The 288,358-nt window shown below is 41.5% G+C and overlaps 6 protein-coding genes across 7 annotated transcripts; all 6 read right to left on the bottom strand.

Moving 5' to 3' along the window:
• Positions 1–5,231: 5,231 nt before the first annotated feature.
• Positions 5,232–44,547, bottom strand: LOC137502691 (UDP-glucosyltransferase 2-like). The gene is made up of 7 exons (XM_068229652.1): positions 44,474–44,547; positions 32,692–33,157; positions 28,807–29,012; positions 23,176–23,348; positions 15,088–15,310; positions 7,142–7,361; positions 5,232–5,576 (listed from the first exon to the last, which is right to left on the bottom strand). The coding sequence occupies exons 2-7, from the start codon at positions 33,144–33,146 to the stop codon at positions 5,300–5,302; spliced, it is 1,554 nt and encodes a 517-aa protein (XP_068085753.1). The 5' UTR covers positions 33,147–33,157; positions 44,474–44,547; the 3' UTR covers positions 5,232–5,299.
• Positions 44,548–67,668: 23,121 nt separating this feature from the next.
• LOC136883289 (UDP-glycosyltransferase UGT5) lies at positions 67,669–90,124 on the bottom strand. Its single transcript, XM_067155523.2, has 6 exons — positions 89,669–90,124; positions 84,696–84,901; positions 82,530–82,702; positions 81,954–82,176; positions 77,426–77,645; positions 67,669–68,006 (listed from the first exon to the last, which is right to left on the bottom strand). The coding sequence occupies exons 1-6, from the start codon at positions 89,857–89,859 to the stop codon at positions 67,730–67,732; spliced, it is 1,290 nt and encodes a 429-aa protein (XP_067011624.2). The 5' UTR covers positions 89,860–90,124; the 3' UTR covers positions 67,669–67,729.
• Positions 90,125–117,250: 27,126 nt separating this feature from the next.
• LOC136883250 (UDP-glucosyltransferase 2) lies at positions 117,251–157,033 on the bottom strand. Its single transcript, XM_067155461.2, has 7 exons — positions 156,978–157,033; positions 139,722–140,186; positions 132,567–132,772; positions 127,153–127,325; positions 126,564–126,786; positions 120,256–120,475; positions 117,251–117,592 (listed from the first exon to the last, which is right to left on the bottom strand). Exons 2-7 carry the CDS (start codon positions 140,171–140,173, stop codon positions 117,316–117,318), a joined length of 1,551 nt encoding a protein of 516 aa, XP_067011562.2. The 5' UTR covers positions 140,174–140,186; positions 156,978–157,033; the 3' UTR covers positions 117,251–117,315.
• A 17,232-nt stretch (positions 157,034–174,265) lies between these two features.
• LOC136883230 (UDP-glycosyltransferase UGT5) lies at positions 174,266–201,250 on the bottom strand. 2 transcript variants are annotated; one of them, XM_067155430.2, is made up of 7 exons: positions 201,171–201,250; positions 187,439–187,902; positions 181,251–181,456; positions 180,713–180,885; positions 177,273–177,495; positions 175,747–175,966; positions 174,266–174,594 (listed from the first exon to the last, which is right to left on the bottom strand). In XM_067155430.2, the coding sequence occupies exons 2-7, from the start codon at positions 187,891–187,893 to the stop codon at positions 174,321–174,323; spliced, it is 1,551 nt and encodes a 516-aa protein (XP_067011531.2). In that variant the 5' UTR covers positions 187,894–187,902; positions 201,171–201,250; the 3' UTR covers positions 174,266–174,320. The 2 variants fall into 2 exon arrangements, with proteins under 2 accessions (XP_067011531.2, XP_067011530.2); XM_067155429.2 differs by having other exon boundaries at positions 187,439–187,906; positions 201,171–201,247.
• A 3,804-nt stretch (positions 201,251–205,054) lies between these two features.
• LOC136883228 (UDP-glycosyltransferase UGT5) lies at positions 205,055–240,993 on the bottom strand. The gene is made up of 7 exons (XM_067155428.2): positions 240,858–240,993; positions 236,056–236,523; positions 229,299–229,504; positions 226,668–226,840; positions 216,993–217,215; positions 207,769–207,988; positions 205,055–205,417 (listed from the first exon to the last, which is right to left on the bottom strand). The coding sequence occupies exons 2-7, from the start codon at positions 236,508–236,510 to the stop codon at positions 205,141–205,143; spliced, it is 1,554 nt and encodes a 517-aa protein (XP_067011529.2). The 5' UTR covers positions 236,511–236,523; positions 240,858–240,993; the 3' UTR covers positions 205,055–205,140.
• Positions 240,994–246,743: 5,750 nt separating this feature from the next.
• On the bottom strand, positions 246,744–273,386 carry LOC136883231 (UDP-glycosyltransferase UGT5). Its single transcript, XM_068229719.1, has 5 exons — positions 273,258–273,386; positions 256,007–256,179; positions 254,373–254,595; positions 252,585–252,804; positions 246,744–247,092 (listed from the first exon to the last, which is right to left on the bottom strand). Exons 2-5 carry the CDS (start codon positions 256,106–256,108, stop codon positions 246,816–246,818), a joined length of 822 nt encoding a protein of 273 aa, XP_068085820.1. The 5' UTR covers positions 256,109–256,179; positions 273,258–273,386; the 3' UTR covers positions 246,744–246,815.
• Positions 273,387–288,358: the final 14,972 nt, after the last annotated feature.

Below are 288,358 nucleotides of genomic sequence, written 5' to 3'. Positions count from 1 at the left end.
AAAATAAAGGTCTGACACCGTTGTTAGCAGGTTCGAGTGCCGTTGGTCGAAAGAAAAATATGATAATGTTGCTGGCTTTACGTCCCAGTAATTACTTTTATGGTTTAAGGAGACGCCGAGGTGCTGGAGTTTAGTCCCGCAGGACTTATTTTACGTGCCAGTAAATCTACCGACACAAAGCTGACGTATTTGAGCGCCTTCAAATACCACCAGACTGAGCCAGGATCGAACCTGGCAAGTTGGAGTCGGAAGACCAGCATCTCAACCGTCTGAGCCGTCGAGCCACTTAGCCCGGATGAAAAAAATTTCACCATGAGAATGTAGGCCGGCAGGGTAGGAAAGTTGGTGTATACAATTTGTAATCACTAGATTGTGTAGCAAAAGCCTGGATTCGAGTCTAAACTTCTTCGCAGTGTTCAAATGAAGTGAGGGAATATGATGCTATTGATGGTGATTCGGCCGTCGGATAGGGACGTAAAGCATTGAGCAGACCCCTTGGTATTATTCGAGAGGAGTAGGGTACGTGCCGACACCGGGTTTCATCTTTCCCTACCTCATTATCATAATCTCACATCCAGACGCGCAGGCCTCCCATGTGCGTCAGATAGAAAGACCTGCACCAGGCAAGCCGAACACGTCCTCGGACACTCCCGTCACTAATAGGACACGATAAGTAAGTAGGCCTAAGTCGTAAATAATTTCAGAGAATTAGGATCTTCTTTTTTTGCTAGTGGTACAACGTCGCACCGACACAGACAGGATTTAAGGCGACGATGTCCGACTCGTTGGCTGAATGGTCAGCGTACTGGCCTTCGGTTCAGAGGGTCCCGGGTTCGATTCCCGGCAGGGTCGGAGATTTTAACCTTCATTGGTTAATTCCAATGGCCCGGGGGCTGGGTGTTTGTGCTGTCCCCAACATCCCTGCAACTCACACACCACACATTACACTATCCTCCACCACAATAACACGCAGTTCCCTACATATGGCAGATGCCGCCCACCCTCATCGGAGGGTCTGCCTTACAAGGGCTGCACTCGGCTAGAAATAGCCACACGAAATTATATATATTATAGGCGACGATGGGATAGGAAAGGGCTAAGAGTGGGAAGGAAGCGGCCTTGTCCTTGATTAAAGTACACATCGACTTTCACATTTGCCTGATGTGAAAATGGGAAACCGCGAAAAACCATCTTCAGGGCTACCGACAGTGGGATTCGAACCCACTTTCTCCCGGATGCCAGCTCACAGCTGCGCGCTCCTAACCGCACGGCCAACTCACCCGGTAGGAAATTTATTGAACATCTCCCTTCGTAAATTATTCCAATCCCTAACTCCTCGTCCTATAAACGAATATTTGCCGCAATATGTCGTCTTGAGTTTTAACTTTATCTTTATATTGTGATCTCTCCTACTTTTAAAAACACCACTCAAACGTATTCGTCTACTAATGTCATTCTACGCCATCTCACCACTGACAGCTCGGAACATCCCGCTTAGTCGAGCAGCTCGTCTTCTTACTTCTAAGTCTTCCTATGCCAAGATTTGCAATATTTTCGCAACGCTACTCGTGTGTTTTGTTACCAAACATTATCGATTCTGAAAGGGATTCAAACTTAATTTCGGAGTCCCCGGTACAGCGTAATTAGATTCTGATACAAATATAGATATGACTAGCTAATGTACCCGTGCTTCGCTACGGAATTCTACATTGTATTCAGAATTCTAGGTTAAATACTCTACACGTTGTGAATAAGATTATATTAAACTACATAGCTCTTAAAGTTACTCAGAAAAGCGACGGGCAAGTCACCATAGGCCCTACGTATTTTCGCATGTGAAGACTTGGTTAGGAAATTATAATGGCAGGTCCTCTTGCCTACTGTCAGTCACAATCAACTTGGTAAGTTTTCATTATGATGGTAGGCCCACTTGCCTACTGCCAGTCAGTGGAGTTGGGCAGTTTGATGATGGCAGGCACTCACTCTCTACCTGTCTTTTTACATCATCAGAAAGACTGTCTTTGTGGTTTTGCCAACTGAAATCATCATAGGTCATTACAATGAAGTCAACAGAAATGTCGCAGTTACAAGCAATGCTATCATAATTATGAAATACTCGATAAAATAGAAAACCGCTCATTTTCTCATTTTTTAACAGTACTATGCTGCCGATCTAACAGTCCAAAGTTCCCGACCTGGAATGACCAGGCCGCAGACAGCCGTGAACAATCCTCTGCCATTATTCCTTTAAGTGTGCACACTGCTCATTCCAATCAGTGCCACAGAGAAGGAATCAAATGCGTGGAGTACTATGAGAAACCAGTATGTTACGTACCAGTAGTACCAGAAAACCGATGAACCCGAGGAAAGTCATGCTAAAGAAGAAAGTTATCTAACTCCACATTCCCCTGTGGAGGGGGGCGGTAGAATTACACCCACGGTATTCCCTGCGTGTCGTAAGGGGCTCTCAACTTGGGAGCGTGGGTTAGTGACCACGGGGCACTGAGTTGAGTCCTAGCACTGCTTCCACTTACTTGTGCCAGGCTCCTCATTTTCATCTATCCTATCCGACTTTCCTTGGTCAAATCTTGTTCTATTCCAACCCCGACGGGATTAGAACTTTCTAGGCCTAGAGAGTCGTTCGTTTTCACGCCCTTCGTGGCTCTTGTCTTTCTTTCGTTGATATCTTCCTTTTTCGCAGTGTCGGATTCCTTCCATTTTTCTCCCTGATTAGTGTTAAATAAAGGATGGTCACCTAGTTGTACTTCCTCTTAAAACAACAATCACCACCACCACCACCACCACCACATTAACACGTAGCATTTCTCCTCTAATGGTTGGCGTCAAGAAAAGCATCCAGCCGTAAAAGAATAACAAATCTGCTACACACCCTGACCCACAATAAGAAGCGGATAGAGTGGGGAGTAATAGAAACGAGCCCAGTGGCATCACTGCTCGCTTCTCACCAAGGCAGTCCGGGTTTGATTCCCGGCCAATATTTGTGGGATTTACGAAATGAAGTACCACGCCCATTTTCCTGGAGATGAAAAATGGGAAACCACGAGAAATAATTTTCGAGGATGGCCGACGAGGTATTCGAACCCAGCAGCCTACCGAAGTAGCTGTAACTAGTCGTCCGGCAACGCACTGACCTAACCTGCTTGGTACCTTCTCCCAGACATGGAGGCGCAGCTCCATATATGGAGATATTTTAGGAAAATACTGTTTATTTGTTAATGGCTTTACGTCTCACCGACACAGATAGGTCTTATGGCGACAATGGGATAGGAAAGGCCTAGGAGTTGGAGGGAAGCGGCCGTGGCCTTAATTAAGGTACAGTCCCAGCATTTTCCTGGTGTGAAAATGGGAAACCACGGAAAACCATCTTCAGGTCTGCCAACAGTGGGATTCGAACCCACTATCTCCCGGATGCAAGCTCACACCCGCGCGCCTCTAACCGCATGGTCAACTCGCCCGGTGGGAAAAGACCTAAACGCATCATATTTCGTGTTGCAAAACGAGTTTCCCCCAGAAGTGTTATGTAAGTAGGGGCAGTAGCTGCTTATAAGACTTTTTAAAATTACATTGCACTTCGTTTAGCTTACCTTATCTTGGGTGATGACACAACTTATCAAATGACAATTTGCTTGTCAACGCCGGTCGCATCCGGCACGGTTACAGGTTATGCGGTCGCTAGTGGCACGGGTCGCATGCGGCACGGTCGCATCTGGCACGCCACCGTTTCACACGTGTGTAGGATGAGTTCATACTATTTTCGGAAGACTTATCAGAGGCCGATCACCTCACTCACATACTTCCTGCGAGGGAGGAGTGATGTGTAATTTTTAACCTTGTAGCCTCGTATTGCAACAGTCGGGTTTTGAGACAATAAGTGTTATAAAGTATACCATAGTACTCCTGTATTGCGCAAGACATGTAGAATAAGCAGTTTTGACCAATTGTATCTCCTGATTTTTCCTATCAATATCTCGTGATTTTTGGTTTTGTAAAGTTGGCACGTATGCTGTACCTTTTAACTTATGAATAAGCTATCCTGAGTCCACTCATATTTCACTCCCGTACAGCAAAGTTGGTCTGAAAACAAACCCTTGTAAATTTAGTTTCGTGCGGGAATACTTCTACAGAATGCTGTTGATCGCAATTGCGAGCTCACTGCATCAGCTTTGCTGCACCTTGATTCAATTTCACTTATTCTACTAGTCCATTCTGGGAGAATACACATCCTAAAAACTTGACCTGTTCCAATTTTGTATTCCCAACCTGACTTTCAATTCTATTAGGTTTCTTGCCTTTTGACATAACTATTGTCTTGGGAATGCTTTCCGCCGATTTTCAAGTTCCAAGATATTGTATTGCAGGCTTTTACCACAGTCTGCCTTAAGACCAAGTCGTTGGCAGGCCAACCTGCTTACTTCATTTCCACCTTACAAAATTCCTTTCTGCCACGTTATAGCTTACCATACAGTAGGTGATCTTTATTAACTATGCACAATAAAGGTGATTATTGTTAATATTATTATTATTATGTTCTTTAAGTCCCACTATCAACTTTTACGGTTTTCAGAGACGACGAGGTGCCGGAATTTAGTCTCACAGGAGTTCTTTTACGTGCGAGTAAATCTACCGACACGAAGCTGACGTAGTTGAGCACCTTCAAATACTATCGGACTGAGCAGGATCGAACCTGCCACTTTGGGGTCAGAAGGCCAGCGCCTCAACCGTCTGAGCCACTCAGCCCGGCTATTATTATTATTATTATTATTAGGGGCTGCCTGGTCGAAGTGGTAAAGGCGTGCTCGGTTCGCCCGGAAGGACGTGGGTTCGAATCCCCGTCAGGAAGTCGTAAAATTTAAGAAACGAGATTTCCTCTTCCGGAGGTGCATATGGCCCTAAGGTTCACTCAGCCTACACCAAAAATGAGTACCAGGTTAATTCCTGGGGGCAAAGGCGGCCGGGCGTAGAGCTAACCACTCTACCCAATCACGTGCCGACGTTAACAATGGTGGAAGCCTTTACCTTCCACTCCTCCAAGGGCCTTCATGGCCTGTACGGAAGTGACTTTGCTTTGCTTTGCATCATCATTATTACTATCGGTAACATTGCCATTATTAACATTGTAAGTGTATTGTTTGAACACCCGTAGTTAGGGAATTTCAGGAAATAGGACTATTTATGGTAAAATAATATTTTAACAGAATTAAGGTGTTATATACATATTTTACAAATATTAAAATATATGTTATGTATAATACAATATATTTACAGTGTTTATTTCAATTCAGTTTCTCTTTATCTTCTTCTGTGTTTGTTTCTTCGTGAATATTCTTCTACAGCAGCACCAGAGGAGGACAACAGGAAGTAGAATTGCTGCTGTGAGCAGGGCTATCACATCTAGAAGTAGATATTGATACCACGTTAAGTCCACGGCTGCAGAGCGTAGATGGTGTGCTCCTTTGTGTCTTAAGACGTATTCACACCAGTAGACAGCTCTCTCCATGGGACTTTCTGGTTGATCACGAAATCTCGCAGACAGATCACGCATGTTCTTAGCATAGCTGTAATACACAGAACGGTGGAATAAGAATTATAAAAGGCATTTATAAAAGAAACCTACAGACATACCAGTATCTCATATGGTAGGTTAAGTTCATTGAGCTTATTAAATGCCAGTGGCGTATACTGAGATCTACCAAGACTATCGGTGAAGCCCAAATCTCAAATGCGAACGATGGAAATCTAAAGCGCATTGTAATGTAAGCATCTGACACATTGTTCCATTTACAAACCTTGAAAGCATTGAGAAAAAACGTCGCACGTATTTCTGAGAACAAGGCTTCGGACACTGATAGTGCAGCCCAGACTGTCGTCCCTCTCCCCCTGACTCGCCACAAGCGGCATGCGTTACTCATCGTATGTACTTCTTCACCTCATCCTTCTGATAACAGAAGGCTGGTATTGCACTCCCGTTTACTTCTGCATCCTTGTAGGAAGACGGTGCAGTGCTGCTGTTATAGGAGCAATATATGTAGTTTCATTTTTATAGCTAGATCTGCTAAAATGAAATGCAGTCTTTCAGGTTTAGTGTTCTGTTTTGTTGGTTGGAATCGAACCCGTGATCATGGGTCGGACACCATCACCGATCTCCCGAGGAAGCTAATTAAGCAGTGAACGATGGGTACGGCCGCTGTAAAATTCAATATTTTTATTTAATAATAATAATAATAATAATAATAATAATGGTGCATGGCAACTGTATAGGCTTGGTGGTGACCTAGTGAGGATAAAATGACTGGCGAAGACGTCATAAACAAGCAGTCCCCAAGCCAGGGGAACTAACAGTATGAGGGGGTTGATTCTGAAAATTGAACCTGGAACATCGGACCAAAGGCAAACATTCTATCCATTTAGCCACAAAGCTGGACTTCAATTTGCTAAACCTTGGCTACCATCTCGACTGATCAGGTGTTGACAGTAGCAGAGGCCAGGGCAGTAGCTTGTGAAGCAGCCTTGTCAACACAGCAGGCTTCTCCGTTGGCTATTGGCTGCAGCTCAAAACGCTTAAGGCTTGACGTTCACTTAACCGACTATCGGAAAGGGGTAACCTACGTCCGGTGGTAGCCCACGTCTTGAACCCAGCATACGCCACTGTTAAATGCCAATAGCGATAGTTACCGAGCTCGATAGCTGCAGTCGCTTAAGTGCGGCCAGTATCCAGTATTCGGGAGATAGTAGGTTAAACACCACTGTCGGCAGCCCTGAAAATGGTTTTCCGTGGTTTCCCATTTTCACACCAGGCAAATGCTGGGGCTGTACCTTAATTAAGGCCACGGCCGCTTCCTTCCCACTCCTAGCCCCTCCCTGTCCCATCGTCGCCACAAGACCTATCTGTGTCGGTGCGACGTACAGCAAGTAGCAAAAAAATAAAAATAATTAAAAAATAGCGATAGTTAGTTCCTGAAACGACTTCAGTGGTTAATAGTGATGTGTTTTAGGCAATGCAATGAGAACAAACAAGACACATTTCTTTAGAAAAAATTACTGTGTCAGTTAGCAAATCCATATATCTTGGATCAGATACCAAAATAAAAAAAAAATAAAAAAAATGTTTGAGATTTCTCACCTTGGATCATCCAATACTGTCCGTATCGCCTTTAATACTGTTTCTTTTGTGATGTCCTCGTAATCGAGTCTCAGTCCAACTCCATGATCGATGACTTTCTGGATGTTTGTCTGCTGATCCATAAAGAAGGGAATCCCGACCATAGGCACTCCTCTATAAATTGCTTCGTGCGTGCTTAGCAGACCAGAATGTGTGATGAACAGACGTACATTTGGATGAGCTGAAGTGGAAGAATTAATGGTTTCATGCATATTATACAGAACACCAGCAGCCCTTACTTGAAAATTTACAGATATACAGCCTACTATAAGAGGAAGAGTCTGAGAAACGAACTGTCATTCTGATTAACTATATATATATTTCGTATGGCATGAGGATGCATTGTTACAATTTGGTTATTTACAAATATGTACACTTACACGAAAAACAGTTTCATCTATACACACAGAACAAGTACGTAATAAACAAACAATATTTATACATTTGAGCTCATCAATATCTGCATTGCTGCTAAAGCTGAATGTCCAGTTTTGTTATCCAACTCACAGCTTCATCACTGGCCTCGTGGATGTCCTTTATTGTCCCACTGAATCTTCGGAGTGGGCACTCTGTGACGACATGTTGAACGGTCTGAGGCACGTCAGAGCAGTCGCAATAAGGGTCGCTGGTAATCTTCCACTTGTGTTTCCAGAAGTTGCATCTGCCATGTTGAGTTCTGATCCGATTAAGTGATGACCAGATTTTTCTGGGTAAGTTGAAACCAGGAGGTTGCATAACTGGATCCGAAATTAGACGTAATCTGTCAGGGTTTGAAGCTGCCCACCCATCGCGCCAGGCAGTGTTAGTATGAAATTCATCTTGGGCTAGCCTCTTTCCTAGTAACCAAGAAGGGTTCCTAGATTTCAGCCTGAGATCTTCACGTAGGCAGTCTTGATGTATTGGTAGAAGAGGATTGTCACAGCATTTAACCCATTCTTTCTTCAGTGCCATTTGTCTTCGCAGAAGAGGAGGTGGAATATTTGAAAGAACTGGTAACCAATCCAAAGGTGTGGATTGGATGGTTCCTGATATAGTCCTCATTGTATTAACTGTACATTTTAGATGATCAAAACTATTGCAATGAATTCTGCATTAACCGTCTGTGACAGGTTGTTGAACAACTTACAACCAGAGATGGGAAGTAATTGAGTAAAAGTACTCGGATTACTTGTAGAATACAATACTCCCATCCCCTAGTTCTAGATAATCTGAAAGTAGGGAGAGAGTAATTTTATTGTAATCCAATGTTTAAATGCTAACAAATTTCGTAGCAGACAAAGTACTATGAAAAATGTAAAATAAAGCAATTTCTTCAATTGTGCGAAAGTTAAAGGACTAAAGGACCCGGAAAGGTTCCAAATTGTGGCTCTTGGATAGTTTTATCAAACTAAAGAAACAGATTTCGAAAGAACTGCCTAAAATCGCTTGTTTTTTTACTAGTTTTCTGTTTATACAAATCCTAGCCAAAATAATTTATTCACATAATTATTACAAGTAATAAATCTCATTGTAGACCGTATTGGACATCAAATTATGAAACTTAAAATAAGAATAATAGTTAACACCAATACTTATCTTTCCTTATATTTAGGATATAAACATTACAACAGGGGTTGCGAGATGGGACATGTTTCGCTTAACTGTCGTTAAGCATCATCAGCCGAAATAAATCTTAGCCTAAAGTTAGGTCAGGGCCCCGAACCTAGTGTCCTTAAAATATATCTATACAAGAGCGAGATTTAATTGTTTCTTCATTCAAAAGAATATAATCATCATTTTTTGTTATGTATGAACATTCTTTTTAACTGACTGGTAGCAATGAGTTTGATTATTACACTGTCAGCTCTGTGTTGTACCTTATGTTTTTAACCTCTGGCAACACGATTACGTGTTTTTTCACTTAGCCATGATGAACACTCTTATATATTTTCACACTTGTTTTATGTTTGAACGTTCTGATGGACTGACTGGTAGCAATGATATCCTAATGATTTTAATTATTTCACTACCAGCTCCGTATTGCACTTTCTGTTTTTAACCTCTATTTCAGCACGATTGTATGTTTTTCTCTTAGCCAAGTTGTTAACATTCTATGTTTTTTCACACTAGTTTTAAGCCTGTTTGATTTTCTAAATGTAAATGTTGATTCTTAGGGTGCCATATATTTTAAGGACACTAGGTTCAGGGCCCTGACCTAACTTTAGGCTAAGATTTATTTCGGCTGATGATGCTTAACGACAGTTAAGCGAAACATGCCCCATCTCACAACGCCTGTTGTAATGTTTATATCCTAAATATAAGGAAAGATAAGTAGTGGAAAGGTGGTGTTAACTATTATTCTTATATTAAGTTTCATACATACATACATACATACATACATACATACATTATCATTATAGACTGTTATGCCTTTCAGCGTTCAGTCTGCAAGCCTCTGAGAATTTACTAAACGTCGCCACAATCCTCGATTTGCAACTAGTGTTGTGGCCTCATTTAGTTCTATACCTCTTATCTTTAAATCGTTAGAAACAGAGTCTAACCATCGTCGTCTTGGTCTCCCTCTACTTCTCTTACCCTCCATAACAGAGTCCATTATTCTCCTAGGTAACCTATCCTCCTCCATTCGCCTCACATGACCCCACCACCGAAGCCGGTTTATGCGTACAGCTTCATCCATCGAGTTCATTCCTAAATTAGCCTTTATCTCCTCATTCCGAGTTCCCTCCTGCCATTGTTCCCACCTGTTTGTACCAGCAATCATTCTTGCTACTTTCATGTCTGTTACTTCTAACTTATGAATAAGATATCCTGAGTCCACCCAGCTTTCGCTCCCATAAAGCTTTAAGCAAGTTTCATAATCACATAGTTATTTCTGTAATATGCCCTTGGTTCAATATCCTCAGCCGTTTTATCATTTTTTGAAAAATGTCCACACCAAACGTAATATTGAAATGACCTATGCCTTTTAGTGCCGGGAGTGTCCGAGGACATGTTCGGCTCGCCATGTGCAGGTCTTTTGATTTCACGCCGTAAGCTACCTGCGCGTCGTGATGAGGATGAAATGATGATGAAGACGACACATGCACCCAGCCGCCGTGCCAGCGAAATTAACCAATGATGGTTAAAATTCTCCACCCTGCCGGGAATCGAATCCGGGACCCCTGTGACCAAAGGCCAGCACGCTAACCATTTAGCCACGGAGCTGGACACCGAATGTAGTTATAAGGGCTGAAGTGAAACAATGCATTGACTCACATTAGCTCTTGTAGTGGTAGAAAAAGGCAAAACATAAAACACTACATCACACACAAAGATAATATACGAAACTAACTCAAGAACTCGTCGTTGAAAACTAAATCAAAATAATTTATAATTTGGAATGCCATAAACATTCCCGGGTTCTTCCCCAGAGAAAACATAGATAGGTCATAAGAGATATTTTACGGTCAAAGCTCTAAAAAGGGTGGGGAAATATACAGTCAGGTAATTCTGTACTGAATAATAGAATAACACAAGTTCACTTACATTTTAACGAAGATTATATTTGTTTTACAATTACCTTATCTATATGCACAGTTCTTAGGGATCATCAGGATCAGTCCCTGGATTTTCGGGAAACAGAAATGTTAGAGCTTCACCTTCCTAAGTTGCTTTTGAAGAATTTACTGCGCAGTGTCACTTGAACCACTCCTATAAGCAGCTACTGCCCCTGCTTTACGTAACACTCCTGGGGGAACTGATAGTTTTTACAACACGAAATATAGTGATGCGTTTACTTTTCATCCTACAACTTGCCCATATATGGAATGCGCTTCCATGTCTGAGAAAAGGCACCAGACAGGTTATCTCATTGTGTTATGGCTATTTTGGGAGACGGCAGGGTTCGCAGTCCCCGTCGGCCATTTTTCATCTCCAGCCAAATGCCTGGATCAACGAGCTAGAATAACATAGAGGGGCTGTATACCTGACATCAGCGCTCCCTGCTTGAAGCAAGTTGATAAGGGGCAGCCATGTTAACGGTTGTCAAAACAAAGCGAATTGGCGCGAGAGCATATGTTGAGGTGACAGGGAGATCGTGCATGCCAATTTAATTCCCTAAGTTTTAAGAAGTGAAAAGATAGATTCTCGCTTTCAAGAATGCCAGCCGTAAGCTCAGCGTATGGTTGTACTAATCGGAGTAATAAAACCAAGGATATATCGTACTTTAAGTACGTATTACTGAATTATAGCCGAGATTCCTTTTTGTAATTTCTGTTTGTAATTAAATCCATTTTATTGTTTACTTAGCGAAAGTACGGATAGCCACGGTAATTATTTGTCGAATTTTGTTTCAGATTTCGTTTAAAGAACAAGGAATTAACTGAACAATGCGTTGTGAGGGCGAAAAGAGATAAATGGTATCCCACTCAATTCAGTTGCTTATGCTCTGTACATTTCCAGCCCTATTTAATTTCATTCACATTTACAAATAAAGGAAATGGAACGCCCACCACCAAGAAAACGTAACCACAAAAAAATCACTTATTTCGTTCAAACGTACACCAAGTATGATAAATACAGCATTTTACTGCTATTTTTGAAATGTATACAGCCTTTATTGTAGATGTCTGTTGCCTTGGTTTTTAAAACTATGCCACACTTCATAATGGACAACTTTCAAGCTAGTAATCCCAGTATGATATGGCAATGGGGGAAACATGATATCCCCTCTATATTATAATAAATAATTACACTAAACGATTACTGTGGTAAAGTATTCATGGGCCGCCTCTGTGGTGCACTGGTTAGCGTGAGCAGCTGCCACCCCTGGAAGCCCGGGTTCGATTCCCAGCTCCGACACGAAATTTGAAAAGGGGTACGAGGGCTGTAACGGGATTCTATCAGCCTGGGGAGGTCAACTGAGTAGAAGTGGGTTCGACTCCCACCTCAGCCATCCTCGAAGTGATTTTCCGTGGTTTCCCACTTCTCCTCCAGGCAAATGCCGGGATGGTACATAACTTAAGGCCACGGCCGCTTCCTTCTCCCACCCCACAAGGCCCCTGTTCAGCATAGCAGATGCAGCCCTCCCTCACAGTTGTATCCCCCGACCCAATGTCTCACGCTCCAGAACACTGTCCTTGAGGTGATAGAGGTGGGATCCGTCGCTGAGTCCGTGGGAAAAACCAACCGGGGAGGGTAAACAGATTAAGAAAGGAACACAGTACTCATGAGGATGCAATAATTTTAAAAATATTAACAGAATGAGGTTGTAACCTATTATAGGTCCCTTTGATTTTAAGGTTTCCTGTCATAAATATTTATGCCCATCGTTTTTATTCTAATTTACGCTTAACCACAACAGCCAAGCAGGGTAACGCTCTTGTTCCGATTTCGAGGCCTATTCGTATGTCACTGTGCGATGATTTCCAACTACCCTACAATCAACTGATCGTGATGTTAGCCTCGTGCCGCAATATGATGAAGTGGCGGTATTAGCTTTCATGCTTCAAGCTTTCGGCAACGGACTTTAATTCTCCCCCAGCGATTCTAAAATGCGCATTTTCTACACTTTTCGTCATTTAAAAGCCATGCCCCCTTGCTTGTGTGACAACAGGAAACATGGCGGACGTTTGTTCTATTAGGTTCACCCAGGCAGCGCTTCCGCCTCTCTATGTTATTCTAGCTCGTTGGCCTGGATGTTACCTTTCTCATGATGGCCTTAACCACTTGCTTCCCAGTTCTAGCCCGTGCTCTCACAGGGTGTACCGGAAAAATGCAGCTACAGATCTGGTGAGTCGAACATATCGTCGGACACTCCCAGCATTAAAACTAAAAAGTAAAATTTGAAAACGTTCAAGGTAGTAGCATTTATTCAGATACTGTATTTTGAAGTTTCTTGAGATCATGTTACATAATCAGAGCACATTCCAGTATATACAAGATGGAAGGTAACTGATGCATCAAATTAACACAATAGATCTTGGAGAGAGGATCACAATACCGTAATTTTCGGGTGTTTAACCTGCACTGTTACGCTAAGACTTGCGAGGAAGGAGACGAGCTGCTCGACTAAGCGGTATGTTCCGAGCTGTCAGTGAAAAACTGGCGTGGAATAACATTAGTAGACGAATAAGTTTAAGTGGTGCTTTTAAAAATAGGAGAGATCACCATATGAAGACGAAGTTGGAATTCAAGAGGACAAATTGGGGCAAATATTCGTTTATAGGAAGAAGAGTTAGGTATTGGAGTAATTTACCAAGAGAAATGTTCGATAAATTTCCAAACTGTGCGGCCAGTATCCAGTATTCGGGAGATAGTGGGTTCGAACCCCACTGTCGGCAGCTCTGAAGATGGTTTTCCGTGGTTTCCCATTTTCACACCAGGCAAATGCTGGTGCTGTACCTTAATTAAGGCCACGGCCGCTTCCTTCCCATTCCTAGCCCTTTCCTGTCCCATCGTCGCCATAAGACCTATCTGTGTCGGTGCGACGTAAAGCAACTTGCAAAAAAAAATCCAAACTCTCTTAAATTCTAAGAAAAGACTAGGTAAACATCCGATAGACAATCTGCCACTTCAGCCCTAGATACAAATCTAAGGTGATTGATTGATTGATTGATTGATTGATTGATTGATTGATTGATTGATTGATTGATTGATTGATTGATTGATTGATTGATTGATTGATTGGTCACTAGCGGCACGATTTTGGCGTGGTCGCATTCGGCACGGTCGCTTCTGGCACGTGGCACCTGAAATTTGCTATTACCTATCTGGCTGAAGCGAAACCACGCTGTAATAATACACACAAGCAAATATACTACATACACATATGTCGTAAACAGTACCAAAGTCGAGACAAGACATGGTTAAGTTGATAAAGAAACTTCTTTCCATTTCAACTGATTCTCATTATGTCAGAAACTTAGGCCTGCCATAGAATAGAGGAGGTAACGTTCGTTTCCTTGTTGGAGGAGTTATTTTGTCTTGCCTCTTAGACATCCTAATTGAATTCGATACGGTACATAATAACTGGACGAAATAAGACCGTATTAACAAAATGCTGTGTTCGTTATTTCACACCAACTGCTTTATTAAATGCATTATTTGAACATGCCACAATTCCATTTACCTGGTATTATTCAAATAGATGAGGAAAGCAACGGGAAACTACCTCACTCCTCATTTCCCTAGTACGCCTCTTCAGTGATGCCTAGGCCATATATGACAGCTGTTGGCATAGCTGTGGAAGATCAAACCAGCCTTCGGGCTGAATACCCAACATACACATTCAAATAGATTTACAATCGTACAGAAAAAGAAAACATGATGTACTTATTCTCGCAAATGTAACAGTAATGATATTCACAACACGGCAGGTGCAGTACGTATAATCTCGCAAGTTCCAAAGAAAGAAGTACGCCTACATATTGCCACCATGCGAAATGACCGGTAACTGTAAGCCAAGGCCTCTCAGGGTGCATGCACCAGTGCATTGCGCAGCGCAAGGTGCATAAGACGACTTCGCCAAGTTGACCAGAGTGCAGAACCCCCACTCCCGATTTTGAGCAATAGCTCTGTCTGTCTCTTTCCCGACGCCTGTCTCGCTCGCTCCGCCTGTTTCTCCCTTCCTCACTCGTTCTGCAGCGTCCACCATCGGAGCCGAGTTGAGCCGAGACAAAACGCTGGACCGAACCGAGCCGAGTCCGTGCACAGAGCCTCTGCGCCTCGTTTTGCACGCGTGAGATTTGGGACGATTGAGAGGCCGTGTTGTAAGACGTCGTATCGGCAAGTCGGGTTTCTAAGCAACACTGAATCGAACGCAGCAGTTAGAAAATAAATATAAATCAGTACCTTCAGTATTAATAAGGGAGAGAGTAAGGTTGTTCCCTGTTTGTATTCGCTTACATGCCGAATAGTATAAATCTTACCGAGAATGTCTCTTTGCGATAACCACTTCCTCACAATAACATTTTTGGGTTGTCCTGGTAGAGAATCAGATTCCCATTTCCACAATACTTTCTGTGGTAATTCAGCAAATGCACTCAAGAGGGCCTCTCTTTTATCTTTCCTCAGTTTATCACTTCGAAGATTAGTTCCCAGGCTGAAGTAAATCACACCTTCTTTAGCTTCATCCAGGAAGTTTTTTAAATCCTGTGAAGAAAAAAAGACACTTTTTAGATTAAAATATGTGCATGTTTTCACATTTAACTGTAGTTATCGGTTATTTTACATCTGCACAGAAACTTTCTAGTTATTTATCAAGTCACTTGTGCACAGGCTCATAATGGTGCGGTACAGTTTATATTGTTTTAGTAGCAGTTTGAAACCAAGTGATTATTTAAAAAACATTCATTTTCACGTGCATCACACCAAAAAACATACAAACAGAGTACTAACAAAATAAACGGTGTTATAAGACGACTAACATAAAATGGCTAACAACAAAACAGTCACGAGCATTATTCGATGGTATCAAGCCTGCATTTGGTATTTCTTTATCTTTTGATATTGCCGGGAAGGTAGTTTTCTGTATATCTTCAGACAGTCTATGGTATAGAACTGTAAAATAGTGCCATAATTAGGGTTACTATATTATGAACCGCCAAAATTAGGACACCCTCAACGGGATTGACCAACACGCTCTTAGGACTGCCGAATCCCGAATGAAACATTATTAGTTCAGTTTTATGTTGTCAACTAGCTATGTTTACGTAAAAAACAAACAAAATAAAGAAAATTACACACATCGCACATACAGTACCTACTACACTTCAGAGCCTATGTCTCCTGGGTATTTCTCACTGGACTGAATCTTTTTAAAAGTTCTTTCATTTGACACAAATATTTAAAATAGTTTTTGCAGTTCACATGTGTAAAATTAAATTTTACCATTGCAATCCCTTTTACAGAATCAACTGTCGGTCTGCTCTCCTTTCTCCACTGTGCCTGTATTAAGGAGAACTATCGCAACTATCTCTAAGCTAGCTAAAAATATCTATATATCTATTGTAAGCAATGTAAATCGATATTTTCGGTTTTACTAGCAAACAGATCGATTTTAAGCGAATAGCAAACGGTGTAATTCAATAATCGATATAAATTTATTTAACTTGTTGACGATACGAGATGAAAACAAAAATCAAAAGATCTTACTTTCTAAAAATAAAATACGTGGACGCCATATTAAACGTCGAAAACCCGGACATGTCCGCATAAATGTGGGTATATATAGTGCTATTAAAACAATGTGCGTGTTCTGACAGCTCAAGGCGTGGTAGTAGGAGGTGGCAGTTACTATGGCAACCAGTACACGCCTCCCGTTTCAGCCAATCCCAACTCGACATGCGCTCTCCCTTTTCCTACCCCTGCTGTCTTAAAGCTTTGTGAGGCGGTCGGTCCGAGTACCACGTTGCCAATATAGTATACCGTAGCACATGTGGCTGGGCTAACAATGTCTACTTTGAGAGATATCATTGTCTGTATAGTGTGTTTTCGAAATCAACTCAATATTATAGTGCTATTGTGTTCATGTTAATAAAGTGTATCGTTATCGAGGCTGGCATTCTAGTGTAGTGTAAATTATAGTATTGTGTAGCATAGTGTAATTTTAACACCGTCTCATTTACTGAACTCAAAATGTTGCAACCCGTTCATAGCGCCGATAAACGACGAGGGCGACGAAGAATGTATTCACCTCGAGTAAAGGCAAGCGTAATGGGGGGGCATGGCTTCGCTGTTCGTGGTCAAACTCGCGATATGGTATGTGCCTTAGGAGAATATTTTGAGGCTTAAAGGGAAAATGGAGGCCCACTGATAGACGTTAACAAAGTTGTAGAAAGAACAGCAGCAGCTTTAAAAATTTCTCAAGCTACAGTAATTAGAATAGGGAAAGAAAAAGAAAATAAATAAAAGGAACCTTGGGAAGAAGGTGAAGGGGAAAGAGAGGGAGTGGATGCATCTGGACCATCACATGACAGATTATCAACACCGGGCAAAACCCGACTGATTAAAGCCTATGAGGAAGGGGAATGAGGAGTTTGACTTACGATATTTGAGCTGATAAAATTACTGCTGAGCCATCTTGGAATAATAGCAACGATATTTAACGTTTTTCTAACTCTTTCATGATCGCCGTTAATGGATATTATTTTCTGCAGAGCCTAGCGCAGAACGAGAGATGTTAACCGTGATGTAGGAACTCCTGCCGGATCATGTGGCAACACAGCGTTCCCACTCCTTTGTTCGGCGCCACGTGGTGCGAACTGTCAGAACACGCACATTGTTTTAATAGCACTATAGTAACCCCTAGCGATAATGAATTGTGTCCATATTTGTAGGAACAAGTAATTATTACGCAGAATATTTTATAGGAGTTCTTGTGTTGTGATTGTGTAATCTGAATGTACATGCTATGTTAGTGTAACTTGAGTAGAGTTGTAGAGACCTCTGCGAGAATCAAATTGTATTTGCTCTTCACTCACATTGACAGCTGTACCGTATCTACGCGACAACAATTCATGATCATGTTTCAGCGTGGGATCAGTATAGAGCTTGCTTTACATTCGTGGAAAAATGCTAGTGGCTTTACGTCGCACCGACACAGAAAGGTCTTATGGCGACGATGGAGAGGAAAGGCCTAGGAGTTGGAAGGACGCGGCCGTGGCCTTAATTGAATCGTTTGTTTCCAAAACGACACTTCTCCAACGTACCAAATTGTTCAGAAAACAGGAAAAACTGTCTGTAGTGTGTAATGTCATTTCTATCCTTCCGATATTTATTATGCTTATTCTACTGTTGAAATGACTATGACAGATAGGTTGTTTGTATGAATTAGTCCAATACGTTCCTTTACAGACTTTGTTGAAAATGGTGGAGACGTGCTGTTTCTGCAACAAACACCATTAATGAGAATATAAGGAAGTATAACATTGATTTTAACGTCATTTCAATTTCAAAAGGAACTTTATTAAATAAAGTACAAATTTTGTGCCGAGGAAATACAGTGTTTAAACCCATTATTTAATAGTTATTTGTAAGACTTACTTATTTGCACATATTATGGTTATACCACATTGTATAGAAAAATGAACAGAAGAATACTCCTTTTATGTCCCTTTCCAAAGTTCAAAATATATATCAAACAAAACAACACAATATAATACAAATAACATGTAAGTCTCTTATCTTTGAACGATGCTTCTCACTTCTATTGCACTGATGTTGTCCATGCAAACAGTTCATTATAAACCTCATGGTGTTCTTCAGGTATATAAGATTCCAACTTCTTTATGTCTGCTAATTTCTTTTCATTTAATGGAACATAGCCTTGTGGATAAGCAAGTCTAGTTGGTAATACAGGGAGACGGGTTGCAGAAATACGCAACTTGAAAGTATGAACGCACAGTCCATCAATACAGTATTTTCCTAAGACATGATTTGCCTCATACTGAAACTCCATAAATTGATTTATATGAAACGCGACTTTTGCATCTCTTTTCACACCTCTTCCTAGCGACTCAAGTGAAGTAAAAACAACACCTCTCCAGGATAAGTGTTCTTTCTGCACAAAACGGAAACTTTCATTCGCGACTGACAGGCAGAGATATATGGTAGAAGTGTTTTTTCTCCACAAAAAGGTAGCCCTTCGTGCATTAATCATGACAGTATTAATAACTCATATAGTGTCAAAAAGTGGAGAAGTGCTGTTTCTGCAACAAACGATTCAATTAAGGTACAGCCCCAGCATTTGCCTGGTGTGAAAATGGATTCCAGACTATAGAGGCATATTCTATTACTGTTCTAACTAGTGAATGATATACCTGTATTATCGCTCTGGTATTTTTGAATTTTGTTTGCGTTTCTCATTGTTAATCATAGGTTCCGATAGGCCTTATTTACGGCGTTATTTATGTGTATATTGAACTGAAGTTTATTATCAAATATCACTCATAAATCCTTTTCTGCAACTCGTTTTAGGCTGATACCGTTCATTTCATAAGAATGGATTTTTGATTGTCTTTTTCCAGTACAGATCATTGATTCGCATTTCTTAACATTGAATTGAAAGGAATTGTGTTTTTCCCATTCAACCAGTGCTGTGAGGTCTTGTTGTAATTTTTAGTTATCTTTGTTTGAACTAATCTGCCTGTAAATCATCGCGTTATAGATATGCCGTCTTACTAATAAGGACTCCTTATACAGCCGTTTAATACTTGCATAGTTATACTTTGAATACATCCTGTATAAGCGTTGCATATTTTTGTTACTAATAAACGTGGTATACGCATTGTATTACTATACTGCACATATACACTCGTTCGAAGCCGTAGGAATCTCTTCCTGCAGTTCACTGACGTATTTCTTCACGTTCATGGTCGCTTTTGCTGATTAGGCCTCTCTGTATGAAAAACCTACAACCTGTTGTCCAGTCATTGACCGGATCAGCGATGGAATGAATGAAGCCCCCATCATGAGGCGAGGATAGGAATTGTGCCGGCTGCCGAGGCCTGTCGCACTCCTCTGGGACAATGATTTATGACTGACAGATGGAATGAAATCATAATTGAGAGTGTTTGGAGAGTGTTATTGGAATGAAAGATGACAGGGAAAACCGGAGTACCCGCCTCCGCTTTGTCCAGCACAAAACTCACATGGAGTGACCGGGATTTGAACCACGGAACCCAGCGGTGAGAGGCCGACGCACTGCCACCTGAGCCACGGAGGCCTCTAGGCCTATCTGTATATAAATCTGAATGTATCGGTTGAAATAGGTGAATATCCAGTTATGCACAGAATTTCAAGCCGCATCTAATTCAACAAAAATAATGTTAAAATGTAATCGAGTGTGAAAATATTAATATAATCGAAAGTTACGTTAAATAAAAAATCTTTATTGCATGGAACCTATCATGTCATAACTCCCATTTCGTCTTCATTATGTTTGTAATTTTTTCACTGCTGGTAAAGAAACATTTCGGCTCAACGTAGGTAAGTTTGATTTTAAATTTGACTGATAAAAACAATTATTATGCCTCTTTCCTTTTTACATTCATGTTCAGAAACTGCTATGCGCAAGCACGAAAAGGTCAGTTGCTACCCATCGTCGCCATAAGCCCTATCTGTGTCCGTGTGACGTAAAGCCAATTGTAAAAAAATATATATTTCATTGTAATTATAATTTCAACGGGAGATAATATCAGCTTTCCTTTCGCCTGACAAGCTTTCGTCTGTGTTGTGTAATTTATTATGTGAATGCAATTAACCTGCCCCGTGGTTTATTTGTGATAATAGTTTTTTGAGATTTTGATTCAATGCTGTATAATACAATTTTCACCAGGTCTCAACAAACCACAAGGCAGGTTAAATACGCTTAATAAATAACATAACAAAAGAAATAATTTAGCACAGTGAAAGGAACGTTGGTATTATCTCCCGTTGAAATTACGATTAGAATTGAATATTTTTTACAATTGGCTAAACGTCGCAACCGGCACAGATAGGACTTACGGCGACGATGAGACAGGAAAGGGCTACGCGTGGAAAGGAAGCGGCCGCGGCCTTAATTAAGGTATAGCCCCAGCATTTGCCTGGTGTGAAAATGGGAAACCACGGAAAACCATCTTCGGGGCTGGCGACAGCGGGATTCGAAATCACTATCTCCCGGGTGCAAGCTCACAGCTGCGCGCCCCTAACCCCCACGACCAGCTCGCCCGGTACATTTAAATAGAAGTACGGCATGGTTATGCAATTAAAAATATTTTAGTATTTGAATACACACTAAGAAACTAAGTGACACTAAGGAGACTGCCAGACTAACGAATGCGCGCGGCAAGCGGTTGAATTATAACTCAGTGTCCACGATCTTGGCAAAAAATATGTACCCCTTCTACCCTTCCTCACAGCACAAGCAAAGTCTCCACTACTTGCCGTAGCGCTATACAAATCGATTAGCCGCGAAGAACGGTATTTTTTACATATATTCGCCAATAATTATGTTAATAACTAAAGAAAATTAAGGAAAAAAATTAGCAGGTAAGACAACAAGGCTTGTACAAATAGTTTATTTTTAAATAATTCCTAATTCCAGCTGGCTAAAGTGGAATAAAAATGTAATGTTTACTTCACAAAGTGGGGGCGGGGGGGACTGTCCCTCCTCGTCCCACATCTAATCGCCGCTACTGTTTGTAAACACGCCAAAGATGGAGAAAAGGAAATTTAATAACTTATTAATTATACACGTGTAGACATTCCACTCGATAAAAGAGTTGCTTGTATGAAACAAAAACTAATACTGTTCTGCGAAATACGTGTGTAGAAGGCAGACGTCTGTTTGGAGTTCCGGCTGCATTCCGACCAGGCTGTCCAGATTAAAATAATGCCTGTGTATTTGTCGCTGCTGAACACACTAGCCATTGCCGAAATGCAGACAGCAAATATAGTGCGGCTGTACCATACACCAGCCTAGAACTGTGCGGTGGAAAACGAGGTTTAATAATGCAAGGGATGCATTAGACCGGTAGCGCTGAGTAACATGCTGCGAGCGACAGTCCCGTTCTTATCTCTTCATATTCTGACGGCGTTCGGGAGCCACCTGATATAATCGTGTAAGTTTCCGGCTACTATCAAATAGGAAAAGGCAAGTGGTGGTGGTGATTATTGTTTAAAGAGGACTGGGGAAGAAGAGCCGTGGCCATAATAACAGCCCTAGTATTTGCCTGGTGTAAAAATAGGGAAACTATGGAAAACAATCTTCAGGGCTGCCGATGGTGCGTTTCGAATCTACGAATGCAAGCTATAACACACTCGGTTACACATTTTCCCTTCGTCGAAGCTACCGTATTTATGAGTAGAGTCCACTCACCGTAACAACGCTATAATCAAAGCTACACTTCTCCATACGGTGGCATTTCGCCATAGTTTCGATACAATTATGAGATAATTTCCACCGAAAGCGATACTCTTACCTGTGGGCAAGTCATGCTCATGCCTAGCCGTATTTGAGTAATGTGTAGGAAGACAAACAGCTGACTGGCGTTGGCGCGCGCAGAATTTCATTGGTTACAACAATCAAAGAGTTGCATGAAAGATACTTCTATCTCTATTTGCAAGCCAATTTTAAAACTTTAACGATGTCTTGTTAAACATCGACTGAACATTGTTTATGCAATGGAAGATCGTGTTTGATTTAGACGTTGTTTAGGTAGACGTTGTCTAAGGCTTTAAACTAGTCATCGTTTATGCAATCGGCCCATAGGTCTTACGGCGACAATGGAATAAGAAAGGGCTAGGAGTGGGTAGGAAGCGACCGTGGGCTTAATTAAAGTACAGCCCCAGGATTTGTCTTGTGTGAAAATGGGGGTCCACGGAAAACCATCTTCAGGGCCACCGACATTGGGATTCGAACACTACCTCCCAAATGCAAGCTGAAAGCTACGCAACCCAAACCACTTGTCGTTATGTAATATTCGCTTAAAATACATATAGTTTGTCGATAATCCAGCTATTTTAGTCACTATGTTCCTCTCCCGGTTCTATGGAAAATAATTATAGCAACACTACAAGAGAGATCTATGTTAAAATTAAGTTTGTATGACTCTTAACCAAGAAGAATCGCTCTGTATACCGTTACGTACGATTTAAATCCTCCTAACAAACGCTGCCTAGGAAAACCCCTTCAAAATGACTGAATAGTTAATAATAATAATAATATTAATAATAATAATAATAATAATAATAATAATAATAATAATAATGTTATTGGCTTTACGTTCCACTAACTACTGTTATGGTTTTCGGAGAGGCCGAGGTGCCGGAATTTAGTCCCGCAGTTCTTTTACGCGCCAGTAAATCTACCGCCACGAGGCTGACGTATCTGAGCACCTTCAAATACCACCGGACTGAGCCTGGACCGAACCTGCCAAATTGGGGTCAGAAGGCCAGCACCTCAACCGTCTGAGCCACCCGGCGAATAAAAATGACCATTGGTCCATATGATGGAGAGTGATTGACAGCCTTACCTTCGGAAGTGGTTGTGGATCTTTTATGTGGATGCCTGCTATATTGACTATTGAAGGCAGCAGAGGACGAGCGTAATCGAAGCTGGGATGTGTGTTCACCATCACAATACTCGTTTTACTGATTTCTTCGGACGGGATACTCGCTGACGGTCCCAGGTATTGACTTGATAAATCTAGAAAAAGGAATATTTGAATTATTTTACATTCCCGATCTTAACAAATATTGTTTACAATAACAAAATCTTCAGCTAAATGAGTTCAATCACATTCCTTAGTCGGGCATAACGATGAATAATAATAATAATAATAATAATAATAATAATAATAATAATAATAATAATAATAATAATAATAATAATAATAATAATAATATCTTAAAATAAGGCACTACACTGCAGTGGTGAAACCGGAATGCCTATATGCAAGTGAATGCCAGGTACGAAACTATAGATTAGATAAACTTGAGGTACTAGAGAGGAGAATCAAGAGAAAAATCTTAGGCCCGGTGAAGACAACAGAAGTAGGTATGGAAATTAAGATCTAATGATGAAATATACAGGAACATAGAAAACATAACAGAAACCATAAGAAAAACGAGATTGCAACTTTTTGGACATATGTACAGAATGGATGATTCCAGATTAACCAAAAGGATTTTCAAATACCTTCGGGATAAAAAGGCAACAACTAGCCGGATTCAAGAAGTAAAGAAAGATTTAGAAAGAAATAATATAAGAGAAGAAGAAATTATGGACAGAGATATTTTTAGAAAGAGGGTAGTAAGTATGGAAGAATCCCAAGGAAGATTGAACAAGAAACCTGGTGCGAAGTGGTCCGAGGACAGAAAGAAACAGCATAATGAAAGGATGAAAGATAATTGGAAGTAACGGAAGAGAAAACAACAAAATATGAAGAACTATATTGGATTTGGCACGTGGTCCTTAGCAAGCCTCATAGGAAAGAATAATAATAATTGAGAGTAAGTTGGATTAAAATCACTGTGGTTTCAGACCAGAGAGGGACTGCCAGACGAATCCTTTCAATATGCGCAAAGTAACTGAAAAATGCTATGAGAGGGCTGAGAAGACTTGGGAGTAAGGAGACGAGTTGCTCGACTAAGTGGTATGTTCTGAGCTGTCAGTGGCGTGGAATGACTTTAGTAGACGAATGAGCATAAGTGGAGCTTTTACAGATACAACATTTATATTATGAAGATAAAGTTGGAATTCAAGTGGCCAAATTGGGGCATATTCGTTTATAGTAAAATGAATTAGGGATAGGAGTAATTTAGCACGGGAGATGCTCGATAAATTTCCACCTGGGTTGCAGCCGTAAATACAGATCGGTGGTGATTGATTGATTGATTGATTGATTGATTGATTGATTGATTGATTGATTGATTGATTGATTGATTGATTCCAGGAATGCGTCTCTTACGGGAATGAATTGTTTACACTATGAAAGTTCACAATAAGCTATTTGAGATTCTGAAGGCGATCGGGATCCGATACCGCGGAAGAAGAATATTATCTACAATCTGTACAAAAATCAGTCTGCAGTGAACAGAATCGAAGGCTATGAAAAAGCAGCAGCAATATACAAAGGAGTGAGGCAATGCTGAAATTTGTCCCCTCTCCTTTTCATTGTGTACAAAAAACAGACGATAGAGGAAATCAAGGAGGAATTTGGTGAAAGAATCACAATACAAGGAGATGAAATCAAAACTCTGAGATTTGCCTATGATATTGTTACTCTATCTGAGTCTGTAGAAGTTTTGGATTTTTACGACCAGTTGCCTTTCCTTACGTCAACCTCATCACATGCGTTAATGAGGTGGTGGTGATAGCTGTTTTAAGAGGAAGTACAAATAGGCAACCATCCTCTACTAACACTAGTCAGAGGAATAAATGGAAGGGGTCTGACACATTGGAAAATGAAGATATCGGCGAAAGAAAATCAAGGACCACGAAGGGCTTGTAAATGAGACCCCCTAGCCCTCGGAACCTAATAGCCTCGGGGTCGGAGTTCGGATAGGATGGATGAATGTGAGGAGCCTGGCACAAGTAAGTGGAAACAATGCCAGGAGTCAGCTAAGGGCACCGTGGTCGCCAACCCACTCTCCGAATTTAGGAACACCTGCGGACCTTTTAGTCTCCTCTTACGACAGGCAGGGGATACCGTGGATGTATTCTGTCGCCCCCACCCAAACGGGATAGGAGTTAATGAAATGGAATGGAAAAAAATGGCTTTTAGTACCGGGATATCCCAGGACGGGTTCGGCTCGCCAGGTGCAGGTATTTCTATTTGATCCCATAGGCGACCTGCGCGTCGTGATGAGGATGAAATGATGATGAAGACAACACGTACACCCAGCCCCGTGCTGTAGGAATTAACCAATTAAGGTTAAAATCCCCGACCCGGCCGGGAATCGAACCCGGGACCCTCTGAACCGAAGGCCAGTACGCTGACCGTTCAGCCTACGAGTCGTACAATGTGATGGAATGAATGACGTGATATATGATAGTAGAAAGGGAGGAGGTGAAACCCGGTGCTGGCACATAGCCTACTCTTCTCGAATAGCGCCAAGGGGTCTGCTCAAGGCTTAACGTCTCCATCTGACGGACGAATCACTCACTCCATATGATCATTGCGGAGAGGTTTGGAATTGAATCCAGGCGTTAGTCACGCAATCTAGTGACTAGAAATGATATAACACCACCTCTCCTGACGACCAGCATTCTGATGGTGAAATTTTTTTCGACCAACGGGACTCGAATCGGCTAACCACGGTGTCAGACTATAGATTTGATGCCTTTAACAATTATGGCTACCAGGCGGGCCGCAAAGTTACGAGTAATATTGTTCATATGTACAAAAATGTTACGTTCTTCGCATAATATGTAATATTAGATCATTCCATGTTAAGAAAACAATGTTGCTCTTATGACAACAGGGTTGTCATATCGAACAGGTCTGCTCAACAGGATCACGGGGAAACTGTGGCTCGTAAATTTGTGAAACTCAATATTTAGGTTCCAGATAGAAGGGGAAAGAAACTAAGCTGAAAATTATTATTATTATTATTATTATTGTTATTATTATTATTATTATTATTATTATTATTATTATTATTTATTATTTCTTCGTTATGCCCGTTTACAGAGCGCGTTGGAACTTGTTAGCTTGATGATGATTTTCCTTTCTTCTCCCAAAATCTCTTCAAGAACTCGCTATGCTATTTCTTGCGTTCTTCCGTCCGTTGTTTCCCTGTGTTTCTTTTAGCCTTTTCCGTGAACGTGTGCTTTCCAACCAGAGTTCCAAAAGCCTTACGATCCCTGATGGTATCTTCTGTGATGTTAATTTCTTTTAAGTCCTGCTTTATTTCCTCTAACCAGTTGATTCTGACCTTCTTTGAATTAATTACACCAAGCAGATTTTTTGCAGATTTAGTGTCGTCCATTCTACAGATGTGGCCATATGATTTCAATCGTCTCCTGCGTACTGTATCGGTGAACTTGTCGATTTATTTGTACAAATCCACAGTTTACATTCTGATCCATATTATTATTATTATTATTATTATTATTATTATTATTATTATTATTATTATTATTATTATTATTACGAGGATTACCTGATTCAAGAACTGGAAAAAATCCAAAGAAAAGCAGCTCGATTTGTTCTGGGTGATTTCCGACAAAAGAGTAGCGTTACAAAAATATTGCAAAGTTTGGGTTGGGAAGAATTGAGAGAAAGAAGAAGAGCTGTTCGACTATGTGGTATGTTCCGAGCTGTCAGCGGAGAGATGGCGTGGAATGACATTAGTAGACGAATAAGTTTGAGTGGCGTTTATAAAAGTAGGAAAGATCACAATATGAAAATAAAGTTGGAATTCAAGAGGACAAACAGGGGGAAATATTCATTTATAGGAAGGGGAGTTAGGGATTGGAATAATTTACCAAGGGAGACGTTCAATAAATTTCCAATTTCTTTGAAATCATTTAGGAAAAGGCTAGGAAAGCAACAGATAGGGAATCTGCCAACTGGGTGACTGCCCTAAATGCAGATCAGCATTCATTCGAAATCAAAAGGATTTGGGCGTTTAGGAGGTGGCTAATTTTGCATGTCGGGAAAACGGGGGCACATACATTTGTGAAATTCAGTTTTCAACTTCAAGATAAAAGGGGACAGGAAATGAGCTGCAAATTAAGCTCAGTTTACAAACAGAGAGCTTAAATAATATATATTTCGAATCAAGACTGCATGGAATTTGCTAGAAACTGTGACCGATGAAAGACACCTAGCCATCGCAGATTCTGAGAAACGATTAGCGCTGTTGTTTGAAATTGAGGCACACGGACTTACTTTGTTTTACAGACAAAGGGTTAGGAATTCCAATTTTAAATACATTTTACTAAACTTCAGCAATTGAAATATATTCTTTATAAGATGAAATTCGCCATTTGTTTTACTATAGTCTGAAACTTAAGAGCTGACACAAATTTTAATTTTTTAAAATAATTACTTCAAAAATGTTACATTCTTCACATATGTCAAAATATGTAATTGTATTATTTTAAGAATTTGTAAAAATATGTAAAATGAAACAATATTAGAATCGCAATTCGCCGATATTTTCATTTGTCTACAAGCAAAGGTTGCTTGTTGTTTAAAGGGGCCCAACATCTAGATCAGGGCCTCTCAGGGTGCATGCGCGTGGTGCATGCACTGTGCACGGTGCAAAAGACGACTTCGCTTGGTTGACCAGAGTGCAGACCCCCCACTCCTCTCTCCCTACACCTGTCTCCCCGTTCGGCCTGTCTCCGCGTTCCTCACCTTCACTGCTGTTTCTCCCCCACTGCGAAATGTTTACGTGTGGTGAGCGGAGACGCACAGTTGGATGGGACAAGGTTACCAGTGTTATTAAAAAAATTAAAAAAGTGAATTAGAAATACACATACATGTTTGAGAGGAATGTAAACATAATTTTAAAAAATGCAGAACCCGTAACCAAAATGAAAATGCTACAGTACTGGAACAAAACTCATTTGTGGATATAGAATGCTCTTCTTCAAGCTGTTTCAACTTCCTTAATTCTTTCTCTCTGACGTCTCCTATGATTTCACAATAATTTTCCGAATGTAGTCTGTTGTAGTGTCTTTCAATAGATGATTTTCTTACGCACGTAATTATCGTCCCACAGATTAAGCATTTGGCGTTATCGTCACGACAAACAAACAAACAAAAAAATACGAAAGTTCCCAGTTCGATTGAAATGGACTTTCGGAAGTCTTTGCTTTCTTCGAAACAGGTTCCTCCATTATTATGTTGTTGTCGTGCGCTTGTCTATTTCACTGATAAACACGTCGTCTACCACCAAACGCTTCGTCGCTCTCAGCACACTACACCATCCGAGTCAAGCCGAGTTGAGGCGAAGCGTACCGATGCACAGTGCACAGAGCCTATGCACCTCGCTCTGCACGCGTGAGAGTTTGGGCGTTTGAGAGGCCCTGATCTAGATCATCGGCCCTGTAGGCCTATGTAAAGGAATGGAATAGTAATTACATAAGAATCCGAGCCCTAGTGATGATGATGATGATGATGATGATGATGTGTTACAGTAATACTTACCGTCATATGCAGGTATAATGTCCATTTTCCAAAGGTATTGCATGTACATGTTTAGTAAGAAGTTATTCGTCTTCTGCAGGAACGTCATGCGGTCAGTGTACGGTAGAAATATGTTGGTAATATAAGCAGGATTGTCGGGATTCCCAACTATATCATTGACCCATTGGGGATGATTCAGCCCACTGATGGCTATGAGAGGGGGTGACCTGGAAACAAAAGAGAAAAACGCATGTTTAATACATATATGCGTACGTACATCTACAGTATGTAGTGTTATGTCTTTCACTGTTCAGTTTGCAAGCCTCCTTGAATTAACTGTGTGCTTGCACAGTCGTCTATTTGCAACTACCGCAAACGAAAACCTGTGGAAGGAAACCAACCAGAAACCCATTGATGTAGAAATAAAGAAAACAGGACGGAGCAGTTGAAGTCGGTTTTAGAATGGAACCCAATAAGAAAGAGGAAGGAAGTGTGGAAGACCTAGGAACACTTGGAGGCGAACGGTTAGAGAGGAACTGATTGGGATTGGGAAAACATCAGATGACATAAAAGACCTGGCTGCAAAACTTACAGAACTGAGAGCTTTCCTGGATGTCCCTTGCTCCACAAAGGGAAATAGCAATTAGATTAAATGATCAAACTTAGCGATCAGGAATATGAAAAGTGAAAAAGCTTATCCCATCCTGGCAGAGGTGTATCACTTACCTCGGAGTTGGATATCGACAAAGACTGGCCTATCTTGTCGCAGTTCGTTATGTTCTCGGTAGAAGAGTAAGATGCCCGTTGCCACGAGTGCAACGAGATTGAAACCCTTCCTCATGTTCTTGGTTTCTGCCGCAAATTGGAGCTCTTAAGAGACAACAATCACTATAGACTAAGAAGAAAGATAGCTGACTGCTTTCGAAATACAAAATAGTTCGAAGTTTATGAAGAAGTATCCTGTATGTCAACTGAAACTTCCATTAAGTTAAACGAGCGGGCATTACAGATATTGATACGAAATTTAACAAAGGCGTCATTATCAATCCAAGAGTCTGATTTGAGCGAGATTCAAAACAGTCAAAAGAGGTTGATACAGAAGAGAAAAGACACAATGAGCCTTGCTTTCGTGACATGGGACACGAGTATAAAATTAAGAACCGAGAAGTTTCGACTTCCTGCTAATGCTCTACAGGAAATGTCAACTGCGATTTTGAGAGATTCAGTCCAAATAGTACAAAACCACCTGTAGGCTATAACTTAAAAGTTATTTGAATATATATACACCAGCCTGTTTGAATTTAATATAATTAAAATTCAATTTACATAAACTATGAAGTCGTGTTTTAAAGAAGAAAAATTTCATCCTGCTCTTTATCAGGGGGTAGTGTCCCGAGAATGGATGTGACATTCCCACGCATTAGAGCTATGCTGATGCGCTGAATTAGAAAAGCAGTTGATCTAGTATCACCGGAAATACGAGGAATCCGTTGGCCAATCTCTTTGATAAAAATTGAGGCCGTCATTGACCCAGGTACCACTCGATTCCCACGAATCTACGACGCTGGGACGTGGCGCGTCCCAGGTGGCGGATAGGGGGGTGGTCCTAACCGGCTTGCCGGCGGACTTGAGGGAAATAAAATACCTCTCGCGGACCAAACACACTACCCCCTGTGGGTGGGGGACGCAGACGAAAAATACACCCACAGTATCCCCTGCCGGTCGTGAGAGGCGACTAAAAGGGGCGACCAAGGGATGATTGTCTTAGAACCATGAAACTACTTTTGATTAGTACCATCACTAGGGGAACACCATGGGTCGCCTTTACATGCGAGTAGTACCACTATATTAGGTACGAAATAGATTTGTGATTAGTAGCAGCAGAGGGTGGTTCCCCTGTGGGTTTCCAGTACCCGTGAGTCGTACCCCTGTGAGCAACACCGCGGGTCTGGGTGTTGCCTGTGAGTTGTACCACTATATGAGCGACACCGTGGGTCTGCGTTGCCTGTGATTAGTACCCACTATGTGAGGCACAACACGGGAATACCGGCACCCATGACTAGTACACCTAGGTGAGGAACCTCATCGGTTTGCGTTGGCTATGAGTGGCGTCATTGTGTGAGAAACACCATAGGTCTGCGTTACCTGTACGACGTACAGTACTTTTGAGTAGTACCATCATGTGTGGAACACCGTGAGTCTTCGCTACTTTTGATTAGTACCCCAACATGACAAATACCATGATTCTACTTTACTAGTGATAAGTACCATTCTGAGGGGCCTTTGACCTTGATTTTGGACCTCTTTAGACATCAAGCATCCTCGATTCAGGATTGTGCTTTATAAGTGGCCCCTTGGTCAGTAATACTATTATTTATGATCTTTTTTGAGTCAGATCCACTGGGTTTTTTGGTTCATGTCTATCCAGTCATTCTTCATGACATTTTTTATTTTGGTCAGTGGATAATTTTGAACTTTTTGTTTGGTATTTCATTTCGTACCATTAGGGGCCGATGACCTCGATGTTAGGCCCCTTTAAACAACAAGCATCATCATCACCACCACTCGATTCAATGGCTACTGGTACAAAGAAGAATTTGTCCAACAAATCGCTGTATTTTCTTCATTTAACATTTTCCCTATTCGCGGCTGTACTCTCAGCACTCATTGACGAAACGGAAGGATTGGACTGGGCGAATGTGTCGGCACAGGTAAAATTCCACAGGAGAGATCTTCCCCTTTTCCATGGTACAAGTGTCATTCGGTCTGGCCTTTTACTGACTGAACGGCAGCAGCCAGTGGGCTCTTTCTAAATTCCCACTACAGACTTTGAGGGCTTTACGTTTGTCATAGGAACTTGTGTCCGAAAGCGTACCGTATTTCCTCTATCCGCAAAAAATCACCACAACACACGTTTATAGCTCCCGCATTTTCGGCGCTCTGTCCGACTCCTACTGTCTGTCATCTGGGTCCAATTAGAGGGTAGGCTCGATGTGACGACCACCGACGTCAACACAGACACGGTCCCTACGTATCGTGTTCTCGTACACACGGTCACCAATCCCTGGTCCTGCAATATGCACCGCAGCCATAACCCGCGCCAGTAGGTCCTCCTCGGATTCCACAGGGTCTCGTAAATCAAGTTTTCATGTGACCCCACAGGTAGTAGTCTAGCGGTGTCAAGTCAGGTGAACGTGCGGGCCACCACGACCTATCCACTGTTGCGCAAATCGTTGGCGCAGATGAGCTACTGTGCGTACAGCTTACTGCTCTACTGTAGTAGGAACGAAGATCACAAACACAGCAGCAAGTACAACACGTCTCCATGCGGATCACACACTCAACTGAATGGCATGGAATGTCAGCAAACCTGTAGGGGTATGAGACATCACGTGATCGTTCACTGACATACGTACTCCAGTCAGTGGCGCGTACAATGCAGGGTATTTGAACATGTGTTGTGGTGAGTTTTTTTTACGGGTAGAGGGAAGATGGTGCGTTTCCGGACACAAGTTCCTATGCTAAACTTAACCGTCTTGATCCCCACTGCAAGCCCTAAGTCTGTAATGGGAATATAGAAACACTCTGTATAGAAGGAACTTCTGCTGAAACCAGAGCCCGCAAGATGACATCATTTATAGTGGAGTGTTTACTTTTCACATGGGTGGTAGCTGCCCGAAAATTAATAAATATTGCAACATTAAAAAAAATTAAAATTAATTAAATGTATTTCCTTATTGTCCTTATGGATTAATCAGTAGTCCAAACCTTTGTGGTTTCCCTACAATTAGGGCATCTATGCTTAGTGGATTTTCTCTCACTCTCTCGAATTTTCAAGGTGTGCAAATCTTCTTCACCACATACCTACGACTTTAAACTCTGTACATGTTTCATAAGTCTACTTACCCAAACCTCTTTGCTAGTCCAAGAAGACATTCTGCCCCCAGAGGCTCATATATGATCAGATCAAACTTGAAATTGTCCGGATAGTTCAAGAGAGTCTTCGTCGCTTCATTTTGTATCGAGTATGAACAGAGCAGCTTTATCCAATTCCCGAATATTTTAGTCATGCTGAATGATGAAATTTCACTCATTTCCTCCAGAGCAAAATTCTCTGTTCCTGCTATGAACTCATATATCCCTGTGATGACAATCTCTGTGAGGTTGGGTGCAGGCTGTTTCTGCGCCATAGTACTTAGAACGGTGACGTTGTGGCCCCGTTCAGCTAAAGTAAGTAGAATAGTACTTGTCCAGATGTGATGACTGCGTGTTGCTAGATTAAACAGGGCTAGAATGTTGGCACCACTGGCTGAACTTAGACAGCATAACAACACCGTCACCAGTACCAAGCTTGGCTTCATAATGGAGTCACCTGTAAATATATATTCGAAAACTATTAGTTTAATATCTAGTAAGGATACAATACACAACGTACAATAAGAACATACTGTGTGTTTATAGGGCCTACTGTCTATACAAATAAAATGACAATTTTGCCTATACACTTCAAATTCAAGGCAACTAACATAGATGTTCGCAAGAAATGCATTTAAAAAATTTGAGAACCTTATTTCCAAGAGGTACAAAATCCAAAAAAAGCAAAATTGAGATGACAGGTGAACCTAGTTATAAATGTGGCGTGACAAATGTTGTGCCGAAAGATACCACCTCCCATGTTAAACAGTGAGCAAATGTTTCTTTTTATGGCAAAACATACCCAATCCCCCATGCTTTTGATGCCAAGACATACCGAATCCAGTTATCCAATCAGACCTGCTGTTTTATGTCTCATGACAACATAAACAACATGGCGATTTTTTACATCGTTCATCGGACTGTTTTGATTATTTTATGCTGTTCTTGAGGAGTGAGTTTGTAAATCATTTGCATTATTACATGTGAGAAATGAAATCAGATATATCTGATGAGTTTTGTGATGAACCACAGGATACGGTACGGCCTAGAAAGAGGAAAGTTCGTAAGCAGGCTTGGACGAAATTTATCAGCAAGTAGAAAAAGAAAAATATGAGGCGAAAGTTAGAGAAAAGCCAAAACTAAACTGCCACCATACGAATACCTGTTGTGGTGCTGGTAATTTGACTGAAGCTGAAATTCACAATTTTTATGCTTTTGAATCCTTCTTTGAGCATAGGTTACTAAATAAAGGGGTGAAATATGAATGTTTTGAACCGAATACCGCAAGTTTCTTGCCGGAGTCATATACAGTATGTTTAAAGACATGATGTCATCGAACTATTTACAGCTATGCGACGCGGACTGGATGAACTACCATTCTACAGATCTATAGTGAATGTAGTTAATGCTGTTGTAATAATAATAGTAATAATGTTATTTGCTTTACGTCCCACTAACTACTTTTACGATCTTCGGAGACGCCGAGGTGCCGGAATTTAGTCCCGCAGGAGTTCTTTTACGTGCCAGTAAATCTACCGACACGAGGCTGTCGTATTTGAGCACCTTCAAATACCTCCGAACTGAGCCAGGATCGAACCTGCCAAGTTGGGGTTAGAAGGCCAGCGCCTTAACCGTCTGAGCCACTCAGCCCGGCAATGCTGTTGTAAGAGAAGGTGCCATAAGTGATACCGATGTAGTAACTTATGACGAGTTGATATTTTTCTATCACATACTTTATTATGAGGATAAGTATCTCTGTAGAAAAATCGGAAGAGTCAACATTGATCTGCATTTAGGGCAGTCGCCGAGGTGGCAGAGTTCATATCTGTTGTTTTCCTAGACTTTCCTTAAACGATTACCAAGAATTTGGAAATTTATTGAACATCTCTCTTGGTAAATTATTCCAATCCCTAACTCCGCTACCTATAAACTAATATTTGCCCCAATTTGTTCTCTTGAATTCCAACTTTGTCTTCATACTGTAATCTTTCCTACTTTTAAAAACACCACTCAAACGTATTCATCTACTAATCTCAGAGCACGCCATCTCTCCACTGACAGCTTGGAACATACCACTTAGTCGAGCAGCTTGTCTCCTTTCTCCCAAGTCTTCCCTCCCCAAACTTTGCAACATTTGTCGGAAATCACCCAGAGCAAATCGAGCTGCTTTTCTTTGAATTTTTTCCAGTTCTCGAATGAAGTAATCCTGGCGAGGGTCGCATACACTGGAACCATACTCTAGTTGGGGTCTTACCAGAGATTTACATGCCCTCTCCTTTACATCCTTACTACAACCCCTAAATACCCTCATAATCATGTGCAGAGATGTGTACCCTTTATTTACAATCCCATTTATGTGATTACTCCAATGACGATCTTTCCTTATATAAACACCTAGGTACTTGCAGTGATACCCATAACGAACTTTCATCTCATCTACGAAGTGATTAAAACTGAGATGACTTTTCTTATTAGTGAAACTCACAACCTGACTTTTGACCTTGTTTATCATCACACCATTGTCTGCTGTCCTTCTCAGAACATTGCCGAGTTGTCTTTGCAGTTGCTCACAATCTTGCAACTTATTTATTACTCTATACAGAATAACATCATCCGCAAAAAAAGCCTTATCTCTGATTCCACTTCTTTACTCATGTCTGTCTGTTTGTTAGGTCATCAGCCCAGAGGCTGGTTGGATCCACAAATAGCACCAGCAAAGGTTATGCGGTTATAAGGAAACCCGCAAAACCAATGGCAGCACCAAAATGAGGCGTACTAGGCAAGATGAGGAGTGAGGTAGTTTGCCATTGCTTTCCTCAGTGGGTCAGAAAGTACTATTGCAGAACGAGTGACCCTATGAACAGCACCTTTTATAACACTCAGATGCACTAGTCGTGCTTTGAATGACATTACTCAGCACTACCCATACCCCAGCAACTTCCATATTGTCACAGCCATGGATGTTGACTGGGACTTCGGTGGAAGCTACACATTACTCTGACCTGTGCCAAATGATGGGTGCAAAAGTACTGTATCCATCAAGAAATGACAGCAGGCAATCTTTACTCATATCATTTATATACCAGGTGGCTCACGGACGCCGTACTTTCTACTTATAAATGTCCCGCATGCATAAGTGATGTGTGGGGTGTCTACCAACTGATTTTAACAGGGGAACTGCTGCCAGCGGGCAGGTTACGTCAGAATATGAAGAGATAAGAAACATAGTCACACTCGCAGCATGTTACTCAGCGCTGGCGGTCGAATGCACCCCCTTGCATTAGTAAACATCGTTTTCGACCGCATAGTTCTAGGCTGGTGTATGGAACAGCCGCACTGAATTTACTGTCTGCTTATCGCCAGTGGCTAGTGTGTTCAGCAGCGACGAATACATAGACATTATTTTAATCTGGACAACCCGGTCGGAATGCAGCCGAAGCTTCAAACGGACGTATGCCTTCTGCACAAGTATTTCACCGAACAGTATCGTTTTTGTTTCATATAAGCAACTCTTTTATCGAGTTGAATGTCTACACATGTATAAATTAACAAGTGATTAAATTTCCTTTTCTGCATCTTTGGCGTGTTAACAAACAGTAGCGGCGATTAGGGGGTGAGGCGTGAAGGGAAAGTCGCCCCCTCCCCTCGCCACTTTGTGGAGTAAACATTACATATTCACTTTAGCCACCTGGAACTAGGAATTATTATTATTTGTTTTGCTAATTGCTTTACGTCGCACCGACACAGATAGGTCTTATGGCGACGATGGGATAGGAAAGGCCTAGGAGTTGGAAGGAAGCGCACGTGGCCTTAATTAAGGTACAGCAACAGCATTTGCGTGGTGTAAAAATGGGAAAACCATCTTCAGGGCTGCCCACAGTGGGATTCGAACCCACGATCTCCCGGATGCAAGCTCACAGCGAATTATTTGTAAAAGAAACGTAATCTGTACAAGCCTTTGTGTCTTATCTGCTAATTCTTTCCTTTATTTCCCTTAATTATTAACATATTTTTGGCGGAAATAAGCACCAAGTGCCATTCGTCGCGGCTAACCGATTTGTATAGCGCTACGGCAAGTAGTGGAGACTTTGCATGTGCTGTGGGGAAGGGTAGTAGGGGTATAATGTTTTTGCCAAGGTCGTGGACACTGAGTTATAATTCACCGGTATGCCGCACGCATTCGTCAGTCTGGCAGCCTCTTCAGTGTCTGTTAGTTCCTTAGTGTGTTTTAAAATACTAAATAACTTTTAATTGCATGATCATGCCGTACTTCTATTTAATTGTACCGGCTGAGCTAGCCGTGGAGTTAGGGCCGCGCAGCTGCGAGCTCGCACCCGGGAGATAGTGGTTTCGAATCCCACTGTCGACAGCCCTGAAAACGGTTTTCCGTAGTTCCCCATTTTCACACCAGAAAAATGCTGGGGCTGTACCTTAATTAAGGCCACGGCCACTTCCATCTCATTCCTAGGCGTTTCCCGTCCCATCGTCGCCATAAGACCTATCTGTGTCGGTGCGACGTAAAGCAAAATAGTAGAATATTTTTTTTACAATCGGTTTTACGTCGCACCGACACAGATAGGAATTTTGGCTAGATGAGACAGGGAAGGGCTACGCGTGGAAAGGAAGCGGCCATGGCCTTAAATACGGTACAGCCCCAGCACTTATGCATGCGGGACATTTATAAGTAGAAAGTACGGCGTCCGTGAGCCACCTGGTATATCTGCACTACCAGGTAATGCCTTATTCCTTTTTTTCCTGTATTTTCTCTTATCTTAATAGAAAATAAGGCATTGCGAATTAGATCCACTGATTGTTTTAATCTCATACTCATTTCCTCATCACCATAAACTCTTGTCAGTGGATACATTTTAAAATTTTAAATGTCATATATCATGTCGTCCATCTCGTTCCATTAGGGGCCGATGACCTTCGATGTTAGGCCCCTTAAAACAACAAGCATCATCATCATCAATAGTTACCTACTTCTTTCCTTTAATTTTTTAACAACGCTATTTGCTTTACGTCGCACCGACACGGATAGGTCTTATGGCGACGATGGGATAGGAAAGACCTAGGAAGTGGAAGGAAGCGGCCGTGGCCTTAATTAAGGTACAGTCCCGGCATTTGCCTGGTATAAAAATGGGAAACCACGGAAAACCATCTTCAGGGCTGCCGATAGTGGGGCTCGAACCCACTATCTCTCGATTACTGGATACTGGCCGCACTTAAACGACTGCAGCTATCGAGCTTGGTCTTTAATTTTTTTAATATTAAAAGAATACTTAGCGGAAATACGCACAAAATGTCATTCGACTCAGCTAACCGATTTTTTTTGCGCCACGGCAAGTAGTGGAGACACGCGCAGGAGCATGTAAAAGCGAGATTAATATCTGATGGTACAAAATCTTGGTTGCGCACATCCGTAATTGACGAGTGTCTGTTCAAAAGGTGCTATTTCCATCTTAAGAAAGTTGTGGGAAAAGAACAAGAAACATAAAATAAAAGGCACATGGGACGTCCCCATGATCGGGTTTGGTACAACTTTCAAGGAATTGCATCTTTTTGGTGTGGATTGCTCATCGCAAATGATAATATTCAACTAATGTAATGCATGTGGACGAAATACTGATTTTTTTTTTTTGCTATTTACTTTACGTCGCACCGACACAGATAGGTCTTATGGCGATGATCGGATAGGAAAGGCCTAGGGATGGGAAAGAAGCGGCCGTGGCCTTAATTAAGGTACACTTACCTGGTGTGAAAATGGGAAACCACGGAAAACCATCTTCAGAGCTGCCGACAGTGGGGTTCGAACCCACTATCTCGCGATTACTGGATACTGGCCGCACTTAGGCGACTGCAGCTATCAAGCTCGGTGATTTATTTTTTATTTTATTTTTTAAATTTTTTAAAAGTCCAAATAGTACATTTTGAGCAGACACTCCTCAATTGTTCTTTTGCTGAATGTTTTATTGTATAGTACTGAATAAAAATATAAAAAAACTGTTATTGCCGCATTTAAATTGGTAAACTGTCAACTTTTATTTCTCAGAAATTCGCTCAGAAAGCATTTAAAAATTTTACCATGTTGTAGCTATTTTATTTCAGTTTTGATTTCTACCCCCCAACTATATTCCCCAGGCTCCCTTTACTTGTTTGTGTTCTAATCCCCAATCGCCGCTGCTGCGTACCATTAGGGGCCGATGACCTTCGATGTTAGACCCCTTTAAACAACAAGCATCATCATCATCATCATCAACTCTCAGAGTACATTAATGATGGTAAACACACTGGAACAGAACGTACCAGCATATCATTTGAAACTCTAAGGCGCCCTTCACACTAAGGCGATATATAGTAAGGAATATATTGCGACGATATATTGCTAGGAAGGTTCATGACACTGGGCGATAAATCTGCGCGACCTAGTGGGAACACAATAATTCTCACTACATCAGTTACAAATATGAGTTCAAGTGAGGAAGACGTTGTACTGGCTTATTGGTTCAGGCGTAGGATGGGAAGAAAAAGGAAATACTTGGTACATCCCTACAGTCTGACCAACCTGCACCATAGCTCGGCTGTTGTTTCTCGAAAGCTGTCTCAACATGAATCAAAATTCAGGCACTTTTATCAAAAGAATCCTAAAAACTTTCATTTTCTGTAAAGCCTAGTGTCGCGAACCCTTGAAAATAAAGATACACACTTCAGGAAGGCCATTTCTTCAGATAAAAGAACTTCTGATTACTATAAGGTAAGTAGATATGAATATAAAAAGCAGTATTAATAAAATTTAGCAGTTTTAATTTGATATTTTTTTACATTTTTTTTACAAATTGTACCAATCAGTTCCACTAAATTAATGAAAGGCATTATAGAATTGTCTTCTCTTCTTCCCGTCATGTTCACAACTCGAAATATCGTACGATACTAATCGCTGAAGAGACTAGCAAGCGGCACTTCGAGAGATATGTCACTTGCGATATGTCGTGCAATCGCGCAGCTGTGAACCTTCTTTATCGCCTCCCTTTAGATTTCAAGTATCTGTCTGTGCGTGTCGCGTATCGTATATTGCTTACGATATATCACTTATCTTATATCGCCTTAGGCCGCTATTAGCCGTGGGCGACTAGTTGCGCCACTAGTTGCCAGTGGATTTAAGTACCGGGCGATCAGTGGCGCAACTTGTGAATACTTGCTCGGTTCATACCGGGGAATAGCCAGTTGAGAGAATGGCGTCCTACGAATAACTTCTTCTTGAGCATCTATTAAAAAGGAAAAACCGAAGGGTTAGGAAAGTGCGGAAACATCCTATATTTGTTTCTCGGCTGACTAGAGGATTATATTATACATTGTTTGACGATCTAAATGGGGATGACAGTAAATTTTTCAATTACCTGCGCATGTCAAAGTCGTCATTTTGAGAACTGCTTGGCCACATAAAAGAAGAAATAACGGGAAACGACATACGACTAAACAAGTGTTTCCCAGTTGAGCTGTAATTCACCAATAGAGCCATATAATGGATCAATGGTACTTGTAAATGTAAACGATTATTGAATTTATATGGGCATTACATACTGTGTTACCATATAAGAGTAGTAAACGTTTTATAATACTCACACACCGGGAGAGTTGGCTGTGCTGTTAGGAGCGTGCAGCTGTGAGCTTGCATCCGGGAGATAGTGGGTTCGAATCCCAGAGTCAGCAGCCCTGAAGATGGTTTTCCGTGGTTTCCCATTTCCACACCAGGCAAATTCTGGGACTGTACCTTAATAAAGGCCACGGTCGCTTCCTTCCAACTCTTGACCCTTTCCTATCCCCTCGTCCCCATGAGACCTATCTGTGTCGGTGCGACGTAAAGCCTCTTGCAAATATATATATAATACTCACCTCATGTTCTTTAAAATGCTGTTCCAAGAATTCAGTGTTTTTATTTTGTCAGTGTAGGCCTAAGCTTCAGTTCTGGAATCCCAAGTGACCGGTTTTCATTCTAAGTCAAAAATGGTCTTCATTATTTATTTGACTTTCAAATTATTTTGCCATCTCCTTCATTTGCTGTTGTAGTTTATTTGATGTCTCCATCTTCAATAAATAAACTATCACAATAAGTAAAATATTCACTCTGCCACAGCACGATACCAAACAAGGTAATGAAGAAAGATAATGGTTAGGTGGATCGCTGATTCAATTGCGTTCCATCGTCCGCATTACGTCAAGCTGGTGTGAGAACACGAACTTGAGTGACGTTTCCGTATGCGCGGGAAGGTACATCCGGCGACTAGTTGCGCCACTAGTCGCCCACGGCTAATAGGCTACATTTACTGCAACGCCCCGTCACGCAGTTGAGCAACTAAAAGTCGCCAGAGCAGTCGCCGGCTCAGATGACGGCCGGCAACTAGTTGCTCAGTTGCGCCACTAGTCGCCCGCGGCTAATAGGCTCCATTTGATACAATGGTCCGTGACTCGCCAGAGCAACTAGTTGCGCCACTAGTCGCCCACGGCTAATAGCGGCCTTATTAGTGTGAATGTTCAGAAATCCCGCCGTTATCATTGATATATTATGTATCAACCTGTCGTCGCATCCACATCTGCGCTTCCGGTATTCAATGCGACTATAAACCAATCATAAATGATCTGCATTTAGGACTGTTGTCTAGGTGGCAGATTCCCTATCATTTGTTTGTCTCCTCTTATCTTAAATGATTTCAAAGAAGTTGAAAACTTATGGAACATCTCCGTTGGTTAATTATTCCAGTTGCTATTTCCACTTCCTACACTTCCGTTTTCTATGAGTTTCGACTTGACAGTTAATCCCAAGTCAGACATTGGTACCAAATTGTTACGAGTACAAACAGCTGATTCCCAACACACAACACGAATGGAAATATATATATACTCGAGTATAAGTCCAGAATCAATTATTCTTTGTAGCAAAATACATAACTCACATAAGATGAACAATAACACGTAACTAGAGCCCGGACTTTTATGCATTAATAGGTTAGAATGCAAACTTACTGAAGCGAGTAGCAAGTGTAGTCTACCTTCACAACGATTGTACTGTGGGGTTTGCATATAACTTAGGGGTACGGCCCATCAGAACCCCTATCATTTATGTTGCTCTTGCTACATTATGGAAGAGCGGGTGGCTGACACTTCCTACTAACCAAATTAGTTTGCAATCTAACCTGTTACTGCATAAAAATCCGGGCTTTACACATAACATATATAGGATAAGGCTATAAGATAAAAAGAAAAATACCCATGCTCGAACAGATAAAACGCAGGAAAATGAAATTAAATCTCTACTCTTCATCTATAAGATCTCGCGTTGCTGGTAGATTCAATTTCACCCTAAGGAAGGAAAACAATTCCTAAAAAGGGAATAAATACATCACTCGTTTCTGAGTCACTACCGTCATCGTCTGTTGAGGTTTCAGTCTCCTGGCTATTTCATCCATCACGTGAACTGGGTACTAGGGCTTCTTGTTTCACAAGGTGCACGAGTTGTGCTCCTTCAACCGCTCAATCAACTCATTATTCTAGCCGTCATTGTTGGTGCTTTGTCAAGAATGGCCTAGTAAACTGACAAAGACCGCGGAAAGAACTGAGCAGAATGCAATACACAGCTGATAGCACAGGAAACAACAGATCGACAACACTGGTAACCGGAACTAGACTCTAACGCGCTCTATCGGAGCGATCGGCTGCGTATGACTGGCTGTTTATTAATTCACTTAGTCTCCGCCAAAAGGCAGTGATCAAACGTCAAGTCGAAACTCATAGAAACTAAACTGTATAAACAAATATTTGTCCCAATTTGTCTTCTTGAATACACAGCTGATAGCATGTGGTTACAGGAAACAACAGATCGACAACACTGGTAACCGGAGCTAGAGTCTAACCGCGCTCTATCAGAGCGATCGGCTGCCTATGATTGACTCTTTATTAATTCACTTAGCCTCCGTCAAAAGGCAGCGCTCAAATGTCAAGCCGAAACTCATAAGAACTAAACTATATAAACACATATTTGTCCCAATTTTTCTTCTAGATTTTTTAAATCTTTTTTTTATCTACTTGTAATAACTCCATTCAAGCTTTTTCGTCTACCAATGTCATTGCCACTTTATCTCTCCACTGATAGCTCGGAACATACCACTTGGTCGAGCAGGTCGTCCGTTTTGTTTCTCCCAGACTTCCCAGCCTACTGTGTGCAATATTTTCGTAACGCTGCTCTTTTGTCGGAAAACACCCGCAAAAAACAGCGGTGCTTTCCTTGCACTGGCAAATCATTCTATAGTTCCTGGTGGTGTGATATTTTGAAAAGAAATGTTTCTTTTTTTTTTTGGTAGGGGCTTTACGTCGCACCGATACAGATAGGTATTATCGCCACGATGGGATAGGAAAGGCATAGGAGTTGGAAGGAAGCAACCGTGGCCTCAATTAAGGTACAGCCCCAGCATTTGCATGGTGTGAAAATTGGAAACCACGGAAAACCGTCTTCAGGGTTGTCGACAGTGGGATTCGAACCCACTCTCTCCCGGATGCAAGCTCACAGCCACGCACCTCTACCCGCACGGCCAACTCGCCTGGTAGAAATGTTGTTAGAATTTTTTTTGCGACTTGTTTAATGTTGCACTAACAACACATCGAAGGCTTTAGACGACGGAAGGATGGCAAAGGGCTGCGATTGGGAAGGTAGCAGCCATGGTTTTAATTAAGGTACAGCCCCAGCATTTGCCTGGTGTGAAAATGGGAAACCACGGAAAACCATATTGGGCTGCCGACGGTGGGATTCGAATCCACACTCTCCCGAATGCAAGGTCACATCTGCGCAACCATAACCGCACCTTTCGCATCTTTCCGTCGCCAAAAACCTTCAGTGTGTTAGTGCGGCTTTAAAAACCACTAGCAATTAAAAAAGAAAGAAAATAACTGATAATATGTTTTCTGTAGTTTATAAATCGGTCCGAGTTCGTGATACGTGGACTGGAAAGGGATCCACTCAGCCTCTGGAGGTCAAATGAGTAGAGGGAGTTCGAATCCCGGCGCAGCCATCCTCAGAGTGGTTTTCCATAGTTTCCCACTTCTCCAGGCAAATGCCGGGGTGATACCTAACTTACAGCCACGGCCGCTTTATTCCCTTTTCGTTGCCTATCCCTTCCAGTCTTCTCATCCCCGACAGACCCTTGTTTAGCATAACAGGTGAGGCCGCCTGGGCGAGATACTGGTCCTACTCTCCAGTTGTATCCCCGATCAAATTTCTCATTCTCCAGACTACACTGCTCTAGAGGCAGTAGAGGTGGAATCCTTTGCTGAGTCCGGGGGGAAACCAACCTTTGAGGGTAAACAGGTTAAATAAATAAATTAATTAAAAAATAAATAAGTAAATAACAATAATGTTTATAATGTAATAATAATTCATGAATCAGTTACTTTCTAAGGTTCAGACTACGATCTGTTTCAGTAAGCTGTGCATAAATGTTTCCGGATTACGATAAATTAAAACTGAACAAGCTGGTAGTGCGGTTACGATCACGCAGCTGTGAGTTTGTACTCGGAAGATAGTGAGTACGAATCCCACTGTCGACAGTCCTGAAGAGAGTTTTCCGTGGTTTCTCATTTTTACACCAGGCTGAACCTTAACTAAGGCCAGGGCCACTTCCTTCCCACTCCTATCTCATCGTCGCCATAAGACCTATCTGTGTCGGTGCGACGCAAAACAAACAATAAATAAATTGTATTAAGATTTTAACACTGAAGTACTTGCCTGTTTTAAATATGACCTAAACTGACCGAGCGACTACAGTTGACACTTCGCGTGGCTGCGGCACGAGACTGCTGATTACGACTTCTGATATTACTGGAGCTGTTTATATAAGTGACTGTCTTATCTTGATTGCTGTGTCATTTTGGTAGCATGATATGAAGTGGAGAAAATGTACGAGTCATGTTGTCATTATCGGTATAGCCTATACTTCGAGAAAAAAAATGATCAACAGCTGGCTGCTTGATAGCTGAGTGACATAACCACTGGACTCTCATCGAGGCGACTGTGGTTCTAAAACCCGACGTTCCGGCCATTCCATGTGAGATCTTAAAAGTCTCCTTGTTGTGGTTCGGATTACACGAAAAGCTGACGTGAAACTACAGATTGGCTTTTCTTTTTCAAAAACAATCCAAGAAGACATTTTCAGTGGATAATTGAACGAGCGAGTGGAATAAAGATAATCGAAACTGGTTATAACTTTAGACGATAGTCGCACAAATCAGTTTTGGTTAAAAAAAATCTCTAAGGTTTAGGCTGCACATCTAAGGTGCGTCCACACCAAGATGTTTTGGTTAACTTTGTTAATAAACACAATTAACCAACAATGTTCGTGAACATTTTTTACTGTTAATGAACAGAATAGCGTGTTAGTTAACTTTCCGAGCATATCCTTAACTTTTGTGAATGAAACTTTTCATTAACTTTTCGTGTTTTCGTTAACATTTCGGTTCGCACATGCGCAAGGACGCAATTACAGCACGCAAATTCGTAGCGCGGAATACGATGCTTTCTTATTTCTTCTAAAAATTGACTATCAGATCGCAAGCGAAAGTTCTAATACACAGTATTTTCGAAACGTTCTCCACTTTACTTTGGTGTTTGGCCGCAGCGCGTGACCTTGAGTGTGCCGCGCTGGTTACCGGGAGCTGGCGGCTTTCTACTACAGATCTGTTCGTCTGCGAATTCAAGCCTTTTTGATCTTCGCATGTTGATTGTTAGTGTTGTGACTTTGTGCAGGACAGAATGTGGTGTCGTGTCTTTGTGCCTAACAGAGCGTGAAACTGACCTCCAACATTCATAAACATTTTACATGTTTTTTTATGGCTGATGATGACCTAGACTAAGGTCGAAACCGGTCCCATTTAAATAGAAATGTGATTGCTACGTTTCTTTCTTTTGAGTATTGAATAGGTTGAACCTCCTTTCCAGTTATTTAATTTTTAACATCAATAATTTCAATACGGAACAATGAAATTTTTATCTTTAAATGTGAGGATTGTGTCCTGGAAATTAGGCCTACTTTATTTTTACAACCTGTATACAGTGTGTATCATAAATATACCGATTGGCGGATTGTCGGAGACAATTTTTCTTTTTGAGGAAATGAGTTACTTTGTTACTACCGGGCGCGCGATTCAAATTGATGATATAGGGCCCGGATGTTTATGCAGTAATAGGTTAGAATGCAAACTTACTGAAGAGGGTAACACGTATAGACTACCCTGCACAACAGTTATGCTGTGAGGTTTGCATAAATATTAGGGGTCGGACCATCAAAATTCCTGGAATTTATGTAACTCTCACTAGCTTACGGAAGAGTGGGCCCGAGGACACTTCCTATTAACCAAATTAGTTTGCATTCCAACCTATTATTGCATAAGAATCCGGGGTCCGTAATTCCATATTTTGTGAATACTACATGTGTCATTAATATTTACAAGGGTTTTATGTAGGCTACGTATTTCGCACTTTGATATAACATAACAATCCGAGAGCTACTCATGACGATCCTCCCTACTTAAACTTCTCCAAAGGGTACAAGTAATTCTTTATGTTAGGGTGACTACAACCACGTATGGGAGATGTTGGTGTGAGAGGTTATTGAATATATTACATGGCGATGGTCCGTACCCCTAATATGTATACAATCTTCATAGCATAACTGTTGTGCAGGGTAGTCTGTACTTGTTACCCGCTTAAGTAAGTTTTCATTCTAACCTATTACTGCATAAACATCCGGGCCCTATAAAAGATGAACTTGTCGCATATGCTATGCCAGAGGGTCAGCCGCTGTCTGCTACAGTGAGTCATAGGACGGGAGGGGAAGTGGGAGACAGAGGTAATGACTTGACAAATCACACATCCTGATCAGCGTCCAAAGGTCATTACTACACCGTTGTGAACTGTGCATCGAAGTAGGAGGGGGACTTAATGAACATCCACCGTATTCAAACCACTGGGCGTATTGTTTCCTTTGTACAGTATTTCATTCCATTTACAATGTTGTGAGTTAAGGAATACACAATCGTGGGGCAGCAGCGTTGTATCTTCGAGCATGTTAAATAATAAAGAACGTTACTGCGACCAACAGACGAGACATATAATTATCTGGTACATCCCTTGACTGACAAGTGTGTCTTAATTGCAGTGTGCTCTTGTACTGTGTGTGTGGTTGCGTCTGTTTAATAAACGAACTGTGGATATTGCCTGTAAGAGACAAGGACAATTCTGTGCGAGTCGAACGGGGAAACTTGTGCTTACACGCGGAGCATTATCTCTGTGCCCATCATACACCCCACTTTCCCTCCCTTCCCTTCTCTGAAGCACGGAAAGGCAATCCTGTCCGAGTCGAACGAGGAAACTTGTGCATACGCGCGGAGCATTATCCCTGTCCCCATCATACACCCCACTTCCTCTCCCTTCCCTTCTCTGAAGCACGGAAGGGCAATCCTGTCCGAGTTGAACGAGGAAACTTGTGCATACGCGCGGAGCATTATCCCTGTCCCCATCATACACCCCACTTTCCCTCCCTTTACCAAAGTGCCCTCATTTTCTCGATAATACTTTTCTCCGCCAATTCGACTGCACCATCGTTGTTTACAAAACACGTAAAGCATATCTGTTTTTTTTTTTGTCGGTATAGTTATGATATAATCTGTATAGCATGAAGAATTGAATGATAGAGGGCTGAGCTCATTAACTCTGTTCTTGTTTCAGATTTCATCTTGTTTGAAGAAATCTCATATCTTCAGCCTCATATTTGGAACGGTCTGGCAAACAATTAAGGTAAGTCTACTTTTTTTGTTGATGCTTAGTTTCTGTGTTCGGAACCGACGTAAGGTCCCTCTGTGGGTAGGAGGGTATAATACATCCACGGTATCTCCTGCGTATATGAAGAGGAGACTGACGGCGTAACATGGTGTCCACAGGTCCCCTAGCCCAGGCATCATCAATCGAGAGCGAAATGCCTTCGGAGCCAGTTTGTTCCCCGCTCTTGAGGAACGAGAGCAGCTTTGCGAGCAAGTAGGGGAAGTGCATGGCGTACTACGCACTGGCCAGTGGCGCAAAGGTATAGCACATCTCTCTGGACAGGTTAGACTGCGACACGATACGCGTGAACTCACGTGAGCTGACAGTAGTGTGTTCCCGCCTTTATCCTCACACCACACGACGTTCAAGCCTAGTCGGTTAATGTTGCATTTACTATGGAAGGGAGTTCAGCACAACGTAGGCCATCGACGCCAACAAGTTTCAAATTTTCTTTAGGGAGAAGAGTATTTGATACTTCAAGAAAATAACACACAACATGTTTAATATGTAATAAAATATTAAATCAGATTTAAAAAAATTAATCTGCAGCGCCGTTGTTCCTTACGCCATTTCAACAAGTATGAAAAAAATATGAAGGCCGGGAGAGCATACCGTTACTAGAAAAACTTAAAAATAACACATTTGAGGATGTACAGTATGTACATTTCATATTATCCTACTGTCCGCCTCCGTAGCATAACGGTTAATGTTATTAGCTGCCGTCCTCGGGGGCCTGGGTTCGATTCCCGGTACTGCCAGAAATTTTAGAATGGCAGGAGGGCTGGTATGTGGTTGAAATGGTATATGCAGCTCACCTCCAATGGGGGTGTGCCTGAAAAAAGCTGCACCACCTCGGGATGAGGACACGAGTTTACTTTATTATCCTACTCAGTCTTTGTTTATATTATAATGTTTGATAATTCCTCAGAGATGATTTACTTATGTACCGGTATATATTTCATTGGTGTTGTTCATATGGTAAACATTTCCGAGCGACAAGTACAGTACCGCCACGGTATGCAACCCGCCTGTCCGCTGCTCTCTTGTCACGTGACTGACAGCCGTCCTGAGCGGAGCAAGTAACACCGGCTCCCTAGAGCAAGTACGTGATGACGTCTGCCCTAGCCGATTCTAGCGTAGCTTCCACTTACTTATGCTAGTCTCCTCCTTATTATCTTGTTACCCTACCTTTACGAGGCATAAAAACCCTTTATAGGGCAAAACTTTTTTTTGTTCATAATGGCTAAAAAGTAACATACTTACCTTCTAAAGTAAATATTGGAATCAACAAACCTTTAATCAATAGCAGCTAAATCCTTTTACGATAATCACCACTAAAATTGTTTGGCAAAATTTTAACCACAATCCTATTAGGGACATGCATATTTTGTGGTCAATAAATTAACCACATCCATAAATTATATTCATTGATTGAATTTGTTTATTGGACTATGTTTTGAATATACACTGACTGACAGAGCAAATCCAACACCAAGAAGGAGTGGTCAGAACTCTATGCCAATTGCAGGGTAGACTGACGTCACTGAGGTATGCTCATGATGTGAAATGCGCCGCTGTGCTGCGCACGTAGCGAACGATAAATGGGACACGGCGTTGGCGAATGGCCCACTTCGTACCGTGATTTCTCAGCCGACAGTCATTGTAGAACGTGTTGTCGTGTGCCACAGGACACGTGTATAGCTAAGAATACCAGGCCGCCGTCAACGGAGGCATTTCCAGCAGACAGACGACTTTACGAGGGGTATGGTGATCGGGCTGAGAAGGGCAGGTTGGTCGCTTCGTCAAATCGCAGCCGATACCCATAGGGATGTGTCCACGGTGCAGCGCCTGTGGCGAAGATGGTTGGCGCAGGGACATGTGGCACGTGCGAGGGGTCCAGGCGCAGCCCGAGTGACGTCAGCACGCGAGGATCGGCGCATCCGCCGCCAAGCGGTGGCAGCCCCGCACGCCACGTCAACCGCCATTCTTCAGCATGTGCAAGACACCCTGGCTGTTCCAATATCGACCAGAACAATTTCCCGTCGATTGGTTGAAGGAGGCCTGCACTCCCGGCGTCCGCTCAGAAGACTACCATTGACTCCACAGCATAGACCTGCGCGCCTGGCATGGTGCCGGGCTAGAGCGACTTGGATGAGGGAATGGCGGAACGTCGTGTTCTCCGATGAGTCACGCTTCTGTTCTGTCAGTGATAGTCACCGCAGACGAGTGTGGCGTCGGCGTGGAGAAAGGTCAAATCCGGCAGTAACTGTGGAGCGCCCTACCGCTAGACAACGCGGCATCATGGTTTGGGGCGCTATTGCGTATGATTCCACGTCACCTCTAGTGCGTATTCAAGGCACGTTAAATGCCCACCGCTACGTGCAGCATGTGCTGCGGCCGGTGGCACTCCCGTACCTTCATGGGCTGCCCAATGCTCTGTTTCAGCAGGAAAATGCCCGCCAACACACTGCTCGCATCTCCCAACATGCTCTACGAGGTGTATAGATGCTTCCGTGGCCGGCGTACTCTCCGGATCTCTCACCAATCGAACACGTGTGGGATCTCATTGGACGCCGTTTGCAAACTCTGCCCCAGCCTCGTACGGACGACCAACTGTGGCAAATGGTTGACAGAGAATGGAGAACCATCCCTCAGGACACCATCCGCACTCTTATTGACTCTGTACCTCGACGTGTTTCTGCGTGCATCGCCGCTCGCGGTGGTCCTACATCCTACTGAGTCGATGCCGTGCGCATTGTGTAACCTGCATATCGGTTTGAAATAAACATCAATTATTCGTCCGTGCCGTCTCTGTTTTTTCCCCAACTTTCATCCCTTTGGAACCACTCCTTCTTGGTGTTGCATTTGCTCTGTCAGTCAGTGTACATTCAGAGAAGAAAATCAAAAATATCTCAAGTGGAGAAGCTAAATTCACAGTACATTGGGTCCAAATGGGCGAGAGAATACAAAGCTTTGAAAACTATTGGGCTCTTTTGCTCTATTAGTAAAATTATACTGTGGAGGCTGCCGAGTTAGACTCGAGGAGTCTGAATCTGGTTCAGTATCAGAATATGAATCGGATGTTGAAACTAAAGATTGCTGGCTGTTATCTGCTTGGTCCGGGTCAGCTGGATCATACATGATCCCATCCGAATCCTCTTCCATCAACTGTGCACTGATGGTACCTGTCAATGCTTCGCCACTGCTCGTACTAGTAACTGCTACTGGTATGGCTAAGGCATCCTCAGCATCCGAATCACCACCGGCTTCTGAATCTTTTCCTAGTGTATCCCACAGTTCCTCAATTTCAGATGTTCGTAGACGTGGCATGCTTCTGCGACAGTAAATATAAGAAAAATATAAGAAAAACTGATTTATTAAAATAAAAGATACAATAATCATGCACCACCATTAAGTCTCTCTTCATCCAAGACTTCATTTTGCACTATGGACTTTGTATACTGTTTCAAAGAGCATCTAAACAAGCTGTAATACGTTTACGAGAGTTTTCAAGTTACTGCTTTCATATTATTATCTCCATATCATCTAAGCACAATACATTCTTATCAATATTTCAACTTTAGTCTACAAAACACACGTTGTACTCACCTAATATCACAGTAAAACTGCAGGAAACTGGAGAATAACCAATAATTTAGCAAGAAAAGCAAGACCTGCAAAATGAAAATGTGAGGTTAGATTGGACAGCTGGTTACAAATCCTAAAGTATAATCACATATTTGGCTACAACTTTCGCAATCAATTACAGTCATAGCAAAAACTATTACTTTTACTAATAACTCACTGATATAACATAGTATTATGAAAATAAATAACAGACATATTAACTTACCAGCTGAATAAACTTCGTGTGCTGCTATTAGCTATCGGAAATGCACTGTGGTTAAAATTTTGACCACAAAAAAACGCGGGCGCTTTTCTCTGGTGGCCCTACTAAAAACTAAGGTTGTGGTTAATGTTGGGACCATAAAGCGTTCTAGCTGAACACTGATGATGAGAAGGTTGAGTTTTGTAGCTAAATACAATATATGTTCAACCTTATTCAAGGTGGTTAATTAATTAACCACTATCCTATAAAGGGTTAAGGAGTCTTACATTTTCACGCCCTTTGTGGCTCTTCACAGCCGGGCTAATTAGCTCGTACTGTAGAGCGCCGGCCTTGTGAGTCCAACTTGGCAGGTTCGATCCTAGCTCAGTCCGGTGGTATTTGAAGATGCTCAGATACATCAGCCCCGTGTCGGAGATTTACTGGCACGTAAAAGAACTATTGCGGGACACAATTACGGCACTTCAGCGTCTCCGAAAATCGTAAAAGTAGTTAGTAGGACGTAAAAACAAGGCTCTTCAGATCTCTTCCACTTTCCTCTGGTTTGCGCATGCCTAAAGAATGAAAGCAGACAGAATTCCAAGAATAAGTCTGGAGGAGAGGTGTGAGGGAAAGAGGCCAAGTGGGAGACCGATAAATAGATGGATGGACCAGGTTAAGGAGGATATTGCAGAACAAGAAATGGAGGTGAAAATCGTACACACAATTTTTTGCTAATGGCTTTACGTCGCAGTGACACAGATAGGTCTTATGGCGACGATGGGATAGGAAAGGCTTAGGAGTTGAAAGGAAGCGGCCGTGGCCTGAATTAAGGTACAGCCCCAGGATTTGCCTGGTGTGAAAATGGAAAACCACGGAGAACCATCTTCAGGGCTGCCGACAGTGGGATTCAAACCGACTACCTCCCCTATGCAAGCTCACAGCCGCGCGCCCCTAACCGTACGGCCAACTCGCCCGGTTCAGTGATCCCTTGCATGTTAGAATGACGTATCTCGATGTTCAGAACATGTTTGTAAATTCAGTACGGTTTGTTTTATATCGCTCGTGTCCACTAGGTATCCAAATGAGTTTGATAATAATTAATTAATAGCGTGTGGCCTGGTGTAGGTCTTTCAAGCTGACGCCGTATAGGCGACCTGCGTGTCTAAGAGGATGGGGCCCTACCTATGATGAATTCTAATGATGAAGATGGCACACAAACCCAGCCCCCGAGCCATCGGAATTAAACATTAAAATCCCCGACCCGGCCGGGAATCGAACCCGAGACCCTCTGTACCAAAGGCCAGCATGCTAACCATTTAGCTATGGAGCCGAACAATTTGATTAATGCATCAATCTGTTGAACAGGAGTTCAAGGTTTGAATGTTAATGGCCTTCACGTTGTTATCTTCTTAAGCACTGGAACATGACTGGCTAAGAGAAGCTACTTACCAAGGATATCTGTCTGTGGCAATCATTTTCCCAGTTTGACATTCTTTGGTTGCCCAGGTAGAGTATCTACCTCCCATTTCCATAGTACTTTCTCAGGGTGCTCCGCAAAGGCACCTAACAAGGCTTGTCTCTTATCTTCTTTCAGCTTTTGTCTCTGAAGGTTGGAACCCAGACTGAAGAAAATAACTCCTTCTGTAGCATTGTCTAGAAATTCTTGCAAGTCCTGTGGAGAAATACAAGACTATTTTATAATATGACATGAACTGCATTTGCGTTGTACGTAATACCATAATTTTCCAACAACTTATGTCCCTAAATAAATAAATAAATGATAATAAATGACATGAATAAATAGCCGGCGATCTAATTAGGAAATCACACTGCAATGGTTCAACCTTGCCGGTTAATTGTAGTTCTCCGCGACGTGTGCATGACTGATTCAAAGTTGTGTTATCCCTCTGTGAGACAATTGCACTTCTGATTTGATACTTGACTTTGACACACACTTTTCTTCTAAATGTACTTGTGACTCTTGTTTCTACACTGTTGATAACCGAGCCTGTGTCCAGTGCGGTTACGGTAAAGAAGCGGGTCATCGCCAGTTCGCTTGTGGGCGCTCTTAAATGCTATTAGAAATATGGATTAAATTGCGAGGAACAAGATAAGGTGTGGAAATGCTGTATTATTGTAAAGTTACCTGACATATACAACTTTGAACAGTGCACGATATTTGATTAAGTGAGCACATGATGACAATGTTTACTCGCCGACTGAGTTTTGATTACGTCATGCCTAACGTCATAGGCCAGGGTGTAATAGAGAGAGAATTGAGTTGAATTGAATTGAATTGAATTTATTGATAGTGTACATGCCACTGAGACTGAAAAGCCCCTTTATGTAGCATCTTCACATAATAATATACAGGATTATGAACACACTAACTAAATGTTTATAATAAAAACCAAACCCCATGGCACTACAGCCCTTGAAGGGCCTTGGCGTACCAAGTGACCGCTGCTCAGCGCGAAGGCCTGCAGATTACGAGGCGTCATGTGGTCAGCACGACGAATCCTCTCGGCCGTTATTCTTGGCTTTCTAGATCGGGCGCCATCTCACCGTCAGATAGCTCCTCAATTCTATTCACGTAGGCTGAGTGGACCTCGAACCAGCCCTCAGGTCCAGGTAAAAATCCCTGACCAGGCCGGGAAAATGCAGTAAAATAGATTATAAGTAAGAAAATAAAACATTAAGCCTTTTTATTATTTTAGAGTACAAGAATCTGAAGTAAAAGCAGAGTGCAAAACAATTCTCTAAGAAATATACATATTTCTGATTGTTAGACACAGCCCCTTGCGTACTTCTCCAGGAAGATAGATGTTAAGGACTGCTTTAGTTGAGTAAAGTATTTGCGAAACGGTGAATATTAGAGACGTTAAAGACACGTGACGGAATGCAGTGCAAACAAAGGAATTGTTAAATTTAGTGGTACAGAGGAGGTGAATTTGAAGGGTAGAGAGAGAGATAGGGAATTAATATGCAAAGGCTAAGTCCGAATTATCGCTATTGCGCATACGTGGTGAATTTTATCATTTAGCAGTACAGTATACTAGGAACAAAATTAAACATTTTACAATTTTTTAAAACTCAGCAGTTTGCAATTAATATTAATTTCCGTCATAAACAGCGTCGGGAACATGCATTCTGTTAAATATGATTGAAATACAATGAAAGCAGATGGTGGGTTATTGAATACTGTTGACACTTACTGTCGATACTGGTTTATGCATGTCCGTTGTTATTTTCTTTCTGAAAATGAGGAATCTACTGAGTGACAGAAGCCTCAGCTTGGAGATGCATGACAAGTACGTGAGAGGTGGTGGTGGTGGTGGTGGTGATTATTGTTTTAAGAGGAAGTACAACTAGGCAACCATCCTCTGTAAGTACGTGAGATGCTACTGTATATACACTGCTTCTGTACATGAACTCTGATAAGAGAATACATGCCTTAGAGATGTGGGTGTTCCTAACCATGTTACGGATCTCGTGGACTGACCACTTCTTCAATGCTGCCGTACTCAGACGCATGAGGAGGGAACAAATGCGATGTGTACAAAAGTAAGTCAGCCTACTTTGGGCATATTATGAGGAAATACAACTTTTTCTTTTTGGCTTTAAGTCGCACCGGCACAAAGAGGTCTTATGGCGACGATGGGATAGGAACAGCACTGGAATGGGAAGGAAGCGGCCGTGGTCTTAATTATGGTACAGCCCCAGCATTTGCCTGATGTGAAAATGGGAAACCACCGAAAACCATCTTCAGGGCTGCTGACAGTGGGATTCGAACCCACTACCTCCCGGATGCAGGCTCACAGCTGTGCGGCCCTAACCGCACGGCCAACTCGCCCGGTGGAATGAAAAGTACAACCTATTTAAATGGATCATGCAGGTTAAAATTGATGGTCGTAGAGGTCGCAGTCGAAGGAAACATTACAGGACTAGATTCTAGTAGACTGATGAGGACAGACGAACATCGTACAGACTTCGCTGTGATTGCAGCCAGCCTTCAGTAACGGAGCAGGCACTACAAGAAGAGGAAGAAGACGAAGAAGAAGAAGAAGAAGAAGAAGAAGAAGAAGATACTTTATTCAAATTTTGAAGCTTTGACATTTCGAATACATGGTTAGAATTGAAAAGTTGTGGAATTGTCTTGTAAATACGTAACTTCGTGTCGTGCAAATAATTTATAGTGCATATGAAATACAAAGAAAGAGTGTTACTAGTGTAATTTTCCACTGGGGGTGAAAATTGGGCAGTTATATTTTCGACAAGAAATTGCAACAATCAAACTTCCAGTGGATTCTGAGTATTATATTACAATTTAATTTGTATTACCAAGTAATTTAGAAGTACTGTGCGTTAATTTCGAGTCGTTTCTGACAGTGTTACATGCGAAAATCGTTAAATAGTAATATTCCAAGTTTTCAGGTGTTAAACATTGGACTATTCTGAATATGCGTCCGATCATCAATACGGCAACCTAGTTCTGCACGATTTTCCGGTGTCACGATATTACAGAGGTGTGAAAATTATTAGACTCAAACTAGAAGACAAAAACTTAAACTGTGTTAGTTTTACTTTTTGCCCTCATTTGTATTTCTAATTTGTTCCATGGAAATCACATTTTTTTCAATCTCGTATTCATCCGACTTACTAACCTTTTTGAAATATTGCATTATTCGTATTTTATAAATGTTATATTGAGATTGCACATTTCTGTTTGGTCTGTTGCTAAACATTAGTTTCCAAGAGATTCGATTGCAAATAGTACAAAACACAGTGAATTACTACCGCTCAAGTAAGGCAATGTATCACAGAACCACTTCATGTAATTCCATTTTATCTAATTACACTCAAAAGAGAAATTAAAAATCCTCAACATTGGAAGTTAATCATATTGATAGAGGAGTCTATTGAGTATAATATCGTGACTGATGTAACTGAAAGAAAACGTAACTTGCCTTCTATGATTTACTTTAAACAAACAAGAAGTAAAACGCACGGAAGCTCCACTCTAGCATAAAACCGTTTTTATGGGCAGGCAAGTCATACGACGGTACAAATATGAAAAAAAAGTGTTGAGTCTAATAATGGTCACAGCTCTGTATTTTTAGGAGATTTACTTGCTTTAAAACGCCTTTACCTTGGTTTATATTCAGTACTAACTTATATATATTGCTGTTTTGTAACAACATGGTTGCCTTTTTTCATGTGGTATGTTAACCATATGACACCATAAACATGGCTAGCATGCCATTCCCTAAGCCAACTTCGAAAATATGATGCATGTTTTATTCCGTAAAAATGGAGAAATGTATGATTTTCTGACCTAAGTTTATTTTTTGTGCATGGTAGAATTCACCCTTTAGGTTAAACAATTTTTGAAACCTGAATTGGTGATGGTCTACTCCTTTACTCTAACCGCCCAATGTTACACAAATGAGTTGTGTGTGTTGTCTTCATAGCATAACGAGTAGAAGTTAATAGTGTTATAATTCCCTCACTTATCCGTGGTGGTTAGTGGATCAGCTGCCATTTAGCGCTGCGAGTGATTCTGGCGATAGTCAAACAGGTGTTAGTATCCCCCTGTAGATAAGTTAGTTCACGAAATGCGGGCGTGAAGTACATTCAACCGAGTTTCTATCCGTGTCAAAAGGCTAATACAGTGTCAGTACTGTTCCTTGTGCGTGATATGCAACGGTAATAATAATTTCTTGTGGCTATTTCTCCTTGTAAGGCAGACCCTCCGACGAGGCTAGGTGGCATCTGCCATGTGTAGGTAACTGCGTGTTATTGTGGTGGAGGATAGTGTTATGTGTGGTGTGTAAGTTGCAGGGATGTTGGAGACAGCACAAATACCGAGCCCCCGAGCCATTGGAATTAACCAATGAAGGTTAAAATCCCCGACCCGGCCGGAAATCGAACCCGGGACCCTCTGAACTGAAGGCCAGTACGCTGACCATTCAGCCAACGAGTCGGACATATGATACGGTGGGAGAGTTATAAGTTCTTGTTAAATAATACTTATGCCGCTCTGCTCTATTCCGGGTTGTAGATCGAGATACAATAATATACCCAGAGTTAGGCATTTTTTAGCTCGCCGAAACAAAACAATCTCTTGAAGTGTCGATTCTTCTTCAGCATAAAGGGAATACGAAGCGACTTTTGAGCTCGGAAATCTGCCAAGTCTGTTCGCAAACTTTCAAAAGTAGCTGACACTGTTGTGAGTATTTTAAATTCAGTTTTGTGTGTAATCTCCTGCATGTATTTTGAATTTAAAGTTTACTAGAGGACTCGTGCTCCTTCGCAGCATTCGTTATAAATAGGTGAGATAACTCGTCTTGATACGCCTGTCGTAGTCATATTGCTTTGTCTGCAATTTTCAATGGTTTTATGAACATTTAATAGGAAGCACGTTATGGTATGCCACAGTTCGTAGTCAGAATTCATCCATTCTGACGTCATCATGCCTTCTGATTGGTAAAACTCTATCCATATATTCGCTTTCTAATCCTGCAGTTCTGAATGTAAAACTTGGTATTGTGTCGTAAAAGGCAATGGTATTTTTAATCGCAGTTTTTTCTATATAGAACGATTGTCTTGTGAGCTCTTATCTTAGACTCGAAGGAGCATTTTTTTTTTTTGGCCAGCCAGAGAACTTTATTAAGATATATGGCCTTCACTCTTTCTAGTGTAGGTAGGTTCTCCTTCGATAAGTGTTCCTTGGGTCTGTTTGTACGTAGACTTTTTCCTCTTAGCAGCATCTAAGTTATTAGGAACGTTCTGCCATCTGTTGAATTTATTCGGAAGCTAGGAAAGGTTAGAGAATCAAAAGAGTTTCTAGTAGAAAATAGTATTCTTCCGTGATCAGAGGAAGTGCATACTCTCTGGATTGACGCGTTGTAATCAAACATGGCTGCCTGCAATGACATTACTAAAGATGAAAAATCACAATCAAAGTGTTAGTTGCTTAGCAACCTGCTTAGTACAGAATGTATTGCGGGTTAGGGCAAGCCTTCGCCTGCAATTATTGGAGTGATCATTAAATGATTTGATTTTATGATTTCTCAAAGTTCGCTAAACTTAGAGACCTAGCTATGTCTCATGATTCACCGGCAGGTAATTCTGGAGAGAAAACAAAAATGGATTTTCCAAAGCTACACTACCGCTCATTAATTTCAATATACCCTGGTATTTTAGATTTAAAGCACAAATCAAACGTTATTTCTCACAAAAGATAATTATATTAACTTATTAACATATATAATACAATCACAAATATTATATTTTACTTTCATCGAAGTCTCCTCCTTTGGATTTAATGACTGCCTCACAAACTCGAGGCATGCGGTCAATCAGTTTTTGTAGGTATCTTGAATCTGTATGATTCCACACATCCTTAACAATATTCCAGAGATGTTCCTTGCTGGATATATAAGCTCCCCTGATACGTCTGTCCACTTCAACCCAGACCATTTCAGTGGGATTGCAATCGGGCATTTGGGACGGCCATACCTTATATTTCAGTACTTCCTGTTTTTCCTTTGATGCAATGTAGTTCGTACTGTATGCTGACCGATGTTTTGGGTCATTATCCTGTTGTAAGGTGAACCCTTTCCCTATTAAGCGCAATCCACTTGGTACTGCATGATACTGAAGTATGCGGTGCTACTGCTTCTGATCCATACATCCTTCTATTTTCACAATGTCGCCAACTCTATCTCCGGCAAAACATCCCCAAACCATAATAGAACCTCCGCCGTGTTTAACTGTAGGTAGAATACACTGCTGGGATACCCTTTCCCCTACAAATCGGCGAACAAATATTCTCCTTCTGGTTCCAAAAATCTTGAACTTCGATTAATCGGTGAATAACACATTCGTCCACTTTTCCGATGTCCAATTACGATGTTTTCTAGCCCATTCAAGTCTCTGTTTATTTATGGGCCTTAGAAGGGGTTTTCTTGCTATGACACATCCTTTCAAGCCGGCTTCAATCAGTCTCCTTTTTATTGTTACAACATATATTTTTGTCGTATTCATTTCTACCAATTCTGCACGAATTTGGGGCGCTGTTTGGAATCTATTTCTCTTACTGGTAATTCTGATATATTTATCATCACTTTTACTTGTTTTGCGAGGTCGTCCTGGTCGTGGTATGTCCTTACTGCTACCTGTTGTCTTCTGGCGGTAAAGGGTTTATTGCACTCTCCTATAGACGCACTACACTTTCGCAATTTGGCGAGTGGATAAACCTGCTTGGCTAAGTGCTACAATTGCAGCACGTTTTTCTATGGATATCTCCACTCGTGAAGCCATACTAGCGATGTGCACACTTCAACTGTCACGAAGGAACTGACACACAGAAACCACATGTTGTGTATCGTAGCAATGTTTGCCGTTCGCTGCAGATATCAAATCACTACAGGGAACAACATAGATGCACCAAATGCGGCGTCCGTCGGCAAATAGGTAAACAAACATATCCGATAGGTACACATCGTTTATGTACACAACATTGGTTGTTGGGTACTATTGTATCTCGATGACCACAAACAAAATTCATGTCATGTGTACAACTGTTGTACTATTCCTTTGCTTCCTCAACCGTACCCACGGTATTAGACCGTATCTACAGAGAATGAGATGCCAAATATTGGGTGTATTGAAATTAATGAGCGGTAGTATATTTTAGTAAACTTTTTTAATATATAGACATGCTCCTGTAAAACTGTTTTCCAGTTTAACAATGGCCAATGTTGTTGTAAAATAAAGAACAAAGCTAGCTAGTAGACCTGGCTGAAGTTCATTGACCACATGTAGGGCATTTTTTCCCGAGACAGTGCATGGTGGGGATGGAAGCGAAGGGAAGCTCCTAGTGACAGACTGGATAATGAGGTGCAGCCACTCTCTTATGGGGAAGGAGTGTCCTTGTCATTGACAGGGACATCTGGGAGGCAGATAACTATCACACCAGCGTGTAGAGATAAGGAAGTCAGACACTCTTCACCTTGCTACCTCACAGTCTCAAGAACGAATTTGTAATACGGATTTTTTAATAAATTTTGTGCAGTAGGGGAAAACTGTTGCGACACCAAATTCATTGTCTCGCCCAGTATACAGTTCATAGTAGAGCTGTGCAAAATAACGTGTAGGCTCACTGAAGCTCATTCACGAGCAAAGGAACCCGCTCAGTCTAGACTTGTTCAGAGCTACCTGCTTGACCACTCTGTTCAATGAGTGTTTGGAAGGACCAAGCTCGAAATCGCCCAGCTTCACTGAACAAATGAGCTACCGAAGAAAACTGGGACTGCTCTTAACAGGATCGGACTAATCATGGAATATGTGCTGAATCCCTTTGCACGTGGAGCAAAATTCTATCTCTTCAGAGCAACTGTGGTGCTGCCATGTAGTCGGTTCAGCATATTGTGTCCGAATATATGACAATAGCCGTCTCGGAAACCACAGATCCGGGAGAGCGTATTGTTTATTGTAATCTTTTCTTATTTTTGGTATATGAAGTATACAACATTTGGCATCCTATAGCATATTTATAAAACACAAAGAGCAATAGTCAGACCATCAGTCCTCTATCCCTAACTGAAAAGACCCCACTGAGAGCTCTGGAACATGTAGTAATCTCACAAAAAGTTGCAAAAGGTGGGAGCATGTAGTAATCTCAGAAAAAGTTGCAAAAGGTGGGAACATGTAGTAATTTCACAAAAAGGTTGCAAAAGGTGGGAGCATATAGTAATCTCAGAAAAAGTTGCAAAAGGTGGGAACATGTAGTAATCTCACAAAAAAGTTGCAAAAGGTGAGAGCATATAGTAATCTCAGAAAAAGTTGCAAAAGGTGGGAACATGTAGTAATCTCACAAAAAAGTTGCAAAAGGTGGGAACATGTAGTAATCTCAGAAAAAGTTGCAAAAGGTGGGAACATGTAGTAATCTCACAAAAAAGTTGCAAAAGGTGAGAGCATATAGTAATCTCAGAAAAAGTTGCAAAAGGTGGGAACATGTAGTAATCTCACAATAAGTTTCAAAAGGTGGGAACATGTAGTAATCTCAGAAAAAAGTTGCAAAAGGTGAGAGCATATAGTAATCTCAGAAAAAGTTGCAAAAGGTGGGAACATGTAGTAATCTCACAATAAGTTTCAAAAGGTGGGAACATGTAGTAATCTCACAAAAAAGTTGCAAAAGGTGAGAGCATATAGTAATCTCAGAAAAAGTTGCAAAAGGTGGGAACATGTAGTAATCTCACAATAAGTTTCAAAAGGTGGGAACATGTAGTAATTTCACAAAAAAGTTGCAAAAGGTGGGAGCATATAGTAATCTCAGAAAAAGTTGCAAAAGGTGGGAACATGTAGTAATCTCACAAAAAAGTTGCAAAAGGTGAGAGCATATAGTAATCTCAGAAAAAGTTGCAAAAGGTGGGAACATGTAGTAATCTCACAAAAAAGTTGCAAAAGGTGGGAACATATAGTAATCTCAGAAAAAGTTGCAAAAGGTGGGAACATGTAGTAATCTCACAAAATAGTTGCAAAAGATGCAACAAATTGTGTTTATTTCGCTTCAAGTCTCCAGATACGTATATTGACCTGTCTGTATGAAAATAGCTAGATATTTGGAAAGGGACTGCACCCTAAATGATGATGATGATGATGATGATGATGATGGGGACGGTCGGTGTCTGCAAATAGCCTACTGCTGTCCGTTAACATTGAGAGTTCTGCTCAAGGCTTACCGTCTCCATCACATCAACAGAACATAATTATGTCCTCATTCGGTATGGACACTGCGGAAAGGTTTAGGATGAATCCAGGCTTTTGGCACACAACGTAGCGATTAGAAATTGTTTACCACTACCTTTCCTACTCTCCTGGCTAACACACTGATGGTGAGATTTGTTTTCCATTAGTAGAACTCGAACCACAGTGTCACACTATAAAGACTTAACGATGATGGCCACTACGCGTTCTTCCCGGGTACATTAGTTGAAGTGAGTTTCATTCGTTTGTTTCCGAGCAATCAGACTATGAACCTGCTTCGACATACCTACCTTTATATACGAGGGTTTTAAATAAAGTAAATGGCAATATTGATAGAAAACAAATATTTAATGAACTAACAAGTACAATTGTATTACATTCTTTCAGTGTAGTCACAGGCAAAGTCTATTACCTTTCACCAAATGTCGTGAAGCCGTAGGGGACCGCTCGCAAGGCGTTGTCTGTTGTTAACAATGACTGAGCGTCCTACTACGCGAAGCACAGACGCCACGTCAGGATATCGACGGCCTCGGAGGGGTTTCTTCAACTTCGGAAACAGGTCGAAGTCAAAAGGACTCATATCTGGTGAGTACAGAGGGATTCCAGGACGTCCCTATGTCACCGTTGCAATAGGAGCTTGACATTGTTTGCGTCATGACAACGTGCGTTGCCATGCAACACGAAAGGTCTGTCGTCTCGCACGGGACACATACAGTATGTCGTTACAGAAATCAGCAATAGTAGTCAGTGTAGATGATTTTATTCTCAGGCACAGCATGCGTATCTCACAATCAGCATAACCTTCACCGGACTGGGTTCCTGTCGAAATTTCTGTGGACGTGGCGAATCTGGTGGCGCCATTCATTCGATTGACGCTTTAATTCAGACTCGTAGGCTCCGTGCCCACGTCTCATAAATGGCGACAATACTCGCACGTTGCATAAATACGTCTCCTTCGTTGCGGTATCTGTCCAGTTGGATGCAAGCCAGTGCATACCGGTGCCATTTCTGTACGTTTGTGAGTTGATCTGGAGCCCAACCCGACGCAATTTTCCTCATGTTAAGACATTTCATCAATATGTGTCACACCGTTTGATGACTGAGACCAACCTCTACAGATAATTCCCGGACAGTCCGTCGATGGTCTACGGAAACGAGACCACTCACGATGCCAATCTGATCTTGAGGAATGGACGGCCGACCTGTGCGGTGTAAATCTGCAGTCTTATTCCGATCCGCACCAAACGCCTTGACCCATCATGCAACCGTCGTATACGGTTATGCATTCTCGTCACAGGACAACAGCGCCGTCTGAGCGCTCCCTATTTGCGCATGCCCGATCTCCTGCAAGTGAGTGGACCACGTTGCCACTTCTTTATTTGCAGCGCTCGTAATAATCGTTATTAGTCACCTTCATTTTCGGCTGTAAACACTGCAACATCGGGGTAACATTTAATATTATATTTTCCCGTCGTATGCCCCTTTTTTGTTTCTAGCTGCTGTATAATAATGTTATTCCTTACTGTATTCAGTCAGTCAGTCAGTCAGTCAGTCAGTCAAACGCTTTAGAGCCAGTAGGAAATCGTGGATTTACTGGTAGGAAACTCTCACTGTCTCTGTGGCAACTATGACGAGGGCGTTCTTCATAGGTTTCTTCCAGTTCAAGTCTTTTCAGCCGCTTCCTTCAGCAGTTCTATCGTTGACCTCAATACTTGGCTGATCCACTGCGCACAACCTTCCAACCAGGAAATGATAAAGGCTGCTGGACCTGTTGGACTACAATGGGTGTACGGATTGTTAAAGTGTAAACAGAAACATACACGTGTGCCAGAAGACTGAGGAAAGGGAATAATATTACATCGAACCAATATTTGCTTTCAAAGTTAGGTTTCCTCTTTTCTGCAGATGTGTCAAAATCAAGAGAGTCGCGAATCCCTAGTTTTATCTTTAATGACCGCTTGATTAGATCATGTCTTTCTAAACGGTGAGTTCCACCAGATAGTGATAATACCACTTGAGATTGCCACCTTTGATGCTGAGATCAGGGAGCCCAGATATTTGAAACCATCTGTTTGTTCAATGTCGGTAGATGCAGGGTGGGTGTCCAATCATAAGTGGCCACGCCTGGTCCGTGGTCCAACAGCTCTGCACTCTGACCGGCCAACCGAGAAGAGGAGGGGTGGCCACGCCTCTACCGTGGCTTTACGCCTCTGCATTCGGGAGACGGGACAGGGCTGGACCTCACGGCTGGCCCCAACCGTCGGCTGTCCTGAGAATGGTTTTCCGTGATTTTCCATTCTCCTGCACTAAGGCGAATGCCGGGACATTCCTCAGTATAGACCACGGCCGTTTCTCCGAGCATCTCCTTCACCGCAACAAATCTCCCGGCCTGAGAGACGGCGTCAGCGTCTAAAGGGCCCGCCTCCCCCTTCAGGGACGGAATGAAAACATGTTATTAATAGTATTTGTTCAACAGGTCCACCGTTGAGAGTCATTTATACTTTACTTCCATATGCACAGATGCAATTAATCTGTCTTGCTCTTATTTTCAGACCCACTTTGCTCTGTCATTAACATCCTGCTCGTTTGCTATTTATTTTCCGTCGCACCGACACAGGCAGGTCTTATGGCGACAGTAGGATAGGACACCAGGGCCAGGTATGGAAAGGAAGCGACCGTGGCCTAAATTAGGTACAGCAAAGGCATATGTCTGCTTTCAAAATGGGAAACCACGGAAAACTATCTTCAGGCCTGCCGATAGTCGCGCTAATATCCTCCAGCAGTGTCTGAGCTAAAACCTGTGATTCCTCTTTTACAGCTATATCGTCGGCTTAATTCTCATCTTTGAACGATAGCCCGTTAGCGCCACATGTTGCCCCCGTTCAGTCTTCCGTACTCTTTATCATAATCCAACCTATAAAAATGTCGAGGAGCCAGGGACTATGAATACAGATCTGTGGTGCTTCTGCCTGTTTTGACTCTGAGAACAGTACCATCATAGTAGACACGCATGATATTTGCGACCTTGTTCGTTATGCCAATTGGAAGCATACCCTTCCACATCGAGTTTCTGTGAACCCTGTCGGGAGCGTTTTTGAAATTGACCAACACTACGACGGTTGTTTTTCACTCTCCTAGGACCTGCTAAGATTCCTGGCGCATTTGGCAGCAGACAAGATCTCGAAAAGTAGTCCATGACCTTGTCCGCAAGCTGATTCCTTGGTAGTTCACCTTGCTTCGTCTGCTTCTCTGTTTAAGAGAGGGACAATGTCTGCATGTTCCCATTATTGTATTGAATACAGGATGTTTTGCGTGATGATGATACAGACTTTGGGGGATGCTGGGGAACGGCACGTGTATCCATTCGAGATGGGGAACCCCGGTTCGGAAACGGCTCAGTTGCACATTTTACGACAAAACCGTTTTCCATCGGTAGCAGGTTTGTCAATGCATTTGTGTTCAAAATGACAGGCTCTCAGCCCACTTTTAACATACTGCTCATGGCCACCTTCATCAGACGTTTCTAGACAAGTCGATAAGATGAGGTGGTTTGTTGCGTGGCCAGCTCTTTCGCCTGATATCACCCCCACTTGATTTCTTCTTGTACAGTCATGTGAACAATGTTATCTATGATGCACCTGTAGAGACTGAGGAGGAGTTCCTGGCAAGAATCGTTTCTACCTACAATGTCGTTAAAACGACGCCAGAGTAGTACGACCAGATACGTCAGAAGTTAATGCGACATTGTCATCTCTGCATCGAAGCTAGGGCACGCCATCTTGAGCAACTCCTGTAATTATCTTCGTTGCGTGTACATGCAGTGCAGGTAAATAAGGGCATTACTTCGCCACGCAGATACTGTTAAAGCTTTACACAATTCAACGAAGCGTAAAGTAATGTTGATCCAACCTGGACGAAGATCGTAATTTTAGTTTGACTTGATTGTAGCACTCCTCACCTAGCGAGGAGTTTGTTACAAATCAGGGAAATTTTTCCTTGCGCACGGTTACTGTCTTGAGACTAGCTTCCTCCTGCATACATTTTCTATAGGTTTTTAGCCGATTATTCGTTAAATATATGCATATTTTTTGAAGTACGCCAAAATTCGGCGACAAATCCCTCACAAAACCTTCCATACCATTTATTTACAGAAAGTTACATTTTTCTGGTGTTTTCTGATGGATCTCGTCGTAACAAATCAAACTGCACCTCCCTTGTCCACACGCCAACCTACACCGGGTGGTAATTGTGTTTCGTCTGGCAAAGTCATACCTTTTTAAATAGGCGGCCATCTTTTGATGACGTCATGCGCATTACGTCACCTATCGTGGTGACATCTTGTGCACTTGTCCTGCTACTTTAATAGTTATTTATGCAACTGATTTATTACGTTACGAGTGAGTTGTGCTCGTAACGGAATTTCAAAACGTAAGTGGCTGTTGCATAGAATCTCTTATTTCATACTATGCTGAATTTACTTATTTTATAAAGTAAATATTTAATTATAAATAATTGTAATATTCTATGTCGCCAGGTAAATCATCCGTGTTTGACTCATGCAGTAACCTTTTCCTTTTTTCTTTTTTTGCTGGTGGTTTTACGTCGCACCGACACAGATGGTCTTATGGCGACGATGGGACAGGAAGGAGCTCGGAGTGGGAAGGAAGCGGCCGTGGCCTTAATTAAGGTACAGCCCCAGCATTTGCCTGGTATGAAAATGGGAAAACCATTTTCGGGGCTGCCGACAGTGGCGTTCGAACCAACTATCTCCCGAATACCGGACACTGGCCGCAATTGAGCGACTGCAGCTATCGAGCTCGGTAACCTTTTTCTGTTTTGTTGTGTGTGTGCTACTATGAAAGATATAAGAGGTGTATGCGTGGAGTTATGTGGTAATAAAACATGAAAATGAATGTTATTTGAAGCAGTGAACAGTCCACTAAGCTACCAGAGTCGCAAAAATGGTCTTCCGGTCATGGATTAATGAAGGTAGTACGAACATGATGATAAATGCGATATTTATCTGTCAGAAATGGATTAACCTATAGGCTACATTCGTCATCATCGTGATGCTGGCAGATTACCTTTGTTGGAAATGTAGAGGCCATTTTTGGTGTTGATGGGTACGGTGCTGCAATCAGGTGGAGAAACGGTACAACAAGCTTAAGTTTGGTGTTCGCTGATCCATAATCTCTCTGACTATCCGTGTTTACATTACTGCGAAACGGAGTTCAACCAGCCGGAGAATATTTCTAATGAGCCAGTGCGGAAACTAATATTACAGTACCGTAAAGTATTAATTTCCGTACTCTTTTGAGTACCGATAGAAGGCAATTACATCATAGTATGAAATAAACGAATATACAAACCATCCCCACATACATATATATATACTACTTTTTGAGTTACACGAAAAGCAGCACATCAGTTTTTCGCCGGAGACTAAAAATTTCACGTCAAACGATAGTCTAAATTAAAGAGTCCCGAGACACTGATATTTTTATTTATTATACTCAAAGATAAATACAAACAAATATACATTAAGAACACATGTAACTTAACAGTTAGTTTTTCTTGATCTTCTTTTGTACTGATTTTTTTGAAAATATCTTTTTACAGCAGTAACATAGTAGTGAGACTGGTACAAGTGTTGCTGCCATCACGAAGGCTATAACATCTAGCAGTAGATACTGGAACAAATACAAGTCCTTTGCTGCAGAACGTAAATGTGGTGCCCCTTTGTGTCTCATGACATACTCGCACCAGAACACGGCTGTTTCAAGAGGAGTCTCAGGTCGGTCTCGGAATTTACTCGACAGCTCTCGCATGTTCTTTGCATAGCTGGAACAAATCAAGATACTTGTCATTTCCTTCAGTTTCAAGTTTTAACATTATTTTTATCATAATATCATAGCTTACTTGGATCATTTCTTCGCTGAAGAGACAGTACTGCTTATCTGATAATGCTCTTCCTATCCATTACTTTCCTTAAGACTGGACACTAGACCTAGCCAATATGGATATGCAGTCCATCAGAACAATTTTCGTTGTGTTAAGAGGGGATGTAGCCGATTGAGGTCAAAATTTTAGAAAATTGCCTTTTCGTCGTTTTATGTCGCTCGTTATGATTTCTTCAATGTGTGGACATTTGAAAATTATATAGGAACTGGAAGGCAATGAAAAATAAATAATGTATCTGTGCGTAGGTACTTTCACGCCACCTTTTATGGCAAACAAGATTCGACGCTTCATGTAATCTATACAATCCTATCCCTTATTAACCCATTTCCATGGTCTATCCTACTCCAAAGTTTCATTCTCTATGTTGTGAAGTGCACTTTCTTATCCCCAGATTGCTCTAGTATCACAAAATATGGCAAAATATGGCAAAACGCAAAGTAGCCTACTAATGAACGTTTCAACAATTTAGTATTGATCAGATGTCCTAAAACCACATTTTGTGGCTTGAATGGATTGAACATTGCTGTGTATGATGCTGTACTATGGTATAATGAAAGGAAGCATGGTAGGATTCAGGTGCTGCAGAAGGCTGGACTAGAGCCAGGAGTACATTCAATAAAAATCTTGCACGACATTGATCAAATTCGGATAGCGAAAACAGAGTCAAACATACAGAAACTGCAACAGAAAGCAAGACAGGACAGAAGATCTAAAAGGAAGAGCCAGGAAGACAACGAGGAATATGCATATGTTGGACACTGAGGCTTTCTACCATCAGTAGAAAGATGATTGTGTTTTAGAAGTAAGAGACAACTTCAAATGCTTTCTTCCATAATTTATATTTTCATGCTTTTATGTTCCTTTTTCTCATAAACGACCCAGTGCAAATGCATGAAATTTTTAGGGATTCATTATAACGCATGCCTCTTGAATGTCCTCTAAAATCGATTTAAAAATAATCTTACCAGCTGATATATGGTTCATAACCCACTCTAAAATCGAGTGCAAAAACAGTCCAAAATTGAAAAAATTAATAACTTAAAAAATATACATCTTACATCAAAGGGGCTAGTGGTCAGGACTTATCAAGGGGAGATAAGATAACAACATGAAAACCAAAGGAATTGTTCCATGGGTTACAGAGGAAAAGGAACATGGTTTTTTCAGATTACAAAATAAAAAATGTCGAAATTTTTGATAAACCTACGCAATATTTTTATTTAACATTTATTTTTAAATAGTGTATTATATACTTGTTACGTACATAAAATTTGAAATAGTTATAATTAAAACTGAGATCACAGGAATTATTTTAAATACCATATTCATGCTTTTGGGGGTACATAGCCCCTTATTTTTCCTGTGCTAATGTGTAAAGGAAAACGAAACTTGAATATACAACCTGTGACAATAAAGTTCGGTGAATAGTCATCTACTATCAACATAGATGAACAATGCACGACAGTAACCTTACTGTCCTTCGAAATAGTCCCCTCCCATAACTATGCACTATTGAGATCGGCGATACATATCCTGGAAACTTTGCAAGAAGGCTTCCTTTGGGATGGTGAACAAAAGCCTCGTCACGTTTCGTTGGATGTTAGGAATATCGTCAAATCTCTTTCCTTTCAAAGTGAGTTCGAGTTGTGGGAATAGGAAGAAGTCTGGAGGATTGAGATCTGGCGAGTAAGGGGGATATTCAAGTTCCAAGTGATGTGGCACAAGACGAGAACACGTTTTCCTCTTCCCTAACTTCTGGGTAACGATTTGTCGCACGGATTCAGGGTTAATCTGCAGTTCATCCGCTATCATGCGCACAGTTAATCGCCGATCGTTCGTGATTAATGTCCTCACCTCAATGTTTTCGTCACTGACGGCGGTCGCCGGTCTTCCGCTACGGGGGTTGTCAGAAACACTTTCCCGGCCTCCTCGAAAACGGGCGAACCATTCGTACACACACTTCAAGGACAGTGCTTGATCTTCATAAACACATACCAGCATCGCATGCGTTTCTTTCGGTGTCTTGCCAAGCTTAAAACAAAACCGTACCTTAATCTTTTCGTCGTTCATGTTCCTGTTCGCAGTTCACAACCAACGCACTAAACACGCACTGCGTCAAACAGGTCTTACAAGGCACATACGCGATGCTCAACTGAACAACGTTGGGAGCAGGTGGTCAAAACCTGCTGCTACGCAGGTGCGGGGTTGTGTGCCGCCAGTGTTGCCGGATCGACCGTTCTGACTTCATTCACCGAACTTTAGTGTCACACGTTGTATTATAATGTATGAGAACGAAAATACGTCATGCAAACATACACTCCTACAGTAGGGTATAGTAAGGTTAATTTATGTATTAAAATTAATATCAATATTAATGATTAATGTACTATGTAGAGTTGTAGAAAGTGACTGCTAACATAGACATAAAGCTTTTCCGGACGCCTGTCCTTTATTATATATCCACCTGTGGGTGGGAGCAGTAGAGTAACAGCCATGGTATCCCTTGCCTGTCGTAAGAAGCTACTAAAAGGGGCGCCATGAGCTCTTAACTTATGAACGTGGGTTGGCGAAGACGGGAATCTTAGCCGAGTCCTGGCATTGCTTTCACTTACTTGTGCCAGGCTCCTCACTTTCATCTATCCTATCCGTCCTCCCTTGGTCAACTCTCGTTCTTTTCCGACCCCCACGGTATTAGGTATCGAGGCCTAGGGGGTCTTTTCTCTTCCACGTTCTTCGTGGTCCTTGTCTTTCTTCATTTTTCGGAATGTCGTCGAAATCATTCCATCTTTTCCTCTCTGGTTAGTGTTAATAGAGGATGGTTGCCCAGTTGTACTTCCTCTTAAGAGAATAATCACCACATCCACCACACCATATGGCATATTTTCTACTTCTGCGTGTGAGGAATGGACCCTGTAGATTAGAAAATAAATTTGCTGACTTCGAACATTGATGTAGGTATGAGAAAGATTTTTTTGAAAACTTTCGTCTGGGACGTGGCGTTATATGGAAGTAAAACATGGACTATAACTAGATCAGAAAGAAAGTGAATAGAAGCTTTTGAAATGTGGTGCTACAGAAGAATGCTGAAGGTGGGATGGATAGTTCGAATCACAAATGAACAGATAGCGAATCGAATCGGCGAGAGGAAAATGATTTGGCGATATTTGACCAGAAGGAGAGAAAAAAAAAATATAGGACACATCTTAATACACCTAGGACTTGTTCAGTTTGTTTTACAGGGAAGTGTAGGTGGTAAGAACGGAATGAGTAGTAGTAGACCAAGCATCAGTATGATTAGAGTAGATGTAGTAGTTTCGTAAGCCGGCCCACGGATGTATGGGGGTAGCGTGACTGCGTCTTACCCGGAGGCTCCAGGTTCGTTTTGCGGCTGGGCCAGGGATTTTTACCGGGATCTGACGGCTGGTTCGAGGTCCACTCAGCCTACGTGATTAGAATTGAGGAGCTATCTGATGGTGAGATAGCGGCACCGGGCTAGGAAGCCAAGAATAACGGCGGAGAGGATTCGTCGTGCTGACCACACGACACCTCACAATCTGCAGGTCTTCGGACTGAGCAGCGTTCGGTTGGTAGGCCAAGGCCCGGCAGGGCTGTAGTGCCATGGTGTTAGTTAGTTAGTAGCAGTAGTTTCGTTGAGTTTAAAAGGTTAGCACGGGATAGGGTACCGGGCGAGTTGAGCGTGCGGTTAGGGTCGCGCAGCTGTTAGCTTGCATCCGGGAGATAGTGGGTTCGAACCCCACTGTCGGCAGCCCAGAAGATGGTTTTCCGTGGTTTCCCATTTTTACACCAGGCAAATGCTGGGGCTTTACCTTAATTAAGGCCACGGCCGCTTCCTTCCCACTCCTAGATCTTTCCTGTCCCATCGTCGCCATAAGACCTATCTGTGTCGGTGCGACGTAAAGCAAATAGCTAAAAAAGAAAAAAGCGTGATAGGGTAGCATGGAGCATTGCATCAAACTACTCCATGGACTGATAAACCAAACTTGCATTCGGGAGATTATGGGTTCGAGCCCACCATCTTCCGAATTCAAGCCCTCAGCTATGTGATCCAAACCGTGCGGCCAACTTCCTCAGCTGAACATGGGCCACGGAATGTTGTGCGGTTACAGGTAAACCGCAAAAACCGATGCTGAAACAGTAATTGGAAGTACAAGTCATGATGAGAGGTGAGGTATTTCTGCTTTTCTCACTGAACCCAAAAGTGCTATTTCAGCACCTCGTCTCTATGAGTATTATCTTTCGTGACATCCAGATGCTAGGGATGCCATTAATCTCAAGCTGACTGTCAGTGAGGTCATATTGAAACTTACCTTGAAATGAAATGGTGTATGGCTTTTAGTGCCGGGAGTGTCCGAGCACATGTTCGGATCGCCAGGTGCAGGTCTTTTGATTTGCCTCCCGTACGCGACCTGCGCGTCGTGATGAGGATGAAATGATGGTGAAGACGACACACATACCCAGCCCCCGTGGCAGTGAAATTAACCAATGATGGTTAAAATTACCGACCCTGCCTGGAATCGAACCCGGGACCCCTGTGACCAAAGGCCAGCAGGTTAACCATTTAGCCATGGAGCCGGACGAAACCTACCTTGAAATTTTGCTAAAATAATCTACGTGCTTTAGGAGGCTCACTTACCAAGAATTATCTGCGACTTTTAACTGGAAGGTTCGGAAATCGAATTTGGAATCCCGAGAATCATAATAGCATAAATACATGTAGTGTTAGAGTTACGTTTAGGCAGCCCTGATTACGGGCTGAACATATCGCGCGCCCTACCTCTCGTTCGAGTATCGGGAACAGTTAAGGTATATCAAACTGCTACAAACGTGCTTATTTATTATTATTATTATTATTATTATTATTATTATTATTATTATTATTATTATTGTACCGGAGGTCCACCAACTCCGTACATTCAAACCAGGCGCCATCTATAATACGAGCAGTGAACCTTCTCCTGGGAGAAGTTTGAACGTTTATCGTCAGATGTCTCTATTGTCGACTTATGTGCCCCCTCTGGTGGGAAAATGTACAATTAATTTTCAAGCGAATTGTTGTATTCATTGGTTTCCTAAACCGAATTCTTTGCAGATTCTTTTTGGTGTTCTAAGGTTACTAGCACTTCTATCTCTTCCCGCCTGCTTACAATTTTCGCCAGTCAGGAATTTTTTTGATATTTATTGAACCAACTAATAGAAACTGGGGGTGTGGACAGAGCTTCGGCTCTGAGAATTCTGGAACTTTCCTCTCCGCTATAAAAGCTGGGAACTTTTGGGCCATGTTGTCTTTCCATCGCTCCAGTCAAGAGGTTTAGCATGTGTTCACAGAGGAGGCAGGGGGCTTGTTTCGTCAGTCTCCGGAAGGCCCACCATCTCAAGGTAATGGCAGACATCTTTGAATGATGTAATAGTCTGAGAAAGCTAACTTGAGGGGAAGGTTTCAAAAACTTTTCTTAATGTAAATATTTCAAAGTAAATCATTAAACAAGTCTAAAGACCTTAGTCTAGCTTAGGGAATAAATAGTGTGAACCATCTTTTATTTCCCTTCAACTTGTTATTGAGGTGACTATGATTTCGTAAACCTTAAAATTTCTCTCTTCCTTTTGTAATTCAAAATTTTCCCTCCATCTAGTGTCTGTAATTTTGGGCCATAAGCCCACATAGGGTTTTCAGAATTTTCAAGTGAACTTCAAAGGAGTGCAAGTGTTCGACTCCTAACATTTTGATTTACGGCCAATAACTTAAACCTTTTCTCTTTTACTAAGTCCATGTAGAATGGGCACTTGCTCCTGTTAAAGTTAACTTCTCTTATTTAATTTCATATTTAAATGTAACTTAGATTGTTGAGCGTGTAAGACAGTGGAAACTGTATGTTAAAGTTAAATTGTGCCTTGGAGCGGCTTGAATCTTGTACATTTCTGGAGAGCAGCCTCCTAGAGGAGTAATTGAATGGAGCAGTGGTGCTCTTGTAAAAATTGTAACTTGGGAGCTTCAAGCTTTTTCTGTTAAATCGTTGTTGTCTGACTGTTCTAGGCTTTTCTAATATTGTTTCTCGAGCTGAAGAGCTATAGTTCATTCCACGTTAAGAAAACAGTATTGCTCTTATGGACCTACGATTAAGGGTTATTATACTGTATTTTGTAATGTATTATGAAAGATAGATAAAAAGGATGAGATATTTTGGCCTGTGAGTTATTAAAATAATTACATAACATTTTATTTTTTCATAAATACATTTTTAGGGAGGAAGTACAATGGCAGGAACAGCCATTGCTTCGTTGCCTTCCTTCATTTCTCTTCTTCTTTGTTGCTCTGGTACAAGCCAAGTGTAGTCCCTCACTCTGTGAACTGCCGGCAGCTCACTTCTGTAGTGAAGTCATCTACATTATTTATTTGTTGCGTGTGTCTTTTTAAGCTCTAAATCAGTGCGTAATTGTCTTGTGTTGAGTGAAAGTTATGCGATAAGCCTACGTGTGTGATTCCTTTTTTTAAACATTCATACTGTGATCTTTCGTAGAGACATCTACAGTATTTATTTGTTGCGTCGGTTTTTCTAGCCTGTATTGCCTGGAGAAATTCATTAAATGCAATTAAATGCATGCCTCGCTCCTCGAGCCCATAACAATATTTGTCTATTTTCTCCCCCAATTTGCCTTACACTTCAATGCTGAGGTTTTCTATGTGCCGTAGTTTACCTCTGATTCTGTACAAATCAAAAATAGCCCCTGTAAAACCCCCGTCCCCTTTAGTTCATAAAAATAATTTGCAGCTTAGTTTCTTCCGCTTTTTGTCTTGAACTTAAATACTGAATTTCACAAATTTATGTGCCGCCGTTTTCCCGTGATGGTGTTGAGCAGAGCCATTCGATATGGCACCCTGTTGTCATAAGAGCAATACTGATTTCTTAACATGGAATGAACTATAACCTTTATCTGTCCTATTGTTATTTGTTATTGTTTAACAAAGTTTAAAATCTGAAAAGAAACAAAAAATCAAGGAAAGAAATATAATTTCAAATTTTAGAATTTTAAATCAAGATTTGATCTTTTCTCAATCCACCCCTTCATGCCCGCACCTTCTTACACATCTGTGTTCCACAGAAAACCCGGAAACATTATTAGTATTATTATCTGTCGTATGACTTTTAGTGCCGGGAGTGTCCGAAGATATGTTTGGCTCGTCTGTTGTAGGTCTTTCTATCTGACCCCAATTGGCGTCCTTCGCGTCTGGATGTGGGATGATGATGATGAGGTAAGGAGAGGGTGAAACCCGGTGCCGGCACATAGCCTACTCCTGTCGAATAACACCAAGGGGTCTGCTTAAGGCTTAGCGTTCCCATCCGACTGACGAATCACCATTAACAGCGTCATGTGCCCTCACACAATGTGAACATTGCGAGAGGTTTGGAATGAAATTGAGGCTGTTTGGCACGCAGTCTAGTGATTAGAAATTGTATACCACCCACCACCTCTCCTAGCCTGCCGACGAACATTCTGATGATGAATATTTGTTTTCCCGCCAACGGGGCAGGTACCAGTTACCCACGGTGTCAGACCATAGACACTTGACATGTTAACGATCGAAAACTTCAACTTCAGAACCTCCAGCATAAATGTTTTTTCAGGCGCAGGAACAAGTGGTAGTCACTAGACACTAGGTCACGACTATACGCGTGTGAGATTGCGCATTATCATGAAGCAAAACAATCCCCCTTGTTAGCATGACAAGCCGTTTGTTTTGGATTGCGTGAGCACAACTTCCGATAATCTATGCATCCTGACACAATTTCAGAAAGAATACTCCTCCAAATTTCAGGCAACTCATAACATCTGTTTTCTCGAACCTTTGCATCAACATTTTGCACCAAATCTTTGCACCACAAACGGTCGCCCACTACACTTCTCGTCGTGGACATTAGTACGGCCTTTTATAAATGCTCTAATCCATTTTCTTACCATTCCTTTGCTCATAGTGTGTTCTCCATACCCTTCACTAATCTGCCGATGAATTTCAACAGGTTTCACGCTTTTTCCATTTAAAAATCGAATTACTGGGGCTACTTCACACTCGACGGGACCGTTAATTGTCAGAGGCATTTTCAATACGCACAAACAAGCGTAAACACGGGCGAATGCTTCCGTAATTCCGTTTGTGGATAGCCAACAGACGTACGTACTGAGCGCGCATGCTCTGAACGGCGATCGAAGCGCTGCAGCGGCCATATTTGAAAACGGTACTTCTTTAAAAACATGCTTCGTATTTTCACACCCATAAATGAGGCTGAGACTTAAGTGGAAGCTACATTTTGCTCTGAGTTGTGCCGAACGTTAGCTGCAAGAATACTGCATCCATCAGGAAACAGCCACAGGCTAAGATTACCGTACACGCATGCACAGAAATGGTGTCCAGATACAAACAAAAAAAAGCGTCCTTCACCTCCTCGCTTAACACATTGCTGCAAGTAGACAGCGCGCTATAAGACTGTTGCGACTGAAATGGGCATATGTATAACAATGTATAACAATGCACACACTGTGCCTTCAGAACTACCCGTTCACTCTCTTCCCCTTCTTTTCGGTGTATTTATTTCATATGGCATATAGAGGGTACAGAAAAACTATATGTATATACTATGCACACTTAAAGCAGATAGAAAAACAATCGGACAAAGGATCAATGGATGGAAACATAACTTATAGTTTAATGTCAAGAGAATTTAGCCACTTTACTGCCTTATCCTCTCTGGAAGCCCCGAAGTGGGCACATCTTAACATGGTGGACTGTCTGAGCCGCGTCACCGCAGTCGTAATGAGGGCTGTAAATTTTCCCCACATGTGGAGCCAGAATTTGCATCTTCCAAGACCGGTCCCCACTCTGTTCAACGAAGCCCAAATTCTTGTTGGCAAGTTGAACCCAGCAAGTTTCCCACAGGGGTCGGATATCAACCGTAGATGGTCAGGGTTTGAAGCAGCCCACTCTTCCCTTCAGACATTATTCATGTTGTACTGTGATTCAGACAGCCTCTTTCCTAGTTGCCATGATGGATGTAGAGATTTTAATCTTCCATGCTTCTGAGGGTTGCAGTCATGATGAATCGGCAAGAGTGTATTTGTAGTACATTGTAACCATTCCTTCTTTAGAGCAGTTAAACTTTGAAGGTGAGGAGGATGTTAGTTAATTAATTAACACCTTTTTGGTACTGGAGTGGGACAGTGTTGATTGTTTATGTCGGGATACCATTTCTGTGTGTGCGTGTAAATAATTTATCAATATACTTTACCTTGGATCATCAAGTACCGTGCGTATTGCCTTCAGTAAACTTTCTTTGGTGAGATCTTTGTAATCCAGCCGGAGTCCAACTCCATGATGCATTGATTTCTCAATGTTGATTTTCTGATCTACGATGAAGGGAATTCCCAACATGGGCACTCCTCGGTGGATTGCCTCTTGTGTGCTTAGCAGTCCAGAGTGTGTGATGAAGAGACGAACATTGGGGTGAGCTGGTGAAGAGAAGAACAACAAGATATTTATTATAATTAATTCAGTTCAATTTTTAAACATTTGTAACGTTACTTCGTAATACCGACTTCAGGCAGAGTGGGAGTCGTCTGGCAAGGCAGCATTTTGACATTAGTTAGTAACTTCACCTTGGCATCAAAGGACCTGCCTCTTCTGAGGAAGTTTATACGAGCGATTATATTTCAATTCTCCACTCAGTGGTTTTTTTATTATTATCAGTTGATATCGATAGTGACGATATCTCTCCAATTAAAGCTTGCTGCTGCCAGCTGTATTTTCTTTCACCTCGCATTTTAAGAAAACAAGCCGAGAATGTTCACTTGGTTGATGAGTAAACATTTTTTCGCGTCTGTAGTCATTCGAACTTAGCGTAACTAAAGCATATGCTCACATTCTAGTTAGAACTTCGGAACTAAGGATCCGATCAGAATGGTTCAGGTACTGTTTGAATGCAAATGTAGAACACGGGAGAAAATATCAAATAACGAGGAGTGGGAGGGGTCTTTTTCTAAAAAGTTATGACTATGAGGTATTTGGTTCGGTTAGGGTCGCGTGGCTCTGAGCTGGCAATCGGGAGATAGTGGGTTCGAAGTCCACTGTCGGCAGCCTGAATATGGTTGTCCGTGGTTTCCCACTTTCACACCAGGCAAATGCTGGGGTGTACCTTAATTAAGGCCACGCCGCTTTCTTCCCACTCCAGACCCTTTCCTATCCAATCGTCGCCATAAGACTTATCTATGTCGGTACGACGTAAAGCAAATTGCAAAAAAAAAAAAAAAAAAAAAAAAAAAAAAAAAAAAAAAAAAGTTCGAAATTAAGAGACATATGAATGTGGTTAAGACGTCTAAAATAGAGCATTAAATGCCTTACATTTGCATAATATAAAGTGGTCCTTTTATCAAAAGGAAATACGGCAGAAGAGGGGTTAAAAATTTTATGTTGAATTTTTTTTTTTTTTGAAAGTCATCCTACTATCAGTTCTCACTGTATCCCAGTGGTCAACATAAATGCCTTTGATTGATTGTAATAATCTACTTTTAAACACATAATCCGGATAACAACATTTCCCCTGGTACTATGCCAAATGGCTTCTCTTGATCTACGAAACACAAACATAACTCTCTATTCATCTCTAGCATTTTTTTATTTACCTGCCTCATACCGAACAGCTGATCTTGGCAGCTCCTCTTCTGTGATCCGAAATCACACTGGTTTACACCCAATTTACTCTCAATCATTGATCGCGCTCTATTTTCCAAAGTGCCAGTGAACACCTTCCGTGGTAAACAGATCAATGACCGAGCTCGATAGCTGCAGTCGCTTAAGTGCGACCAGTATCCAGTATTCGGGAGATAGTGGGTTCGAACTCCACTGTCGGCAGCCCTGAAGATGGTTTTCCGTGGTTTCCCATTTTCTCACCAGGCAAATGCTGGGGTTGTACCTTAATTAAGGCCACGGCTGCTTCCTTCCCACTCCTAGCCCTTTCCTGTCTCATCGTCTGTGTCGGTGCGACGTAAAGCAACTTGTAAAACAAAAAACAAAAAAAACAGATCAATGAAATATCTTGATAGTTGTTTCAACCCTTTCTGTTCCCTTGCTTATAGATAGGTTCAATTATTACTTTCGTCCAATCAGAAAGAACCTTACTACCTATCCATGCTAATGCTATTACTCTGTGAAGCGCATTTCATACCTGCCTTTCCACTGAATTTCACCATTTCAGGTTTAATTTAATCTATTACTGTAGCTTTACGACAATGGAGTTTATTTACCCCCTTTTCCAACTTCTTCAAACGTAATTTCTCTAACATTATTGATTTCTTCCCCTTGAGCTCGGTTGTTCGCGACATTGAAAAGATTTACAAAATATTCCTTCCTTATGTCCAATGATTCTCAGGTATCTGTAAGTTCACCTGATTAGCCCAAAACATTACTCATTTCCCTTTTCTCTCTTTTTCTAAGATTCTTTATTACTGTCCAGAATGGTTTCCCTGCCGCTTGACCAACCCTTTCGAGGTTATTACCGAAATCTTTCCATGCTTTCGTGGATTCAACAATTATTTGTTTCGCTCTGTTTCTTTTGTCTTCGTTCAATTCCCAGTTTGTATCAGTCCTTGTTTGGAACCATTTCTGACACGACTTCTTTTTTACGTTTACAATTTGCCCTCCCTTCGTCATTCCGTCGCTTTTACCCGTCGTTGCACACAGTTTTTCCTAGGCATTCCCTTGCTGTTTCTGCTATGGAATCCCTGTATGCCACCCATTCTCTTTCTGTATCCTGAACCTGGTTATTGTCTATCGTTTGACACTTTTCTCGCCCTGTAGATTCTCTACACTTATATGTATGCAGATAGATTTCACTTTCTCTATCCTAGGTCCAGATATACTTAGTTCACTACAGATCAAATAGTGGTCGGTGTCATCGAAAAATCCCCGGTATACCCGCACGGTGTTGTGCCAGATGCGACCGTGCCGCATGCGACCAGTGCCACTATTGACTGGCGTTGACAACCTAGTTATAGATTTCCTGAATTCAAAGCCGGATATGCTGTAGTCTATTATGGATCTGGTTCCCCTACCGTTTCGTGTGAAAAGGTAAGTGGCCTTATGCTTGAAGAATGTATTCGTAATTGTTAATCCCATACCAGCACAGAAGCACAGCTATTCCTATTAGCTTCCATAGCTCCCCCAAATTTACCCATCGCCTTTCCGTATCCTTCAGTTCTGTCTCCTACTCTAGCACTGAAATCGCCCATTAGCACTATCCTGTCCTTGCTGTTGACCCTGACTGCGATGTCACTTAGTCCTTCATAAAACTTGTCAACTTCATTCTCATCTGCACCTTCTCATGGTGAGCAGACAGACAACCAATCAAGTGGCTTTGCGGTTTGTGTCACGTAGCTATCAGCTTGCATTCGCGAGACATTGGCAGCCCCGAAGATGGTTTTCCGTGGTTTCCCATTTTCACACCAAGCAAATGCCTTGGCTATACCTTAATTCAGGCCACAGTCACTTCTTTCATTCTCGTAACCATTTCCTATCCCATCGTCGCCATAACACCTATCTGTGTCTATGCGACGTAAAACAGATTGTCAAAAAGTAAAGGCAGACCGAGACAGTTCTCGTCCTAATTCTTCCAACTGCTTAATCTACCCACATCATTCGCTCATTCACGTGTTTAATGGAAGCTGCTTTCCATACAACTGTATTCCTGATCAACAGTCCTACCCCACACTCTGCCCTTCCCTTTTTTAACACCTGTAAAGAACACTTCGTAACCTCCTATCTCCTCCTAGTTATCGGATTTTGACCGAATATCAGTAACACCTGATTCATCCATACTGTTGCTGTTTGTTGACTCAGCCAGTTCTACTTACTTACTTTCTTTCTTCCTTTCTTTCTTCCTTCCTTAAATCCCATTAATATTGATAGCTCCCCGTCGAATTCCATTTCTTTCGCATTTCCAAGGAGTCAGTCAAGGAGTCCCTCGCCTGTCAAATTGAAATGAGACTCCCTTACTCCCACACGTCCGAGGCTTGCTTAACATATTCTGAGCTTGGTCTCTCACTTAGTAGCCTACCAGTGACGGTTTAGGGACCAACGATGAATTGTATAGCCCTAATCGCCTGAGCATAAGGAGGGTCATAACTCAGAACATGTCCGAGATGCCCACTCGTAATGTATTGCAACTGGTGTTCTGACTCTCAGGTACAGTGTATGAAACCACGAACCTTCAAGATCAAGTATGTATGTTGGGTATTCAGCCCGAAGGCTGGTTTGATCCTCTGCAGCTCCGCCAACAGCTGTCATAAATAGCCTAGGCGTCACTGAAGAGGCGTACTAGGGAAATAAGGAGTGAGGTAGTTTCCCGTTACTTTCGTCACCGAGCCAGCCGTTGCTACTACATATCAGTCTGCCAAGCCCACTGAAATGCGTGCACCAACCGACCCTGTGAGCGATATTTTCACACCATTCATAACAGGGACTGGCTGCATAAGCAATGGTATTACTAGCATCACTCATACCTCAGTCACTTTCATATTGTCAAAGCCAAGGATGTGACTGAGACAGATCAATGAAAGTAACAAATTTGATATAGCCCATACCAGAAGACATAGTGCACTGTAAACACTACATCTCGCCAGAAAAGGCATCAAGATCAAGTAAACAACATTAAATATTAATCTGGACTCACGTGATTTTAATATTGGAGATGTGCAGTATATTCGAACGGATTCGAGTGTAACATCTCGATGTAAGCGTAATGTAATATAAAGGTGAATACTTACCAAGGATATCTGACTGCGGCAGCCATTTTCCCACTTTGACATTCTTTGGTTGTCCAGGTAGAGTGTCTGCCTCCCATTTCCACAGTACTTTCTCCGGCAGCTCAGCAAAGGCACTCAGAATAGCTTGTCTCTTTTCTTCTTTTAACTCTTTACTCTCAAGGTTGGTGCCCAGACTAAAGAAAATAACTCCTTCCTTAGCGTTGTCAAGATATTCTTGCAAGTCCTGGAGAAAAATAGATTAGCCTTAAGCATAATCAGTAGGAAACTTGGCCTGCCATTATAATCAAAACTTCCCAACGCGCACCTTAAATCGGAAACAACGTACTGGGTCCTCCCCGTAGTATTTCTCGGATAGCACTAAGAGACATGCAATTTAATATAATCTTACTCAGCATGTGTACAGCAATTTACGTAGAAATCCGTATAGAATGTAAAATACCGTAGGGTAGCACGGGTACATTTGCTAGATATATTATATGTTCGCGATGGCTAGTAGGCTTTAGTTAACTATTAGGAAAGGGTGTCAGGACACTTTTAATCAGATAGTGTAATTACAGAATTAAGCGATTTACTTGCCTTTGGCAGTGGTTCTGGTTCCTTGACGTGAATTCCAGCCACATTGACCACCGATGGCAGCAGAGGTCTTGGACTGTCAAAGCTGGGATGTGCGTTCACCATGACTGCACTCACTTTGAGAAGTTCTTCTGACGGAACGGCAGATGAAGGTCCAAGGTGTTTTCTTGAAATAGCTACAAAAATAAAATAAACTAGTTAGAACAGAATGTGTTGCGTATCATGAGTCCTTGCATTGCGCTAATATGAACCCTGTTAGAACCCGGGATTTTTAAGAAGAGTGCGCCTAAAATTACCACTTGTTTGCGAGGTGGCGTGGTGAAAAAAAATTTCCAAAATAGCTGTATCGGGGTGTTAACTCATGTCTCTGTGTGTTTCCGTTTAACTTGGGTTACCTAAACAACATATATGGTTATTGCTATGCAGTCTTCTTCTTCACCTTCCTTCTCTTCTACCACTTTTCCCACACACATTGGGTGGTCGCGGGTGCAAACTGCTTTGCACATGTGGATTTGATCCTATTTTGCGGCCGGATGTCCTTCCTGACGCTAGTCCTGTCTAGAGGGATGTAATCACTCTTGCGTGTGTCTGTGGTGTATTGTATGAATATGAAGAGGAGAGAGTTGGAACAAACACGTACAACCAGTCCCCGAACCAGAAGACTTAATCATCCACGGTTAAAATCATCGAATCCGGATTCCTCTGAACCGAAGGCCTCAAGGCTAACAATTCAACCAAAGAGTCGGACCAGACATTTGGTATTTATTTGTCCCAACCTGTATTTAGCCACGGACGTTGTATATTGCTATGTCTCGAGTGCGATCGACGGAAAATTTGAAACTGCAAATTCTGCCTAAACATATCATATCCTTTAAGTTAAGAAATCAATGATGTTTCACGCATTCCACATATTGTGGGACTTTTATAAATATCCATAGAATGAAGAAGATTATTAAATAGCCTGAATTCCCGATTTCTGCTTGTTCGCCGAATCATTTACCTAATAAAGAGGAGAAATAATGTGAAAATCAACTCGGTACTTACACACTGAGGTCCAGAATTCCACGCTTTGGTGGCCTGTTTTAAAATTTTTGCCTTTGGTTATACACCGTTTAGGGGCTGCCTGGCCGATGCGGTAAAGGCTTGCTCGGTTCACCCGGAAGGACGTGGGTTTGAATCCCCGTCAGGAAGTCGTAAAATTTAAGAAACAAGATTTCCACTTCCGGAGATGCATATGGCCCTGAGATTCACTCGGCCTACACCAAAATGAGTTCCAAGTTAATAGAGCTAACCACTCTACCCCATCACGTGCCGAGTTTAACAATGGTGGAAGCCTTGACCTTCCACTCCTCCAAGGGCCTTCATGGCCTGTACGGAGGTGACTTTGCTTTGCTTTGCTTTATACACCGTTTGGCTAGCTGGTAGTGGTAATCTTGTTGAAAATGAAAATCCACAGCCTGTTTTCCAGTCATTTGACCGGGTCAGGAATGTAATGAATGACGCCCCCTTCTAGCTGCGAGGATGGGAATTGTGCCGGCTGCCGAAGCCTGTCGCACTCTTCTGGGGCAATGGTTAATGCATGATTAATGAAATGCAATGATATTGGAGAGTGTTGCTGGAATGAAAGATGACAGCGAAAACCGGAGTACCCGGAGAAACGCTGTCCCGCCTTCGCTTTGTCCAGCACAAATCTCACATGGAGTGACCGGGATTTGAACCACGGAACCCAGCCGTGAGAGGCCGGCGCGCTGCCACCTGAGCACGGAGGCTCTCTGATAATCTTATTATTATTAATTAATTATGAACTGACTTGATGAATTGAACTTATACATTCAAGACGCACACAAATACCCAGTCCCTGAGCCAGAGAAATTAGCCAGATGAAGTTAAAATCCCTGACCCGGCCGGGAATCGAACCCGGGGCCCCCCGAACCGAAGGACATTACGCTGACCATTCAGCCAAGGAACCGGACTTATGGACATTGAGAAATATCGATGCAAGAAAGTAACCATGAACTGATGTCTTATAAAAGGACGTCCTTCCATAAATACTCCATCCGTCATCCATGAAGTTTTTATGGGTTTCGTCTAGTTATACAAAGTCCTTCAGCATGTCGTACGATATGGATGTTTTTTACAAATGACTTTCTGTGTGAAGATTTTCCTTACCATCAATATTTGGAAGTACTTTAGAATTCCAGAGATGATCCGCCCTCAGATTGAAGAGAAAGTTGTCCATTCGTTCCAAGAATGTCATATGGTCTAGGTATGGCAACATTATGTCAGGGATGTAAGAAGGATTATTTGGATTTCCAAACATGTAGTCAATCCAGTGTGGATGGCTAAATGCGCTTGCTCCTATCACAGGCGGCGACCTGGAACAAATTAAAATAAAACGAAAAACAGTATATTATAAAAATAATACTTTTGACAAACACCAACAGAGGAAATTAAAAAAAAAAAAAAGCTTTGATATCAAAACTGGTGTTAGGCAAGGGGAATGGTTTATCCCCTATTCTCTTCAACTGCATGCTAGGGAAAGCCATTCGTGAATTGACGAAAACTCTATCAGACAATTCGGGGTTGAATATTGGTTTCAAGCAGGACAAGTTTAAAATCAACTAGCAGTTTACCGCTGGTTCCGCCCGCAATGTACAAAGTATGGTGTTGTTTGTTGCTGTCCTCACGGATGTATTTGCAAAGTTTCGAGTTAATGATATAAAGCACATGATCTGCCGTGGTCATAGAATGTAATATTATGTCAACAAAACACTCAAAAATACACCACACAAAGAAATTGAATTAAACGTTCCTTGGAACGCGTCAAACTGTTAAAAAGTCCTTCAAAGATCTTCGTCATGGAGACAAATGTACTCATAACTTTTTTCAGAATCTACCAATTTAAGTAGTTATTACCTCAAAAGGAAGCGCTTGATCCACTGAGTGTTTTAGACCAAAACGAACTGCGTACGTCAATTGGAACGAAAGATATGATTGCTTCAATGAGAAAAAATGTTGAAGAAATGAGACGTCAAATTGAATGTGCACTCATAACTTTCCTCAGAATCAACCAGTTTGAATAGTTAAGAGCTGAAATGAAAGAGCTTGATCCACTGAGTGCTCTTAGACCAAAACGAACTCCGCACCTCAATTAGAACCAAAGATATGATTGCTTCAAAGAGACAAAAAAAATTGAAAAATAAAATAATTTGAGGAAGGCGGAAGTTAAGTGATTTATAGTACCTGATGACAAATCTGTGCATGAACACCTTTCAGTTAAAAAATGAAGGAATTCGACTGGATATAAAGGCCGGACTGACTGACTTTAGTTTTCATAATTTTTTAAAAGTATATAGATTGCCTGGCCTTCGCAGATGACCGCACATTCCTAACATCAAGTATGGAGGAAGTACACACCAGCTCTCCTCCCTCAGACAAATAGCGGCTAAGCTAGTGTTGAGGATTGCCATTAACAAGACGGGAGTTCATCACCACGATAAGAGATGCACCCAACTCAATCCCATACTGGGACACTGTAATAAAAGCGACTAACTCGTACAAATACCTCGGAGAACGTTAGTGAGGATCTAACCATGAAAGCCAGGTGTACCATTTCTAGAGGGAAGGGGACAAATGATGGACGAAACTAGTTCTAAGAGACCTAGAATTTAAAAAAATTGATCCCGAGAATATATTCAACAGGGATAAATTTATAATGCTGTTCGAACATCCGACACTCTTCCTTAGCTAAAACATTGCGTTCTGGAGCTGGTGTGAAGTGGACTCGGGAAAGGAAAGAAAAAATGAAGGAGTACTCGGCTAAGAAGAAACCTCACCAGAGTTAGGAAGCGCGTGGTCCAAGATGTCTCAGGGAAACAAGAAGAGAAAGAGAGCTCCCCTTCATCTTGGTTTGGGGTGACTACGTTTTCTCTAACTGCTTTTCCTACTGTAATGTGTTAATGTAATTCTATACGAGTCACTTCAGTAGTTTGGGAATAGCCCCTGTTTCATCGGCCTAGAGCCCCTTAGATTTTTTTGGGTGTTCATATGTAGGAGTGTAAGTATACGCCCCCATTCATTTTTTGTTCGGGCCGTTAATTTAACCTGTTATTCCACGAAGGCCCAGTAGGTTGGGTATTTAATACCCCTGTAAAAATTAGTTCCATTTCTAAAGGGTGGGTTGAGAGATCCGAGATTGATGTAATGTTGCCTTGAGTAGGCAGTATGGAACCGAGAGCCTGTTAGCTCTTTTTCAAGTTTTGTAATTGTAAAGAGTGCCTCTGGAAGGCTAGATATTGTAATTATAGGATTAAGTCCTCCATGAATTAGGGGATTTCTTCCCTTGAATAAATTTGTGCTCTTTTGTACATTTGAGCTAGGAGCTCGGAAATTGTAAAGCGAAGAGCGTAAAGCCCAAGATTTGTAAAATCACTAAATTTCGGATTTTCCTTGTCTGGTTTATAGTTTGTCATTGTACCTGATCTTGCATTGTTATGAAAAATTGTCAAGTTTGAAGTCCTAAAAGAAATATAACCTTATTTAAAGTTTTAAATCAATTCTTGATATTGTAGTTAGACCCATTCACCTCGGCACCTTCTTTAACCTCTTTCTGCTCCACGGGTAACCCCGTAACAACAACAACAACAACAACAATAATAATAATAATAATAATAATAATAATAATAATATGCGTCACCTGGGTACTCAGTGGTTAGCTCTATTCCTGGCCGCCTTTATCGTCTACTCATTTATGATTTTGGGCCGTATGATCATAATAATAATAATAATAATTATTATTATTTTTAGTTTGGTTCAGCGGATGACTTTTAATGCTAGGATTGTCCGAGGACATATTCGGCTCGCCTGGTACAGGTCTTCATTTTTGACGCCAGTAAGTGACTTGCGCATTTGGGTGTCAAATAATAATAATAATAATAATAATAATAATGATTAGGGAGAGTGTGAAACCCTGTGCAGGCACATAGCCTACTCCTCTGGAATAACACCAAGGGATCTATTCAAGGCTTAATATCTCCATCCGACGGACGAATCATCATCAACAGTATCATGTGCTTTCACTCCATATGAACACTGTGGAGAGGGTTGAAATTGAATCCAGGCTTTTGAATCGCGGTGTAATGATTGGAGATTGTACTGCACGACCTCTATTAGTTGGACCGAAGACCGAAAGTCCGTTTCATTTACTGTACCAGTCTTTGAGAATGTACGATGCAAAGTGTTTAAATTATTTAATTACATTGTATTTAATAATTAGTAGTAGTAATAATAATAGAGTGGAAATACGTACCACAGTCTGGAAACGGAGGGAACGACTGGGGTGAGTGATGTACGCGAGGTTCGCAGCGCTATCGCTGGCGTGTGGATTGCGTTTGACCATGCCAGCGATGTTTTGTGGGTTACGTGCCAGATGCGACCGTGCCGGATGCGACCCGGGCATTATCGAGCTAATAGCGACCGAGCGGATAAGCATCGTGCCGCATGCGACCCATCAATCACTTACAATTGATCTGCATTAAGGGCTGTCACCAAGTGGCAGATTGCTTATAAGTAGCTAACTTGGCCTTTTCTAAAATAAAGGTCTGGCACCGTTGTTAGCAGGTTCGAGTGCCGTTGGTCGAAAGAAAAATATAATAATGATGCTCGCTTTACGTCGCAGTAACTACTTTTATGGTTTAAGGAGACGTCGAGGTGCCGGAATTTAGTCCCGCAGGACTTATTTTACGTACCAGTAAATCGACCGACACAAAGCTGACGTATTTGAGCACGTTCAAATACCACCGGACTGAGCCAGGATCGAACCTGCCAAGTTGGAGTCGGAAAACTAGCATCTCAACCGTCTGAGCTACTTAGCCTGGATAAAAAAAAAAAAAAAAAAAAATCACCATCAGAATGTTGGCCGGCAGGGTAGGAAAGTTGGTTGGTAGACAGATTCTAATCACTAGATTGCATGCCAAAAGCCTAGATTCAAATCCAAACCTTTTCGCAGTGTTCAAATGGAGTGAGGGGATATGATGCTGCTGATGGTGATTCGGCCGTCGGATGGAGACGTAAAGCATTGAGCAGACCCCTTGGTATTATTTGAGAGGAGTAGGCTACGTGCCGAAACCGGGTTTCATCTCTCCCTACTTCATTATCATAATCCCACATCCAGACGCGCAGGCCACCCAATGGTGTCAGGTAGAAACACCTGCACCAGGCAAGTCGAACACGTCCTCGGACACTCCTGGTACTAATAGGACACGATAAGTAAGTAGGCCTAAGTCGTAAATAATTTCAGAGAATTAGGATCGTTTTTATTGCTAGTGGCATTACGTCACACCGACACAGACAGGTCTTAAGGCGACGATGGGATAGGAAAGGGCTAGGAATGGAAAGGAAGCGGCCCTGGTCTTAATTAAAGTACAGTCTGGTGTGAAAATGGGAAACCACGGAAAACCATCTTCAGGGCTGCCGACAGTGGGATTCGAACCTACTATCTCCCGGATGCAAGCTCAGGGCCGCGCGCCTCTAACCGCATAACCAACTCGCCCGGTGGGAAAAGACGTAAACGCATCTCCATGTTTCGTGTTGTAAAACGAGTTTCCCCCAGAAGTGTTATGTAAAGTAGGGGCAGTAGCTGCTTCTAGGACTTATTGAAATGGTATTGCACTTTGTTTAGCTTACCTTATCTTGGGTGATGACACAACTTATCAAATGACAATTTGCTTGTCAACGCCGGTCGCATCCGGCACGGTTACAGATTATGCGGTCGCTAGTGGCACGGGTCGCATGCGGCACGGTCACATCTGGCACGCCACCGTTTTGTGGATGATATCGCCTACAGATTGCGACAGTGGTTGAACTTGACTGCCGTGTGCGGTACGTATGAAGCCAAGATTGCATTTCCATAAGAGCTTGAAACCGCCCACAGCCAACCACTGTGATGTGGTTGCAAAATGGTACGTGTGAATGAAGCCGAAGCGAGCGAGACTCGCTTACGTCGAGACTGCCGGTACAGTTTCGCTGTTATCGACGGCCGTGTGCGGGCAGATCTAGTGGAAACAGAAGTATTTCTTCATGTTCAGCCTCCACCCAAAGGGGGTTGTCAAAAATCCCAGCTGTAAAAATGTGAACGTACTTACCCGAATCTTTTTGTTAATCCTAGAAGACATTCTCCACACATCGGTTCATATATAATCAAATCGAACTTGAAATTGTCTGGGTAGTTTAGCAGTGTCTTCATTCCTTTGTTCCTGAGGGTGAAGTCGCATACTGTATTCATCCAGTCAAACAACATATAATGTAACATTTCTGCTGGCGGCAGATCAGTCATATCCTCGAAGTCGAATTCTGTTTCATGTTCCACAAACTCGTATATTCCTTCCAGAACAAGGCTAGTGACGTTTGGGCCTGGCTTCTTCACAGGCAGTGTGGCTAAAACGGTGACATTATGACCTCTTTCTGCTAGCGCAGTGACAAGAGCGCTGTTCCATATGTGGTGACTTCGCGTTACGACGTTCAGTAGCACCAGTATGTTAGCAGCTGTAGTAGCACTCACCCAACCCAGAAGCAGGGTTATTAGTGACAGACGAAGTCTCATAGCTGTTGTCTACCTGGAAAAGAAAACGTGTTATGACAGATCAGTGATTGCAAAAGCATGGAGGATGTTGTAGGCTAACCCACAGTGGGAAAATAAGGGGGACATTTTAATGGTTCGCACTACTGACATTTGCGGAAAATACAGGATCATCGTAAAAGAATACCCATATTTAAGAAAATCCTGTTTCAAGTAGGATAAACATACGGGGGGTGATTATGGTGTTAAAGCAGGGCCTCTCAGGGTGCATGCGCCCGTGCACTGCACGGCGCAAGGTGCAGGAGACTACTCCACTAGGTTGACCAGAGTGCAAACCTCCACTCCACTTCCCATACACCTGTCTCACCCGTTCGGCCTGTCTTCGCCTTCTCCACCTTCCCCGCTGATTCTCCTGTCACTGCGCAATGTTTATGTGCGGTGAGCGGTGAAACTGTTGTATGGGACAATGTTACCGGTGTTAAAGCACTCTTTCAATTTGTTTTGAACAGACAATTCATCTTCTCTAGCTCTTCTTTTCCCTTATCTTTGCAATGATACCAGCTATGCCAAGAACAAGGGACCGGCTGACAGCAATTCTGAGAGCCTCCTTTAAATTACAATCAGAAATAGGCCTACTCGCACGCAATCTAGTTTTCGTACAAGTCAAAACAGGAAAAAATACCTTTCACATATGCATGTGGAACCAAACATAGAAATAATCTTAGCTGCTTCTCGATGCAGCTTAGCAAAATCTTCCTTCGACAAATTCTCGTAGAACTTGAGCAAAGCCTTTATGTTGGAAAATAGACCTTTTTGATTAACTTATCACATAATTATTGTCCCACGGATTAAGCATTTGGCTTTATCGTCACGAATGACCAAAAAATACGAAAGTTCCCTGTTTGATTGAAATAGATTTTCGGAAGTCTTTGCTTCCTTGGAAACAGGTTGCTCCATTATTATGTTGTTGTCTTGCGCTTATCTATTTCACCGACAAACAAGCCGTCTATTACCGAACGCTTCGTCACTCTCAGCACACTACACCATCCGAGTCAAGCCGAGTTGAGCAGAGTCGGACCGACGCACAGTGCACGGAGTCTGCGCTTCGATTTGCACGCGTGAGATTTTGGGCGTTTGAGATGCCCTGTGTTAAACTGAAGAGTGCAGAAGGATGTTTTTCAAACCACTGTTAGTACTAGTCGTATTAGATCCCTGACCTTGACCGGGTGATATAACCCTCACTATGAATAGCGCTTCTGGATGTGTGCTGTGCAGCCAGGCCAGTTCGCCGTGGACTGCCCAACAATAAGCACAGTGCGTGCTTTAGTTCACGAATTCAAATCAAATGTTCCTGTTGAATATAAATTTAGGACAACTTATCAGTGTTGTGTTGCGCCGGACAATGTAGGCAACGCACTAAGTGCTCAGTTTCCGAAGGGTTTAATTGATAGTGGTGGCCCTGTTCCCTGACCGTCTAGAAGCCTTGCTCTCAGTCCAATGGACGTCTTCTGGGGATACATCAAAAACATTGTTTATGGCGAGAATTTACGTGACTTAGTTCATCTCAGAGAAAGGATTATTGCTGCCATCTCAATTGTCATTTCCGTACGTTCTCTAGTGTACGAGGCAAGAAAGTTTTTTTTTTTGCTAGGGGCTTTACGTCGCACCGACACAGATAGGTCTTATGGCGACGATGGGATAGGAAAGGCCTAGGAGTTGGAAGGAAGCGGCCGTGGCCTTAATTAAGGTACAGCCCCAGCATTTGCCTGGTGTGAAAATGGGAAACCACGGAAAACCATCTTCAGGGCTGCCGATAGTGGGATTCGAACCTACTATCTCCCGGATGCAAGCTCACAGCCGCGCGCCTCTACACGCACGGCCAACTCGCCCGGTAGGCAAGAAAGTAAAGTACAGTAAAATAAACGCGTGTCCTCGTTCTGAGCTCTTTTTAGGAACACCCCCAATGGAGGTGAGCTGCATGTACCATTGAAAAGTTAATTGAATTAATTGTATGAGGATACTTACATCTAATAAAAACCAAAGTTTTTACAGACGTGAAAATTGGTATTTGGATCTCCTTTAAAACAAAGAAAAACGCATTTGGGGGGGGGGGCGGGGATGAAAAGGAGTTGAATTCCTTTTATTAGGACACACATCTCAACTCAAAAACTGAAGATGTTACAGTCCTGATAATTAGTATTTAGAAGATCCTGTACTAATAAAGAAACAAGTATTTTTTCTGGACAATTCACTTACTTGTTAGTTGGGGGGGGGGGGGGAAAGGAAGTGAAAAACAGTGTATTCTTTTTATGGGGTAACTTATATCTCAAAACTGAAGGTAACAGACGTGAACATTGGTATTTGGAATCTCCTTTAAGCATAAAGAAACACGCCTTCTTTCTTTGGGGGGGGGGGATCAACTTAAGGGCAGTGGGGTGGAAAAGGAGTTGAGACCAATTGTTTTTACTGTTCATAATGTACTTGATTCTGATCAGAAACTGGTAATTTTTAATCTTTCCTGAGTTCGTTTTAAAGAGCCATCTTTTCCTTTGAATGACTTAAGGTTAGATTACAGTAGATTCTCCTGGCACACAAATAAAAATGTAATCACATTTGAAATAAACGATATTAATGATATTGACCGTGCAATTGTTCACCTCTATAATAAGGTCAATAATGCACGGACCGGGCGAGTTGACCGTGCGGTTAGGGGCGCGCAGCTGTGAGCTCGCATCCGGGAGATAGTGGGTTCGAACCCCACTGTCGGCAGCCGTGAAGATGGTTTTCCGTGGTTTCCCATTTTCACACCAGGCAAATGCTGGGGCTGTACCTTAATTAAGACCACGGCGCTTCCTTCCCATTCCTAGGCCTTTCCCGTCCCATCGTCGCCATAAGACATAACTATGTCGGTGCGACGTAAAGCAAATAGCAAAAAAAATAAAAATATATAAAAAAAATACTTATAGGAGACGATGGCAAAGATTTAGAGACCCAACTGACCGGGCGAAATACTTGGTGCTGGCCCGGGAAGTATGAAATCGATTGCTGGAAAGAAAGATTGAAAAATCGAAGGAACTTTGCCGTCAAATCGCGAATTTTGGCTGATTATATTTAAAATGTTAAGCGTTCAATTATATATTTCAGTATAAAACCTTAGCGAAGCACGGGTATCTTGCTAGTGTAATACTAATTTAGGAATCAGTTGCTCCCTAAGCTTCATACTACGACGGTTTCAATAAGCTGTACATAAATGTTTCCGGATTACGAGAAATTAAAACCGAACAAGTTGGCCGCGCGGTTAGGGTCGCGCAGCTGTGTATTTGTATTAAGGAGATAGTGAGTTCGAATCCCAATGTCGACAGTACTGAAGATAGTTTTCCGTGGTTTCTCATTTTTACACCAGGCTGTACCTTAATTAAGGCCACGGACACTTCCTTTCCACTCCTATCCCATCGTCGCCATAAGGCCACGTTTTTGTCTGTGCGACGTAAAACAAATTGTAAAAAAAAAAGTATTAAAATGTATAAACAAATGTACTTGCCTGTTTTAAATATGACTTCAACTGACTGAGCGACTCCAATTTACACTTTTCGTGGCTGCGGCACGAGACTGCTGATTACGACTTATGATATTACTGGAGCTGTTTATATAAGTGACTGTCTTATCTTAATTGCTATCATTTTGGTAGCATGATATGCAGTGGAGAAAATGTACGAGTCATGTTGTCATTATGCGTATACCGGGCGAGTTGACCGCACGGTTAGGGGCGCGCAGCTGAGAGCTTGCATCCGGTAGATAGTGTGTTCGAATCCCACTGCAGCCCTGAAGATTGTTTTCCGTGGTTTCTCATTTTCACACCATGCAAATGCTGGGGCTGTACTCTAATTAAGGCCACGGCCGCTTCTAACTGCTGTCGGTGCGACGTAAAGCCACTAGCATTATGCGTATAGCCTATTCTTCAAGAAAAAACATGAAGAACAGCTGGCTGGCGTGATAGCTGAGTGACATAACCACTGGACTCTCATCAAGGCGTCTGTGGTTGGAAAATCCGACGTTCCAGCCAATGTAGTTGAGATCTTTAAAGTCTCCTTGTTGTGGTTCGGATTACGCGAAAAATGAAGGTCCCCTGGCAATGATCACATCAGCTATCATGTAAAACTACAGATCAGCTTTTCTTTTTCAAAAACAATCCAAGAAGACAGTTTCAGTAGATAATTGAACGAGTGAGTGGGATAAAGATAATACAGTCGAAACCGGTTATAATGACTCTAAAGGGGCCGCCAATTAACCGGCGTCCGACCATACGTGCGCCTACATGAAAAGTTAAATATACATTAAATAAGTTATCTACAATTTAATATCTTAAGGTATCACTTAAATGTTTTAATTAACCTAATAACTTGGCTGTGATCCAATCCTACATGTGTTATGAAGTTAAAGAAGAGAGACGGTTTTCAAACTAAATGGAAAACAGGAAATTAAAATTTATTGGACATGTCATCAGACACAATACCTTCATCACTAACATACTTGAAGGGAAAGTGCTGGGAAAGAAAGGCAGAGGAAGACCTAGGATGAAGTATTTGGACGACGCCAAGAAGAGGTTAGGTTGTGTCAATTACATGGAACTGAAACGAACAGTCAATGAAAGAAAAGAGTGGTTGCATCGACAAGGCATTAGCCTTTAGAATATTGATTCATTGAACCAGGTTTGACAGAGTTTCTTAAAGTGGAGGTGATTTGACACGCTCCTAATTTCAGCAGGTAGGAAATTCCAAATTCGACTGGCGATGACTACAAATGATCTACTGTAACCAGTTGAGCGGTGAATGGGAATGCTTAGTACTGAGGTGGACGACGATCTGGTAGGAATACTAGAAGGTGATGCTAGGTACTGGAATTGTGTGACAAGGTATTCAGGAGTGTTGAGGTTCAGTATACGATGTAACAGAGAAACAGTGTGTAAATTTCATCGCTCTCTTAAGCGAAGCCATGGAAGTCTATAAAATGCGGGAGAAATATGGAAATATATATATCTGTATATCTGAAATAAATCGAACACATGTGTTATGTGCCTTTTGGAGCTTGATGGAAAGTGAGGCGTTCAGGTTACGGTATACTACGTCACAGTAGTCGAATATTGGCATTACCATACTTTGACAAGCAGTTTTCTTACATTTGGGGTGAGTAAATCTCTGAGTTTCTTAAGGGAATGTAAGGAATAAAACACTCGCTGACATATACTTATTACATGATCGTTCCAACTAAGGTTTTTGTCTATTATCATTCCTAAGTTTTTAACTGTATCTGTGAATTGTAGCTGACTGCCTTTTAATGTTACTGGGTGAGTATGAACGTCTGTGAGGCATGCGTGTTTTTTTTTTTTGAGTAGCTAAAAGAATACACCGCGATTTTTGGGCATTGATTTTGAGTGCATGGTCATCGGTCCACGATGTGAGGGTTGACATTAGCAATTACGTTACGGAGTTCGTGGAAGTGAGGAATTAGACTTTGGACGTTAGCATGTACTACCTGTAAGGAATTTGGGAAGTTGTTAAAAGCATTTGTAAGAGGATTAGTATTAGGGGGCTGGGTAGGTATGGGAGTGGATATTCCGCTGAGATGTCCACCAGTAACCTTGCCGAAAATAGAAGCGTGTGCAGCACTCTCACTTTGAGTTGCCAACCTGTACGCTATCTTTCCTAGTTATTATCTGTAAATCTAATGAAGATATAATCTAAAAGTAATAGTTGGAATAGTAATATTCTAAAGTCTAGCGTCTAAGTTAGTTTAAACTGTAAATTGTGTATTGCTGTGTTAGTTTGGGTCTGTCGGTTTATTTAATCCTGTCCAATTCCGCTCGGCTTGACACACGATATTTCACACCATTGTGTTTCACAATAATTGTACCGTCTATTGTCCAACAGTTGGACACAGAAAATCTAGTAATTGCTTCTTGCAACAGTTTCATCCTGATTGACGTGAGGTTTTCCCCGATTGTTTTGCCCGTTCCTTTCAGTATCTTTTTAGATTTGAACAGTTCGTTCCGTTTGCGGTAGGACACGAACTTCACTATTATCGGTCGCGGCTTATCTGTACTGTTGGGAGATCAGAAGATTGCGCATGCCCGGCGAAGCACGGGGCGAAGGGGTTCTCACCAGTAGAGCCAGTGACGCAATGGTTACCATAGCAACTCCGCTACTATCCAGGCGACTTTATATTATCTTCTACTGACAGCTCTTCGCTCTTGTCAGTTGTAATCCAGCAAACTCCAAAGTGTGAATCAATGTTTTCGTGTAACAGATAAGAGCCGATCTGTCTGGGCAGAACAGGAAGTTCGTGCTTGCAGGCCACATTCCCCATTCTTGCATTCTTCTCATCTCTACACAGTACTCACCTTGCCTATCTTGCGACTTCTGTCTATGTCCTCGTGCGTTAAATGCACTCCGATATTGTCAGCTAGCTCGATGACAATTTTGTCCGTGTCTTCGCCACTCGATTCCCGCACCCCCAACACACGCAGTGATTGCCTCCGCTGATACTGCTCCTAGAGCATCGGTCTTAGTTTCGAGCTCTTCCCTGAGGTCTGATATTGTCTTGTCTCTGGCCTCGAGCGGTTCCCTCATGTAACTTGGCATAAATTCATGAAGGGGCCGTGAAATCGATTACCAATTTCCGTGCGAAGAAGGGGTACGTATGCTAGTCTACAAAAGGTATATTAGGCCAGTAGCGTCATATGTATGTTGCTACAAGAACGTAAGCTCTTAGTACCTCCAATGAGCTCTCGCTTGACACCACTGAAGTCGCATACGGCGGTGGATTGAGGTAAGTGGAATGCACGCCGCAGGGCGTATGGCTCGGAGCTGTCCTTCAAGTAACCGATTTCGAATAGTTCGTTGCTGCTGCAGACGCAGTCTGCTGCTCCACAGCCATACGCCGAATATGGCGGTCCTCCCTCTCGGTGGTGCCACGGGGACGTCCGGAGTAGTGATGGGACATTCGATTCATTTTACTGAATCGATTCATTTGATTCCGTTCACGTTACTGAATCGATACAGTGATCCGATTCACGGTACATTAGTCACAGCTCTTACTGCATCTGTGTAGTATGTGCTGGTAAGACAGCAGCAACAGCATTCAGTGCTCGCAGCTGCCATCTGGTCTTCATACTATGAGCTCCTTTCTTAGAAAAAAAAATGCGTCACTCTAATACATCGAAGCTTTCCGGCGACGCAGGGTGGGAAAGGTTAGGATTAGGAAGGTAGCAGCCATGGCCTGAATTAAGGTACAGTCCCAGCATTTTCTGGTGTGAAAATGGGGAACTACGGAAAACCATCTTAACGGCTGCCGACGGTGGGATTCGAACCCACCATCCCCCGAATATAAACGCATAGCTACGCGATACTAACAGCACGACAACTCGCTCAGTTATTTTTGAAAATATGTATTTTCTATCAGCTGAGGATTTCTTAAATCGTCATATTTTGTATAGGCTACCCGAGACGTACAGTAGCCCGCTAGTTTACTGATTCAACATACTGTTGGTTAAGTTATTGCGTCTGTCCACATATCATTGAAGTCTTGTGCAACGATGTGACATACGAACTGAGAGAATACTGAGCCGTTCTTCCCAATATAAAACAGGTACTTTTGAGTGGTCATGAGCATGACTCATAGTCATAGGGCAGGCTAGAGTCGAGTTTGTCAAATGTCAACTAAGTTATAATACTAAGATTCATTAAACTAATAAATAGTATAACCTAATAGCCTACCTACTCACTAGCTACTTCAGAATTATGTTGTGACTACCTTTTTAACACTGCAAATAACACCATATATTATTTAAACCTCCCTGTGAGAAGAGGACTGTGAATGCAAATGGGTATTATTTTCAAATGAGCTGAGCTCGAGAGTCTATTATAGCATACGATTCTTTCAGTGTAGCATGGCTCACTGTATGTCTCGCTGCAGCGGAAGCTCGGCTCTCCGCCAGTGTCCAGTGAGCCGATCAGGAGCCGTGTGTATCTTGTGTCTCACTGAGTCGCGCTCGTTCACGATTCTTTCGATGTGCCATGATTCACTGTCTCGCTGCAGCGGGAGCTCGGCTCTCCGTCAACGTCCAGTGAGTGCGCCACTCAGCACTGTCCGCTGGGAGTAAGCTGAATCGTGTGCCGTGAGCTCGCCGTTCCTGTGAATCGATTCACTCGGACACTTAAATGAATCGATACACTGCTTCGAATCGTGCATTCAGTAGCCAACACTAGTCCGGAGCCCCGGTCTTCTTGCGAGCGTACCTTCTCGTGACCACTGCTGCCAGCACGCATGCACAGTGGAGACATCCCTACCAAGTCGTTCTGCAATAGCGCGGAAGGAAAATCCACCTTCACGTAGCCCTATTATACGGCCTCGTTCAACCGCAGTAAGCTGTTAGACACTAGCCTCTTTGTCGTCGTTAAGGCGTTCTTGACCCACTCACAGTCACTCCGTCCAATCTCATAGGTAAGGTGGTTCGAAAACCGTGTAGAAAGAAAAACGTGGAGAAACGCACTTTAATACACATTCCTCTTCAACTTAACACGGCACACCCTACTTTCCTTGTCTATAATTGGCTTTACAGTACACTACAACAGTATTCAGCAAGTTTTCAGGTATAAATCTGTGGCGTTTGTCTGTTAAAACTAGCTTCAGTGCGGAGAATGATCTTTATACATCCACAGATATGACAGGACAAATGTATGTGTTAAACATTCTGGTAGATCCACATTATCAGTAACAGCCAAATATTTGTTTATAGGCAGCATTATGTCGTGTCCCGGATTTCGTTTAAGGACATCACGATATTTTGTTTTGCAGACGGAATCCGAGGTTTCCTGGGATACCTTCCAGTTCACGCTTCACGTTTTCGATAATGTACGGCGAATCAGCGAGACGGAACCCACGTGTTTCTAGCTTCTTGATTGATTCTAGCTGGGCCGGTCTGAGTAGCTCAGACTGTTGAGGCGCTGGCCTTCTGACCCCAACTTGGCAGGTTCGATCCTGGCTCAGTCCGATGGTATTTGAAGGTGCTCATATACGTCAGCCTCGTGTCTTTAGATTTACTGGCACGTAAAAGATCTCCTGCGGGACTAAATTCCGGCACCTCGGAGTCTCCGAAAACCGTAAAAGTAGTTAGTGGGACGCAAAGCAAATAACATTAATTAATTGATTCTAGCTGGTATGATTTGGAAGTGTGTTTTGATAAATGCCAGCTCCCTTTGAACCGTTTCATGGTTAGAGCCCGGCGTGGATAGACAAAATATTATCCGCATCCCCATCTGCGTGGATATTGTAAATATTCAACTACGGTATATTACACCCAAGATATTGAAACACCCCCCGTTGGTGGGGAACGCACACGAAGATTACACCCACGGTATCCCCTGCGTGCTGTAAGAGGCGACTAAAACGGACGACCAAGGGATGATGTTATTAGAACCATGTGATTACTTGTGATTAGTACCATTACATGCGGAACACCATGGGTCGACGATACCTGCGATTAGTACCACCTTGCGAGGAAAACCATACTTCTACGTTAAATAGGAGCAGCACCATTATGCGAGAAGCACTACGGGTCTGGGCGGTGTTTGTGATAAGTGTCATCATGTGCATTCCACAGGTCTGATCCACTGTGTTTTGAATGGGTCTACGTTGCCTGTGGTTGGCATCACTTCGTGAGAAAAATCGCGGATTTAACTGGCGCCCGTGGTAAGTACCACTGTGATGAAAATCATGGGTCTGCGTTGCCTGAGATCAATACCATTATGTGAAAAACACCATGGGTTTGTGTTTCCTGTGGGCGTTATTAAAATGTGTGATTCACCGTGGGTCTACATTGCCTATGATTAGTAGCGCTATGTGAGCGGCACCATGAGAATGCGTGGCCCGTGATTAGTCCCACTACGTGAGGAACATCATGGGTCTGTATTGCTTGTGAGTGTTACTCTTTCGTTCAAAACACAGTGGGTTTGTGTTACCTGTGAGTGGTGCCAATGTGTGTGACATACCGTGGATCTACATTACCTGTGATTAGTACCACCATGAGTCTACGTTACCTGTGATTAGTACCACTATAGGAGGTACACCATGGCTCTGTTTTACCAGTGATTAGTACCATTATGAGGAGCCAGTGTCTTGGATTTTGACCCCTTTAGATAAGTATCATTCCAATACTTAAGACACTGTGAATAGGATCCACTGATTGTTTTTGTACCGGGAGGTACACCTCATTCCCGTGCATTTAAATGAAGCGCCTTGATTAACGCTATCTATCATATAAAAATTGAAACATCTATTACAAGAAGTTGGGACGTTGATCAAAATATGTCACTACTAAATGATGGAGTAATATGTTATTTTAAAGTTTCCTAAACTGACTGGATTTCTTTGTTTTGTTTTGTTTTGGCTGCAAAAACTATTTCAAGAAATGTTGACTTTTCTCCATGGATGTTTCTATTAAAGAACTGAGGTCATGCACTCTGGTGCAAAGTGAAATAACTAGAAATTTAAAGAAGTTTTGTGTTCATAGGTTTTCTGAACTGAATTGACTTTCCTTATTTTTGTTACGTCAATGTTTGCAACACTTCCTTCTCATCCCGCCAGCTTTGGAGTCTGGGCAATCTCAAATTTTCTGTATTTATTTTTCAGCCAATCATAGGCTTCTTGTAACTTTTTGTCTGTCTGTTAGGTCATCAGTCCAGAGGCTGGTTGGATCCTCAAATAGCACCACCAAAGGTTATGCGGTTATAAGGAAACCCCAAAAACCAATGGCAGCACCAAAATGAGGCGTACTAGGCAAGATGAGGTGTGAGGTAGTTTGCCATTGCTTTCCTTACTGGGTCAGAAAGTACTATTGCACGACTGACCCTATGAGCAGCACCTTTCATAACACTCAGATGCACTAGGCATGCTCTGAATGTCATTACTCAGTACTACCCATACCCCAGCAACTTCCATATTGTCACAGCCATGGATGTTGACTGGGACTTCGGTGGAAGCTACACTTTACTCTATCCTGTGCCAAGAGATGGATGCAAAAGTACTGTATCCATCAAGAAATGACAGCAGGCAGACTTTTTGTCTATCCAATGAAAATGAGAGGGTGTGTCCGGATTTAGTGCAGAGCCTTCTCGAAGCATCCTCTCGGGTATGAAAGCTGTCGCTTTTTCGAGTTACTTGGCTTTCTGATCGTCGTCTTATTGATTATGTGTGTTAAGACAGGAGGTGGGGGCCTCATTCTTCGGCAGGCAGAACATCAGCTAAGGTAATGGCCAACAGTTTTTCCATCTAAGTAGTTATCTCCGCAAGCTGACCCGAGGGGAAGCTTCCTATCTTTAACTATATAACCGTCAATTTCCTAAAATGTAAACTTTCTTTCTTCTAATGGAAAAGTTCAAGTAAGTCGAGTACTTAAACTGTAATCCGGGGATAGAGAGTGCGTTACCCTCTCTAATTCCCCTTTCAATTAATCTTGAGGTGACTATGATTTTGTAACCGTTTCCGCTTGTAACTTGTAAATTAACATGTACGTCTAGTCACCTCAGTAGTGTGGGATTAGCCTCTGTATCGGCGGGCCACAAGCCCAAGTAGGGTTTTAACCTCTTAATTTCAAGGAGCACAAGTGTCCGCCTCCATACATTTTGTTTTTGGGTCCAGTAATTAAACCTGTTCAGTTCCATAAAGGCTCAGTAGAATGGGTGCGAGATACCCCTGTGTAAATTAAAATGTAATTAATATGGTGTTGTAAATTGTAGGATGTGCCTAGAGAGGCCTAGAAATGTAATTTTATTGAGCAAAGACGCTCTAATGTAAACCCAAAGGTTGCCTTAATCAGGCTGTAAGGGTTGAGAGCGCAGTCTCCTTGGTAGAATTTGTAGAGCATGTTAGCTCTTTTCTATGTAATAGATATTTAAGTGGGGTGCCTTTGGAAGGCCGTAACTTGTATCCGTTGCAGCAAAGTGCTCTTGAAAATTGTGTTTTGGAGATATCTCTCCTTATCTATCTAACTAAACGCAACATTTGCGATGTTGGGACCTTTATAAATTATGAGCTTGAAGCTCAGAATTTAAAATTACCAATTCTTGGTTTTTCTATTTTGTACAAACTACCTGTGTACCTGAAAGCTTGTTGTTTGTTGAAATTAATATCTGAAAAAACATATAACCTAAAGTTTTAAATTAATCTTTGACTATCGTAGATAGACCCATTCTCTCCAGCACCTTCATTCACTTCTGCGTTCCAAGAAAACTCCGTAACAGTTTTTGTTTCACGACCGTTTTTCATCATCATTCGTTTTAGACTCAAGTCATTGGATACATTTTGACGTTTTAATTTTCATTTCGTTCACCTCGTACCATTAGGGGTGGAAGACCTAGCTGTTAGGCCTTTTTAAACAACAAACATCATCATCAAGGTATTGAAACGGATAGATCTGTTAGCACAGCAAAATAGGCTTGTAACCTGGCATCGGAACCCCTACAGTCACAGGTTTATGAGGGATTTTCTTTCGCGACAACTACCGCCGTATTGAACTTTGTTCCTTTCTTCCATTAATTGCGGGCAGGAACCAGTTAGGCTAAGGTCAGATTTACGGCTTTATGGTCTCAAGGCTCTTTACATATCGCCATTCTTCCATACAACTGTCAAGGGTCACCTGACTACAAGCAAAAATAAGAGTATTCCTAAGTGAATATCAATAAATTGTCTGGCTCCATGGCTAATAATGGTTAGCATGCTGACCTTTGGCCACAGGAGTCCCGGGCTCGATTCCTGGCAGGGTCGGGAATTTTAACCGTAATTGGTTAATTCCCCTGGCACGGGGGCTGGGTGTATGTGTTGTCTTCATCATCATTTCATCCTCATCACGAGGCGCAGGTCGCCTACGGGAGTCAAATCAAAAGTCCTGCACCTGGCGAGCCGAAGTCCTCGGACAGATCCTGACACTAAAAGCCATACGCCATTTCATAAATACACTTAATTATTTAGAAATGATCAGCAAAATTATAAGCACTGCGATACAGTTCGCACCTGTCGAGACACTAACTTCGCCTCCGCGGATATCAGCATCCGTGCGGGTCTCTATTCATGGCATTACTTACTTTACATTTTCTTGATGACTGTATCAATCAGTCAATCAATCAATCAATCAATCAATCAATCAATCACTACTGACCTGTATTTAGGGCAGTCACTGAGGTGGCAGATTCCCTACCTGTTGTTTCCCTAGCCTTTTTTTAAATGATTGCAAAGAAATTGGAAAAAACATCTCCCTTAGTATGTTATTCCCATCCCTAACTTCCCTTCGTATAAATGAACATTTGTCCCAATTTGTCCTCTTACTTTATCTTTATCTTTATCTTCCTACGTTTAAAGACACCTCTCAGACTTACTCGTCTACTAATGTTATTCCATGCCATCTCTCCACGGACAGCTCGGAACACACCACTTAATCGAGTAGCTCATCTCCTTTCACCCAAGTCCTCCCAGCCCAAACTTTGTAACATTTTTGTAACGCTATATTTTGTCGTAAATCACCCAGAACAAACCGAGCTGCTTTTCTTAGAATTTTTTCCAGTTCTTGAACCAAGTAATCCTGGTGAGGGTCCCATACACTGGAACCATACTCTAGTTGGGTTCTTACCAGATACTTATATGCCCTCTCCTTTACATCCTTACTGCAACCCCTGAAAACTCTCATAACTATGTGCAGAGATCTGTTCCCTTTATTTACAATGCCATTTATGTGATTACACCAATGAAGACCTTTCCTTATATTAACCCAAGAAGTGCCCAGGATCTCTAAAAGTGACTCACTGCGCCTCCCTGTGGTGCCAGGATCGCTTTTTGAGATCCTCAGTAAATGTGTGTTTCCTTGCCTGTTATGTCATCTGTTGGTGAAACATTCGTACGACATCATCTTGAATGCCTCTAGTTCACACTTATCACCACCGTTCATTCTTTTGGTAGTATTTGTTTGAGGTTCATATCTATACAAATCTTGTATCTAGCAGTTGCCATGTGACTGTAGTAAACAAGCATGGCAGCGTATGAAAACTGGATAATTTGTCAGATGACGATACATCATTGCAGACAACTGAGGAAGTCCGCTGTATGTGCGACAACAGAAAAGCGAGGGCAATACAGACATTGGTATCCAGGATGTAATGTGGGAGTCCAGGAAACATGCTGGGATCAATTAAAGCATGTCTTCAGAGCAAGGGGACATAAAAGGAAAAACGCCCAGGAAAAGGAAGTAGAATGAGAATAACCTGCAAGGAAAAAGTGAATGTTTTCTTTTCCCCCTGTTGTGACAAAAAGTGTTCTAGGAGTGCTAATTACGTACAGATTTTCTTGAAACTTTTTGGGTTATTTCAGCATTGTATGGGAAAAGTTTTGTATATTTCTATTATTTCGTTATGATGACATTTCTTGTGCAATTTCACTTTGTATTTTCAAATAAAAATTCAAACCAACAAAAAGGCATGCTTTCTATAAAGGATCTTTGGTTCCGATATTTCCAGTTTTTATAAGTCTTTTTATAGTGAAACAACTCTGTTCGATCAAAATGGTGCATATCTTGGTTTCTGATAATATTCACCAATTTTATAAAATATTTTCTAAACCACTACAGTTTCAGCATTAACGCATGGCACTACAGAATATAGCATTGGCACTTGTAGAGTTAACACCTAGGTACTTACAATGATTCCCATAAGGAACTTTCACCCCATCAACGCAGTAATTTAAACTGATAGGACTTTTCCTATTTGTAAAACTCACAACCTGACTTTCAACCCCCTTTATCATCATACCATTGCGTACTGTCCATCTCACAACATGGCCTGTACAGATCTCTTTGTACAGATCCACGTCCTGTGCAGCTCTCTTTATACGAATCCATGGCCTGTGCAGCTCTCTATACAGATCCACGTCCTGTGCGGCTCTCTTTATACAGATCCATGGCCTATGCAGCTCTCTTTGTACGGATCCATGGCCTGCGAGGCTCTTTCTATACGGATCTACGTCCTGTGCAGCTCTCTTTGTACGGATCCATGGCCTGCGAGGCTCTCTATACAGATCCACGTCCTGTGCAGCTCTCTTTATACGAATCAATGGCCTGTGCAGCTCTCTATACAGATCCACGTCCTGTGCGGCTCTCTTTATACGGATCCATGGCCTATGCAGCTCTCTTTGTACGGATCCATGGCCTGCGAGGCTCTCTCTATACGGATCTATGTCCTGTGCAGCTCTCTTTGTACGGATCCATGGCCTGCGAGGCTCTCTATACAGATCCACGTCCTGTGCAGCTCTCTTTATACGAATCCATGGCCTGTGCAGCTCTCTATACAGATCCACGTACTGTGCGGCTCTCTTTATACAGATCCATGGCCTATGCAGCTCTCTTTGTACGGATCCATGGCCTGCGAGGCTCTCTATACAGATCCACGTCCTGTGCAGCTCTCTTTTTACAGATCCATGGCCTATGCAGCTCTCTTTGTACGGATCCATGGCCTGCGAGGCTCTCTCTATACGGATCTACGTCCTGTGCAGCTCTCTTTGTACGGATCCATGGCCTGCGAGGCTCTCTATACAGATCCACGTCCTGTGCAGCTTTCTTTGTACGGATCCATGGCCTGCGAGGCTCTCTCTATACGGATCCACGTCCTGTGCAGCTCGCAAGGTACTGTTGCTAGGTAACATCACCTCACATGTTTCTATTTCGCTACATACATTTTCATATGACCCCGAGCTTTGATGCCTGTTGTACACCATCAATTTTTTCTTTCTTGCCTTTGGATTTTTTCTCGTTTTCCTATCAAGTAATCTTGACGAGGGTCCCATACACTGGAACCATCATCTAATTGAGATGTTAGCAGAGAGTTATACGCCGTCTTCTTTAGAGCCTTACTACATCCTCTAAAGCACGGGTGTCAAAACTTGCCCGCCGTAAGTGCAGTGCTCGTGGTTGAAATACCTGTACTCGAGAGCGCAAGTCGCTTCCCCTCAGTGCGAATCGGGACATTTTCCCTTTTCACTCGCAGTGGGTGACCTGCTGGATGCTCTTTTCCTGAATAATTGTATATGGTGGTGATGGTTTAATCTTCAGAGGGTTATTAGGATGATTTTGGGACAGGAGATTGGGTGGAATTCACGTGTGTCGTGCCTTTGCAAGCCAACATGCTTTTTTCTAGTCTTTTCCACGATTGGGACGGGATGTTCTTGGCAATTCGTTGTTGGTTGCGTGTATCTGTGAGGCCTGTGCTTTGTATGTGTTTCGATCTTGGACGATGAACACGGCTGAGGATGTTTTCGAGGGAAAGCGAAGCACGTGCCGTTTATGTGTATATGAGTGCTCTTGGTGAGGGTCCCATACACTGGTCAGTGATTGTTAAGGTGGTGGAAAGGTGGAACTTTTGGCTTGTTGGTAGAGTTGTTTTACATATTAAAATTCCACCACGAACCTATATGAATAAGTGGTATGTTCCGAGCTGTCAATGGAGAGATGGCGTTGAATCAAGGTTCTTAAACACTACTAAAGGTTGGGCCCAACGCGAGCCGAGCTGCTATTGGTTAACGAAATGACGTCACAGTAGGAGCAAAGCAGCCGAGCCCAGAGCGCGCAAATCAGTAGGAATCTCATAATATCAGCAAACATTACAGTTTCTCAGAACTGATTGCAGACCAGACATAAAGATTACTGCTGTTATAAGATTGAAAAAGAGTACAGCATAGTAACTTTTCCTTATTTCCATTACGAATAAGGCGTAAATGTAACGTGACGGCACACTGACCAACGCTTGAAATTTATTAACATTTCCAAGTTCCTCTATTTAGTTTGAGGAAGGTTACGCGCTTTCAAATCTGTAAACATAAATATTTAGAGATATGAAATCTTTATCATATTAAATCTTTACAGCAGAAATTCCGTTATAGAACTAGCGTATGTTAACATAAGATATACTGACTCACTTCCGCAGGTATCGAGTTTAAAGCTTAACACATATTATAATAGCAGCAGAAGTAAGTTCATATTCGAAACCATGCATAGATAGTGCTGGAAAACCTGCAACCTGTTTTCCAGTCTTTGACCGGGTCATGGATGTAATGAATGAACCATAGCCTATTATTACAATGGGGTCGCCACTCCCAAAGTGATTTATTCATGAATGATAAATGCTATGAAATGATAATGGAGAGTGTTGCTGGAATGAAAGTTGACAGGGAAAACCGGAGTACCCGGAGAAAAACCTGTCCCGCCTCCGCTTTGACCAGCACAAATCTCACATGGAGTGACCGGGGTTTGAACCACGGTATCCAGTGGTGAGAAGCCGACGCGCTGCGGTCTGAGCCACGGAGGCTCCGCATAGATAGGCTACTTTTTAAAAATTTAACAATAAGAAAGAACAGGAAAAACACTTCATTAGAACACAGTCCTACCTGTGAGATTAGATGTCATAAAGTGGTTGCTTTTGGAGATGAAATCCACTGTCGTGCCTTTCGCCGATGAGCTGCTATGGATTTTTCAGTTCTTGTCCGAATGTTCATTTGCCGTATGCGTATAAATATTCTCGTTCTAACAAACATTTTTAATATTTCTGGTGGTACAGCGGGGAATTTACTGCTAATTATTTGACACACTTTGCGTATAATATTAGGTATGCGTCACAGTTCAACACGTCCGTGAGTGTCCCTGAAAATGTTGCTATTCCCTTTACGTCGCACCGACACAGATAGGTCTTATGGCGACGATGGGACAGTAAAGGCCTAGGAATGGGAAGGAAGCGTCCGTGGCCTTAATTAAGGTACAGCCCCAGCATTTTCCTGGTGTGAAAATGGGAAACCGGAAAACCATCTTCAGGGCTGCCGACAGTAGGGTTCGAACCCACTATCTCCCGAATACTGGCCGCACTTAAGCGACTGCAGCTATCAAGCTCGGTCGGTCAATCATTAACGGCACGGTTTTCTATCGCAACGATACCGTACTATGAACACATAAATTTCACTCCAGCTACTATGACACTGTTCACGCAATTAACGAAAAGAAAATAAGTGCACCTCACTGCACGAAACACAGCAACTTAACAGAGATCTCACAGAAAAGAACTACGACACACACACACTACGAAAAATACAGTAGGCCACTATATAAACCAACAGCAATGTACGGAACGAAATTATGTATAGTTATTACGTGGAAATCATTTCTTTATAAGACAAGAATATATAAACAACGAAATGAGATACAAGTGCGGTTGTATGCTACACAGTCACGGTGCTCCTGTGATGACGTCACGAGCAGAACGAGGGAAAACTAACATCTACTGCGCAACCAATGTGGGCCACCCGTGGCGTTGAATGACATTAGAGTAGAACGCAGCCGGGAAGACGGTTTGAAGAGGGTTGCGCAGTAACATTCGCGCGCTTTGTAGTATGACGTGTTTTCCGCTGAGCCAATAGAATAATTTCAGTAAGAGGTGCCTGTTTGTGCGGGTCACGAGTGAATGTTTCGAGTTTTATTTGTAAATATAATCAACGAATTTAGGGAACTATTTGCGTGTGTACGATAGATCCAGGAAGAGCAAAAAGACAAGTATTCCGTCGACAGGCGAGGGAAATAGTATTTAAAGTGTATTTGTATTTGGTAAGCATGCAGCAGGAGGCGTTCATAGGCGAAGAAGGTGAGGAACGCCATGTTGCCACGCTTCAAAAGAAGACAGCACTCGCGTGTGGTATCGGCGTGCAAACAGTACAGAGGATAAAACAAGCTTCGGAAATAAAAATAATGCGGTGTTCAGGTCGCCAGAGAAGAACCCTTAGAGGAAGAAGCCAGTGACGGTCCACGATGATTTCATTAAGAATGTTCTGCGTACAACAATATTTGATATGTATAAAAACGGCGAATATCCTACGGCATTGAAACTGGACCGTCCATTTACCTTCCTTAATATCTCGAAATTTTCCTCAACACTTTCGCGGGATTTGATGTTAAAAATTAATTTGGACTTTTAGAAAACGTTTAAGCCCACAAAAATATAGGTCATCGCTTTGGAATTCAAGATATAACTGGAAGAAAAAATGTTTACACATTAATGCTGTTATGCTCTCTGCACTTCGCCTTCATTTCTCTCAACTTCCATTTAACTTCTTTAATATCTCAAAAATTTCACCCAACACTTTCTCGGGGTTTGATGTTAAAAATTAATTTGGACTTTCACGAAACTCTTAAGCCCACAGAAAATATAGGTCATCGCTTTGGAATTCAAGATATAACTGGATGAAAAGATGTTTACACATTCATGTTGTTATGCTCTCTGCCCTTCGCCTTTCATTTCTCTCACCTTACATTTACCTTCCTTAATATCTCGAAAATTTTCCTCAACACTTTCGCGGGGTTTGATGTTAAAAATTAATTTGGCCTTTTAGGAAACGTTCAAGCCCACGAAAAATATAGGTCATCGCTTTGGAATTCAAGATATAACTGGATGAAAAAATGTTTACACATTAATGCTGTTATGCTCTCTGCACTTCACCCTCATTTCTCTCAACTTCCATTTAACTTCTTTAATATCTCGAAAATTACCCTCAACACTTTCTCGGGGTTTGATGTTAAAAATTAATTTGGATTTTCAGGAAACTCTTAAGCCCAAAAAATGTAGGTCATCGCTTTGGAATTAAAGATATAACTGGATGAAAAAATGTTTACACATACATGCTGTTATGAGTAGCCACATTGGCATCACCGCACCTTATACTTCCGTCTTCCTCTACGCAACGAAACCGCCTTTCGGGCTGCGTTCTACTCTAGTAGATAAATAAGTTTGAGTGGTATTTTTAAAAGTAGAAAAGATGAAAATATGAAGATAAAGTTGGAATTCAAGAGAACAAATTGGGGCAAATGTTCGTTTATAGGGGGAGTAAATTTTCAAATTCTTTGTAATCATTTAAGAAAAGGGTAGGGAAACAACAGACAGGGAATCTACCACCTGGGGGACTGCCCTAAATGCAGATTAGTGGTGATTGATTTGATTGATTGATTGATTGATTGGATTGACTGATTGATTGATTGATTGATTGATTGATTGATTGATTGATTGATTGATTGATTGATTGATTGATTGATTATTGAAGTCAATTTTGCAGTTTCTCACAATTTTGGAAAACCTGTTAAAATACGAATAATAAAAGCCGAAAATATTCACAACAAATCCGAAATTGGAAATGTATGTACTAATCTCAAATATATACAAATATGCATTTATATGCATTATTAAACTTTATAATTTGTACAGTTTCACCTTTAAACACACTTCCGCCGGGTGAGTTGGCCTGGCGGTTAGGAGCGCGCAGCTGTGAGCTTGCGTCCGGGAGATAGTGGGTTCGAGCCCCACTGTTGGTAACCCTGAAGATGGGTTTCCGTGGCTTCCCATTTTGACACCAGGCAAATGCTGGGGCTGTACCTTAAATAAGGCCACGGCCGCTTCCTTCCAACTCCTATCCCATCGTCGCCATTTGGGGAGTTTTCATTACAGTGGCAGGTCCCCTTGCCTACTGCCAGTCACAATCGAAGTAGAAAGTTTACATTAAAATGGCAGGCCCCCCTGCCTACTGCCAGTCATAGTCGAGTCGGGGAGTTTTTATTCAAATGACAGGACCTCTTGCCTACTGCCGGTAGTCAAATTTGTGAGTTTCCATTATGGTGGTAGGATTCGTTGTCTACTGCCATTCACAATAGTTTTGGGGAGTTTTCATTACGGTGATTGTCGGTGCGACGTAAAGCAACTTATAATAAAAAACACTTCCTTGTCCTTTTTAGAGGTCTACATATCGACAAACAAAATGTGTATTTGCATACAAATCCGATGTGTAGTCATATTGCTCCTGATATATTGCTCAGAATTTGAAAAGACCAAGTATGTTTTCATTAATCAAGAACGAAAGTTAGAGGTTCGAAGGCGATCAGATACCGCCCTAGTTCTAACCATAAACGATGCCAGCTAGCGATCCACCCAAGTTCCTCCGATGACTCGGCGGGCAGCTCCCGGGAAACCAAAGCTTTTGGGTTCCGGGGGAAGTATGGTTGCAAAGCTGAAACTTAAAGGAATTGACGGAAGGGCACCACCAGGAATGGAGCCTGCGGCTTAATTTGACTCAACACGGGAAACCTCACCAGGCCCGGACACCGGAAGGATTGACAGATTGAGAGCTCTTTCTTGATTCGGTGGGTGGTGGTGCATGGCCGTTCTTAGTTGATGGAGCGATTTGTCTGGTTAAAAGAATGGTATTTCTGTATCGGTCATGTCCACAGTAACAAGGAAATGCAATTTTTACTTTTCCGTAATGTCTGTCTGTCTGTCTGTCTGTCTGTCTGTCTGTCTGTCTGTCTGTCTGTCTGTCTGTCTGTCTGTCTGTCTGTCTGTCTGTCTGTCTGTCTGTCTGTCTGTCTGTCTGTCTGTCTGTCTGTCTGTCTGTCTGTCTGTCTGTCTGTCTGTCTGTCTGTCTGTACACACATCACGAGGAAACGGCTGAAGAGAATTTAATGAAAATCGGAATGTAAAGTCGGATGATGAACCACTACAATCTAGGCTTTAAATTATTTTATTCACGCTGAGTGAAATGGTAGTTTTGGGAATGCCTAAAATTTAAATTTCAAATATTTAGGTATATTATTATTGGTCGTATCTTAATTGAAATCGGTAGACAAAGATGGGAAATAAGTCGCTACAATATAGACTATACATAATTATATTCACGCTGAGAAAAATGGTAGGTAGTTTAGGGGAAGGCCTAAAATTCAATGCTCAAATATTTATTATATTGGTGGTCTATCTTCATGAAAATTAGTATGCAAATTTGGAGAGTAATTCGCTATAATCTAGGCCATCAATAACTTTATTCACACTGAGTGAAATGGTACTTTAGGGGAAGGCCTGAAATGTAATCTATATACACTGACTGACAGAGCAAATGCAACACCAAGAAGGAGTGGTTCGAAAGGGATGAAAGTTGGGGAAAAAACAGAGACGGCACGGACGAATAATTGATGTTTATTTCAAACCGATATGCAGGTTACACAATGCGCACGGCATCGTCTCAGTAGGATGTAGGACCACCGCGAGCGGCGATGCACGCAGAAACACGTCGAGGTACAGAGTCAATAAGAGTGCGGATGGTGTCCTGAGGGATGGTTCTCCATTCTCTGTCAACCATTTGCCACAGTTGGTCGTCCGTACGAGGCTGGGGCAGAGTTTGCAAACGGCGTCCAATGAGATCCCACACGTGTTCGATTGGTGAGAGATCCGGAGAGTACGCTGGCCACGGAAGCATCTGTACACCTCGTAGAGCCTGTTGGGAGATGCGAGCAGTGTGTGGGCGGGCATTATCCTGCTGAAACAGAGCATTGGGCAGCCCCTGAAGCACATGCTGCACGTAGCGGTGGGCATTTAACGTGCCTTGAATACGCACTAGAGGTGACGTGGAATCATACGCAATAGCGCCCCAAACCATGATGCCGCGTTGTCTAGCGGTAGGGCGCTCCACAGTTACTGCCGGATTTGACCTTTCTCCACGCTGACGCCACACTCGTCTGCGGTGACTATCACTGACAGAACAGAAGCGTGACTCATCGGAGAACACGACGTTCCGCCATTCCCTCATCCAAGTCGCTCTAGCCCGGCACCATGCCAGGCGTGCACGTCTATGCTGTGGAGTCAATGGTAGTCTTCTGAGCGGACGCCGGGAGTGCAGGCCTCCTACAACCAATCGACGGGAAATTGTTCTGGTCGATATTGGAACAGCCAGGGTGTCTTGCACATGCTGAAGAATGGCGGTTGACGTGGCGTGCGGGGCTGCCACCGCTTGGCGGCGGATGCGCCGATCCTCGCGTGCTGACGTCACTCGGGCTGCGCCTGGACCCCTCGCACGTGCCACATGTCCCTGCGCCAACCATCTTCGCCACAGGCGCTGCACCGTGGGCACATCCCTATGGGCATCGGCTGCGATTTGACGAAGCGACCAACCTGCCCTTCTCAGCCCGATCACCATACCCCTCGTAAAGTCGTCTGTCTGCTGGAAATGCCTCCGTTGACGCCGGCCTGGCATTCGTAGCTATACACGTGTCCTGTGGCACACGACAACACGTTCTACAATGACTGTCGGCTGAGAAATCACGGTACGAAGTGGGCCATTCGCCAACGCCGTGTCCCATTTATCGTTCGCTACGTGCGCAGCACAGCGGCGCATTTCACATCATGAGCATACCTCAGTGACGTCAGTCTACCCTGCAATTGGCATAAAGTTCTGACCACTCCTTCTTGGTGTTGCATTTGCTCTGTCAGTCAGTGTATAAAATAAGAGTTTTGTCTGTACATAGCTCAGAATTTGAAAAGAATGGTATTTCTGTTTCTGTCATGTCCACAGTAACAAGGAAATGCATGTTTTACTTTTCGGTAATTTCTGTCTGTCTGTCTGTCTGTCTGTCTGTCTGTCTGTCTGTCTGTCTGTCTGTCTGTCTGTCTGTCTGTCTGTCTGTCTGTCTGTCTGTCTGTCTGTCTGTACACGCATCACGAGAAAACGGCTGAAGAGAATTTAATGAAAATCGGTATGTAAAGTCTGGTGATGAACTACTGCAATCTAGGCTATAAATTATTTTATTCACGCTGAGTGAAATGGTAGTTTAGGGGAAGGCCTGAAATGTAATCCTCAAATAAGTTATCTATGTTATTAGTGGTCGTATCGATAAATACTACATAACTGACATAACTTTAGTTATGTCGTAAGTTAGTAGTAGTTGCGTAAGAAATTAAATTTCCGATCACTTATGTCTTATACATCGATACCGTACCGTATATAATCACAGAGATATTCATGAATTTGGATTTTTGTTACTAAGTCCATATCAGCGCCAAGTCACGAGAAAATGGGTAAACATAATTTAGTGAAAATAGGTATGTAAAGTCTGAGAATAAGGAACTACAGTCTACGATATAAATAATTTTGTAAGACGCCCTAATATCACAGAGTCGAAAGAAAACTAATGTGAAGGCCTGCAATATAGAAAGCTCATAAACTTTATCAACAATAACATTACATTGACTATTGTTTGTTGTGATGTGATTTTGTTTTCTGTTTCCACTCATCCCCGATAGATAGGATTATTGCAGCGTACCGAGGTTTTTTAAAATTTGTTTTACGTCGCACCGAAACAGGTAGGTCTTATGGCGACGATGGGATAGGAAAGGAATAGGGGTGTGAAGGAAGCGGCCTAAGCTTTAATTAAGGTGCAGTCTGGTGTGACTGGTGTGAAAATAGGAAACCACGGAATACCATCTTCAGGGATGCCGGCAGTAGGGTTCGAATCCACTATATCCCGGATGCAAGCTCACAGCTGCGCGCCTCTAACCACACGGCCAACACGCCTGGTCGTACCGAGTGTAACAGCCTGCCTGTATATTGGCGGGAAGTAGCTGGGGAGTTAGATAACTTTCTTCTTTAGCATGCTAATCCTCTGGTTCATACATTTTCTGATATTACTGGTACGTAACACACTGGTTCATCATAGCATTCGAGCTATTCAATCCCTACTCTGAGGCACTGATTGGAATGAATAGTGTGCATATTTAACGGAATAATGACATAGAAGTGTTCACGGCAGTATGCGACCTGGTTATTCCAGCTCTGGAACTGTGGACTGTTACATCGGAACAGTAGAACTGTTCGTTGAAAGTGAGAAAGTATGCGGTTTTTCATTTGATCGAGTATTTTATATGATAACATTGCTTTCAATCGCTACATTCCTACTGACGTTTTTGTACAGTTAGGAAAACCACCAAGTCACTCTTTCTGAGAATCCCGTAGCGAAGCACGGGTACATCAGCTAGTCTTAACTAAATGCCAGTGTGTTATCAGCTCAGTACGTAATGTTAGTAACGTATTGCGAGAGCCCATGCTGTGCCCTCCTCCCAGTCTACACCGCAGGTAGTCGTCCATAAAATTCCACACACACTGTGAATGCGACAACTTGAATTTATTTATTCTTTGAACGTATGACTTATTTAGTGCCGGGAGTGTCCGAGGATATGTTCGGCTCGTCTGGTACTGGACCTTTCATTTGACGCCCAAGGGCGAATTGCGCGCCTGGGTGTGAGTAGGAGATGATGATGATAATGATGAACAGGGGGAAGGTTGGTGTCGGCGCATGACTTACTGATGTCGGCTAACACCGAGAGGTCTGCTCTAGGCTTGGCGTCTCCATCAGACGGATGAATCGCCATCAACAGCGACATAATTATGTCCTCATTTCATATCGACACTGCGGAAAAGTTTAGGATGAATCCAGGCTTTTGGCACGCAATCTGGTGATTAGGAATTGCATACCACCGCCTTTCATACACTTCCGGCCAACATTCTGATGATGAGATTTGTTTTCCATCAGCGGGACTCGAACTACAGTGTCACACTATAAATACTTAACGATCATGGCCACTACGCGTTCTTCGAATTGCTTTTTTTTTTTCCACTACTGGGTACATTAGTTAGAGTGAGCTGCATACAGTTTCATACTATGGTGAATGTACTTATTTTAAATTAAGTATTTAATTATGAATAATTGTAATATTCTATGTCGCCACGCAAATCTCCCATGTTTGACTCGTGCAGTAACCTTTTTCTGTTTTGTTGTGTGCGTGTGTGTGTTACAATGAAAGTTATTAGAGGTGTTATGTGGTAATAAAACATAAAACTTAATGTTACTTGAAGCAGTGAACAGTCCACTAAGCTACCAGAGTCGCAAAAATGGTCTTCCAATCATGGATTAATGAAGGTACTACGAACATTATGATAAGTGCGATATTTATCTGTCAGAAATGGATGGTTGCCGCACATTTGCGGTCACTGCAGCAGATGGTGGGCCTCTTTAGCTTATCTCGGGATATCCACTCTAACCTGCCTGAGCTCCTGCTCTTTCGTTCTAGATTCACATTTTGATAAACTGTGATGGGAATCAGCATTTTAAAGCATATAATTTACTGTTGATCAAATTATTGTATGTGCTCGAGTTTGGAGGTTGTTCATTAAATAACCAATAGGCCTACACAAAATGTGATGATGCCATCATTTCCTTGCTTCATTTTAAGTTGCATTTTACGTAAGTTTTCGAATTTGTAATTATTATAATATTTTTTTATCGCAGGTGGAACCCGTTTTTAAATGTGTTTTAGCCATGCGTCAATTTTAAGACATTGTTACTCAGAAACCCGTCATTTGATGTAATCCAACTTTCAACACAATATACATTGGAAAGTTTTATACTTTGTTTATAAATTTCGGATTTGTATATTTCCAAAAACATGACATGAGTTGTTGTTCTCCTTCAGACATACCCGGGTGACGTTTCCATGTTGTCTTTCCCTATACTGTCTGTACATATAACCATTGTAATGTGCTCTATGATGGCTGAAGGTCCTTAAATAATGCTCGCGAGAGAAAAAAACGTTTTCGAAGCGAGCGAGCAGGAGACCAGGCAGGTTAGCGGAGATACTACGTGATTAAGATAAAGATTACCGCATATCTCCAGCGACTGCTGGGGAATTTCTGTGAGTGGCTACAAGTATATCTCAGTGACCGCAAATGTCCGTGATTATGTGGTGACCGCAAATGTCCGGACACCAAATGCATCATCCTATAGGCTACATTAGTCATCATCGTGATGGCGGCAGATTACCTGTGTTGGAAATGCAGAGACGCCATTTTTGGTGTTGATGGGTACGGTGCTGCAATCAGGTGGAGAAACAGTACAACAAGCATACGTTTGGTGTTCGTGATCCATAATCTACTCTGACTATCCGTGTTTACATTACTTTGAAGCGGAGTTCAACCAGTCGGAGGGAGAAGATTTCTAATGAATCAGTGCCAAAAGTAATATTACAGTACGGTAAAGCATAAATTTCCGTGCTCTTTTGAGTATCGTTAGAAGGCAATTACGTCATAGTATGAAATAAACGAATATACAAACTATCCCCATATATGTATTACTTTTTTTAACTGTAATCACTTTTTGAGTTACACGAAAAGCGGCACATCGATTTTTCGCCGGAAGATAGTTGCAATTAGCGTTTTGAGACACTGATTTATTATACTCAAATATTAACATATACATTAGGAACATATGTAACTTAACAGTTAATTTTTCTTGATCTTCTTTTGTACTGATTTTTTTGAAAATATCTTTTTACAACAGTAACATAGTAGTGAGACTGGTACAAGTGTTGCTGCCGTCACGAAGGCGATCACATCTAGCAGTAGATACTGGAACAAATACAAGTCCTTTGCTGCAGAGCGTAAATGAGATGCCCCTTTGTGTCTCATGACATACTCGCACCAGAACACGGCAGTTTCAAGAGGAGTCTCAGGTCGGTCTCGGAATTTACTGGACAGCTCTCGCATGTTCTTTGCATAGCTGGAACAAATCAAGATACTTGTCATTTCCTTCAGTTTCAAGTTTAAAAATTATTTTTAACATAATATCATCGCATACTTTGATCATTTCTTCGCTGAAGAAACAGTACTGCTTATCTCATAATACTCTTCCTGTACATTATTTTCCTTAAGACTGGACACGAGTCCCAGCCAAATATGGATGTGCAGGCCATCAGAACAATTTTCGTTGTGTTAATTTTCCTGTGCTTATGTGTAAAGGATAATGGAACTTTAATATATTATAATGTGTGAGAGCGTAAATACGTCATGCTAACATACAGTACGGTATGATAAGGTTAAGGCATGTATCAATATTAATGATTAATGTACTATGTAGAGTTGTAGAAAGTGACTGCTAACATAGAAACAAAGCTTTTTCGGACGCCTGCCCTTTATTATATATCCACCTGTGGGTGGGAGCAGTAGAGTAACAGCCATGGTATCCCTTGCCTGTCGTAAGAAGCTACTAAAAGAGGCCCCAGAAACTCTTAACTTATGAACGTGGGTTGGCGAAGACGGGAAACTTAGCCGAGTCCTGGCATTGCTTTCACTTACTTGTGCCAGGCTCCTCACTTTCATCTATCCTATCCGTCCTCCCTTGGTCAACTCTCGTTCTTTTCCGACCCCCACGGTATTAGGTATCGAGGCCTAGGGGGTCTTTTCACTTCCACGTTCTTCGTGGTCCTTGTCTTTCTTCATTTTTCGGAATGTCGTCGAAATCATTCCATCTTTTCCTGTCTGGTTAGTGTTAATAGAGGATGGTTGCCCAGTTGTACTTCCTCTTAAGAGAATAATCACCACATCCACCACACCATATGGCATATTTTCTACTTCTGCGTGTGAGGAATTAACCCCGTAGATTAGAAAATAAATTTGCCGACTTCGAACATTGATGTAGGAATTAGAAAGACTTTTTTTTTTTAATTAATTTTCAGCTGGGACGTGTCATTAAATGGAAGTGAAACATGGACTAACACTAGCTCAGAAAGAAAGAGAATAGAAGCTTTTTAAATGTGCTGTTACAAAGGAATGCTGAAGGTGGGATGGATAGATCGAATCCCGAATGAAGCGATACTGAATCAAATTGGCGAGAGGAAATTGATTTGGCGATCAAGCCAGAACTTGTTCAGTTTGTTTTATAGGGAATTGTAGGTGGTAAGAACGGAAGGAGTAGGAGTATACCAAGACATCAGTATAATAATAATAATAATAATAATAATAATAATAATAATAATAATAATAATAATAATAATCGTATGGCCTTAGCTACCGTGCGCGGACATTTCAATTACACGCCATCTGGCTGTCTGCTCGTCAATTTCGACGTTCCGTTTTACTCTAGGCCCACTAGAAGGCAGACCGGGTAAACCGAAACTCTCTTGCGCGTCTATGGCTGCGATTTAATGAATTTTGTCGGGTAAACACCAAATGTGTCACCAGAGATCTTTTACATGCCGACATCGTACGACATGGAGTGTCGAATGGACTTTTTTTCCGCCCTTGAAAAATCCGACTACCTCTGCTGGGTTTGAACCCGCTATCTTGGGATCCGGAGGCCGACACTCTACCACTGATCCACAGAGGCAGCTGGCGTCAGTATGCTTAGAATAGGTGTAGTAGTTTCGTAGAGGTAAAAAGGTTACCACGGGGTAGTGTGTAATGGAGCATTGCATCAAAACACTCCATGGACTGATAATCCATACTTGCATTCGGAAATCATGGGTTCGAATCCACCTTCTCCCGAATGAAGCGCTCAGCTACGTGACCCAACCCTTTCGGCCAACTTCCTCGGCTCAACATGGGCCACAGAAGGTTATGCGTTTACAGATAAACTGCAAAAACCGATGGTGGAACCGTAATGGGAAGTACAAGCCATGATAGTATTTCTGCTTTTCTCACTGAATCCGAAAGTACTATTTCAGCACCGCATTTCTATGAGTAGCACTTTTCGTGACATCCAGAATCACCAATCGTGCTATGGATGGGATTACTCTCAAGGTAACTGTCAGTGAGGTCATATTGAAACCTACCTTACCGAGTTCGGTAGCTGCAGTCGCTTAAGTGCGGCCAGTATCCAGTATTCGGGAGATATTGGGTTCCGGCAGCCCTGAAGATGGTTTTCCGTGATTTCCCATTTTCACACCAGGCAAATGCTGGGGCAAAGACCACGGCCGCTTCCTTCCCACTCCTAGGCTTTTCCTATCCCATCGTCGCCATAAGTCCTATCTGAGTCGGTGTGACGCAAAGCAACTTGTAAAAATATTAGTTCGTTCATATTTATTAGTTGAACTTATTGTTAGTTCCCTTGTCAACACCATTCACACTACAGCAGCTTTCACACTTTACGCCCATTTTCACACCAGGCAAATGCCAGGGCTATACCTCAATTAAGGCCACGGCCGCTTCCTTTCAATTCCTGGGTCTTTCCTATCCCATCGTCGCTGTAAGACATATATGTGTCGTGCGACGTAAAGCAAATAGCACACTTTACGCACCCATAAATGAGCCTGAGATTTCGGTGGGAGCTACATTTTGCTCTGAACTGTACCAAGAGTTAGCTGCAAAACTACTGCCTCCATCAATTAATAGCTACAGACTACTTTAAAGGAGGTAAGAATACTATAATTGATCAATATATCTTACCTTGGATCATCAATTACAGTGCGTATTGCTTTCAGTAAACTTTCTTTGGTGATGTTTTTGTAATCCAGCCGTAGTCCAACTCCATGACGCATTGATTTCTGAATGTTGATTTTCTGATCTGCGATGAACGGAATTCCCAACATGGGCACTCCTCGGTGGATTGACTCTTGTGTGCTTAGCAGTCCAGAGTGTGTGATGAAGAGACGAACATTGGGATGAGCTGGTGGACAGAAGAACAGGAAGTTATTTGTTATAATTAATTCTGTTAACTTTTTTTTAAACATTTGTAATACTGACTCCAAGCAGACTGGGAGTCGGCTGACAAGGCAGCATGTTCTCGTAAGTTGATAACTTGCTCTTCACCTTGCTATCCAAGGATATTGGCCAGTACCTTCTGAGGAAGTTTATACGACCGATTACCTTTGAATTTTCCACTCAGTGGTTTTTCATTACCAGTTGATATCGATAGTGACGATATCTCTGTAATTTAAGTTCGCTGCTGCCAGGTATATTTTCTTTCACCGTGAATTTAAAGAACAAGTCACGAATGTTCATTTGGTTGATGAGTAAACTTTTCTTTTTCCGCGACATCGTCTTACACACATTCGAACTTTTGTGTAACGAAATCATATGCTCATATTCCGGTTAGAACTTGGGAACTAAGGATCCGATCAGAATGGTTCAGGTACTGTTTGAATGCAAATGTAGAACACGAGTGAAAATATCATATAACGCGGAGTGGGAGGGGTCTTGTTTTAAAAAGTTATGACTTTGAGGTGTCTGGTTCGGTTTGCTATTAATGAGTTGCCGGGCTGAGTGGCTCAGACGGTTGAGGCGCTGGCTTTCTCACCCCACCTTGGCAGGTTCCATCCTGGCTCAGTCCGGTCTTTGAAGGTGCTCATATGTCCGCCTCGTGTCGGTAGATTTATTGGCACGTAAAAGAACTCCTGCGGGACTAAATTCTGACACTTCGACTTCTCCGGAAACTTGTAAAAGTAGTTAGTGGGACGTAAAGCAATTATTATTATTATTTTTTTTTTTTTTGATTCGTTGTGCCCAGCTGTGGAGCGCGTTTGAACTTATTTTGCACAATGTTTCTTCTTCTTTTCTTCCCAATATCTCTTCATTTTTTCACTGTGTTCCTTTCTGCGTGTTTCTGTCCAGCCTGTATTTTTTCTTGTTGGTTTCTCTGCAAATTTATGTTTGTTTACTAAGCTTCTAAATTTCATTCTATCTTGAATGGTTTCGTCCTCGATACCCATTTCTTGTAGATCTTCATGAATTTCTGCTAACCAATTGTTGCGGATTTTCAGGGTTAGAGCTAGATTTAGAATTTTCTTTGTCAGCCTGTTGTTATCCATTCTGTGTAGGTGTCCGTAGAATTTTAGTCGTCTCTTTCTGATGGTATCTGTGATTTTTTCTGTGAATTGAAAAATTTCGTGTGGTTTCTTTTTCATCCAAATTCCATTTTCGAACTTTGGTCCTAGGATTTTTCTGAGAATTTTCCTCTCTTGTTTCTCAATGCTTTTCATTTGTGACCTGCCGCCAATGATCAGTGTTTCAGATGCATAAAGTGACTCTGGTTTGATGACTGTATTGTAGTGTCGTAATTTTGCATTTTTTGATATACATCTTTTGTTGTATCTGTTCCATGTGATTTTGTAAGCCCTTTGCAGTTTAGCAGTTCTTTCTTTGTTAGCTTCCTGATTTAACCCTGCTGGCTGAATAATTTCACCTAGATACTTGAATTTGTCTACTTGGGAAATTATTCCACAATTGGTGATTAATGGTTGATTGTCGAATCTTGATTTAGTTCCTTCCATAAACTGCGTCTTTTCAAATGAAATTTGAAGTCCGGTTTTTGCGGCTATTTCATTCAATTTTTCTATGGATTGGATTGCTTCTTGTCTGTTGTTCGAAAGGATCGCAAGGTCATCTGCGAAAGCTAAGCAGTCAAGGTGAATTTTGTCTTTAAGAAGTCTGCCAATGTTTATACCTTTAGTTTCTTTTCTCCATTCACGAATCACTTTTTCCAAAACTAAATTGAATAGTAGTGGGGATAGTCCATCTCCCTGTCGGACGCCAGTTCTGATTTCGAACGGTTCAGAAATTTCTCCCAAGAACTTAACTTTTGATGTTGTGTTGGTCAGAGTTTGTTTAATCAATTCCCTCGTTTTCCTGTCGACTTGAAATTCCTCTAGTATGTTGAACAGGGTCTGCCGATCTATGGAATCATACGCTTTTTTGAAGTCAACAAAGGTGATTACTGTTTGTTTGGTTTTGCGAATCTGTAGTATGGTTTTTAGGTTTAGGATTTGTTCTGCGCAGGATCTCCCTTTTCGGAATCCAGCCTGATAATCTCCGATCAGGTGGTCTGTTTGTTTCTCTAATCTATTAAGTAGAGCTTTAGAGAAGATTTTATATACGAGTGAGAGGAGAGAAATTCCTCTGTAGTTATTAATATCTGATTTGTCTCCTTTCTTGTGAAGTGGGTGAATCAATGCACATTTCCAATCCTCCGGAATTTCTTCAGAAAACCAAATGTCCTGTAAGATTTTTTGAATACTCTGGGCCAGTTTGTCACCACCAATTTTCAACATTTCAGCGATTATTCCATCTTCTCCTGGTGCTTTGTTGTCTTTTAAATCTCTGATTATTTGTTTGACTTCTTGTAATGTGGGGGGTTCTGAATCTGGATTAGGTGTTGGTTTTTCATAGGTGAATTGTTCCTTTGGAGATTCACAGTTTAAAAGGTCCATGAAATGGTTTGCTAGGAGTTCACAATTTCCCTTATTACTTGTTTCTAAAGTCCCATCTGTACGTTTTAAACAGAGACTAGGTGCCTGGTAATTGGATAATTCTTCTCTGAATGTTCTGTAGAAGTTCCGTGTATTGTTTTTCTTGAAATCTTCTTCTATTTCTACCAGTCTGTTTTGATCATATTTTCGTTTTTCAGATCTGATGATTTTTGAGGTTTGTTTCTGTGTTTTGAAGAATTCATCACGATTTTGATCAGTTTTATGGGAACTCCAGTTTAGCCAGGACCTAATTCTGACTTCTATGGCCTTGTCACAGGTGTCATTCCACCACCTGTGTTTGCGTTTCCTTGGGGGATTGCTGATGTTTTGTGAAGCTTTCAAGAGTGTGTCCTTGAGTTCTAGCCAGTTTGAAGGAGCATCGTTGCAGATATTCGCAAGGAAATTGTCTGAGTTCTGTCTCAGAAATTCAGGGTCGATTCTTGGGTTTCTGATTGTTTTGGTTTTCTTCCTGTTGGGTTGAAACTTTACTTTAACAAGAGATAGGTGGTGGTCGGAGTCAATAATTCCCTTTTTGACTTTAACGTTCATAATTTCTTTTTGGTTTTTCTTGGAAATAGCCACATGGTCTAGTTGAAATTCTCCTAAATGCATGTTCGGGGATCTCCATGTCATTTTCTTTTGTGGAAGTGCCAGGAAATGGGTTGACATCAATTTCAGATCGAAATTCTCGCAGAAGCCAATTAAACGTTCTCCATTTTTATTGGTTCTTTTGTGAGCAGGGTAAAGTCCTACAGTGGTCCTAAATTTCTTCTCTTTGCCAATTTGTGCATTGAAGTCCCCCAGCAGAATTTTGACATGATGTTTTGGAACTTTGGCTGTAGTTTCTTCTAGTAATTCCCAGAAGTCATCTACCTTCTGTGGGTCTTTTTGATTGTAATTGTTTGTAGGTGCATGTGCATTGATTAGTGTATAAGCTTTGTTTCCTGATTTGATTGTCATTAGCGAAATTCTTTCAGAAGGAGATGCAAAGTATAATACCGAATTTGTGATATTTTTTCTCACTGCAAAACCAGTGCCAAATTGTAATATTTTGTTAGGGAGGAGGGTAGCTGGTTTACCTTTATAAATTCTATAGTTTCCTGATTCAAAATGATTTTCGTCACTGTACCTAGTTTCTTGGAGTGCCAGAATTTGGATGTTGAGTTGGTCTAATGTGTCTGTTAAGTGCTTCAACTTTCCAATTTTGCGAAGCGTGTTGATGTTTAAAGTGCCAATAAAATGTTTTTCCTTTGGGCGAAGAGATTTGGGAAGCTCCGATACATTCCCGCATGATGTTCTCGGTCCCCCAGAATCCGATGACCGAGAAAACCTAGTATGAATACTAGGGCCTGGGGTAGTAGTATCATTAACTGACGTTGCCATCATGCTAGTAAGTTGAAGATAATGGGGAGATTGATCTTTGTCAATCTCATAGTTACAACTAAGGTATTGAGCCTCAGAGGTTGCCTCAAGATGTTTTCTGGCTGTGCCTGTTTTTGGTCCGCGAGAGGTATTTTATTTCCCTCAAGCCCTCCGGACAAGTCCGGCGAGCCCCCCGATCCGCCACCTGGGACGCGCCCGATAGGGGAACAGGCAAAACCCCCATTATTATTATTATTATTATTATTATTATTATTATTATTATTATTATTATTATTATTATTAAGTTCGTCCGACTCGTTGGCTGAATGGTCAGCGTCCTGGCCTTCGGTTCTGAGGGTCCCGGGTTCGATTCCCGGCCGGGTCGGGGATTTTAATCGCTTGTGATTAATTCTTCTGGCTCGGGGACTGGGTGTATGTGTCCGTCCCAACACTCTCCTCATCATATTCAGACAACATACTACACTACCAACCACCACAGAAACACGCAATAGCGATTACATCCCTCCATACAGGGTTGGCGTCAGGAAGGGCATCCGGCCGTAAAACAGGGCCAAATCCACATGTGCGACGCAGTTCGCACCCGCGACCCCACAGGTGTGGGAAAAAGCGGTAGAAAAAGAAGAAAGAAAGATTATTAAGTTCGAAATTAAGAGACATATAAAGGTGGCTAAGACTTCTAAAATAGAGCGCTTAACACCTTAAATTTGTATAATGTAAAATGGTCCTTATCTCTAATGAAAATATGGCAGAAGAGTGGCCCAAAAGTTGATGTTGAATTTCTTGAAACTCATCCTACCATCAGTTCTCACTATAGAATGGTCAACATAAATGCCTTTGATTATTATTCTTTTCTTCTTCTTTTTCTACAGCTTTTCCCACATCTGTGGGATCGCTGGCACAAACTGTGTCGCACATGTGGATTTGGCCCTGTTTTACGACTGGATGCCTTTCCTGACGCAAGAACTATATGGAGGGATGTAATCACTATTGCGTGTTTCTGTACAGTTTTGGGACAAACACAAATACCCAGTCTACCAGCCAGAAGAATTAATCCTCGAACGTAATTTCACTATCATTATTGACCTCTTCCCCGTGCACTTTCACATGGTGAGCAGACAACCGATCAAGCGGCTTTGCGGTATGGGTCACGTAGCTATCAACTTGCATTCGGAAGCATTGAATTCGAGCCCCACTGTTTGCAGTCCTGAAGATGGTTTTCCGTGGTTTCCCACGTTCACACCAAGCAAATGCCGAGGCTGTAACTTAATTAAGACCACGGTCACTTCCTTCCCACTCGTAGCCATTTCCTACCCCATCGTCGCCACAAGACCTACCTGTGTCTATGCGACGTAAAACAGATTGTCAAAAAAGTAAAGACAGACCGAGACAATTCTCGTCCTAATTCTTCCATCTGCTGAATTAACCCACATCATTCGCTCATTCACGTGTTTAATGGAAACTACTTTCCATAAAATGGTATTCCTGATCAACAGTCCTACCCCACACTCAGCCTTTCCCTTTTTAACACCTGTTAAGAACACTTCGTAGCCTCCTATCTCTTCCTGCTTATCGGACTTTTACACCTAACTCATCCATACTTTTGCTGTTTGTTGACTCAGCCAGTTCTACTTATTTTCTTTCTTTATTTCTTTCTGTCTTCCGCAAGCCCAATTAATATTCATAACTTCCTGTCGAATTCCATTTCTTTCGCCAAATTGTTTTCGAGGAATCAGTCAAGGAGTCCCTCGCCTGTTAAATTGAAATGAGACTCCGTTACTCCCATGCGTCCGAGACTTGCTTAAAATATTCTGAGCTCGGTCTCTCACTTAGTAGCCTACCAGTGACGGGTTAGGGACCAACGATGAATTGTATAGCCCTAATCGCCTGAGCACAAGGAGGGCCATAACTCAGAATATGTCCGAGATGCCCACTCGTAATGTATAGCAACTGGTGTTCTGACTCTCAGGTGCAGTGAACGAAACCATGAACCATCAAGATCAAATAAACAGCATTACATATTAATCTGGACTCACATGATTTTAATATGTAAAATGTGCAATACATTCGAACGGATTCGAGTGTAACATCTCGATGTAAGCGTAATGTAATATGAAGATGAATACTTACCAAGGATATCTGACTGCGGCAGCCATTTTCCCACTTTGACATTCTTTGGTTGTCCAGGTAGACTGTCTGCCTCCCATTTCCACAGTACTTTCTCCGGCAGCTCAGCAAAGGCACTTAAAATAGCTTGTCTCTTCTCTTCTTTTAACTTTTGACTCTGAATATTGGTGCCCAGACTAAAGAAAATAACTCCTTCCTTAGCGTTGTCCATATATTCTTGCAAGTCCTGGAGAAAAATAAATTAAGAGATTCGCCTTAAGTATAATCAGTAGGAAACGTGGCCTGTCATGATCATAAAAACTCCCCAACGCGCACCTTAAATCGGAAACAACGTATTGGGTCCTCCCCGTAGTATTTCTCGGATAGCACTAAGAGACATGCAATTTAATATAATCTTGCTCAGTGCGTGTACAGTAATTTACGTAGAAATCCATATAGAATATAGAATACCGTCAGGAAGCACGGGTACATTTGCTAGATAGGCTATATTATATGTTCCCGATGGCTAGTAGGCTTCAGTTAACGATTAGAAAAGGGTGTCAGGACACTTTTCATCAGATAATGTAATTTCAGAAATGAGGGATTTACTTGCCTTTGGCAGCGGTTTTGGTTCTTTGACGTGAATGCCAGCCACATTGACCACCGATGGCAGCAGAGGTCTTGGACTGTCAAAACTGGGATGTGTGTTTACCATGACTGCACTCACTTTGAGAAGTTCTTCTGACGGAACGGCAGATGAAGGTCCAAGGTATTTTCTTGAAATGGCTACAAAAATAAAATAAACTAGTTAGAACAGAATGTGCTGCGTATCATAAGTCCTTGCATTACGCGAGTATAAACCCTATTAGAAGCCGGGATGTTTAAGAAGAGTGCGCCTAAAATGACCACTTGTTTGCAAGGTGGAGTGGTGAAAAAATTTAATTCCAAAATAGCTGTATCGCGGTGGTAGCTTTGGTCTCTGTGTGTTTTTAGTGAAATTCAATGTATACATTTTACTGTTAACACCAACGAACTACTGTGATATTAATTATTCTTGCCGTTTCGTATTTTGTTTGTAAAAATTAACGCTATACATTAAAATACACATTATACCCATTTTGGATGATGACAATTTCTTATTTCATGCCGTTTCTTATTGTTTGAACAATAATAATGATAAGTGATACAAATGTTGTAGTGGACCGCAAAGTGACAGGAAGCATGAGGGGTGAAGGACTGGACAAGCACAAATTTGAGTTCAAGAAACTCTGCTAAAATTTGAGAATATTGTATTTTTTTTTCTTTTCACCACGAGATAACAAATTAACACAGCAATAATAAGGGATCAGGAGGTTCTGGCAAAAACAACAAAGCCCAAGACTCATTAATATTACAGAGAAAATCCAAGGATGGGAGCTTGATAGTTATTTTTGATTTTACACGGGAGCTCTAAAGTTTAGAGGTTACCAATAGGAAAGAGCACAACGGCTCAAAGTACTTTACACTACGTGAACGTTGAATATCAAACTTATTTAAAAAATACACAAAGTAAACTCCGACTCCCACTATCGGCAGCCCTGAAAATGGTTTTCCGTGGTTTCCCATTTTCACACCAGGCAAATGCTGGGGCTGTACCTTAATTAAGGCCACGGCCGCTTCCTTCCCACTCCTAGGCCTTTCCTGTCCCATCGTCGTCATAAGACCTATCTGTGTCGGTGCGACGTAAAGCAACTAGCAAAAAAAAAAAAAAAAAAAAAAAAAAACTCCGACTTACACACTACATAATATAAGTAAGTAGTTCAGACTGTACAATCAGACAAGGTTTGTAAAATACCATTCAAGAAACAAGCCGTACCTTCTGATACAGTTATATCATTCGAGGGCGGGTCTTAAATCCAGTAGTTCTTTCAAGGTTTTAGACCCAGGAGAAAATTTTACAAGGCAAGGGGCTCGAACCCAGGAATCCATTTAACAAAAATTACATCCTGCCCATAATAAGGCCACCGATTTACCTTATTATTTAGGGAAACAACAACAACTGTTTTCTGAAATTAGTTCGTACACTCGTTATTTATATACATGGTATCAAACGATCCCGAAAACACAGTGATAGAAATTTCATACTAGACGGCCACAAAGTTATAAAAGCGGAAGGAGTTTAAATTTACAAGGCCGAGAAACAAGATCAAGGTAGGCATAACCTAAGCACTCCAGAGAACAAATAATTTCTTTACGTAATTGAGCTTAGAGCCCTACGAAACAGAAGCTAATCCATACTAAACCGTGACTGAGTTACGGTAGAAAATTAAAGGTCGAAAGAGAGAGACAATAATTTAACGGTTAGAAAAAATCACCACATTTTTAAGTACGAGGGTACCACACCCGTGCTTCTTTATATTTTGCACGTTCCCATTAGGGAATATCCTTCAGGGCCTGCAGGCTCCCCACACGAATTTATATTTTGAAATGTAAAGCTGTACATGAATTTAGAAATGAAAAGAGACGGACGATCTAGCAGTTACATGCTAACTGAAAACCTAAAATCTTCCCGAGCTCCACATGCAAGCCGTTTATTTAAAATTATCCGTTACTGCCATACCTGATTAGTTATGCAATATCCATGCTGCTTCCGCCGCCTCCACTCCCCCTTGGGAATCATCCTTATCTCTCTTTTAGATGCTGCTCACACACGGAATCTATGCAAGACACCTTAGCTCAAAAACCTTGTTCTTAAATAGGAGTTCAACCGATGTTTCCGGAAGGATTTAGATACATCTCATTTGATTGGACAGCAGGATATTAGATAGGGACAAAATGATTGGGTAATCACTGTGTTTTGATTACATTTGATAGGAGGACGGTATTGACAACTTCAAAATGATTAAAACGATGTAAATGGTTGTAAACAGGTTGCCCAACTTCTAAACATTGACATTCTTCCAAGCTAATATAATAATATCCTTTGAAAAAACAAAGTACTTGACTAACATCCCGACAGCTCCCCAACAACTAAATACAAGGTATGGTAAGACTGAAAGAGTTAACAGCTTCAAATGTACCTGTGAGATTGTGCAGATGGTATCTAATGAAACAGAAGCTAGCTACAGTAGGCGAGATAGGATGGCCGCAGTGTTTCGCAGAAGACACGATCTGTACAAGGAAATGGCAATTTCAATGCAAGCTAAACTCAGACATTACATCACGGTGATTAAACCCGAATGTCACAATGGAAGTGAATACCGCCGAGTTACTGGAAAGGCTGGTCTGAAAGAAGCTGTGAAGTTTGAGAGGAAGATCCTCCGAAAGATAATGGGCCCAAAGATAGTGCCTGGAAAATACGGGTTGCGAGGACGAGAGGCACTTCATAAGAAAACCGAACGATTGATGGAATTCATCAAGAAGCGACGACTCAAATTTCTATGGCCATCTATTTAGAATGGATGACAAGGGTTGACTAAGAACATTTTTACCGTACACGATAGAAGACCTAACAAATGTGGTAAGTGGTTCAGGGAGGTCAGCAATGACCTGAAAAGAATTGGACTAGATCGTGAAGACATTGTTAACAGAACCAAATACCGACATCGGATCAATAACTTCAAGGGCTTTCGTGTAGAAGAACAGCAGAACAGTGTATGGACAGCAGAAAGGAGAGAGGCTGAAAATGCATCGATACTGGGTTGGGGAAAAAAAAAAAAAAAAAACTTTTAAAAATGTGTGAATATTCATTGTGTTCTCTAATGGCCGTAAACGTCTAAAAGAAAATACATTGTAATAATATAACACCAGGGAGCAGTACGAAATCGATGCTATGGACATCTAGTACCAGACGGTCAAACAACTAGAGTATCTCATAGTTCAAGGTATTTTACACAGGTACCAGCATAGACACTGAGAGGCAAATTTAAACAGACGGAGAGGCTTATCTCCCGGTATAATAATAATAATAATAATAATAATAATAATAATAATAATAATAATAATAATAGAGATCATCATCCCGCGACCGTTTGCAAGTTGTCGAAACTGTTGCATTCGAGTGCGAACGTCATGAAGGCTTTAATGTAGGTGATAGTTCATACTGATTACGTACGTTTAGTATCAAGGTGTGGGTAGTACGCAGGTCGTATTGAGCTGCAGTGCATTACTGTGTTAATGCTATTAATTTCAAAATTCATGTAGATGGTCATGGAGGTAATGACTTTGGGACTGGAAATATTAATATCAATCAGCGTACTTCTTTCCGTAATGTTGATGCTGGACACGGGCGGTATCCAATTGTCCTCAGATCTCAGTTACAAAGTTAACACGCATAAAAGAGTCAAAAGGCAAAGAACATTAACTGGTGGCAGAGAAAGAGCAAATAAACTTACTGTATATGACGAACACAAAGTGATAAACAGAAACGTTGTCCCATTTTTCTTACTGTTTGCTATTTGCGCCCGTGGCCTTAATTAAATTACAGCCGCAGAATTTGCCTTGTGCGAAAATGGGGAAACCATGGAAAACCATATTCAGGGCTGCCGACAATAGGGTTCGAACCCGCTATCTCCCGGATACAAGCTCACAGCTGCACACCCTTAACTCGTTCGGTTATTCCTATTCAATAGAGATAGGTAGTTTAAACGTAATTCCACTTAATTTGGGTTACTTAAACAACATATATGGTTATTGCTATGCACTGTTCTTCTTCTCTTCCTCTTCTTCCACTTCTACCACTTTTCCCACACACATTGGGTGGTCGCGGGTGCAAACTGCGTTGCAGATGTGGATTGGCCCTATTTTGCGGCCGGATGCCCTTCCTGACGCTAGTCCTTTCTGGGAGGTTGTAGTCTAATCACTATTGCGCGTGTTTCTGTGGTGGGAGATAGTGGGTTCGAACCCCACTGTCGGCAGCCTTGAAGATGGTTTTCCGTGGTTTCCGATTTTCACACCAGGCAAATGCTGGGGCTGTACCTTAATTAAGGCCACGGCCACTTTCTAACCACTCCTAGCCTTTTCCTGTTCCATCGTCTTCACAAGACCTATCTGTGTCGGTGCGGCGTAAAGCAACTTGCAAATATATATATATATTTTTGTAGTGGTTAGTGGTGTGGTGTATTGTATGAATATGAAGAGGAGAATGTTGGGACAGTCACAAACTACCAGTCTCCGAACCGTTGTAAACTCAACGATCGGCCGGAAATCGAACCCGAGATCCTCTTAACCGAAGACTTCAGGGTTGACAATTCATCCAAAGAATCGGACCAGGCATTCGGTATTTATTTGTCCCAACCTGTATCTAGCTACGGACGTATTGCTATGTCTCGAGTGCGATCGACGGAAAATTTGAAAGTGCAAATTCTGCCTAAAAGTATCAGCATTCATAACGTTTTGTTTTAAAAGATCCTTTAAGATAAGGAATCGTTGATGTTTCACGCATTCCACATATTGTGGGACATTTACTGTAGAAACATCCATAGAATGGAGGAGATTATTACATAGCCCGAGTTTCCGATTTCTGTCTGTTCGCTGAATCATTTACCTAATAAAGAAGAGAAATATTGTGAAAATCAACCCGGTACTTGCACACTAAGGTCCAGAATTCCACGCTTTGTGGACATTTGTTTAATATTTTGGCCGTTGGTTATACACCGTTTGGCCAATTGGTAGTGATAATCTTATTAATATTAAATAATTCATTATGAATTGACATGATGAATTGAACTTATACATTTAGAAACACCCAGTCCTCGAGCCAGGGAGATTAACCAGATGAAGGTAAAATCCCTGACCCGACCGGAAATCGAACCCGGGCCCGCCTAATCGAAGGCCATTACGCTTACCATTCAACCAAGGATATTTAGAAATATCGATGCAAAAATGTAACCATGAACTGATGTTTTATAAAAGGACGTCCTTCCATAAATACTCCATCCGTCATCCGTCAAGTTTTGATAGGTTTCACCCAGTTATACTAAGTCCTTCAGCATGTTGTACGATATGAATCCTTTTTATAAATGACTTTCTGTGTGAGATTTTCCTTACCATCAATATTTGGAAGTACTTTAGAATTCCAGAGATGATCCATCCTCAGATTAAGAATAAAGTTGTCCATCCGTTGTAAGAATGTCATATGGTCTGAGTATGGTAACATTACGTCAGGGATGTAGGAAGGATTATTTGGATTTCCAAACGGGTAGTCAACCCAATGTGTATGGCTAAATCCGTTTACTCCTATCAAAGGCGGCGACCTGGAAGAAAATCAAATAAAGTAAAACGAAAAACAGTATATTAAATCTACACAAATAAATAAAATTGAAGTGTCTGTTGGTAATGTCAAAATAACGGCATTTTACTAAGTGCATATGAATGTATATACGATATCTAGAACTAAAAACCAGTTTGTATAATTTTTGTCTGTCTGTCTGTCTGTCTGTCTGTCTGTCTGTCTGTCTGTCTGTCTGTCTGTCTGTCTGTCTGTCTGTCTGTCTGTCTGTCTGTCTGTCTGTCTGTCTGTCTGTCTGTCTGTCTGTCTGTCTGTCTGTCTGTTCCGGCTAATCTCCGAAACGGTTGAACCGATTTTGACGGGACTTTCATTGGCAGATAGCTGATGGTATAATGAGTAACTTAGGCTACTTTTAAATTTTCAAAACAGTTAGAGGGTTGGCGACGGGGGAGGGGAGGTTAAAAAAATAGTAGGCGAAATACGAATTTGTCGTACAGGGACGATACAAAGCTCATTTTAAGCCCCTTGACGCTAAGAACAAAACTTTGTAAGCCCTACGGCCACGTAAACTGTTTTAAGGTCCTAAAATCAACCGTTATGGAGATATTGGCTCCACACTACCCCTGCTCTAGGAATCCGATAAAGAAACGACCAGCCGTAACCATGCTAACACCAGCTCAAGGATTCTACAACAGCGAGATTTGCCACTCAAAATTGGTACACATATGAATTACTATCTGGAAAAATTATACTGTAAACACTTCTCGGCCTCTTGGCTAAGACCAAAGTATAGACTCACTGGAAGAGATCATGACTTGTGTAGTAGAGCTCCGCAATCTTAATTTCTTTTCGCATGTTATGTGTAGTGTTAGTGGGTATCAAGTAATAGTTGTGCATTTATTTGGTGTGGTGGTTGTGTGAACGTGTTATCTTAATTTCTTTGAGGGCATATTTTGGTTTAATTTTATTGCCCTGAGTGCCTCCACATTGGATTACTCCCCAATTGCTCCATAGATAACTTACTATGAGTGTGTTTTTATTGCTAACCTTGCCCTAACAACCACCCATTCGCTAAATTTTCTTGACCTCCATAGAATCTACTAACTAGGTTCATAACTCCACTCTTCCATTAAGGCGTTTCTAAGGCAACTGATCTTGGCCTACTGCTGGGAGCCATCTCGGTGGTCTGCGAAAATATAGTAATAAACTAAAGAAGCAGTGTCCCGTACAGCGTGTTCCCCTTCACCGCATCGAAATGTGCCTCACACCGCTTCTCCCTCCAACGACTTAATATCCCAAAGGCTGGCTGTGGCGCGGGCTCAGTACGCACGAGCGGGCTATTGCAGATGGTTGAGTCTCAACGCGCGCCGTGTTAGTGTTCGTTCGTATTGAGTAGTTATTAGTCATGCCTAAAAGAAAACCTGGCATATATTAACTAAGGGTTGCTTTACCCATGGGCAGCTATACGTCGCATGTTCACGAGCGAGGGATGCCACTAGCGTTGTTTTATCCCATGGAAATCGTACACCAAACATCGTATATAAAGAGATTTTTACAATGAGATTATTATGAAAGGGCCGATGACCTTCGATGTTAGGCCCCTTTAAACAACAAGCATCATCATTAATACGAAAAGCGAAAAAAATCAAACTATTTCAAACGTTGACAAGGAAGCTTTATAAGTCAAAATAGCCCAAGGAAATAGTACACCATACATTGCATATCAAGAAATTTTCGAATGAGATTAATACGAAAAAAAAATCAAAATACTTCAAAAGTTGACAAGGAAACTTTATAAGTCAAAAAGAAAATTCAACGATTTCGAAGTCGCGGTCACAGCTATTAAAAATAAAAGTACTGTATTTCATCCAATTTACCTATCTAAAAACAATGTGTGTTAATAAAATATAATGTTTTATTTTAATTTAAATAAATACTTCAAAACATCTAACGACTGGATTAATAAACGCGGGTGAAGCCGCGGCTACATGCTAGTAAATAATACTTTGACAAACACTAAGTCAAAGGTCAAATTCAGAGATACCGAGCTCGATAGCTGCAGGCACTTAAGTGCGGCCAGTATCCAGTATTCGGGAGATAGTGGGTTCGAACCCCACTGTCGGCAGCCCTGAATACGGTTTACCGTGGTTTCCCATTTTCACACCAGGAAAATGCTGGGGCTGTACCTGAATTAAGGCCAGGGCCGCTTCCTTCTCACTCCTAGCCCTGTCCTGTCCTATCATCGCCATAAAAGCTATCTGTGTCGGTGCGACGTAAAACAACTTGTAAAAAAAATCAGAGGGGAACTATCAAAAAGCTTTGATCTCAGAACTGATGTTAGGCAAGGGAGTGGTTTATCCCCTATTCTCTTCAACTGCATTCTAGAGAAGGTCATACTTGAAAGGACGAAAACTATCAGACAACTCGGTTTCAAGTAGGACAAGTTTAAAATGAATTGGCTGGCTTTCGCAGATGACCTCACATTCCTAACATCAAGTATGGAGAAAGCTACACACCAGCTCCCTTTCCTCAGTCAAATAGCAGGTAGACTAGGGTTGAAGATTTCCAGTAACTAAACGGAGTTCATCACCAATATAAGAGATGCACCCAACTCAATCCCATACGGGTATACGGTAATAAGGAGACTAACTCGTACAAATACCTCCGAGAACGTTACTGAGGATCTAACTATGAGCCAGGTGTACCAAACCGGAGAGAGCTTTCCATCTCTGTAACAACGTGTACAAGTCCAAATCCCTTGCCCTTCACCTCAAACTTCGGCACTATGAAACTGTACCTTCAGTACTGTTGGCCTCATAATGCTTGAACATGGTCAAAAAGGGACAACTCAGGAATCTGGAACTGAAAGAACGAAAGATCCTGAGAAAAAGCATGGGCCCCATGAAAGAGGGAGTGAAAACAGAATCAGGCATAAGAACGAGCTTTACCAACATATTGAGAGAGCATAGTATCAGCCAGGAAAAAGCGGAGACATCTTCCACGATCACATAGTCAGAATGGGCAAGAGACTGATTTCAAGAATCTTCAACACCATTTTCAGAGGGAAGGGGACAAATATTTAATGGACGAAACTGGTTCGAAGGGACCTAGAATTTTTAAAAACTGATCCCAAGGATATATTCAGTAGGGATAAATCATTCAGAACATCTGACACTCTCCTTCTGCTAAAACATTGCGTTCTGGAGCGGGAGTGAAGTGGACTCGGGAAAGGAAAGCAACTCACAGTGCAAAGATGAAAGAATACTGGGCCAAGAAGAAAGCTCACCATAGTTAGGAAGCGCGTGGTCCAGGAGGTCTCAAGGAAACAAGAAGAGAAATAAATAATTAAAAAAAGGTATGGTGCATTGGAGAATACACTGACTGAGCAAATGTTATGAGATAGCGGAGAACTGATGCGCAGGTGTGTTGTCTGCGCACCACACGCCCCCTGTGCCAGCAACAGTTGTATAGGAGACCTTGAGAGCAGTGACTGTGCATGTGACAGGTGTAACGTGGAACGTCGTCGTGAGCTGACACCGCTCGAACGTGGTATGGTGGTCGGTGCCGGACGGATGGGAAGTGCGATTTCGAAAGGGGTGCGGGAATTCGGCTTCACACGATTGACCGTGTCCAGGGTGTATCGTGAATCGTTAAATGCGGGTGTCACTGTCCACAACAGACGAACTACCGGCCGTCCAGCCACCCTCGATGACCGTAACCGGCGACATCTGAGACGGATTGTCAATAGTGACAGACGGGCAACCGTGCAACAAATCACGGCTCAATTCAACACAGGCCGTGCTAGACACGTCTCCCAGTGGACAATCCGTAGGAACATGGGTTCTATGGGGGTATGGGAGCCGGCGCCGCACACGGGTACCACTGTTAACCCAACGTCATCGGGCACAACGACGCGCATTTGTCGCCAGTCATCAGGGATGGACACTGGAACAATGGCGTAACGTGATATGGTCGGACGAATCACGATTTCAACTGCACCATGTCGATGGGAGGCACCGTGTATGGCGCAGACCACATTAAGCGATGGATCCCGCCTGCTTCGAAGGTGTGGTCCAGGGCGCTGGTGTCTCTGTTATGGTCTGGGGTGCATTTTCCTGGTATAGAATGGGCCCCCTAGTTGTTCTGGAAGAGACTTTGAATGGTACGCGGTATGTTGAGCTGCTCGGTGGCCATCTCCACCCATTTTTGGCCTTCCAGCGCCCAGACGGTTCTGCGGTGTTTCAAGATGATAACGCGCCGCCACATCGCTCCCACGTCGCCCGGGAATGGTTCCAGGAAAATGCAGCGGAGGTCCAACGACTGCCATGGCCACCCAGGAGCCCCGATATGAACCCTATCGAGCATATCTGGGATGTCCTGGAATGCAGGCTTCGTGCCATGGATCCTGCACCCACGAACAAACCAGCATTGGCGGCCGCTCTGCAAACGATTTGGTGTCAGCTTCGTCCAGAGGACTACCAGGGATTTGTCGACTCACTTCCACAGCGTCTTACTGCAGTTCGCAGGTGACTATCCCATGACATTTGCTAAATCAGTGTATTTATGTCTCTTTGCACTCTTCTCAGCATCTCCTCATTTCTCACTTTCTCTACCCATTTTTTCCCCTTCAACCTCCTCCAAATCCACATCTCAAATGCTTCCAGTCTTCTTCTTTCCTCAGGGTCCGTCTCAGCCCCGTATAAGGCAGTTCGTCATTTTCTTCATTAGGTCCCTGCCCATGCACACACACACACACACACACACACACACACACACACACACACGTTTCCAACGAGCGAGTTGGCAGTGCTGTTAGGGACGCGCAGCTCTGACCTTGCATTCGGGAGGTAGTGGGTTCGAACCCCACTGTCTCCAGCCCTGAATATAGTTTTCCGTGTTTTCTCATTTTCACACCAGTGGTGGTGAGTATTGTTTTAAGAGGCAAAAATGGAAGGGATCCGACACTTGGAAAATGAAGATATCGGTCAAAGAAATGCAAGGGCCACGACGGGCGTGAAAATGAAAGACTCCCTAGGCCTCGAGTGCTCTGATACCGTCGGGGTAGGAAAAGAACAAGAGTTGACTAAGGGAGGTCAGAGAGGATAGATGAAAATGAGGATCTTGGCATAAGTAAGTAAAAGCAATGCCAGGACTCAGCTCAAAGCCCCGTTGTCGCCAACGCACGCTCCCACTTTGACGGCCCTTATGGTCCCTTTTAGTCGCCTCTCACGACAGGCAGGGGATACCGTGGGTGTTATTCTATCGCCCCCACCTACAGGGGGATTAACTTTCACAGCAGACAAATGCCGGGGCTGTATTAAGGCCACGGCCGCTTCCTTCCCACTCCTAGCCCTTTTCTACCCCATCATCGACATAACACCTATCTGTGTTGGTACGACGTAAAGTAAACGATAGCCTAAAGTAAAATATTTCAAGTCGTAGCGAACTTCCCAGGCCTGTTTGCAGACTGGCGGACCAGTGGGCCAACCGGTTCGCTAGTGTATGGTAACAGTCAAGCCAGTTGGGTTCGAGCGTGGGATTTATTTCGTGGACCGGCTGGGCAACCCGCTCGAATGTGAATGGGCCCCTTTAGGAGCGTGGGTTGGCAACCACAGGTCCCCTAGCTGAGTCTGGATCTGGCATCGCTTCCACTTGTTCCATGTTCCTCACCTTCACCTATCTTATCCGACACTAACTTTTTTTTCCGACCCCAACGATATAAGGATTAATTGGGTAAGAGATATTTCGCTGTCACACCTTCGTGGCCCTTAGTTTTACGTTGTACTTCCTCTTAAAAAATAATAATCACCACCGCCACTTCTATATTATTTCCTATGTTAGTTGGATGTAATCGACTAAGGCTGCCTTCACACGTACCACTCACTCCGCAACTGCAAAACTGTGCTTCTTGACTGGTTCAGCTGTGGTCACAATCGAACACTCTTAACCACAAATATGTGGTTCTTTGTAGTTATTTGTTCGTATCGACGGCATCCTTAAGTACACAGTATTGAGGCGAATTTCGAAGGGGAAGCATTGCTGTTGCTTTTGTTACGTCGACGAAGACGGCGTCATCGAAATAGAGTTTATTGCAGTCGGGCTGAGTGGCTCAGACGGTTGAGGCGCTGGCCTCCTGAGCCCAACTTGGCAGGTTCGATCCTGGCTCAGTCCGGTGGTATTTGAAGGTGCTCAAATACGTCAGCCTCGTGTCGGTATATATACTGGCACGTAAAAGAACTCCTGCGGGACTAAATTCCGGCACCTCGGAGTTTCGGAAAACCGTAAAAGTAGTTAGTGGGATGTAAAGCAATTAACATTACAATTTTTTAGAGTTTATTGTATCCATCCTATTATAGAAAACAGGAGCGGAAGTCCGTTTCGTTTACTGTATCAGTCTTTGAGAATGTACGATGATAAGTTTTTAAATTATTTAATTAATAATAGTAATAATTAATAGAATGGAAATGCGTATCACCGTCTGGAAACGAAGGGAACGACTGGAGTGAGTGGTGTGCGCGAGGTTCGCAGTGCTATCACTGGCGCGTGGTTGCTAAGCGGTACGTGTGGATTGCGTTTGACCACTGCCAGCGACGTTTCTGTGGGTGATGTCGCCCACAGATTGCGGCAGTGGTTGAACTTGACTGTCGTGTGATGTACGTGTGAAGCCAAGATTGCATTTCGAAAAGAGCTTGAAACCGACCCCAGCCAACTACTGTGGTGTGGTTGCAAAGTGGTACGCCTGAAGGCAGCCAAAGCGAGTGAGACAGAAACAGACTCCATGTTCTACAATTGCGTTCTAAGTTTTGCAAGCGAGACTCGCTTGCGTCGAGACTGCCGGTACAATTTCGCTGTTACCGCCGGCGGTGTGCGGGCAGATCTAGTGAAAAAAGGAGTGTTTGTTCATCTTCAACCTCCGTCCAAAGGGAGTGTCAAAAATCAATATCTCCCAGCTATAAAAATATTAACGTACTTACCCAAATCTTTTTGTTAATCCTAGAAGACATTCTCCACACATCGGTTCATATATAATCAAATCGAACTTGAAATTGTCTGGGTAGTTTAGCAGAGTCTTCATTCCTTTATTCTTGAAGGTGAAGTCGCATATTGAATTCACCCAGTCAAACATAAAATCTAACATTTCTGTTGGCGGCATCTCACTCATTTCCTCGATGTCAAATTCTTCTTCTTCTGTAAACTCGTACATCCCTTCTAGGACAAGGCTAGTGACGTTTGGGCCTGGCTTCTTCACAGGCAGTGTGGCTAGAACGGTGACATTATGACCTCTTTCTGCTAGCGCAGTGACGAGAGCGCTGTTCCAGATGTGGTGACTTCGCGATGGGACGTTCAGTAGCATCAATATGTTAGCAGCTGTAGTAACACTCACCCAACCCAGAAGCAGGGTTATTAATGACAGATGAAGTCTCATAGCTGTTGACTACCTGGAAAATAAAACGTGTTATGACAGATCAGTAATTACAAAAGCATATAGGACAATGTAGGCTAGCCCTGGACGGAAAAATGAGGGGACATTTCAATGGTTTGAACTACTGACATTGGCGGCAAATATAGGATCATCGAAAAACAATACCCATATTTAAGAAAATCCTGTTTCAAGTAGGATAAAAATGCCGGGGCGTTTATGGTGTTAAACTGAAGAGTTATGAAGGATGTTTTTCTTCAAACCGCTGTTAGTACTCGTCGTATTAGTTCCCTAACCTATCCCTCGCTATGAATACCGCGTCTGGATGTGTGCTGTGCAGCCAGGCCAGTACGCCATGGACTGCCCAACAGTAACCTCAGTGCGTGCTTTAGTTCGCGAATTCAAATAAAATGTTCCTTTTGAACATAACTTTAGAACAACTTATCAGAGTTGCGATGCGCCGGACAATGTAGGTAACGCACTGAGTGCTCAGTTTCCGAAAGGTTTAATTGATAGTGGTGGCCTTGTTCCCTGGCCCTCTAGAAGCCTTGATCTCAGTCCAGTGGACGTCTTCTGGGAATACATTAAGAACATTGGTTATGGAGACAATTTACGTGACTTAGTTCATCTCAGAGAAAGGATTACTCCTGCCATCTCATTTGTAATTCCATACGTGTTCTAGAGTACGAGGCAAGAAAGTAAAGTACAGTAAAATAAACGCGTGTCCTCGTTCTGAGCTCTTTTCAGGAACACCCCCGATGGAGGTGAGCTGCATATACCACTTTAACCACATACCAGCCCTCCTGCCACTCCTAAGTTTTTTTGCATTTCCCGGAATCGAACCCGGGCGCCCGAGGACGGCAGCTAATAGTGCTAACCGTTACGCTACAAAGGCAGACGGCGAGAAATTGATTATTATCGATTCGATGTCTGCCGTGCCACTAACGGGACGTACATACAGTAAAAATGTATTAAGACATGTAAAATAACTTCCATCTTTCCTCTTCGGTTTAAGACCATAACCGTCTCAATATGTTTACCCACGGCCGACTGGATCCCTCGCTGCGCTCACTAGAGCGACGCATCAAGTCGGCCGTGGTTTATCTCACATGAAGCAGCAATTTAAAAAAAGTATTCTTTTTTCGATGACCCTGTTGATACTAGCTCTTGATAGGTTAGTTTCTGAAATTCCTGCAGTTATTGCTATCAAGCTGACATGAGTGGCAACTAAAGAACAAAGCACACACACCAGCTAACAACAATAGTCAATCATTCCGAACTCGTTTGCCACCCCGTGGGGTGTCACCTCACCCAAGTGGTATTGAAAGTTGGGACCTTGGGACCTCAAAAAAAGGGGGTCTTATGCCCCACAACGACAGGTTGGAAGGTTGCTTGTTTCGCTGGTTGAAGTTCTGGCCAATTTACCATCTTGATGGTGTCGAAGATTTTGTCCTAAGCTTCCGTTTATTAGGAAAGATAGGAGGTGCGATGTGTGTGTAGTAGTTGAGATATGATGTCGGAGGCGAATTTGTACCAATGATAGTGACGAGGTTTTTAGGGGGAAAGGGGCTTTAGTGCATGGCGCGCTAGGGAATGTGCCATCTGTACTGGCCCGTCTATGAGGGCTACGAGAGACTGTGTGAGATGCCAGATGTTTGTTTAGGTATGCAATTTTTAAGGGGTAGAGGAAGGAGGGGTTTGGGATTAGCATGAATTTATCAGGAGAGAAAGTAATGACTTTAACATTTCTATGGTTAGGTGAGGTTTTGTGACTTGGTTTGTTGCTATTCACGATATTTTTGGGTGGTGGTGGGGGGTGAGTTTGAGGCTTAGTAGCGTTGGGGGTTGTTGAGAGAGTGCTTGAAGTTTAGAATTAAGTTGACGGTGGTTATAATGTACCTTAATAGCGTTCTTGAAGAAGGTGTAGCCAGGGTACAAAGCTGTGTGAGTGTGATATTATTGATACGCTTTAGGGCAGTGGTTCTTGTACTGTTGTACACGAACCCGTAGGGGAACGCCAGAGACTTTTAGTGGGATACGCGAGTATCCTTCAAGGAAACATTTGAAGAAAAATTGAAATATGTAAAGAAATGGTGGCGTGCCAGATGCGACCGTGCCGCATGCGACCCGTGCCACTAGCGACCGCATAATCAGTAACCGTGCCGGATGTGACCGGCGTTGACAAGCAAATTGTCATTTAATAAGTTGTGTCATCACCCAAGATAAGGTAAGCTAAACGAAGTACAATGCCATTTCAATAAGTCCTATAAGCAGCTACTGCCCCTACTTTACATAACACTTCTGGGGGAAACTCGTTTTACAACACGAAACATGGTGACGCATTTACGTCTTTTCCCACCGGGCGAGTTGGCCATGCGGTTAGAGGCGCGCGGCCCTGAGCTGGCATCCGGGAGATAGTGGGTTCGAATCCCACCGTCGGCAGCCCTGAACTTGGTTTTCCGTGGTTTCCCATTTTCAGACCAGGCAAATGCTGGGGCTGTACGTTAATTAAGACCAGGGCCGCTTCCATCCCATTCCCATTCCTTGCCTGGTGCAGGTCTTTCTATCTGACACCCTTGGGCGGCCTGCGCGTCTGGATGTGGGATTATGATAATGAAGTAAGGAGAGATGAAACCCGGTTTCGGCACGTAGCCTACTCCTCTCGAATAATACCAAGGGGCCTGCTCAATGCTTTACGTCGCCATCCGACGGCCGAATCACCATCAACAGCATCATATCCCCTCACTCCATTTGAACGCTGCGAAAAGGTTTGGATTTGAATCCCGCCTTTTGGCATGCAATCTAGTGATTAGAAACAGTCTACCACCAACTTTCCTACCCTGCCGGCCAACATTCTGATGGTGATTTTTTTCATCCAGGCTATGTGGCACAGACGGCTCAGACGGTTGAGATGCTGGTCTTCCGACTCCAACTTGGCAGGTTCGATCCTGGCTCAGTCCGGTGGTAATTAAGCGTGTTCAAATACGTCAGCTTTGTGTCGGTGGATTTACTGGCACGTAAAATAACTCCTGCGGGACTAAATTCCGGCACCTCGGTGTCTCCTAAAACCATAAAAGTAGTTACTGGGACGTAAAGCCAGCAATATTAATATGTTTTTTCTTTCGACCAACGGCACTCGAACCTGCTAATCACGGTGTCAGACCTATATTTTAGAAAATACCATGTTAGCTACTTGTAAGCAATCTGCCACTTGGTGACAGCCCTTAATGCAGATCAAATGTAAGTGATTGATGGGTCGCATGCGGCACGATGCTTATCCGCTCGGTCGCTATTGGCACGATAATGGCCTGGTCGCATCCGGCACGTAACCGGTTTGGCAACTTTCAGCAAGACGAACTGCCCTGAAGTTTTATCTCCATGGCAACCGCAGTCGCCCCACTCTCGTTTCCACACAGCCACTCCCTTTATCCCGCCTCGGCAGGCAGTAAACGGACCTCTCTCTAAGAACTGTCAGACATCAACTCTTATTATTAGCAGTATAGCAACTTCCAACTTTCAGTAGTTTATTGTTTCCGCGTAACCTTCAAGCCCATATCGGCCAGTTCATCAGAATCTTTTGTTTTACTTACTTGATAATGAAATAATGCATAAATATTCACGATAATAGTAATATTATCCAACTTTGTGCTGGTCAGGCACATTGCGCCCGAACATAATGTATATTTCTATTGCATGGTTTTGTTTCAGGCTTTATACTTCCAAAAACGGACTTTCTTATGATATCTACGTAAGCATAAGTCGTAAGTATAGTTTAAACGGCAATTATTATTGAAATAATATAGTTCTCTTCAGCAGATGTAAAAGTTTAAATGTTATCGTAGATTAAAACTTTCTTCAGAATATTAAAGAAAACCATGGCCTACCAAGCGACTGTTGCACAGCCCGAAGGCCTGCAGATTACGAGGTTATTCTTGGCTCTCGAGATCGGCCTTCTGAATAAAGATACTTGCATTTAAAGCTCGTTTTTCTTTAAACACATTCTAATATTTTAGTTACCGTAAAAGCATTTTCTGAATAACAGCTCGTTATTATATGGCTCACTGATGTGTTGCGTGGAGTGGCCAAGAGAAATTCACAGGTCTGCTGCTAGTTGTGAAGTTCTGGTGCTTAGTGCAATTTTGGGCAAGTTGCGGAGCGGAGTTCGTGTGAGCCGTTCAGGGCTGCCAACGGTGGGATTCAAACCCACCATCCTCCGAATGCACATCTTTTATAAAGTACAGTGTCTTCATGTGTACGGACACACAGGATCTAGTCATTCATAAATGTTAAATTCAAATAACTTTATTTATCCGCATTCCAACCCTCTTTATCTTCTGACAGGAACTTATGACTTTTTTTCTTCTTATGCCCCCTTTAATGGATCTTCCTTAACTTAACTTAGCTCATTTTCTTCATATTCCTTTTTTTCTCTTCTCATTGCTGTCCCCTCTATTGTTCATAATGTAATATTTGTTTATGTATATTTTACTATGGTTCATGTTTGTGGGTTACTGTAGTAACGTCCTAGTTCGTGAACCATGGGCAACGGCTGAGTGGCCTAGTAAGTGGTCCTGAGAGTCGGGATACCAGATGCTATGGAATGGGAGTGGGCATCTCGGACATATTCTGAGTCGTGGCCCTCCTTGTGCTCAGACGGCTACGACTATACAATTCACAGGTGGTCTATAACCCATTAGAGGAGAGATCCTCACTTGGACTATGTGCAAGTAGGGCAGCATCCTGCTTCATTAATTTACCGAGCTCAGAACACTTTAAGCAAGCCTCGGACCTATGGGAGTAATGGAGTCCCACTCCCATTTGACAGGCGAGGGACTCCTTGGAAACAACTTGGCGAACGAAATGGAATTCGATGGGGAGCTATCAATATTAATGGGGCTTATGGAAGGAAGAAGGTAGAACTGGCTGAGTCAGCAAAGAGGATGCATCTGGATGTGCTAGGAGTAAGTGATATTCGGGTAAGGGGAGATAATGAGGAAGAGATAGGAGATTATAAAGTGTACTTGACGGGTGTTAGAAAGGGAAGGGCAGAGTCTGGGGTAGGGCTCTTTATCAGGAATACCTTTGCACGCAACATAGTTTCTGTTAGGCACGTAAATGAGCGAATGATGTGGGTAGATTTGTCAGTGTGAGGAATTAGGACAAGAATTGTGTCCGTGTATTCACCATGTGAGGGTGCAGATGAGGATGAAGTTGACAAGTTTTATGAAGCATTGAGTGACATCGTGGTCAGGGTCAACAGCAAGGATAGAATAGTGCTAATGGGCGATTTCAATGCGAGAGTTGGGAATAGAACTGAAGGATACGAAAGGGTGATTGGTAAATGTGGGGAAGATATGGAAGCTAATGGGAATGGGAAGCGTTTGCTGGACTTCTGTGCTAGTATGGGTTTAGCTGTTACGAATACATTCTTCATGCATAAGGCTATTCACCGCTACACATGGGAGGCTAGGGGTACCAGATCCATAATAGACTATATCTTAACAGACTTTGAATTCAGGAAATCTGTTAGGAATGTACGAGTTTTTCGCGGATTTTTCGATGATACAGACCACTATCTGATCTGTAGTGAACTAAGTATCTCTAGGCCTAGGGTAGAGAAAGTGAAATCTGTCTGCAAACGAATAAGGGTAGAAAATCTCCAGGACGAGGAAATTAGACAGAAGTACATGGATATGATTAGTGAGAAGTTTCGAACAGTAGACAGTAAGCAGGTTCAAGATATAGAAAGTGAATGGGTGGCATACAGGGATGCTGTAGTAGAAACAGCAAGGGAATGCCTAGGAACAACTGTGTGTAAAGATGGGAAAAGGCGAACATCTTGGTGGAATGATGAAGTGAGAGCAGCCTGTAAACGTAAAAAGAAGGCTTATCAGAAATGGCTCCAAACAAGGGCCGAGGCAGACAGGGATTGGTACGTAGATGAAAGAAACAGAGCGAAACAAATAGTTGTTGAATCCAAAAAGAAGTCATGGGAAGATTTTGGTAATAACCTGGAAAGGCTAGGTCAAGCAGCAGGGAAACCTTTCTGGACAGTAATAAAGAATCTTAGGAAGGGAGTGAAAAAGGAAATGAACAGTGTTTTGAGTAATTCAGGTGAACTCATAATAGATCCCAGGGAATCACTGGAGAGGTGGAGGGAATATTTTGAACATCTTCTCAATGTAAAAGGAAATCATAATGCTGGTGTTGTAAATAGCCAAGCTCATTGGGAGGAGGAAAATGATGTTGGTGAAATTATGCTTGAGGAAGTTGAAAGGATAGTAAATAAACTCCATTGTCATAAGGCAGCAGGAACAGATGAAATTAGACCTGAAATGGTGAAGTATAGTGGGAAGGCGGGGATGAAATGGCTTCATAGAGTAGTAAAATTAGCGTGGAGTGTTGGTAAGGTACCTTCAGATTGGACAAAAGCAGTAATTGCACCTATCTATAAGCAAAGGAACAGGAAGGATTGCAACAACTATCGAGGTATCTCATTGATTAGTATACCAGGCAAGGTATTCACTGGCATCTTGGAAGGGAGGGTGCGATCAGTGGTTGAGAGGAAGTTGGATGAAAACCAGTGTGGTTTCAGACCACAGAGAGGCTGTCAGGATCAGATTTTCAGTATGCGCCAGGTAATTGAAAAATGCTACGAGAGGAATAGGCAGTTGTGTTTATGTTTCGTAGATCTAGAGAAAGCATATGACAGGGTACCGAGGGAAAAGATGTTCGCCATACTGGGGGACTATGGAATTAAAGGTAGATTATTAAAATCAATCAAAGGCATTTATGTTGACAATTGGGCTTCAGTGAGAATTGATGGTAGAATGAGTTCTTCGTTCAGGGTACTTACAGGAGTTAGACAAGGCTGTAACCTTTCACCTTTGCTGTTCGTAGTTTACATGGATCATCTGCTGAAAGGTATAAAATGGCAGGGAGGGATTCAGTTAGGTGGAAATGTAGTAAGCAGTTTGGCCTATGCTGACGACTTGGTCTTAATGGCAGACTGTGCCGAAAGCCTGCAGTCTAATATCTTGGAACTTGAAAATAGGTGCAATGAGTATGGTATGAAAATTAACCTCTCGAAGACTAAATTGATGTCAGTAGGTAACAAAATTCAACAGAATTGAATGTCAGATTGGTGATACAAAGCTAGAACAGGTCGATAATTTCAAGTATTTAGGTTGTGTGTTCTCCCAGGATGGTAATATAGTAAGTGAGATTAAATCAAGGTGTAGTAAAGCTAATGCAGTGAGCTCGCAGTTGCGATCAGCAGTATTCTGTAAGAAGGAAGTCAGCTCCCAGACTAAACTATCTTTACATCGGTCTGTTTTCAGACCAACTTTGCTTTACGGGAGCGAAAGCTGGGTGGACTTAGGATATCTTATTCATAAGTTAGAAGTAACAGACATGAAAGTAGCAAGAATGATTGTTGGTACAAACAGGTGGGAACAATGGCGGGTGGGTACTCGGAATGAGGAGATAAAGATTAATTTAGGAATGAACTCGATGGATGAAGCTGTACGCATAAACCGACTTCGGTGGTGGGGTCATGTGAGGCGAATGGAGGAGGATAGGTTACCTAGGAGAATAATGGACTCTGTTATGGAGGGTAAGAGAAGTAGAGGGAGACCAAGACGACGATGGTTAGACTCTGTTTCTAACGATTTAAAGATAAGAGGTATAGAACTAAATGAGGCCACAACACTAGTTGCAAATTGAGGATTGTGGCGACGTTTAGTAAATTCACAGAGGCTTGCAGACTTAACGCTGAAAGGCATAACAGTCTATATTGATAATGTATGTATGTATGTATGTATGTATGTATGTATGTATGTATGTATATTTTACTCTACTATACCGTTACGTATATGTTACAGATATAACATATACGTAACGGTATAGTAGAATAATTACTTATCTTACTGTGCCTAGCCATAAGTTCTTATTTTCGTTTTAGTTTCAAATTTTAATTTTCCTCGTTGTTCCTTTTGCCTTTATGTTTTGTTGTTAAGTATTGTGTCTACAGTTACTTTGTAATTTTTTTTAATTTTTTTCCCGCTATTTTTATCATTAGATAATTTTTCCTAATTGTTCTTCCACTTATTTCTTCATGTTTGCATTGTGCTACTCCATTGTAAATATATTTTTCATGGCGAAACTCTCTAATTCGCCTTCTCGCTGTTTTGGTTTCCCAGATAGATAATTAAATAAATAAATAAATAAATAAATAAATAAATAAAAAAATAAGTAACTATTCTAAATCAGTATTCTTCTGTTAAACTTCTTTCTAATTCTGCGGTACTTGACAAACTTCTAAGATAAAATGTTCATCTTGAGATTAATCAGGTCACTGATAACACCAATAATTGATCCTCAAGAGAATAGAGATAAAACTGCCAAAATTCAAGACTTTACAAGTCTTCAGTAATCAAGAGGATTGTTCATACCAGTTGAAAGCTAAAAACCGGTGTCCGGACATTTTGTACCACGGACAATCCGTACCACTTGATTTTTGAGGACATTTCATACCACCTAGATCGTTATCTACCTGCGAACGGTTTTCCCGTAATCCCCAAACATTTCCGCCAGGACATTCCTTACCACTTGATGTCAAATTGGAATTCCATTTCCGCGCCAGAGCCTGACAGACACACTTTAGAAATCAGAAACAAAAATAATTTACATCTGCTGAAGAGAACTATATTATTTCAATAATAATTGCCGTTTAAACTATACTTACGACTTATGCTTACGTAGATATCATAAGAAAGTCCGTTTTTGGAAGTATAAAGCCTGAAACAAAACTATACAATATGAATATACATTATGTTCGGGCGCAATGTGCCTGACCAGCACAAAGTTGGATAACATTACTATTATCGTGAATATTTATAAAGTAATGCATTATTTCATTATCAAGTAAGTAAAACAAAAGATTCCGATGAACTGGCCGACACAGGCTTGAAGGTTACGCGGAAACAGTAAACTACTGAAAGGTGGAAGTAGCTATACTGCTAATAATAAGAGTTGTGTCTGACATTTCTTACGAGGGAGGTCCGTTTACTGCCTGCCGAGGCGGGATAAAGGGAGTGGCTGTGTGGTTGCCATGGAAACGAGGGTGGGGCGACTGCGGTTGCCATGTAGATAAAACTTCAGGGCAGCTCGTCTTGCTGGAAGTTGCCAAACCGGTTACGTGCCAGATGCGACCGTGCCGGATGCGACCAGGCCATTATCGTGCCAATAGCGACCGAGTGGACAAGCATCGTGCCGCATGCGACCCATCAATCGCAATTGATCTGCATTAAGGGCTGTCACCAAGTGGCAGATTGCTTATAAGTAGCTAACTTGGTATTTTCTAAAATAAAGGTCTGACACCGTGGTTAGCAGGTTCGAGTGCCGTTGGTCGAAAGAAAAATATAATAATGTTGCTGGCTTTACGTCTCAGTAACTACTTTTATGGTGCCGGAATTTAGTCACGCACGTGCCAGTGAATCCACCGACACAAAGCTGACGTATATGAGCACGTTCAAATACCACCGGACTGAGCCAGGATCGAACCTGCCAAGTTGCAGTCGGAAGACCAGCATCTCAACCGTCTGAGCCGTCTGAGCCACTTAGCCTGGATGAAGAAAAAATCACCATCAGAATGTTGGCCGGCAGAGTAGGAAAGTTGGTGGTTGACAGTTTATAATCACTAGATTGCATGCCAAAAGCCTGGATTCAAATCCAAATCTTTTCGCAGTGTTCAAATGGAGTGAGGGGATATGATGCTGTTGATGGTGATTTGGCCGTCGGATGGCGACGTAAAGCATTGAGCAGACCCCTTGGTATTATTCGAGAGGAGTAGGCTACGTGCCGAAACCGGGTTTCATCTCTCCTTACTTCATTATCATAATCCCCCATCCAGACGCGCAGGCCGCCCACGGGAGTCAGGTAGAAAGTCCTGCACAAGGCAAGCCGAACACGTCCTCGGACACTCCTGGTAATAATAGGACACGATAAGTAAGTAGGCCTAAGTCGTAAATAATTTCCGAGAATTAGGATTTTTTTTTTTTTTGCTAGTGGCATTACGTCGCACCGACACAGGCAGGCCTTAAGGCGACGATGGGATAGGAAAGGGCTAGGAATGGGAAGCAAGTGGCCCTGGTCTTAATTAAAGTACAGCCCCAGAATTTGCCTGGTGTGAAAATGGGAAACCACGGAAAACCATCTTCAGGGCTGCCGACAGTGGGATTCCAACCCACTATCTCCCGGAAGCATGGCTTAGGGCCAGCCGCGCGCCTCTAACCGCATGGCCAACTCGCCCGGTGGGATAAAACGCATCGCCATGTTTCATGTTGTAAAACGAGTTTCCCCCAGAATTGTTACGTAAAAGTAGGGGCAGTATCTGCTTCTAGGACTTATTGAAATGGCATTGCACTTCGTGTAGCTTACCTTATCTTGGGTGATGACAGAACTTATCAAATGACAATTTGCTTGTCAACGCCGGTCGCATCCGGCACGGTTACAGATTATGCGGTCGCTAGTGGCACGGGTCGCATGCGGCACGGTCGCATCTGGCACGCCACCACCAAACCTCTCACTTCACTTGTGAGCTAGATCTTGTCGCAAGCAGTTCAGTGTGAGTGGCCGTTGGTAAGTTTCTAATTGTATTTTAAATACTATTGACGTACGCACGCACGTGCAATCATTGTATTTTAATTTATATTTCGAGTGCGATGAATACTCCTCGAGGGAGTTCGAATCCCACCGTCGGCTCTTCTCAGAATAGTTTTCTGTGGTTTAATATTTTCACTTCCAGGCAAATGTCGGTACTGTTCCTATCCATAGGCACCTCTTACCCAACTTCATTCACCATAACACATTTCGTCTTCATATTAATCTCATCTCATCCTGACCCGGTATCAATAAACGAGACAGAGGTAGACATACATATAGACAGAGGAAAGTAGCCTGATTATATTTTGAGCAGCTGCTTACTTAACGTCATAGTATGAATATTTGAACAGTTAGAGCATTATGTAAGCATTCATTTAATATTAATATTGTCTCCTATTGTATAGGAAAGTGTTAGTTAACTGAGATGAGCTACAATTGCTATAAAAAGGTTAGCACTGTCGAAGATGTTGTGTTACAGCAAAATCGTTTGTTTTGAAATCGCAAAGTGTAAAATTCAACGGTTTTAACACGCCCATCTTTTTTCCTACTTCTTTAAACTCTTAACTGCCTTTACACCCACAACCATCTGGTAACTCTAAATAAAAGGTTTTTTTTTTCTGCAAGTAGCTTTACGTCGCCCCAACACAGATAGGTCTTACGGCGACGAGGGGACAGAAAAGGGCTAATAATGGGAAGGAAGCGGCCGTGGCCTTAATTAAGGTACAGCCCCAGCATTTGTCTGGTGTGAAAATGGGAAACCACGGAAAACCATTTTCAAGGCTGCCGACAGTGGAGTTCGAACCCACTATCTCCCGAATACTGCTTACTGGCCGCACTTAAGCGACTGCAGCTATCCAGCTCGGTAAATAAAAGGTTTGAGTCCTGTTTATTCCCCGTCAGTCCCGATATAAACGCATCTGTCTCAAACGGTAAATATAAGTAATTTAATGACATTCAATATACGATTCGTAAGATTCCCAGTTTCGCCAGTCACTTGAGGGATGTCTTCCTGTACCAATACTTCAGTAAGGAATTCCCTCACAGCAACCTGACTGTTTGTATGTCACTGATAAGAACCTGACTGTTTGTATAAGAGTGAACGCAAATGAGACGACACCGCCTGGCCAGGTAGTCTACAACAGATCACAGCGGTCAGAATGAAAGAGGGAACAAGTGAGCCGGAAGCGGGGTGTAGAAAGGAATGCTGGAATGTGGCAACATCGTGAAATGGCACGTGCAATGCTCCTCCCTCCAACCTTACCTGTCAGACACCAACTTTAGTTAAGTCTAGTATAGGTCCCCGCGAATGGCGAATACGAGATAAAAATGAACACGTGCACCAATCAGGTCAGTTGCGCTCGACGGAAGGTTAACATCAACAGTGGCCACACCGTGCGGAGACTTCTGCGCCATTAGTGGACACTGGATATACAAATGAATACAGTACATTCATTAGGAAATCGTTTTAACTTCGCAATACTTCCATTCTCTTTCAAGTGGTACGGAATGTCCTCTCCTAAATACAGTGACTGACAGAGCAAATGCAACACCAAGGAGGAGTGGTTCGAAAGGGATAAAAGTTGGGGAAAAAACAGAGTCGGCACGGAAGAATAATTGATGTTTATTTCAAACCGATATGCAGGTTGCACAATGCGCACGGCATCGACTCAGTAGGATGTAGGACCACCGCGAGCGGCGATGCACGCAGAAACACGTCGAGGTACAGAGTCAATAAGAGTGCGGATGGTGTCCTGAGGGATGGTTCTCCATTCTCTGTCAACCATTTGCCACAGTTGGTCGTCCGTACGAGGCTGGGGCAGAGTTTGCAAACGGCGTCCAATGAGATCCCACACGTGTTCGATTGGTGAGAGATCCGGAGAGTACGCTGGCCACGGAAGCATCTGTACACCTCGTAGAGCCTGTTGGGAGATGCGAGCAGTGTGTGGGCGGGCATTATCCTGCTGAAACAGAGCATTGGGCAGCCCCTGAAGGTACGGGAGTGCCACCGGCCGCAGCACATGCTGCACGTAGCGGTGGGCATTTAACGTGCCTTGAATACGCACTAGAGGTGACGTGGAATCATACGCAATAGCGCCCCAAACCATGATGCCGCGTTGTCTAGCGGTAGGGCGCTCCACAGTTACTGCCGGATTTGAGCTTTCTCCACGCCGACGCCACACTCGTCTGCGGTGACTATCACTGACAGAACAGAAGCGTGACTCATCGGAGAACACGACGTTCCGCCATTCCCTCATCCAAGTCGCTCTAGCCCGGCACCATGCCAGGCGTGCACGTCTATGCTGTGGAGTCAATGGTAGTCTTCTGAGCGGACGCCGGGAGTGCAGGCCTCCTTCAAAGAATCGACGGGAAATTGTTCTGGTCGATATTGGAACAGCCAGGGTGTCTTGCACATGCTGAAGAATGGCGGTTGACGTGGCGTGCGGGGCTGCCACCGCTTGGCGGCGGATGCGCCGATCCTCGCGTGCTGACGTCACTCGGGCTGCGCCTGGACCCCTCGCACGTGCCACATGTCCCTGCGCCAACCATCTTCGCCACAGGCGCTGCACCGTGGACACATCCCTATGGGTATCGGCTGCGATTTGACGAAGCGACCAACCTGCCCTTCTCAGCCCGATCACCATACCCCTCGTAAAGTCGTCTGTCTGCTGGAAATGCCTCCGTTGACGGCGGCCTGGCATTCTTAGCTATACACGTGTCCTGTGGCACACGACAACACGTTCTACAATGACTGTCGGCTGAGAAATCACGGTACGAAGTGGGCCATTCGCCAACGCCGTGTCCCATTTATCGTTCGCTACGTGCGCAGCACAGCGGCGCATTTCACAACATGAGCATACCTCAGTGACGTCAGTCTACCCTGCAATTGGCATAAAGTTCTGACCACTCCTTCTTGGTGTTGCATTTGCTCTGTCAGTCAGTGTATTAAACTGACATTTCGCAGGTAATCAGCCGGTCAAGTGGTACGAAATGTCCTAGAACCCTAAAAACCAGCTAGAATTGATAAGATTTCTCGAGATATACTAAAGGCAGTGGACGGGAATATAGTACCATATCTGAAGTACTTACTGACATAAATATATCTGTGGATCTGTCACTGCCATCCATCAGTACTTCACATCACAGCCTGTACGGTTGCTAGGTAACATCACGTCACACATTTTATTGAAGGACACTTGTGATAATTTGTTTTCACCAAAGGGAAAGTTAAAACCGGCCAGTGGTCGCTATATGAGCAAAATGCTCACGCTCATTGAAAATCGTCTGCTCTTTTACACAGCATGTAGTTTCGAACTTGAGCCCTGATGTACCTTCGCACTGCAGTTTTGAGTGAAGGACGGATGCATTGAAACGCACATCTCTGACCTTGAGAAGGGACAGGGAGGGAGGAATTATCAGTGACCGTCAACGGTGAGCATTTTGCTTCACTCGCGACCAGTCACGTTGGCGCTAATTTCTGTGTGTGTGATAGTTTCGCTATTGTTGAATGTTGTTTCATAGCTGAAACAGTTCTTTGTAACTTATTGTATTAATGTGTTGCGTAATTAGTGCGTGACTATGGCTTCAAGTCATGACATTTTAGCTTGGTTTGATGAAATTCCTAGTGACTTGGACTGTGAAAGTGAACAAGTGAACATAAAACGGACACTGATCAGTCCGAGACAGAAGAGCGTGCTGATGGAACCGTACCTGGAGAGCAATCTGTAGCTGGCGAACAACATATGTCGGTGGTATATGAGAATTTCATGTTTAGTGACAATGTTTATGTAGGGAAAGATAAGGTGACAAAGTGGGGCAGATACTCGCCAAGAAGAAATCCACGCTCATGTACAGTACTTGTGTTGAAAATATAAATATAGTGACTCATCCTTCTTATGTAAAGGGCGTTGCGAAAGACGCACATACTATTTTAGGAAGTTGGGAATTGTTTTTCCAGATACAGTTATAACTAAAGCCCGGAAGTTAGGCAAAATGCCTTTTTTATCTGACTGGATATACTGAAGAATCAGATAGAGATAAATATGTTTTCGTGCATTTAGAAAGTGTAGAGACAATTTTTATTTTGCCTTTTTTGCCTATTTTGGCTTCCGTTGCCTATTTTAAGATTTAAAGCCTTTTTCTGCCTTTTTTGATCATTATGCAATTTGTTTTCTACGATTTACACATTTTGAAAAGCACATAATGAATTTCCGTACATCGAAGACAAAATAGGTTGCACAAATTAAATTACATATTGCCGTCATAAATATATATTTGGAATATTGTTCCCTGTAAATCGTTTATTTGTTTTCAGGCATTCGAAAGCTTATTTTCTCAACCCATTCATTTAACCTCTGTGAATAGCAGAACCTTCATTAGTGAAGGAACGCACAAGCATAATGAATACCAGGAAAGAGAGAGGATGAGGGAAGTACGTCTCTTCTCCTTCCAGTGAGAAGTGTAAACGCGTTCCGAGTGCTAATGTGGACATTGAAAAAATCAAGAACATTCGTGATGTTCTGAAAGATGAAAATTCTGTTCTAACTGGCATGTGTCCTTCCGAAATAGCTTGTTTCAAATTTGCGCCAATCACTTCAGTGGAAGTAGAACGTTCCTTTTCCATGATGAAAAACATTCTTTCTGACAAGTGTCTGTCTATGACAGTTAATACTTTGAAAAAGCACCTTGTTGTTGTTTGTAACCAAGGAAAGTGAGAGTAAGTACGCTAATTATGTGATAAATTGATAATAAAGAAATTAATGAATATCTAAAATACATATTTTCATTAATAATGAATGAGATTCCTCTTTGCTTTGACTCCTAATAAATGCCTATTTTAATTACAGTACTGCCTATTTTCAGTATTTCAAGTGCCTTTTTGCCTGCCTATTTTAACCAAAAGTAATTGCCTAACTTCCGGGCTCTAGTTATAACCATTTGGGATTTATTACTATTTGTAATTTTATTTTTAATTTGTAGTGTTCTTTATAACCATTTGAGATTTATCATTATGTTCATTTAATGTGTGAATACATTTACGCTTGAAATCGGTTGGTGTTTATTATGTAAACGTCATATCATACCGTGAGCATTTTGCTCAACGCGCGACCACTCGCGTTACTTTCATCCTAGCGACCACTGGCGGGTTTCATTTTTTGATTGATGAAGGATCTATACCAAATGAATTGAGAGTTGCCATACTAGCCCCAGTCTATTAAGGATTAGGTGATAAACATAAAGCGGATAATCACAAGCCAGTTTGCTTGATATAAGTATTTAATGCAAGTTCTGGGAAAGCATTCTTTCTGGTTATATTTGACACGCTCGCGAAATTACTAACTGGTTTAATAGAAGGCTCCAGAAGATATCAGGAGGTCAAATGGACTCCATCGCTATCGACCTAGCCAACATCTTTGATGGGGTAGATCATGGTATACTACTGACGGAAATGAGTGCTATTAGACTAGACAACAGTGTGATTGAAACCGGGCGAGTTGGCCGTGCGGTTTGGGGTGCGCAGCTGTGAGCTTGCATTCGGGAGATAGTGCGTTCGAACCCCACTGTCGGCAGCCCTGAAGATGGTTTTCCGTGGTTTCCATTTTTACACCAGACAAATGCTGGGGCTGTACCTTAATTAAGGCCACATCCGCTTTCTTTCCACTCCTAGCCCTTTCCTATCCCATCGTCACCATAGGACCTATCTGTGTCGGTGCGACATAAAGCCACTAGCAAAAAATTAATAAATGTAAAGACTGCAAGGAAGTGAAGAGAACAGCGGGATTGAGAGGCGAATGTTTGCAGCGATGATGATGATGATGGTGATGATGATGATGATGATGATGATGATGATGATGATGATGATGAGAACATTTGTGGGAAGAAGCGGACCGAAGATTGAGGCAACGGAAGTTCAAGACGAGGGCCGGACTTCTACAGTGTTTGAGCGAAGAATGGAAGAAAATGCCCCGCAGCCGGGGGAAAACCAACTCTAGAGGACAAACGGATTAAGAAAGAAAGACCTTAAGGAAGACTAAAGATATATTGAGATCATCCTAAAGTTAAAAATCGAAAATCATGCGTAAGCTGACAATTTATCCACCTCCATATTTTATCAGTACAACTACGTTAAGTGCAAAGATGTGCTTACCGCTCTTCTGTGGTACAGCCAGAAACGTTTATCCTTGCTGATATCGTGTGCTTTGTGTCTCTGTTACTGAATCATCTTTTACATCTTATATATCTTATGTCTTATCAACCTTGATAAGGCAGTCGAAGTTCGTGCCGGCTGTTACATCAGCAATTAGCATCATGATTATGGCTCCGTTTAAGTATTACGCAATGTAAAATTAACTAAAAATCATCTAGTAGAAAAGTGAAGTTCCTTCCGTGTGGCCCAGAATGAAGTATACCGAAATAAAGTATTGATTTATTTGAGTTTATTTGGGAATCCATGTTGTCAACACAAGATAGGAACCATCCAACTTAAGGTGTCTTTCCCATATTTTCAGTTTGGACACCCCTTAGGGGGGTGCCGGTTGCGGTGCCAGTACCGGTGCGCTATGCCGCGCTCCTCACCTGGCCTGTTGTAGAAAATAAGTATAAAAAGAATAAAATATATTTGGGTGATAATAATAATAATAATAATAATAATAATAATAATAATAATAATAATAATAAAATGGTAGAAATTTTACTGTAAAGTGGGTGCTGTTGAGTGGTTTTATGGTGAAATTTAATTCTTTGCGTGCCATGGCTGGATGTTGAATAAAATGTCTAAATTTGTCTTTGAGCCCGCGGCAAGGGTAAAATTTGGATGGTCACCCATCCACATCTTGACCACGCCCGGTGTTGCTTGGTTGACCGGGCCTTGCCGCTGGATTGTCCGCAGGAATATATTTATATTCCTGTGTATCCGTTGTTTTTGATACCTTGAATTTAGAAAAATACAGCATTTGTGGTTGCAGCTTTAATGAATACCCGCCTCGGCGTCGGTAATGTTTCCAGTGCTTTTGAGGTTGTGCGTACTAAATTTTGGTTTTGATATTTGCTGGTTGAGGATGTGCGGTGATAGTTTTATGAGGAAGTGAGAACATTTCGGGATTCTTGCTCTGGGCTTGGTGGGGGCGGTTGCTTGCTGGGGGGCGGTTATTGGGGGTGGGATGGTTTTGCGGCGTTGGTATTGGTGGTGGTCTGGGTTGGGTAGACAGTAAGTTGAGTAGAAGGAGCTGTATTAGTGTGGCTGTGTCTGGGATTTGTGTAATGTGGTAGGGAGTCGAAGGTCCAGGGTTCGGTTGCGTGGGTGGTTGGATAGGTAGGCTGAGCAGTGGTGGTGGTTGTGTGCGTGTCTGTAGGTGTCTGGATTGTCTGTAGTGTGCTTTAATTGCGCTCTTGATGAACGGGCAGCCAGGGAATGAGGCGGCATGACTACCTTGGCAGTTGGCACACCTCGCCTGGGTCTTTGGCACCTTACAATCTGTGTGGCGGTGAGAACCGCCACACCTATTGCAGCGGGTAGCTTTAGAGCAGGAACTGGCTACGTGGTTTAGTTCCAGGCAATTAAAGTACTGTGTGATGAGGGTTGTGCGTGAAAGAGTCTGGGTTCTGTGCTGGGGTGGTGTAGGGTGAGCAGGTTTTTTACGCCTGCTCTTTGTTTGCGTTTGAGTGTCGGTGAGTGTTGGCAGTGGGTTGGTCTGAGTGTCTGTGGATTGGGTAGGTGGTGGGACGGTGTCTGTGGATTGGGTAGGTGGTGGGACGGGTGGTGATGGTTCGGAATCAGTGTGTGCAGTTGGTATGGGATCTGTAAGTGTGCTGGTGTCTTGTGTTTCTGGGTATGGTGGAGGCGTGTAGGTGGGGTCAGAGGTGAGGTGGAGGGGGTTGATCAGGATAGGTTTTGGGAGTCCTGCTTGCTGGATGACTTCAATGATGGCTGGTGTGAATTTGTTCTTGATCGGGGTGATTAGGAGTAGGCTATTGTGGGTTTCCTCTGCAACGGCGATGAGATTTTCCAGGATGGGTCTGATGGACTGAATAACGGTTTTTCTGGTAAGTGGGATAGGGCCGGATGTCTGTAGAGGGATGATGAGGACGTCACATTTCTCTGATGTAGGGAAAGGTGAGTCGAAACGGACATAATGGAAGGGGGTTTCATAGTCTTCTTCTTCTTCTTCGGAGATGGGTGTGGGTGACTTCCAGGACCAGTTACTGTAATCAAAGGAATCGGTACTCATGATGGAAACGGGAAGGGCCGGGGTTCTGGCTACTCAATCCACCAGAATTATCCCGGCGCGGGTTAGGTACTGTGGCTTGGTGGTCAGGGGTGCGGTAAAGCACTGGAAACGGTCAAACTCTATTCGAGGACCGGCGTCTTACTTGGCGTACTCAGTGGGCACCAGTCGTGTCAGGTTTAGTTTTAGATTGGATTACGCCAAGACAGGACACGAACTAATGACCACGCTGAGTACTAGACAAATTGCTCGTGGGCCCGCACAAGATTTGGCAGGCTGGTGGCTGGTATTGGCTGGCAGTCGTGGTGCTGCTCTCCGATTGGCTGGCAGTCAGTGCGGGAGCTTGGCGAGAGGTTTGGCGGTGGCGAGCTCGCTAGTACAGGGTGCTGGCTCGCTTGGTCCTTGGCTCTCTTGCGGTGTGCTTAAGGTGTCTTTCAAACCTGTGCTGCACTTTGTTAAACATCCCTTTTATTGTGTCTCTGGACACGGAGTGGATTACACGTCTGATGTTGGTCTTCAGCTGTTCAATATCTCGAGGCACTGGATCTCTGTACACGTTTTCCTTTAAAAGGTCCCATAAATAGAGGAGAAGGTAGAATGGGAGATGGGGTAGCTATATGAGATACAGATACCCAAGTTCTGGTACCTGTGTGTTACTGACATCTATCGCACTACCTACGGAACTACGTGCTAGAGTTCTATAACCAAGTGTTACACGTTAGTAAAGCACGGCTATGTAATTTTTCACATGTATTTCAATTTTTTTTTCCATACCAGACAGGTGTCTTATAGACTAGGTGCTGTATTATTTACCCACGTTCAGAAATGTTAGAAATTCGCCTTTGTAACAATTTCACTAAATACAATCTGTACGGGTCCGCCTCTGTGATGTGGTTTGGGTGATTTGCTGCCACTCCCCGTAGGCCACGAAATTTGGAAAAGTGGTACGAGGGCTGGAACGAGGTCCACACAGCCTCAGGAGGTCAGCTGAGTAAAGGTGGGTTCCATTCCCACTTCAGCCATCCTCGAAGTGGTTTTCCGTTTCTCCTCCGGGCAGATGCTGGGATGGTACCTAACTTTAGGCCACGGCCGCTTCCTTCCCCCTTCCTTGTCTAGCCCTTCAATCTGTCCATCCCCACAAGGCCCCTGTTCAGAATAGCAGGCGAGGCCACCTGGGCGAGATACTGGTCCTCTCCCCAGTTGTATCCCCGGACAAAAAGTCTCACGCTCCAGGACACTGCCCTTGAGTTGGTAGAGGTGGGATCCCTTGCTGAGTCCGAGGGAAAAACCAACCCTGGTTGGGTAAACAGATTAAGAAAGAAAATCAGTATGGTGTGCTATAAGTTACATGGAGTATTTCTATTTATCTACTTTCCACGTAGAATTTAATTTATGTAAATGTTCACCATTCCACACTGTCTACTTTCTTACGAAGTTTATGATAAAAAAATAAAATGGGTATCTCATACTTCTACCTTCTCCTCTATGCAACTGGTGGTGTAAGGTCAGAGGAATTTGGCGGGAATGGATAATCGGTTCGTAAGTAGATGATGCGGTTTTGGATATGTTCTCGCAGTACACGCGCGGTATTCCCAGGTGTGTGTGTCGTCCTCCATCTTGCTGGAACTATTGCTTCGTTAAACGCAAATTTTTTGCCGTTTTCGTTGACACCGAATGTTTCCGATTTATCTAAAATTTTGCACCAGCTGTAGCACTGTTCTCTGCGTGGGAAGGGGTTTATTGAATTCCTCTTGAAGACGTTCCAGCACAATCTTCACACTTGGTCCCCCTAATTGACCATTTCCGTATGAGCGGAAATAATGCTCTACAACAAACCGCCACACACTGCGTCCGTGGCAAGTCAAGGACAAATTGCAGTCTGAGAAAACACCTGTTCGCCCGCTTGTCTCGCAGCTCAGTGTTGCCAAGTTTCGGTAAACTTTATTTTGATCCATACTGTACCATGGTCGTCTGATGATAAGTCGCGTGGATTCGAGGTAAGGTTTGCGAAGGGTAAGCATGGCTCCTGCACCTGCGCAATTCTCAACTCCCAAGGCGTGACAATAAACATCTGTTCCGTCCGCGGCAATTTTTTGCAGTTGTGTAGGGTTGTTGTGATGTTTCAAAGTGGTAGAGCCAAATACTTTAATACACCAATACCGGACCGCTCTATCTCAACAGCATTGAGTGGAGTGCGAACAGCGACGGTGGTGACATCTAGCGTGTTGATGTGAACTGCATACTTGTCTATGCTACATTTGAGAGGAATGCACTACACCCATTGAAAGTGTTTTTTGTTAAAATAATTGAATAATCATAATGATTAAGAATTAAATTTTAAAATATGAAATGCCTCCTTCATAAATCTCCAAACGAGCATTATGTTAGCCGTGCCTTTCGCTATGTCTTAAAAATTATAAAGAAGAATTTGTTTGAGGATCCACCCAGCCTCTGGGGGAATATTTAACAATTACTCTCTCCTCTTCTTTCTAGACTTTTCTCAATTACCTAGCGCAGGATTTTGTATGGACTTAGCCTAGTTTTCCGGCCGGATGCCTTTCATAATAGCAATTATATGTGGAGGGATATATACTGTACTTACTATTGCGTGTTTCTGTGGTTGTTTTTCGTATGATGTTTTGTATATACTTGGAGATGCGTATGAATACGAACACAAACCCGTAACTCTCGATCTACAGAAATTAACAGACGCGATTAAATTCTCCGACTCAGCCGGGAATCGTACCAGGGCCCTCTGAACCGAAGGCCAGTACGCTGACCATTCCGTGGTGGTGATTATTTTAAGACGAAGTACTACTGGCCAGCTATCCTCTATTAACACTAATCAGAAGGGAAATGGAAGAGGTCCAACGCTCCGAAGAATGAAGGTATCATAAAAGGGGGGGGGGGCACACGAAGCGCTAACCATTCAGCCAAAGCGCTAGAGGGGGAAGATAACTTAACAACATCCATGATTTATTAAGAATTTCGGAAAGAGAAGCTGTAATTAAGGAACAGGAGATTTGGTTCATTATTTTGACTTCTTCTTCTTCTTCTTCTTCTTCTTCTTCTTCTTCGGTACGGCCAGTCTTCCCGAACTCTACAGGGGAACTGACCTCACGCTGCTATCTCGCTTTTACTGTACTTTGAATGTTCTGTTTTACCTCTGAAGACAGAAATACATACATATATAACACATATTGGTTTACCGGTTCGTGAGTGAACTACGATGTTCCTGACAAGGAAGAAGTGTTCAGAATTTCCTAGTCTCTTTCACAAATTTATGCATGAAGAATTTAATACACACCTATTAAATTAGTTGGACAGCTGCTCAAGCCAATGCCATTAATACACAGAAATAATTTTCTTACGCCGGGCTGAGTGGCTCAGACGGTTGATGCGATGGCCTTCTGATCCAAATTTGGCAGGTTCGATCCTGGCTTAGTCCGGTGGTATTTGAAGGTGCTCAAACACGTCAGTCTCGTGTAGGTAGATTTACTGACATGTAAAAGAATTCCTGCGGGACTATATTACGGCACTTCGGCGTCTCCGAAAACCGTATTTTGTGGGACGTAAAGAAAATTATCATTATTATTATTATTATTTTCTTACAGTAAAAAAATGTGACTGGATTAAAAATTTATGACCCTCAATTTTCAATTTCAAGACTACCGCGATAACCATTATGCTACAGGCCCACAAGTTTTCGATTGTGAAATTTATGGTACTGTTTAACAATGTGGACCCTCAAGACGTTTGAGTATACTAGAGTTCCATATTTGATAATATAATTGGTTTTACGTCCCGCTAACATATCAGTAGAGTATTTGATTGATTTTCTTAATATAAGGGCTATAGAATGTAACCTCAACGCAGATGCGAGGTCATTACTTTTTTAATACTTGCGGTCAGTTCCCTTGCCCATTATCTTGCTGGGTAATTTGTTCAGCGCATAACACTTTTTTTGGAATATGACTGCAATATAAGATTATTTGGTAACAAACACTGATACATTATAAGCAACACGGCAGTGCGTCAAGAATCATACAGGTGGCAAAATGTTATAGAAGAGTTGGTCACACCAAGCCATGTAGGTAACAGCACTATCGACTTTCTCGCTGAAAACAGCAAGCTGTCCGGTATTGTCATATTCAAGTATTTGGTAGAGCAGTAGTGCTTTAGTTTCACGTTTACTGAAATTACTGCGTAATAGAGATGGCTGAAAAATAACGTAGCAGTTACTTTGTCACAGTTACATGCCTGTGACTGTTACAAATGTAACAAGGACAAAAAACAGGTTACTGAGTAACGACAACAGAATAACGTACCAGTGAGAACAGTAACTGGGAAGTGGTAACTGTCACCAATAGCAGCTTACAGACACAGGATGGGACCTCCAGAGTTCAGATAGTACGCATGTCTTCCAAGTGAGAGCGCTTTCGTAGGAGATTGCTTTAAGTCAAATGCACTATAGTGTATAATATACTCTATAGTGTATATGTTTAAGTTGCTGCTGTCATCTGGTAACTAAAGGTGTAAACTGTTATGACATGTTCAACTGCTCAGGGGTAATCGTTGACTCAGACATCGCTCAGGGCTACCTACATTATAATATTATTGTAAGTTTCACCCGTATAATTTTTCTTGTACCGTAAATACATTAGTATGCTAACTTTCCATATTGATATTATAACATTACTTCATTTTACTTAATCGATCCTCTTTTACCGGTTTGTGTCGAGGTTTAGCACAGATCATCATGTTTTCTTGTCTTCTATCCTTGATCGGGGCATTGTCAAACTCACTCTTCTAGATTTCAGAAAAGACGCTATGTTGTCTTCTCTCATTTCATCAGTTGTCTGCCTCTCGTTAACATTATAGTAAATAGAAATGCGTGTTTTGCTGCACCGACTTTGAACAGAGTAGTGATGCGTGCGCGCATGTGCGATTGAATGAATGGGACTTCGCAACACATCTGTAAGGAGACAAGCGTGAAGCCGTGACCAGGCTGTGACAAATAAAAGGTGAGTAACGTTGTACGTTATTTTAACTGTTACTTTTCACAGTTACTTTAATGTAGCAGTGACAGATTTAGCAGTTACACAAAATAACCGTTTGTCACACTTCTACTGCGTAATGAAACGCTTAATAATGGACTTGCACCTGTTTCAGAGAGCTCGCAGTGTCTATCACGACTAACGTTTGTAACTTACTCGTGTCGTACCAACAAGCTGCCGCGATTTCACGTCAGATGCAGATGGTATCTTCCACGTAGAGGACTTCAGATAAGAGAACAATTTTTAAACGGCCTAAGTCAGGGATGGCGAACCTATGCCACGCGTGTCATTAGGTGACACGCGAACACGATTTCGGTGGCACACCACATGACCATATTAACATTTTTATGTACGTTTTGTACTCTAGACTATACATATCTCATCCATTGTATAGTCATAGTATTTCAGGTTTTCGTCGCCATAAGACCTATCTTTGTCGGTGCGACGTAAAGCCCCTAGCAAAAAAAAAAAAAAAATCAGGTTTAAGAAATAAATACCGAATATCTAAATTCTAGTTCCATTCGAACGTGCATTATGGCAACACTACAACACCCACAGGTCCGGAAGTCAAGTGAAATAAATGTCAGATGCAGCCGACGAGCCATTCGCTCACCCATATCAAGTGAATTAGTGAAATTTGGCTTGTGTGTGGTTGCCAGCATCGCGTAGTTTTTCTTAGTGAGTAACTGTTTATTGTTGTGAATTTTGTAAGACAAATAGTTGCCAAGAAATGATCCCAATATTGAGATACGGAGAAAGTATCGCACTTTATTTCCAAACCTCATATTGCACAAATGTGTGTGTGTGTGTTTTTTTTTTTTGAGTGGTTAGATATTGGCAGTTTAGAAATGGAGTTGACTGAATTTTAAGAAAGCATGTATGGGTGAAAATTTCGTACAACTTGATGAAGCATTAGTGAAAATCGGGTGTGCTGTGGATGGTGAATATTCTCTCCAGAAGCCGGAGAACTTAATACTTGAACAGTGGAACAGTCTCCCACAAAAGTTTTCGGCCATGAAGAAACTTGCTACAGCGCTACTTACTTTGTTTGGGTCATCATACGCCTGCAAGTAGATATTTCCTACAGTAAACATTGTGGAGACAAGTTATGAACCTAACATAAATGACAAAGCTACTAACTATTTTTGCGGTATTCGCAAAATACGACCATGAAACATGCAATCACACGTATTTGGTATTATACAATATATATAATTATGTAATATATTTTGAAACACAATTTGGAATTAGGGATGGAAGTCGGTGGTGAGTAGGGGTGGAGGTTGTATCCATTACAAACGAAAATAACAAGTGTCACAGTAAACAGTTGAGAATAATAATCCAGACTTAAAATGGTACACTAGTTGGAAAAGGTTCGCCATCCCTGGCCTAAGTGGTGCAGGGAGAATCCTTCCTCCCTGAGGATAGGGATGGTAAATACCGTGTACGGTATCCCCTGCCTGTCCAAGAGGTGACTAAAAGGGTCTGCAGGCGCTCTGAAATGGGGACATACATCTTTGAACACAGAAAAATGGGGTGTATTAAACTTATTTTTCCGCAGCAGTGGAAATGAATACAAAAAGAAACTTAGTATGACGAACGTATTTTTCCTTAATAATATGCCTACATATTTAGAAATAATATAAACTTACGTCATTATATATAATTAATTATTCAAAATGGCGGTGTGTCATGGCCATTATTTTGTCGTTTCCCTGATAATTACCAACACATGAATATTTTTCTGTGATTCTTTTTATTGTGTTTAGTAATGTTATAACTACAACATATAGTACAATCAGTGAAGTCCATCAAGTATAACATCTTTTTCATGAAGTTATTTTTCAAGTGGTCAATTTTTCATTAGGGGCTGCCTGGCCGAGGTGGTAAAGGCGTGCTCGGTTTACCCGGAAGGACATGGGTTTGAATCCCCGTCAGGAAGTCGTAAAATTTAAGAAACGAGACTTTCACTTCCGGAGGTGCATATGGCCCTGAGGCTCACTCAGCCTACGCAAAAAATGAGTACCAAAGGCGGCCGGGCGTAGAGCTAACCACTCTACCGCATCACGTGCCGAGGTTAATAATGGTGGAAGCCTTTACCTTCCACTCGTCCAAGGGCCTTCATGGCCTGTACGGAGGTGACTTTGCTTTGCTTTGCAATTTTTCATTAATTTTCGTTTGAAAAAAATATATTTTTTTAAAATGTCAACCGATAATAATTCTAGTATATCTTCTTCTTTATGCGTGCACAATTTATTCGTAATATCTTAAAAACTTTCAGAGTGGTGGTGGTCGTGGTGGCGATTATTGTTTTAAGAGGAAGTACAACTAGGCAACCATCTTCTATATAACACTAATCAGAGAGAATAAAATGGAAGGTGTCCGACACTTCGAAAAATGAAGGTATCGGCGAAAAGGAAGACAAGGGCCACGAATGGAATGAAAATGAAAGACTCCCTAGGCCTCCATACGTAATACCGTTGGGGTCTTAAAAGAACAAGAGTTGACCACTGGAGGTCGGATAGGATAGATGAAAGTTAGGAGCCTGGCACAAGTAAGTGGAAGCAATGCCAGGACTCAGCTGAAGGCCCCGTGGTTGCCAACCCACGCTCCAAAGTTCAGAGCCCCTGAGGCCCCTTTTAGTCGCCTCTTAGGACAGGCAGGGGATGCCGTGGGTGTGTTTCTACCGCCCCCACCCACAGGGAGAACTTTCAGAGTTATAAGGTAAACCGTTCTGAAAAAAGTTACGAGAAACGAGCGTCAAACTTCCCGATAAACGGCTTGCTTGGGTGACAGTGCTTAACGTGTTTGGTCACAGTTCCGAAAATATTGGAGATATTAACAAAAATCACTGTTATAATGAGAAAATTTCAATTGTAAATGAGAAATAAATTGAAAAAGAGCATCTCGGATGGTCAAAAGTGTCGGTCCCCACTTAACTTGGGAGAATGACTTGGCCGCCACGAGGCCCTTAGCTGAGTCCTGGCATTGCTTCAACTGGTTTGTGTAGATGGGTACAGTGCTGCAATCAGGCGGAGAATCAATTCGAGAAAATTAAGTTTGGTCTTAGCTGATCCATAATCTCCCTGACTACCCGTGTTTACAAGGGGTGGTGCGTGGTATTGTTGCAGTGTTGCACAACTGCCAATCATTTTAGACTTCATCTGTCGTCTTTTCTTCTAATTGTTTAGTTTAATAAACCCAACAATGTACTAATGCTTCGTAATGGACAATAAACTCTGTCGACTTCGAATCAAACTCAGGGAGTTTGCTTTCCTATGGCAACTCCCAAGCGGTAAGCCTAAAGGCGACCACACACAGAAAGCTAAGCTAAGATACGCTACGATATGCTACGCTAAGCAATGCCAAGCTGTGGTGTGCTATGACACGAATAAAAAGCTAAGCTAAACTACGCTAGGCCGCACTTTATATTGTCTCGCTGTTGTAAATAATCTCTGCACTACTGCTCTGTGGCATGATTTCTTTTTTTCCGAAGGGTATCAACTGGCTGAGATTCTGTAGGTGTGGGGGCGGACGGAACAGATGATGAATCTGATGTATGTGATAAGGAGTGTAGGTCGTCACATTCCGCACTCTCAGTAATCTGGGTGGCTACTTCAATTATCTCTTGACGTCGATATGTTTCCTGCCTGTCAATGTCTGAATGTGTGCTGTTGCTGTAAGGAAAATTAAGCTATTAATACGCATACAAACGTATATTAAGAAATTACACATGGAGATCTGTTTATGGAAAATGAGCATATTGAACCGTCCTGTGTTTCGCAATTATTCATGTTGTTCATTTTACTAGTGAAATGTTGTCTTAGCTGCAAAACATAACAAATCTAGACGTTTCTATTTTCTTATAACTTATAACCTAGAATGAATTACATGCGTTTTAAAATATAATATACTCAACATATAAATTCACATATAACTTCATCGATTTTTAACATTTTAAAAATATTTTAAATATTAGTCATACTGCGTTAAAATGACAGCTCACCTTCTTGTAGAAATATAAGGCAAAAGGAATTCCATTTGTTTGTGGAATCTCTTCATTTTTTCCCTTCTTGTCCACGTTTACTCTCTTTTTTGTCTCTTTAGTGCCTCCCTAAAACAGCCTCTCAGTTTTTCATAAGTTTTTAAGTTCTCTACCTAAAACAATATATGCTATTATTTTACCTTTCACGTTCTTAGTAACTGTTTATATATTTAAGAATATGGCATACAGTTGCAGAACAGCGCTAAATTGTAAATAATGTGCGTAAAGCCATGTGAAAAACATTCTTCTCAAACAACTAGAACTGTCAAAATTGTGATTATATAGCTAATTTATAAATGGTAGCCTACTTACAATCAATTTGAAGTACTGAACTTATTTCCTGCCATTAGTTTTCCTTTCTTATCAAGTCTGTAGTAATTTGCTGACATATCATAAAGGCAGGGATATCTTTTCACCTCCTCAGTTAGTCGTTCTTCTTTTGGCTCGTTATCCATTGAATTAAAATATCGAAGTACTACCAGAAGAGACTCACACGACACGACTAAACACACACGACAGCCTGCCAGACCAACTGCTCAGAAATGAAAAGCGCATGCGCCAGGCCAGCTACAGCCAAGAAAATCGCCTGCCTAGCGATCTGCCTAGCTTAGCTTAGCTTAGCTTCGCATAGTATAGCTTAGCATAGCGGCCTGTGTGTGTCATTGAACTTAAATGCATTGGGAGCGATATTTTTTACAACACCGCGTAGCTTAGCTTAGATTAGCCTAGCTTTCTGTGTGTGGTGGCCTTAAGCCTGTACGTAGCATCAGGTAGCATGTTCACCAGTATCGGTCCTTGGGTGTTGTACGAGACCGGCAAGCCCCCCATCAAGTCACAACTCCAAATGTCTCCGTTAGATTGCACCAGTCTGCGGAGATGAGATGACTTCATGCTTTCTCTCTTCTCGCAACGGTAATCCTTTCCACGCTACAAGGGTATGCCATACCGGTCCATACACAATATTACCAACATTTTGCATCAGTGAAGAACAGGAGGGCAAATTTTCAATTCAAGAGAGGTACGAATAACTGTAGTTATACTGTATGATTATTAGCCGCTTATTTCCTTTTTAATTGTCGGATATACTGTATTTCAGTTTTAAAAAGGAAGGTAGGTAATTACTTAACGATAATAGAGTTTCTTGTTAATTATGTAAACTTCACAAATAAAAATTTGGCATTAAAAAATTTGGTGCAACATGCAGCTTCAGATACCAACAGCCGTCACTCGTGTTTATATTACTGTGAAACGGAGTTCAACCAATCCGAGGCGATTTTTATAAAACAGTGTGGAAAATATTTACAGTACGGTAAACTGATCATTTCCGTACTCCTCTGAGTATCGAAACAAGGCAGTTACGTCATAGTATGAAATAAGTTAATATGCAATCTGTTCCCATATCTGTATTACTTTATTTATTTTATTTTTATTTACAATCTGCTTTACGTCACACCGCCCGGCCCCGTGGTGTAGGGGTAGCGTAGCTGCCTCTTACCCGGAAGCCCCGGGTTCGATTCCCGGCCAGGTCAGGGATTTTTACCGGGACCTGAGGACTGGTTCGAGGTGCACTCAGCCTACGTGATTAGAATTGAGGAGCTATCTGGCGGTGAGATAGCGGCCCCGGTCTAGAAAGCCAAGAATAACGGCCGAGAGGATTCGTCGTGCTCACCACACGACACCTCTTAATCTGCAGGCCTTCGGGCTGAGCAGAGGTCGCTTGGTAGGCCAAGGCCCTTCGCGGGCTGTAGTGCCATGGGGTTTGGGTTTACGTCGCACCGACACCAATAGGTTTTGTGGCGACGATGGGACAGAAAGGGGCCAAGAGTGGAAAGGTACAGCCCTAGCATATGCCTGGTGTGAAAATGGGAAACCACGGAAAAGCATCTGCAGGGCTGGTGATAGTTGGGTTCGAACATGTAATAGAGAAGCGGCGTACGTAGAATAGTGACGTAGTAAGCAAATACGCTGAGAGAAGGTGATGAGCCCCAGAGAATTAAAAAAAAAGGTTTAGATAGAGAGAACTACAATATTAACAGTACAAATAAATATTTTTAATGATTAACAAGCAATATAGATTTCTATCGATAAGATTAGAAGACCAATATGAATAAACGAACAATAAAAATCCTAGGAACAGCTCTGAAGCCAAGCGAAGATATGTCACATTTACAACGTCACATAGATAGTGAAAATGCATCCAGTTAGTAAATATTAAATTTAGGCGTGACACAGATATGATTACGGAAGTACTGAAGGAACTCAAAATAAAAAAAGATAAAAAGAAAGAAGCGGAAGTATACGATAGACATGCGGTGGCGTACCAGATGCGACCGTGCCGCATGTGACCCGTGCCACTAGCGACCGCATAATCTGTAACCGTGCCGGATGCGACCGGCGTTGACAAGCAAATTGTCATTTGATAAGTTCTGTCATCACCCAAGATAAGGTAAGTTAAACGAAGTGCAATGCCATTTCAATAAGTCCTATAAGCAGCTACTGCCCCTACTTTACATAACACTTCTGGGGGAAACTCGTTTTACAACACGAAACATGGTGTGTGTTTACGTCTTTTCCCACCGGGCGAGTTGGCCATGCGGTTAGAGGCGCGTGGCTCTGAGCTTGCATCCGGGAGATAGTAGGTTCGAATCCCACTGTCGGCAGCCCTGAAGATGGCTTTCCGTGGCTTCCCATTATCACACCAGGCAAATACTGGGGCTTTACTTTCATTAAGACCAGGGCCGCTTCCTTCCCATTCCTAGCCCTTTCCTATCCCATCGTCACCTTAAGACCTGTCTGTGTCGGTGCGACGTAATGCCACTAGCAATAAAAAAGATCCTAATTCTTTGAAATTATTTGCAACTTAGGCCTACTTACTTATCGTGTCCTATTAGTATCAGGAGTGTCCGAGGACGTGTTCGGCTTGCCTGGTGCAGGTCTTTCTACCTGACACCCTTGGGCGGCCTGCGCGTCTGGATGTGGGATTATGATAATGAAGTAGGGAGAGATGAAACCCGATTTCGGCACGTAGCCTACTCCTCTCGAATAACCAAGAGGTCTGCTAAATGCTTTACGTCGCCATCCGACGTCCGAATCACCATCAACAGCTTCATATCCCCTCACTCCATTTGAACACTGCGAAAATGTTTGGATTTGAATCCCGGCTTTTGGCATGCAATCTAGTGATTAGAAACTGTCTACCACCAACTTTCCTACTCTGTCGGCCAACATTCTGATGGTGAATTTTTTCTTTTTTCATCCAGGCTAAGTGGCTCAGACGGTTGAGATGCTGGTCTTCCGACTCCAACTTGGCAGGTTCGATCCTGGCTCAGTCCGGTGGTATTGGAACAGGTTCCAATACGTCAGCTTTGTGTCGGTGGATTTACTGGCACGTAAAATAAGACCTGCGGGACTAAATTCCGGCACCTCGGCGTCTCCTTAATGATGATGATGATGATGATGCTTGTTTAGAGGGGCCTAACATCTAGGCCATCGGCCCCAATGGTACGAAATGAGACGAAATGGAGTTACAATTTAAAAGTACAAAATTCATCCAAAACGTGATGATAAGGAATGAATTGATGAATATGAATTTAAAACAATCAGTGGATAAGACGCGCAATGCCTAACATTCCCACAAACAATTTTACTGACCAAGGGACTGTTCCAAAGCCCAATCCTAAATCGATGATGCTTGTCTGAATGGGTCAATATCTATGTGAACGATCCCGCATAATGGCACTTATCGCTAGTAAAGGAGAATCATGGTATTTCTCAAGCTGCGGTACTAATCAAAGGTAGCGTAAACTCACGGTGTTCTAAAAATGAAGGTACTGCTCACAAGTATTGTACGTCGTAAAGCTAACGCAGACCCGTGGTGTTTCTCACAAAATGGCGCCACCCATAGCCAACGCAAACCGTTGAGGTTCCACACCTAGGTGTACTAATCACGGGCGCCGGCATTCCCGTGGTGTTCCTCACATAGTGGGTACTAATCACTGGCAACGCAGACCCACGGTGTCGCTCACATAGTGGTACAGCTCACAGGCAACGCCCAGACCCGTGGTGTTGCTCACATGGGTACGACACACGGGTAATGGAAACCCACACTGAACCCCGCTTGAGTGCTATGAATCACAAAACTATTCAGTACCTAACAGAGTGGTACTACCCGCAAGTAAAGGCGACCCATAGTGTTCCCCGCGTGATGGTACGAATCAAAAGTAGTTTCATGGTTCTAATTCAACCATTCCTTGGTCGCCCCTTTTAGTCGCCTCTCACGACAGGCAGGGGATACCGTGGGTGTATTATTGGTCCGCGAGAGGTATTTTATTTCCCTCAAGTCCGCCGGCAAGCCGGTTAGGACCCCCCTATCCGCCACCTGAGACGCGCCACTTTGGCGTCTCCTTAAACCATAAAAGTAGTTACTAGGACGTAAAGCCAGCAACTTTATTATATTTTTCATTCGACCAACGGCACTCGAACCTGCTAACAACGGTGTCAGACCTTTATTTTAGAAAAGATCAAGTTAGCTACTTATAAGCAATCTGCCACTTGGTGACAGCCCTTAATGCAGATCAATTGTAAGTGATTGATGGGTCGCATGCGGCACGATGCTTTTCCGCTCGGTCGCTATTGGCACGATAATGGCCGGGTCGCATCCGGCACGTAACCAGACATGCAAAGAAAGGGGAGGGAAACTAGGAGGAAGAGATTCTTCGCTGGGTAGCTTTATTTTCTGGAGAAATGCGAATGTTGATGAACCAGTAGGTATTGCAAGCACTTAAAATAGGTGATTCCAATTAATGTTCGTATGTCCAGAGTATCGTTGCCATAGTAAGTTAAGTTGAAAAAAATGAAGTTTGCATATCGAATGTTAACACTGACACTGGCTGGCTGAACGAAATAGGGCATAAGAAGCTAGATATAAGGAGAGGAAGATCGGTAGATGCAGAGTGGTCTCGGCCCATAAGTGACCACAGCTGGTCCGTGGTCCAACAGCTCTGCACTCTGACCGACCAACTGAGCAGAGGAGGGGTGGCCACGGCTCTACCGTGGCTCTACGCCTCTGCATTCGGGAGACGGGACAGGGCTGTACCTCACGGCTGGTCCCAACCGTCGGCTGTCCTTAGAATGGTTTTCCGTGGTTTTCCATTCTCCTGCACTAAGACGAATGCCGCTACAGTTTGTAGTATAGGCCACGGCCGCCAACCCCCTCACCTTCTCCGAGCATCTCCTTCACCGTAACAAATCTCCCGGCCTGAGAGACGGCGTCACCGTGCAAGACGCCCGCCTCCCCCTTCAGCGGGGGAATGAAAACATTTTTAGTTGTAGTAAGAGAGGAAATAAGACCAGACGGGCGAAGGAAAAGTTTAAGAGATCAAATAGCATTATGAACTTTTCTTCCTCGCAAAACTATCTGATGTAAATAGGCCAAGATGGCAATGGCCAAATAATAAGACGGCACACAGGTTTTCGGTGCTCCACCACTCCGTAACGATGAGAGACTGATTTGTGAGGGGTAGAGGGGTAGAGCATGGATTATATAGCACGATGGAAAAACCTAGAAGTAAAGATGAGAGAAAGAGACAGCATTTTCGAGAACAATGGCGTCACAGTCACTTGTCCATAGGTGTACATAGCAGCAGTAAGCGTTATTCTGCCCGAAGGCAGGTCCAAACCTCAGCAGAGGTGTTCCTGAGCCGGAGTTTACGTGCGGTACGGTGGCCAGTTCCTTTCCGCTCCTCCATTCCCTTACCCCCCACCAACAGCGCGTGGCAACCCATCCAACTCCTGACCACGCCCAATGTTGCTTAACTTCGGAGATCTCACGGGAACCGGTGTTTTAACACGGGTACGGCCGTTTGGCAGAAGGTAGGAATGTAGAAAACCTGCATATTTGTAGCGAGAATGTCACAAACCCACTGTCTCACGAAGGCAAACTGATAGCTACGTGACCCAAACCGCACAGTCACTTGCTCGAGCTGTAATCACTCTCTGAGCTACAAGAAAAGTGGCACCTCGATCGGAGACTAAAAACTTTCACGTCGAAAGATAAAAGTTGAAATTAAGAATTTTGAGACACCGATTTTTTTAAAAACATTTATTATATTTAAAGATACATATATACATACAAAAATTTATTACAAACATATGTAACAAAACAGTTAATTTTTCTTGATCTTTCGTACTGATTTTTTTGAAAATATCTTTTTACAGCAGTAACATAGTAGTAAGACTGGTACAAGTGTTGCTGCCGTCACGAAGGCGATCACGTCCAGCAGTAGATACTGGAACAAATACAAGTCCTTTGCTGCAGAACGTAAATGAGGTGCCCCTTTGTGTCTCATGACATACTCGCACCAGAACACGGCTGTTTCAAGAGGAGTCTCAGGTCGGTCTCGGAATTTACTCGACAGCTCTCGCATGTTCTTTGCATAGCTGGAACAAATCAAGATACTTGCCATTTCCTTGACATGACCAAATCCCAAAAGAACAGTGATGTTTATTTACAGTGCATAATTTTTATTCTCCAAAACATATAAGTGAAGACATTGAACTCTTAAAAATAAATAAATAAATATGCGAACTGGATTAAAGCCATTAATATATATTTAACAAAGCCGAGATTTCCGTCGAATGACATTTGCCTTCACCAGGGCATGTGAAGGTTTACCTCTGACGGTGAGAAAAATTCTTCGAAGGAACGTGGAAGTCACGACCATACTATCCACGGCCTCCCCACTAACTGGACTCACGGATTTCCTATGGGAATCAACATCTATATTATCTGATGGCCAGGCAGGCATAAGGTATTGAAAATGAGACAAAGTCTCTCATAGTGCATTGGCACTGCCGGTAGCTCCAAGTAGCCTACGCAGTGGCCTCCATGGTATGCACTAACCATACACACGTCTTGGTAGTTGTGCTATTTAGCAACTGATGAGCCCAGATTACCACACTCGGGCGAAACGCCGGCAACTAGGAATGAGTTCACTGGAAAATTTATAATGTCCAATAACGTACCAACTATATTGATACTATAAATTTACTTATTCGAGACAAATATTTCAGGTTTCCTACAGAAATCAACATCTATATCATTTGATACTGGGGAACCAGCGAATCACGTTTGATGAACTGGAAAAGGCAACAGGTCTATCAAGGGGAATCCCTCCACACCATCATCCATGAGGATTTGAAGATGAAGAAGGTGCTGTTACATCCCCCATATTCGCCGGATCTGGCTCGTAGCCATTATGCCCTATTCCACGCAATGAAAGAGGTAATGTGGGGTAAGAAGTTTACCACCAATGAATAACTTCATTCAGCTCTCCACCTGTGGCGCAGGGATCCCTACCTCCAAAGAATGGTTTGCTGCGCTAAGACGGAAGCTGCCAGAACGATGGCAGAAGTGCATGGACATTGGCGGGAATACCTGTAATATAATTTGTAATCGTTTGTTCGGTAAATGGTTCCTGAAAATAGAGAACAGTTGTAGTGCCAATCACTTTGAATAACCTAATTGATCAATAGTTGATAATAAGTTATCAATAATTGATCAATAATCAGTAATTGATCGATACACCATACCTTGGATCATCAAGTACCGTGCGTATTGCCTTCAGTAAACTTTCTTTGGTGATGTCATCGTAATCCAGCCGGAGTCCAACTCCATAGCGCATTGATTTCTCAATGTTAATTTTCTGATCTGCAAAGAACGGAATTCCCAACATGGGCACTCCTCGGTGGATTGACTCTAGTGTGCTTAGCAGTCCAGAGTGCGTGATGAAGAGACGAACATTGGGATGAGCTGATGGACAGAAGAACAGCAAATTGTTTATTATAACGAGGGTCAGGATTTATAAGCACTAAAAACAGTTAAAACAGGCACTAAAAACAAACAAAAAAGGCACGTAAATAGGTACCATTGTGTACAATTGGCAACAAAATAGGCATGAAAAAATACTTGTAATTTAGAGGTACACTCAATGAACTTGGAAGGAATTTACATTTTTTCAATATTTTCAGGTGTCCTATTGTCATAAAGAATATTTTTATATTGTGGGAGGGATCTCTCACATGAACTGGTACTTTTTACTATCTCTTTTACCCTGGCTTTCATTGGAGTGCCCTCTCAAATTTTTCCCTGATATCGGCTACCTTCCCAGATGTTTGCTCGAGATTTCTCTTAACATTTTTCGTAATGGACTCCACATGTATCCATCACCCTCTCATGTTCTTCAGCTCTCTTCCCAACTGTAGCATTGAAATTGGCCATTAGCACTGTCCTTACTGTTGATCCTGACAAGGTTGTCACTCAGTGATCCATAAAAACTTGTCAAATTTATCCTCAAACGCACCCTCACGTGGTGAATACTTCGGGACAATTCTCGTTCTAATTCCTTCAATTGCTAAATCTACCCACATCATTTGCTCATTTATGTGTCTAATACTAACTATGTTGCATTCAATAGTATTCTTGATGAACAGTCCTGCCTCACACTATACCCTTCCCTTTTTAACACATGTTAAGAATACTTGATTATATCCTGTGTCTTCCTCGTTATCGCACCTTTCCCGAATATAATTAACTCGTAACTCATCATACTCATCCTGTTTACTGACTCAGCCTATTCCTTCCATAAACCCCATTAATATTTATAGCTCCCGTCGAATTCCATTTCGTTCGCCAAGTTATTTCCAACGAGTCTCTCGCCCGTCAACTTGAAGTGGGACTCCGTTACTCCCATAGATCCGAGGCTTGCTTTGCAAATTCTGTGAAGCAGAATGCTACCCTACTTACACATACTCCCAATGAAAATCTTTCATCTAACGGGTTAGCGACCACCGAGTGATTAGCCGCCTTAGCCCTCTCGTATTACATAGCAACTGGTATCCCGACACTTATGACCACTTACTAGGCCACCCAGCCGTTGGCCTTGGTAGACAAACTAGGACGTGGCTACAGTAACCGGGAATTAAATTAAATATTAATTTGAACTCATAATTTTAACTTTTGGAATGTGCAATGCACTAGCTCAGCTGAACGCATCCGAGTGTAATACCTCGATGATTTCCCTTGTGAGCATAATGTTATATCAAAGATCAATACTTACCAAGAATATCTGTCTGTGGCAGCCATTTTCCCACTTTGACATTCTTTGGCTGTCCAGGTAGAGTGTCTGCCTCCCATTTCCACAGTACTTTCTCTGGCAGCTCAGCAAAGGCACTCATAATAGCTTGTCGCTTCTCTTCTTTTAAATTTTTACTCTGGAGGTTGCTGCCTAGACTGAAGAAAACAACTCCTTCTTTAGCGTTGTCAAGATATTCTTGCAAGTCCTGTAGAAAAATATTGTATACAGATTATGAGATTCTAGTTAGTTTTTTCCTACTGCTAGATTCTTCAGTCTGAAAAACTAATTTTGAGTAACAAACTTATAAACTACCTGCAATAAAACATATAGTAACAGTATTATAAAAATAGATGGCTTCAGATATTACCAAAAAAATTATCGTCATGTAAAATAAGAGGAAAACAACGGGAAATTATCTCACTAATTTCCTTAGCATGCCTCTTCAGTGATGCCTAGGCTATCTATGACAGCTGTTGGTGGAACTGTGGAGGATCAAACCAGCCTTCGGGCTGAATACCCAACATACATAAATGTAAAATAAAATATTTACAGAATATTTTCGCAGTGTGCATTTGAAAATTATTTGCTGGAAAGTTGTAGAATGGATTAGAACGCGGCTGTTAGCAAGAATTGTTCTCTATTAGGTTCCTTAATTTTCAGAATAATTTCACATGATCATAAAAGAAGGTAGAACGGATGTTAGAGGACCGAATTGGAGGTGTGACAAAGGGTTATTTTTGTGTAACAGCTACATCTGTCACTGCTTCAATAAAGTAACTGTGAAAAGTAACAGTTAAAAATAACGTCCAACGTTACACACCTTTTATTGGTCACAGCCTGGTCACGGATTCAAGCTTGTCTGTGTTGCGAAATCCCATTCATTCAATCGCACATGCGCGCACGCATCACTACACTATTAAAAGTCGGTGCAGCAAAACACGCATTCCTATTTGCTATAAAGTTAACGAGAGGCAGAGTGCGGATGAAATGAGAAGACATCATAGCGTCTTTTCTGAAATCTAGAGGAGTGAGTTTAACAATGCCTCGATCACGGATAGAAGACAAGAAAACATGATGATCTGTCCACCAAACCTCGACAAAAACCGGTACGGGGGGATCGATTAAGTAAAATGAAGTAATGTTATGTTATCTATAATACCAATATGGAAAGTTAGCATTCTAATTTATTTACGGTGCACGAAAAATTATACGAGCCGTAATAATAATATAATGTAGGTAGCCCTGCGCGATGTCTGAGTCAACGATTACCCCTGAGCAGTTGAATATGTGATAACAGTTAAAACTGTTACCAGATGACAGCACCAACTTAAACATATACACTATAGTGTATTTGACTTAAAGCAATCTCCTACGAAAGCGCTCTCACTTGGAAGACATGCATACTATCTGAACTCTGGAGGTCACATTCTGTGTCTGTAAGCTGCTACTAGTGACAGTTCCCACTTCCCAGTTACTGTTTTCACTAGTACGTTATTCTGTTGTCGTTATTCGGTAACCTGTTATTTTTTGTTCTCGTTACATTCGTAACAGTGACAGGTATGTAACTGTGACAAAGTAACTGCTACGTTATTTTTCAGCCATCTCTGGACCGAGTTAAGAAGACCAAGCCTACGAACATGCTGTTTGTAAATCTAGAAAAGGCATTCGATAATGTTGATTGGACAAAGCTATTTGAAATTCTGAAGGTGATCGGTACCGAGAAAGAAGAATTATCTACAATCTGTGCAAAAATCAGTCTGCAGTGATAAGAATCGCGAAGGCTTTGAAAAAGAAGTACTTCCTAGCAATCCAGAAAGGACTAAGGCAAGGTTGCTGTTTGTCCCTCCTCCTGCTCATTGTGAACAGGCCATAAAGGAATTAAAAGAGGAATTTGGAAAGGGATCCAAGGAGAGGAAATAAAAACCCTGAGAATTGCCGATGATATTGTTATTTTATCTGAGACTGCAGAAGATCAGGAAGAATTGCTGAACGATATGGACAGAGTCTTGGGGAATATAAACAAGTCCAAAACAAAGATGATGGAGTGCAGTCGAATGAAGGCACATGATGCAGGAAATATTAGATTAGGATATGAAGTCTTAAGGGAAGTAGATGAATATTGTTACTTACGATGGCAGAATTAGGGAGAACATAAAATGTAGGCTAGTACAAGCAAGGAAGGCCTTTCTTAAGAAAAGACATTTGCTCACTTCGAACATTAATATATAAATTAGAAAGATGTTTTGAAGACTTTCGTCTGGAGCGTGGGATTATATGGAAGTGAAACAGGGACGAAAAGTAGCTCAGAAAGAAAGAGAATAGAAGCCTTTGAAATGTGGTGTTACAGAGGAATGCTGAAGGTGAGATGAATAGATCGAATCACGAATGAAGAGATACTGAATCGAATTGGTGAGAGGAGATCGATTTGGCTGAATTTGACGAGAAAAAGAGGTAGAATTATACGACACACCTTAAAACACCCAGAACGTGTTCAGTTAGTTTTTGAGAGAAGTGTTGCCGGTAAGAATGGTAGAGGTAGACCAAGCTATGAATATGACAAGCAAATTAGAGCAGATGCAGAATGTAATATTTGCGTAGAAATGAAAAGGTTAGCACAGGATAGGGTGGCATGGATAGCTGCAGCAAACCAATCTATGGCTTGATGACTCACAGAACAACAAGAACGATCTGGAGAAATGGCGTCGAGGCCCTAAGTTCCACCTAGGAATCAAATGAACTAACTAATTAACTATTTACCGAGCAAGTTGGCCGTGCGGTTAGGGGGCGCGCAGCTGTTAGCTCGCATCCGGAAGGTAGTGGGTTCGAATCCCACTGTCGGCAGCCCTGAAGATGGTTTTCCGTGGTTTCCCTTTTTCCCATCGTCCCCATAAGACCTATCTGTGTCGGTGCGACGTAAAGCAAATAGCAAAAACTTCCTATATCATCATTAATAATTTTTATTAACTGTTGAATTTAACATGCCATCTGAACAGATCAGATGTTACTTGCTATACCAACGTACAGACGTGGTGCTGTCTGGAAAATTGAAAGCACTATGAAACTTACGGATGACTGTTTTACTTATTGTCTGGCCTTTAAAGAAATCAAGCAGCATCTTCAATCTCGACGATCCTTGTTAACCATTCTCTTACATGTAATTAATCTCATAATGGAACCGTATTGAGGATGATATATTAAAATTATAAAATTCTTTTATTGAGTAGGTGGTTGTTAATAAAATAATTTTATAATTTTAATAAAATATTCTCTTCCCATTCCGCAGATAATTCCCACTAACAAAAATGGCATAGCTCCCTACCTCGCTTTGTAAAAATAAGTACGGTCCCAGAGACTTGTAGGCTTCAGTTTACCTTTAGGAAAGTGTCAGCGAACTTTTAATCAGAAGTAAGAGTTTTACTTGCCTTTGGTAGTGGTTTTGGCTCTTTGACGTGAATACCAGCCACATTGACCACCGACGGCAGCAGAGGTCTTGGACTGTCAAAGCTGGGATGTGTGTTCACCATGACTGCACTCACTTTGAGAAGCTCTTCTGATGGAATGGCAGCTGAAGGTCCTAGGTGTTTTCTTGTAGTGGCTACAAAAATAAAATAAGCTAGTTAGAAAAAGTACCAAAAAAGATGATTAAAAACGCTAAAGTCTCGATTTCTGTCTGTTTCCTGAATCAATTACGTCATAAAAAAGAAAAATAATGTGAAAATCAACGCGTTGCGTACGCATTCAGGTCCAGAATTCCACGCTTTTTTTACTTTTGAAAACATCAGTGCAAAAAAAAAGGTAACCAGGAACAGATGTTTTATAAAAGAGTGTTTCCATAAATACTCCATCCGTCGTCCGTCAAGTTCTGATGGCTTGCACCTAGTTTATATTAAAAATCCTTCAGCTTATTGTACGATATGAACCGTTCCTAGAAATACTTTTCTATGCGAAGATTATCCTTACCATCAATACTTGGCAGTAACTTAGAATGCCAAAGATGATCCGTCCACAGATTAAAAATAAAGTTGTGCATCCGTTCTGAGAATGTCATATGGTCTGAGTATGGTAACATTACGTCAGGGATGTAAGAAGGATTATTTGGATTTCCAAACTTGTAGTCAATCCAATGTGGATGGCTAAATCCACTTACTCCTATCACAGGCGGTGACCTGGAAGTAAAATAGAAGGAAAAGTGTGTTAAATAAGTATGAAAAAAATGTTTTGATACATTGGAAGATACAGTAGGTGGATTTAATAATAATAATAATAATAATAATAATAATAATAATAATAATAATAATAATAATAATAATAATAATAATAATCACGGATAGACTTGACGCCTTTGACGATCATGGCCATTTTATTATTATTATTATTATTATTATTATTATTATTATTATTATTATTATTATTATTATTATTATTATACCGGGAGGTACACCTCAACTCCGCTCATTCAAAATAAGCGCCTTAATAAACTCATCTATCGACCAAAAGTTGAAACTGATACTACATGAACTTTGAACTTTAATCAGAAGATGTCACTACTGAAATATTAAGTAATTTTGTTATTGTGAAGTTTCCTAAATTGATTGAATTTCTCCTTGTTTTGTTTTGTTTTGCTTTGGACATTTTTCCACAGATAACACTACCAAAAAACTATGATCATGCACTCTGGTGCAAAGTAAAGGAAGTTATTATTGAAAAGAAATTTTGTGTTTATAGCTTTTCTCAACTTTCATTTTTTTTGTAACTTTAGGTTTGCAACACTTCTGTCTCATTCCGCCAGTTTTGAATCTGGCCAATGAAAAATTTCTGTTTATTAATTTTCAACCTATCATAGGTTTCTTATTCGATTTTGAGTGTAACTTTTGAGTTTAACCAATAAAATTGAGAGGGTGTGTATGGATTAGCCCAAAATCCTCTCGAACCTTGCCTGAGGGTATATAAACTGCGGCTTTCTGGTTACCTGGACCTCTGAGTATGGTGGTCTCTCTCTCTACCTTGTCAATCGATCGCCGTCTTTCTAAGTGTGTGTGTTAAGGCAGCAGGTGGGGCGCCTCTTTCTTCGGCCAGCAGAACATCCACAAGGTAATGGCCAAATAAATTCTCTTTTCTGTAGCTACCTCCGCTGCTTTATCCGAGGGGAAGGTCCGAATTCTTAACTTGTAACCCTACCTTTCTAAAATGTAAATCTTCTGTCGGCTAATGTAAAACTCATAAAGTCTTTAACTGTAAATCGGGGATAGAGAGTGAGTTACCCTCTCGAGCTCCCCTGCATCTTGGTTTGAAGTGACTACGTTTTGTAACTGTTTTCCTCCTGTAATGTGTTACAGTGATTTCCATGCGAGCCACCTCAGTAGTTTGGGAATAGCCCCTGTTTCATCGGCCGAGAGCCCAGTAGGATTTTATATTTCATTATCTGGAGCGCAGTGTTCGCCTCCATTCAGTTTGTGTTCGGGCCATTTATTTAACTTTTTTTTTTTCGCAAAGGCCCTGTAGGTTGGGTACTAGATACCTCTGTGTAATATTATTCCTGTTTGTAATGTTGCCTCGTGTAGGCTGGAAGAAACTGAGAGCCTGTTAGCTCTTTTCAAGTTTTGTAATAGTAATGTGTGTCTGTGGAAGGCTAGGTACTGTAAATTTTGGGAGCAAGTGCTCTTGAGTTAGGGGTTTTCTGCCCTTACCTAAATAAGGCCTCTTTCAATTGTAAATTTGTAACCTGGGGGCTTGTAGCCCAGAATGGTCAAGGTCTGAAACTTGAATTTTCCAATTTTTGAAATTGTTATTGTACCTGTAACCTCATGTTGTCCACTCAGTGAAAAGATTATTAAGTTTGCGATTTAAAGAGAAATATAACCTTTCTTAAAACTTTAATTCAATTCTTGATATTGTAGTTAGACCCATTCAAGCCCGCACCTTCTTTCACCATCTCTGCGTTCCACAAATACTCCGGAACAATTATTATTATTATTATTATTATTATTATTATTATTATTATTATTATTATTATTATTACGGTATTGTTATTGTTATAGTCCGCCTCTGTAGTGTAGTGGTTATTATGATTAGCTGCCGCTCCCAGAGGCCTGGGTTCGATTCCCGACTCCACCACGAAATTTGAAAAGTGGTACGAGAGCTGGAACTGGGTCCACTCAGCCTCGGGAGGTCATCGGAGTAGAGGGGGGTTCGATTCCCGCTTCAGCCATCTTCGACATGGTTTTTCACTTCTCTTCCAGGCAAATGCCGGGCTAGTACCTAACTTAAGGCCACGGCCGCTTCCTTCCCTCTTCCTTATCTATCCCTTCAGAGCTTCCCATCCCTCCACAATGCCCCTGTTCAACACAGCAAGTGAGGGAGCCTGGGCGAGGTACTGGCCCTCCTCACCCGTTGTATACACCGATCCATAGTCTCACGCTCTTGGACACTGTGCTCGAGGCGGTAGAGGTGGGAACCCTCGCTGAGTCCGAGGGAAAAACCATCCTGGGAGGATAAACGTATTAAGAAAGTTTATTATTATTATTATTATTATTATTATTATTATTATTATTATTATTATTATTATTATTATTATTATTATTATTATTATTATTATTATTATTATTATTATTATATACTTATTGAGAAACTCAACGACTTTCCAGACGGCTGGATTGCCACAAGGACAAAGTTTAACTTCAAAAAATAATAAAAAATGAATGTGAACATAAACATTACCTAATAAATAACACTAAAAAATCAAAGATTAATAACACAATATACTGTCTACAGCATTAAATATTTGGAAATTACATATGTATTTTTAAAAATAGACAAAGTTCCTCGTAAAGTGGCGACTACAAAAAGATTGATTCTGGACTTCTGTAAGCCGAATCTATTCCAGAAATCATGAGAAACCTAAGTACACCGGATATGAAATTAGCCATCCCTGGAGAAATCATTACAAGCATCATTTAGTACCGTGTAACTCCGCCTCTGGACTTGATGACCGCCTGGATTCGGTTACGAAGTCAGTCCATAAGGTTGTACAGGTACGTGGCATCCAGGTTAAGCCACTCGCTGAGGATTTGATCGCGCAAGTCCTCTAAATTGTTGGGATACTGATGTTAGCGTTTTACCCGCTGTTCCAAGATGTCCCACAGATTTTCAATGGGGTTCAATCTAGGTGATTTTACAGGCCAATCAAGATGTAATAGGATGGGGGAGTGTTCATAAAACCAGTGACATACTGAACCCATGACCTTAGAGTCATAAGGAACCAGAGTCCTAAAGTCATTACATGAGGTCCCATATAAATTACAAGTCATGAACTCTAGCTACATTTTTATGTCTGATCAGAGACGCCACGTGGAGGAACAGGTGGTGTTTCTCATTCTGACGCTAAAGAAATTATGTCACCCGCATGTTTAAAAGGAGCATGGATATGTTGGACTGTTTTTCTAATACAAAGTACAGTTTAAGAAGAGTTGGCGACGAAACTGCCGTAGTAAATGTTAGGAAATTGTAAGTGAAACAATTTGGTCATTAATGGTAAAGATTTTAGACCACTAAATAGCTCCAGAAGGAAATTTGTCAAAAGACGCTCCTGTTCGTTCGAACTCTTTTACATCGAGATGGCCTTATGCGCTTCGAACGCTAGCGCTGTACCGCGTCCGGGGAGCCATCTGGTGGCGAATGAACGTACCATTTCTACTTGTGTTATAACGTCTAAATTCAAAAGTTCATTGTTTAAGAAGCCTTTCTCGTGGACAGTCGAGATTTTCTTCTGATGACGCAGGGCACAGTTCTCTGCGAAACGTAAAGAATTTCACCTTATTTTCTTGAGACGACATAAGCCCAAAAGCCTATATCATGTCTATACCGAAGAATACAGTTACAGTAATGCATATATCAAAATAAAGGCATCGGGCGAGTTGGCCGTGCGGTCAAGGGCACGCGGCTGTGAGCTTGCATCCGGGAGATAGTGGGTTCGAATCCCACTGTTGGCAGCCCTGAAGATGGTTTTCCGTGGTTTCCCATTTTCACACCAGGCAAATGCTGGGGCTGTACTTTAATGAAGGCCACGGCCGCTTCTTACCAACTCCTAGGCCTTTCGTATCCCATCGTCGCCATAAGACCTATCTGTGTCGGTGCGACGTAAAGCAACTAGCAAAAAAAAAGGCAGAAATACATGACATTAAATTGAGTGAGGGTGAGAGAGAGTGTGTGTGTATTTCCTTAACTCCTCAGTAAGCCTAAAAGCTGACTTACTTATGAATATCTTGATTGATCATTCACTTGGGTAAGGGAACCTTCATTGTTCTTACATTGAGGTTAGTTTGTTGATGTTTAGGTCTCGTGATTTCAGTACGTAACTACAGTAGTCAATGATGAGCCATTACAAATACAGAATAGGGCGGCGAGTTTTGCCCTTTAGTGTATGGCGCTATGTGATGCGTAGTATAGACCACATCAGCCGGACATGGAGTAATATATCTCTCGGCAGAGAAGTCACCCGGCCGTGCTATCGGCTTTCCGCCTAGCTCCCCGGACATCGCACACAGCACAAACATACATAGAAACGGGATTTTATTTTTTTATTTAAATTCATTTATTGAAAAACACAAGGCAATTACAATTTGTTTGTCCACATAGTTTCCTGCTTTGGAAATGCATCTGTTCCAGTGTATGGGCAGTTTTTTGATGCCCTCATCCTAAAAAGAACAGGGTCGTGTCACCAGCCAGTTGCGACGAAGTCTTCCACATTCTCGTCATCTTCAAATCGTTGCCCTCCTAGAGCTTTTGTAAGCGGTCTGAACAAATGGAAATCGCTGGGGGATACGTCCGGGCTATAAGGAGGACGATCAAGTGTAGTCCAGTGCATTTCCTGTAGCCTGGAGACAGTTAGAGCTGCAGTATGGAACCGCGCATTGTCCAGTCGGTTCGTATCGTCTTTTGAGGTGATATGCAACCCTCGCCTCGTTCAACAGCTCGCAGTAGTAAGCAGCGTTGATTCTGCGTCGCTCATGCAAAATTACAATCAGAAAAATGCCTCGCCGATCGAAAAAATCGGTTGCAAGAACCTTGCCAGCTGACAGTCGAGTCTTGGCTTTCACTGGTGCTTCCTCCTCCTTCCTCCGCCACTCCTTACTGGCTTCTTTGAATTCGGGTGTGTAGTGGTGGACCCATGTTTCGTCGCAGGTGACGATCCGACTCAAAAATGCAACACCTTCTTCCGCAAAACTTGCTGTAAGCCTCCGAAAGACCTCCAAAGGTCTCAACTTCGGATTTTCGGTCAAAAGGCGAGGGACCCATCTGGAACACTCTTTACGGAACAGTAGGTCGTTTGTGATGATTGCTTGACAGCTCCTATAACTGATTCCGACTTGTTGTGTAATTTCTGATACTCTCACTTGTCGATCGTCATCGATAATATCTTTGACCGCGCGAATTTTTTCGTCTGTAATGCTGGTCCGAGGACGGCGATCGTGTTGCTAATTTTCCACACGTTCTCATCCTTCCTTGAACTTTTAATGCCAGGCAAACACACGCGTCCTTGACAATGTTTGATCACCGAACTGTGCAGTCAATGTCCGGCACATTTCCGCCGCTGTAACTCTTTCACGAGCAAGAAATTTTATAATTATGCGTTGCTCAGTGGAGGGGTGCACCTGTTGCTCCGACATCGTGAGCGTTACTGACGAAACGGCGAGAAATTTCTAACAGCACGCTCTCCACACTCCTAACGGTCCCGCCTAAGACTAGCAGAAGCGCGGGGCCAGTCCTACCAACTGTTGATGTTCAGGAACAAAAATCCCGTTTATATTTGATCGACCTACGTAAGACCCTGTACATTTCTATCGGACTATACTGACAACAATTTTACTCTTTCTTCTGTATTCATTTCTATGTTAGTTGGATGTAATCCGCTAAACGAGCGAGACAGAACAATACTCCATGTCCTCCATATATTAAGTTCAGTGCGGGTCGGCTGTGCGAGAGACACTCTTGCGGAGAGATTGCCGGTAGAAGTTCGCTGTAATCGCCGGTCAGGTACGGGCAAACCGAGCGGAAGCTAAAAGGGTGTTTGTTCATCTTCAGTCCCCACTTATAGGAGGTTGTCAAAAATAAACAACATTCCCAGCTGTATGCATAATTATCGTACTTACCCAAATCTTTTTGTTAATCCTAGAAGACATTCTCCACTCGTAGGCTCATATATCATTAAGTCGAACTTGAAATTGTCTGGGTAGTTTAGCAGAGTCTTCATTCCTTTATTCTTGAAGGTGAAGTCGCATATTCTGTCAGTCCAGTCAAACATAATGTTTAATATTTCTGACGGCGACGTGTCACTCATACTCTCGAGGTCGAATTCTTCTTGACCGTGTATAAAGTCGTAACATCCTTCCAGGACAAGGCTGGTGACGTTAGGGCCGGGATTCTTCACAGGCAGTGTGGCCAGAACGGTCACATTGTGACCTCTTTCTGCTAGCGCAGTGATGAGAGCGCTGTTCCAGATGTGGTGACTTCGGGATACAACGTTCAGTATCATCAGAATGTTAGCAGCTCTAGTAGCACTCACCCAGCCCAGCAGCAGGGTTACTAGTGACAGATGAAGTTGCATAGCTGTTGACTATCTGAAAAAAATTAAATATATTATGAGATGACAGATCAGTGATTTGGAAAGCATGGAGGACAATACAGAATAGCCCATAGAGGAAAATCAATAGGACAGTATAATGATTTGCGCTACTGGCATTGACGGCAGATACAGGGACATCGGAAAAGAATACCCATATTTAAAAAAAATGCTGCTTCAAATATGTCGGCGATTGCAAAGTAGGCATCGGGCTAGAAGTGGCCACGGCTGGTCCGACAACTTTGCACTCCGACCGACCAATCGAGTAGAGGAGGGGTTCTACGCCTTTGTATTCGGGAGACGTGGAGGGGTTTGTCCCCCACCGTCCGCTGTATGGTTTTATCCTGCTCTGAGGCGAATGCCGGGACAATTCCTAGTATATGCCACGGCCGCCAACCCCCTCACTTATATACTGTATATAGGCCTACACACACACAGTGGAAGCCCGGTTAAATACGATCCGATTCACACTGGATTCGGATTGAACCGACGCCACCTAGATTAATATAGGTAGATCTAGGTGGTGTTGGTTGAACGCGGTACAAACTACATCTCCAAGAAAATAAGCATCAATAAAATTCGTATTTCTTAAATGTAGTAATGATCTGCGCAGAAGGATTCTGCATTGCCACCTCTAACTGTTACGGAGCTTCAAGGGATGGCTGGATGGGGTTTCAGAAACCGCGTACCTGTCTATTCACAGAAAGAACGGGACGTAAATAATTCAGCAAGCTTTTTGTGTACAGTAGAAACCCTTGAAACAAATAAGTTCGGAAATTATATTTTGCACATTAAAAAAGAAATTATTTTACTGGTTTAACGTCGCACTAACGCAATGAAGGTGTGTGGCGGCACAAGGAAGGGAAAGAGCAAGTTTTTGGAAGGAAGCGGTCTTGGCCGCCGATGTGAAAATTGGTAACCCCGAAAAACCATATGCACGGTGCCGACAGTGGGATTCGAAACCAACATCTCCAGATTGCAGATAATTTGTAATGTACATTGTACTCATATGTACGGGTACACAAGACCTAGTCATTCTTAAATGTTAAGTTATATCGAGCTCGATAGCTGCAGTCGCCTAAGTGCGGCCATTATCCAGTATTCGTGAGATAGTGGGTTCGAACTCCATTGTCGGCAGCCCTGCAGATGGTTTTTTGTGGTTTCCCCATTTTCACACAATGCAAATGCTGGGGCTGTACCTTAATTAGGGCATAAGGCCGCTTCCTTCCCACTCCTAGTCCTTTCCTATCATATCGTCGCCATAAGACATATCCGCGTCGGTGCGACTTAAAAAACTTGTAAAAACTTGTTAAGTTTTATATCTAGTATTAGTATTATTTACTTACCACAATTCTGTTCAGAAATATGGAAGGTCTAGAGAAAAAGGATGAGCCCCATGTACATATTGTACCAGTAAAATAGCCCGACTTTATGAACTAATTTTAAAGTTAGCACGATGTAGATGTCAGGGCACTACTGGATGATTTCTAGCTAGGGCTTCGTACAGGAGGCAGGGTCCTGTCTACAAGATTTTTTTAAATAGATTGAATAATAGTTTTTTATTCAGAAAATGCATTTTAAAGTACACATCACCTTACTGTAGATAGTCGCTGTCTTCAATATCGCCTTTTGATGACCCGTGCTCCCAGTTCACCAGGCTGAACGGGGCTGGAACACGTTCTGCAAGTTACCAATATTACGTTGAGATAAGGTTGGAGCACCCAGGTCGGTTTGATGTGGGTTTGAGTCTCGAACTTCCGACGTTCTGGACGATCTCCGACGTTCTCCGACGATGTTGCGGGGTAGTCACTCGTCACATAACTTACACGAGTGTCCAAATTTACACAGTCCCCCAACACTTTGGTTTAACAGCATTGTTTCATTTAATATGTTTGGGATATGCCGTCGAATTCACTCTTAATCTTGTAGATAGAATTTATAAGTTCACTAAAGATGTAGATGCGAGTAACATCGAGATTGGAAGAAAATAAAACACATTTCATGAATAGAAATAATGAAACTGAAAATTGTTCACGCACAGTTCGTGGTGATTTTCCACTAAATAAAGTAGCACTTGGCATCGAAAGAACTGTATGACTGCTCTAGAGTTCATCAAAGACACTGTTGTCAGTCTTGAAATAATACTAAACACTTTAACGAAGAAATAAGGTTGAAATGAAAAGCACAGTCGTTGATATGCGCACTTGACATTAAATAAAATAGGTGACTGTTCGAGAGTTTATAAAAGATACTGCTGTCAGTCACACACAAATGATTTACACACTGTTCAGAAGAAATAATACACTTTTTTGAATTGGATAAAGAACACAGTTTGAGTTCGGAGTGAAACACTGGTGTCGTAGCACACGATTATGGTAATCACTTGCATTAACATTCATGTGAAAGTTCGAACACTTTCATAAACACTCTTGTTTATTAATGAAACTATGCTGACTGAGATTTAACAAAAATGTCACAGTTAATAGTATAACGTAGTACTGTCACACTGAAATTAATGATATGTGACCAGAGATTAAGTTCTGCTGAATGGGATTTTAAAAATTAATATCACAGTTCCTAGTATATCGCAGTAGTGTCACATTTAAATTAATAATATTGGTTCAGAGACTAAGTTTCACACGGGTGGCGTGGTAATAAACTCAGTTCCACAAGAACGAAAGTAAGTTATACCATGAAGTTTCTACATGGGCACAGAATATAAGTTCAACTCAACTGTTGTCACCTAGTCCAATACACGACTTGTCAGAATCAGAGTTCATATACGCGCACAGATTATTTGTTCAACTTCGTTGATAGACTCAATGTCCATTATAAAGACTTTGTTATACATTAGAGTTCACACGCGCACAATTTATAAGTTCAACACGCCTGTCAGAGTTTAACTCCCACATGAAGACTTTGAATCATTCGAAGTTAGACTCTGTCAGCACTTCGATTCGACGAACACAGCAGCGTGGAGAGTCAGGCTGGACACCCAGCTATGACTGTCTGATCAGGGCCAAGTGTGCTCAGCTTATATTCAGTTTGGGGCTCCTACGTTATCAGATAACGTGATCGCTTCGAAGTTGATTATCTCGAGAATCCCTCGACGGATTTTCTTGAGATTCACAATTTGAGACGTTTATGTTATCCTCTTCAAAATGCCGTATCGCTCAAGTCGCTGTGATTATTAGTTTAAAAAAAATTTAATCGAATGTTCGCGAAGTGGTGACGTTCATATCCAGAACATACCGGGTCAGGCAGGCTACACGTGGCGTCAGGCGGGTAGTCTATCTTGTTCCTGCACTACGTCACACACGCAGCTGTCGCCGGCTCGCCTGCTCGCTCCTCTGAACGTATACAAACCAAGTTCACTCTGAATGTCTTGCGTGATGATGAAGTACAATTAATCATAAAAAAATACGGCTATTACAGGTGGTGACCGGTACAATATAAAATGTTCCCTAGATCTAACTTAAGATGATATATTATTTACATAGTTTACAAAATACTTAAATAGTACAGTGCAAGATATATATACTAATATATAAAGAGGTAAAGTTTGTTTGTATGTAATGGCTAATCTCAGGAACAACTGGACCGATTCTAAAAATTATTTTACTAATGTAAATGTTAATTATCCCTGAGGGACATGGGCTGTATTTTCTTTTAAAAACAATTCGAGGGGGGCAAGGGGGGAGATATAAAAATACTAGGCTAATATAGGTGAAATATCGAATTTGTCGTACAAGGACGAGGCAAAGCTCAATTTAAGCCCCTTGACGCAAAGAACAAAACTCGCTGAGCCCTACGGGCCCTAAAAACATGTTTTAAGGCCGTAAAGCCAACCGTTATGGAGATATTGGCACAACAGTACCCCTGCTGTAGGAATCGGATAAAGAAATGAACTGCCGTAACCATGGCAACGTCAGCTTCAGGATTCTTACAGCAGCGAGATTATCAAGAACGTATCACAAAAACCTAACCTGTTACAGACATGAAAATTGGTATTTGGAATCTCCTTTAAAAATAAAATAACACAATTTTTTTTTTCAGAAAATCCGCTTAAGGGGTGAGGGAGGGGTGTGTGAAAAGAAGTGAGGAAGGAGTTGAATTCTTTATATGAGGATACATATATCTCAGAAATTGAAGATGTTACAGACGTTAAAACTGGTACTTGGAATCACCTTTAAAAACAAATGAATACTTTTTTTGGACAATGTACTTAAGGGGGGTGAAATAATAAAAAAGTGGGTGAATTTTTGAAATGAGCATCTTCTACTTCTTCTACAGCTTTTCTCACACCTGTGGGGTTGCGGGTGCGAACTGTGTCGAACGTGTTGATTTGACCCGGTTTTACGGCTGAATGCCCTTCCCGACGCCAACCCTGTGTGTAGGGATGTAATTACTATTACTATTGTGTGTTCCTGTTGTGGTTGGTAATGGGGTGTGTTGCGTGAATATGAAGAGGAGAGTGTTGAGACAAACACAAATAACCTGTCCCCGAGCCAGATGAATTAACCACACGCGATTAAAATCCCCAACCCAACCCAGAATCGAATCCGGAACCCTGTGAACCGAATGTCTCAACTCTGACCACTCGGCCAAGGAGTGGAGCAGTTTTTAAAATGAGTATACATACAGTATATAGCATTAACTTAACATGTTACAGACGTGAAATTTGGTATTTGTAATCCCTTTTTAAAATAAAGAAACACGTACATTTTGTTTTCGGAAAATCAACTTAAGCTGGAGATGGAAAATAAGTGAAGGAGGAGTTGAATTCTCTTTATGAGGATATTCATATCTTAAAGACTAAGAAGTTACGGACGTGAAAACTGGTGTTTGTAATCTCCTTTAGAAATAAACTTTTTTTTTCGACTTAAACGAGGACTGTTTCTCACATGTAGAGTTCCATGTCGCATGTTCCGGATTTAGCTCTGCCAGTAGCCTCTAGCCTCCTCATCTTAGCCCCAAAAGGCAATGCCACAACGGGTGGTTTACAAAGAGGTTCTGGGGTAAATGAAATGCAATTTTTTGGTGAATATTTATACTTTAGGGTTTTTCAGATAATGTCTTAGTGCAGTACCGCGGAACAATTCATTTTTATCAACTTACCAAATCCTCGCGAGCGAAGCCGTGGTTAAGAGCTAGTATATATATAATTTATTAGTGTTCGTTCATTCTGTCTATCGATAGTTAGCTAAACATTCATTCATTCGATCATTCCTGTGCTCGCATACTTTCTTTCACTCTACCGGTCATTTACTCCTTCACGAATACATTCACAGACACACCATTAAATTACATTTTTTTTTAATATATGCATTTGAAATTTTGGAAGAAGCAAGTTCTTGACATTTCCTGGCAGCGAGTTCCATAGCTTTGCGGAACGCCAATAGAAACCATTCTGAAAGGCAGAGGTGCGGCCGAAAGGCGGACAAAGTGTAACTCGCCGTCTCTCTGAGCCGAGCGATAAACAAACGATAGACTTTGGAAGGGATCAATTTCTATAGAGGTAGAGAGGGATTTCCGGAGAGAGATCAGGTCAGTTTGTTTGGCTTTTGTCTCAGTGGAAGGTGACCTTATTGGATGGCAGGGGGAGTGGCAGTTAATTTGCCTTTCGGCGCGGCGTTTTACTCTTTCCACCTTAAGGTAATCGCCCACTGCAGGGAACCGCGCCGCTCCGCGCGGAACAAGCTTGTGGAACATTCCAGGGGCCATTTTCCGAGACTTCGCCCATACAGCACACCTCACCGCGCCGCCTCTCTCCAGTTGGGGAAGTGCAGCTCACACAGAAATATGAGTTCCAGTTCCGAGGAGGACTTATTATATGCGGTTGCGATATTTGCAAATGAGGATGGGTCCACAACATTTATGAGAAAAGGGAAACGTACGGAGAGTTTCACCATTTATTTCCTGATCGACTAAAGGACCGAAGTAAATTTTCCCACTACTTTCGTATGTCCCAAGAAAAATTCTATGAACTATTGAACCTAGTTAAGCCGTGTGTACCGAGTTCGATAGCTGCAGTCGCTTAAGTGCGGCCAGTATCTAGTGTTCGGGAGATAGTAGGTTCGAACCCCACTGTCGGCAGCCCTGAAAATTGTTTTCCGTGGTTTCCCATTTTCACACCAGGCAGATGCTGGGGCTGTACCTTAATTAAGGCCACGGCCACTTCCTTCCCACTCCTAGCCCTTTCCTGTCCCATCGTCGCCATAAGACCTATCTGTGTCGGTGCGACGTGAAGCAACTAGCAAATAAAAAAAGCCGTGTGTAGAGCGAGAAAATAATATCACCTTTCGCCGAGAAAGGCGTACAGTGCACAATACCACTAACCGCGTGAAGGTACGAGCGTGCTGGCACTAGTCGAGGACTCACGAAGACTGCCGAAACGCCACGAAACCACATTCTTTCCGTTATTCCTTCCTTCTACCCTCGCCCATACAAGCGCGCCGAAAGGAAAAAGTTCCGTTCCAGAAATCTGGGGGCTTCTGGTGCGGAATTTCCACAAGCTTGTTCCGCGCGGCGCGGCGCGGCTCCCTGCAGTGGGCCATTTCATTTCACAAGAAGCAGACCACGGAAATTTCTTCTCGGCTGCGCTGCGCGGCGCGGTGTAGTGGGCGATTACCTTTAACTCATGTTCTCCGCTGTTGTAAGATGCCAAGCAGGTAGATCATACGTCAGTATGGGCCGAACCATGCTGAGGTAAACTGAACGTTTTGCTCGTGGACTGAACTCTCTTAAATTCTTATATAGGAACTCCAGGATTTTTGTTGCCTTGCCCATGGAGTGTTGGTAAGGTACCTTCAGATTGGATAAAAGCAGTAATTGCAGCTATCTATAAGCAAAGGAACAGGGAGGATTGCAACAACTATCGAGGCATCTCATTGATTAGTATACAAGGCAAAGTATACACTGGCATATTGGAAGGGAGGGTGCGATCAGTCGTTGAGAGGAAGTTGAATGAAAATCAGTGTGGTTTCAGACCACAGAGGGGCTGTCAGGATCAGATTTTCAGTATGCGCCAGGTAATTGAAAAATGTTACGAGAGGAATAGACAGTTGTGTTTATGTTTCGTAGATCTAGAGAAAGCATATGACAGGGTATCGAGGGAAGAGATGTTCACCATACTGGGGGACTATAGAATTAAAGGTAGATTATTAAAATCAATCAAAGGCATTTATGTTGATAATTGTTCTGCGGTGAGAATTGATGGTAGAATGCGTTCTTGGTTCATGGTACTTACAGGAGTTAGACAAGGCTGTAATCTTCCACCTTTGCTGTTCGTTTTTTACATGGATCATCTGCTAAAAGGTAAAAAGTGGCAGGGAAGGATTCAGTTGGGTGGAAATGTAGTAAGCAGTCTGGCCTATGCTGACGACTTGGTCTTAATGGCAGATTGTGCCGAAAGCCTGCAGTCTAATATCCTGTAACTTGTAAATAACTGCAGTGAGTACGGTATGAAAATTAGCCTTTCGAAGACTAAATTGATGTCAGTAGGTAAGAAATTCAACAGAATTGAATGTCAGATTGGTGATACAAATTAGGAACAGGTAGATAATTTTAAGTATTTAGGTTGTGTGGTCTCCGAGGATGGTAATGTAGTAAGTGAGATTGAATCAAGGTGTAGTAAAGCTAATGCAGTGAGCTCGCAGTTGCGATCAACAGCGTTCTGTAAGAAGAATGTCAGCTCCCGGACGAAACTAACTTTACATCGGTCAGTTTACAGACCAACTTTGCTTTACGGGAGCGAAAGCTGGGTGGACTCGGGATATCTTATTCATAAGTTAGAAGTAACAGACATGAAAGTAGCGAGAATGATTATTGGTACGAACAGGTGAGAACAATGGCAGGAGGGTACTCGGAATGAGGAGATAAAGGCTAAGTTAGGAATGAACTCGTTGGATGAAGCTGTACGCATAAACTGGCTTCGGTGGTGGGTCATGGGAGGCGAATGGAGGAGGATAGGTTACCTAGGAAAGTAATGGACTCCGTTATGGTGGGCAAGAGAAGTAGAGGGAAGCCAAGGCGACGATGGTTAGGTTCAGTTTGTAACGATTTAAAGATAAGAGGTATAGAACTACATGAGGCCACAGCACTAGTTGCAAATCGAGGATTGTAGCGACGTTTAGTAAGTTCACAGAGGCTTGCAGACTGAACGCTGAAAGGCATAACAGTCTATAATGACGATGTATATATTGACCTTGACTCTTTATACTGTATATTCCACTTTAAATTGTCATAGATAGTTACGACAAGTAGTTTGAAACTGGTGCACTGCGGAATGATATGTTTCCCTAGTTTATTCGTAACGGGATTTCAGGACCTACTCATTCTCATATATGTACACTTATTTACATTTATATTCAGGCTATGTACACCGCACCATATCGACAGATTCTACATACCAGATTGTAGAGCAAGGGCGTCTTACTTATTCCTAATACACCTACAGCACAGTGTCGTCGGCATATTGGCCCAGTAAAGATGGGACACAACCTGGGAGATCGAGAGCAAAGACAGTGAAGAGTGGTGGCCCGATCACAGAACCTTGTAATACTCCAGATGTTGATAAGCATGCTGATTGGAGTTAAGCAAGTTACTCTCTCGCAAGAATTCCAGCACGCTGTTTACTATCAGTCGCACCATGATTTTACAGACAATGGATGTTAAAGACACTGGCCTGTAATTTTCAACCCTTTCCTTATCGCCCTTTTTTTATACCGGCTCCCTTAGGGCCGGTTTCATCAACGTAGGTTAAGCCTTAACGCCGAGTTATACTGTTTTAACTCTGAATTTGTATATTCATTCTGTTTCATCAAGGAGGGTTAATTTTAACTTTAGGTGAAGGTCGGAGTTAAGTTAACCCCTACTTTCACCTGGGTTAAACTGTTAACTCGAGGTTAAAAGCAATATGGCCACTGTAAATAATGCATTTGATGCAGAGTTGCTTTATTTATATTTGTTAAATGGTGTTCCTAACAGGAATCGGCCTATAATAAGAAGGAACGACTTTTAAAATCTATCAGAGGAACAATGTCTGAAGAGGTATAGACTGTCAAAAAAACCATCGTCAGCAAATTCGCAGATGAAATTCGCAAGAGGTTAGAATACACAACAGTCCAAAACAGGCCTCTCTCTCCTATACTAAAGGTATTGATTGCATTAAGGTTTTATAAGGTCGTTTCATGTAGTGGTCGGAGTTCACACGTATTATTTTTCTGTCAATTGTTAAGCACAGTAATCAGTGAATCTAACCTCAAAATTCGTTATATAGTTGCAAGGTGGTATGTAGCGTGGGTAACGCTGTTAAATTCCCATGTGTCCTTTTCTTTTAATTTCACACCATCAGTCTTCTTGCATTCTATAATGCTTTGGTACTTGGTAGCTAATTCAACAACTAATGTTTTTTCTAAAGCAGAAAATTTTGTGCCCCTATTTCTCTTCTGAACTTCTACCATTTTTCGGTCACTGCAATTAAATGGTGTTCCTAACAGAAATAGGCCTAAAATAAGAAAGAACGGCTTTTAAAATCTATTATGATCACGAAGCAATAATATCTACCACGGAAATAGGGAAGAAATAAACAAAAGAACCACGCAAGAAGTGTGTTCATAATATCTTATGTTTAGTCACTGCTTCCTTGATCGGTATGGCAGCTGTTCCCGGCGAGGGTTAATACGGTGTTAGTTAACCCTCTGCCGAAATAGCTTGGTGAAACGTGTGACTCGTAAGAATGAGTTAATATATTAACCCTAAGTTAACAAACTGAGCGTTAGAGTATATTTAACCCACGTTGATGAAACCGGGCCTTAATGATGGAGTATTTGAATAACGCGCACAAGAATGGGCTACGGCTACTGCACTAAGATTCGTCCAGGTTTCTTGTTCGGACCTGTCTATTCAAAATGATTATTCTTCTGTTAATCTTCTTTCTTAATCTGTGATACTTGACAAATTTCTTAGATAAAATGTTCACCTTGAGATTAATCGAGGTCACTGATAGCAGCAATAATTGATGCTCAACAGAATGGAGATAAATCTGAAAAAAAAATTCAAGCCTTTACAAGTCTTCAGTGATGCAGAAAGATTGATGAGTTTTATCGAGGTATGCTAAAGGCGATGAAGTACTTATCGACATAAATATGACTTAGAGTTGAGGGGTCATCCGAAAATTTGTGTAACGAAATAGTATCATGTAACAAACTGTGTGACGCAACGTTGCTTAGCAACAGTACCTTGGGAACTGTACAGGCATCTGCATGCCACGGCCATCCTTCAATACAGGGTCATCCGTTTTGGGATGTCAGAAAAGTATAACGTTATAGTTATTATGTTAATGCATATATATCTATGCAATTTTCTGTAATGTACGTGACAATGATGGGAGTTAACAATGACTCTCTTTGCAACAATGACTTCCGCGAGACAACGCAGCAGTGTAGTTCATAGTGCAATCACCAGATGTCAGGTACAGAGGCGGTGCAAGTTAGCGCGCGCGCGCTCAGTGTTGATACAGAGTTGAGTGAAGATGGTCGTTACACCACAACAACACGCTCAGTGTGTCGTATGGTATGCCAAATTTTCGAGTGCAGTGGATACCCAGCGAGCTTTCAGACGTCAGTACAACGTTAGGCATGTCCCGTCACATCGTGACATTGTTAAATGGTACAACGTGTTTTTGGAAAATGGATTGCAGATGCCTCACACAGGTGGAAGATATTCGACAAGCCATGACGCAGAATCCACGAAAGTCACTCAGCCGCTTATCAGCAGAGCTGACCTACGGAGGGAGATTACAGTTGCCTTTCAGCAAATCACTCCAGAAATGCTGCGTGCCACGTGGCGCAACATGGATTCGAGGTATCGTTTGTGCCGCACGCGCGATGGTGGACATGTTGAGTGCTAATGTGCTGTGACACAAACTCCAGACACTCCTTAACATGTGTGTACCGTTAACAAGCAATAAATGTGCATAGTTCCTTGTGTATAGCGTTTTACTTTTCTGACATCCCAAACGGATGACCCTGTACTTCAAATCACAGCGTGCGCGGTTGCTAGGCAACATTGCGTCATCCATTTCACTGAGAAACATGAACATTTGATTTTCCCAAATGAATGGTTAGTTGCTATACTAGTCCCATTGTACAAAGGAAAGGGTGATACACATAAAGCGGATGGTGTCCGGACATTTCGTACCACGGACATTTCGTACCACTTAATTTTTGAGGACATTTCGTACCACCTAGGTCGTTATCTACCTGCCAACGGGTTTCCCGTTATCCCAAAATATTTACGTCAGGACAATCCGTACCAGTTGATGTCAAATTGGAATTCCATTTCCACGCCAGCCGGCGTAATGAGCCTGACAGACTCACTTCAGAAATCAGAAACAAAAATAATTTACATTTGCTGAAGAAAATTTATAATTTATTTTAATAATTGCCCTTATCCTTATCACTTATGTTTATGTAAATATTATCTTAAGAAAGTCGGGTTTTTAGTATAAATCCTGAAACAAAACATTACAATAGTCATAGGCCTATATATCGTGTTCGGGCGCAAAGTGCCTGACGAGCATAAGGATGGATAATATTACTACTATTTTGAATATTTATGAACTACTGCCTTATTTCACTATCAAGTAAGTCAAATAAAAGATTCTGATGAACAGGAAATTACTGATAGGTGGAAGTAGCTAGGTCCCCGCGAATGACTAATACGATATAAGAATTAATACGTGTGCCAATCAGATCAGCTGCGCCCGACGGAGGGTTAACATCAGTAGTGGTCACACCGTGCGGTGCGTTCTGTGCCAGTAGTGGACAATGGATATACTAATGAATACGTTAATTAGGTTATCGTTTTTACTTCTCAATTCTTCCCACTGTTTAAAGTGGTACGGAATGTCCTCTCCGAAATATTTAAAAGTCATTAGCTGACACTTCGCACGTAATCAGCCGGTCAAGTGGTACGAAATGTCCGCTGGTACGATATGTCAGTGGTACGAAATGTCCTAGAACCAAAGCGGATAATTACAGACCAGTCTACTTGACACGTGTTTAATGCAAGCTCTGGGAATGCATCCTTTCTGATTTTTTTTTTTTTTTTGCCATGTTTGCGAAATTAATAACTGGTTTGGTAGAAGGCAGATCGGATTTAGAAAAGGTTGTTCCAGTGACGCCCAGCTTGCAGGATTCCAGCAAGATATAGGAGATACAGTAGAACCTCAATAATCCGGACCCTATTAGTCTGGACTTCGAACAGCTGTTGAATAATAATAATAATAATAATAATAATAATAATAATAATAATAATAATAATAATAGTAATAATAATAATAATAATAATAACACATAAATACAATTACAGCATAAAGCTGAGTTACGAACGCACCGTTGTAAACAAACTTTGGGATGGTAAGACTTGGGAGTAAGGAGACAAGCTGCTCGACTAAGCCGCATGCTCCGTGTTATCAGTGGAGTGGAATGAAATTAGTAGACAAATAAGCTTGAGTGAAGTTTTGAAAAGTCGGAAAGATCATAATATGACAATAAATTTGGAATTGAAGAGGAAAAATTGAGGCAAATATTCATTTATAGGCTGAGGAGTAAGGGAAAGGAATATTTTATCAAGGGAAATGTTTGGTATATTTCCAAGTTCTTTGACATCATTTAAGAAAAGGCTTCGTAAGCAACTGGTAGGGTATCTGCGGCTTAGGGAATAGCTCCAAATGCAAATGATTGATTGATTGATTGATTGATTGATTGATTGATTGATTGATTGATTGATTGATTGATTGATTGACGTTGGAACGTTCACTGATTAATTCTTCTGACTCTGGGAATGAGTGTTTGTGTATTCTTCGTCAAAAGTTACATTAACACGCTACAGATTATAATTTACTTCGCAAAAAAAAAAAAAAAAAAAAAAAAAAAAAAAAAAAAAGAAGTACGCTATTCTTCTTCAAACTAAGTACACTAGTTTTTCACAAATAAACAATAACTTAGGATAATGATCGCTTGGCGGAGAATTCAAATTTGATTTTTTTTTTTTTTCATTTCCATTTCAGTATTGTTTTGCAGTTCTGCCACTTGCGTTGTAAGTATACCAAGTAAATTAAGAAAGAATTAAGATACTTTCAGATCCTTAAAAGGAGATATTGTAAAGTTAAATGTCTACAATCTAGCTTAATCTAACAATTTAGCCACCTCTTCATTTTATCAGTACAACTACGATAAGTGCAAATATCTCCTTACCGTTCTGCCTGCAGGAGAGCCAGACGCTTTTATCGTTGCTGATATCGCGTGCTATGTCTGTCTGTCACTGAAGAATCTTGTAGGCCTACATCTTATTATATCTTAAGTCTTATCGGCCTTGGTAGGCACCCGTAGTTTTTGCTTGCTATTACATCAGCATCAAGATTATGGCTCTTTGTAAATATGATGCAATGGGACTTAACCTACAGACCATGCAGTAGAAATATTAAGGGGCTTTCCCACTGGGGGCTTCAAGTACGGGAATAAACAGCGTAAGTGGTGCGGGTGTTAGTCGTATAACATATACTCATCCGCGTATCCCCTGCCCGTCGTAAGAGGCGACTATTTGGGCTGCAGGCGCTCGTAACTTGGGAGTGTGCTTTGGCGACCACGAGGTCCTAATCTGACTCTGGGCATTGCTTCCACTTGTGGCAGGCTTCTCACTTTCATATATCCTAAGCGACCTCCTTTGGACAACTCTTGTTCTTTTCCGATCTTGACGGTATTAGGTTTGCGAGCCCTAGGGAGTCTTTCATGTTCACGCCCTCCGCGGCTCTTGCATTTCCTTTGCCGATACCTCATTTTTCGAAGTGTCGGACCTCTTTCATTTTTTCCTCCTCTAATTAGTGTTAATAGAAGATCATTGCCCAGTTGCACTTCCTCGTAAAACGGAAATCATCAACACCACCATTCCTTCTGCATGTGCTACAGTTGTACACCACAATGATTGTTTAATTTGGATATTATCCTTGCACAAACCGGAAGCGGCGCAGATTTTTCTCCGGGTACTCCGGTTTTCCCTCTCATCTTTCATTCCAGCAGTACTCTCCAATATAATTACATCTCATCTATGAGTCATTAATTATTTACTCAGAGGAATGCGACAGGCTTCGACAGCTGGCACAATCCCTGTCCTCACCGCTAGATGGGGCTTCATTTATTCCATTCCTGACGCGGTCGAATGACTGGAAACAGGCTGAGATTTTGTTTTATTGCCCTTGTAATGTAACAATGCCCACGTCTGCAGTGTAACTGTTAGCACTATTAGGTGTCATCCTATGAGACCGGGGGTTCGATTCTCGATACTGCCTGAGATTTAAGATTCTCAGAAGAGCAAGTTTACGCAGCTTTTCTGCATTGTGAGTGTGCTTGAAAAGATCTGGAGTTTGAGCTAGTCTGGGTTGCGGGTGGCACTGTTTTTTCGTCGTTTACGGCGGAAGAGGACAGCTTGGGTCATGGAGGGGTTGAGTTTGAGATGCCGGCGATCACACCAGGAGAGGAATGAATTGAGGTAAGGTTGGATACTACGGTTGATGGACTGAACGGAATAGATGGGAGCTTGGATGGCGGTGCCATCAGCGAATTGAAGGCGTTGGATTGGTTGTAGGGATTGTGGGATGTGGGCAACGAAAAGTATGAAGAGAAGAGGAGAGAGAGAGCAGAGCCTTGTGGAACGCCGAGAGTAGAGGGGAAGGAGGAGGATAGTTTTTGGTTAGTTTACTTGTCCTGGTCAATGATTTTGTTCCCAGCTTGGTCGAAGGTGTAATTGCCTTTGCTCGGGGGAGGGGTTACCGTTGATGTATTCAACCAACCTAGGGGGACCAGAAAGAAATAAGGAAGAGTTCCAACCTTTCGGACAATGAGAGAACATTAATACATAAAGGGTCACGAAGGGTGTGAAAATGGAATACTCCCTGATTCTCGCAAATCTAGAACCGTCGGAGTCATAAGGGAACAAAAGTTGACAGGGAGGTGAGATAAGAAAGATGAAAGCGAGGAGCCTGGTACAAGTAAGAGGAAGCAACGTCAGAATCAGCTAGTGGACGTGTGGTCATCAACTCACGCTCCCCAGATGAGAGTCTTTGGTAGATCCACCAAATAGGTTACAAGGCCGTACCCAGGGGGAAGGTTGGGGGGGGGGGGTGTTCAAACTCCCTCCGAAATAAAAGTGAACTTGACCAGTTTAAACAGCATATAGGGATTTTGAAATGCCCTACAATGAATTAGAAATATTACAAAAACTAGCATTCGCAAACTAACAATTGAATTTGACCTGTAAAATCTGTACCATCTTTAAAGGTTTCTCTATTAATATAGTTAGCAAATTTACTGAAAATTTAAATGGAAATTTAAATTTTGGTGAGATATATATATTGCATTTCCTTTTTTATGTTCTTAATACATTCTGCACCATAAAAATCCATTTCAATAAATGTATGTAAAGAATTTCATGTTACCGAATTGCTAGAAGATTTAGAAAAACGAATCAAACCTCTAAATATTTTTAATATTTATAGTGAAACATATTGTTACCTCCATTTTTAAACAAATGACAGAAATCTTTGTGTCGCACTGAACGCATGAGCGTGTTCTGACCACCAGTCCGCTATGAATTTACCTGTATTTCATTCGTTGAGTTGTAAAAGGTACTGCTCCAAAACTATTTCAGATTTTTCTATGTGTAAAATTTATTACTGATTGCAGAACATGTACTAATTCATTGTAATTATAATTCAATTTTGTAATTACAATTCACTACATTAACAACTCTATTTGGTCTGCATTTCATTATGTATATGTGAATACTAAATACTGGACATACCTGAACTTAGGAACATGTGACTTCTCATCTTTCAACATGCTGAACACATCACGACTAATTGTTGTTCGAATCACATTGTTTGCACCCGGCTTCACCACCCCGCCTGCTGTTAATCGCACGGTCCAGCGCGCACACAACTTCCCATCAATATTACTCTTCATAAATTCAGTATCACACTGTACGGTTACAGTGGTTGTAGTTTCCGATAACCACGACTGGTGTTTCAAAACATGCTCAAGTTTTCTGTTGTACTTTTATCATGGGCTGAGAAAATGTTGCTGTAGATAAATGATAAGTTTGTTTGGCATGGATGAAAAAAATATATTGTAACTTGAGTATTACATTACACTACGAATACATGTGGCTTTAATATATAAACATTTCGTTACCAGCCGACAAGTAGTTAACTATGTTTATATTTTGAAGTGATTGGTCCCTAGAGAAGAAGCCAAAAAGCTTGTCTATTTACTTCAACCACAAATTTAAAAAAATTAATGTACTTCAAAGACAATTTGCCTTATACACTCGAATGCAGAATTAAACAAGGAAAATATTGGTATATCTCATTTTGCAATAAGCCTATCGGTTCGTTAGTAATTAAAGACTAAACTGAAGTGTCCATAATAAAGTATCCGCCAGGAGGTCCCACTGCAGTCGATCACAATCCTGCAATTCATTTATTACTGTATAGGGTATAACATCGCCCGCAAATAGCCTTATCTGCGATTCCAAATCTTTACTCATGTCATTTATATATGTAACAAAACATTAAGGTCCAACAACACTTCCCTGCTGGACCCCCTCTGAATCATTACAGGATCAGATAACACTCCACCTATTGTAATTCTATGTTTTCTATTTTCTAGAAATTTAGCCACCCCTTCAACCACTCTTTGCTCTAGTCCAATAGCCCCCATTTTCCTCAGTAATCTCCCATGATCTATCCTATCAAAAGCCTTGGATAGGTAAATAGTGATAGGGTCCATTTGACCTCCTGATTCTAAAATATTTGTTTTATCTTGCTGGAATCCTGAAAGTTAATCTTCCCTGTCTTTCGACTTTTCGACCGCCAAAAACATACCTTTTTAACTGGGCGGCCATCTTGATATGACGTCATGCGCAGTATACCAGCTGCCGCTGTCACATCGTGTACTCATCGTTGTGCTTTAAAATAATATAGAAATTATTCTCGTATATTATTTAATACATTTAGAACCGGAGACCACCGACCATTTTGAATAAATTTCATGTGAAAAGACAGAAGTTGAAATTAAGAGTTTCAGACACTGATTTATTTTTATATTTCTTAGTACTGAAAGATAAATATATACGTAGAAAAAGACAATACAAACATATGTATCTAAACAATTAGTTTTTCTTGATCTTATTTTGTACTAATTTTTTTGAAAATATCTTTTTACAACAGTAACATAGTAGTAAGACTGGTACAAGTGTTGCTGCCGACGCGAAGGCTATAACATCTAGCAGTAGATACTGGAACAAATACAAGTCCTTTGCTGCAGAACGTAAATGAGGTGCCCCTTTGTGTCTCATGACATACTCGCACCAGAACACGGCTGTTTCAAGAGGAGTCTCAGGTCGGTCTCGGAATTTACTGGACAGCTCTCGCATGTTCTTTGCATAGCTGGAACAAATAATAATACTTATAATTTCCTTCAGCTTTAAGTTTTAACAATAATTTAACATAATATCATAGTGTACATGTGTTTATTACTGAATGGTATTAAATGACCTGTTGAAACTGTAGGAAGCAGTTTGGGCCTGCGCTGAAAGCCTGCAATCTAATACTGTATCTTGGAGTTTCAAAAGCGGTGCAGTGATCAGCTCTTGTTCTGATCCTGACGGTATTAGGTTTGCGAGACCTATACGTATAATATTAAAAGAAGCGTTATGACAGATGGCTCGAGGGAGGAACATTGCACTGTGTTGCCGCATTCCTTTCTCCTTCCCTTCGCTTCCGGTTCACTTGTTCGTTCCTGCAAACCGCTGTGTTCTGTTGTACGTAACTCAGAAGTGAGAGGTTTGGCAACTTCAAGCAACACGAACCGGTCGGCAGGCTTATTTGCATGGCAACCGCAGTGTGTCCACCCACGTTTCCATGACAGCCGTACCTCCCTGCTTCTTTCTCCCCACCCAGGCAGGCAGTGAACCGACCTCCTCCTAAGAACTGTCAGAACTTATCTTTCAATATTACGGCTATAGGTAGTTTCATTTTCACGCCCCTCATGGCCCTTCACTGTCTTTTACCGATAACTTCATTTTTCGAATTATCGGAACTGTTCCTTTTTGCTAGTTGCTTTACGTCGCACCGACACAGATAGGTCTTATGGCGACGATGGGTTAGGGAAGGCCTAGGAGTTGGAAGGAAGCGACCGTTACAACCCCAGCATTTGCCTGGTGTGAAAATGGGATACCACGGAAAACCATCTTCAGGGCTGCCAACAGTGGGATTCGAACCCGCTATCTCCCGGATGCAAGCTCACAGCCGCGCGCCTCTAACCGCACGGCCAACTCGCCCGGTATGCTCCTTTTTTATTTCCTGATAAATTTTGATAGAACAACGTTACCTCTTTGTACTTCCTCTTTAGAAAAGTAATCACAACCACCACCGCCACGAAGATGATTGGACCCGGTTCTGCTCGGAACATGTCACATATTTTAAACTTTTTAAACATAAGCCATTTCCTCTTTAATTTCGCGGAGAGAAGTCTCCTGCCTATAACGACAGATGTAGGCAACATCTAATTTAGACATTAAAGTATTTTAGGAATAAGGTAACTAGAAAACTGGAATTATTTTGGTGCATTAATATTTAATCCGGGCGGATCATTCTGATACCAGCCACCCGTTTCGTAATACGTATGTTTTGTTTGCCAGAGGGCAAGAGTACTCTGAAAGGAACTAAAATGTATTTACAGAGGACTATAGTACAGTGAGAGACTCTCGTATGTTATCAGTTATTACAATTGTCATTGAGAGAAAACTTAGCGAAGGAACTGATGATCGACCAGCTATTCAAGGACTGTACGACTGACTAGGGGAGAGTGCCCAATTATCGGATGATTTCCGAATGTCGGATAGTCAGACTGAAACTGCTCTGCTTTCACAGAAGAGGCAAGTACTGCTTTATTTCATTGTCCCTTCAAGCCAAAAAGAGTTCCCCTGCAGTGAATGGCGTGCATTGTAGTAATGAGGCAGTCTTCAAGTGCAAATCTGTTGAAAAATATTTTGCAGCACTCAAGTGTATCTGCAGATAACGGTTGTATGTAACTGCTAATGGTTTTTTGATTTATGCAGTTTCTGGTGTATACGTCACAATGCAATAAACAAGGCTCACCAACGGCGGCCAAGAATTAATCGGCAACACGGGACAATAGCGCATTCTATGTTCGACAGTGGACAGAGCATGAATTAATTTTCTGCTTGCGGAGGACACTGACAGAGACTTGACTGGACTCTTTCATAAACTAATAACAAGGGACAGTGGCAACAAAAGACCGTCTTCCGTGTAAGTAAATATTCCCAAATCGAAACCGGAATTGTGAGAAACTTATTAGTATAACTGCATGGGGTATTAGAATTATGTCTGGGCAGCCCGAATTTCTGGTGGAACACATGCGCACATGCTGCTGTCAAGCGCGCCCCCCAAGAGATGGCCAACTGCTACTAACTTACTGTTTTCATACGACATATTCAAGGTTCGACTTGGGAACCTTCTAGTTAAAATTCGCGGCTAGTTTTTGGTTAGCAAAGTTCCTATAGAACGTAAATGATTTTTGCAAAATTTCACCACTCACATCTCAGCAGCTTCGATACTTTCACACTCACAAATGACACTGAGACATCAATGGAAGCTACATTTTGCTGTGAACTGTGCCAAACGCTAGCTGCAAGAATATTGCATCCATCAAGAAATAGCTACAGACTACTTTAAGGAGATAAGAATACTGTACATAATTGATCAATATACCATACCTTGGATCATCAATTACAGAGCGTATTGTCTTCAGTAAACTTTCTTTGGTGATGTCATTGTAATCCAAACGGAGTCCAACTCCATGACGCATTGATTTCTCAATGTTGATTTGCTGATCTGCGAAGAACGGAATTCCCAACATGGGCACTCCTCGATGGATTGACTCTTGTGTGCTTAGCAGTCCAGAATGTGTGATGAAGAGACGAACATTGGGATGAGCTGGTGGACAGAACAACAGCAAGTTATTTATTATAATTAGTACATTTCGCTGTTTAAACATTTGTAATGTCACTTTGTAATACCGACTTACACGCTAAACCAGAGGTGCTCATGCTGGACTTTTCGTCCCGCAGGCAAACAGACTACAGTTGGGTGGAGGAGCGATCAGTGTAAGCGCTTCAGCGACAGCCACGTTGTGGTTACTTCACAGGCCGTGAAGGTCAACGGACAGTGAACGTTCATTTAAGTATTAAGGGTATAGTTAGTTTTGTTTTATTTTCCGTGGAGAGAAATCCAGGTAACTTTCAAAATAACTTACGTTGTGAGAAATTGGTTGTTTCTCTTCTGTTTACCTATATTGATCAGATACAGTAAAGAGTTTGCCGATACCTCAAAATATTTTCGTCCTCAACGCAGTGAATTACAATTTTCACTATTAAGTTTTAAGAGGGGTATGCTTTAGAAAAAATCCTAATATCATAAGCAGTGAAGCTGATAAACTATGGCTTGCCATTCCTTCAGTTTAAATAGTCTGATAAACCAATCATGTTTACGTTAGTTACATTATTTATTTGAAGACAACTTTATATATACAACTTTTTATTTTATTTGCAGTGTTGTACTTGGATTATATATATCTGTCTCTTCACTTCTGATGGTAAGTCTTAATCAATCAATCGGCACGGTACAGTTCGCACATTGATTGCTGGAAGCCTCCGTAAATAACAACACTTGGAGATCTTTGAAGAAGTAGGATGTCGTCCACAAATGGAAGCACAAGACGAGCTGAAATTGTAGTCATCGACCGGGCGAAAGATGGTTGATTCCACTGTAAGATTCGAGGAAAATGAACAGCAGCCCCGAGTAGTGTGTGAGGAGAAAAAAAGACCATACATGAGTCATGTATTGAAGATCTCGGAAAGAAGTATGAAATTACAAAATGGGAACTCATTTGCCTTATGATTGGCGCTCGAGGGACAATTCCTAAGGAGATGATGAACTTCTTAAGAACAAACAAAATCCCGGACAACATTATCCAGACCATAGCGGACTGTGCGTTGAAAAATTCATTGGCGATTGTTAGACACCACTTGTATTCCCTGACTTAAAGTACCATATTCGACTTTCTTTTGTCAAATAAAATCAGAAAGAGATAATCCGCCTGATGGTTGGCAATTTTAATCTTGAGTTATGATACAAACCCTGCTTAATCCAAACATCATATAAAATAAATACTGTACATATGAACTGATTAGGAGGCCGATTTTTCGATTCCCTAATAGAAGTGGCTATCAGTTGGATGATTTCTCTTTCAGAAACTCAGTGAACAGGGAGAGTCTCGTAGCATTACAGCACTGTGCAAAATCAAGCATTAAACTAATTGAAGTATGTAATGAAAATATATAAAATACCTATTCCGTCTGCCATTCGCAGTGATTATGAAAAACAGAAGAGACTGTTTGAACAGCTGAAATTCGCATTAGATATATGATGTTGTCTCTCCTTTACTAGAAAAATACAACGGAACCTTCACAACCACGAATTTGGTACTTTTTTAAGAAACTTAATTAGCAAATGTGTCCGTGCTTCGCTACGGTATTCTACCTTGTATACGGATTTCTCCCTAATTTGTTGTGCACAAGTTAGTATGATTACATTCAATTGCATGTGTCTTAGCGCAATCCGAGAAATAAAACTAGGAGGACCCCATACGTTGTTTCCGATGTAAGGTGCGTGTTGGGTAGTTTTGATGATAATGGCAGGCCACATTTCCTACTGCCATTCAAAATTGAGTTCGGGAGTTTCTACTATAATGGCAGGCTCACTTGCCAGCTGCTATCCACAGTAGATATGGGGAGTTTTCATTATAAAGACGCCCCCCTTCCTAATGCCACTCACAATCGAGTTAGAGATTTGATTACATTCGAGTAATGCAGCTATCTAACGTATAATGAATCGAGATACTACAACAGGTCATACGACCAAAGATGAAGATATCTCCAAATTGAGCGGCGATTGTGTAATCTGTTTTGTGATATGACCTACCGTTTAGCCAACAGTTACCCCGAAACGAAGGTTTGCGCCGTCATTAAAATTGCCTCCATATTTCGATATGCTCCGGAGCCAAAAGTTATATACTTGAACATCTTAGAATTTTTCATCAAAGGAAAGAGTGTCCATGTATCGGGATTAGGACTCGCATACATACGGGGAAACTAAAGAAGGAAGTGAAGGCCACACCAAATGGTCGAGATCTTGCCAAATTCTGGTCCGATATGATATAATTGTTACTTTGAATGTACCTCTATTATGTTTTTTACCAGTTAGGCCTATTTAATTATTTTTCATTCTTAACTAATAATTTATATGATATATTGCTTCTGAGCCAACGGCCGTAGCCGTGTTGAAACACCGGATCCCGTGAGAACTCCGAAGTTAAGCAACATTGGGCGTGGTCAGGAGTTGGATGGGTTGCCACGCGCTGTTGGTGGGGGTAAGGGAATGGAGGAGCGGAAAGGAACTGGCCACCCTACCGCACGTAAACTCCGGCTCAGGAACACCTCTGCGGAGGTTCGGACCTGCCTTCGGGCAGAATAACCCTTACCTTACCTATATTGCTTCTGATACGAATAAAGAAGAATTGTCATTAATAGAAAATAGGATTATAACTGAGGACAGCCGGATAGCACAAATGTAAATGCCAAGTTGATGAATTGAAACATGAAATGTTCCTCACTAAATTGTGATTTAAGAAGGCGGTAACTGAAGAGAAATTTTGGGCGCAGGGAGTCTTAGGTAAACAGATAAGATGACTTATGGTGTTATTCCTTATGACTAATGAAGCAAGGCAGAGGCAAGGAAATACAGTGGAAAACAGAAGTAGAAGAGAAATACAGTAAAAACTATAGCAAATGCCAGAAAACACCTTACGGAATGAAATAATGGGCTGCACTCCGTGGTACTATTCAAATATTACCAGGCTCCCTTAGTGCTGTTCGAAGATGATTGCAACCTCCAACGGTATTCCTCAAATATCCTGCAGAATGGCAGCTTGACGTCTCTCTTGCCCTCTACCCAAGGAACAACCACGAGTTTACAGGAATGATGACGAAAATGGCATAACGTTACTTCCCTGCTGGCAAGGAGCCAGGGACGTTGTCATGGTAACCGGTAGGTTCGTTGTCGGTCTGTCGGTCACTCAGTGCAGAGCATGAAAGCCCCAGAAAATAGTAATTTTCTCCGTCATTTGAAGAGCAAGAGAAATTATGTACATAAGAAAAGTTGTTTAAAATGAAGTGGCGTTTCACATATAGTCTGCGGAGTTTACAGAAAATCAATAGTATAAGAGAAAATTGAAGAAAACTGTTCTGATTTTCCTATAAAACCCCAGTCTGTTCAGTGAGTTTTAAATTAATTATATATATATATATATATATATATATATATATATATATATATACTAGCAAGATACCCGTGCTTCGCTACGGTATTATACTGAAATTTATAATTGAATACTTATTGTTTTAGATATATAATCCGACGAAATTCGCGATCTGACTGGTTTTCTGCGCGAATCCACCAAAATTCCCGATCTGACTGGTTTTCTATTATTTTACGGCACGTTTCCTCCCATTTTTCAATCTTCCTTTCCAGCAATCGATTTCGTACTTCCCGGGCTAGGCTCAGGTATTCCTCCCGGTCAGATGGGTCCGTAAATCTTTGCCATCTTTTCCTATAATCAGTTTTAATATGGATAAAATCCTTCAGGAGATCCGGTGTGGTGTCATATTGGGTGCCTTGGCGGCACTGAACCCGCGGCCGGACTGCATTCTTAGTCATTACCCGTCCAGGAGCCGTTTCCAGCGCGGTCCGCACATTTGACGACGGTCCGGAATATTATTATTATTATTATTATTATTATTATTATTATTACTATTATGTGTTGCTGGAATGGCTAATGACAGGGAAAACCTGAGTATCCGGAGAAAAACCTGTCCCGCCACCGTTTTGTCCAGCACGAATGTCACATGTAGTGACCGGGATTTCAACCACGGAACCCAGCTGTGAGAGGCCGGCGCGCTGCCGCCTGAGCAACGGAGGATCCTTATAAGTACATTAATAACAGCTAAAATCAATTGTTCTCACCTCCTTCTACACCCCACTGCCGTTAAGTTTATTTACCGCCACCCCCCCCAAAAAAATTTAAAAGAATGCTTGTTTCTTTATGTTTAAGGGAGATTCCAAACACCAATGTTCACGTCTATTACCTCCAGTTTTGAGATATAAGTATCCCAATAAAAATAACTTACTTTCTGCACTTCATATCACAATACTCCCCCCCGCCAAGTGAATTTTCCCGCAAAAAATACTTGTTTCTTTAATAGTAAAGGATCTCCTTACATACCAATGATCACGACTCTAACATCTTCAGTTTTTGATTTATGTGTCCTCATGAAAGGAATTCAACTCCTTTACACTCCCGCCCTCCAAGATGGTTTCCCCACCAAAACGCGCTTTTCTTTGTTCTTAAAGGAGATCCAAATACGAATTTTCACGTCTGTAACAACTTTAGTTTTTATTAGATGTATGTATTCTCATACAATTAAGCCAATTAATTTTTCAATTCTTCCCCCCACCCCCACCCCTTCATTGGATTTTCCGAGAATACGTGTTTCTTTACTTTTAAAGCAGATTACAAATATCAAATTTCACGTCTGTAACATCTTCATTTTTGTGATATCAGTAGCCTAATTAAAATAATTCAACACCATTTTCAGTCACTTTTACCACCCCCCTCCACCCAAGTGGTATTTCCGAAAACTAAAAACACACGTTTCTTTATGTTTAATAGAGATAAAAAATACCTTCACTTCTGTAACATGTTAAGTTTTTTTAGATATACTGTAAAAATTCTCATTTTAAAATTTCACCCCTTTTGAGTTCCCCTTACGTGGAGTTTCCAAAAACAAATCACCTATGTTTATTTACATTTACAGGAGATTCCAAACACCCACTTTTTACGTCTGTAACATTTTACGTTTCCAAGGTATTCTGTAGATACAGTCTTTCAAAAAATTCACCCCAATTTGTCACTCCTGTTTAACCGCCATTAATTGGATTTCCCAAAAACAAAGAATTACGTGTTTCTTTACTTTTAAAGGAGATCCCATATACACATTTTCAGTTCTGTAATATCTTTCGTTTCTGAGATATATGTATCCCCATTAAAAGCATTCAACCCATTTTTCACCCCTTTTACACCGATCCTATTAGGATTTACAGGAAATAAAAAAATACGTGTTCCTTTATTTTTAGAGGAGATTCTAACTAACATTTTTACATCTGTAAATTTTAAAGTTTTAAGATGTAGACGCACTCATTTTAAAAAATTCACCCCACTTGTCACCCCCCCATATTTGGATTGTCCAAAAACGAAAAAAATACGTGTTTCTTTACTTTTAAAGTAGATCCAAAATACCAATTTTCAGGTCTGTAATATCTTCAGGTTCTGAAATATATGTAGCCTCATTAAAGGCATTCAACCCATTTTTCACCCTTTTACACCCTTCCTATTGGGATTTTCCGAAAACAAAAGAATACGTGTTTCTTTATTTTTAAAGGAGATTCTAACTACCAATTTTTACATCTATAAACTTTAAAAGTTTTGAGATATAGATACACTCATTTTAAAAATAACCCCCTTTTCACGCCCCCCCCCCCATTAATTGGATTTTCCACAAACAAAAAATACGTGTTTCTTTATTTTTAAAGGAGATCCCAAACACCAATTTTCAGGTCTGTAATATCTTCAGGTTCTGAAATATAAGTAGCCTCATTAAAGGCATTCAACCCATTTTTCACCCCTTTTCAATCCACCTATTGCGATATTCCGAAAACAAAAAAATACGTGTTACTTTATTCCTAAAGGAGATTCTAAATACCAATTTTTACATCTATAACCTTTAAAAGTTTTGAGATATAGATACACTCGTTTTAAAATATTACCCCCCTTTTCACCCCCCCTTAATTGGGTTTTCCAGAAACCAATAAATAGGTGCTCCTTTATTTTTAAAGGAGATCCCAAACACCAATTTTCAGGTCTGTAATATCTTCAGTTTCTGAGATATAAGTATCCTCATTAAAGGCATTCAACCCATTTTCACCCCTTTTCACTCCTCCTATTGCGATTTTCCGAAAAAAAAATAATACGTGTTTCTTTATTTTTAATGAAGATTCTAAATACCAATTTTTACATCAGCAAACTTTAAAAGTTTCGAGATATAGATTAACTCATTTTAAACATTCACCCCCTTTTCACCCTCCCATTAATTGGATTTTCCAAAAACAAAAAAATACGTGTATCTTTATTTTTAAAAGAGATCAAAAGTACCAATTTTGAGGTCTGTAATATCTTCGGTTTCTGATATATAAGTACCGGTATCCTGATTAAAGGCATTCAACCCATTTTCCCCCATTTTCACTCTTTTTCACCCCTCCTATTGGGATTTTCTGAAAACAAAAAAATACGTGTTTCCTTATTTTTAAAGAAGATTCTAAATACCAATTTTCACATCTATAAACGTTTAAAGTTTTGAGATATAGATACACTCATTTTAAAATTTCACCCCCCTTTTCACCCCCTTACCGAAGGAATATCCAAAAATCCTCTCTTAGCGAGCACCTACATCATAATGTGAATATATCCCCAAAATTTTATTTCTTTATGTCCAGTATTTTTGGCTCGGCGATGATGAATCAGTCAGTCAGTCAGTCAGTCAGTCAGGACAAGCTATTTTATATATATAGATAACCTCCCCCTGGTTGAGTATACTCTAAATATGAAGTTTGGTCGAGATCTCCGCAGCCGTTTCGCCGTGATGGTGGAACAAACGGACAAACAGAAAACTTAAACTACTGATACGGTCTTGAGTTGACCTAAAACGGATAAATATATGAAAAATTAGCTAAACAGACCAAATTACAGTGAGCGGACCCTACAACTTTATTTACATAGAATACTGTCTGTTATTGATCAAGTTAGTTGCTATACTTAAAGTAAGTACAAGGATTTAGTATTATTATTTGAATTTATTGAGATGTTGTTGAAAATAGTTGGTAAGAATGAAATCTACGTATAAATGGTGGGAAACAGAAGGCGGCAGTCAAATTAGGTGCAGAAGTTTTGAACCACTACTAACGACTTCACATGTCAGTGCCAGAAAGATTTTATATCTTCATTTTTCCCGACCCCTTTTAGTTTTAAGTTACTCTTCGGTATGGCCAGAAATTAGGTTTTTAAACCAAAATGGATTATAAATGCTGTGGAGTCCAACTACAGTGAATGGCTTCTAAATCTCAGCATAGGAGAACTAGGCCAAAACTTCATTGACATTTCACAAAACCAGATTCCAAACGATTTAGCAACACTGCCTCGCATAGCCCATTTGAATTCGCCCGCGAAGTGATCTGACTGGCTAACTTCAGCAGCTGATAAAATTACAACAACGCGAAATATAGATTTTTTTTCAAAATATATATCAGAATGACCAACACTTTCGGTCCACGTTGTTTTCGACCATTCTTTGAATTGCTCCAACAATTCTTTGAATGGTGAGACGAGAACTTCGTAGTCACAATCGAACAGCACCGTTCCTGTCGCGTGCCGAGTGTATTCTCTCTCTCGCTTGAAGTGATTTACGTAGGCTTCGTACTTAGCTGCCCGCATTTCAGACAAGGGAGCTCGACCGCACTGGGCTAGCCTCAACCCCCCCCCCCCCCTTCCCCCGTCGACCAACATTTCTTCAAATAATCCAACCGTACCTGAGTTAAAGGTATTTGAATTTTAAAAAAGGAAATGCATTTATGAGGTTGCCTTGCCGAATACATTTAAATCAATTAAATTCGCGAAAATTCGCGTAATACAACCAAACTGAATGTTGTATAAATAGATGAAGAACTAAATGGGTAGAAAGCTGACTTCCATATTTTATTTCTTATTTCAGATTTAAAGGTGGAGAACACTCATGACTACCACCTCAAGAATCTTGGAACTGTCTAGAAATCCGATTGAGGTAAGTGATATTTTCTTGCAATATATCTCTCTGCCGGTCGTTCCCTGATTTCTGAGGATCGTCAATTTTCATGATATTGTTTGAGAGGATTCTCAATGGTGTTCTCTCCTGAGCTTTCCTATAGTAAACAGAGTATAGTTCTGTAGTTACTAAAAAATGAAACCAATTAAAGTTAAGTGGGAACATCTAAGTGGTGTACTGTTGGCATTTCAGCAGCTCAGCCGTTAAGCTACGGAGGCAGTCAGAAAAGCCTATTAAACATTATTTTTTAATCATCTTAATATAACGAATAATCCCTTTGTTTATATAACTTGATAATATATTGCATTACTCCTATCTGCTCTAATGGAATTTAGATTATTTTATTCATAGGCTTTTACATTTTATTTGACGGGGGAAGGGGCATTTTTTTTTTTTTTGCAGGATGGCTCGTATCACATTCGTTACGTGCGCTGTCTCATCGGAAAGCTATGCGTTTTCAAGATAGTTTCCGCTGTTGTCTTTGCAACCTATTTGGTAATAGCGTGAGGAAGATGACCACGATCATTGGTTGTCTAGTTATCACGGTTTTCTGTCCACAGAGAATTGTCTACGTTAAATTGTAGACGCTAATTCCAGATAGACCCCCCCCCTCCCGCCAAACCAAAAACATATCCATGTTAAAAATTGATAAAACGGTTTTGAAGTCCCTTTTGTAAAGCATATAAAACATTGTTACATTGCACGTAGAGCTAACCATAGTCGCTTATTTTACATGATGTACCTCTGTACATATTTTCACACCATTCAACTTCAAATAAACAGCGTGGTGTCTTATGATATTAACGTTGGAATGTACAGTACACCACCTCAGATAAACGCATGCAAACTTTGAACAGATACGAATGTGACACACCTGTAAGTGCAATGTAATATCAAAGATCAGCACTTACCAAGAATATCTGTCTGTGGCAGCCATTTTCCCACTTTGACATTCTTTGGCTGTCCAGGTAGAATGTCTGCCTCCCATTTCCACAGTACTTTCTCTGGCAGCTCAGCAAAGGCACTCAAAATAGCTTGTCTCTTCTCTTCTTTCAATTTTTTACTCTGAAGGTTGCTGCCCAGACTGAAGAAAACAACTCCTTCTTTAGCGTTGTCAAGATATTCTTGTAAGTCCTACAGATGAATAGACAGATTAAAAGATTTTCCTTAGGTAAAATAATATTTTTCAGTTTCCATATGAAAAGATTTGCAGAAAATTTGCAAAATTGGCAAGAATGCGTTTGGTGGCATTTGTTACCAGGTTCCTTAATTTTCAGAATAATTTCTCATGTAGGGATAAGAATTTCATATTGGTCCGTATTGAACTGAGATTAAATTTAAATTAGGTATATTTTATGGTTCCACCTTTTCAGTACAAATCATTTTGTAATGTGAGTTACATTACAAGTTGTTTACACATGGTACTAGTTTCGACTCCAGATTTGGGTCATCATCAGTCTTGCACTATATGTGTTATCGACTGATGATGACCCAGATATGGAGTCAAAACTAGGGCCATGTGTAAACAACTTGTAACTCATATTACAAAACAATTTGTGCTGAAAAGGTGGAACCATAAAATATACTTAATTTTAATGTAATTTCTTATTATCATTGTACCGGTTGGTACACCTATACGCCGCACATTTGAATTTTCCGCCTTAAAGTACTCCTCTACAGCTGAAACTCTGAACCTTAAAACTGAATTAATTCAACCGTTTATCAGAAGATGTCACCGAGTTAATTTCGAATTGTTTTTGTTCACTAATTATCAAGAAGTGTGGACATTCTCTCACAGATGTCTCTACCAAAAACTATGATCATGCACCCTGGTGCGAAGTGAAGGAACTTTTCTTGAAGATATTTTGTATTCATAAGTTTGTTCTTTACTAAATGTTGTTCTTTCATTTGTGGGTTGGCAATATTAATCTTCCTTTCCGCCAGTTTTGAAATTAGCCAATCGTAAATTTCTGTCAACAGACAGACAGACAGACCACGCGTCTCAATGGATATGCGGGCGGGAGCCCGGATCCTTTGAGTCATTTTAGCCCTTCGACCTACCGGTCTTGAGTGCTGCTTTCGACAGATATAAACTAGACTGCATTAATGTAGATGGTGGTGGGACCTTGAACGAAATCGGACTGGTCAGAATGTGACCTGCACCCCGAGGGGTGGTTTATGTTAGAATGGCCTTGGGTCTTTTATAACGAAGTCCCTCGGTTTCATAATTTCCAAGAGAGGAGATGAGGTGGTTTGGGTTTGATCTGAGATCAGAATAGAATTTCATTGCTGATTTTTGAATCCTGGGATAGATTTCTTGGATATGGAGATCAGAGTGGATGTCGCGATTCCGTTCAAACCATTGGGCACCTGCAATCATGCGAAGGGCACGATTTTGAAATCTCTGGACTAGTTGCAGGTGCGTTTTGGCTGCGATCCCCCAGACGGGACTGGCATACTCGAGGATTGGCCGAATGGAGGATTTGTATAACAGGAGTCTGTTTTCCAAATTGAGCCCATTATCGGCTTTCATGAGAGGTACAATTTCATGGAGACGGCGATATGCCTGGGCCGAAATTTTGGCAACATGATGTTTGAAGGTTAGTGCTCTATCAAGGGAAACACCCAGGTACTTAGTGACATCAGTCCACCGAATCACTTCGCCGAAAAAGTTCAGTGGTTGGGGGTCAGTTCTTGTTCGTTTGGAAAAGAGAGTAGCACAAGTCTTATTGACGTTTATTTTAATTCTCCACTGTCGAAGCCATGGTTCGAAGGTGGAGAGGGCATCTTGGAGGTAATTTTGGACTCTGGGTGGTTGCCAAGAGACAGCAGAGATTGCAGTGTCATCTGCATACATGTAGACATTCACGCGCGGTGGCCGGGGTATGTCAGCCATGTATAAGTTAAAAAGCACAGGAGAGATGACACCCCCCTGGGGGACCCCAGCCTCGATGGGGCGAGGGTCCGACAGGGAGAGTCCATTAATTTTCAGCCAATGGCGTCTTTATTCTCCAATGTCGATGTGTAACTGTAAGCTACCCAATAAACGTCTGTGGGTGTGTCTTAACCATTCATGAAAGGTCTCGAATCTTCCCCGAGAGTATAAAAACTGCTGATTTTTTTGGCTCTCAGCCACTTCAACAACATCTAGCTTAGTGTATGGAAGTATAGCAGGAGGCGGGTAGCGCCTCTTCCTTCGAGCAGCAGCTCTTCAGCAAAGATAATGGCCTTTTAACATCTTTATTTCTTGCTAGCTCAGCAGTTTAACCCTCGGGGAAGGTTCGAAACCTTTTCAATGTAACCTACCTGTTTAAAAATGTAACTTAGTGCCGGCTTATGTAAATATTTTCTTATTACTTTAACTGTAAATCGGGGATAGAAAGTGCTTTACCCTCTCGAGCTCCCCTTCAATTTTGATTTGAGGTGACTATGTTTTCATAACCGATTTTCTTCTCTTCATTAATGTGTTAAATTATTTTTCTTTTGCGAGTCACCTCCTTAGCTTGCGAATAGCCCCTGTGTCATCGGCCTAGTGCCTCTTAGGTTTTAAAAGGTATATTTAGGAGTGCTAATTCACGCCTCCTTTCTTCTTTCTTTGCATTTAGGGCCATTTAAATTAACCTATTATTTTCCTTTAAGGCCCTGTAGGCTGGGTACGAGATACCCCTGTTTAATTCTTGTAAGTTGTGCCTTGATGGCAAGTGATTGTAAATGAAGGTATTGCCTTGAATAGGCTTGAAAGATTGAGAGCGGGTCAGCTCTTTCTGGTGTTTTGAAAGGTGCCTCTAGGAGGCTTGACATTACTAGGTGGGAGCAAGTGCTCCATGTTATTAGGGGTTTTCTGCCCTTTGGTAATTTGTGGTTGTGAGCTGAGAGCTCAAGGTTTGTGAAATTGGGGCTCGAAGCCCAGGATTTGTAAAGACCACTTAACTTGTGTTTTCGCTTGTAAAATTATTATTGTACCTGAATTTTTATTGTTATTTCACCTAGTGAAAATTTGTTAAATCTTGTTGTCTATTGAAAATATAACCTTTATTTAAATTTTAATTCATCTTTCGGACTTGTAGTTAGACCCATTCCAGCCCGCACCTTCTTTCACCTCTGCTGATCCACGGGTATTCCCATAACAGTCATAAAGGAAGACAAATCTTCAACAAACCTGCCCTAAATTAAACTGTATATCAGATTCCTCATACATTAAACACCAAAGAAAGGTATTGCATCTCGTATGCCCTGAACATTACGAAACGCTTACTACAGAAATTGATGTAAAGCTTGTACTTGAAACTTATCCACAATATACAGGGTGGTCGGAAGCAGGTGAACCGGGTATATGAGCGTTAGAGGGTTGGTCATACTGATGAATAATTCGAAAAAAAATTATTGGATATCCCGCGCCGTTGTCATTTTATGAGCTCCTGAAGTTAGCCAATCAGATCGCTTCGCGGACGACTTCAAATCTACACGCGGCTTATGACTGGCTTGTGAACGCCAACTTCTCCAGGGGCGAGTTTGAACAAGGACCTCCCTGCTGATAGGCTTGGCTCATAGCAAGCACGCTACAGTGGCATTGGCTGAAGCCCACGGTGTGTCAGTGTTTGATGCTCATTTCTCGGCTTGGCTCTCAAGCTCGACCAAGTCACGCGCTGGTTTAGCAACACCGCCTCGTACAGCCCATTTGAATTCACCCGCGAAGCGATCTGATTGGCTAACTTCAGCAGCTGATAAAATAACAACGGCGCGGGATATCGACGTAAATTTTTCAAATTACTTATCAGTAGAGCCCGGATTTCCATGCGAATGAACGTTTCTAAATAAGTTGGTTACACTTCTGAAACTTTGCAAATATTCGTTTTATGACTAATCAATTCCAAATAACCATACTTTTTCCATGCATGTTTGCAAGTTTTGGCCTTTTTGGGAGAAAATGTATGCATAATGCATATTTTAAAAATTTTGGATTTAATGGAGAATAATTGGACATTTATATTGGATTATATGACTTTTCTTCTGACTTTGACGAAAACATTATGTTAACTTGCATGATAGTGCCTTTCTTGAAAATTGGTTTGCAGAATTTAGGACCATATGTCCACGTTATTTGGCTATCATGGAGAGATAGGTCTACTACTTGACAACCAAAGTTAGATGCATAGAGATCCTATTATCCCCTTAGGCAAGCACTTTCTTATCTGTTGCCTGAGTAAACTGTGACATATGCGGAAAGACCCCACGTCGACCGGTATAATCCTTAGAAGTAAGGTGTCCCAGTAAAAACTGTTTGTTTTTCTTTTTTTCGTCTATGTTAGACGAAGAAATCAAAACTTGAATCACACTACTGTGACGCCGCGTTACTGAGATAGCAGCTTAAAAACCTTGGTTTTGCACAAAATCCTGTTTTGTTTTCCTGTAATTTCCTACCCCGAACTGTCACTGGTCACACGTCTGAGGCCAAAATAATTGAGAAAAGTAGGGAGTTGGAAAAGAGCACGCTTACTCGCTCAGATTGTAATTTAGTGTTGGACTGTGCTGTGACGTATTGATGTCATACCACCTGTTAAAAGTCTACGAAGAGACTTTGTGTCTAAATGGATTGAGGGGAAGGAATTTCTAAGTTAATTTTTAAAAAGAGGTCATTTCAAATATACTTCGTCCTAAATGTCTTCATTTAAGTATGAACTTGTCACTTCTTGTGACGTAGAAATAAAATTTTCTGTGTTCAGGAATGTTCTGTCAGATAAACGAATGGACGTAAGTGAAGAAAATGTGAAGACATTAGTTGTGGTACAGTGTTTCAAAAGGGAATGAAAATATAACAAAGTGGAATGTTGATAGTGCATATTTTCTAGTTTTTTGTGCATGTACCATCATTTGATAGTGCAAGGAAATCCGGGCTCTACTTATCAGTATGACCAACGCTGTAACGCTCAAATACTCTGTTCACGTTGTTTCCAACCACCCTCTATATTGCGTACTAACAAACGGACAACAAACAAACAAATGAACGAATGGCTGTTGGAAGAACTGGACGTAATGTTCTCACTTTGTAATTGTATATGGCCATACTCAGCAATTTCACTACGGGAAAGTTCGTCTCTTCGCCTTCCTTTCTCCTGCCAAACCATCTACAAGTTCGGAAAGCTACGTATGGTCCAATTCGTCCCACTGTACGACTTTTCAAAGGCGTTTTTTGCAAATATGTCAGATCGTCCAAAAATAGCTTTTTTCAATCAATACTGATCTGCATTTAGGGCAGTCGCCCAGGTGGCAGATTCCCTATCTGTTGCTTTCCTAGCCTTTTCCGAAATGATTTCAAAGAAATTGGAAATTTATTGAACATCTCCCTTGGTAAGTTATTCCAATCCCTAACTCCCCTTCCTATAAATGAATATTTGCCCCAGTTTGTCCTCTTGAATTCCAACTTTATCTTCATATTGTGATCTTTCCTACTTTTATAGACGCCATTCAAACCTATTCGTCTTCTAATGTCATTCCAGGCCATCTCTCCGCTGACAGCTCGGAACATACCACTTAGTCGAGCAGCACTTCTTCTTTCTCTCAATTCTTCCCAACCCAAACATTGCAACATTTTTGTAACGCTACTCTTTTGTCGGAAATCACCCAGAACAAATCGAGCTGCTTTTCTTTGGATTTTTTCCAGTTCTTGAATCAGGTAATCCTGGTGAGGGTCCCATACACTGGACCCATACTCTAGTTGGGGTCTTACCAGAGACTTATATGCCCTCTCCTTTACATCCTTACTACAACCCCTAAACACCCTCATAACCATGTGCAGAGATCGGTACCCTTTATTTACAATCCCATTTATGTGATTACCCCAATGAAGATCTTTCCTTATATTAACAACTAGATACTTACAATGATCCCCAAAAGGAACTTTCACCCCATCAACGCAGTAATTAAAACTGAGAGGACTTTTCCTATTTGTGAAACTCACAACCTGACTTTTAACCCCGTTTATCAACATACCATTGCCTGCTGTCCATCTCACAACATTTTCGAGGTCACGTTGCAGTTGCTCACAATCTTGTAACTTATTTATCACTCTATAGAGAATAACATCATCCGCAAAAAGCCTTACCTCCAATTCCACTCCTTTACTCATATCATTTATATATATAAGAAAACATAAAGGTCCGATAACACTGCCCTGAGGAACTCCCCTCTCAACTATTACAGGGTCAGACAAAGCTTCACCTACTCTAACTCTCTGAGATCTATTTTCTAGAAATATAGCAACCCATTCAGTCACTCTTTTGTCTAGTCCAATTGCACTCATTTTTGCCAATAGTCTCCCATGATCCACCCTATCAAATGCTTTAGACATGTCAATCGCGATACAGTCCATTTGACCTCCAGAATCCAAGATATCTGCTATATCTTGCTGGAATCCTACAAGTTGAGCTTCAGTGGAATAACCTTTCCTAAAACCGAATTGCCTTCTATCGAACCAGTTATTAATTTCACAAACATGTCTAATATAATCAGAAAGAATGCCTTCCCAAAGCTTACATACAACGCATGTCAAACTTACTGGCCTGTAATTTTCAGCTTTATGTCTATCACCCTTTCCTTTATACACGGGGGCTACTATAGCAACTCTCCATTCATCTGGTATAGCTCCTTCGGCCAAACAATAATCAAATAAGTACTTCAGATATGGTACTATATCCCAACCCATTGTCTTTAGTATATCCCCAGAAATCTGATCAATTCCAGCCGCTTTTCTAGTTTTCAACTTTTGTATCTTATTGTAAATGTCATTGTTATCATACGTAAATTTTATTACTTCTTTGGCCTTAGTCTCTTCCTCTATCTGGACATTATCCTTGTAACCAACAATCTTTACATACTGCTGACTGAATACTTCTGCCTTTTGAAGATCCTCACATACACACTCCCCTTGTTCATTAATTATTCCTGGAATGTCCTTCTTGGAACCTGTTTCTGCCTTAATCGATCACAGGCATAGCAAAGCCAGTAAGCCACTCCAGTCGGGTGATAGAAAGTTTGTTCCAACCAGCAGTTTACGTAGGTTTCGTACTGATTCATGAACTGATGAAGGCGCATGCGTTAGATATGTACTCATTGGAAACCGTCTCAAAACAGTTGGAACAGTTCGCGAGCAGTGAAGGGAAATGATATTGCGCATGCGCATGCATTTACGCGGCAGATTCGTGTACCGTACGTTTATGAGATTACCATGGTTAGTCGGTTCGAGTCCCGTTAAGAGAACAAAATCTACATCGGAATATTGGCTGGCAGAGTAGGAGAGGTGATGGTATTCAGTTTATAATTACCTTTCTGCACAGTTCACATGGAATGAGAGCATATGGCGCTGTTGATGATGATCGGACGGTAAGCCTTGAGCATATCCCTTAGTGTTTTTCGACAGGAATCTAGTCGTAATATTGAACGCGCTCTCACAAGTCTTAGAGGGAGGTCCTTTTGCAATCTGTTTGGTTGGGGAGAAGGGAGTAGGAGGTATGGTTGCCATGGAAACGTGGGCTGTCCCACTGCGGTTGCCATGGAGATGAGCCAGCTGGCCGGCTCGTGTTGTTTGGAGTTACCAAACCTCTCACTCCTTCGTTATGTACAATAGCGATCACAAGAATTCCGGGTGGAAAAGGAAACAGGTAACTTTTGGGCGAAGATTTTGGCCAACCCTGAGGATGAGGAAGTAACCAAGCCAACGTCACATGTCTTCGTCTTCCAGGGGGTGTGGCTTGCGACGTTGCGAACTCAGAGGTCACTCCCAACTCTATTTTTTAGGGAACTGATTAGGATGTTTCTATGGTTAAACATCCTGGCTATACTAACTGTAATTTAATTGCAATGAAGTGTGCACGATGTAATCCCACCCCAATATATGGCATTTAATTGTTTGATCAGCGCTGACAATAACTTCATAGGAACGGTTTTCCAAATGCCCTTGCGTTTCTGATAATCATAAGTATCATAACTATTTAATGCCAGGTTATTTTTACTTCGGTTTTTGAGCATAAAAATGATTTATTATTACTATTATTATTATTATTATTAGTAGTAGTAGTAGTAGTAGTAGTAGTAGTAGTAGTAATAGTAGTAGTAGTATTTAACACGGCCTGTATTGACGAAAATAAGGGTCATTCTTTCTTACAGTGGTTGAGCGCGATGCCATTTGATAATGAAGTCATAGTCGAGACCGCTAACATTTCAGCCAGACCTTGCACACAAGAATTACAAAGAAACTGGAGAATTTGACCCTCAGTGAGTTGACATACACGTTACGTCTGTTGCCTTGAAGGAGGCGTGTGGTTCCTCCCTTCATTCCCCTCTCCCTTCATTGTCGAACCAGTGGACGTGTGGGCAGGCGGGGAAACAAGTATCTTCCCCTCCGCGTGTGTTTCGTTCATGTTAGATATCCTCGTACTTCGTTTTCTCCACCTCCCCTCACTCGTTAGATGTATGCATGTGTTAACGCGTCTGATGGATGTGACCAATGAGAGAGAGTGTGTAAGCAGGTACTGTGTGGTTCTGAGGGCTCTACTGATTTTGTGCCTGAAATGAATGCAGGAATATGGTAACACTGTCCAATGGCACGTGCAATGCTCTTGCCTCCAGCCTTTTCTCAGAAGCCCTCTGGTTTCAACGAAATCGCTACATACACGACGAGATTAATACCGGAATTAAGAAGACATCCCGGAAATTCTATTCTGCACTAAACTCAAAACCCAACGCCCTTATATCATCGCTGGGTAATTATGTTACCGAAGACCTTAGCTATAAGAGGCTCAAGGTTATTCTAGATTAGTCACCCATAGCGGGTGCAGGTCATATCCTGACCACTACAATTTCGTCAACCAAGGCCTTCACATCCCACATCAACGCAGTACAGAAACATCTTACAGAATTAGCACTCAAAACCCTAATTGGATTGAAGGGATCGCCGGAATCTGTCCAGCGAATGCTTTTTTTTTTTTTTTTTTTGCTAGTTGCTTTACGTCGCACCGACATAGATAGGTCTTATGGCGGCGATGGGACAGGAAAGGGCTAGGAGTGGGAAGGAAGCGACCGTGGCCTTAATTAAGGTACAGCCCCAGCATTTGCCTGGTGTGGAAATGGGAAACCACGGAAAACCATTTTCAGGGCTGCCGACAGTGGGGTTCGAACCTACTATCTCCCGAATACTGGATACTGGCCGCACTTAAGCGACTGCAGCTATCGAGCTCGGTCCAGCGAATGGTGCTTGGCTTCAACATCGACGATCCTTAGTATAAAACACGATCTTCTCATTCCGCTGGTAATTCCTGCTAACAAACATGGCACAGCTCCTTATCTTTCTTTATACCAGTAAATGCGGTCCCAGTGATTAGTAAGCTGCAGTTTAGAGTTAGGAAATTGTATCAGAGAACTTTAATTAGATACTGTAATTAAACTCCAGAGCTGAAGTTGGCAACAAGGAGGGCATCCGGCCGTGAAAAATGGCATATAATTTCATCCCAGCTCATTCCCTATCCCGTATCAGGAAACAGAACTAAGGTGTACACGTGCGTTGCAATTATTGAGGTAAGAGTAGTACTTGCCTTTGGTAGTGGTTTGGGTTCTTTGACATGAATGCCAGCCACATTGACCACCGATGGCACCAGAGGTCTTGGATTATCAAAGCTGGGATGTGTGTTCACCATGACTGCACTCACTTTGATTATTTCTTGTGACGGAACGGCGGATGAAGGTCCAAGGTATTTTCTTGAAGTGGCTACAAAAATAAAATAAGTTACTTAGAACACAATGTGATGCGTATCAAAAGTCCTTGTATTGCGTGAATATTGAACTTGATATAACCCGGGATGTTAGCGTGCACCTAAAATTACCAGCTGTCTGCCAGTTGGTGTGGTGAAAAATAATTCGGAAAGGTCTGTATTGGGATCACGGCTGCAAATTTTGATGCAGAGTACAGGGTCTCTCATACAAACCACGAGCGAACGCACAGTGTTTGTACTCTGTGCTACGGCAGCTGCCTTTGCCGAACATGTCGCGCGCGGCCGCCCTGCTTTAAGCGTGTATACAATCTAGCCGAACTTATGTCGCGCGCGACCGCCCTGCTTTAAAGCGTGTATACAATCTAGCCGAACTTATGTCGCGCGCGGCCGCCCTGCTTTAAGCGTGTATACAATCTAGCCGAACTTATGTCGCGCGCGGCCGCCCTGCTGTAAGCGTGTATACAATCTAGCCGAACTTATGTCGCGCGCGGCCGCCCTGCTTTAAGCGTGCATACAATCTAGCCGAACTTATGTCGCGCGCGGCCGCCCTCCTTTAAGCGTGTATACAATCTAGCCGAACTTATGTCGCGCGCGGCCGCCCTGCTTTAAGCGTGTATACAATCTAACCGAACTTATGTCGCGCGCGGCCGCCCTGCTTTAGCGTGTATACAATCTAGCCGAACTTATGTCGCGCGCGGCCGCCCTGCTTTAAGCGTGTATACAATCTAGCCGAACTTATGTCGCGCGCGGCCGCCCTGCTTTAAGCGTGTATACAATCTAGCCGAACTTATGTCGCGCGCGGCCGCCCTGCTATAAGCGTGTATACAATCTAGCCGAACTTATGTCGCGCGCGGCCGCCCTGCTATAAGCGTGTATACAATCTAGCCGAACTTATGTCGCGCGCGGCCGCCCTGCTTTAAGCGTGTATACAATCTAGCCGAACTTATGTCGCGCGCGGCCGCCCTGCTTTAAGCGTGTATACAATCTAGCCGAACTTATGTCGCGCGCGGCCGCCCTGCTTTAAGCGTGTATACAATCTAGCCGAACTTATGTCGCGCGCGGCCGCCCTGCTTTAAGCGTGTATACAATCTTATATGAAATTCTACCTTATAAAATATGCTGGAAGTGTCTTACTTCCTGGGTTATACAGGCACCGTATCTGGTAACCCAATTCTGACTGACGCGAGTGAGTTCTGCCACTGTTTCTGATGTTTCTGATTCCATTCCTACGGTTTCCTTCCATTTCCTCCAATGTATGAAGATTTTTTCGATACACTTTTGCTTTAAGTTTACCCCACAAGTAAAAATCACATACTGTTAGATCTGGAGAACGAGGGAGGAGTACTCCAGCACTGATTACTCTGTCTGCAAACACTCCGAGACTGGAGGAAGGGAATATTCTGCTGTATAAGCAGGGGTTGAATTTTGTTAAAACCACCCACCCACGCGATTTTTCTTCTCATGGTAACTGATGGAAGAACGCCGTCGAAATATCATTTTGGCACCACTCTGCATTTACTGTCGTCTCGAAAAAAAATGGGCCCAATATTAATCGCCATGCACTAACAGCACACCAAACACCAATCTTCCTATCATAATGAGGAACTTCATAAACACCATTAGGATTTTCTACACCCCAATAGACAGAGTTATGACTACACGACCATTAAGATGAAAGCATGCCTCTTCCGGAAAGAACACAAGCTTTGGGTCGAATAAACGATCATTCAGTGATGCAAGATACCACTCAAAATATCTCACTCTAGTGGCTTAATCAGCAGGTTTTAAACAAAGGGCCCGTGTAAACCTGTACGATTTGATGTGTAACAGTTTTGTAGCTCTGTGTGCAGAAGAAACCGAAATGCCTACTTGTTGTGCTGATTTTTTCGGTGACCGTTCAAGATTCGCACCAATGTCATCTAGCTGTACTTCTGTTAAAACTGTTCGTGTGCTCGCATGTTTTTCTATTGACCATTGTTTCAAATGTATTTACAATTACCTGAATCTGTGCTCATGAAGGTGGCACTTGTCTAGGAAATTGCTGAACAAATGCATCGCGTACCCGTCCAGCCGACTTGTACATAAAATAACTTTTACATACGAAAATACATTGTTGGAATGATAAGTGTCTCACCATGCTAACAGCTGAAATTCAGACTGGCGACTGATGCTTGCGAGGTCGAACACGTGCTCGCTGCTTGCAAGGTCAAGTACTATGCACGCTCCTCCAATACTGCCGCTTGGACGGTCTAAGTTTACATGGGAGATTTTGTATACGGCCTACCGCGTGATAGGCACAACCGAAATGAAAAATCTAGTCAGAATAGATTTCGCCGTGTGAACAGTACATTCTGTCACAATTTTCCCTGTTTCCAATTTATAGAAAGTCCTTCAGTTCACTGTACGATATGAATCGTTCCTAGAAATAATTTTATGTGTGAAGATTATACTTACCATCAATATTTGGCAGTACTTTAGAATTCCAGAGATGATCCACCCATAAATTAAAGAGAAAGTTGTGCATCCGTTCTGAGAATGTCATGTGGTCTGAGTATGGTAACATTATATTAGAAATGTAAGCAGGATTATTTGGATTTCCGAACATATAGTCAATCCAATGTGGATGGCTAAATCCACTTACTCCTATCGCAGGCGGCGACCTGGAAGCAAAGGAAAAGCAGGAAAAGAATATTAAATAGATAATAAACAAATTGGTATTTTAATCTTGCCTTCCGATATGCTGATTGTTGTACCTGTTCCATGTTATTCTATAGGTTTCTGTAATTTAGAAATTCTCTCTCTGTTTGTTTTACGATTTAATCTGGATGGTTGGATGATTTTCTCCTAAGTATTTGAAATTATTTACCTGAGGGATTTTGCTAAACTGTATTACCAGAATTTGTTTGTCTAAGTATCGAGGAAATACTTTCTCGTATGAGATTTAGAGTCCAGTTTCAGATGCAACTGCATGAAGATTTTTCGAGGGACTCTATTGTTTCTTGCTTATTGTTGAATAGAATTATCTGATCATCTGTGAAGGCCAAATATTTGGTATGAATTTGACATTTTATAACACTGTAATTAAGTCTGAAGCACTATACTAATCAGAAACCTTGATCATTGGAAGTAGATAACTAATTAAAAATGTAGAAAAATAAGGTAGTGTGATTAGCTGCCAGCCCTGAAGGCCAGGGTTCGATTCCCGGACCTGACACGAAATTTGAAAAGTGTTACGAGGGCTGGAACGGGGTCCATTGAACCTCGGGAGGTCAACTGAGAAGAGAGGGGTTTGGTTTCCACTTCACCCATCCTCGAAGTGGTTTTCCGTGGTTTCCCACTTTTCCCCAAGGCAAATGTGGGAATGGTACCTAACTTAAAGCCACGGCCGATTCCTTCGCTCTTCCTTATCTATTCCCTCCCAATCATCCCACCCCCCTGTTCAGCATAGCAGATGAGGCCGCCTGGGCGTGGTACTGGTCCTTCTTCCCAGTTATACCCCCCCTCCCCCGACCCAAAGTTTCAGGCTCCAGGTCACTTCATTTGAGGCGTAGAGGGGGGAGGGGATCCCGCGCTGAGTCCGAGCAAAAAACCAACCCTGGAGGGTAAAAGCATTAAGAAGGAAAGAAAGCAGAATCCTTAGGAAATAGATATTATGAGAAAAAGACGATTAAAATTTTATGCCCGTATTCAAAGAATGGACAGCCTGAATCCTTGGCTGAATGGTCAGCGTTAAGGCCTTCGGTTCATAGGGTCCCGGGTACGATTCCCGGTGGGGTCGGGGATTTTAATCGCGTCTGATTAATTCTTCTGACTCGGGGACTGGATTTTTGTGTTCGTCCCAAAATTTTCTTTTTCATATTCAGACAACACACGTCTTTACACAGGAACACGCAAGAGTCATTACATCCCTCCATATAGGGTTGGCGTCAGTAAGGGCATCCGGCCGTAAAAGAAGGTCAGATCCAAATGTGCTACAGATGTGGGGAAAAGCTATAGCAGTAGTAGTAGTAGTAAAAGAAGAAGAAGAATATTCAAGGAATGTACTGTGAAAATCTTACTAAAAATATATTTAAGTATGCCTGTTCACTAAAAATTAAGAATAATTCAATAATCGAAAATGAAAAAGACTTTCAAGAAGTCAACATAACAGGTGAAATTATATGGGCAGGCTTAGCTTTAGAACGTTGGTGAACAAACATCATTTCCGGAACAAACTCAAGATGAGATCCACCACTGCGTGGACGAAAGAACGGAAGAAAAATTACAGCGAGATGATGAAGTCCGCCTCTGTGGTGTAGTGGTTAGTGTGATTAGCTGCTACCCCCGGAGGCCCGGGTTCGATTCCCGGCTCTGCCACGAAATTTGAAAAATGGTACGAGGGCTGGAACGGGGTCTACTCAGCCTCAGTAGGTCAACTGAGTATAGGTGGGTTCGATTCCCACCTCAGCCATCCTGGAAGTGGTTTTCCGTGGTTTCCCACTTCTCCTCTAGGCAAATGCTGGGATGGTACCTAACTTAAGGCCATGGCCGCTTCCTTCCCTCTTTCTTGTGTGTCCCTTCCAATCTTCCCATCCCCCCACCAAGGCCCCTCTTCAGCATAGCAGGTGAGGCCGCCTGAGCGAGGTACTGGTCATCCTCCCCAGTTGTATACCCTGGCCCAGAGTCTGAAGCTCCAGGACACTGCCCTTGAGGCGGTAGAGGTGGGATCTGTCGCTGAGTCCGAGGGAAAAACCGGCCCTGGAGGGTAAACAGAAGAAGAAGAAGAAGATAATCTGGGAAGAGAAGAAAGCAAATTCATCTGCTAAATAAGTTCAATCGCGCTCCTTATTTGGGCACAACTTTGTGAAAAAAGAAAAGGTTTGTTTACAATTTGCTTTACGTTGCACCGACACATGTGTCTTATAGTAACAACGGGATATAGTCGGGCTGAGTGGCTCAGGCGGTTGAGGCGCTGCTCTTCTGACCCCAACTTGGCAGGTGGTATTTGAAGGTGTTCAGATACGTCAGCCTCGTATCAATAGATTTAGTGGCACGTAAAAGAGCTCCTGCGGGACAAAATTCCGGCACCTCGGCGTCTCCGAAAACCGTAAAAGTAGTTAGTGGGACGTAATATAAATAATATAGGGTCTTTATTTATGCTTGGCAGAGACTTTCTCGCTCGACCTAGGCCGCCAGTGACGGTTCAGTTGCCGGCTACCGCGCGTGCGTATGTACGGCAGAATACGGTGCTCAAAATCATTATAATGCATTTTACTCACCATGTTTACAGTTTATGCTCAAAATCATTATCATGCATTAATCATGCATTTTACTCACTATTTTTACAGTTTATGCTGAAAATGTTCCCCATGCGCTGCTAGACATAATCTGCATCTCCTAATGAAGTTTTCGGTTACTCTACCAAGTTCTTCAGCACTCATGGATGCAATTGCAGCTCTTATATTGTCTTTTAAGTTCATCTAGTGTGTGTGGGTTGTTCCCATAAACTGCATTTTTTTACGTTCCCCACAAATAGAAATCACATGCCGTTAAATCTGGGGTACGAAGGGGCCACAGAATTTTACTTATGAGCCTCGTGCCAAACACGCAGCGTAATTCAGCAATTGATGCCTCAGCTGCGATAGTACATATCTCACACCCTCGCACTATATGTACAAGTGAGAGATATTATTGTCAGTATTCGATTTATTATTATTATTATTATTATTATTATTATTATTATTATTATCTGCATTTCAATTGTATATTTTGTCATTAATATTTGTAAGCTGGGAGGTCTCCATATATGGTAGGTATGAGTAATTTGTTTTGTACAACGGCTGGGAAAACATTGCTCTATTGAACTTGGAAACATTGCATGAGTCATGTATCTATTCCAGTCTGATGAGATGAGCTTCTTGTTGTACTCGGAAAGTTCTATGACTCATGTGAAACACCCCAGAGTTTGTTATTGCCTTGGGAGCAAGAAGAAGTCCAAAGCGTGGTCTTGACAAGAGGATCTACTATGATTGGCTGGCCAGGATCAATCTCGGCGTATCATGTGAGAGCTGAGGTCTTTATATACTTCGACATCACAGCGGAAGTCAACCACAACCACACACATTGTACGGGAAGGAAGTATTGCGGACATAATGTACGGGAAGGAGGTAGTGCAGACACACTGTACAGGAAGGAAGTAGTGCTGACACTATACGGGAGTGAAACTGGATATACGGTACTGGAGTGACACTGCTGCAATATACTGGACTGGACTTCAAACGTTCGTGGAACGTATTCTTGTTATGTTCGTGGAAAGTGGCTGACCGACAAATTGTGGAGTGGGTAGGCACTGAGTATTATATCACTTTGTGGTGGCCTGGTATTACATGTTGCTGAAAGCTGGGAGGTGCTATATCTCAGACTTTCCATAATTTATGTTCAGGAATGACAAGCGTGTGTTGCTCAAAGGTATATATCTTTACAACAAGTGTTAGACTCAGTGAACTCAGTATTATGAGGTACAGTATATGTGTGATATTATAAGAATCGGCAAGTCGTGTTGATACAGAGACAGTGAAGGGTACTTATCTACATATATGTACATTGTTCAACGGACTAACCGCAAATGGTGGCTTAGTTCTCGCTTTCGTTTTCCCACTGTTTTCTTTGTTGTTGTTGTTGTTGTTGTTGTTGTTGTTGTAAATATGGTGTCTTCCAGTAATATTTTTTTTTGTGTATTATAAGTGTATTTTGGTGTGTTGATGAGGTGCTTATGAACGGATTTTATTGAGAATATAGTTAGATATTTTAGAATCAGTGGAGTTATTGATGAACCTAGGTGCAGTCCCTACCTATTTAGTCGTTTTCAGAAGGTTAGGTAAGGCCTGTAGCAGATGTACCAGTACGCAGCATTATGTACTCGCCCTGGGAGATAAAGAATTATCATGCTCTATCTAAATTCGAGGGATTCATTCTGGTGAACTCTGGCGCCCATACTGCGGACATTTCAATTGTTTTTATTAAGTTTTTGAGTATATTTATTTATATATTTTTATTTATGGTATTTTATTATTATTTATTAATACCAATTAGTTACACAGCTGTATGAGCTGTGGAATAATCCTGCTGAAAATATGCTGAAAAACGTTCTGCGAATGTCAGTTCATCCAAGAACTGGTCAAGGATTTCATCTCTATAACGCACATTGTTTATTGTGCCTTCATAAAATATCGGGCCCACAATTCTATGCCCGTTCAGAGCGACCCAGACCCCGATTTTCTCGTCATAAAGCGGTTGCTCAAACACTATTTCTGGTTTTGTTGCACTGTAGTATCTGTTATTTTGTGAGCTTACATGGCCATGCAAATGGAAATTAGCCTCATCTGAAAAAAATTAACTTGGGGTCAATTTCACCTGAGTCTACCTTCCCTATAACCCAATTTCAAAAATTCACTCTCTTGACGGGATCTAGCGGTTGTAATTGTTGCATTGCGCTAACCGTTTATGGTTTCAGTTTTAATAATTTTGTTGCCTTCCAGGCAGAAGCATGAGATACCTCAGTTTCCTGCGCCAATCGCTTAAGTGATTTTGTGGTGTGTGTTCCAATCTTTCGCCTTTGCCATCTAATTTAGCCTCAGTAATGAGATAACGACCTTAACGTCTATTTTTATTGTTTACTGAACCTGTACGTTTGAATCTCCTGGCCAGTTGTTTTATTGTCCGATTAATAGAAATGTGTCTCCCTGGAAATTTCGCTCGAAAATTTTGTCTTGTCCTAGCGCACGATTTTCTGCACTTAATGTAAGTATTGTGCAGATATACACGTTAACGTAACGAATATTTCATACACATTACAGCACTATACACAATCACAATAAAACACTATACAATACGACATACAGTACGCAGTAGCTTCATTGAACACCCTATATCTCGGAACTCAGCTCTCAGCAGCTGCAGAAGTGCCGGAAACCGCGCGCGCCAGCGGCCGGTAGCGGCCTGTCATCATCGGCCAAGGTCGAGCTAAATTGTCCTTGCCAAGCACAAATAAAAACCCTGTATTATTATTGTAACGATGGGAGAGGAAAGAGCTGGGAATGGGAAGGAAGCGGCCGTGGCCTTAATTAAGGTACAGCGACAGCATTTGCTTAGTGTGAAAATGGGAAACCACGAAAAACCATCTCAGGGCTGCTGACAGTGGGGTTCGAACCCACTATCTTCCGAATGCAAGCTCACAGCTGCGCAACCCTAATCGTACGGCTACTTGCTCGATGGTATGGTACACGGGAAGATAGATGATAGAAAAATTATCATCATCATAAAAACCCACCCTTGTGTAGGTCATGAGGACCCTTGGCAGTGGAATTTCATGACTTCCAGTATGTCTCACTTCGGCACTTAGTGGTTAGATCTATTCCCGGCCGTCTTCGTCCCCAGGAATTAACCTGGTAATTTCTGGTCTTAGGTCATGTAATAATAATAATGTTATTTAACTTCTCCTCAGTTGCTGGATTGTATGGTATGCTAACTAAAGAAGGAAATTACTGGATGATTTTCACAAGTTTTTAAAACTAAGGAGGTCCTAGGACAAGCATATCTATTGACAGTTTTGACGAGCGCTACGATCCTTGTAAATTTCTAGGCCTTTCTTGTATCAACTTATCATTTTATCTGCCCAGTTTCAAAGTTAATTTTCTGTTGTAAAACACAATCGTTGATTAATTTAAAAATCTTGCAAGTCTTCGTGCTCACCACTAGACGGCAGCTCGTATTTGACGGATTGGCCTCGCCGGGATGGCGATCTTCCGTAGCGTTAAAAACCTGCAATGGGTCGCGGACGCCACTACTACCACGTTTGCCGGAATGGCTGCGACTCCCGCAACAAATCTAAATTTCCTGGCCGTAGAAATCATATTTCCCTTTAGGTGGCCTTTAGGGCGAGGATGAAAAGTGAGTAGTAGTCGTCGTAAATGTGACGGTTGACACACGGTCGTTGTCCGGCGGAAGAGCTGTTCCGACCGATTGTCGTGACGACTGAAAGATTTAAGGACCCTGATTTTCCATCCGGTAGAAATCGTCACATGCGAAATGGAAATAATATTGACACCAAACCATTGTCTAATTTGATAATCCCTCCAGTGTTGCCCCTTTCAGTGGGTGTTTCATATGCCCCCACCGACAGGGGGTTGTGAATACTCAATATTCTACCAATAGAAATGATGACTGTACTTACCCAAATCTTTTTGCTAATCCTAGAAGACATTCCCCACATGAAGCTTCATATATCAACAAGTCGAACTTGAAATTGTCTGGGTAGTTTAGCAGAGTCTTCATTCCTTTGTTCTTGAAGGTGAATTCGCATGTTTTAAAAACCCATTCAAAGAAAATATCTAGCATTTCTGATGGCGGCGTGTCAGTCATATTCTCGAGGTCGAATTCTTCTTGCTCTTCTACAAACTCGTACATTCCTTCCAGAACAAGGCTTGTGATGTTAGGGCCGGGATTCTTCACGGGCAATGTAACAAGAACGGTCACATTGTGACCTCTTTCCGCTAACGCAGTGACGAGAGCGCTGTTCCAGATGTGGTGACTGCGCGATGGGGCGTTCAATAACATCAGAACATTAGCAGGTCTAGTAGCACTCACCCAACACAACAGCAGGGTTACTAGTGACAGATGAAATCGCATAGCTGTTGACTACCTGGAAAATGAAAATATGTTATAACAGGGAGAATAAAACAAGAAGATATGGCATGACACTGAAATGCTGTTTAATTGCGTTGATGCAGCATGAGTTCAATATATGCACCATCACGGGCCGCACATTGTTCATAACGTTTCTGAAGATTATTGAACATGTTGATAAACAAATGTCACTGTTAAGGGCACAACAATCCACAGTTCTAGCCCTTCAGGCAAGGAACTCAATGTTGAAAACATCCCAGGGATATGAGCTACGAATTTTAGGTAAATACAATATAATAAAGCATGAGAATATATTCTTTATTATAATCCTTTTCTTAATCATTGCTATCTGGTAGATTAGATCACGGCCGACTTGATGCGTCGCTCTAGCTAGCTGAGCGTGGCGAGGGATCCAGTCAGCCGTGATTAGATTATCAGTGTGCCTTTTTCTACCACTACGAGCACCAGTGTGAGTCAATGCATTGTTTCACTTAAGCACCACTACGAGTGCTAATGTGAGTCAATGCAGAATTTCACTTAAGCCCTTATAACTACATTCGGTGTGGACATTTTTCAAAAAAATAAAAAAGCACCCGAGGGTATTGAACCAAGGAGCACATTACAGAAAGAATTATGTAAATAAGTTAATTTGGCTAGGATTAGAATAAAAGAGAAAACGAGTAAAGAAATAAGCGATTTAGGCTGTTATTTGGAACTGCATGTAGGCCGGAAGTGATTTTCGATTTTTTGATTCACAATTTGAAAACTTTTCGGGCCCTTTAGCCCTTCAACTTTCTGCACAATTAAGGAAATTGCTTCATTTTACGTTTTTCGTAGTAGGGGGACCCCTACTTTGTCTGCTAAGAAATGTTCTCAACATTAAAACTGACGCTATCTTCTCGTGTGATTCGAAAATATTTGTATGTGGGTCATTTGTTTTGAAAACTGGAAGGGTTTCATATATTTATTTATTTATTTATTTATTTATTTATTTATTTATTTATTTATTTATTTATTTATTTATTTATAATAGCAGGCCCCCTTTCCTACTTCTAATCACAGCGCAGTTGGGAAGGTATCATTATAATGGCTTGCCTCCTTGCCAGCTGCTTGTCACGATCGAATTGGGGAGTTTTCATTATAATGACAGGCTCCGTTTTCTGCCGCCAGTCACAGTTTAAGGATACTACTAAATGGGACTCTACTTCGAGCAGTATAAAAATAAAAATAGCCATGAATTAATGTGGCAATTCCAGGAATCCCATTAACTTAAAACTTGGTACCAGAGAAGTTGATACCCTCCGGATCAGTAGAAAAATTAAAAAAATCCTAGAATTACGCGAGGGGTCCAGGCTGGATGGGGTTTGAAGGTTGGGGCTCATCATAAGAACGCAGGTGTAAGCATTTCTTTCACCTGAACGGATATATTTTTCCAAAGCGATTGCCTGTAGTTTTAGTGGGTTTAAAAGTTTCCCGAATGTCCAAATTGAGTTTTAACATAAAACCCCGATAAAGTGTTGAAGGAATTTTTTTGAGATATTAAGGATACCAATAAAGTGAACTGGATTTTTAAGCGATCTGCACAAAAGTATAAGCATGAAAACATACATGAATTAATGCGGCACTTCCAGGCATTCTACGAACCTAAAACTTGGTACCAGAGAAGTTGGCGCCCTCCGGATCCGTAGAGAAATCGAATATTCATAGAATTCCATGAAGCGGCCAGGCTGGGTGGGGGTTTAAAAATTGGGGCTGAACATAAGAACTCAGTGTATGAATTTTTTTCACCCAGTGCGACGTATTTTTTTAAAGCGATGACATATAGTTTTCATGGGCTTAAGGTTTTCCTCAAAGTCAAAATAAAGTTTTAACATCAAACCCTGAGAAGCATGAGTATTCCCCTGTTACACAGACACACGTATATTTTTAATTAATCATTTTTACCTATTGAAATGCATTTAGTAAATTACAAAGTATCTTAGGGCGGTTATGTTTATCCAACCACTGCTCTATGATATTCCTACACCGAGTGATGGAACACTAGGCTAGTTTTATCATGTGGCACACTGCATGTGTTAATTCGTCGTACAGCACTCTGAATTTTTTCAGTTGTTTAGTGGTAGTAAATCTGGAGATCATCGGCATAAAGATGATATTTGCAGTATGTAATCGATTTGGCAACATCATGTATGCAATTTGCAAATAACAGAGGTCCTTGGGGGACATCGAAGGTTCATTTAGTTACTCAGATCTGTCGTTATTTCTGCAGCGGACTGGCGGTGGTTTATGAGGTGCGAACTGAAAACTTGTGTTGCAATCTGGCCGGAATTTAGTGAATTCAGTTACAAGAGTAGCAGCTGGGGAACAACGGTAAATATATAGAACTAACACAGTCACTTGTGGGCTGTCCGTTGCGTGTCGGATGTTACCACTTTATCAGTTACTTTCAATTGGGCAGTCGCCGAGCTGTTTCCTTTCTTGAAACCAGATTGGTAAAGGTTAAGCAGTGAGTAGTTAATCAAGTATATTAGGACTTGCATTTGCTCGTGTACCAAGCTTTGTAGTATTTTGAAAAGGAGTGAAAGAATGGATATAGAGTGATAACCTGATCGGTACACAGCTATTGGTCTGCCCATGGTGACTAAAAATTAATAAATTAATAATATTTAATCGAATTTGGAGTGGTAGTTAGATAATAAGAGTGGTAGGTGTTCGTATGCTGTACATTAGTAAAAACTAGAACAACCTTATGATGCTTTCGAATTTCACCAATTTTGTATTCCTTTTATCAATCACTGTCGCGAAGGTATTGATTTTCGGGAAACAGACGTCGATATCAACCGAATTTGAACCGTTTCGAAAAATATTGTTTCTGTCGAAAAATACTAAATAGGGGTTAGAGGTCGGTAGTGGCGATAATATGAAAAGCGAATTCGCAGAACAAATCAACTCGAAGAAATTGGTGACTTGATCGAAGCGTCGGAAAAGGGTTAAATCGGCACGAAACCTTATTTTGATTATGTCTGAAATCCAGTCGTCAAGCAATGATAAGAATGTGTACACATTTAACTCATTTTGATAAGGAGGTTATGGAGTGAAAGTAAATTGCAGGCGGTTAATAAAGCAGCCTCTGCTGGGTTATCTCCAGTAGTCTACGTTTCAATTTCTTGAAAAGGAATAATTACATGTCAGTAAATCTATTAGGCCTTTATGCATTGGTGTCCACTGGAACTATCCAGAATTAATTCTTTTTTTTTTTTTTTTTTTTTTTTTTGCTATTGGCTTTACGTCACACCGACACCGATAGGTCTTATGGCGACGATGGGATAGGAAAAGCCTAGGAGTTGGAAGGAAGCGGCCGTGGCCTTAATTAAGGTACAGCCTCAGCATTTGCCTGGTGTGAAAATGGGAACCCACGGAAAACCATCTTCAGGGCTGCCGACAGTGGGATATCCAGAATCTTGGCTCCAGGCGAGGGCGCGGCGTAATTGAATGCAATTACGGATTCATTAAATGTAATATGTAATTTTGTGAAGAATATACCTGGGCTGAATGGCTCAGACGGTTGAGGCGCTGGCCTTCTGACCCCAACTTGGCAGGTACGATCCTGGCTCAGTCCGGTGGTATTTGAAGGTACTCAAATACGTCAGCCTCGTGTCGGGAGATTTACTGGCACGTAAAGGAACTCATGTGGGACTGAATTTCGGCACCTCGGCGTCTCCAAAAACCGTAAAAGCAGTTAGCGGGACATAAAGCCATTATTATTATTATTATTATTATTATTATTATTATTATTATTATTATTATTATTATTATTATTATTATTGAAGTATGCCTGTATACCTTTATACTATATGAAGTCACGTGCTTTTAACAAAAGATAGCCCGGCTCCATGACTAAATGGTTAGCGCCTTTGGTCCAAGTGTCCAGGGGTCGATTCTCGACCGGGTTGGGTATTTTACCTTTCATTGATTAATTCTTCTGACTCGGGGAATGTGTGTGTATCTTTCTATGTGAAAAATTGAATGAACAGGCTACAAATTATAACTCACATTGCAAAAAAATAAATGTTTGTTATTCTCCTTCAAACTAAGTGCACTAGTTTTTTTCAGAAATAAACAAAACCTTAGTACAGTGATCGCTTGGCGGGGAATTCACGTTAGAAAACGCTTTCACTTGCTCCGTCAGTGTTTCGGAGTTCTGCCACTTGGGTTGTAAATATACCGAGTAAATTAATGTTTTCAGATCCTTTAAGTTAAATGTCTAAAATCATGCTTAAGCTAACAATTTAGCCACCTCTATATTTTATCACTACAACTACGTTAAGTGTAAATATACTATATACTTACCGTTCTTCCTGTGGTACAGCCAGAAGATTTTTTCCTTGCTGATATAGTGTGGTGTGTCTCTCTGTCACTGAATATTATTGAACATCTTATATCTTATCGGCCTTGATGCCCAACCGCAGTTCTAGCCTGCTGTTACATCAGCATCAAAGTTATGGCTCCTTTTAAATATAGGGGCCGTGCTAGTGGAGCTGTTTCGACTGCAAGCGCCTCTGACGGAAAGAACGAACACGATTTGCGGGAGGGCGCGGTCGTGGGGAGGGATTACTGTATGCTATTCCGCGTGGAATTCGCAAGTAGTAACTCGTATTTATTCCTTCTAAGCATACGTTGCACAATATTGAGATATAGTTTCGGAAACTAATTTACCATCAAGTGTAATATGCGTTTGGTGTAGAAAAATAGAATGGAATTCATTATGCTTCACACGTTCCATCTTCAAAAAGGGCAGAAATCTTCAGATAAGCCAACATATATTTGACGTGAAAGAAAAACTAGAAGAAATATATCTTGCAAGTGTTTAGGGGAAACTAGTGTTAATCAACAACCTTAAGTAAGTTGTATTATTTATTTTCTAGCTTTATATAAAGATCATGTTTAATCAACAACATGTATACGATTAATTAAGTTTATAATAGTACTATGCTTTCACCATACGACATCATAAAATTGTAATTTAGTATATGAATTTTTTTTTCAGATGAATTATGACAGGAATGTCATAAAAGGTGAATGGAATGTAAAGCAGGCATATCGGAACGTTGTAAACATATTGCTGCGTTGTGCTCTGTCCTAAAAAATATGGCCGTTCTCCACCAATGGGACAAATTTAAGAAGTTCCTGTTAGAACCTATTTTGTAAAGGCGAAACTGTCCATGAAATGTTTCACGATAAAACAATGAAACGTGAGATTTACTCTAAGAGAAATGAAAAAGAGCCTCATTCCATGAAAGAGCTTTTTGAAGAAAATGAAAGATATTGATTGTGCTCTTTCTCGCATACTAAAAAAGAACGTGGAAATGAAACCTGTAATTACACGTTCGATTGTGGAAGAGTTGAAAAGTGGACGCAGTTGAACAGATCGAAAAGAATAGTTTTGTTAATTGTTATCGTATAATTTATTGGAAGCTAGGGTACTTATAAAATTTGTAGACGCTATTCAGTGGTTAATTTGTCTAATTTGAAATTTCGAATAACACCAATAATTTTCTGTAAGTGTGCAGTGTTTTATAATTCTAATGTCAGCCAGAAATATGATATTGCATTTCAGACAAGGGAGCAGTCAGGGTGCCCAGCATGGTTTCATGAGAGGAAGCAAGGAATATCTGCCAGTCAGCAAGCTCAGAAAGTTAAAACATTGCGAAATGGTGATTACTAGTGAAGGGATTTTAAGGTGCAACAGCTTTCCAAAAATATAGCTATTTTCATGCAGACAGGTTAATATGTGTATTTGGGGACATGAAATGAAGCGAATCAAACACCTTTGGCACTTTTATTGTGAGATTAGTACATTTTTCACCTTTTCCGTTTGCTTCATGTTTCAACACCTTTTCCTCCCACTTTTATATGCGTTTTTAAAAGATTAGACAGAATATTTTTTTCTCTTCATCAGATTTTCTTCCAAACTCTGAATTGCATTACGCAAATACAGGTAAATCCCGTTATACGCGGATTCATTAGTCCTCGCCGGGGTTCCTTGGTTCGAGTCAGACCGCGAGTAATCCACTAAAATTCGCGGTCTGTCTCATGTTCTGAGAGATTTCTGCAGAATTCCTCCCATCTTTCTATCTTACGTTCCAGCAAGCGATTGCCGACTTCTTCGGCTAGTTTCGTGTATTCCGCCCGATCGCTGGGTCACGGTATTTTTGCCAACTTTTCGTGTATCTGTTTTTAGTATGGATCAAATCCTTGAGGAGATCCGGCGTGGGGTCGAGGCCGAGCAGCGATCATATTTATGTCTCGGCCAGGACCCGTTTCCAGCGCGGTCCGTGCATTTTGACGACGGTCCTGATTATTATTATTATTATTATTATTATTATTATTATTATTATTATTATTATTATTATTATTATTATTATTATTATTATTATCATAAGACGTGTTGGCTAGATGTAACTCCGCTGTTGGGCGGAAGTTACCTCTGCCAGTAGTGCCATTATTGGCAATAATTCCAGCGCCATTGTCGCGCGGAAGTAGTTGAGCAGGATTTCTAGCAGCTTCAATGATGTTAGTTCATTTGGAAATATTGCAGACTGTTACTGCTTAAATCGTCCAGTTACATATTGCATATTACATTACATATTATTTATTTAAATACGAGGGCCATCAAGAAATTAAGTTTCCCAATATTTATAAAAGAAGACAACATAGTTACATGAAAATCTTTATTCGTATCCGATACAGCAATGTTGGAGCTATTTTTCGACATAATCACCCCAGAATTGGGACACTTGTCATATTGTGGGATCAACGTTTCTATGCCGGTGTCGTAGAATTCTGCCGCTGGGAATGGAACCAGCATGTGACATTCGTCTTCAGTTCTTCGTCCGTGTGAAAATGCGGACAGGAGGACAGGAATTTTTTGAGGTGCAAGAAAAGTTGAAAATCACTGGGAGCAAGATCAGGATTGTATGATGGGTAATCAGACACCTACCAGCCGAACTCCTGCAGAACAGTTGCTGAGCGTCAAGCTATATATGGGCGAGTATTGCTACGGATCAGCACAACACCTGCACTGAGCATTCCACGCCTCTTATTTTGAATGGCCCATCGCAATTTCCGTAGAAACTTTTATCACAGACCGAACCTCGCAGACGCCGGGAGAAAGAAAACGAGCCGTCATTTCGAACCACTGCTGCTACGCTACTAACACCAGGCGGGACTTGTCCGGCCGGCATATGATTGCTACGTTATAGATCTCTCGCTCATGCGCATACTTCCCGGTTAAATACGTTTACAATGATTCGTATCATTATCCGTGACTGAAGTTTTTTCAGCACTACGGATAGAAAACATAACTACAATACCCAAAACGTAGAACATTTCAGTGTTCAGATTTCCTAAGGCTAATTTCTTTCAGTACACACTTTCACGGCTCTCATATACAAACAACAAGTGCCACAATTGAGTTGATAAGCTTTTGTTGAGATGTGCCTCAAGTCGAGTATGTATTGCCAGGAAAGTTTCTAACCGATTAACTCGAGAGGAGATTTAATTCTTATAGACAGTTGTGTGGTGCCAATTATAATGTATCTGTTTTACAAGTTTTTGAAGCTGAAAAGAAGATAACAGTGCAGTGTTTGCTAGGATTAAGGTTTGCAAAATATAAAGAAATACAAGCAAGGACGTGTTTCAGTTAGATTCCGATGACGAAACAGATATATGCAGTGAATTTTTCAGTGTGCTAGTTAAAGTAAATGAAATAGAAGTAGACTTCGATAACATGTTTCCTGTGATTTTCATTTCAGGTTATGTACTTTTAAGCTAGCCAGTAAACTTAATTGCAGATAGTATATCTCGAACATATCAAATGAAACAGTGGAAAATGACATGTTCAATAGCTTAAACAGAGGTGGGTTATCGGTCCCATCAGAATTGCTCTTAAACCTGTGTACAAGTACACTGACTGACAGAGCAAATGCAACACCAAGAAGGAGTGGTCAGAACTTTATGCCAATTGCAGGGTAGACTGACGTCACTGAGGTATGCTCATGATGTGAAATGCGCCGCTGTGCTGCGCACGTAGCGAACGATAAATGGGACACGGCGTTGGCGAATGGCCCACTTCGTACCGTGATTTCTCAGCCGACAGTCATTGTAGAACGTGTTGTCGTGTGCTACAGGACACGTGTATAGCTAAGAATGCCAGGCCGCCGTCAACGGAGGCATTTCCAACAGACAGACGACTTTACGAGGGGTATGGTGATCGGGCTGAGAAGGGCAGGTTGGTCGCTTCGTCAAATCGCAGCCGATACCCATAGGGATGTGTCCACGGTGCAGCGCCTGTGGCGAAGATGGTTGGCGCAGGGACATGTGGCACGTGCGAGGGGTCCAGGCGAAGCCCGAGTGACGTCAGCACGCGAGGATCGGCGCATCCGCCGCCAAGCGGTGGCAGCCCCGCACGCCACGTCAACCGCCATTCTTCAGCATGTGCAAGACACCCTGGCTGTTCCAATATCGACCAGAACAATTTCCCGTCGATTGGTTGAAGGAGACCTGCACTCCCGGCGTCCGCTCAGAAGACTACCATTGACTCCACAGCATAGACGTGCACGCCTGGCATGGTGCCGGGCTAGAGCGACTTGGATGAGGGAATGGCGGAACGTCGTGTTCTCCGATGAGTCACGCTTCTGTTCTGTCAGTGATAGTCACCGCAGACGAGTGTGGCGTCGGCGTGGAGAAAGGTCAAATCCGGCAGTAACTGTGGAGCGCCCTACCGCTAGACAACGCGGCATCATGGTTTGGGGCGCTATTGCGTACGATTCCACGTCACCTCTAGTGCGTATTCAAGGCACGTTAAATGCCCACCGCTACGTGCAGCATGTGCTGCGGCCGGTGGCACTCCCGTACCTTCAGGGGCTGCCCATTGCTCTGTTTCAGCAGGATAATGCCCGCCCACACACTGCTCGCATCTCCCAACAGGCTCTACGAGGTGTACAGATGCTTCCGTGGCCAGCGTACTCTCCGGATCTCTCACCAATCGAACACGTGTGGGATCTCATTGGACGCCGTTTGCAAACTCTGCCCCAGCCTCGTACGGACGACCAACTGTGGCAAATGGTTGACAGAGAATGGAGAACCATCTCTCAGGACACCATCCGGACTCTTATTGACTCTGTACCTCGACGTGTTTCTGCGTGCATCGCCGCTCGCGGTGGTCCTACATCCTACTGAGTCGATGCCGTGCGCATTGTGTAACCTGCATATCGGTTTGAAATAAACATCAATTATTCGTCCGTGCCGTCTTTGTTTTTCCCCAACTTTCATCCCTTTCGAACCACTCCTTCTTGGTGTTGCATTTGCTCTGTCAGTCAGTGTATATATAAGATCATGCAGATTTTAATCTCTGTGGAATATGAAGTAGTATTCCTTCGAAGTAAGAATCAGAAGTGTGTATTGATCCAGCTTGCAAGGCAAAGTATAAGTGATACAAGGGAGTGCTGCTCATAAGCTATTGTGAAAAACTTCTATATGAACTCCTCTGCCAATCTTTGCCCTATTTTGTAAATATTTTAATCATCAACTACACAAAACATGTTAATGATGCTGATGCTATGGTTAAGAGTTCTGGCAAGAAAACAAAACTGATAACCCTGGAGTAATTGTTTTGGAAGTTGATTTCCAATGTTAAAATTGTATTTTGATGGACATAGGATTGTATTGTTTTTTCTAGTTGTAGCCAGATGTTTGTTTATTCTCATATTTACCTTGACGTATTTATTTTAATATTCACTTTGTTTTGTATGTTTCCAATGAAAACTGCTCTTCCAGCAACGTTTTATTTGAGAAAACATAATTAAAGTTTAACTTCCCATATCTTACAGTAAGATTCCAAGGAGTAGCAGTACAGTGTTGCCAAGTTTCAGTGTCATGGCCTTAGTGTAGTCTGGCCATGCTTACACCACTAGAGAGCTTCATTTTCTGTTCACTTGGAGAAGCACTATTTACATCAGTATTTTAGTATTTGTAAAGTGAGGCACTGACAACTCATTACCACAAGAAAACATTTTTCGCCCCTTTCGCCACTTACAACATTTTGACATGACAGTGGTCGTTACTGTTCGTGTTATATGAAAAACGTCAATTGATTTTTCGCCGGAGACCACCGACCCCAATTGAAATACCATATAAAAAGACAGAGGTTGAAAATTATAATTTTCGACAGTTTTATTTTTACCTTTTTATACTGAAAGATAAATATATACATAAAAATACACATTACTAACAAGTGTTACTTAAAAGTTAGTTTTTCTTGATCTTCTTTTGTAATGATTGTTTCGAAAATATCTTTTTACAGCAGGAACATAGTAGTAAGACTGGTACAAGTGTTGCTGCCGTCACGAAGGCGATCACGTCCAGCAGTAGATACTGGAACAAATACAAGTCCTTTGCTGCAGAACGTAAATGAGGTGCCCCTTTGTGTCTCATGATATACTCGCACCAGAACACGGCTGTTTCAAGAGGAGTCTCAGGTCGGTCTCGGAATTTACTGGACAGCTCTCGCATGTTCTTTGCATAGCTGGAACAAATCAAGATACTTGTCATTTCCTTCAGTTTTAAGCTTTAAAATTACCCTGGTATTTTAACATATCATTGTATACATGGATCATATTACGGAATGGTATTATATGACAGGGAGGGAGCCATCTGGGTGAAAATATAAGCGCTTTGTACTATGCCAATGAATTGGACCCGATCGAAGATTGCGCTGAAAGCCTAAAATCTAATATGACTACTGTCCTAATGAAGTAATAGCTGCTGATAAACTGAAACTGATGATAAAGGAAGCGTGGGTAAAGTAGCGGAAAATATACCGAACTCCGGAAGACCAGGAATCACTTTAATAAAGTAGGCTATGCATTTGACTGTCCTATTTATTGACTGATGTTAGTATTTTTTGTAAAATACGTTTTTTGAAATACCCTTCACTTTCTGGGAATTGAACCTGATATGGTATAGTCATAAATATATACTGCACCGGAAACGTTGGTCTAGAATTGGGTTCGAAGTATTTCAAACTTTAAAATACGCGCCGCGCGCCAAGCAAGTAGCCTGCTACAGCGAACAAGTGGCGAGTGACGTAGGAGCCAGTTCCAACTCGCCAAGGCTAAATTACGTCATTTATAAAACTGTCCATACCCTACCCTTAATACCAAGTCTTACGGGGTTGAGGAGTAAGGAGGGAGCTCTCCCGGTTCCGGTTATACTGCCAACTGAATAGAAATGAAATCTGAATTGAATCGCTAATATGATCGATCAATATGCATTTTCTAAACCTTTATTATCTTAAGCCAACAACTGTGTCAAACACACATTATATAACATTTCTCGATGCGAATCTTGTTCCTAGCATGAATTCTTTAGTTTGACTTTGCTGTGTAAACAACAACAGTATTAGTACGTAAAGTGTACGCCATGTGTCTTACGCCGACGCATAAGCGATTCATAGTTTATGTGCCAAAGGTTTCCAATACGAATCTCGAAAATAACCGAGGTCTACCGATTCAGCACTAGGGAGCTCAGGTGTCACAAAAAGGTTCGCGTACTGTACATTAATTATGATCCGAATGTGAGAGTAACATCACCGTTCACCCCATTTTAATATCTCCAATACTATCAAGTTTCATTAAAATCCACGACGAATTAAGAAAGTTATTGAGAGGAATGAAACAGCTGCAGTCTCGGCGACTCCAGTATGAAAGAGACGCGAGAATTGGACTGGCCCCACAAAACGAGGCAGTTACGGGACAAGACAGCGTCAGTCAGTCAAGGAGCTGTTACGGTACACTGTGGTGGTGTTATTCATTACAACATGGCCCAGAGACAACACCTGGATAACTTCACACGGGGAAACTGGAAGAAGGACGAAGTGTGACGAATGTAGCCCGGGAGTTTGGTACTGCTCACAGCATTGTTTCATGTGCATGGGGAGCATTTCGAACCACAGGCACTGCTGCCCGAAGGAGAGGAGGGAGTCGACCACGGTCAACTACAGCAGCAGATGACGGCTACATTGTGCAACAGGCAAGAAGAGACTCGCGTCAAATAGCGGGTGCAATTGCAACCACATTTGATAGAACTGCAAGGCTCCCAATCTCACGCTCCACAGTGGCACGTGGACTGTATGGGGATGGTCTGTTTGCCGGACGACCATTACGTTGTGTTCCGTTGACACCCGTACATCGGCGGCACCGTTTGCTATTGTGCCAAGAGCACCAGGTGTGGACCAAAGACTTCAATATTACTTATCGGTGTGGACCGACGAGGAGTGCAGTCGTGTGCACTTTTCAGATGAGAGCAACTTCAGTCTTAGTAGTGATTCGTATGTTGTGTCACTGCCAAGTAACACAGCTCTGGCGAGAGGTGGGGACCCTTAATGCACCCAGGAACATTGTCGAACATGATCATTTTGGTGGTCCAAGTGTTATGGTGTGGGGAGGCATAATGTTGCATGGGCATACCAACTTCCAAATTTTTGAACGGGGTACACTCGCCGGTCAACGTTATTGTGACTTTGCACTCCTTCCCCATGTGCGTCTTTTTAGGGGTTCACTGGGCCCTGACTTCATTTTTATGGATGACAGTGCACGGCCGCATCGAACATTGTACGTAGAGGAGCTCTTGGAACGAGAGAATATTCGGCGAATGAACTGCCCTGCCCGTTCCCCCGACTTGAATCCCATCAAAGACGTGTAGGACATGTTGGGCAGACGCATTGCAGCACGTCCATGTGTGCCAACGACTATCCAGCAGTTGTCAACAGCGCTGGAGGGGGAATGGAACACCCTACCACCAAGAACTCTTTACCAATCTTGTGGCCAGCGTGGGAATACGTTGCAGAGCATCCATCACTGTCCGTGGTGATCAAACACCCTTTTAAGAACAATGTTCCTTCTTTTGTGATGCCCAGGGACCATCATGAGTAAATTATTCTCTCTGTGTAAAAGTGTCATTTCTGTCTGTGTCATCGCATATAAATTTCAGTTGCCTACTGTAGCAGATCTTCCTGTGTATGGTTCAAGTCTCATTGAGCTATGTTACTTGGCAGTGACACGACATAAAGTTACTTTCGTCCTTAAGTTTTGCACAGCAGTGCAGTTTTACTATTTGCTTTATGTCGCACCGCTACGACGATGGGATAGGAAAGGGCTAGGAATAGAAACTGACTGAGGCCTTCAGTTCGGTACCATCCCGGCATTTACATGGGAAAGAAGCGGGGAAATGACGGAAACCCACTTCGATGATGGCTGAGGTGGGAATCGAACCCCCTCTATTCAGTGGACCACGTTTCAGTCCTCGTACCGCTTATCAGATGCCGTGGCAGAGCCGGGAATCCGAGGGCGGCAGCTTATCACACTAACACAGAGGCAGACTGGTGTAGTTATAGTTTTAATATTGACATCTCTCGCAGCTTTTACTAAATGCCACATATAACTAACCATGACTGAAAAACGTACCGAGATAAGTAATTACCTATTCTGTAAAAACTTTGTCGCTGTGCTCTGTCAATGGTCATTGCGAAAGCAAGACGTAACGGGAACTGCCTCTATTTGAATTTAATAATAATAATATAATAATGTTATTTGCTTTGCGTCCCACTAACTACTTTTACGGTCTTCGGAGACGCCGAGGTGCCGGAATTTAGTCCCGCAGGAGTTCTTTTACGTGCCAGTAAATCCACCGACACGAGGCTGTCGTATTTGAGCACCTTCAAATACCACCGGACTGAGCCAGGATCGAACCTGCCAAGTTTGGGTTAGAAGGCCAGCGCCTTAACCGTCTGAGCCACTCAGCCCGGCTATTTGAATTTCAAAGGCATGGTACTGCCAGCAGACACCAAACCAATCCTAGGTAGATATATTTTCTCATTCTTGGAAGCAAGCACCTTTAACGACTTCTAATTTTATAATTTTGTCATATGGAGCAACAACTTTTATTCTGGTGATAACTTGATTTCTCAGAGTCATCTATCGGACTAACATAGAAAGATCTGCATATACAACTTTACAGAGCCCTCTAACGGGCTGACATAGAAAGATCAGTGGAGACAACTACGAAGGCAGTGGCGATACATTTAACTGGGCATGATATTATTCGAATAAATTACTATTTTACGCAAATAAAGGAATTAATGATATACATGATATTTTTCTAGAAATCCTGAGATGGAGACTTTTCTTTTGATGTATAACACATAGGTGTTAGAACTGCGGTTTTCGCAATATCTTGCAGCATGGAAATAATTGAATCGGTTATTACAAAAGGACTGAAGTCATTTTGGGGTGGGGGTGGGGGAACATGAGTTTATGGTGATAAACAATTCCTTGGGTATAGATGAATGTTTTAGATGCGAAAGGATGTAAGCCTGACCCGTAGAAGTGTATGAAACCATCTGTCGTTTATGTAACAACGTAAGTCAACAGACTTAAGGTTTTACATAAACAAACGTATTTGTATGCTCATTGTTGGGAAGATCACTTCTGATTTCTTCGGATTTTTTCGTTTCGCAGTACTGCTAAATCTATTCTAATGTGGAGGGAAACATTGTTAAATTTACTAATTGTATAGAAGTATGGATTGTAATGGACTCTAATGTATTCTACAGTTTTATTTATCAAATGGCGAAAGTCAATTCTTCTTCAAAAACGGTTACCGGTATATGCTTCTGCCATTATTCTTCCAAAATGTTTGTATGCATCTTTTATTAAACTCCATTGTTAGGTACAAAATTTCATCGTGTAAACTTGCCAAATACGGAGGGGAAAAAGTTCACGGACTTACTTTTCATTAGTGATGATCGGGAGATTTATTAAGTTATTTCTTGACTTTTCTGAGCATTTGACTTTTTGACTTCTTCCCTTTCATAAATAACCGATTCCATTGCAGTGCATATGAAATAAAAATTACCATTTTCAAGGCAAATGTGATTTCCGCATGAAAGAATCACCTGTACCAGTAGCTAAGTTCATAGAAACGTATTCCATTCCATTTCATTTTTGCCAGAACTCAAGAAATTTCGTTCAGTGTATGTAGACCTATGTATTTATCCGCACACTTTATCTTGGTGCATTTGTGTACGGGGGTGAGAAGTAAGGAGGGAGCTGTCCCGGCATCGATAAATGTCTGGTGCTGCCAACTGAATGAAAATGAAATCTAAATTGAATCGAGAATATGATCGATCGATATGAAATTTCTAAACCGTTATCATCTGAAGCGAACAACTATGTCACATACACATTATATAACATTATAAAACATTTCTCGATGCGAATCTTGTTCCTAGCATGAATTCTATACTTTGGCTTTGTTGTGTAAACAACAACAGTACTAATACGTAAAGTGTACGCCAGATGTCGCACAATGATGCTTAAGCGATTCATAGTTTGTGTTTCAAAGGTTGCCAGTACGAATCTCGAAGATCGCCGAGGTCGACCGATTCAGCACTAGGGTGTAAATGCACCAAGATAAAGTGTGCGGATAATATGTATGTATGTATGTATGTATGTATGTATATATGTATGTATGTATGTATGTATATATGTATGTATGTATGTATGTATGTATGTATGTATGTATGTATGTATGTATGTATGTATGTATGTATGTTTGTATGTTTATCCCGTAGCCCGAATATGGCGGAATACATTCATGCATGGTGCTGTCAAGCTGGCTCCCCAAGACATGTCGAGCTACTGCTAATTTACTGCTTCCATATGACTATTCGAGGTTCGACTTAGGACCTTCCAGTTAGAATGTACAGCTGTTTTGTTTTTGGTTAGCGAACTTCCTACAGGAAGTAGATGATTTTGGTAAAATTTCAAGGTAGGTTCCTGTGTGAGCTAATTAATAGTTCCCTTATCAGCAGCTTCAATACTGCCCCAGTCATAAAAATACTGAAGCTTCAGTGGCAGTTAAATTTTGCTCTGGCCTATGCCAAAGGATAATTGTAAAATAGTTATAGTCTACTTTGAGGGAAGAATATTGTACATAATATTGATGAATATACCTTACCTTGGGTCATCAAGTACAGTGCGTATTGCCTTCAGTAAACTTTCTTTGGTAATGTCTTTGTAATCCAGCCGGAGTCCAACTCCATGCCGCACTGATTTCTCAATGTTGATTTGCTGATCTGCGAAGAACGGAATTCCCAACATAGGCACTCCTCGATGGATTGACTCTTGTGTGCTTAGCAGTCCAGAGTGTGTGATGAAGAGACGAACATTGGGATGAGCTGGTGGACAGAAGTACAGCAAGTTGTCCATTATAATTATTAATACATGTCACTTTTTAAACCATTTTAATGCCACTGTGTAATACCGTTATATACTCTAAACCATTCAATCGTACTTGAGTTAAAGGGCTTCTAACAAACAAATTTAATAAAAAATATTTATTTTCGGGGATGCCTTATCAAATACACTTCGGACCAAAAAACATGCATCATCCTAAAGGACTGTGCTCAGTGGCAGCAGACTGAGGGATTGTTGTGTCAGTGATTACTTTGTCACGGACATCGGTGATCAGATGGCGTTCAGGAGGTCTCTCCGTGCGCACTCTATTTTAACTCTGCAGACAGTTGCTGAGGTTAGGGGTGAAGAGTGTTTGCGACTTCATTTTAGGATACAAGCATGCCGCTCCGACGAGTACATGCTCCTGTTTGACAGCTGCAGCCATTTTCCGGGGTCGCATTGTTCGCCTGCTGGATGCTATGTGGACGTATCGACGGATTGCTGCACACGTCGACTGGACAGAGGAATGGTGCTCTGTTGTCTTCAGTGACGAGAATACGTTCTGTCTGTATGCAAGTGATGGACGTACACATGTATGGCGTAGACCTGGTGAGCGGCCTATTCCAGAGTGCTTTCGCCCACGACACCGAGATCCCACCCAATGCTGGTGTTTCTGCAGGGTGACGTAACAAGTGCCCGCTACATTTCACAGGTTGTTATCCCCGTGCTACTGCCAATTGTTCGACAGGAAGGTCATGTGCTTTTTCAGCAGGACAATGCATGTCCACATAGAGCTGCTGCGACTCAACGTGCTCTGCGTGGTGTACAAAAATCGCCCTCTCGCCAATCGAACACGTATGGGACATGATTAAGCGAAAATGTTCGCACACTCCAGAGCCTACAAAATCCATTGCTTGATTACATCAAAAGGTGCAAGATGCTTGGGACAAACTGCCACAGGACGCCATTTGGCACCTTTATGATAGTTTAAATGCGCGAATATGCGCTTGCATTACCGCCAGAGAGGAAGGGGGTTACACTTTATATTGATGCGACTGTTTGAGCACCCTTTACTGTGACGTGTGTTTCATTTTTTCTGAATTTGTAATCGTATACTCCTGCGATGATGAATTACCTGGCACATCGCTTGCGAATAAAGTAGCATTGTCCTTGAGGATCTTGCATGTTTTTTCCGGCAGTGTAGATTGAAATGTATTAAATTTGCGAAAATTCGCACATGCAACCAAACTGAATGTACTGTATAAACAGATGAAGAACTACATGGTAGAAGGCTGCCTTCCATATTACTGTTAGAAATCTCTATCTCTGAGGCGGAGATGAAAGTGCCAAAGTAATGTGAGGGGGGGGGGGGGGGTCAAATACGCGAGAATTTCTTAATTTGCTTAATGTCAGTTTCTTAATATAAATGCCGATCCATGATGAGTGCATCTTAAATATTAATGTGCGATCATACGATTTTTACTCTTTCGGTATGTACAATACACTTTGAACGGATCAGAGTGTATCAGCTCTTTGTAAGCGTAATATAATATCAAATGTAAATACTTACCAAGAATATCTGATTGTGGCAGCCATTTCCCCACTTTGACATTCTTTGGCTGTCCAGGTAGAGTGTCTGCCTCCCATTTCCACAGTACTTTCTCTGGCAGCTCAGCAAAGGCACTCAAAATAGCTTGTCTCTTCTCTTCTTTTAACTTTTGACTTTGAAGGTTTGTGCCCAGACTAAAGAAAATAACTCCTTCTTTAGCGTTGTCAAGATATTCTTGCAAATCCTGTAGAGATATAAACAAATTAAGAGATTATCTTTATGTAAAATCTAATGTTTAATTAATATTGCGCAGTGCACATTTGAAATTAATTTGCAGAAAATTGCGAAATTAATACGAACACGCTTGTGTTAGCATGTGCTTAACAGACAAGACGTGTTCTCTATTAGGCCCCTTCATTTTCAGAATCATCTTTTTGGTGTTTGTCTTGCAGTGGTGCCAGGTCCGCTGTTTTGCAGGCCAATCTACACTTTGTTCTACTGAGTACGTCGTTTTGAACAAGATGAACATAGCGCATGTCTTTGAGGGCGATGAAGCCAGCGTTTCTTGGGCCGACCACGAGGCCTATTTCCAGATGGTGTGATGCGAAGTGCTGTCCGTACAATAGATGAATATTCTTTATGCATTCCGTGGTCATACTGCCGCAGTCGTGTCTCACGCATCATGTCTACAATCGGAGCAACACCCATGATTTTCCGGATCTCTGTGTTGGATGTTCTATTCGGATCAGGCCAAGTGATCATCGAAGCATGCGCATTTCCATGTCATGAAGTACTTCTTAGTGCTTGACTGTTGATGGCTTTTGGTGCCGGGAGTGTCCGAGCACATGTTCGGCTCGCCAGTTGCAGGTCTTTTTATTTGACTCCCGTAGGCGACCTGCGCGTCGTGATGAGAATGAAATTATGATGAAGACGACACATATTATATGCACACTGTTTAGCGATAGATTTACACCCTAGTGCTGAATCGGTCGACCTCGGCAATCTTCGAGATTCGTACTGGCAACCTTTGAAACACAAACTATGAATCGCTTATGCATCGCTGTGCGACATCTGGCGTACACTTTACGTACTAGTACTGTTGTTGTTTACACAGCAAAGCCAAACTATAGAATTCACTCTAGGAATAAGATTCGCATCGAGAAATGTTATATAATGTTATATAATGTGTGTGTGTGACAGAGTTGTTGGCTTAAGATAGCAAAGGTTTAGAAAATTCATATCGATCGATCATATTATCGATTCAATTCAGATTTCATTTCCATTCAGTTGGCAGTACTAACGGAACTGTGAGAGCTCGCTCCATACTCCTCAAAACCGTACACAAATCTATCGCTGAAAAGTGCGCAGATAATACACCCTGCCCCCGTGCCGGCAAAATTAACCAATGTTGGTTAAAATTCCCGACCCTGCCGGGAATCGAACCCGGGAATCCTGTGACCAACGGCCAGCACGCTAACCATTTAGCAATGGAGCCGGGCATTCCTCAGATAATTCCCATTAATAAACATTGCACAGCTCCCTGCCTTGCTTTATACCAGTAAATGCGATTCCAGTGACTAGTACATTTATATTAGGAAAGTGTCAGGGAACTTGTAATCAGATAGTTTAGTGACTGAAATAAAGGAGTTACTTGCCTTTGGTAGTGGTTTGGGTTCTTTGACGTGAATGCCAGCCACATTGACCACTGATGGCACCAGAGGTCTTGGGTTATCAAAACTGGGATGTGTGTTCACCATGATTGCACTCACTTTGAGAATTTCTTGCGACGGAACGGCAGATGAAGGTCCAAGGTATTTTCTTGAAATGGCTAGAAAAATAAAAGAAGTTAGTTAGTATAGAATGTGTTACGTACCTAAAGTCCTTGTATTCCGTGAATATTTAACTTTCTAGAACCCGGGAGGTTTAAGAAGAGTGCGCTTAGAGATCAGCCGTTTGCAGGTAGTGTGGTGAAAAAACATTTTCGGGGCCACGTGATAGGCATTGTCGAAATCTAGTCCGTATGGGTTTCGAATTTTATTGTTGACATTGGTTTTCGTAATTTATATACAGATTTCTACGTCTTTGTAGAATGGGTTGATATTTTTTTAATTTTTTTAATTTCCGTTTGGGCCTGCTATGGACCACGTAGTTCTTATCTGTAGCAGCTTTCTTCTTTGACCAGTACTCCTTCATTCTTTCACTGTGAACGTCTTTCCGCTCCTGAGTCCATTTCACACCTCCTCCCGGACGCATTGCTTTTTTCTGGTAGTGACTGGAGAGAGTTTGATGTTCTGATCAACGTTCTGTACCTATTCCTGTCATAGATTTCACTGGGAGCAATGCCCAGTTGTTGAAGGTCCTTTCTGACAAGTCTTTCCCACTTAGCATTAGTCCCTTTCCCTCTAGAGGTGGTGTGGAAGATCCTGGATGTGTGCCTCTGATTGTCCATTCTCATGACATGACCATAGAAGTTAAATCTCCTCTTCCTCGTAGATGTTGCAATGCTCTCTAATTGTTGGTAGAGTTCATTGTTGTGCCCGATTCTGTACTTGTCTTCTTTAATAGGGCCCATGATTTTTCTCAGGATCTTCCTTAAGCTCTATTTTCCTGACTTGCCCTTTTCTTACCATGTTTAGGGATTCTGAGGCGTATAATACTGACGGTCTCACTACAGTAGTGTAATGCATGATTTTGAGGTTAAGGGAGAGGAGTTTCGATTTGTACTTACTCTTACATAGGTGGTAGGCGTTTTCCAATTTGATGCGTCTGCTGTTCATGGCCTGATCTTCATTCATGTTCGGGTCTATCCATTCTCAAAGGTATTTGAAGGAGTTGGTCTTTTGTACTGCTTGTCCTCCAGTGGGATTGATTTGGGTGTATCTCTGATGTTGGTGATACACTGTGTTTTGTTGATGACGATTTTCAACCCTACTTTAGCTGCTGTGTGGTCGAGAGAAGATAATTGATGGATAGCTTCCTCCATCACTGGATGCCAGGAGTGTAAGGTGTCTGCGAAGGCTAAACAGGTGACAATTAACTTGTCTTTCCCTTAGCCTATTCTCAATCCAGAGTCATCTTTTAGCATTTTCGTCCACTCACGAATGACTTTTTCGAGTAGGCAGTTAAAGAGGTTTGGAGATAGGCCATCCCCTTGTCTAACACCTGTTCTGATCGCAAAGCTCTGGGACAGCCCCCCTCTGAATTTGATTCTGGCTGTAGTGTTGGTAAGAGTTGCTTTCACAAGATTCAAGGTTTTCTTATCTAGTCCCAGTTCAGCAAGTGTCTGGAAGAGTGACTCTCTATCTACTGAGTCGTAGGCCTTCTGGAAGTCGACAAATGTTGCCATATAGTGTGCGGCGCTCAGGTTTTTGTAAGTGATGGTGGTTTTTGAGGTTCAGGATCTGATCGTCGCATGACCTTGATGTTGAAACCCAGCCTGGTACTTTCCAATGTAGGAGTCTAGATGAGCCTCTACTCTTGTGAGTAATACTTTGGAGAGTATCGTGTACGTCACTGAAATGAAAATGAAATGGCGTATGGCTTTTAATGACGGGATGTGTCCGAAGACTTCGGCTCGCCAGGTGCAAGTCTTTTGATTTGACTCCCATAGACGACCTGTGCGTCGTGAGGAGGATGAAGTGATGATTAAGACGACCCTGCCGGAAATCGAACCCGGGACCTCTATGACCAAAGGCCAACACGCTAACAATTTAGCCACGGAACCGGACTTGTACATCACTGATACAAGGGAAATCCTTCTGTAGTTGTTGAGATCTGATTTGTCGCCATTTTTGTGTAACGGGTGGATGATAGCTGAGGTCCAGTCGCTAAGTAATGCTTCTGTCACCCAGATATTAGGTATGATTTCATGGATACTTTGGATTGACTCCTAATCAGCGTATTTTCAGAGCTTTGCTATGATTCCATCCTCGCCCGCCGCTTTGTTAGATTTCAATTCTGAAATGGCTTTCTGGATCTCCTCCTTTGTTGAGGGGAGAGAGTCCGACTTAGTAACATTCTGAGGTTCAATATGCAGTTTCTCTTTGGGTTCCATTGAATTTGGAAGGCCGTTGAAATACTCTGCTGGAACTGTGGTGTACTCTTCATTGCTTCAGTTTCAGCTTTCCGTCAGCTCCTCTAAGGTGAAGTGTAGGGGCTGAGTAGGGTGTTATTTGAGATTATTAATTAATTAATTAATTAATTTATTTATTTATTTATTTATTTATTTATTTATTTATTTATTTATTTATTTATTTATTTATTTATTTATCTATCTATCGTTATGGCCATGATCGTTTTAGCGTCAAGCAGTGACGTGCACTGAACCCCATCCACCCTAGCGCTGCTGTGGTAAATAACTTTGTATTTACATTTTCTTATTATTCTTTAGAACGCTTTTTATAAAGTTAAAAAACTGCGAACATCTAAGCCAAGCCAAGTACAGCTTTCTTGACAATCCGTTCGCTCTATCGCAGTTCAGGTTCTCCAACGAGCTGGGTTTCCTTGTCGGCGTGAAAGAGAGCTACCCCAGCGAAATTTAAGTCGCTTGGTTGACGCATGCACTTGAAGCTTCCTTGTACTGGGAGCGGGGCGGGGCTGTGGGCTCTTCCGCGACAGCAAATTACGGCCACAGGCCAGCTAGCTTGGGAAAGGTATGTTAATTTTAATACTTGACACTCGAAGTGTTCAGCGCAACAGACTAGAGACTACAAGAAAAATATCAACATGTTAACAGTATAGCCACTTGCATATCGTCTTGCTAATAAAAATAGAGCCAGTTTATTAAATCAGAAGAATATATATTTTATTCTTGGATTTCGGCATGTATAAAGTTTTTTTAGCAATTCACTGATGGCACGTGTAGGGTATGTTTGCCGATAGACGCAGAAAAATATTTAGGTTGCCCAGCATGAACATAGAACTAAAAGCGAAGAAAAAGAATTTTGTATTTGATTGTCTGTGATGGTTGTGTATAGTGAATTTTTTTCAGTGTTTTCTTGGATTATAGGTGAAGTTCCCGTGAGTTTTGTGCCATTCTTCATGAATAAAACGTGTGTTATAGGACGTAACGAATATTTCCCCTCGTTTGTCGTTGATTCACGTACAGTCAGTAAGCGAGTGAAACCATAAAACGTCGGCGCCGGTAAAATACCAGTTAAATTTTGCTGCTTCAGTTTAGATTAGGCTTTTTGACTTAAAAACAAATACTTAGTTCCAGTGTACTTTTTGTGAAAACCATGACTGTACTACCACGAAGCGTCACCGGGTTATATTGTAAGTACATTGTTTAAAATCTCCTATAGGTTAAATCTGCCTCCTTTCAGTTCTTGATTGATACAGTATAATTTTGCATCCATCTCTTGGCACAGGCCAGAACAAAGTGTAGCTTCCACCGAAGTCCCAGTCTCACCCATGGCTGTGACAATACGGAAGCTGTTGGGGTGTGGGTGGTGCTGAGTGATGACATTTAGAGCACAACCAGTGCGTATGAGTATCATGAAAGGTATTGCTCATAGGGTTAGTTGTGCTAAAATAGCACTGTCTGGCCCAGTGATGAAAGCAATGGCAAACTACCTCACTCCTCGTCTTGCCTAGTATGCCTCATTTTGGTACTACTATTGATTTGTGGTTTTCCTATAACCGCATAGACTTTGATGGTGCTATTTGAGGATCCAACCAGCCTCTGGGCTGATGATCTAACAGACATACATTAAATTACGATGGTGTCGTCACTGCCGTGAATACCAGTTTGGAAATATGTGCGAGTTTATGGTTGAAAATATTCTTGAAAGACCTTTCTCAGGTAGACCCTTCTGCGAAAAATGCAGCCTTATAAAAAGGTTGTGTTGACTTTAGAGAATGTAGTGGGGCTACGATTGCTTATATTTAAAAAGCATTTTTGCAGCTGGGGTAACGAATGTGTTCACCGCACGCCACTGGCGTCAAGCCTACAACGGTGTGACATTGATACTGGTAATGTTGGGAATCAGTTTAAGGGACTTTGTGGGAAGCAGAACAAGAGGTACAGAGCATGATAAAACGGGTGTAGAAGGGCCCGGCTGAGAGTCTCAGACGGTTGAGGCGCTGGCCTTCTTACCCCAACTCGCAGGTTCGATTCTGGCTCAGACGGTGTTATTTGAAGGTGCTCAATAACATTATTATTATTATTATTATTATTATTATTATTATTATTACTGACATACTCATTCACTACTATACAATTATTTGTTATATCGTCCAGAAGAGAAGGAAGCCTTATACTTGGCATCATAGATAAGTTGAAAGTTTTCAGTTTCCATCCAATCAGTGAACTTTTCCCCATTATTGTCGTTCTCCTTGTATCCCCATAGTGTGTAATGGCTGTTGAAATCTTCTGAAATTATACTTGCATTTTGCAGAGTTGGAATTGGCGGAGATGGAGAGGGATTTCCAAGAGGTTTATATAGACCTACGTTGATTACTGTCAAATCCCTTACTTTGCAAGATTGATTGCGGACACTAATTTAAATCCTGGAATTTTCCCTCTGGATTACAGTTGGAGATACTTTTCCGTGTGGGTTTCTTGAAGCAGGATGATATGAGTCTAGTGTTCTCTCAAAGCAAAGGTTCTCAAAACCTTTGTTGGGTGCTCACACTTTGCTCTGCTTGTACCCTCGATGTTAACCCCCGCAAGTGCCCAGATGGATTTTTTCCTTCCCAGACGGCAGTGCAGGACGCTAAACCGAATTAGGACCGGCCAAGGTAGAGTGGAGCCACTCTCTTCAAATGGGAATGAAAGACATCACCGCTATGTGACTGCAGAGAAGAAGAGCAGACAGTGGATCACATTGCATTTGAATGTCCTTTACACGCTTATAGAGGCTCTATACACTGTGTCTCAAGCGAAGCTCTTTTCTGGCTCTCAATTTTTGATATGGAACTTTAGTTATGAACTTGAGATGGTTGTTGTACGTATTGTATATAATATTGTATTCATCATATGCTAAATAAATAAATAAATAAATAAATAAATAAATAAATAAATAAATAAATAAATAAATAAATAAATAAATAAATAAATAATAATACTATACACTAAAACATTCAACAAAAGAACAATAATTACTCATGTATTCAATTAAATAGAAGTGCGGAGTGATTATACAATTAAAAGTTCATTTCGTATTTGACTACCGAGCTCGATAGCTGCAGTCGCTTAAGTGCGGCCAGTATCTAGTAATCGGGAGATAGTGAGTTCGAGCCCCACTGTTGGCAGCCCTGAAGATGGTTTTCCGTGGTTTCCCATTTTCACACCAGGCAAATGCCGGGGTTGTACCTTAATTAAGGCCACGGCCGCTTCCTTCCAATTCCTAGGCCTTTCCTATCCCATCGTCGCCATAAGACCTATCTGTGTCGGCGCGACGTAAAGCAAATAGCGTATTTGACTACATAGTAACAAAGTAACAGACACATTGAATGAAACTGCCTGACTGACGAATGCGCGCTGCGAGCAGGTGAATCGTACCTGTGTCCGTGATTTCAGCAAAAATATACCCCTGCCTGCTACCCTTCGTCGCTACACATTGCTGCGCGGGTCTCCGGTACTTGTTGTGGCGCTGTAGACTAGTGTTCATTTAAATCTCGTGCCAGAAATATTCATTTCAGCCTTCAGAACCACCCAGTGCCAGCTCACACTCTCTCTCTTTCATTCGTCAGACTCATGCGGAAGCATAACATATGGGCACACCTAATGAGTGCGGGGAGATGGACAGAGCGAATGACGGGGGATCTAACGTGAACCAAACACCTACATAGATACTTGTTTCCCCGTCTGCCTATACGCCCCCTGTCTCGACCTTGAATATGAGGTAGAGAGGGGAATGAAGGGAAGAACCACACGAGCCAGTACATTGAGGGTCAAATTCTCCTATTTCTTCGTAATTCTTTTGTGCGAAGGCTGGCTGAAATGTTAGCAGTCTCGACCATTACCTCATTGTCAGATGGCATCGCGCCCGACCATTATAAGAAAGAGTTACCCTTATTTTCGTCAAAATAGACCCTATTAAATTACTCTAGATTTGCAAGCACTGTCAAATGAAAAGGTGATTTTGCAATAGGCTAAAATATGCACGGATATCAGACTGGAAATTGAGGTGAAGGAAGGTAACCTTCACTAAGAATTTAGTATGGCGATTCGTGTTTCATTTAAAGATACAGCCACTCCCATAAATATTCGGCCAATGATAAAATCCGCGAAAAAGTGATGACAGTAATGCAACCATGAGCAGAATGTGAAACCAAATGTTTCCAAGTAATGGAACGACATGTGGTTGCATATGCCGAAGAGGAATCATGGAGCGTTGATGTACAGTATGCTGGAACAGAAAGGACATTGCGCACATGGGTGAAATGACACGCCTCAAATATATTCGGTCACCCGGAAAGCCCGAGATTGCCGCTGTGTTCGTTGAGAGCAACAGGACAGATAGCGTTGCAAAACGCTCAGTTCAGTAGTGCCATCACCCTCTGGTATACTAGAGGGCGATGGTAGCGCGGTGCCGCAAGACACGTCGTGCCGAAGTCATTTGCTGCACTGTTGCGGACTGGTATCAAATCGGACCCAAAAGTCAACACAGTACCACGTTTGAAGAACGCCAGCTCGTGATATTCGATCATGCTCGGCGTAAATCGCATAGAAAGATATCGTAGATGCTTAACGTAAGCCGAACAACAGCTGGAGATATAATAAGACGATTCGAAAATGAAGACAGAACTGATTCAGTTCCCCAGACAGGCAGACCAAGAAGGCTGACAGAACGAGAGAAGCGGCTTGTGCTTCGGAATGTGAAACGAAATCCGAAAAATAGTGCCCCGAAACTGGCAGCACCTATTTTAGAGAAGTGTGGAAAGAAAGTGGGCACTGAAACCGTGCGAAGAGCACTGCGAAAGAATGAGGTTTTTTGGGAGAAGAGCTGGGAGGGACCTTACATTAGTGCGGTAAATAAAAAGAAGCGGCTAAAGTTCGCAGAAACGTACGTAAGCTAACCCAGTGCTTGGTGGGAGGATGTGTTACTTGTTGATGTGTTCAACGTCGTCGGGTATCATGGAAAGCAATCGGTGTGGCGGAAACGTAATGAGTAACTGAGAAACAAGTAATTTGCAAGCAACGGCAAAACTTGGTGGAGGAAGTGCGATGGTGTGGGGATGTCTTGCATCAAACTGGATTGGTGCACTGAGTTTCACTGAACATATTTTGACAAAAGGGGGCTATTTGACTATCATCAAAAACAATTTGCGACAATCTGGGGAACAACTTGGTGTACAGCGTACTTTCAAGTTCTACTAAGATAACGACCCCAAGCACAAGTCGTACCTTGTCAGGGAGTGGCTGCTGTACAACTGCCCGAAGGGTTTGGAGACTCCACCACAATCACCCGACCTGAACCCCATCGAGAATGTGTGAATCAAATGAGGGCAGCTCTGGAATTGAGGCCGCCAAGTTCCCTCGCAGACTTTCAGAGGAGACTGCTACAAGAATGGGAGGCATTAAGCTCTGATTATATCAAGAAAATCATCGCCAGTATGCCGAATCGACTGGAGGATGTCATAAAAAGTCAAGGTGGCCCTACAAAGTACTGAATGTGTAACAGCGTTGTGCATTGTGCGAATTTATGTTGCTTTTTGCATAGTGGCCGAATAGTTTTGACGCGACATTTTAATTGTTGCTTTTTATTTAATGTACGACAGATGGCGTACTAATGACTGTCAGAAGAGTTTGACTTACATCACAATGTTTGTAGAACGTGTTATTATGTTTTCCTACATGTTTCTTTGTATTATACGTTATCATTATAGTGTAAGAATAACTACCCAATAAAAGAGTGTCAAAAATCAGAGTGACCGAATATTTATAGGAGTATCTGTACTCTTTTACTGAAATATCATACCATACTTTATCTTACTATAATTATGAGAAACGGGAGAGAAATTAAATCGGATAAAATGACGTGTAAAAATAAAAGACGGAGACAAGGCTTTCATGTAAAAGACTAGTAAATGAAGAATATTATTCACAGTCCAAAAATGAATAATGACAAGTGAGTTATAATAAATAAAAATAAGATATTCTCATAATATCATAGTAAAATATCTTAAAGAAACAAAGGAGTACATATCGCAAGAAAAGTAAACAAATAAAATGAACGCTTCCTGCACATGAAAATAAGTGTATCTGTATAAAATGAAAAGTAGAGTATGATCTTAAACAGTGCACGGGTTTTCCACACAATAATAATAATAATAATAATAATAATAATAATAATTGTTATTATTATTATTTTCTAGCCATTCAAATGATTGGATGAAATTAATAAGGGAAAATACGAATGGGTATCCCGCGTGGCTAAGGCGGCCTCTCACTGCTGGATGCCGTGGTTCAATCCCCGGTCGCTTCATATGAGATTTGTGCTGGACAAAGCGGAGGCGGGACAGGTTTTTCTCCGGGTTCTCCGGTTTTCCCTGTTATGTTTCATTCCAGAAAAACTCTCCAATATCATTTCATATCATCTGTCAGCAATTAATCATTGCCCCAGAGGTGTGCGACTGGCTTCGGCAGCCGGCACAATTCCTATCCTCGCCGCAAGGGCGGGGCTACATACATTCCATCCCTAACCCGGTCACTGCTCTCTCTTTGTCTTCTCAAGTTGCCCCGATTTTCTGCTAGTTTTAAGGGCCTCCGTGCCCTCTTCCTGGTTATCTTCTTATCTAAAAATTAAACTGTGTGTTATAGCAAGACGGTAAGACGGTTGAATAACAGCACTGAAAACGTATAGCAGTCACCGAATACTGAAGCATTTTAATGTCTTTATGCAGTTTGGAAACGCTGAATTATGTGAGATATCCGTAATCGTGCAAGCCTGATCATAAACAGTATTCGAATGGGTCGAGGTGCTGTATGGTATTCTATATTGCCGAAAATACATTACTGGTCCGAAAGTTATTCACAGGGGAAACGTGCTTAGTAGGTCAGTATTTTCTTTTCTTTTTTTCTTTTCTTTTCACGAATTGCCATACGGTATAAAAACATTCCTTCTTATTATGACCATTTTTGTACCTTTATACAGCCGTTGAATTTTAAATAACTACTGAGTTTATTTCCCGTAGGGTGTTCTATTATTAATCATAATAGGCTATATATTCAATCCTCAACAACCAAAGTAAAAATAACCTGGCATTAAATAATTATTAGCAACAGAGACGCAAGGGTGTTTGCAAAACCGTTCTTACGGAGTTATTATCAGCGCAGATCAAACACTTAAATGCCATACGTAGTGGTTCGGGATTACTTCGTACACATTTCTGCACAATGAAATTAGAGTTAACTAATTGTTTTCTTTGATTAGGAGAAGCCATTATAACAATGTTAAAAAAGGAAAAATGTTTAACCTCAAGATCAGCAAGAGTAGCAAGAGTGCTCAAGAACCTCTACATGAACTTCTATTTGTAATTCAAGAAAAGTGTCATAATTGCTACCATTGTGTTAACTTCTTGCCATTTTTTTGTGTAGGCTGATGATGACATGGACAGATGTCCAAACCGGTCCCTTAATAAATTAAATTAAATATGTTGCTACATTGATTCGTGCAACAGTGTTATTGTATTGAAAAGGTGGAACATTTTTCCTTTTTTAACATTGTTACTATTTGTTCAATACGGATCAGTTATGAAGTTTTTAACTTTAAAAGAAGCCATTATAGCTAGAATGTTTAACCATTAAACATCTCAATCAGTTTCGGAGAAAGTGGTATTGGGAATGACCTCTGAGTGCGTAACGTCCCAGGCCACACCCCCTGGAAGATGAACACATGCGACATTGTCTCGCTTACTTCCCCTTCATCCTCATGGTTGGCCAAAATCTGCGCCCAAACCTTGCCTGTTTTCCTTTCCACGTGGAATTCTTGTGATCACGAGTATTCAAATCGTTTAGCCGCTACGAACGACATTTTCTGCATATTGCCGCTAAGCATTTTTCTTGATAATTAAAGAAATTAAAGTAAAGCATTAACTGAAAAGATAGCAGGGTTTGTACAAATTGCGCCATAACGGAATAAGCATTTATATTTTTCTCCACAAAGTAGCACTGGCTACCGGCAAGCAAGCCTGATGTAGAATTTATGTGCCTTTGGTGGTGGCTATACTGTACACCTGAAGTTTCGCTGCATTAACAATATATTCAGCCTCTATTTTGCTATTTCCCATTTGTATAGAAAGTCCTTGAGCTCATTGTAGGACACAAATATTTCCTAGATATAGTGTTACGTGTGAAGTTTATCCTTACCATCAATAGTTGGCAGTAACTTAGAATTCCAACCATGATCCACCCACAGATTAAAGAGGAAGTTGTGCATCCGTTCTGAGAATGTCATATGTTCTGAGTATGGTAACAATAGGTTAGGGATGTAAGAAGGATTATTTGGATTTCCAAACATGTAATCAATCCAGTGTGGATGACTATATGCATTCCCTCCTATCACAGGCGGCGACCTGGAAGTAAAAGAAAAGCAGAAAAAAGAATATTAATTAATATTGTTAGACGAGATGCCATATGAGTAACACGCGTGACTTTAAGCTCGTGGAATTTAAGTGTTTAGGCAGGTGTAAACAATTGCGACAGTGCTGTAATTTGCCACATTGCATCTATTTGTATCGTGGAATCATGTACTATCAACAATTATTTCGTCCTTTGTTCGAGTGCCGTGCAATTAATGTAATAGTGAAATGGCGCCAGGAACGAAGAAGAATCAACAGCAGGCCGAGTGCAGGAGTGCCAAACCAACAGAAGACACCGTGAGGAAAATAATAGAAGAGACACTTCAGTCTAAGATATTCGTGGAATTAATTGTGAGTACCATAGTGGACAAAATTACGGAGTGTGTGTTAAAGAGACTAGAGGAATCTGTGCAGTTCAGTATAAATGCATGTGAGAACCTAAAGAATCAGATTGCCAAGAGAGACAAAGAACTCGCAGAACTGAAAGTGGAAGTGAAATCAAATTATGATAATTTGGAACAATATCAGCGTAGAAATAACCTCCGCATATTTGGCATTCCGGAGGAGTCAAATGAGGACACGGGCAATTTAGTATTAAATGTTGCACGTGACATTTGTGCCGACATAAAATTGACTGATATTGACAGGAGCCACAGAGTCGGGCTTAAAATTGGTAATAAACCCCGGCCTATTATCGTGAAGATGACAAGTTATTGCACCAGGAAGGAGATATTCGCAAAGAAAAGGCATTTGAAAGGATCTCGCGTCACGATTCGGGAGGACCTTACGCCTGCCAGACTGACGGTTCTGAAGGCGGCTATCTCCAAGTTCGGCGTCAGAAATGTCTGGACCAGTGTTGGAGTTATCCTGTTTAAGACCCCTGACGGCAGCATGCACCGCGCTACGCAGATGAGTGACATTCCATAAGCTTACTCATATCTAACCTGTGTTTATTTTACTAACCCATAAGTTGGTAACCCTCTGTATTGAGTTTTGTGTCCTCTTCTAGGACACATCTCCCTCTCGCTATCTCTCTCTCTCTCACTCACTCTTCCCTTCAATGCTATTTCATTCCACCCTGCTTGGCTGAACGGCTGTCGTCTACCTGCTTGACCTTCACTAGCTCGTTAATTATGGTAACCTACTGAACATTGACCTTGTCCCAACCCTCTGTACAAACTCCGTACTTTTACAGTAACTTCCTTCTTAGTATTAAATAACAGCTGACTATCACATTTTCCTGTAAATAGTCAGAATAGGTTTAGAAGATGATTATGTAACATGCCAACCTCTTTCAGAGACGAGAAGGGGCATCAAAGATTGCACGAGAAGATTGCAGAAGCATGCGGAAGGGAAAAGTATATAAGAAATTTTTCATACTAATATTAGAAACATAAGGAAAAATAAGAACATTTTAGATGTTGTTTTAAAGGATATGATCGTAGGTTTGATGTCATAATTTTAACAGAAATTTGGTCACTGAGTAATGTAAATATAAGTAACCATGCCTTGTATAAATCTTATTACAATGAGGGTTCAGTTAACAAATGTGATGGTGTTGTATTAATGGTAAAAAATGGTTTGGAGCACGAAATGGAAATTATTGAGTATGATGACTTTAAATTTCTCAGAGTAGTAATTAACTATGACAACAAGAAAGTAGCTATTACAGGAGTATATCGGTCACATGAATATCACAAACAGCGGTTTCTCTGTGCGTTAGATCATTATATCCAAGATAGATGCCATCTTGAAACCGAACTGATAATAGGGGACACAAATATAGACCTTTTAAATGAACACGACTGTGACGAATATCTCAACATGTTACAAGAAAGTAATTTTCAGTCCTTAATAAACAATCCCTGGTACAAGTAAATCCTGTATTGATCATGCTTTGATTAAAAGTAGGTTGAGAAATGACGACATTCTGTCTATCATCTCTCAAAGTAAAATTTCAGATCATTATCCTATAATAGTAAGTCTCAACATTCAAAATGCCTCGGTCCCTAATAATATACCAAATTTTCGACGTAACTGATTTAAAATAGATCATTTTGAGCTTAAAAATCATTTAAGTAAAATAAATTGGGGAGACATCTTAAACAGCAGTGATTTAGATATCAAACTTGATAAATTCGTGAATACGATTAAAAGCTGCGTAAGTCTGTCCACTGTTAAATCGAAATCAAAGGAAGTGAAAATAACAGAATGGATTTCTTACGGTTTGGTGAAATCTATTCACACAAGAGACCGACTTTATCAAAAATATTTAAAGAATAAGGATAACTTGGAAATTAAAGAACAGTACAGGAAATACAGGAACAAACTAAATGATCTAATTATGAAAAAGAAAACTGAGTGCTATAGGAATCTGATCAATCGCAATTCAAATAACCGGGAAAGGTCTAGGGCGTAGTCAATGAAATAACACAACGGTCAGTTAGAAAAGAAGAGATCAAGAAAATCAGATATAAAGGTGAAATCTGTAAAGACGACATCAATATTTCTAATAAATTTAACAATTATTTCATTAACAAAACCACTGAGAATGCAAAGCATCGCAGACAGTTTTCCGACTCCACATTAAATATCGCTCGCAACCCTCATACTTGCTTCCTTGCACCGGTAACAGATTACGATCTGAAGAGATGTTTGAGTGAAGTACATGAAAACAAAGCTGTAGGAATAGACAATATTTCGGCTCGAATTATTAAAGAAAATATAGAGTCATTAAAGGAACCGTTGCTGAATATTATCAATGATTCCTTCACCTTAGGTTACTTTCCAAAGCAGCTTAAAACAACAATAGTAAAACCTCTTCACAAGTCGGGAAATATTTATGACATTAGAAATTACAGACCCATTTCGATAACTACAACAGTGTCAAAAATATTCGAAAAATGCTTAAAGAACAATATTTTCCCATTTTTAGAAAAACACCAAATACTTTCGCCCAGACAGTTTGGATTCATTAAAAATCTCGGAACGACTGATGCTATATCCACCTTAACAAAGAGAATATATGAAAATCTTAATTCTTCTCTGCTCTCCACAGGGATATTTCTCGACCTTGAAAAGGCATTCGATAGTGTGTCACACCGCTTGCTCCTCCAGAAATTGGAAAAATACGGCTTTAGGGGTAATGTTCTGCATTTGCTTGAGAGTTACTTGACATCTTGAGTACAGTACGCCAAAATTAATCAACATCTAAGCACACCGATGAAGATAATAAAGGGTGTCCCACAAGGCACAGTATTAGGTCCACCATTGTTTATTCTATTTATTAATGATCTAGAGAAAACAATAGCAAATGCCGAACATACGCACATCGTAACATATGCAGATGATACAGTCATTTATATAGAGGGTGATAGCTGGAATCTCGTCAGAGAGAGAGCAACTCGAGCACTGCTTAAAGTTAAAGTATGGTTAGATAATAATGAATTATTTCTAAACATTAAAAAGACAAAAATTATGAATTTTTCAGTAACAGATACAGGGAACGACTTTAATGAATTAACTGTACACAACATCAACTGTAAATTTAATTGTAACTGCTACAAAATTTATAAAGTAAGTAATGTTAAGTATTTAGGATTATTAATTGATTCGAACATGAAGTGGAAAAGTCACATTACCGATTTAAGAAAGAAAATAAGAAGAACTATTTATATATTTCACAATTTAAAATACATATCCAGTATGAAATTGCTAAGAGAGATTTAGTACGCTTTAGTTCATTCTATTCTTAGCTACGGAATATTGGCATGGGGAGGAGCCTACAAAAATGTAATCAATAAAATACAGGTTGTTCAAAACCTTATATTACGAGTAATGTACCAGAAAGGAAAATTATACCCAAGTAGTCAATTATATGCTGAAGCAAATATATTTAATGTAAAACAGCTCTATGCCCTCGAAATATACAAATATATTAACAAAGACAAAAATATAATTGAGAACATTAAACATGAATATTCAACACGCAGTAAGATGTACCACGTTGTATGTTATACAAACCCAAACTTAACATAACAAAGCGCAATTTCTTGTACTTCATTCCAAAATTCTTTAATGTCCTTTCCGGTTCTTTACAAACTACTTCATTAGGTCAGAAAATGAGTCTGAAGTGTCTTAAATCCTTTGTCAGGGATAATAAAACTGTTATTGAAGAAATAACTAAATGAGAATATCACGTCACCATATTCAATTTCTATTCGATGCTCCACCGTGTGCTGTTGATCATATCCATCATTCACTCATACCCATACTCGTACTTCATGCATCATTTTAAAATATATTTCTCTTTATGTAATTAATATTCTAAATTACACACACAAGGTTTCACCTTACGTGGTACTTTACTGATATCTACTCGACTCTGTTGAGATTGGTGTGATTTTGTTACGTATAATAATAATAATAATAATAATAATAATAATAATAATAATAATAATAATAATAATAATATAATTTCGTGTGGCTATTTCTAGCCGAGTGCAGCCCTTGTAAGGCAGACCCTCCGATGAGGGTGGGCGGCATCTGCCATGTGTAGGTAACTGCGTGTTATTGTGGTGGAGGACAGTGTTATGTGTGGTGTGTGAGTTGCAGGAATGTTGGGGACAGCACAAACACCCAGCCCCCGGGCCATTGGAATTGACCAATGTAGGTTAAAATCCCCGACCCGACCGGGAATCGAACCCGGGACCCTCTGAACCGAAGGCCAGTACGCTGACCATTCAGCCAACGAGTCGGACATAATAATAATAATAATAATAATAATAATAATAATAATAATAATAATAATAATTTATTTAATGTGTGCAAGAGATAGTTACAAGTTCAATTTATTTTAAGTATTAATACGTTAATAATGATAATACTATTACTTCTGTAATGTATGTGGTTTAGTTACAAGATTAATTTTTCTCAAGTAATAATGTAATTAGAAGAGTTATGTATATAAGCACAGAGTCCTGTAAATATGCAAACAACATAATGAGTGAATAAATACTACTACTACTAAAAAAATCAGCAAGCAAATAAAGAAAGAATTACAAAATTACAAAAAGCATACAAAATTGTCTGGAGCAGATACAACAAAAAATCTATATCCCAAAACGCAAAATTAAGACACTACAACACATTTGTTAAACCGGAATCCCTTTATGCATCAGAAACGCTGATAATTGGTGGTAGATCACAAATAAAAAACATCGAAAAAGAAGAGAGGAAAATTCTCAGGAAAATTCTAGGACCTAAATGACAAATAGTATTTGGATGAAAAGGAAATCACTGGAAATCTATCAAGTAACAGAAAATCACAGACATCATAAGAAAAAGACGATTAAAATTCTATGGTCACCTGATCAGAATGGATAAAAAAAGGCTAACAAAGAAAATACTAAATCTCTCAGTATAAAAAAAATCACAACTGGCAAAAATCTTCCGGAAATTGGTATAAATGAAGAACTCTTGCAAGACAGAAAAATAATCATAAAATGTCATAAACAAACACAAATTTGCTGATCAATCTAGAAGACAATCTACGGGATGGACGAAAGAACGCAAGAAGAATCACAGCAAACGTATGAAGAGATTTTGGGAAGACAAGAACAAACGTTGTGCTAAATAAGTTCACACGCGCTCCTTGGTTGGGGACAACGAATGAAAAAAATAAAATAAATAACTAACAAAATGGATTGATACATGGGAATGGTATTAATAGCATCGCTTATACCTCAGTCACTTTCACAGTGCCTTAAGTAAAAGTAGTGGTATTAATATTTTGATTCGTTATACCAAACCTGAGAGCGTGTTTGAACATAATTAGCTCTACTCTTTCCCCTTTTCTTATCAGTACCAGTTCCTAATTTATTTTCATTGCGTTCTCTTTTCCGTCGTGTGTCTTTACGTCTCTGTTTTTCAGCAAATGTATGATTGTTTATTAGGATTCTGAATTTTGTTCTATCTTGAATAGTTTGTTAGTTAATCCGAATACGAATTTCTGGTAGTTTATTTTATGTCTACTAGCCATTTGGGTGGTTGTTTGTTTAGTCTTTACAATGCTATTTGCTAGCCTATTTGCCATTCTATAAAGGTTAACGCGACATTTTTATCGCCGTTTTTCTGGTTATATTTGTGATTTTTTCCCCTGATTTGATAGTTATCTTATGTTTTTTTCAACCAAATTCCCATTTCGTATTTTGGTCCTTAGATTATTCTGAGTATTTTTCTGCCTTGTTTTTCTATGTTTTCTATTTTTGATACAATTATTTTATTTAGTTCGAGTCAGGTAGAATGAGTAAAGTTACAAATGGCAACCAAAATGGTTGACGGATACTAAGAACGACATAAAAGAATGATTGTACTTACCCAAATCTTTTTGTTAATCCCAGAAGACATTCCCCACACGAAGGTTCATATATAATCAAGTCGAACTTGAAATTGTCTGGGTAGTTTAGGAGAGTCTTCATTCCTTTGCTCTTGAAGGTGAAGTCGCATATTTTAAAAACCCAGTCAAAGTAAAGTTCTAGCATTCGGAATGGCGTGTCCTCACTCAGATTCTCGAGGTCGAAATCTTGTTCTTCTATAAAGTCGTAAATTCCTTCCAGGACAAAGCTCGTGACGTTGGGAACGGGCTTCTTCATAGGCAACGTGTCTATAACAGTGAGATTGTGGCCTCTTTCCGCTAGCGCGGTGACGAGAGCGCTGTTCCAGATGTGGTGACTTCGCGATGCGATGTTCAGTAACATCAGAATGTTAGCAGCTCTAGTAGCACTCACCCAGCCCAGCAGCAGGCTTACTAGTGACAGATGAAGTCTCATAGCTGTTAACTGCCTGGAAAAGAAAATGTGTAATAACAGGCAAAATCAAGGGAGTAAAGTATTTTGTAAACTGTGTGTACATTTCTATGTAATGGTGGATATTTTAAGGTAACATTCAATCCCCTCTAAATCGTAGTATTAATAATAATAATAATAATAATGTTATTTGCTTTACGTCCCACTAACTACTCTTTTACGGTTTTCGGAGACGCCGAGGTGCCGGAATTTAGTCCCGCAGGAGTACTTTTACGTGCCAGTAAATCTACCGACTCGAGGCTGACGTATTTGAGCACCTTCAAATACCACCGGACTGAGCCAGGATCGAACCTGCCAAGTTGGGGTCAGAAGGCCAGCACCTCAACCGTCTGAGCCACTCAGCCCGGCAATCGTAGTATTAAGGTAGGCTATTAAGGCATCTGAATTATTTAAGGGATGTGTGAATTTATGTATGAACGTGTTGTATTTACAGTGGTGCGATAACAGTTGATGTAAACATTTTGAAATACCTAAGGTAAGGGAGAGTGGGGGAATTGTCCGCAAGCGGGTAATCGTGCGTAGTGGAAAATTCCATGTTCATAGTAGATTCAAATACAGTAGAGACAATACGCGACACTTACGGATTTAGCCTTGTTAAAATGGGAGACAATTCGACGGTCCTGCTCCTAGTGACTTGACCTTAAAAATAGCGCTAAATTCAAATATCAATGGAAATGCATATACGAAAATGGATAAATAAATTACGTCTAGAAAAAAAGTGTTATTGAGATATTAACTTCGAAGTTGCTAAAGCAATTCTGGATAAATGAATGAAGAATTATTTAATTATTAGGTCTATTCAAAGACTGAAATTAGACATACGGTATAAACAAGATGTGAAATGGACTGCTGTGAAATGGCTTGATCTTTCATTTATGCATTACTTTTTTGCTTTGTCATTCCTGCCTGAACTTTTTCGGTTAGATTTGTCTTTTTTCTCATTTAAAAAACATTTTATCATCACATTAAGACACTTGACAATAAAAATATCGGCACATTCCTTACACATATGATGCAATGAATTAACATTTAAAAGTTGGACAATTTTCCTCTTAACATGAAGCCTACGAACAGAAAGAAAATCTATAAAATTAGCCTCAAAAATATTCACAACTTCCCTATAAGCAATACTTGCTATTACAATAGGGTAATTCAAATTTGCATCATCATATTGCTTCAACAAAATGTGTACATTTCTTAAGTCACCCATATTTTGTTCAGGATTTTTAAAGTCGCTGGCCTGGAAATGATCTGAACAGATCTTATAATCTATATATATAAAATAACTTGTCCTGACTGACTGACTGACTGACTGACTGATTCATCATCGCCGAGCCAAAACTACTGGACATAAAGAAATGAAATTTTGGGGATATATTCATATTAAAATGTAGGTGCTCGCTAAGAGAGGATTTTTGGATATTCCGTCGCTAAGGGGGTGAAAAGGGGGGTGAAATTTTAAAATGAGTGTATCTATATCTCAAAACTTTAAAAGTTTACAGGTGTAAAAATTGGTATTTAGAATCTTCTTTAAAAGTAAGGAAACACGTATTTTTTTGTTTTCAGAAAATCCCAATAGGAGGGATGAAAAAGGGTGAAAAATAGGGGAAAATGGGTTGAATGCCTTTAATCGGGATACCGGTACTTATATCTCAGAAACTGAAGATATTACAGACCTGAAAATTGGTACTTTGGATCTCTTTTAAAAATAAAGAAGCACGTATATTTTTGTTTTTGTAAAATCCAATTAATGGGAGGGTTAAAAGGGGGTGAATTTTTAAAATGGGTGAATCTATATCTCCAAACTTTTAAAGTTTGCAGATGTAAAAATTGGTATTTAGAATCTTCATTAAAAATAAAGAAACACGTATTTTTTTGTTTTCGGAAAATCGCAATAGGAGGAGTGAAAAGGGGTGAAAAAGGGGTTGAATGCCTTTAATGAGGCTACTTATATCTCAGAAACTGAAGATATTATAGACCTGAAAATTGGTGTTTGGGATCTCCTTTAAAAATAAAGAAACACGTATTTTTTTGTTTCTGAAAAACCCAATTAAGGGGGGTGAAAAGGTGGTAATATTTTAAAATGATTGTATCTATATCTCAAAATTTTTGAAAGTTATAGATGTAAAAATTGGTATTTAGAATCTCCATTAAAAATAAAGAAAAAAGTATATTTCGCTTTCGGAAAATCGTAATAGGAAGGGTGGTAAAGGTTGAAAAAGGGGTCGAATGCATTTCATGAGTCTACTTATATTTCAGAGCCTGAAGATATTACAGACCTGAAAATTGGTGTTTGGTATCTCCTTTTAAAATAAAGAAACACGTATTTTTGTCTGTGGAAAATATAATTAATTGGGGGGGGTTGAAAAGGGAGTGATTTTTTAAAATGAGTGTATCTATATCTCAAAACTTTTTAAGTTTATACATGTAAAAATTGGTGTTTAGAATCTCCTTTAAAAATAAAAAAAACACGTATTCTTTTGTTTTCGGAAAATCCCAATAGGAAGGGTTTAAAAGGGTGAATAATGGGTTGAATGCCTTTCATGAGGCTACTTATATTTCAGAACCTGAAGATATTACAGACCTGAAAATTGGTATTTTGGATCTACTTTAAAAGTAAAGAAACACGCATTTTTTCGTTTTTGGAAAATCCAAATATTGGGGGTGAAAAGAGGGGGTGAATTTTTTAAAATGAGTGTGTCTACATCTTAAAACTTTAAAATTTACAGATGTAAAAATTGGTAGTTAGAATCTCCTCTAAAAATAAAGGAACACGTATTTTTTTTGTTTCCCGTAAATCCTAATAGGAGGGGTGTAAAAGGGTGAAAAATGGGTTGAATGCCTTTAATGAGGATACACATATCTCATAAACGAAAGATATTACAGAACTGATAATTTGCATATGGGATCTCCTTTAAAAATAAAGAAACAAGCATTCTTTTAAATTTGTTGGTTGGGGGGGGGGGTTGGCGGTAATTAAACTTAACGGCGGTGGGGGGTGGGGTGTAGAAGGAGGTGAGACCAATTGATTTTACTGTTATTAATGTACTTATCAGGATCCTCCGTTTCTCAGGCGGCAGCGCGCCGGCCTCTCACAGCTGGGTTCCGTGGTTCAAATCCCGGTCACTCCATGTGGCATTCGTGCTGGACAAAACGGAGGCGGGACAGGTTTTTCTCCGGATACTCCGGTTTTCCCTGTCATCAGCCATTCCAGCAACACATAATAATAATAATAATAATAATAATAATAATAATAATAATAATAATAATAATAATAATAATAATAATATTCCGGACCGTCGTCAAATGCGCGGACCGCGCTGGAAACGGCTCCTGGACGGGTAATGACTAAGAATGCAGTCCGGCCGCGGGTTCAGTGCCACCAAGGCACCCAATATGACACCACGCCGGATCTCCTGAAGGATTTTATCCATATTAAAAATATTATAGGAAAAGATGGCAAAGATTTACGAACCCAACTGACCGGGAGGAATACCTGAGCCTAGCCCGGGAAGTACGAAATCGATTGCTGGAAAGGAAGATTTAAAAATGGGAGGAAACGTGCCGTAAAATCATAGAAAACCAGTCAGATCGGGAATTTTGGTGGATTCTCGCAGAAAACGAGTCAGATCGCGAATTTCGGCGGATTATATATCTAAAACAATAAGCATTCAATTATAAATTTCAGTATAATACCGTAGCGAAGCACGGGTATCTTGCTAGTTCTTATATAAGCGTAACGTCCCTTCTTTCTTGTACACCTTATCCAAATCACTTCTGTGACATTTCAAAACCCACAGATCACACCTACAACAACACATCGGTATTGAAGGTTAACTGCTGCACTATACAATAAAATATGCGTATTATATTTTAAGCCAGTTAAAATATGGGTCGAGCAAGTCAGAAGATTATGAAGTACTATAAAATGTCTTTGTCACTGGAAGAATATATATGCAAACACAATATTACTTACATTTTCTTGTCACGACGGAAACGAAAGAAAGACCACGCATTCTTCTCTACTTCATAGTTATTGCAGACAAACACAGCATATACCTTTCCCCTCATGTTGAGAGGAGATATCAAGGAATGACACACGTTACTATTTAATTATGTCAACTCACTGAAAACGCATAAATAACACCAAAAACTTCACACACAAATACACGTGCTCTTATGACAGAATCAGTAGTTCTCAGGTCCATCCGCTAGAGAGAGCTCTAATAGCTGTTCCTCGATATCTCGCTGAGTGTCGCGTATTGTCTCTACTGTATTTGGTAGATTTAACGACTCTTACTACTGCAGCCCTCTAGCTGTCCTTTCTCATGACAGTCAGGCTGGCGACAGTTGCTTTATTATTATTATTATTATTATTATTATTATTATTATTATTATTATTATTATTATTATTATTATTATTATTATTGCGTTAGGGCCTACTAGGGACCACGTTCCAATTTCAATTCTTCATCCTTTTTTGTTGTTCCTTCCTTTTCTTCCAATATTCCTTCATTGTTTCACTATGTTTTGTTTTTTCTTTCTTCAGACCACTTTGTGCCGGTTTTCTTTGCCTCCCTCCCTTGGAATCCTTCCATCTTTAAAACTTTCTTCCTGAAAATTTCTCTTTCCATTACTTCTTCTTCTTTGATGTTGTTTCTTCCCAAGTCTTTTTTGATCTCTTGAATCCAGGTGCTTGTTGACTTTTTCTTCCAAAGATACGTGAAGATCTTCTTGATTATTCTATTGTCGTCCATTCTGTAAATATGTCCAAAAAACAGCAGTCTCCTCTTCCGTACTGTTACAGATGTATTTTCTATGTTCTGATAAATTTTGTTATTACTTTTTAATTTCCAAAATTCTGTAGTTTTTAGAGAGCCTAATATTTTTCTTATAATTCTTCTTTCTAGTACTTCCAACCTTTCAAGTTCACTGGCATTATTAAAATTATTATTATTGTTATTATTATTCCGGGAATTTCTATACAGAGTAGGTAGAGCGAGTGGCCCGGCGTGTATTTATTGCAATGATGTTGGCAATGTTCTTCACACATGGTCAACACAGAGAAGATGTTTGTAAACTGAGCAAGGAGAATTGATGCTACGAAACCAAAAAGCAGTAAGTAATGCAAGAGCGGTTCCGGGGCGGAGATCTACGTCGTGGGAAAAGGGTGTGTGGGTTTTAGTGAGTAGGAATCTCTCACGCTTGTGGAATGCGCACCCTCACAAGTATCTCATGAAAGATTTCCCACACTCCCACGTAAAAATATTATTATTATTATTATTATTATTATTATTATTATTATTATTATTATTATTATTATTATTATCCAACAGACGAATCACCACCAAGAGCGGCATGTGCCCTCATGCCGTATGAGCAACGCGGAGAGGTTTAGAACTGAATCCAGGGGTTTGGCACGCAATCTAGTAATTATAGATTGTATACCAACACGACTCCTAACCTGGTGGCCAACATTCTGACGGTGGCATTTTCTCCACCAACGGGACGCGAACCGGCTCACAACGGTGTCAGACCATAAATACTTGATGCCTTAACGATTAGGACTACCAAGTGGGCTGATAACTTCAGTGGGATAGCCTTTACGTTAAGGAAGGAAAACATGGTTTAGATCCTATAAAAGTTAAGTGTGTTAAATTGTGTTTAAGTTATCAATTTGACCAGTTTTGTAATCAGGATATATGTTACCAGGGGACCCGTGCGAGAAATCTCACATATTCACAATGTATGTGGTGGAGCAGTCCCCTGGTGAACTAAGGAATACACAAATCAGTACAATATTAGACAATCGTATTTACCACTTAATGTAATTTTGATTTTTTAAACATTTATGGTATCCACTTGAATGCAAGCAAATGCAAGTGCATTATTATGCTGACGAATGTTCCGGAAGTAATTATTGGTCTCATTCTTTTCTTAACTGATAATTACAGCATGTTGTAATGACATAAAGCAGGCGTCCCAGCGGCCAAAATGTGAAGTGGACAGCAATGATAGCGCGTATTTTCCTACAGCAACAGTATTTGCAAATCGCACACTTCGTACAATTTTTAAACTCGTTTTAAAAATAAATTATCGATATTTATGAAATGACAGTGCAATTCGTCCCTGCTAACGTCTTTTCTCTTTCTTTTGAATGCTCATTTGTCACGATCAGTTACTTGTTAGTGCCGCAAAAGGGATCTATACTACTGAAATAATATGTGTGATGCTAGAGGACCCGTGCGAGAAATCTCGCATGGTCATAAAGTATGTGGTGAGGCCCCCTGGTGAACTACTGGCGAACTAAGGAATACAAAAATCAGTACAGTATTAGACAGTCTTACTTACCACTTAATGTAATAATTGATTTTTTTAAAACATTTATGGTATCTACTAGAACGGAAGCAAATGCAAGTGCATTATTATACTGACGAATGTTCCGGAAGTAATTTTTGGTTTTGCTATCATTCTTTTCTTAACTTACAATTACAGCATATTATAATGACATAAAACAGGAGTCCCAGCGGCCAAAATGTGAAGTGGACAGAAATGATGGCGCGTATTTTCCTAAATCAACAGTATTTGCAAATCGCACACTTCGTACTTTTTTTAAACTCATGTTTTAAAGAAATTCTCGATATTTTTTAAATGAGAGTGCAATTTGTCACTGCTAATGTTTGTTCTCTTTCTTTCGAATGCTCATTTGTCGCGATCGGTTACTTGTGAGCGCCACAAAGGGGATCTATACTACAGAAATAATATTTATGGTATGAAAATAAATCCGTACCGTTCTTTCTGCAATACACTTAGAAGCTTCTGTACTTGCTGATATCGTGTGCTGTGCCAGAGAGTCAATGAAAAGTCTAGTAGTCTATATTTTGTCCGTTTTATCTTGTTGCCTTTGATACCAATCTGTCGCTCTTATCTACTACCAGGAGAACATCAGTATGAGTACTACTGTAGTAGAAGCCGTAGCAAGGACAAGAACCAGACAACTTGATGAGCGCAGTAACTCAAGGCCACAGTGTTGCGGCAGCAAAGGGAAGGGGAAAGAGGAAGTGGTGTGTTGGTGGATCTCCAGTGTGAAAAGCATGTGAACCGCGGAATGGTTCTAGGACATTTCGTACCATCGGATATTTCGTACCACTTGACCGGCTGATTACCTGCGAAGTGTCACCTAATGACTTTAAAGTATTTAGGAGAGGACATTCGGTACCACTTGAAATAGTGGGAAGTATTGCGAAGTAAAAACGATATCCGAATGAATGTATTCGTTTGTATATCCATTGTCCACTACTGGAGTAGAAGTCTCCGCACGGTGTGACCACTACTGTCTTCCGCAGGGCCCAACTGATCTGACTGGCACACATGTTAATTCGTATCTTGTATTCGTCATTCGCTGGGGCCTAGCTACTTCCACCTTTCAGTTGTTTCTTGTTTATGCATGACCTTCAAGCCAACATCTTCCAGTTCACCAGAATCTTTTATTTTACTACTTGATAATGAATGAATGTAGTTCATAAATATTCACAGTAATAGTAATATTATCCATCCTTATGCTCGTCAGGCACATTGCGCCTGAACACGATGTACAGTATATATCTGTCGTATTATTTTGTGTCAGGATTTATACTTTTAAAAATGGACTTTCTTCTGATAATATTTATGTAAATATAAGTGATAAGTATAGTTTAAAAGGCAATTATTAAAATATTATAGAAGTTTTCTTTAGTAAATGTTGTAAATTATTTTTGTTTCTGATTTCTGAAGTGCGTCTGTCAGGCTCATTACACCCGCTGGCGTGGAAATGTAATTCCAATTTGACATCAAGTAGTATGGATTGTCCTGGCGTAAATATTTTGGAATTACTGGAAAACCGTACGCAGATAGATAACAACCTAGATGGTACGAAATGTCCTCAAAAATCAAGTGGTACGGAATGTCCGTGGTACGAATTGTCCGGACACCGTGCGGAATCTGTAATAGCGATAGGTCGAACCAGTTCATTCGTATGAACTACTCCACTCATTCACACTTTGTGCTGTGAATCGTTCAAATGAAGTAGTTCGTTCATGAAGTAATGGAGCCTGATGAAGCTTCTTCTTCTTCTTCTTCTTCTTCTTCTTCTTCTTCTTCTTCTTCTTCTTCTTGAGGCGCCTTCTCCTAGCGGAGGTTGTTGGTCCACATAGCCAGCTCTGGACATGATGTTGCAGCATGGAAAGCATCTTCTGAAGTGCAGTTGTGCCATCTTCGGATGTCCTTCAGCCATGAATTCTTCCTCCTGCCAACAGACTATTTCCCCTGTATTTTACCTTCAATGATGAGTTGTAATAGCTGGTACTTCTCGCCTCTCATAATGTGCCCTAGATATTGGGTTTTTCTTTTTTTAACAGTAAGTAATAGTTCTTTTTGTTTCTAGATGCGATGAAGGACTTCGTCATTTGAAATTTTCAGCACCCATGGTATTCAGAGTAGGCGGCGATATAGATACATTTCAAAAGCATCAATTCTTTTTTCTAGATTTTGGTCAAGGGTCCAGCTTTCACATCCAAAGAGAAAAATGGAGAATACATAGCACCGAATCATTCGCATTCTTAGTTGCACACTTAGGTCCGATTTTGTAAATAGCTGTTTCATGCTAAAAAAATTGTCTCCTGGCCTGTTCTATTCTAGATTTTATCTCACTATGGCATTTTTATTAGCAACTTCGTTCACAGTGTATCACTCACTCAATAAAGCTTCATAGTTCTGTACTTTATAATACCATGATGTATTACCAACAGATGGCAGAGCTATGTAATTATGTACAGCCAATGGCTTATGCGGTTACAGCATATAGATGATTGAACGTTATAAATTTCATATTAGAGCCCGTATTGTCAAAGTATCAACTTGTGAAAATTAAGATTTTATAATTCCACCTTTACAATACTGTAATTGTCTTTATTACAAAGACTACATTAAATTACACTCGTGAAACATGTTTCGTCCTCTTATAGGACATCTTCAGTCACAAATACATAACATTAAAAATAAGGCGAGGACACATTAAAATAAGTAAATGCAAAGTCTTTGTATATTGACAAGACCAGTATACAAAGACTTTGCATTTACTTATTTTAATGTGTCCTCGCCTTATTTTTAATGTTATGTATTTGTATTTGTGACTGAAGATGTCCTATAAGAGGACGAAACATGTTTCACGAGTGTAATTTAATGTAGTCTTTGTAATAAAGACAATTACAGTATTGTAAAGGTGGAATTATAAATTCTAAATTTTCACAAGTTGATATAGATGATTGTTGATAGGGACAAGGAAACGACAAACAGAGAAACCTGTCTCATATAAAGAAGGAAATACGCGTAAGAACACAGTTGACAGGTAGAATGGGCCTGGGAGTGAAGGGGTAATGAATGACACAGTGGGAGCGGAAAGAAGCGAGTGAGCGAGCAAGCAACAGACGGATCGAATGAGTTGTGAATGTTACGAAGTGTGAGAACTGTGAAGTGTTTGAACTACCAGTTCATTGGAATTGAGTAGTTAGTTCACACTTCATAGGAGTGAAGCGCTCATTTTGAACGACTCATTCACAAGTTACCCAGCGCCATCACTTATCTGTAAGCTGAGTGATCCAAGCTGATAAGGCGTGGAGCCTTTGGCAAACAAACCACGTCGGAATTCTTAAGAGGCGAAAGCCATTAGTGATGAGCTGATGAGTTTATGGAGTACTTTGTCAGATGGAGGTCGTGTACCATGGCAGAATCGGTATGCCTAGAGCAGGGATGGCGAACCTATGCCACGCGTGTCACTAGGTGACATGCGAACACGATTTCGGTGGCACACCGCATTAACATAATAATATCTTATATATACGTCTTGCACTGCAGACAATACATATAAAGTTTCACGTGTAAGAAATAAATATCGAAAATCTAAATACTAGTTCCATTCGGACGTGCAATATGGCAACGCTGCTACACTGATAGGTCCGAAAGTCAAGTGAGATAGTGTCGTTTTCTGGTGGTTTTGTATACGGACATCGCAAACATGTTTTCGGTGCCGAAAAGAGCAGGAACTTAACAAAGGTGGTGACCGTATTTTTCAAGAACTCTGTCCAAGGGAATTCGGACTGATAAAAAGATGTGTTGCCTGTGTTCGAAAACAATTGTATCCTCCACATTTAATGCAAAGCGCAACTTCGGGACTGATCATTCGAATATTTGTTCCATTTCAAATGAAGAAAGAAGAGAGTTCGTTTAACAAAATATCGAACATTGCACAAAACAAACTAATTCTTTTGTATCATCTTTTCGGCCAAGGAATATAATCAGTGCGGCTGTTTCTATCTGTCTCACTGCATAGTACAGCATGCATGTGAAACAGATTTCTGACGGTGAGTTGTTGAAAGAAAGTTTCTTATTGACGTCCGACACATCATTTGACAACTTCCCTAACAAACAACTGATAATTAACAAGATTTAAGGAATCCCAGCCAGCTGAACTGCTGTCAAGGATAGAATACAAAAAATGAGTGAAGAAGTTTCGGAGCAGTTAAAGCTAATTTGGATAACTCCCACATGTATGCAGTATGTTTTGATGAAAGCAGAATGTGACCTTACAAAAAAGATACCTGTTTTTTTAAATTTTCCATTTCGTTATGGAAATGTGATGAGGGAGAAATTAGTTTAATTGTTGAGCATACAAACTACAACATGGAATGATAATGAAGCTAATGGAGGAAGTTAAGTCCATTCGCAATATTAGTACTTTTGAATTTTGTATCTAATAACTATTTTTTTACAATTTGTTTTACGTCGCACCGACATAGATAGGTCTTGTGGCGAAAATGGAATTGGCGTACAAGTGGGAAAGAAACGGCCGTGGCCGTAATTGAGGCACAGCCCCACGGAACATGCAATCAAATGTATTTACCAGATATATATGTATAATAAATAAATAAATAAATCGGTAAATGAATAAATAAATGACATATTATGAAACATAATCGGGAATTTATGAAGGAAGTCCGAGGGGGGGGGGGTTGTAGATATCCCCTAATGGAAAATAACAAGTGGCACAGTCAACAGATGATAGCAATAAACCAGACTTAAAATGACACACTAGCTGGAAAAGGTTCGCCATCCCTGGCCTAGAGGTACGAAAAGATTTAGTAACTTCTTGTTCGCTGGAATTTAATGATATTTTTATAAATTAAAATGTATTAGTTTTGAGCAGAATATCCTAACCCTATTCTGATTATTTTACCCCCTTATAGTTCACATTTCTAATACAGTTATACTAGGAAAATGAAAGATAACTCGTGGCAACTATTACAATAAGTAGACAAAAAACCATGGCACTACAGCCTTTGAATGGCCTTGGCCTACCAAGCGACCGCTGCTCAGCCCGTAGGCCTGCAGATTACGAGGTGTCGTGTGGTCAGCACGACGAATCCTCTCGGTCGTTATTCTTGGCTTTCTAGACCGGGGCCACTATCTCACCGTCATATAGCTCCTCAATTCTAATCACGTAGGCTGAGTGGACCTCGAACCATCCCTCAGGTCCAGGTAAAAATCCCTGACCTGGCCGGGTAAGAGGCAGGCATGCTACCCCTACACCACGGGGCCGGCAATACGCAGACATAGTGTGTAAAAAAAAAAGACTGTGATGAAACAGTGTTGGAAGACTTCGCGTAATGAGAGTAGTGGCGAAGGATATCCAAATAAAAAGTAGATTAATTGTTGTGTGTTAACAGTGTAGAAAAGAGAACCATTTGTTGTTATGCTATTAAACGACGTATTTATGAGAAATCCATAGATATGGAAATGCCATAAGATACTGATATGTAAAATATATTATTATTATTATTATTATTATTATTATTATTATTATTATTATTATTATTATTATACAATAATGTTATTGGCTTTACGTCCCATTACTACTTTTACGGTTTTCTGAGTCGCCGAGGTGCCGGAGTTTAGTGCAGCAGGCGTTATTTTACGTGCCAGTAAATCTACCGACACGAGGCTGACGTAGGTGTACTTGAGCACCTTCAAATACCACCGGACTGAGTTAGAATCGAACCTGCGAAGTTTATCATCATTGTAGTTGCAGTAGTTAGTACTATGATGTCATTAAATTCTATTTTAATTATCTCTAATTTATTTATTTCTAGTGCAAACTATTTCCAGTACTAATAACGAGAAAACTAGGCATTGAACAACAACAACAACAATAATAATAATAATAATAATAATAATAATAATAATAATAATAATAATAATAATAATAATAATAATAATAATAATAATAATCATGGCTTTACGTCCCACTATCTACTTTTACGGTTTTCGGAGACGCCGAGGTGCCGGAATTTAGGCCCACAGAAATTCTTTTACGTTCCACCGACACGAGGCTGACGTATTTGAGCACCTTCAAATACCACCAGACTGATCCAGGATCGAACCTGCCAAGTTGGGGTCAGAAGACTAGAGGCACAACCGTCTGAGCCACTCAGCCTGGCAGGCATTGAATAAATCACAATCTTATTTTAAAAAGTTCATAAGCAGTTAACTTATTTCATTTATTAGAGGAAAACGGTGGCTTAAAATCAATTCACCTCACGTTCCTCATTGTCACCTGACGTTTGGAGCACCGATGTCAAAAAGAAATGGAGAAGCTCCACCAGTTTTCATTTTCTGAATCCTTTTAAATGTTCTTCAGTTCATGGACACTGCAGTCATATTTTTCTGGGGGCCGTTTTAACGTATGCTTTCTTTGCTATTGTTTTTTTTAATAACTCAATGTTACATTCCGCAATTCTGGAGGATTGTGATAATCCCCAATTAAATTCGCAGTGTTTTGAATAGCCCACTTCATCTTGTCGCACGGGAATTGTAGCATCGATCCGCACACTGTCCGATCCCGGGAGACACTGTTCGACAAGCATATTTTTGAGGCATGCGGCACCAGAGAGTGTTCGACAGATGGCAACATGTCTCATGTCACACAGCCGCATGCTACATATCGTGCCGTGTTTCTTCAGTTGAAAGTCGACTGCAGCATGCTTCACTGTCGCATGCTCCATGTCGCCCAAATGTTGCCTCAGTGGACTGTTGGGAAGCAGAGTGATAGGAAAGTTCTTCATAGCCAGACTATGAGCATAGTAAAGAATCTGCTTATTTAATTAAACAGCGTGTGACCAGGGCAACAGATATTTCAGCGAGTAGCATTGAGGTAATTTTAAGAAATGTTCTAAGTGTTTCCAAGAGGAAACATCAATTGGTAGTCCCGATCAAAGGATAAGAAAGATAATTTTAACATACTTGGGTGATTTTGACAAGATCTTACGAACCTTATTAGCATTATGCAGAAACGAAGGGCGACTGATATTCTTTATGTTCATGCATCGTCCACTAAAGCCCGTTTTCACCAATGCCAGTTAATTTTGCTGTTATCTTAGATTTCCAAAGCTCGGATAGTGTCATTATCTCGGATAATGCACACTTTTGTATTTACTACAGAATTTATTATCTCGGTTTACCAAAAATTGTTTCGTTTGGATTTGAATTTGAACCTTAAAATTTTCATACTGACGCACGGAATACGAAAGACTACGTTCTGCCGCTATTATCGAAATGTAAACAAATTTTTAATTGCACGGTGTTTGCAAATAATAATTTACGATAAATTCTGATCGCTGTTGACCAGAAACGAAGAGAGAATCATAATGGCGGCAGAAAGCTTTAACATCATAGAGAATGAATTAAAATATAGGATATGTCAATACGAACCAAAGATCCAGGTAAAAATCCCTGACCTGGACGGGAATCGAACTCGGGGCCTCCGGGCAAGAGGCAGGAACGCTATCCCTACACCGCGGGACCGACAATAATAATAATAATAATAATAATAATAATAATAATAATAATAATAATAATAATAATAATAATAATAATAATAATGTGATGGGTCTAACGCACCACTTACTGCTTTCACGATTTACGGAGACGCTGGTGAGCAGAAATTTTGTTCCGTGGGCGTTATTTTATGATAAGCCTACAGACACAAGGCTACCGTATTTAAGCACCTTCAAATGCCATCGGACTGAATGGGGATCGAAACCGGCACCTTGGACTCAGCTCTTTAGGCTATACTCAGCCTGACAGAGCCAATACAAAACACAGGTTATTCTCTCGCTGGCGTCTTCCAACGTTTCCGTTGCATGCTGTCCCAAAGTTTTTTTTTCTTTTTTTCATAATTGCAAGCAATGTCAACTGTGACATAGTAGTGGCACGTGCATCTCATAAGCACAGTGATTTGCTCATTTTGTTCTAGTCTGTGGCAAGAGATAGACGTAAAAATACAACATCCATCAAGAGATCGCCACAAACTGACTCATTCATTAATAAAAACCATCTGCCCTTGGAGCAATTGTGCCAATTTCTGCAAAAGGAGAAGAAGATATTCTTTGTCGTTTTAACTTACCGATATTATCTGGTTCGATAATCTGCCTGCAGCTTTAAAAAAATGGCGTCTCACCACTCACTTTTGATAATGGCAACTTTTTTTTCTTTTTTGTTAATAAATTTTGTTTTCTGCTTTAA

This window comes from Anabrus simplex, chromosome 11 (assembly GCF_040414725.1).
Source record: "Anabrus simplex isolate iqAnaSimp1 chromosome 11, ASM4041472v1, whole genome shotgun sequence".
In the NCBI taxonomy this organism is placed as follows: Eukaryota; Metazoa; Arthropoda; class Insecta; order Orthoptera; family Tettigoniidae; genus Anabrus; species Anabrus simplex.
The sequence above is the reverse complement of the archived record's forward strand: the minus strand, read 5'-3'. Positions and strand labels throughout refer to the sequence as shown.

What these genes read in the sequence shown, in the direction of transcription:
- LOC136883230 (XM_067155430.2), bottom strand. Translation starts at nt 187,893, where the DNA reads ATGCAACTTCATCTGTCACTAGTAACCCTGCTGCTGGGCTGGGTGAGT. An exon ending in GGATTAACAAAAAGATTTGG is followed by an intron (nt 181,457 to 187,438) that starts GTAAGTACGATA and finishes TTTTACTTCCAG; the next exon opens with GTCACCGCCTGTGATAGGAG. An exon ending in ACGGTACTTGATGATCCAAG is followed by an intron (nt 174,595 to 175,746) that starts GTATGGTGTATC and finishes GATTTGTTCCAG; the next exon opens with CTATGCAAAGAACATGCGAG.
- LOC137502691 (XM_068229652.1), bottom strand. Translation starts at nt 33,146, where the DNA reads ATGAAGCCAAGCTTGGTACTGGTGACGGTGTTGTTATGCTGTCTAAGT. An exon ending in GGACTAGCAAAGAGGTTTGG is followed by an intron (nt 29,013 to 32,691) that starts GTAAGTAGACTT and finishes TTTTGTTTCCAG; the next exon opens with GTCACCCCCTCTCATAGCCA. An exon ending in ATCGCAAAGAGACATTCTCG is followed by an intron (nt 7,362 to 15,087) that starts GTAAGATTTATA and finishes CTTCCACTTCAG; the next exon opens with CTCATCCAAATGTACGTCTG.
- LOC136883228 (XM_067155428.2), bottom strand. Translation starts at nt 236,510, where the DNA reads ATGCGATTTCATCTGTCACTAGTAACCCTGCTGTTGTGTTGGGTGAGT. An exon ending in AGTACTGCCAAATATTGATG is followed by an intron (nt 226,841 to 229,298) that starts GTAAGTATAATC and finishes TTATTTTTGTAG; the next exon opens with CCACTTCAAGAAAATACCTT. An exon ending in TCTGTAATTGATGATCCAAG is followed by an intron (nt 205,418 to 207,768) that starts GTATGGTATATT and finishes TATTTGTTCCAG; the next exon opens with CTATGCAAAGAACATGCGAG.
- LOC136883289 (XM_067155523.2), bottom strand. Translation starts at nt 89,859, where the DNA reads ATGACTGATCTGCCGCCAGCAGAAATGTTACATTATATGTTGTTTGAC. An exon ending in AACCAGAACCACTGCCAAAG is followed by an intron (nt 82,177 to 82,529) that starts GCAAGTAAATCG and finishes ATTTTTCTCCAG; the next exon opens with GACTTGCAAGAATATCTTGA. An exon ending in ACGGTACTTGATGATCCAAG is followed by an intron (nt 68,007 to 77,425) that starts GTAAAGTATATT and finishes GATTTGTTCCAG; the next exon opens with CTATGCAAAGAACATGCGAG.
- LOC136883231 (XM_068229719.1), bottom strand. Translation starts at nt 256,108, where the DNA reads ATGGTGAACACACATCCCAGTTTTGATAACCCAAGACCTCTGGTGCCA. An exon ending in AACCCAAACCACTACCAAAG is followed by an intron (nt 254,596 to 256,006) that starts GCAAGTAACTCC and finishes ATATCTCTACAG; the next exon opens with GATTTGCAAGAATATCTTGA. An exon ending in GCCACAATCAGATATTCTTG is followed by an intron (nt 252,805 to 254,372) that starts GTAAGTATTTAC and finishes TCTGTCCACCAG; the next exon opens with CTCATCCCAATGTTCGTCTC.
- LOC136883250 (XM_067155461.2), bottom strand. Translation starts at nt 140,173, where the DNA reads ATGAGACTTCATCTGTCATTAATAACCCTGCTTCTGGGTTGGGTGAGT. An exon ending in AGTACTTCCAAATATTGATG is followed by an intron (nt 127,326 to 132,566) that starts GTAAGGAAAATC and finishes TTATTTTTGTAG; the next exon opens with CCATTTCAAGAAAATACCTT. An exon ending in GCCGCAGTCAGATATCCTTG is followed by an intron (nt 120,476 to 126,563) that starts GTAAGTATTCAT and finishes TCTGTCCACCAG; the next exon opens with CTCATCCCAATGTTCGTCTC.